Source organism: Macrotis lagotis, chromosome 8 (assembly GCF_037893015.1).
Source record: "Macrotis lagotis isolate mMagLag1 chromosome 8, bilby.v1.9.chrom.fasta, whole genome shotgun sequence".
Lineage (NCBI taxonomy): Eukaryota > Metazoa > Chordata > Mammalia > Peramelemorphia > Peramelidae > Macrotis > Macrotis lagotis.
In genome coordinates this window covers 138,246,098-138,534,455 of record NC_133665.1, presented here as the reverse complement: position 1 = coordinate 138,534,455, position 288,358 = coordinate 138,246,098, and the positions used below count along the sequence as shown (strand labels likewise).

General features: G+C 37.5%; 2 protein-coding genes across 5 annotated transcripts; both read right to left on the bottom strand.

Moving 5' to 3' along the window:
* Window positions 1-98,106: 98,106 nt before the first annotated feature.
* Window positions 98,107-237,055, bottom strand: C8H3orf20 (chromosome 8 C3orf20 homolog). Of its 4 annotated transcripts, XM_074198476.1 has the most exons (17): window positions 236,494-237,053; window positions 227,225-227,309; window positions 221,915-222,390; window positions 219,118-219,234; window positions 204,427-204,537; window positions 190,878-191,007; window positions 165,648-165,878; window positions 156,062-156,214; window positions 151,131-151,251; window positions 149,704-149,835; window positions 138,561-138,678; window positions 131,652-131,880; window positions 129,681-130,014; window positions 128,702-128,809; window positions 120,202-120,347; window positions 106,527-106,649; window positions 98,107-98,679 (listed from the first exon to the last, which is right to left on the bottom strand). In XM_074198476.1, exons 3-17 carry the CDS (start codon window positions 222,336-222,338, stop codon window positions 98,568-98,570), a joined length of 2,589 nt encoding a protein of 862 aa, XP_074054577.1. In that variant the 5' UTR covers window positions 222,339-222,390; window positions 227,225-227,309; window positions 236,494-237,053; the 3' UTR covers window positions 98,107-98,567. The 4 variants fall into 4 exon arrangements, with proteins under 4 accessions (XP_074054577.1, XP_074054579.1, XP_074054578.1 ...); XM_074198478.1 differs by lacking the exon at window positions 106,527-106,649 and having other exon boundaries at window positions 236,494-237,055; XM_074198477.1 differs by lacking the exon at window positions 204,427-204,537 and having other exon boundaries at window positions 236,494-237,054.
* Window positions 237,056-239,432: 2,377 nt separating this feature from the next.
* Window positions 239,433-258,624, bottom strand: CCDC174 (coiled-coil domain containing 174). The gene is made up of 11 exons (XM_074198475.1): window positions 258,516-258,624; window positions 252,782-252,886; window positions 252,171-252,271; window positions 251,157-251,215; window positions 250,020-250,200; window positions 246,419-246,514; window positions 245,856-245,989; window positions 245,379-245,473; window positions 243,068-243,200; window positions 242,023-242,163; window positions 239,433-239,983 (listed from the first exon to the last, which is right to left on the bottom strand). Exons 1-11 carry the CDS (start codon window positions 258,555-258,557, stop codon window positions 239,700-239,702), a joined length of 1,371 nt encoding a protein of 456 aa, XP_074054576.1. The 5' UTR covers window positions 258,558-258,624; the 3' UTR covers window positions 239,433-239,699.
* Between the last annotated feature and the right edge of the window lie 29,734 nt (window positions 258,625-288,358).

The window sequence follows — 288,358 nt, the reverse complement described above, 5'->3', positions numbered from 1 at the left end:
GATGGCTCTCTCACTGACCCTAACTGACTCATACACAGAAACTTATAGTTATTTATTCACTTAATCCAACCTCTTCCTTCCCCATCCATTTTAAGAGATGGCAAAGTAGAGCCTCAGAGAGATTAAGGGATTTCCCCAATCGAACCCAGGGCTCCTGAATCTCAGCCATGTGTTCTTTCTGCTGCTCCAACCTGGCCCCTAAAACTTCACAGAATTGTGAGGGATCTTCTGTGGGTGTTCTGAACCCCTTGAGTAGTCTGGGAAAGCACTTGAACCCCTTCTCAGAATAACAACTTTGGATGCATAAAGTTAAACAAGAATTAAATAAACCTAATTAGCTAAAAAAATTAAAATACTTAATAACAAGCTCATAGGCTCCAGGTTAAGAAATTCTGCTCTAAGTCAATTTCTTACTTCCTAGATGGAAAATTAAGTCCCAAAGTAGAATAATAAGAAAACCGTCATCAAGGAATTGAAGGGTTTGTATATCAAACGAATAATTGACTTGTCCTGTTTGGTCTCATTAAATGGAACTAGCAACAATGAGCAGAAGACTCAGAGGCAGATTGAGAATTAATGCCAAAAATTACTCCCAAACAATTAATATTCCCTCCATGTAGAATAGACTGACTGCCTTGGAAATCTTTTCCTGATGAGAGATCTTCAAGTGAAAACTGACTGGACACTTGTTAGACATATTGGAGTGAGGATACTTTTTGGTTCTGGATCTGATTAAGGCTATCTTGTTTCTCTTCTTTTTTCTCTCCCCACTCCATACTTATTATGTCTCCTCATCTCCCTCCAACCCTTCTCTCTTCTTCCTCCTCTTCTCATCTATCTCTTTATCCAATTCTTTCAGGATTTTGCACCCACAGGACTGCCTGGTCTTTTTTCCATTCCCTGGTTCTACAATGCACAGGCAGATCTCAGGATCCTTGACCTTTGTTTTCTTATCTCTCAGGAGAACTAGGAAGGGCTCTCTCTCTCTCTCTCTCTCTCTCTCTCTCTCTCTCTCTCTCTGTTTCTACCTCTATTTTTCTATTTCTGTCTGTTTCTCTTTGTCTCTGTCTCATCTCCCTCTCCCTCTCTATCCCTCTTCTCTGAAATCCTTTGACTTATATTTCTCCTATGACATTTACCCCATTTACCTTTATAGATCACTTTTGTATGTCTTCTCTGTCATCAGACTGTGAGGTTTTAGATGACCAGGTTTTCCTATTAGGTCTCTTTATATATCCTCCCAGTTCCTGCTATAGTTCTCTGAGCATAGAAGAGGCAAAGTAAAGTCTTTGTTAAATTAATAAGTGAATATTAACCAGCTGATATCAATGTCTTGGATGGCTTTCCATCTGGTAGGAGAAATAACCCAGCTCAGATTATCCTTAAGGGCAGCCAGACTTTTTCCTAGCAGCTAATGCATAAACCAGTACTTTTTTTTCCAGGGTGGGGACAGACAATGGGCCTCCACCCCGATAAACTCTGGAATTATAGCATCATAGAATCACATAATTATAAACATCATCATGTCCAGCCCACACCTGAAATCCAACATTTCCTCCAAGAGGTCCCTTATATCACCTTTATTTGAAGGTCTGCAATGAGAGGAAACCCTCTACAACTCATCCTACTTTGGAATAGCTCTATCTTTTGGGAGTTTCCCTCTGTATGAAGTCTAAATTTACCTCTTTATAATTTTTTCCCACTGTTCCTGGTCTTGTTCCTTGGGATTAAGCAGACCAAATGTAATTCTTCCTTGAAAGAACATCCTTCCAAATACCAGGAGACAATCAAGTCCCCTTTAAATAGTCTCCTCTAAAGCTTTGTCAGCTAAGGCAGGAATATCTGAGTTCAAATCCAGTCTCACACACTTAGTTACTGTGACTCTAAGTCCCATAATCTCTATCTGCCTTAGTTTCCTCAACTTTAAAATGTGGGTGATAATAATAGCCTATACCTCTCAAGATTGTTGTGAAAATTGAATGAGACAATCTTTTAAAATGAGGTTATCATTTCTCATTCCTCAATACAGTCTAAATTTACCTCAGCTACCCCTCTACATTCATTTTTAACTTGCAGTCAACTAAAAATCTCGAAATTCCTTTCAGGCAAACTGCCAATTAGTAATTTCTCTCCCATCTTGCATTTGTAAAATTGACTTTTTGAGCCTAGTCATAAGACTTTTCCATTTATGATTGCTAAATTTCATTGGGTTTGATGTAGTCAAATAGCCTAACTTGCTGGAATCTTTAAAAATTCAATGAGTTACGCATCCCACCCAATTTTGTCACCCAATAAATAGATAGTTATACTATCTATGCCTTTATCCAAATTATTGATTAAAATATCAACCTGTAAAAACCACACACTATTCCTTAGGTTAAACCAGAGGAAAAAATTTTCAAAGTTGACATCAAACTAAGAATGGCTATTCTTCAGGGCTGGATATTAAACCAGTTTTGAATGGGTCCCATTTCCCTGTTATCTAGAACAGATTTCTCTTGCAGCCTTTTCCTTAAGAATATCATGACAGACTTTCCCAGAATCTAGGTATATTATATAGCATCATTCTGATTCTCCAATTTTGCAGACCTACTTTTAAAAAAATAAGATTAGTCTGGGAATTGGTGAGAATTTATAACTTTCTTTTGGGAACCTGTCCAACCTTGAATATCAAGCCCCTTACAAACATTTACTGAGCACCTATTAGGTGTGCATGATGACTTAGAAAGCAAATAGACTATTTTTGTTAATCATTTGTCCTTATTTAATTTCCAAGGAGTGAGATTTAATATCAATAATTAATATTATGATAAGGGTGAGGATCATAGGATTATACTTTTAGAACTGGAAGAGACTTCAGAGGTTTTTTACAAATTTTTTTACAAATTTACAAATTTTACAAATGATGAAACTTGAGGTTTGAGACTTGCCCAAGGTTAAATACAGAATTGAGCTTTCCTGTACACCATTCTTTTCACTGGGCAAGACTGACTCCCTTCTCAGGAATCTCATTTTTATATAGGACTTCCTAACTTTTTGAATCATTTTTTAACTAAGTATAATTTAACTTGGGGAAAAAACGAAGTGTAGAGGATAGAAGACTGGCTTTGGAGACAGAAAAGCCCAAGTTCAAGTGTTTCATAATAACTGCATGACCATGGGCAAGTCATTTAGTCCTTCATTGCCTCTCTCAACTTTCTAAGACTATATTATAGGCGATTTATTGTTCTGTATCTGCAGAAAATACCTTTTTCAGAATAATTTTTTAAATATATAAAATATATAGATGTGCAAAGGAAGTCAAGTAGACTGAAATCTCATTATTTATTTACACCATGGACCTCTGATTAAGAACCCTCAGATTAAAGGATTAAGTAAATTCAAAAGTTCCTTCTATTTTTATTTATTTTTTCACATTACAACAATAGTTATGTTGTAAAGGTAAACAGAACCCCTACCTCCTCCTGCTAGGATAGAGAAACCTCATGAAAAATAAAGTGAGAGGAAAAATAAAAGAACTTCGGTCTGTATTCAGATACCACCAGCTCTGTCTTTGGGATAGATCGCATTCTTTATCATCAGAGAAAGTGCTCCAAGATTTTTTCCCTACACTTTCCAACACTGAGAAAATCACAGGGCTCAACCCTTGATCTTATTAAATCTTAATAGCTCCTTTGAAAGGAAAGTAGGACTTTGATTCTTGTCTCCATATTACAGGTAAGGAAACTTAGACTAACCAGAGAGGGAAATAACTCACCCAAGGTATCATAACCAGTTATTAACAGAACTGTGGCTAGGATAGAGGGCTCCTAATTCCTATGGTTTTTGCTCCTGTTGCCCTCTTTCTAAAACATCTTAATTCATTTATTCATTCATTGGTTAGTTGGTTGTTTCCTTGTTTAGTTAGCTACTTAGTTTGTTTATCCTGAGTCTCCTCTCTTCCAGGCTTCTCAGGTCATATCATATTGCTATTAGTTCAAGAGTTTTGAAGTTCTCTACTGAAGACCCGGGCTGGTTAACTCCTCTTTAGGCAACCTAGTGTCCCTTCTATCTCCTCCCTAACCCATGCTCTCAGGGACTCATCAGAATAATGCCAGACTTAATATAAATAACTGTTTTTTACCCCAGTATAAGACTCCAGAGATTGAACAAATCACCAGCCTTCGACTCCTGGGTAGCAGGAATCACAGGCTTATGTCACCATGCTCACCTGGTTCCCTTCATTAGACTTTTTGAGATTTAATGAGAAAAAAAAGAAAAAGGGAGTGGCTAGGTGGCACAGTGGATAGAGTACTGACCCTAGAGTCAGAAGGACCTGAGTTCAAATTTGACCTCAGACACCTAGCTGTGGCTTTGGGTAAGTCACTTAACCCCAATGCAAAAACCTAAATAAAAGAGAGAGATTTAATGAGAGAGCTGGACTGAAGACATACCATTCCTTTATAAGACATTCCATTTTCTGAATCCCCTCTTTGCACAGTTTGTCTCCCCCCATCTCAACAGCAACCCAAACCCCACTAAATAGAATAGAAAAAAGGCAAACCTATTTACTAAATACTTATCCTATATCAAGTACTGTGATAAGTATTGGAAATACAACATGAAATCTAGGCCAGTCCCTATTCTCAGACTTCACACGCCTGGATTGTCTTCTGTCCTTAACTTTACCTTATAAAGTCCCTACTTTCTCTCCAATTACATTTCAAATGTCTCTTTCTATAGTATATCTTTCCTGATATACTATTCCAGGCTTCTTCACTACCAGATTACTCTATATCTACACTGTATATATTTACAATGTACACATTCTCACCCCTCCCCTCCCCAGCATCTATTCTCCCTGCCATATAAGCACCTTGAAATCAAGAAATAGATTCTTTTAGGATGTGGCATCTCAGTGCTTGCCATATAAGTAGACATCAAATAAATAGCTGTTGAATTGAATTGAATTTAGAGGAGAGAATGACCCTAGAGTTTTGTGATTGTCTATGAAGAAGATGGAGATTTTTGTTTTATTTCCTGACAGCTTGAATGTCTACTTTGGGAGAAAGTGTTTTCAAATGGCAAAAATGTTTTAAGCCCTCATTAAAGGGCTTTAAACAGATGCTTTAAAAAGTCTCTATTCAGAAGGAAACCTGCAACTATTATTAGCATAGAATAAAAAGTTTTATTATATTCACTCACTTGAGTATAAAACAGTGCATATATGTTTACCCAATGGAGAAATGCCAAAGTGGATCTGTACTATATGGTATAGCAATGAGTGCCTTAAAGAAGTGATTCTCATCCTACCCCTTGTGAATGTACATGTGAATCTCCTTCTTGCCCTTCAATGTCATGGAATTTTAGTCTGGGGCTTGGAGTTGGAAGTCCCCAATAAAGTATAGCGGAAAGAGCCCTAGATTTGGAGTCAGGGGACCTGCTACTTACTATATCTGTGATCTTGATCCACTTTTCTTCTCTGAAGCTTAGTTTCCTCTTCTGTCAAATGAAAAGGGTTGGACTTGATCAGGGGCTCTTAGGTTTTTGGGAATCACTTCTTTAGAAGTCTGTTGAAACCTACAAATCTTTTTTTCAGAATAATGTTTTTAAATATATAAAATATATAGATGTGCAAAGGAGGTCAAGTAAACTGAAATCCCATTATCTATTTATTTACACCATAGACTTCTGATTAAGAACCTTCAGATTAAAGGATTAAGTAAATTCAAAAAGTCATTCTGTTTTTATTTATTTTTTTCACATTACAAAAATAGTCATGTTGTAAAAGTAAACACAATGCCCTCCCCCTGCAAGGATAGAGAAACTCCATCTTTATAATATATTATACCTTTGTATTTGGCTGCCTCCTGTGTCTTGTCTATATATTCTCCTAACTGCTCTAGTAAATGAGAAGGTTCATATGAATTATCAGTATCATCTTTCCATGCAGAAATACAGGTAGTGGAGCATCATTATTTGCACTAATAATTAGTCCTTCCCATCCACTCTCTCTATGCTTCACTAGAGTCTTGTACTTGAAGAGTAAACTTTCTGTTTATCTCTGGTCATTTCAACATGAAAGTTTGAAATTCTCCTATTTCATTGAATGACCATCTTTTCCCCTGAAAGAGTATGTTCAGTTTTGCTGGGAAGTTGATTCTTGATTGTAATCCAAACTCTTTTGGATTCTGGAATATCATATTCCAAGTCCTATGACCCCTTAATGTAATGCTAAATCCTGTGTAATCCTGACTGTAGCTCCACGATATTTGAATTGTGTCTTTCTGGCTGCTTGTAATATTTTCTCTTTTATTTGGGAGTTCTAAAATTTGGCTATAATATTCCTGGCTGTTTTCATTTTGGCATCTTTTTCAGGAAGTGATCGATGGATTCTTTCACTTTCTATTTTAACCTGTGCTTCTAGGATATCAGGGCAATTTTCCTAGAGAATGTTTTTGAAAAATGAAATCTAGGATTTTTGGGGGGCTCAAGACTTTCAAGTAGCCCAATAACTTTAAAATTATCTCTCTGGATCTGTTCACATTTTCTTCTAGTTTTTCATCGTTTGTTTTTGTTTTATTTGATTTGATTTCTTACAAAGTCCATCAGCTTTCCCTATCTCCTTCCCCATCTAGCCAATTCTGCTTTGTAAGGCATTTGCTCTCATTAGTCTTTTGGATTGTTTTTTTCCATTTGACTCAAACTGTTTTTAAAAAATTTTATTATCAAGGCAATGGGATTAAGTGGCTTGCCCAAGGCCACACAGCTAGGTAATTATTGTTTGAGGCTGGATTTGAACTCAGGTCCTCCTGACTCCAGGGCTGGTGCTCTATGCCACTGTGCCACCTGGTTGTCCTCAAATTGGTTTTTAAGATTTTATTTTCTTCAATATTTTCTTGTATCTCCTTCACCAAGTAGTTTTCATGATTATCCTGTATCACTCTCATTTCTCTTCCCAGTTTTTCCTCTACCTTCCCTTACTTGATTTTTCAAAATCTTTTTTGAGCTGTTCTATAGCCTGAAACCAATTCATATTTTTCTTAGAGATTTTGGACACAGAAACATTGACTTTGTCATCTTCTGAAAGTGTATTTTGATCCTCCATGAGACCAAAGTAATTATCTATGGTCAGATTTTTTTTCTTCTGTTGTTTGCTCATAACCCCAGCCTATGACTTGATTTTAACTCTTTGTTAAGTTGGGGCTCTGTTTCCAGGGTAGAAGATGCACTTTCCTGAGTTTTTTTTTAGGTTTTTTGTAAGGCAAACGGGGTTAAGTGGCTTGCCCAAGGCCACACAGCTAGGTAATTATTAAGTGTCAGATTGGATTTGAACACAGGTACTCCTGACTCCAGGGCCGGTGCTTTATCCACTACGCCACCTAGCTGCCCCACTTTCCTGAGTTTTTAAGGGTTTTTACAATTGTTATCAGTACCTCTCCCCAGGGATCTCAATTCCTCCAGGGTCTTTTGAGAGGCTCTGACTGCTCTCCTGGCCTGTGTTCTGGTCTGTGTATGACCATGAGTACTCCTCCCTGACCTAGAACTGTGAGGAGGATCCTTGCTCCACTATGGAAGTATGGGGATCCCAGATTGTGACCTGGATCTGAGTATAGGTAAAGCAACAGAGTCCTACCCCAGGGATAGCAGAGAGACCTCTGCAGTGTACCCCCCCCCACCTCCTTACCATCCATAGGCTGAGTGCTTTGGAAGCAACTGATAAGTGCCTCTGTAGGTATGCTTCTGGTTCCCTGGTGAGGACTACATTGAGGCCTGCACTGACCTGGGCTTTTTGTTTACTCTGGTGGGCAGAGTTTTCCTATTGATCTTCCAAAGTTGTCCTTGGCAATCCCTGGACTAAAAGAGAGGTCTGAAAAACAGCCCTGCTGCCACAGACTTAGGTGTCCTCAGGGACCCAGGTATACCAAGGGCTGTTCCTGGATGGCTAGAGCTGGTTTGCTCTAGCAGAACCCCCAACCTGGTGGAACAGACCCTTCCTGTGCATCTTCCAAGTTGTCTTGTGACAGAAAATTGTTTCACTTAGTCTTTCTGTGGGTTCTGCCACTCTAGAAGTTTGTTAGTCCTAATTTAAAGGCATTTGGAATGGTCTGGGGGAGAGTTTCTGGGATTTTCTGCCTTCATTCTGCTGTCTTGGCTCCCTCAAAAGTCCACTCTAAATCAGACTTCTATGAATCTATGAATATGTCTGAGGGCTAGCAGGCTAACTTTGTCTTTGTTTCTCTCCTCTGCCTCATCCTTACCTCAAAAACATCTAAGAATATCTGCTAAAGGTCATCTCAGGATCTCTACAGCAAGACAAGACTTTGGGGACACAGTACCATGGTGGTCTCCTGAGACTCTTGAGAGAGTTGGAATGATGTGTTTACCCTGCAGAAGCATGCTCTCATCAATGTAGACCATAACATCTTCACCCTTCAACACCTCTGTGTTGGTGGCTCAGGGGTGCTGGCAGCATAGGACAATGTCAGAGTCCCTGAGAAGGTCTTCTACCTCTATGTCCTTGACTCTAGACCAAGTCTGGAGTATACTCTTTTCTTACTTCCCAGACACTGACTCTAATTCCTTTCAAAGTTCAGTTTAGGGGCTACCACTTACCAAGACCAATCCCTCCCAGGTATCCGTGTTCTGGGTTTCTCCCTCTTCTGGGAATTACTTGTATATATCTACTTTGTACAGTTAACGTATAATTATTTCTCATAATTATATATACTGGTAAATGATTGATGAGTGTTTAGACTTCTTATTGGTCACCTTATCTTCCTAGTTAGAAATTAAGACTACAAGTTATCTCTTCCTATGTTATTTACAAACTTAGGAGGACAATGAGCAGGATTCAGGGAGATTGACCTGCCAACAAGAGACAACAGAAATTGAGATCATGTTGTACAAAGATGATAACCACTGAGGAGCAGTTTGGGGAAGGGATATTGTGCAATGTTCATGGTTAGGTCACAAAAAAGATTATTCATTTTCCCTTTTCTCTGTTTCTGTATAAAAATCAGCTAATTCCCAGCCCAAAATATGGTCTTTTCTCTTTTGAAATGACTTTCTTCTTAATTGTGTTAGATGGTAAATCTCATAGAATAAAACTTCATTATAATCTAAATTTTTCTTATTTTACTTTAACCCATATTTTTAAGGTTCACAGGTTTTAGGCTCGACAGTTTACATTGTGAACACATATTCCTCCAACAGAGTATAAGTTCTTAGCACTAAGAATAGCATCTAGCACACAGTAGGGACTAAAATATTTATGGGATTGAACTGAATCCAGTCAACCTTAGGAGCATCTTGAATGCAAGAGATAAAAACTCTTCACCACTGAAGAAAAAACAATACTCCACATAAAACGCCAACCATCATTAAAACTGGTTTGCCTCATAAGCAATTAGTTCCCATTAACCGGAAATTATTTTCCAGCCTGATCACTGCCAAAAAGACATTGTGCAAGCCCTTTGGAGTAGACAGGGAGCCAGCTGCCAGTTCCTGGCTGTCAGCTTGGGATGGGAGCCCACATGGGCCTCATAGACCTTCAGAGTGGGTCTGTAAATCTGTCTGGAAGCTTGGCTTTTTACTCTACCCAAGCCAGGGTTGAATGCTCCCAAGAGTTTTAGAGAGAAGGACACAGGGTTGGCCAGCCACTCTCTGGTATGGGTGGGGGAACAGGAGTGGGCGGCCAGACCTTGCTTGCCAACAGTAGTAAAGACTGTGCTTCTGGGAATGCTTTGGCACTCTCCCCCTTACCTGGGCTAGGGCCATTTCTACAGAGTAGGGTTATACCTGGTTTGGAAAGCAGCTCAGACTCCTTGTCCTTAAGAGCTGACTCTTGTCAGCTCATTAAATCCATACCAGGCACTAACATCTGCTTGGCTCCAGAAGTTTCCAGGCCAAGCAGTCAATGGGATGGAGAGGCAGGGTCTATGTTTTGGCAAAATGGTGAGACTGGCCACATTTATCTCTGTATTCTTTTCATCTGCCCATTTTCCTCACCCTCAATTTATATTCTATTTTTTCATCAGCCCATTTTCCTCACCCTCAATTAATATTCCATTTGTATTCTCAGTTCTTTGAATACTTTAAGACAATTATTTTGTGCTCTCTATTTTAGTAACCCATTCCTAAGAGATGATTGGTGAGCTGGCAGCAACAACTCAATTCAACTTTCATCAAGCGTCTATTCTCCATAAGACATTGTGCCAAGTTCAAGGAAAGCAAAGATGCTGCCTCCAGGACTTGTTCTCAAGGATATTACAGTCTAATAAGGAAAATACAAATATACCATCATGTTAGAAAGGCAGAATAAGATCACAGAATAGGGTAATGAAAAGAGCCTTGGTCTGGGAGTCAGAGAACCTGGATTCAAATCCTACACAGAGCTCTTCATCTATCTATCTATCTATCTATCTATCTATCTATCTATCTATCATCTATCTGTCTATCTAACAACTATTAATAGTATCTATCATCTCTGTTTGTATCTACAGTGTCCAGATAACATCTGGTACATGGTAAGTGCTTCATAAATGCTTACTGGTGTATTGACAATGCTGTCTATACTTCTATCTACTGTTGGTCAAACCTTTTAATGTTTCAATTTCCTCATCTGTGCAACAAAGAAAAATCCCTAGTCAAGGAATCTGTTCAACAAACATGTACTGAGTACAGAAAGAAAGAGAAATAAAGTTCATGTAAGTAATTTTACCTGCCCTCATGGAGTTTCCAGTCACAGGCTATTGTAAGCATCAAAAGAAAAGATGTATTTGGAAAACTTTTGTCACCTACAAAATACTATTCTAATGAAGGAGAGGGAAAGACTCTATAAAATTGATTGTAGTATGGAGCCCTAGAGATTGCCTAGTCCAGGTCCCTCATTGAAACAAAATTTTATTTTAGTTTTATTTGTTGTTCAGTCACTTTTTTACTCATGCCTGATGTTATATGACCCTAGGTTTTCTTGGCAAAGATATTGTAGTGGTTTGTCATATCATGGGAAAAGTGAGGCAAACAGGGTTAAATAACTTGCCCAAGGTCATCCAGCTATAGATTTAAATGTTCATTTTTCTGACTCCAGGTCTGGTGCTCTATCCACTGCTCCAGCTAGCTGACTTTAGTTTTATGTGTATCTTTTATTTTTATACTAATTTTCAAATATATCTTTCCTGCTTTGTGAGACAACTCTTATAAACAGGTTGTAGAAGAAAAATAAAAAAGTCAAATCAATGAAACCAACCAATATATCAATTATATTTGATAGTATATGCAACATTTCATGCCTTTATTCTCCAATCACTGCAAAGGAGGTCTTTATGAATCCACAATATTCATTGCATTTTTTTTAGTCACGTTTCTATGATTTACTTGATTCTTCTTGCTTCCCTTTCAACTGGCTCATAGAAGTCTTCCCATGCTTCTCTGAATTCTGCATAGTTAGTATTTCTAACAGTATAGTCAGTTTAACTATTTTTGGTGATTGATGCCTACCACTTGTTTTTAAGAGGAAGAAATTGAGAGACTCTGTAAGAAACGGTTCCATGATTTGAATCCTAGTTCCCCAATTTCAAATTCAGTATTATTTGTTCTAGGGGATGACACTATGGGGAAGTAACCTTTTTATCCCCCATAGTGCTTTGTTTGGTGGACTACTCACAACAGGCAGGCAAGAGCTGTCTATTTGAATGAATGGTGTATATTTATGATGGGCAAATGATTACTTTGTTCTCTGTGTGTTTCCTCAAATCTCCTTCAGACTAGAGTTGGATGAAAGATGACATTTCATCATCCTCTTCTTCCCTCTGGACCCTGAGCAGGTTTGACCTGCTCTTGGGATGCTATAATCTCTTACTCAGTCAATCAAGAAGGATTAGTGAGGTTTCCTGTGTGCACAGGGATCATCCACCGGAGCTCATAGCCCCTTATTGTTCAAAATGGCCATTAGGAACTTGGAAACTGTCAGGACCTGCCCATAGGCCCCTGTGGGCTTAGTGAGGGTCCGGGGTGTGGTAGAGGTATTGATTGAGGCAGCCCTGAGTATCCTGGATAGAAAAATACTTTCTACTTTCTAGCCATGTAAACTGAGAGGAAGCCACTTTACCTATGCCTCAGTTTCCTTATCTATAAAATGGGGATTTTAACTAATTCTGAGGGTCTCCCAGGAAAGATGTGAGGGCTATATTTTGTAACTGTAAAATGGGCATGGTCCTCTTCAGTACAAAGGAGTACTAGTAGTAACTGTACAACACTGTATCCATGTGAAGAGTATTTATTGTTAGCGTTTCTCTCATTCTTATCTTCTATTCAATTAAGTTAGAAATAGTCCCAACAAAAAAACACTAACCTGCCATTGGTCTTTAATTTTAATGTTCTGTGGACTATTGCACAGGGAGATAAAGTCATTCCTTTTTCTAATTTGATCAAGGTGTTGGGATGTGGGCTCAGCCTCTGCAAATTCACTGAAAGCAGCTTTGGTGGTTATTATTCTTGCTCCCCGGGGACTGTGATCTCATAGGAAGCCAGTGAGGAGAGACCCTTTACCAATGCAGACTGTAAACTGTTCTAGAACTTATTGTCTTAGAAAGCTATCTGGGTCACTGAAAGGTTAAGTGCTTGGTTCATCACCAGAATGCATCAGAGGAAAGAATTGTACCCAAGGTTACTTCTCTATCTATTGTACAATATTCTCTCATCCTCTACATTATCAGTATTTGCATTGAATATTATTATTATCCATTTGTGACAAGAAGCAGTGTGGCACGGTGGGTGGAGAATTGACCTCAGAGGCAGCAGGAAGACCTGGATTCAAATCCTTCCTCTGACATATATTGATTATGTCATCCTGGATGAGTCATTTAATCTCTTGGCATTCTAGGCAAGCATTATCACAAAACTTTAAGATGTGTAAAACTCTTTGTAAGTAATCTCTCCTTGTATCCTTACAATATTTTGATTAAATATAGCAGGCAGATGATGTTAAAAATATCCAAATGACCCTTTGCAGAAAAAAAAATTCTCTACCCCTGCTGTAGAAGATGGGCTATAGATCCTCCTGTTTGGGAGTAAAGAGGCCTGAATTCTTGTCTTGATTCTACCACTAGGGATTTTAGTGAATTCTAAGCTCAATATGGGATAATAGTGTGATGAAGTAGCCTCCAAAATTAATGCAAATGAGATAACATTCATAGTACTTTCAATTCTTAATGAACTATATAAATGGTAGACTGCATTGAGAGAAGAAATAATTTACAGGACTTGGGAGGTGACAATTTTGCTTTTCTTTGCCCTGATCAAAACAGTTCTGGAGTACTGTATGTTTAACTTAGGAAGCGTATTAGATTTTTATAAGCATCATTATCATTATTACAATTATATTATCAATAATAAAAAGCATTTATGTAGTTCTTTAAGAGTATCATCTCTTCCATTGCTCTGCCTCCAAATTATAAAAAGATCAAAATAGTTCTGGAGTACTATATGTTTAACTTAGGAAGCATATTTGATTTTTATAAGCATCATTATCATTACTATAATTATATTAGCAATAATAAATAGCATTTATGTAGTTCTTTAAGAGTATCATCTCTTCCATTGCTTTGCCTCCAAATTATAAAAAGAAAGAAAAAGAAAAGCCCCATAACAAACATGCATAGTTAAGCGTAACAAATTCCTACATGAACCATGTCTAAAAATGTGTCTCATTCTGCATTTTAAATCCATCACCTTGTTGGCAAGAGGTGGGCCATGTTTAATCTTCAGTCCTTTGAACTCAAATTCCATCAACCAGAATTTCAAAGTCTCTTAAAGTTGTCTGTCCATTTGATGTCACTGTCATTATTTAATTGCTGTTCTTGTCTGCCTACTTCAGTCTGCATCAATTCATAGAAGCCTTAGGAAAAACATCTTTAACTTGAAGATCAGTCAGAAAAGAGAGAAGAGGATACTGGAGGCATTCAGGAGGATGCTGTTGGAAGTTTGATGGAACAAAGTAAGGATATTTAGCCTGGAGAAAAGAAGGCTCAGACAGGAGGGCAGGGGTATGATGCTGTCTTCAAATATTTGCAGGATCATCAAGTGGAAAGGGGGAAGATATTCAAACTTCTTGGTTCCAGAAGATAGAACCATAACAGTAAGTAAAATTTGCAAAGAGACAAACTATATCTTCATGGAAGGGGAAACCTCCCAACATTGTTAAATATCCCAAACTGCTACTTCAGGATGTAGAGAATTCTTTCCATTTGGAGATCTTCAAAGAAAGTTTTGATGTCCAATAGCAGAGGGAATTCATACACAAATATGTTAGACTAGATGGCCTTTGATCTCTAAGATAGTATCACTAACAATTGGATATTTGGTGAAACCAAGGTGGGTTCCACTTTGACTCAACTTGGCTTCACTCTCTCACTTAGTACTAACTGATCTGAGATTTCAAATGGAAATTGGTAGAATGGGGAGACAACCTTAAAGGTTGTCTAGTGTAATCCCCTTATTTCATAGATGAAGAAACTAATTCAATGCTAGTCAAGTGCTCCACAGATCACTTAATTTCTAGCCTCACTCTTCTCTTCCCTTCTCCTTTTGGTGCTGAAAAGGCATAAAGTATGACCAAGGGAATGGAAATACTCAAGAGCAGGACCTTGACCCAGGGACTGAGGATACAGTTTTGCTGTCCATTATGGGCCACATCCCAGCACTGCTGTTGTCCTCATCATCTGTGGTTAAACTGGGGATGACTCCAAGCCCATTGCAAACCCAGTGTTAATGGGAAATGAGTGATTCTCATTGAAAATTATGCTCCTATTTGGTAGACTCATTGCTTATGATTTTAGCAGATCTACACAGACTCACCATGTAAAAATCAAGGAAGCTGTTTTAACACCCAGCAACTTGAAACCCTTTACCCTAGGAGAAATATGTAATTCCTGGAGAAATTATTACTACTTTGTAACTGCCTTTATCTCTCACTTTCCTACTTCCCTTTCAATAGTTCCCCTCTGATTATCAGATAAAGTTCAGGTTCCTCAAGGCCTTCTTTAATACATTAGCTAAAAACGACCAAGTTCTCTCACTTGCATCCAGGGCCATCTCCAGTTTTCTTGATCCATATCTGGCCACTGGACCCAGATGCTCTGGAGGAGAGAGTGGTGAGTTAGCCCAGCCCCCTACCCCACTCAAATCTAATTCATTTGCATTTTATGACATCACCTCCCTGATGTCATGATCCTCTTTGAGAATGAAGGACAAACAACAACAAACAAAGCAATTTACCTTTCCAGCTTTACCTTCCATTATTTTCCTCTTCACTTATTTTGCATTCTAGGAATATTGAACTACTTACTTTTCCTGAGTGTGCTCCACTTATCCACTTTGCCCCAATATCCACATAGTATGGAAATTGTGGTAAAAACTAATACTAGTGATGATATCAGTCCCTGAGCTTAGAAGAACATCCTCGGGTACTGGAAAATAGCCCTGGAGGTGGAGTCAGAAGAGCTAGGAATTCTCCCTCTTTCAGTAGCCTTTTGGGTGATTTTGAACAGAATACTTCATCTCAGTGGACCTCAGCTTTCTCAACTATAAAAAAATAAGAGAATTTGACTAAATGGTCATTGAAGTTTTCAGTTCTAGATAGATGGACTTATGAGAAACCTCTTTATGCTTCAGTTTTCTCATCTGTGAAATGGGATAATACCATATTTCCTCATGTATAAGGCAGATGCTTTTTTTTGAAAATATGGGGTCTAAAAACTGGAAGTGTATTATACAGTGGTTGTAGTTTTTTCCCTTGCATTTCCCACCCTTCCTTGCTTGTTTTCTTTGTGCTCAGTGCTTTGCATTTGTTACCAGTATATTAAATTTTGTATTGCCATGTTCTGCCCAGAAATGACTCAGAAAATATTTTTGGCCAGTGCTGATCCAGTTTGCAAAAGTGAATGGAAATCGTGCTGCTGAATGTCAGTTTGATCCTCCTTCAAATGAGAAAAAATTCTGAGACTGACTCTGGGAAGAAGAAACCCAACTGAAAATGCCCAGGCAAAAGAAAGACAAATATGTCCTGATTTAGAGAGGCAATTGAAGAGATGAATTGACGAGCAAAGGGCCATTGGAATTCCTGTGTCCACAAAGATGGTTCAGCAGGAGACCAGAAGAATTGCTAATGAAGAGAACTGAGTCACATTTTTTTTTTAAAAAGCCATTCCCTAGTTGACAAATGGTCAAAGGATATGCAAAGGCAATTTACAGATGAGGAGATCAAAGCAATCCATAGTCATATGAAAAATTGCTCTAAATCATTACTTATTAGAGAAATGAAAATTAAAGCTTCTCTAAGGTAACACCACACCTCTCAGACTGGCCAATATGACCAGAAAGGCTAACAATCATTGTTGGAAGGGTTGTGGGAAATCTTGGACACTATTACATTGTTAGTGGAGCTTTGAACTCATCCAACCTTTCTGGAGAGAAATTTGGAACTATATCCAAAAGGCAATAAAAATGTGCATACCCTTTGATTCAGCAATAATGGCTCTATACCCTGAAGAGATGATGAAAATGGGTAAAAACATCACAAAAATATTCATAGCAGCCCTGTTTGTGGTGACAAAGAATTGGAAATCAAGTAAATGTTGTTCAGTTGGAGAATGGCTTAGCAAACTGTGGTATATGTGTGTAATGGAACATTGTTGTTCTATTAGAAACCAAGAGGGAGGGGAATTCAGTGAAGCTTGGAGGGATTTGCATGAACTGATTCTGAGTGAGATGAGCAGAACCAGAAAAACACTGTACACCCTAACAGCAACATGGGGGTGATGGACTTGCTCATTTCATCTGTGTAACAATTTGGGGCTGTCTGCAATGGAGAATACCATCTGTATTCAGAAAAAGAACCGTGGAGTTTGAACAAAGTTCAAGGACTATTCCCTTTAATTTAGGAAAAAACTGATATCTTGTCTGATCTTGTTATCTCTGATAATTTATGTTTCTTCCTTAAGGATAGGATTTCTCTCTCATCACATTCAGTTTGGATCAATGTACAACATGGAAACAATGTAAAGACTGACAAACTGCTTTCTGTGAGGGGTGGGAGGAGGGAAGTAAGATGGGGGAAAATTGTAAAACTCAAAATAAATAAAATCTTTAATTAAAAAAAAGAATTGCCAATGAAAAAGAAGTTCCTGATTTCCAAGGAGGACATCATTGGTACTTCAGTTTCATGAAATGGAATGGACTAAGCATGTGTACATGCACCAGACTTGCTCAAAAGATGCCTGAAAGCTAGGAGAAGAAGGTCCTTGAATTTCATGATGAATAAAACTTGAATTCAATAACTTTATGTAATGCTTTTTCTTTTCAAATTTTGGGCCCCAAAATTAAGGTGCATCTTATACATGGGAGTATCTTATACATGGAGAAATATTGCTTCTATATCTCAGAGTTGTTGTGAGGATAAAATGATATATTTGTTAAGTGTTTTGAAAATCCTAAAGCTTTATTTTTTGAGTTATATCTAACTATTATTGTTATCATCATCATCATCATCATCATCATCATCATCATCATCATTATTTTCTAGATAAGGATAGTAAGTTCCAGAGAAGGAAACTATTTACCTAAGTCACACAGGTAGGAAACTTGGAATTAGATCTAAATTCATTGAAATTTATTAAAATCCAGGTCTCTTTTCATATTACAATGGGTTTGTGATTTAGCTGTTTAGTTTTGTTTCTCCTTTCATAAAGAAAGTATCCCAGTCTTAAGACTTAATTATTATTAAGAAATAATTCTAATTGTAATGTGAAACACCCTGCTGCTGGCTGAATGAGGAATAATGCCCAAGACTGAGATTGATGTTAACTGTTACTGAGAACTGGTTTCTAATCCCAGTGCTATCCCACTTGCCAGTGGTGTTATCTGGGACATGCTTTCTCTTTGTTTCAATATCTTCATTTGTAAAATTAGGGTAAGAATATTCTCTTTCTGCCTCAAGGACCTGTCACAAAGGATTCAATGATCCTTTAGAATCTGTGAGATGTTGTAAAATACTATTACAACTGTGGATTCCCTGACCTCAGATCAGAAGTCAAGATTGGAAACCTCCTGAAGGAAGTTTTCTGCATATTATGGTAAGATCTGAAGTGGTATTGAGATAAGGACCAGATATAGAGACACTGCTCCCTTTTGATTATATAGAGCTGGTTTCTAAATTCATTTTCTTTTAAAATGGAACCTAGGAATATCTGCCTCCCAAAGTGGTCCTCAAAGGCTCAGGAGACCCATCAAAAACTCAAGGGCTCAACTCGTCAAGGCACCACTATCATAGAAAGAGGAAATAACATCCTTGTCTCCCAGTTTAAAGTTTTGTCCATTTTAAACCCTTCCCAATGTCTAATCTATAAAATGGCCTTTTATATCTCTTTTTTTCTTTCCCCTGATCTTCTGTCTCCTTTCTTCTAATTCTTCCCTCCCTCCCTCCATCCTTCCTTCCTTCCCATTCTTTCTCTTTTTCTCTGTCTCTCTCTCTCTGTCTCTGTATTGGTCTCTTTCCTCTCTGTCTCTCTCTCTTGCCCCATTCTTTTTGGGTCTTTATCACCTCTGTTTTCTGCTATTTAACTCTCCATTATTTTGTCTTAAACTCTGCCATGTGCCACAATATCTCTATCTCATCTCTCTATTTTTTCCCTCATGCCTTCCTTCCCTTTTTATTCTCTCCTCCCTTCTCTCCCTTTGTCTCTTTTTCTATTTTTTCCATCCCACTTCATCTCTATCTCCTACACTCTTTCCATCTCTCTTCTCTACTTCTCTTACCTCCTTCTCATCTCTTTATTACTCTTCTCACTCCTCTCTCTTTTTCCTTCCTCTGTTCCTTTCTGTGTCCCTCCTTTATTTTTCATTCTCCTCTGCAGCCTTTTTCCTTTCTGCTTCATCATTTCTCCATCTCTATTTCTCTGCCGACAGCCTTTGAATCTGCCTTGTATTTTCAGCATGTGCTACAATTGAAGTGAGCATAAATCACATAATAACTAATTTAAAAAGAAAAAAAACTTCAGGACTAAGTTATCGATCCTCACTTATTCTAGGACACCTGCGTAGCATCCTGACTTCCCAGGATGGGGAGTCAATTAGAAGATTATCAACTCTCTGAGAGGGAAGCGAGATGAGCCAAGGAATCCAGCTGTTCTCTATGTTTCCTCATGAAGCCCTAGGAAGAGTGACAGAGCTACCCGTATAGGTCTGCAGATAATGAAACCTTTTCCTCTTGAGTTTGGTGACAGCTGGAACCATAGCAGCCAGCAAGCCCTATACCGGGAAACCTATTATGGGAGAATTCCTGCAGCCCTGGCAGAGAGAACCAATTAATTTGCAAACTGAAATTGCTATGAAACAGCAATGCAATTATTAACTGGTCAAAATAATACAGAGAATGGGTTGAATTTGTGGAATCAGGGTAGACTCTTAGAACTTGAAGGACCCTTAGAACATAGAAGGATAGACATGGAAAGGATCTTAAAACATAATAAAATGTGTGAACTGGAAAGAACCATGGAAAATACAATATTAGAATTGAAAGAAATCTTTGAACATAGACTATGAGAAGTGGAAGGGGCTGTGATAGAATTGGTTAAATTTGGAAGGGACCTTAATAGAAAAGTCTTTAAGGGGACTGGAGTTTTATCCCAGTCCTGTCATTCACTACCTGACTGACTGGTTCTAGATCTCTTTCCATATCTATAAACTTAAGGGATTCAATAGATGACCTCCAAGGTTATTTCCAACTTCAGATCTATTATCTTTGAACATAGAGTGTTAGCAATGGAAGGGACCTAAGAACCAGGACTTTTGAGGTCATCTAATATAATTCTCATAAAAAAAGAAACAAATTCAGAAAGGAGAAAGGGGAGTAAGACCCAGCCTTTCTATTTATTGTGCAACTTAGAACAAGTTGTTTTGCTTCTCTGAATTTCAATTTCCCTATATTTAAATTTATAGGGTGGATTAGATCATATAATTCAATAATTTGATCAGATAGCTAGTAAGGTGTAGTGGATAGGATACTGGATTAGGAGTCTAAAAGATCTGGGTTCAAACCTTTTCTCTTAGTACTTGTGTGCCACTGGTCTGGACACTTAAACTCTTGTACTTCAGTTTCCATAGTTATAGAATGAGGGAGTTATAGTCTATGTCCTCAAATAGTAAAAGTTCCTTTTTATCTCTTCTCTGACCCTGTGAGTAGGCATTTATTTAGAATATATTCTATTAAATTTTTAAGCTTTGTGAGACAGATCCTTCCCCAAAGGAACAGATGATTGATTTGAAAGGTCCCTTCTATTACTACAATATGATGGATATATATTACCATATGATACAACTTTTCTGTGATGTAGACACATTAACTCTCTCATCCCTATTTGGAGCTGGGGAACCAAAACCTAGAAAAGGTGAACTACATACTTAATAATTTGCAACAAGTTTGTAGCAGATCTGGGAGTAGATCCTAGGGATCTTCACTGCCAGTCCTGTGTTGTATAAGAACAGGAGGTGAAGCTTGATTGCTTCACAGACTTAGGGTATGTGTATTTACTTATGTCTTTTTATTTATGTGGATATCTACCAAAGACATCCACATGGTATTTAGAAAATCTTTTTAGAGTTTGTGAAAATATCCTATTATCAATATAAGCTAGTACAATTGAAAATTATGTTTAAATTTAGGGAGGAAAATAATCTTTTAGATCATGAAACAAACAAAAATCTGTGTGAATCTGGTTCTTAATATATACCATCTCTACTGCTTAGTTTCTTAATTTATGCTTTATAATTACTGGTGTTATTTTTAGTTTATGCTTATAGTTCACTTTGAAGCTCTTTCAAGAGTATAAGACTTCCCAATTTCCAAGACCATTATTTACAGGCAAGAGCTGCTTGCTATAATAATATTTCATATATCTATAAGTTAGGCTGTGATTATCCTCCCCACAAATATTTTGGGCTTAGTTACATTTCCAGGATCTTCTGGGGGAAACATAGCATCTTTCTCACTTCTTTTGTACCCTTATCTGTTTTCTGCCCAACAGGGAGAGTGTAAATATGTAGTGCATAGCAAGGTAGAAGAATGGAAAGTGGTACAGTATACTGGACCAAAAATCAAAAGATCTAAGTTTGAGAACCTAATATACTCCTACTCTATGACTTGGATAAGTCACACATTCTTTGGACTTAGTTTTTTTATTTGTAAAGCACTAGGGTTAGACTAGGTGATGTTTAGATCACAATTCTATGAACCTATGTTACCCCACATCTGAATTATCCCATAATTCATGCTTTAGATTGAGCTCCTTGGGAAAAATCACCTTCAGGTTCAAGGTATTCTATGTGTCTGAAATCCTAAAGCTATAGCTCATAGGTCCCCACTGGCACACTTGCCTTTAATAGTCATCCAGTAGACACAATTAACTCAAAAGCAAAGCATTTGCTGAGATAGTATTGTGAGTATAATTGTAATAAAACATTTCCCTTAGAAGCCTGGGGTATATTATCCCATAACTATGCACAGAGTCAGTGGGAAGAGTGTACAGAGCACATTAATAGAAATGGGCTTTTGGAGAGATATATGTAGCTAAGACAACTCAGACCTCTCTAGGGTAGTACAAGATTTTCATGTCCTTTTCTTCTTGTGACACTCTTAAGATGCTTCATCTTTGCAGGGTATGACCCTTGTTTGTGCTCCCAGGCCCTTTCCTCATCCAGACCTCAACTCCTTTAATTTAATTTATTTTTTTCAATCCAGACAAAGGTAGTTTTCAACATTTATCTTTTAGCCAATTTACGAGTTCCCCATTTTTATACCACCCTCTCTTCCTTGGCCCCTCTCCATGGTAGCAACAATTTGGTAAAAGTTATATATGCACAATTGTGTTTAACATAGAGATTTTAGTTCCTGATAGCTAGTGCTTGCCTCCCTTCCTGACTCACAGAGGTCATAGCATCAAAGCTATCTCCTTAGTATCTGGGTCTGCTCCCTGCTAGGTCCAGGGGTAGCTACATCACTGCAAGATGCTATGGTTGATGTGGGAGAGAGGAGAAAACAATCTTCATCCCCCCTTCCCCACTATTCTCTGATAGGTACATGAGAAAACAGCAAACAGTGAGCTCTTTTTAAGAATTGCCAAGGGTAATTTTAATTCTTCAGTGTCATTTTCTTTCTTGATCAGAGAGACAGAGACAGAGACAAAGACAGACAGAGAAAACAGAGAGAGACACACACAGAAAGAAGATAGAGACACACAGAGAAAGATAGACAGACATACAGAGATAGAAACAGACAGAAAGACAGAAACAGAGACAGAGACGGACAGAGACAGACAGAGAGATAGAGACAGAGAGATAAAGACAGACAGAGAAGACAGAGAAGACAGAGAGAGAGAGAGAGAGAGAGAGAGAGAGAGAGAGAGAGAGAGAGAGAGAGACTGAGACAGTAACAGAGTCAGAGTCAGAGACAGAGACAGGGACAGAGTCTTGCCTTTTAAAGAAACACCAAGAAAATGACTGATTCTTTGATCAACTAATGGCTACCTGCCTTCTAATTCAATCAAATTTGATATAGAGAAGTTCTTCAAACATCATAACAAGGGTAAAAAAGTATAAAGTCACTTATATTTTAAGACTTGAACATCTCATTGTCTCTGGTACCTATTCATTACATTAAGTAAATTCATTGACTGGGCTAGGAAAGACTTTTAATTAAATTTTTAATTAAATTATTTTCTTTTATCTGTGTATTATCTATTACCTGTCTTTCACCGAGAAAATTAAAGGCAAAAAATTTCTCAATACATATATGCATAGGTTAACAAAATAAATAAATAAAAAATAAAGATTCCCCCACATTGGCCACATCCAAAATAATGTCTCTTTCTGATCTGGAGAAGGAAATGGCAAATTACTCCATTATCTTTTTTTTTTTTTTTAGGTTTTTGCAAGGCAAACGGGGTTAAGTGGCTTGCCCAAGGCCACACGGCTAGGTAATTATTAAGTGTCTGAGGTCAAATTTGAACCCAGGTACTCCTGACTCCAGGGCTGGTGCTCTATCCACTGTGCCACCTAGCTGCCCCTTACTCCATTATTTTTTACCAAGAAAATCCCCAAATAGGGGCACAGTTGGACACAACAACTGAATTGAAATGTACCATAAGTGAAATGATGTTTGTTCTTAGTTCTCAAAGAAGACAATGAGGTGATGCCATGACAAGTATATGAACTGGATTTCAGTCAGGGGGTGCTGTGCTAAGTCATCACCCTAACTTTCTCCAGATATGAATCAGGATGACTGGTGATAGCCCTGGATGTGAGGCAATCAGGGTCAAGTGATTTGCCCAGGGTCACACAATTAATGAGTATCAAGTATCTGAGGCTAAATTTGAACTCTGTCCGCCTGACTCCAAGACCCCAGTGCTCCATCTCTGTAATTTATACTAACTGCCAATTTGCATTACAGAGAGTGTTTCCACAATTATAAAATCAGAAGTTTGGAAATTCATTTTTTTAATTTTTAAATTTTTTAAGAAAGATTATTTATTTTGAGTTTTACAATTCCCCCCCCCATTCTTGGTTCCCTCCCCCCCAACTCCAACGAAGGCAATTCTGTTAATCTTTACATCATTTCCATGGTATACATTGATCTAAGTGTGATGAGAGAGAAATCATATCCTTAAGGAAGAAAAATAAAGTATGAGAGAAAAATTACATAATAAGATAACAGTTTTTTCTAATTTGAAGGTAATAGTCTTTGGTCTTTGTTCAAACTTCACAATTCTTTCTCTGGATACAGATGGTATTCTCCATTGCAGATAGGCCAAAATTGTCCCTGATTGTTGCACTGATGGAATGAGCAAGTCCATCAAGGTTGATCATTGCCCCCATGTTGCTGTCAGGGTGTACAATGTTTTTCTGGTCCTGCTCATCTCGCTCAGCATCAGTTCATGCAAATCCTTCCAGCTTCCCTGAATTCCCGTCCCTCCTGGTTTCTGATAGAACAATCGTGTTCCATCACATACATATACCAAAGTAGGTTAAGCCACCCCCCAACTGAAGGACATTCACTTAATTTCCAATTCTTTGCCATCACAAACAGGGCTGCTATGAATATTTTTGAACAAGTGATGTTTTTACCCTTTTTCATAATCTCTTTAGGATAAAGACCCAGTAGTGGTATTGCTGGATCAAAGGGTATGCACATTTTTGTTGTCCTTTGGGTATAATTTCAAATTGTTCTCCAGAAAGGTTGGATGAGTTCACAGCTCCACCAACAATGTATTAGTGTCCCAGATTTCCCACATCCCTTCCAACATTGATCATTGGCCTTTCTGGTCATATTGGCCAGTCTGAGAGGTGTGAGGTGGTACCTCAGAGAAGCTTCAATTTGCATTTCTCTAATAAGTAATGATTTAGAGCAATTTTTCATATGACTATGGATTGCTTTGATCTCCTCATCTGTAAATTGCCTTTGCATATCCTTTGACGATTTGTCAATTGGGGAATGGCTTGTTTTGTTGAAAATTTGACTCAGTTCTTTGTATATTTTAGATATGAGTCCTTTGTCAGAAATACTAGTTGCAAAAATTGTTTCCCAGTTTACTACATTTCTTTTGATCTTGGTTGCAGTGGTTTTGTCTGTATAAAAGCTTTTTAATTTAATGTAATCAAAATCATCTAGTTTGCTTTTAATGATGTTCTCCATGTCTTCCTTGGTCATAAACTCCTTCCCTTTTCATAGATTTGACAGGTAAACTATTCCTTGATCTTCTAGTTTGCTAATAATATTATTTTTATGTCTCAATCCTGTATCCATTTTGATCTTATCATGGTATAGGGTATGAGATGTTGGTCTAATCTAAGTTTCTTCCATACTAAGTTCCAATTTTGGAACAAAATTGGACAAGCCATAAAGTCTATAATTTACAATAATTGCCAGTTTGCATTAGCAGAGAGTGCTTCCACAATGATGACATCATAGGTTCAGAAATTAAAAAAATACTTAATTTATCTTATCTGGCTATTTCTACTCACATTTTCCTAGAAACTCTTAAAGATTATCAGTTGGTAACTTAATAAACCAGCCAAGAGCCATACATTGAGATAGCTTAGAAGAGAATTGCAGAGTGAAGAAACAGAAAAACATAAGAATATTCTTGGAAAGAATACAATCTCAGTTCTGACTCTGATCAGAGAAGAAAGCAAAAAAGAGCTTCTCTATGATTCAGATCTCTAGAAGTGGGAGCAACCAAAAAAGATAACCAGGAGACATTCAGGCAGGGCTCCTTGGCATTCCACCTTGAAGAAGGGATCTGCCAGTATCATGTCACTTTGCCTTATCTTTTTATTGTCAGGCTAAATCTTTTGCTTTGTGGGGTTTCAGGAATATACTGATACTTCTGTGTTCCTGGAAATTACTTTTCTAGGTCTGGATACTCATCCACTCAGACCCCATGTGCCAGTTTTTCCCTCTTCTTTTCAGAATCTTCCTGTCATTGCTCCCTAATGATGCCATAGTCTCATTTGAAAAATAGCTCCTGGCAACTTTTCTTATTGAGTAATCAATTGCTATCTGGACTTGGGCACTCTAGAAAAATAGTCTGTTCCCTACTTTGGTCATGCCTGGATGCATAATAAATATATATGTAACTGGAAAGATTTTTGTTTTCCTGCCCTTTTTTTCTCTCATTCATGTTACTAGGGAAGTAGTCAGTTTGCTCATATTGCTCTCTTAGGTACAGAGGGTAGGCTTACTCTGAAAGTACAATCATGTTTCCTTTCTGTTGAGGGGAGGAGGGAGGGAAGGGAAGGAGGAAGAGAAATTGTAAAATTCAAAACCTTGCAAAAAATTGATTGGTAAAAACTACAAATTGGATGTAGTTGGAAAAAACCAAATAAAATATTTATATAAGAAAAATAAAGTACAATCATGGTGAGGTACACAAGGAGAGAACTTGTGCGTGAAGAGACACCTAGAATATCCAGAGAGCCTTTTTTCTGTTTATAGAGTCTTCATAAAGTTCCTCCTAGAGACTCTATCAGGGTTTTCTGGAAATCATAGCTGCCATTTCTCTTTGCCAAGAAGAGTCTCCCTTCTGAAGTTGCTGCTGTTCTCAGGTGGCTGCTTTTCCTTATCTACAGGCATATTTCCTCCAAAGTCAACCACAGCTTTTATGAGAGTTACTGCTACTATGAGGTGATACAGTGGGTAGAGCACTGGCCTTAAGGGGAGTCAGGAGGATGGGAGTTTGAATCCAGTCACAGACACTTGCCACTTACTGGTTGTGTGACCTTGGGCAAGTCTCTTGACCCTGTCTGTCTCATATCCAGGACCAGCTCCAGTCATTTTGATCCATATCTGGCCACTGGACTCAGATAACTCTGGAGGAGAAAGTGAGACTGGTGACTTAGCACAGTCCCCTCACTCAATTCTATTCATGTGTTTGTCGCAGTATCACCTCCCTGATGTTATGTTTTCTTTGAGAATGAAGGACAAACATCAGTGGACTCAGTCGCCAGTGGGACTTCTGATGACTTTAATAGATCTGCCAAACTCATTCAGTTGACCAGTGGGAGAGAATGAGAAAGAGAGAAATTCTCTCCTTAAATGATTTGGCTTGGATGGAACTCTTACACCTCATTCTGGCCTGATACTTGGAATTTTCAGTTCAGAACTAGTTTTCTATTTTATACATAGTCTCAGATTGGAGCTGATTCTTTTAGCCAGTAGCAAGATATTTCCTGTGTAGCAGCATCTGTCTTTATTCAGACAATCAAAGCACTTTATTTCTCTCAAATTAAGGATTTGATCACATCTCGTTTATACTTTGATTGATTGTCTTAATTGAGCTGCCTGGGCCTTTAGTAATGACATTAATTGGGGTGGGAATGGAAACCCCCTCCCTTGCATGAATAATTATGCCAAGTGCCCCAGAAAGACTTTCAAGGGTTTGAGACAACTAGGGAGACGTTGCACTGCTTTTTAAATTCTTAAAGTTGAGAGGAGTGTTCCATCAAGTGAGAGGCAGGCGGGCTATCTGGGTGACTGAATGGGGAAGTACATCCATCTTTGTAGTCGCTAGACTGAATCTGGTACTGATAAGAATTATGTGGAGATGAGAGCGATATAATAATCCTATGTTCCAAATCAGAGTTCTGGGAGATCAGAGACTGACAGGAACTATAACACAAAGGAGTAATTCTAGAATAGAGATCACTGACTGGCAAAATGTTGGAGCCTTGTTGTGGAGAGACTGTTCTAGACAAGATGTTAAGTTTTTATTTTCGAAGAGGACCAATGGCATCCTGGGCAATGTCTTGTGAGTTGGATTTAAGAGTGGAAGAGCTGCACAGTCATCAGCACACTCTTTCTTCCAGAGTCATCTAAGCTGAACGACAAGACAAAAGTCGAGATGACTGGTGCTGGCTTGGGATGCAGTGGACGACTTCGACATTAGCAGTCTTACCATTCTCTAAGTGCTCCACAGTGACTGCTTCAGCCTCCTTCATAGTCATTGGAACACCTTGTTCTCATTTCCCCATTCTATCAGAGAAAGTCCTCACATGCTTGAGGTAGATATTCTCTCAAATCATCAATGAATTTGAGACCTGTTAGTTATCCTCAACCTGGTTTTGCCCATTTGCCAAGATTGCTTTACTGGGGTATGGCTTCTATACATGCCACAACTTCTTAGAGTCGCAGTTGAGAACTGGGTGAGGAGGTGGACACCAAAGATGGAAGAACAGCCCTGAAAAGGACTCTCTTGAGAAGACAGCGAAACTTTGAAGTATTCCTTTCTGAAATGACAAAATGGAGCCTATGTCAGTAAGAAAAGGGCAAAAGACTTGTGAAATTTGAATAATTACATTGCAGTATGGCTGGAAGAAAAATGATAGTGATTTCTCCTGCTATTACCTGCTAGATTTTTTGTTTTCTGAGGAACTGTAAGAGTATTTTGTTCCTCTCTGATATGTGACTTACTAGATCTGAGGCCATGTATAAGTTTAATACCACCTCATTTTTCATTTCCTTTGTGTGTCTTCCTCCATTAAATAGCAAGCTCCTAGTTTGTCCTCCTCCATTAAATAGCAAGCTCCTTGAAGGCAAGAACTGCTTTTCTTTTTCCTTTTTGAATTGTATCCCCACAGTGGCTACCACATGGTAGTAACTTGTTAAGTGTTGATTGACTGAGTGACTATGGGGAGAGAGCAGCATTTGGAAAGTATATTTTCCTTGAAAGCTATTGTTAATTCTGCTTTATTTCCTTTGAATTATTTATAAAACTTTCCTCCTTTGAGCTGTAGAAGAGAACTGATGATGTTTATCTTTCATTCTCAAAGAAGACCATGTTATCAGGGAGGTGATGCCATGGCAAGTACATGAATTGGATTTGAGTGAGGGGCTGCTGTGCTAAGTCACCAGCCTCACTTTCTCCTCCAGAGTCATCTGAGTCTAGTGGTCAGATATAGATCAGGATGACTGGCAATGCCCTTGGATGTGATGGCAGTTTGATGACATAGTGAACAGAGCACTTGTAGTCAGGAGTATGGGAGTTTGAATCCAGCCTCAGATACTGGTCACTTAATCCTGATTGTTTCATATCCAGGGCCATCTCCAGTTTTCCTGATTCACATAACTTTGGAGGAGAAAGTGAGACTGGTGACTTAGCACAGCTCCCCTCACTTGCATCCCATTCATGTGCTTGTCATGGCATCTCCTCCCTGATATCATGGTCTTCTTTGAGACTAAATGACAAACCTCATCATCATCTACAAAAGAGACTGAGGCCAATGACTTTGCACAGCTCTGCGTCACTTTAATCCAATTCACTTATAAGTCAAGAAATCAATATCCTGATTCACCAATCCTCTTCAGGAATGAAGGATAAACAATAATACCACCACCAATGACTTACATGCTCATAAGGAGGACCTGGTGACAACACATAGTGATGTCTTTCATAGTAAGCAACTTAGATCCTCTGGGTCAGACTAAAGTTGTCCTCTTTCAGGTGGGGAAACTGAGTCTCAGATTAAGAGATTCCATAACTATTAGGTGGAAAAGTCCAGAATAAAGGCAAGAGTTCCTTAATCACAAACTCCGTCTTCTTCTCACTGCAGCAATCTGCTTCTTAGCTGGACAGTTCAGATTTTTAGGAAAAGCTGCCTGGGGCAATATATCCTGGAATTGAAGGAAATGAAAAGAAACATAGAAAGAAACCATGATATGAGGGGAAGAATCCTGGCCTGAGATGTTTTCTAAAACTTCAGCTATTATCATTTGCTGTTGTTGTAGACTCCTAAATAAAACTTAAAGAAGGCTTGATTTGGGATCAAGAGACCTAGGTTTGAATCATAGTTCTATTTACCAGAGTGGTGACCTTGAACAAGCATTTTTCTCTAGGGTTCTTCCTCCTCACATATAATATGAGGGGCTGGGGCTAGAGGATGTCTAGAGTTCTTTCCCAACATTAACTTTAGTCCACTTCTCATGTTATCATCCAATGAAGCAACTTTTAGCTTTGACTTGACTACTGACTATAGGTAGTAACTATCTTTTGGGGCTTTGGGTCACTCCACCATAAAATAATGGATTTGACTAATATAAAAACTGACATTTCCATGGCTCTTGAAAGTTTCCAAAATACTTTATATTGAAAGCTTCATGACAATTTGGGGAATGAGGAGCTACAGGTATTATTATCTCTATTTTAATGGGGTCTAAGAGAAGAGAACAATATTCATATTGTTCATATTTACACAGCTAGCAAATGACAAAGATGAGAAGGAACTCAGGTTCAGCATTGTAGCCTCTAGCCCATACTACTCCTTTCAGATGATGCCCAAGGTTCTGAGAAGCTTGATAAAGAAAGGTTGATAAAGAAAAAGACAGTGAGAAGAGAGAACTAGGAGAAATCATATAGGGGTAGGAGAAAGGGTAAGAGAGATACAAAAGATCAAATCTGATTCTGTCGTTAATTAATTGTCTGACTTTGGACAACTCTCAGTCTCAGTTTATTGAATAAAAGACTTCCTATACCTTTTTTTCCTCAAACATTCTTTGATTATAAAGGACAGAAAAAGTGTCAAAGAGAAAAGAAAATGAAATGAAACAATTCCCCAGGCTCCTACCCATCACAATCTCCATACTTCCTGATTTCTGATCCATTGTCTAATTGGAAATCCTTAGGCACAGGGGCTTGCCTCTAACTACTTAGTGTGACATTTCCAGCTGTGTAAATAGTAATATTATCAGTGACAGGGCTACCAGCATACCCTGAAGCACGCCCTACACGTTGGCAGGCAGTAGGTTCTCCTTCTTCCCCTCTAGAATGTCCCCTTAGGCAGGCAGGCAGACAGGAACCAGCAGATGCTATTGGAGTCCAGCCATATGAATTACCAGCATTTGCAATGGTAATGCTGATATTAATAACAGTAAGACAAATAGTGCCCTAAATATGGGGATAGCTTCAGAAAGGGGCCAGAGCCAGCCTATGGCTAGAAGAGTAGAACACGCCTTCTAAGCCTCCCTCCTTTCCTTCCTTTCCCCTCCACCCCCATCTTAGGGGTAAGGTCGAGTGGTTTCATCAATCCTCTGAGTCTGGTTTAGAGTATAATTCACTTAGCTCTCCCTGTTGCCTTTCAGAGCTGGGCTACAGGGAAGGGACTTTACATACCAGTTCTGCCCTAGGGCCATCTCTTCTATTATTTTATTATTCTAATTGGTCTGTTCCCATGATGTCTTCTGAAAGGAGCCATAGAATTCTCTCTCTCTCTCTCTCTCTCTCTCTCTCTCTCTCTCTCTCTCTCTCTCTCTCTCTCTCTCTCTCTCTCTCTTCCCTTCCTTCTCTGTCTCTCCTCTAATCTTTCCCTTTTCTCTTCTCTCTCCTTTCTCCCTTTCTTTTCTCCTTTCTCTCCTCCCTCCCTTCTCTCTCCCTCCCTCATTCTTCTCCTTTACTGATTCTTTTCTCCTCTTTCTTTCCCTTTCCCCTTTCCCCTTTCCCCTTTCTCTTTTCTGTCTTTCCCCTACTCTTTTTTTCACATTCTCTATTCCCTTTCTCCTCATTCACTCTTTCCTCTATCTTTATTTTCTCCCTACTTCCCAACAGAGACTTGTAAAATAATTCTACCCAAGGTAAAAACAAAAACTAATGAAAACAGTTGAGAAATTATAACAAAATAACAGATTACGTCAGATATAACTTGGAGTTTAATTACAGACTCTGCAATGAATGACCTATGTCATAATACCTTTGATAGATTACTTTGAATCCCTAGACCTCAGTTTTTTCCTCTATAAATTAAGGGAGTTATTCTAGACATTCTGAGATTCCTTACAGCTCCAATATTACATGATCCTATAAATTTTCCATTCCTTGCTTAAGGTAAAAATAAAAGGGAAGAAGGGGAAGGGATTGGAGAAAAAAAGAGAAAGAGAGGTCACCTTTGAGTGACATTAATTTGCCTTCTGAGAGAGAATTTATCATGTGCTTGATGTCAACTTAACAGGCACCTCCCTCCTTAATAAAGGAAATTTTGGAGTTGGTACTATCCAAATAGGCAACTCTAGGTTATTTCTAAACAGGTTTTTATCATTGCTTACACCTTCAAACCTGCAGTAAGTGGTGTGTGGCTTCAGGAGCAAAACAAACCATGATCCTGAACCAATGAAGACACATGTGAGTTTTCCAGTTCATTCATGTACAACAGCACAATTAGAGGAGACTTAGTAGCTGCACAGCTTTCCCCAGTCTCAATCAGACATCCTCTGTGATTCTGGAAGAGAGAGGGAGGCTGAAGACTGCACAACTCTGCCTCACTTAAATCCAATTCACTTGCAAGTCAAGACAACACCCTCCTGATGTCATTAGTCCTCTTCCAGAATGAAGGTCGAACAATAAACAAGGGCTAGATCATTTTCACTCAACAAATTCAGGTCCCCATGATCTGACTCTTCTAAATATAGTACCTTGGTGGAAGGATTGCTGCAATTAGCCACCATTTGACCCAACTACTTACTGCAACCATGGCTCTATGGGTTGACCACTGTCCACTGCAGAACTGACAGAATTTCCTCCATTTCCCTTTCTGCCTTCTCTTCATCTGTAGGTGAAGTAGAGAGAAGTCCATGGCATATCTAAGGAATAATAGATGGGTCTTTTGGCCAAACAATCCTAACTCTACCTCCTGATTTTCTTATCTTTCTTTAAGATTGAGCTTCAATTTCCGTCTGGTGATTACCCCTAAGGTACCCTATCTACACCCTATTTGGACTTGGTTGTTTGTGTGTTGTTTCTCTGCTAGACTGTGAGTATCTTGAGAGTAGGAACTATTATATATATATATATACAATATATATTATATATATATATATATATAGACAGACAGACAGATAGACAGATAGATAGATAGGCCTTTCACATATACTTACCTTTCTTTGAATTTCCATGTACTTAGTATCTGGGTACCTGGGACCTATAAACACTTAGAGATATTGCTTTACTTGACTTGATTTGCTGACTTGACCTGTCTCTTAGCCTCCCCAAAGCTGGTCTCAGGGTTGGAGTTAGATGGTAGAGGCCAACCATTCTTGATCTTTCACCACCTCAAGACCCGGAATTCTAGGCCTCCAAATCAGTTCCAGTCAAACCTGCAGTACCACATCTGAAGGTAAAGATGCTATGAAGTCCTTTGGGAAAGGTAGAACAGCTGTATGCTGAAGGCTTCACAGAGTCAGTTACCTATGCTCCTCTGCTCCTATTTAATGGCATAAGGATGAATTCAGGGGGCTGGTGTTTGGTCATGGAGCAGAGAGAAATGAATCTGGAGACTGTGAGGGAAAGACTATTAGTCCTGAGTTGGCATCTTGGCTAATGAAGTGTTAGGTTTGAAAGAGACTACATGGACAGAGAGTTTGATCTCAGAGCTTGGAAAGTATATATAAGTGAAAAGTTTTAGTGAATGGAAGGGAGAGTTACTGAGTGAGTAAGTCATGAGTGTTTAAACATGGGTGGAACTGGTAAGCCCTGACTGGGCCTTGAGCCCTGACCTTAGAGAGAGTCTCTCTCTGGAAATGCCCCCTCCCCCCACTGCATAGACACAGCCTGGAAAGCAGTGGTGAGAGGCCATTCACTGGGTATGATTTAAAATTTGACTCCAACATAGCCAAAGTCAGCATTGCCCTAGTCTAGTTTATTTTGGGAAGAGAATGACTGGTTGGTGTTGGATACAGAGTGTGTGGATGTGACTCTGTCTGATTGCTGTGATACCCTAGCCAAGAGAGTTACCAGAGGACAACATGCAGTGCCAGACATCGAGTAGACTATGATGTGGCTCTAGGAGAGAGAGTGTTGGTACCTACGAAGCAAATACTTTGTCACTAGTACTGCCATCCTACCCTCAAATCATGCTAGCCCTTCTGCTCATTAGAGCAACAATGACATCTACGACAAATATTCCTGGCCAGATCCTTTGCTTGGCTTAGAGCTGATAAACAGGGTCCTCCAACTTCTATTAAAATGGCAATTGGGCCTACAGGGAAAACAGTGTGGTATAGAAAAGGGATATAGACTCTGGAATTAGAGGATCTGGATTCTATTACTTAATGTTATGAGGCTGTGTTCATGATGGTGTCATATACTAATAGGAGTCATATCAAGTCCCACTGTCTGATTCTCAGAAGGCTCTTGGGGTACATGTATAGGAGAGGAGATATCCTTATAAGAGACAGACCATGAAGACCATGAATAGTAAGCAGAAGGAATTATACCATTCACCTGAGGAGCAGTGACTGACCAGACAAGAAGAGAGACAGACAGACAGCAGACAGACAGACAGACACACACACACAGCACTAGAGAGGCAGAGAGAAAGGGACAGTGGCAGAGAGCAAGAGAGAGCAAGAGAGGAAACAGAAACAGAGACAGAGAGACAGAGGGAGCACCCTGTTCTTCATCTCTGAGACCCCTGAAAGAATAGAATGGCACCTGATAGATCCAATGTGAAGTCGGCATTGTTAGCTCTATCTGGTGGATCAGCATATTTTAAACCTGAGAATTGTATGACTGTCTCAGAATCTTATTTTAAATTGATTGACAGAGTCATAGAGTCAGTGCTAGACCTTCCTCTCTGGACTCAGGTTTTAGGGCTCTTTCCATCTTTATATTAGGGAGGCAACATGATATCATGGGGTTTTGTAACTGAGAACCAGTCAGTCATGGGTTTTCTACCTGGAAGAGGCAACTCAACCAACAGAATGTCACAGCTTTCATTCTTATAGGGATTGTGGGGAAGTTAGGCCTTGGGAAGAGAAGTGATACAGTAGTTAGACCCTGGGATGTGAAGTGTGACTCAGGGACAATTCTTGCCCCCAGGAGAAAGCATGTACCTGAATGTCTGTGCCCTGAGACAAAACTCTAATCTCCTTATGCTACAATAATATCTGTTAGCAATATCTAAAGTTCACAATGTGGTATAACAGAATACTCCTTCCTTTGCTCTGGGTCCTATCTCGAGAAACCTAGAGGTTTCTCTCAAGTCATTTCCATTAGCCACAGTTGCTCATTTCCTCTTCTGCCTATTCAGGGCCACAACAGCCAAGCAGAAACATTAATTGTAGGCTTTCTTCATTTAGAAGACAAGAATTCCCAGAAAAGTCTTTGTGGTTAACTGGTGGAAAACAAAACCTTAGCCCATACTGGAGACTGTGGTCCAATGGGGAAAATACTGTCTTGGCCTTGGGTGCAGATCACTGACTTCTCTGCCCCAGCATGAGGGCCAATTAGGAGCAAGTGGGTCTCTAGGGCACTGGAATTAAGCCTTGAAGGATGCTTGAAAGCATTAAAGAACATCTGTGTGAAAACCTGGAGGCAGAAGGTACCTAACAGCAAACAAACAGGCCAGTTTGGCAAGAACATAGGTTTGGGAAATAGGAAGAAAGTGAAATAAGAAAATATTAGAACTCGAAGGGAATCTAGAAAGCATATCATATATATAGTATATATATGTGTGTGTGTATGTGTGTAAATATGTGAATATACATACATGTATATATATATTTTATAAGTTTATATAGAGGCAATTACATAAAACATATTTCCATATTAGTCACAGCTGGGAAAGAAGAAATAGAACATAAAAAAAACCCCACAAAAATAAAGTAAGTGAAAAATGTGTGCTTTTGTCTATATTCAGAGTCCATCGATCTTTATCTGGATGTGGATATCATTTTTCCATCATGGGTTCTTTATACTTGTTTTGGATCATTATATTGCTGAAAAGAGCTCTGTCATTTATACAACACTGGTGATACTTTATACAGTATCCACTCATCATCTCATTTTGCATCAATTCATATAAGTCTCTACAAGTTTTTCTGAAATCTTCCTGTTCATTATTTCTTTTTGTCTGTTTGTTTGTTTTTTTGCAAGGCAATGGGGTTAAGTGACTTGCCTAGGTAATTACACAGCTAGGTAATTATTAAGTATCAGGCTGGATTTGAAGTCCGGTTCTCCTGTCTGCAGGACCAGTGCTTTATTCACTGTGTCACCTTGCTGCCCCTCTATTCAATTGTATTCCATTACCTTCATAAGCCACAACATGTTCAGTCATTCTTCAATTGATGTACATCTCCTCAATTTCTCATATTTTGCCACTATGAAAAGGGCTACTATGAATATTTTTTGTACAGAGCTGACTTTTTCCCTTTTTATGATCTCTTTGGGATACAAATCCAGTAGTGGTATTGCTTAATCAAAGGGTATACATAGTTTGGTTGTCCTTTGGGCATAGTTCCAGATTATTCTCATAGTGGTTGGATCAGAGGAACCTAGACTATTGACCACCAGAACCTGGAGAGATATTAGTCAGACAACTTCAGAGTTAGAGGGGACTTTAAGAGATCATATAATCCAACCATCTCATAGATGAGCAGAAAATGGCCTAAACCAGAGATATGAGCAACCATGCTCACGCAGGTACCAAGGGGGAACTAAACCTTGAATCAAGATATTTTGACTTCAATTCAAGTATTCATTTTACTGCAAAGGAATCTTTGCAGTTACAACTTTCTGCTTCATAGTCCAACCCAATAGATCCTCTGGAGGAGGGGAATCTCTTGTTATAGAGGTCAGGGACATCTTATTTACCTGAAGTTGAGAGTATGAGATGTCAGAGTCAAACTGATGCTCCAAAGTTGGACCATGGGAGGCCGGTGTCAGGTTGCTGAGATTAGATTGGGAAAACCGGAGATAAACTTTAAGTGGTTGACCTGAAGTATAGAAGGAGCACAAAGAAAGTTAGATGTGGGAAGAAGATTGGAAGTCTCAAGTTCATGGGCTGGAATAAGAGGGAGTTTAATCAGCACAGGAGGGAGCTGAGTTCAAAACCTGTCTCTGACACCAGCAATGTGACTAGTGACAAGCCACTTTTATTCACGTATCACTAGATGGAGCTTCCATCTCCTTCTCCTGTTACTTGATACCTAATTTACCCCTTTGTGATTTTCTCACTTGCTTCCCCATTAGATTTTGACAATGTGATGCAAAGAGGTGATATTTTTGACTTTTTCATGATATAACCAACCAGGGTATAGATGGAGACAACCCTATACCTTAGGATTTGATCTAACTGATGGGTTGGATTGTGATCACACAGATATCATCTGTGGCTCAAAGCAAGGGAAATCCTAAAATGAATAATTTTTGTCTTCAGCACCTTTTTTTCTCTTTCAATGCCCTTCTTTCCTGTAACTTTGTTCCTCCTAGATTCCTTCAGAATCCTCATCCTTCTCACCAACTATTCTCCTCTAATCTGGGAAGCATTCCATGATCTTCTCCACTGTTTCTCTTCCACTGTATACCACAGAAGTCAGTATTGCATAATTGACAAAGCAGAGGACAGGAGTCAGGATGACCTGGTTTCAAATCTTGCTTTAAACCAGGTGAGTCTAACCTGTGGCCACACAGTCTAACCTGTGGTCACACTATATGTGACCCTCAAAGTTCATTCTTGCTGCCTGCATTGAGTAACTGGAAAATGAAGGAATGAATGCATGAACCTATGCTGCAACATCACAGATCAGGTTAACCCTCAACTAGCGTGGCTGAACTTTTTCACCTAACATTATGTAGTCTTCTTAGAGACTGATAGAATATTTTTTTCAAAGATGTGCATATAGGAATTAGGGTCTTTATTTTAAAATGTTATATGATTAATCTTTTTTTTAGGCTTTTGCAAGACAAACAGGGTTAAGTGGCTTGCCCAAGGCCACACAGCTAGGTAATTATTAAGTGTCTGAGACTGGATTTGACTCCAGGGCGGGTGCTTTATCCACTATGCCACCTAGCTGCCCCTATGTGATTCATCTTAATTGCAACAGACAACTTTGCTGTATTCAACATTAAAATTGCATTTTTGTCACAGGACTTTGGGAATAAATTTCAAGATTTTAGATTACACCATTTGCATTTAAGTATATTTGCTACTCCAGTATCAACTGATATCAACACATTACCTCTAAACTTGCAACTAAAATGTATACAGTTGGAATCAAGATACATAACTTAAAAAAAATCTATTCAAGTGTTTTTATTAGACTTTTATAAATTGTACCTGACTAAAGAAAAAATACCCAGGATTTCACAAACTTGTCCTGTTTGTAATGTGTCTTTTGGAGAGTATGTATACCTGCAAGCAATTTTTTTTCCTATATGAAGTATTTTAAAAAGTAAGAATAGAACAAAAAATTTCAGATGAGCATCCCGAAAATATTCTTTGCATTGCTATAAACTCTATCAAACCAGATATAGATGTATTGGTATCAAAAAATAGGTTCAGGGTTCACATTAGAAATGATAATTTCTTATTTTTTGTTTAAAAATAAATGTTTGGGGCAGCTAGGTGACAGTGGATAGAGAACTGACCTTGGAGTCTGGAGGACCTGAGTTCAAATCTGATCTCAGACATTTATTAATTGCCTAACTGTGTGACCACAAGCAAGTCACTTAATCCCATTTCCTTAAATAAATAAAATTTAAAAAAATAAATGTTTTATTATTTTACTCATTATTTTTATTATACTTCATTTCATTATATTTTATTATTGGTAATATGAGTTATACTCTAGTCATAAACAAACATTAAATTCTATATGTGGACCTTGAAAAATTTTTGGTGGATGATGTGGCCCAGGGAAGTTAAAAGGTTGGTTTATCCAGATCTTTGTCTACAGCCTCAGTGTCTTCCCTGAATTTCAGCTCTTCATCATTATCGCCTTTTAGTTATTTCAAATCAAATGTTTCAGAGATATCTTAAAGATATCTTAAATTACATTCAAAATTGAACTCCCCATTTTCCCTCCCAAACTGACTCTTCTTCCCAGTTTTCTGATTTGTATTGAAGGCATCACTATCAATCCAGTCTCTGAGACTTGTAACCTTGGTTTTGTTCTTGATTCCTTATGGTCTTTTATTTCCAACTTTTTCCAAATCTTGTCATTTTTTACCTCACTTCCAACCCATTATCTTCACTCACCTCAGTTCAGTCCCTTATCACCTCTCACTCAAATTATTGCAACTGCTACCTAATTGGTCTCCTTGTCGTTAATCTCTCACTATTCCACATTGCTGCCAAAGGGATTTCTCTTGGGCTCTCCCCAACTCAATTCACTCCAATGGCTTTCTGTTGTCTTTGGAATCAAATATAAACTATTTTATTGCTTCTAAAATCCTTTACACCCTGTTCCATCTTTAGAACTTCCCTGGATGTTACTCCCCATTCTACAGTCTCTGATTCAGTAAAACTCTTCTGCTTCTTACTCCAACTCCTGTCTTTTCACCTTTGAATTGTCCATCCCCTGGGCCTAGAAGATACTCCTTTACTCATTTTTGCCTCAAAGAATCCTTCTTTCTTCACTTTCCTTGGGAAAGCTTTCCTGTATCCCTCTACTTTTAATACCCTCCCTCTCAAAATTGTTTTTGTTAATAGTTCAAATTATGTCCAACTTTTTATGACCCTATTTTGGATTTGGGTTTTCTTGGCAAAGAAAAATGAGCTCTGGCTCATTTTACAGATGAGTAAACTGAGGCAAACAGGGTTAAGTGACTTGCCTAGGTCACACAGCTAGTAAGTATCTGTGGCCAGATTTGAACTTAGGTCTTCTTGATTCCAGGATAGATCCTGTGGTCTATCCATTGTACCACCTAGCTGTGCCCCTTCTCAAACTATCTTGTGTTTATTAATATACTTTATCATTTTTATACATCTTTGTTGTTTCCCCCCATTATAATGTGAATTCCTTGTGAATAATTTTACAAATTGGCTTATTTATTATGTTTTTTCCCTCTAATTTTTTTCTCATTTGGATTTGAGTCTTCTTTTACAACATCATTGATATGGATTTATGTTTAACATAGCTATACATGTATGACCTTTATTAGTTTGCTTTCTATTGGAGGATGGGGGGAGGGAAGGGAGAGAGGGAGAAATATGGGAAATTCAAAACCTTGCAAAACATTTAATAAATGTTTATTGATTGATTGATTGACATAATTGCCTATACCTATGTATTTTCATCTGTAAAATAAGTGTGATAAGAGTTACATGGTTATTGTGGGATAACTATGTTACATGGTTATTGTGAAGAGATAATGCATGTAAAATGCTATGGAAACCTTAAAATTCAGTATGAATATAGATTATTCTTATTATTGTCTTCATAAAAGTGATCACCTATATTTTGGTCATCAGAGGATCTATTTGAAGCTAATCCATTGTTTTCTGCCTTGGAGTTGATGATTGATATTGACTTAACATTTTCCTTCCCTGTGCAAAAACTCAATTTACCAGGGGTCTAAGAAACCAAAAAGCAGTGAGACTAATCAATGGAAGAATTTCAGGCACTCTGTCAGGTCAGGGGGGAGCAATTTGAGATTTGAGTCAGAGAAGACATCCCATAACTCTTCACATCATGGTTTATTGATAACATAGGGCCAACCCTGACTGTCACTCATATTTTATGATCTCATGACAGTGTTGTATACCCCAACCTGAGAGGGGAGAACCCATGAAATGGCTTGAGATAGATTTTCAATAGGGCTTTCAAGAGTGACCAATTTCTCCCATTTTGGTGGAAGAACTCTGATAATTATTCCAAAGTGTTTAGCTTAGTAGTAGCTGCTGGGAACCTCTCTCAAGAAAATGATCACAAGTGAATATGGACAATAAGATCCATGAGAATAAGGGACTGAGGAGCTCCAGGCTGTCTGTTCATGGCCAAGTGGAATTCATAACAAATAACTCCTTTCATTTTTACAGCTCTTTATATTATCCAAAGAGCCTTCACATGTTTCATTTACTGGCTCAACAAATATTTATTAAGTCTCTACTGTTTGCAAAGTATTTAAAGAGATCTAAGTCTAGAGAAGACACCAGTTCTCATCCTTAGAATATTGCTGAATACTAATTGGAGACATAATACTGGATGATAAGTGCATGAGAGAGAGAGAGAGAGGACAGAGAGACAGAGACAGAGAAAGAGATAGAGAGAGAGACAGAGAGACAGGGACACAGAGACACAAGAGAGCGAGAGAGACAGACACAGAGACAGAGAGAGACAGAGACAGAGACACAAGAGAAAGACAGAGACAGAGACAGAAACAGACACAGAGACAGAGACAGAATTAGAGAGACACAGGGAGAGAGACAGACAGACAGACAGATAGATAGATAGATAGATAGATAGATAGATAGATAGATAGATAGATAGAGAGAAACACCAAACACTTAGGCCAAATGATGAGTGTGTGTGTGTGTGTGTGTGTGTGTGTGTGTGTGTGTGTGTGTGTGTGTGTGTGTATCAACATTCAAACATTTTTCTTTACCTCCAAATGTAACTTCCTTGAGGGCCAGTTGCTTTTTTTTGGTCATTATATCTTCAGAGACAACATAGTGTTTGTAACAGAGTACACCTTTAATAAATTCTTGATTGTGTGCATCAGCAATACCACTACTAGGTCTGTATCTCAAAGGGATCACAAAAAAAAATTAAAAAAAAAACCTTACATGAATGAAAAATATTTATAGCAGCTCTTTTTTTGGTGGCAATGAATTGGAAATTGCAGGGATACCCATCAACTGGGAAATGACTGAACAAGTTATAGTATATGAATGTAAAGGAGAATTATGGTTCTATAAGAAATCATGGGGGATGGAACTTCAGAATAGACTGAAAAGATTTCCATGAACAGACACTGAGTGAAGTAAGTACAGAAGAACACTGTACACACAAAAGCTAGCTTGAGTGAGAATAAATTATGATGGACTTTTTCATTTCAGCAATATAATAATCTAAGACAATTCTAAAAGACTTCTGATGAAAATTACCATCCATATCCAGAGAAGGAACTATAGAGTTTAAATGCAGACCAAAGCTTACTATCTTCAGTTTTTTAAAAATTGGCTTATTTATTATGTTTTTTCCCCTCTAATTTTTTTCTCATTTGGATTTGAGTCTTCTTTTACAACATCATTGATATGGATTTATGTTTAACATAGCTATACATGTATGACCTTTATTAGTTTGCTTTCTATTGGAGGATGGGGGGAGGGAAGGGAGAGAGGGAGAAATATGTGAAATTCAAAACCTTGCAAAACAATGATTATTGAAAACTATAGGTGCATGTTGTTGGAAAACAAACAAACAAGCAAGCAAACAAATAAATAGATGAATAAACAAATAAATAAATAAATAAATAAATGCTTGGCTGGTAAATGATCCTGCAGAGAGAGCTCTGTGGCATAATGGAATGAATTTGGACCCAGGATGGAACTGGCTTCAAAAGCTGCCTCCCATTCAGACTGTGATTAATGGAAGTCTCTGTTTCGTCATCTCTAAAACGGACGTAATTATACTTTCAGCACTTCTTCCACAGAATTGTGAGACTCGAAAAAGATCATTAATATTTGGATAGCACTTTATTTCCAAGTGCTAAATAAATTCTGTCAGCTGCTATTTTTATTATATAAAGTTATTCTGAAGGCCTGTCTCAGTCTGCCTCACCTCCCTCCATTCCTTTGACCCAAGACTAAACTCTCTGGGGGCCCAGCCCATCACCTTACTTGGGTTACTGGACCCTGAAATCCGGGTTCTCCAGCCTGGCCTGGCCAGTGAGCTGCCTCCCCAGCCACTCCATCTCTCCAGCTAGATATATGGCCTACGAGATCTCAGCTAATTGCTGGGGAAGCCTCCTGCAGCAGACACCTTATTACCGCCCATTGTTCCTGCATAAATAAGAGCCATAAGTCTCCGGCACTGAGTTTGTCTTTACCTTGTCCATAATTTACGAGACTATTATCACCTCTGGCAAAGCCACTGCACTCAGCACTTCTTCACTCTCAGCCCTGACTTACTGCACCACTTTTCCTGAGCTGGACCATTGGCCGTAAACTCGGCAAAGTGCCTCATGTGGTAAACATGAAATTAAACCCTTTATCGGTGTGATTCATTTTCCTCCAGACAGGAACCGAGACAGAAACAGAGAAAGTATAGCATCTGTTTCAGCCTCTTTTCTCCCCCCTTTGCCTTCTTTTCCTCCATTATCCACTAGTGATAATTAGTTGCTTTATTAAGTGGAAGCTTTCTTTTTTTCCCCTTTTTTATGATTTCTGAATTCCTCTATGAAGTCAACAGCTGTGGAGAAGGGAAATCAATGGATTCTGAATAAGGAGTTTCTAGTCCTGGCTCAGGAAATGACTTTAGACATTTTATATCATTTTTCTGTCCTCTATTTCTCCATCTGGGATGTGAAGAAGTTGAGGGTACAGTGTATTCTGGAATTAGGAGGCTTTATTTCTAGACTCTACTGGCTAGTTACGTGATCTTGGATAAATCACAACCATGCTGAGCTTCAATTTTCTCATCTGAAAAATGGGAATAATGATGTCTCATGTTACCTTGAGCTGTAACATTGTGGAATGGGTTATCATTTCCTTCTCTAGGGGATAAAGGCAAACAAGGGTTAAGTGGCTTGCCCATGGTCACCCAGACACAAGTGTCTGAGGTTGGATTTGAACTTAGGTTTTCCCAACTCCTGGTACTGAATCACTTGTCCAGTTCCATTTTCCAGTTTTAAAATCATATAATTCTGCAAGACTCCCAACCAGAGGAAACTAATCACCAGTGTTGCTCCATAGCAGTCAGCGTAGTTGAATTGGGGCTTGTGGTTATCAGGATCCATCCTTCCTCTTGTCTTGACTTGCTTCCACCTGTTGACCCTATCCTACCCCGTAAGTACCGGGTTTGCTCCCTGATTGACATGGGACATTCCTTTATGATCAGATATCCTTGGAAGGATGCCTTGGATTTGTTTTCCTGCTCCTTTGCTTCCTGTGAATCTTCTTGTTCCTGAACAACTTCCAGACCATCTGCCTTGCCTTGACCTTTGACTTCTAGGTCCTCCTGGTTCCGGTCAGCCTGTTTGGTTTCTGACTTATTGCTTGATCCTGTCCCTGGTATCTGCACTTGTCCTGATTTCTGACTCCCTTCCTGGTTTCCAATCTGCAGCTTTGTCCTAGCTGTAGCTTAGTCCCAACAGAGCTCCTGGTTTCCTTGCCACTTCCTGTGATAAGACTCTTAGGACTTAGGTGCAGTGAGGGAGAAAAAATGTCAAGTTATCAGCGGTCACTTCCCCCCAGGTTGTAAGGGAGCCGCAGATCTCCCCCCCTCCGACCCCAGATTGGAAATTAGTGAAGTAAGTGAAGGAAGCTAACCCCTATGTGTTTATGACTGGTTGTGATGAAAGGTTGGAAGAAGTGAGCAAACAGAATTCGGAAGTAGTGTTGAAACTGGATTGCTACATAGTGAGTTACTGAGGAAGGAAGGTTGTATATACTTGAGTGGGGTTATGTTAGGGATGGATCTCTGGACTGATAATGTGAAAGCGCTTTCCTAGTTCGTGAGTGTAAATCCCAAGAAGGGACCTAATATGTTTTGGATATTGTGATAGCATACAAATAAAAATAACAAAGGAAAAATCCCTGTTCTAAATGAGATTATGGTCTATAAAGGGAAGCAACATGTGCACAGGTAAGCATGTAAAATACATAGGAAACAAAATATAAAATATATACTAGGAAAATCCAGAGTGATCTGAGATGGGAGGGAATACTAAAGTAGTGGAAGGAGAGGGGAATGGGTGAGGGAAGGCTCCCATAGGAAGATCCTGGCATTTGAACTGAGCCTTGTAGGCAGTTAACAATTCCAAGATACTTATATGAAGAGGACGCTCATTCTGGTTGGGGTGGAGGGGGCTGAACAGATGACTTATGCATAGGTGGGAGATGGAATGACATGTGTGAGGTATGGGAAGGAGGTCATTTTGGCTGGAATGTAGAATGCATGAAGGGGGAGAATTGGCCATGGATCTAGGAAGGTAGCTTAGGACCAGATCACAAAGGTCTATAAATGACAAACAGGAGATCTCATTTTATGTTAGAAGAGCTAGGGAGTCCCTGAAGCATCTTGAGCAGGGTTGTGACGTGGTCAGATCTAAGAGATTTGGGGAAGGTGTTCCCTGCCCTAGCCTCTCAATTACAGAGATGAAGAGATGGTTACAGAGATGAAGAGAAAGTCAGCTAAGTGATATTGTGTTAAGGGGAGCAACCTTCCAAACATATTCCTAAACAAAAGGACTCCCTTAAAAACATTTTCACCCTTTCCTAAAAAAAAAAATCATAGGTTCCCCTAATGGAAAAATTTTCAAGATGGAAGCAAGTCACCCACTGCTCTGGGGAAAAGATGTGAGAAGCTGGGTCTTGCTCCAGTCATGGAAACAGTTGTTCAAGGACAATATCTAAGTTGCATGAGATCAAATAAATTTTTTCTGTATATGATTTCTTCACATAGAGATATTCTAGGAGACATAAAAGGATGTTCTAAATGGGCTTATGAGCTCCTACACCAGCAATAGATTTTTTTTGGTTTAGGGAATTTAAGGGCTTCTAAAAGAGGAGGGGACCAATAGTAATGAGGCCTGAAGAAGCTCTGGAAGAAAAAATCTCAACCTAATCACAGCATAGATATCATTCCACTCTGCATTGTCCAAGTTCAGATGGATCTCTAGTTCTTACAGCTCTGGGAAGAGGTAATGTTGGTATCCATCGGGGTGACTGATCATCCTCCATTGACCAGGAATTGTAGTTTTTTGATTCCAACCAAGTTCTTATGCACAGGGGATTTGGGGTCCTAGGGAAATTCCCCATCAGAGAAAATGAAGGCAACAGTGCTCTCAATCTGCACCCATTGAGAAAGATAATGTGCCTATTGGGTCCTGCTGTTACTCTCAGATAATTCTAGCATGTGGGAGTGTGATGAAAAGTCTTGACCAAAGCTGTATGTGATTAGCATAATTCTGAGACCCTGGGAGTCTCTTCACAGAAAAAGGGAGCTGAGAGTGAGTACATAAATAATTTTACTCTCTGAATGCATATGTGTGTGTGTGCTGTCTGCATTGTCTAATTTAGAATCTTAGGAATCTGGTATTATGGAAAAAAGATCTTGGATTTTGAATAAAAGACTGATTCAAATCCTGTCTCTGTTACTGCCTAGGTGTAGCATTTTGGGACAGATCACTCATTTGGGACAAGTATCATTTAGAAGGGTGTCTGGTACATATTAGCTGCTCATTGATCAGTTCTTTTTTTTTTTTTTGCTTATCTGTAAAATGAGTGGTGTGGTTAGATATATAAACTACATTTGGATAGGTCCTGAGGAGATGACCTTTGTGTAGGGAGGTAATTGCCCAATTAATTGCCTTGCCCTTATTGGATTAGAAGGATAGTCTTACACTGTGATGTGGTGAAGAGTTTGTATTAGGGAGCTGTCCTTGTGGACTGGTGAATGGATCATGGAGCAAAGTATGAGTGTTCAGGATAGAGTTAACAGTTGGTGTGAGTGAGTCAGTAGAATTAGAGGGTGATAAGTCAGTGAAGTGACCATAAAGATGGACAGAGTGATCATAGAATCAATGACATAGAGCTGGAAGAGCCCTGAGAGATTATCTGGTCTGATCCCCTCCTTTTACAGGTGAGGAAACTGAGGCCCAGGGAGGTTGTGACTTGCCTGAGGTCACAGGCAGTAAGCATCAAAAATAAGATTTGAACACAGCTTCTCTGACTCTCCAGAGTCAGCCTGCCTTCCTCTTGTAAAGCTAAGTGATTCGTTGGAGGAGTTAGAGAAAGTGATCAGGGGGATTATATTCAGGAGAAAATCACCAGGTATTTGAAGGTGCATTTTGAGGCTTTTACTGCCCCAGGGCAGTGCCATATTCAGAATGAATTAATGAACCATAGTTCTGCTTTCTAGGCAAGGGGGCTGTTAATTTTTTTTTTCTTTCAATATTGTGATAGGTGCTTTTTCAATAGAATTGGTTTTCTTCAAAATTCCATGTTCTCATTTTATTATTATAACCATTTAAACACATTAGTCAGAAAGATAGTTCATGGATTTCACCAGACCACACAAGGGGCTCATGATACCAAAAAAGTTAAGAATTCATGCTTAGGTATTACTTCCTAAGAAGGAATGTAGCATTTAAATTAATTTAAAAATTGTTTCTCATGAAAGAAATTTCCTTCAGGAGATTTACAAAGCAATAATTTTGAGAAACGGATCATTATTGAGTAGGCTATTTTTTTCTTCAAATCTTTTTATTTTTATTTTTATATCCACCTCCTTCCCATCCTTCCCTTATTTCAAGACTTTCCTCCTTTTTTTGGCTTGGTTTATGTTATTCCTATATTAGTTGTTTTGCTGTTTTCATGGTCTGCTATTAAAAGTTAATAAGGAAGGCCTGGAAGACTAGTCAACACCTGTTAGGGTAATTAAAAAATGACTAAAAAGGCATTTACTTTTTAGTTTTATTGGCAAAAGAAGTCATGAACCAGTTGTATCTTAGCAAGTATATTATCAATATAGAATTATCTGCTGCCTATGGCTATTAGTTTCTCTTCCTGACCAAAATTATTTACATTTGTTTATCAACCTAACGATTGGAACTGCTCTCTGTCTCTGACTCCTCTTTTTTAAGAATATAAGTTCCTTGAGGGCAGGAACTATTTCTAAATTCATCTTATTAGGTTCACCACTCAGCAGGGTTCTTTGTATTATTATTATTATTATTATTATTGTTATTTGGTTGTTTAAGTCATATCTGACTCTTCATGACACCATTTCGGGTTGTCTTGGTAGAAGTGGGTTGCCTTTTCCTTATCCAGTTAATTTGAGGAAACTGAGGCAAGTAGAATTAAATGACTTGCACAGGGTCATACAACTACTAAGTGTGAACCTGGATTCAGGTCTTCCTGGTTCTCAGACCAGTGTTCTATCCACAGTGCCCTAGTAATCTCTTGTATGATTGCTGTTGAATGATTGCATGTTGAATGAATTATGACTAAACTGACAAGAGTAGATTTTGGAGTGGGATTGAGGGAAGTATTCTGTCATTTCTTTGGCAGCCAGGAAGGTTGTACTTTAATTGGAATCATGAGATTAGGTTTTGGACTGATTCTCCTCATTTCCACCTCTCTACTTCAAGGGCTTCCTTCAAGTCTCAACTGAAAATCCATACAGAGAAACTTTTTCCAATTCCCCTTTAATACTAATACCTTCCCTCTATTGATTAACTCCAAATTCTCCTGTGTATGGTTTGTTTGTATATAATTGTTTGCGTGTTGTCTGTCCTATTAAATTGTGAATTCTTTTGGGGATTGTTTTGTGTTTTTGTTTTTCTTTATATCTCCAGTACACGATAGGGCTTTAAATGATTGTTCACTGACTGCTTGTAATCCTGGATGGAGGGGAAATAAATCTTATAATTTTGCCCATTTTTCAGCCAGAAGCCTAGCCCTGCAAAGCCAAGGTCAGAATGCAAGTGTCTGTGACTCTCTGTCCAAGATACAACTAGCAATGGCATGGAGTTGCGTAAGCAGGTTTATTTGGTGTTCATCTTTGCATTCAGTTAGCATTAAGGAAATGTCTACTCTTTGCCAGAAGCAAGGAAGGCAATGTCTTATAGCTTGCATTGGATAGGAAACCAGAAGTCTGAGTTTTTGAGTTTAGCTCTACCAATGACTGAGGTAACAAGAGAAAACATTGACCTATCACATATTCCCAGAAGACTTCACCAGAGACTGTTCATTAGGTACGAGGGACAATCCTGATGTTCTTAATCAATGAGGCAACTCTTGTATTCAAGCAGCTATTCATATGTTTGGTATGTTTGTGCCAGGGTTCTGTGACCTCTGACTTTGGTGCATCCCAATGGGGAGGAAATGACCTAAGGGCTATTGAGGATATAGCTTTTACTGGCCTTGTGACAGAGATCCATCACTGCCACATCCCTTTGCCATGTTCTCATTCCAAGACTTTGGGTGACTCTGCAGCCTGGTGTAAGTCAGAGGACACAAAACAAGTAATGCAATCTAACACAGATATACAAAAGTCACTTGGGAATATCAGATCTCTGTAGGATCACTGCTACCAGCACCACTACTCCCCTGTGAAGTCTGCTCTGATTCTCTCTTTTTCATTGTTCAAAAGACAAGGTCTGTAAGAGCAATCTAAAAGTCGCTACTAAGATACTCCCCCGAGATACACTTGAAGTTTGGGTTCTCCAGAGAGGTGACTTCTTCCTCAGATTAAAGGGATTACTCTGTGTCTAGCTACTTCTCCCCACTGTAGTTCATAAGCCCCCACCAGTGTGCATCTCATTAACAATCATTAATAATAGACTTAATTAGCTTTTAGCAAAGGTTTAAAGATGGAATAGTGAATACAGTTGGTGCAAACATTCCTTCCAAAAGCATTGTGCATAATCTCCTACAAACAAATAATATTTATTAGGAGGCTCAGTCTTAAAGTGCGATGTCATTGAAGCATATATGTTATAAAAACAATAAAGGGAAACTCGTAACTGAAAGTCCTTTTAACTCTTTGGTCCTCACATGGCTCCTCTTAGGTATGGTGTCTCTGCTGGGCAAGTCACTCAGCTGGTCTCTCAGGGTCTACTCCTTCACTGATTCCCCAGCTGGACACTCTGCGATAGTAGATACCATTCCCCAACGCTGCCTCCTCCCAAAGGTGTGTTGTCTGTGTCTGTCCTTGAGAGCATGGTTATTTTTGATTGGATGTATTTTCTCTTATTGGTTCAGTAACCCCGATGACATGATCAGTGGGCACAGGATACCTTCTCATATAGGTAAAGACTTTTGACTCCACAAAATTTTCCTGGAACTAGAGTCTTCAACTACAGAATTAGAACTGCCAGAATTTGATCAGCTATTTAAAGTGCTAAGGAGTATGACTCAATTGTTTGCATAGTCTTCTTGACCCAATCAAATTTTTATTTCATAAAGGGATTATTAGACACAAATGTATTTTATTTTTACATGAAAACAGTGTTTGAATGGTGACATCAATGAAAGTGGGCAACGTTTCTTGCCCTTATATCAATATGGATCAAAGGAACAGAGAAATAGAACTGGCAGTTTGACAAGCTTTGTAAACACTCAGAGAAACACCTACTTCTCTCTACTTTTATATGCCATCTACTGGAAATTTTAATATTGGGAAAAGATTGCTTCTCGTGTCTCCACGCAGCAGTTACTAACTTCCTGACCTAATGGCACAGATATCATAGCTTCTTACATTAGGTCTCTACTTCCTTTTGGCCACAAATGTCACTATTTTTCTCCACCCTGGGACTTAGACTCAGATGCAGACCCAATTTCAAAAGTTTCCTGAGCTTAGTGTCAGTAAAAGCTCCTCGTATTCTCTTTCTTACCAGTTTTCTGACACATTTACTATCTGTAGACTGAGAGAGGTCCCAAAGCTACTGCTGCAACTACTGTAGCCACCTCTAAAACTTGCTCTTGGTCCTGTTGCCTTCACTCAGTTCATTCTGAGCTGACCATCACCCCTATGTCACACATTGCCTGTTGACCTCCTAACCTTCCGTTGGCTCTGACACTTTGGGATTTGATTTGAAGCATTATTTTAAAGTTGTTTGGAAGGGAAAGTTGTGAAAGTTTAGCTGAGTTGTCTGCATGCTACCATCTTGTCTCCCCATCTGAAAGAAAATTCTCAAGAACTATTTCTTTCTTTCACCTAGGTCACATTAAGTCCACTTTCCAATACCAGCTACACTGTCACATAGATAGATTCTGTTGTTTGATTTTTGTCTCTGGAAATGGAAAAAGGATTGAGGTGAGAAAGCCCTCCTCTTTAAGGGCTCTTTTTTGTGGCAACATTAGTTAATTATGATATAAAAGATGACTTAGGGGAAACATCTACCTGAGTCTCCTCTTTCTTCCATGAGAGTTGGTTATTTTCCTTAAAATACATTGAAATTATCTGTAAGACTTAATTGATGTGGTAGACTAAAGGATATTGTCCATTGATATTAATTCCTCATTGCTAGAATCTGGAGTATAAAAATCCATTGAGTCCTAGCTCTTCCCTGATAACTGACCTATTGACCACTTGAGCAAGTTAGAGATAGGGGAGAATTATGGTCAGCTGAATCAGAGTTAAAATTTTGCTGCCCAACTTTATTGAATATATTCCTCATACTATGGCTAAGTAAATCTCTTTTTATTAGCTGTTTGATAGACCATCAGTATTTCATTTTATTCCAGTTTCAAATCTAAATTATCTGGGGACCAGTCTGGATTGCGACGAGATAAGGTTCAGAAACACAAATATCATTCTTGCAAACTGACATGGCAAATGGATATCATGAAATGAAGTGCACATCATTGTCTTCCCCATTAGATCTTGCCACTCACAAGTACGGAATGTATAAAGTGATTGAACAATAGATAATTGGGGAGGGGGAGTTTACTAAATATTCATTATTACCACCCTGTCAGACTTATTGGCAAACTAGAATATGTTTATCTGTTCTCATACAACAAATGCCAACTGGATTCATAGCCCTCATTCATAGCTCAAGAGAGTTTCCATGAGTTATTCAAGAGCTGATATATTTGGATTTCTCTTGGATTTTATTGACAAAGCTTCTGCAGTGAGTTCCCTGGGGAGAGAAGGAAATATTGGTGCTAAATATGAAACAATAGACCAGTCTTAGTTGTCCAGCATCCCTGACAGGGGTTATTTGAGGCTTACTTCTTTAAGTACTAAAACATATGTTTTTTAATCATAATAGATAGAGATATTTTTCAGATTTATTTGACATGTTCCTGATTTCTTATTCGGAATAGAATCAATTCCAACTCAACATATGAATTCTTAAAAATTGTCATCCTATGCAAATCAAATAATAAAAATCATAGGGCTTATTAGGGAAAACGAGACAGCACTCAAAAACTATCAGTGATGTATTAAAAAAACTAGGAACCTAATTAAATGGAAGCACAGATTTATATATATTAAATGTTAAGAAATATATAATACTATAATAAATAATGGTGACTTCTTTAGCTTGGGGGGTGCAGTTTGGCCTGAACTATTGATTCCCATAGATTGTGGGCTGTCAAAGTCTATGACTTTCACAAGAGGATAGCCTTGGCAGGTTACAATTCAAGAAGGTGGAGTTGGAATGGGGGTAGATGAATACATGTGGACCAGTCACCCTCTACTCATAGATTTCTACTGCACTAGAAGATAATATCCTGTAAAAGACCTGATTATAAAAGTGGGTATTAAAAGGGTTGCAGCTTTTAAGTTATTGTGAAGAAGTAGAATGAAACTTATCTGTAATCAGATGAAAAGTTGTAGCACTAGCTGTGGACTTGGGTGGTCCATTGTTCTCTTCTTTTCTCTTATGGAGCTGGGTGCAATTTTCCGTGATTAGAGAATAAATCCGTAATCGAGAATAAAATTGGTCATAAGCAATTTGAAATTCATGTTGTGGTCAAACTGATTCCTCCTATTTGAATCCTGATGCAACAAATTGTCATTTTTAAAGCAACTGTTAGAGCAGAATTAACTGTACAATGAAAAATGGAACATAGCATCAAGAGCTAGAAGGGAGCTTTGAAACTAGTATAGCTTAGTCTCCCACTAAAAATGAGAACTTTGAAGCTTAGAGAGAGGAAGAGATTTGTGAAAATTAGTAAACAGAAGAGATAGGATCAGAACTCAGGTCCTCTGAAATTAAATCCAATCCAATTTTGACAATATCAAACTGTCTTTTCAAATGCAGATCTGTTGAACTAAGTCTAATACTCTGCCTTCAGATAATTGCTCTTGATAATTCATTAATTTTGAATGACAATGATTTGATTTAATTAAAAAAAATTATTCACAACCAGCTATGTGTTAGCCACTATAGTAGTATTTAGGGATATAAAGTAAAAAACTGAAATAACTCCTACCCTCAAGAAGCTAAAATTCTACATGGGAGGCATGTGGTAAGTGGAAAGCATCCTGGGTTCTGGAATCAAGGTTGCTGGTGTTGTTCAGTTGTGTCCAACTCTGTGACATCATGGACCATAGACAGCAATCAAATATCGTTCGTAGATTTTTTGCAGAGATACTGGAGTTGTTTGCCATTTCTTTCTCTAATGGATTAAGACAAACAGAGATTAAGTGACTTGCCTAAGATCACAAAGCTAGTAGATGTCTGAGGCTTGATTTGACTCTATTTTTCCTGACTCCAGGTCCAATACACTTCCTTTGAGCCACCTAGTTGGGTCCAAATTCTACTGCTTATACCCAACTGCTCTATAAGCTTGAGTAAATCACATCATTTCTCTGACACTCTTTTTTCTTACCTGTAAAATAAGGAAGCTGGACTAGGTGATCTCTTGAGTTTGTTCCAGTTCTAGGTTAAAGACCCTATTTAGATATGAAATAAATGACATTTTGTAACATGAATAATTAGGAAATAATATGATATAATAATTAGGAAATAAATAGAGAGTAATTTGGTTGCAGATTGTACTAGCAATTAGTACTGGGCTGTCAGCGATATCCTCCATGTCCATAGAAATGGTTTTTTTTTTCCTACAGAATGGACTCGGCATGCCATGCTAACTGAATTCTCATGCTTTTTGATAGTTTTACTGTCCCTCACTTTGTTCCCAGGCCATCTGCTTCTCTTCATAGTTAATGGACCTGCCTATTCTCTTCCTCCTTTCTAATTTGATGCTTGGAACCTGCTGTTTTTGGACAGGATAACTGGATTGGTAGTTCAAGAGAGTAATAATAATAATAATAATAATAATGATAATAGCTATCATTTCAGTAGCACATTAAAGTTTGCAAAGTCCTTCACACGTTACCTCATTTGTTCCTTGTAACCACTCTGTGAGGTAGGTGTTATTAAGCTTTCAACAAAACATTTAATGGAGGCTCTCATGCTGTCATTGTGCACAAGATGGAAAGATGTTGTCCAGAAATGTACAATTAGATGGACTCCAAACTGATTGAATCTAAAGAATAGTCATTATCATGCTGATGCTGAAATGAAGGGAGGACTCTAGTGTATTGCCTCAAACATCTGTCTGTCATTTGTCCTGTTTTATTTCAACATTGGTATTAACAGCACAGCATTGAAAGAGATAATAAAATTGATCAACAAAATCAGGATTCAAAAAAGATATTGATAATTCATGGAATCTATTTTGGTTGCTCAGGAAATATACTTGTTTTCTTTCTGGATCTTCATCTGTGGGATTTTTAGAGACCTGAATCTAGGAAGGTGCAGAGAAATCACTTTGTGAGTGAAGTTCTATCCATTCTGATATAATTTGAACTTAATCTCTTCTGAATAAGATCTATCCCCAAAACAATACTGAGGACAGTTGTGTCCAGAAGTGTCTTTTCAGAGTTGGTGCTTGGTCAAGTTTTTACAGACACAAAGTTTGTCTTTGGACAATCTTGCCTTCATTTTGAATTTATTCAATTAGACAGACTTTTAAAAATGCCTGCATTATTCAAGGAATTAGGAATGTTGAAGAAAGGAAGCAATCTCTACCCACAAAGAGACTACATACATGAATGTGCACCAACAAATAAATACAAAGTAATACAGAGTAATTGCAAGGTGGAGCACTGGAGAGATCAGATAGTGCCTCCAATTTCCTTAGAACTTTATATCTGTCTTTCCTATATTCTCATCATATGCCACCTGTATTTTTACTTCTTTGTTCTCTTATATGTTTCCTCTGGGAAGTTTCAGATGTTATGAAAAGAAGGAAGGGAGGGAGGGAAGGAGGACAAAAGGAAGGGAGGAAGGGAGGAAGGAAGGAAGGAAGGAAGGAAGGAAGGAAGGAAGGAAGGGAGGGAGGGAGGGAGGGAGGGAGGGAGAGAAGGAGAGAGGGAGGAAGAATTTGTGATTTTTGTCAGTGTGAGCAACTCTTGGTAAGAGGGGATTTTCTTCTCTGGGTCATAACCTGTCTATGACTCAGTTAATAAGTTCTAGGGAGTTTTCAGAAACACGTTAGAGGTTAAATAACTTATCCAGGGTTACATAGCCAGTAAATGGAGAAGTGAGATTTGAATACAGGTCTTCCTTTGTCTAAGACTAGAATGATATCCATTATTATAGATGTATTCCTTTATATTAGGGACTACATTTCATTTTATTAATAATTCTTTAATCAAGATAGTTCCACAATATCTATTCTTTCTCTTGGACCATATCGCTAATGCAATTTATTCTTTCCTCTTCTCAACCTCCATATGAATAGAGAAAGGTGAGTCAATTCATTTTCTTCAAATCCGGGACTCAGAAAGATGATATTGACAATGATGATGATTATGGTGGTGATGGTGGAAATGATGAGGTTGATGGGGATAATGATGGTGTGATGCTCTTCAGTGGTGCTGACAATTGTAAAGGTAATTTTAACTAAGTAAATATGAGAGTCACTGAAAGCTTGCACAAGGGCCCTGATGGATTCTCTGCAAAAACTGAAAGAATACAGCTAATTATACCCTGTCAGGATCCTAAAATGTTCATGACCATTGGTACTTCCTCTTGTCCTGCTTCTCCATTGTTCTCTAGTTCTGGCTTTCCTCCTGAATTTCTATACATTCTAGACAAGTCATTTCATTTCCCTGAGGTTTTCTCTCAGTTTTATCATCTATCTCAGTTTTTATCATCCATCAGATGGAGATAAGAATACCTGCTATAGTTGGCAATTCCCTTTAGTTCAACAAGCATTTGTTTTTCAATTACATTTTACTTTTTTCGGTTAACAAAAATTTAAATTCATTTTGTCTCCCTCTCACTCCTTGACCCCCATTGAAAAAGAAACCCAAGAAAAACAAAACCCTTGTTTTATATATATATATATATATATATATATATATATATATATATATGTATATATATATAACTGAACAAACTAAAATTCTGAAATGGCCATGTCTATGCATCAAGTAATTTATTAAGCAGCTACTACAAGTCATTCACTTTGTTAGGTTCTAGGGATATAAAGAGAAAGGCAAGACAATTCCTGCCCTCAAGGCACTTACATTCTACTGGAGTGGAGCAGGGGTGAGGGAGTGGGGATGGGGCTGAGTGAGTAATATAGTACAATATGTACACAGATAAGAAAATGCTACCTTAGGTAGATAGATAGATAGATAGATAGATAGATAGATAGATAGATAGATAGATAGATGGTAGATGATTGATAGATGATAGAGAGATGGATAGATGGATAGATAGATAAGTAGATAGGTTAGTAGGGAGATAGAGAGATAATTTCATTGGAGTAAAGGGTATATTTAGAAGAGGTGGTAAGATTCTGTGGGAATTAAATGAAAAGCTATATTTGAATAGTATATGGGATCATGTATCCATATAAAGAAAGTGACCAGTGCCAATATGAGACTGGCACGATGGTAGAGGAAAAGTGGAAGAAGTCCCCTGTGAACTTCTATTGCTTATCTAACCCAGTAGCTTCTTTCCAAGTTGGCAGAATAGCAAAAAGACAAATTCACACAAATGGTTAAAAAAAAAATCAATGAATTAAAACCTTAAACACACCTCCATTTTCAAATAGGATTACTGATGGTGACCATTTAACTACTAGACACAGAATTTATATAATCTAGAGCATGATGGTAAGTTAAAGGAGTGTGCTAGAGACAATTCTTCTGACTCCTAAAGCCAATTGTTAAATTTTCATTATGAACATTACACCTTGGAAATTAGTCAATTTTACAAATCAGGAATTGATTTATTGTTTTGTTCATTTTTAATTTAATTTTATTGTTTTGTTAAATACACTGAAATGATGGAGAAAATGTTAATAATGCAGATCAAACTTAACAGTCTGTCCTGTATATATATTCTTCACTCCAGAGCTGGTTGTTAAACATTTCCCAGCACACCTTTGATAGTAACTAATTGACTTTCAATTTGCTGGCCCTGAAAATTACCTCTTTTCATAGTATCATAGCTTTAGAACTAAAAGGGAGTGACCATGTGGTCCAACCTTATTTTTAGAGATAAGAAAACTAAGAACCAGGAAGTGAGGCAGTTTGTTCCAAGACATATAGTTAATATAACCCAAACCAGGGTTTGAACCCACGTCCTTTGGCTCTACAACCAGCACTCCCTTCATTTTACCACACTACTTAAATTATCAGAAGAGACCTAGTTACTAAGACCAAAGTTTTTAGGATATTTTTGAAAACTGCAATGTAGTTTTCCTTCTGGGTGGTTGTGTGACCTTAGACAAGTCATTTAACCAAGCCTTAGTTTCCTTATCATTTTTTTGAAAAGATAAAATGAAAAAAGGAGTTTGGATTTGGTGCCACAGTTAACATTTTTTCACCAACACACCCAAAGCAAATGACATTAAACAGTATCCTTAAATCACTTTTCAAATTTGTAGAATAGAGTGTAGACAGAGACCCAGAGGCCAGGCTGGTAGGGGAAGAAGTTCATTTGAGATGAGGCAGTTGGGGGCAAGGTGGGGTTTGGGGAGAGGGAGGAAATATGTACAACCTGTTAGATATTTTGACTATTTTTTTTTTAGTTTTTGCTAGACAATGGGGTTAAGTGGCTTGCCCAAGGCTACACAGCTAGATAATTAAGTGTCTGAGGATGGATTTGAACTCAGGTACTCCTGACTCAAGGGCCAGTGCTCTATCCACTGCACCACCTAGCAGCCCGACTATTTTTTCTTAATAGGTGCTATAAGGTCAATTATTTCCTTAGTGATGAAAGAGAAAAATTGTAGACAATGCCCTCTAAATTTTGGCATCCTAGAGGAAAAGCTCTAGTTACCTCCATCCTCCTCACAGCTCAGGTTGGATAATTTCCAAAAGCATTTCCTACTCTGATATTCTGTATTCCTGGGAATAAATGAATGAATTAATGAATTTTTGTGCTTACCATGTGGTAGGAATCTTCAAATGCAAGCAAGGGAGTCAGTCTCTCTTAAGGAGCTTACACTCTTTTTTTATATAATATTGGTTTTCTCATCTGTAAAGTGGGGATGATAACATTTCACATGGTTACTAATGGAGGAAAATTCTTTATTTGCCTAAGAGAGCTGGAAAAATAGGAGTTTGTGTTGTGCCACTGGCCTCAGTGATTGTCCCCACCCCATGATGGACAATCCAATGCATAGGAGGCCAGTCACTGATGGATTAGGCCACTGGACAAGAAAGAGTTCATCGTCCATGTGTTCTTCTTATCTCTTTCCCTAAGGCCAAGATCTCCAACACTGGTCCTGGCAGGGCCAGGACCACCCAGGTGCCCAATCTCTCTCTTACATGCAAACTGACAGTGTTTGAGGCCTGGCATTCTAGGCTGGCCTGAGACCAGGTCCCCTGTGAGGGATGGCTGATGAGGCATCAGCCCCCTACTTACTCTAGGGAGAGAGACTTCTGCACAGTATCAGCCTGGAGCAAAATGAAAGGGTTTATAGCAATCTTTTCTCTAGCAAAAGTCATTAAAATTCACCAAGCCCCATCTCAGGGGCCCTGGCTCATTGTGTGACTGCTATGGCTGCAGCAGAGAGAAGGGGGGGAAGTTTCATTTCCGACTGTCTGATCTACCCATAGGTAGAGATTCTCTGCAGATAGGGAGGGAGGGAGGGAGGAAGGGAGGTTCATGGGTACTTTACTCCTTGTCTTTCTTTGCCTGTGATACAGCTCCTTAACTCTTAATGGGGAGGGTGGCTATAAGGCAGATAACGGCAGCTTATCTACACCAGGCAGATCTTGGGTCTGGACCAATGTTGTTGTGTAGCAAGAATTATGGGAAGACAGAGGGGATAATAAGCATATATTAGGCACCCAATATCTGCTAGGCACTGTGCTAAGTGATTTACAAATCAACTTATTGGAAAAGATTCCTAAGTGCTTTAAAGCACTTTTCTGTGTATTGGATCTCCTTGGGCAATCTGGTGAGATCCATGGACCCCTTCTTAGAATATTGTCCAAAAATGCATAAAATCAACTACATAGTAGTAAAGGAAGCCAATTATATCAAAATAGCATCATCAGAACATTTTTTAAAAACAAGTTCATGGTTAAGAACCTCTACTTAGAGAAACTTCGTCAGTAACCCTCAATATCCCCTTTCTAGTCCCAAGAATAATAAATCGAACGAAGTATTCGGATGACCTCTGAGTTATAAGCAGAAATATATATAAAGGATTTTTTTCCACAATTGAGCAAGTATGGAGGGGGTGGTGATACTAGAAGTGGGGTGCCTGAAAATTATTTGACTATGGATGCAGTTGTGATAGGAGAGAGGCAACTTCATCCACTAGTCCTTCTTTCCATGGGGAGAGAGGAAATGGCATGCCAGGGGAGAGGGGAGTTATTGTAGACATGCCCTTTATGGGTCACTGCAATGATGATGATGATGATGTTTGTTCTTCATTCTTGAAGAGGACCATGACATCAGGGAGGTGATGCCATGACAAGCACATGAATTGGATTTGAATAAAGAGGTGCTGTGCTAAGTCACCAATTTCACTTTCTCCTCCAAAGCACCTGGCTCTAGAGACCAGATATGAATCAGGCTGGATGTAAGACAATTAAGGTTAAATGACTTGCCCAAGATCACACAGCTAGTGTCAAATGTCAAATGTCTGAGGTTGGATTCAAATTCCTGTCCTTCCAACTCCAAGGTCAGTGTTCTATCCACTAGCCACCTAGCTGCCCTAAAGCTTTCATAAAGAAGATTGGGGGGAGGTATTTATCATATATCATATTCCCTTCCAAAATTATGATTCAAAACCCTATTCTTGCTGTGTTAGTTACATCTCTGGTTGGAGTCATGGCACCAATTGTACAATGCTAAATAATCAATTTATTAATTTATTAATATGACAGGTACTATGACAGAAGACAAAAATGAAATAATCTCTACTCTTGAAGAACATTCTATTAAAGAAGACAATACATACATACAGACAGAATTGTATATTAAAAAACCCTACTAGGCTTAAATCTATTATCCTGGATGCAAGGGAATTTTTGCAGTGATGCTCTAACAGCTGTGAGGATCAGGAATGGATTTGTTGTAAAGGCAGCACTTGATCTGACCCATGAAAGAAACAGCATGGGGAGGTAGGGCATTCTAAAAGGTGAAGATAAAGAGGGAGGACATTCAGGACAAGAGGGAACCACCAATGCAAAGGCATAGAGGGGGGGAAATGGAGTTTCATGGGTGACAACCAGACTGTAGAATGCATGAAAGCAAAATGCATAATATATATACATTTTATGTATATACTATTCCCTATATATTCCAAATATTTATTTATATATAGTGAAAAGGTAGGTCAGAGGCAGGTTTAGAAGAAACAGGAACAAATTATTTAACCCTTTTAAGTCTACATTGTCTCATCTGTCAAATGGAATTAATGACATTCTTATGGTGTGTTATGAGGATCAATTATGATAATGGGTGGGAAAACCCTTTGTATTACATACTTGTAGGGTATTCTTATTGTCATTAAATCCTAGAACTAGCAGAAAAGAGAATTGGTTTCAAGACTGCTGTGTGACATCAGGTAAATTTCTTCATCTCTCTGTGAATTAACATGTCCCTCTCTATAAAGAGAGGGGCTCTCTGTTTTCATCACCAGATGCTATGCATAGTGCCTCAGGATATTCAGATGAAAGGAGCTATTGAATCACAGATGACTGTAAACTATTATGTCAACATATGGTGGGAAGCTGCAGGCTCTGATTTCTTCAGCAAATAGTCTGTCAGAGATGGGGAAAGCACGCATCCCCACACACTGCAGTGTGTAAGACTCTAGCCCGACTCATTGGGGGTACCAGGCATAACCTGACCTCTATATAGCCATTGACCAGACTCAGGTGAAGGGGATGAGCTGAGGGAAATGACAGTCTATTGTAAACCAAAGAGGCTGTTGAGGGATTCCTCTTTTGTTCTGGTCCAGGGTTATATTTTAAGAAGCATAGAGCACAAAAATGGCAATGTAAGTGGGGGAAAAAAAAAACTCTTACCAGTTACATTCCCAGAGATGAAAAATCCTAAGGATTTGACCTGATTGTTGCTATTAAGACAGGCATTTAATTGTTTTGTTGATTAGAGTTGCCTCCAAAGGAAATATCCCTGGATCCAAATGAATTTTGTTTTTAAGATTTCATTTTAATTGGACACATCAGAAGAGACCAGACACAAATCTCTATGGTGGTGTTTGGGATCTGAGTCAGATTCTTGATTTGGAAGAACCCTCTTTAGGCTGGGTCTCAGGTTTGATTAGAGAAAAATCTCAGAATTTTAGAAGATGGACCTCAAGAGAATCAAATTATTCTTTCCCTTTTCTCATAGACTTAGCTAGGGGCAGGGTCTGAGGTGAGAACGGAAGCATGTTTCTGTGGGGGTAGAAATTTTACAAGGGTCTGGTGCTGTAAAGGCCAGACCTGGAAAAGAAAGGGATATAGGTCATCAGGAAGATGTTCTGAGTTTTGATGAGGAAGGAGGAATGATAGATTAAAGACTGAGAATCAAACATAAGAGTATTAAGAATGCCAGAAACAAAGAGGCATAAATATTAGGGAATCCAAACAGAAAGTCTTTTCCATCCACAAAAGGCTAGAGGTGAAGATACCAGTTATCAGAGTTATAATTGAGAATATTTTTACCAGGAAAAATGGCTTGGGGTGATGGGATTGGGGGATAATGATGGCATTTCAGATAGCTGAATAATGGTGAGTACAGTTTTACCAGGATATGGACTAATCAGGGATGGGAGAACCACTGAGGAGAAGATGAATTTCAAATAGGGATGCTTTTCTCAGGATCTTAGTAGAAGGAGGTATTGGGGGCAGTGATATCACCTGTGGTGAGAGACCTTGGAAAACTGTGAGATTAGAGATGGGGATGGTGGTCACACTGGAGAGGAAGCATAATGACTTCCTGGGTAGGAAATTGTTTCCTCAGGATTGTTGGAAATCTGGGGAAAAGCTCCATATTCCCCATGTTAGTTATGGCTCTGTTGGCATCAATGAGCAGATCATCAGATAATTTACCAGGAAAGGACAGAGACAAAAAGGGCATGCCCAATTATCAGGAGCAATGAGTTAGTGAGAGCCAAGGGGGTAATGTAGAATCAGGAGTCTAGTAAAAACCAAGAAATAGGCAGAGGGAAGGTTTGAATTTGAGTGAAGACATATCATGATTGGTAACCAGTAATGAGAGCTCATTTATGATTTTTCAACTGGGGAGAGCAAGTCCCCCATTCTCAATCTTTTAGATGAGATGTACATGTGGTTTGAACTTTCTAAAATACTTTCATGTGTATTCTCTTCCTCCAATCAAAGAACCTTCCTAAAATAGCACTTTGATCATGTCATTCCTTTTGCTCCATCTTCCAGTACCTTATAAAATGAAATCCAAACTCTTGAGTATTCAAGATATTATATGATCAGGGTTTTTCATCTTTGCCTTCTATTATTCCATTATATTATTTGAAATAATATTTGTAAAGCACAGTACACATAATAGGTGCTTAATAAATGATTATTCCCTTCCCTTCCTCTGCCATGGAGGCCAGAGTGAATGGAAAGGCTGAAAGGATGGTTGCAAAAGATTTGCAAAAGCAGTGAGGCTTAGTGTTTCCTTGATCTAAGGACAAAGGCAAATGAATCAAATAAGTTGACCAAGGATCCCTAGGGCTTCTTCCCTAGCATTGTCTGAGCCTTTACTCATCCTACTCAGCTCAGGGAGACAGATCTGGTGAGGTGGGAAGACTGCTTTTGTCCCATGTTGGGATTAATTGTATCCAAGAGGTAGACATGAATATTTGCTGGGTGATGGTAGGTGATGGGAAAGGTGTCTGTGAGTATGTGGTAGAGAGGCTATCAAAGTGAAATACAGTAGCAGCTGCTTTCAGCAACCTGTTCTCTTAGCCTGTAAGACCTGGAGGGATCGACTGAGAATGGAACCTGTTGATTTGTGGTGACAGATGCTAATGGTCTTTAGAGCAGGCTGTCACCTGAAGGAGTTCATGGTCACTTCTTATTAGACAACAGATCAGAAAAGAAAATCTAAAGCCCTTTATTATCTTGGCCTTTGGCCAGTCATGGTCAAAATGAGGGCCCTGGGACTTCAGCCTAATTTAATTTAATCATCCAAGCCCAGAGGGAAGAGAAGCAGTGACACAAATTCTCTCAAACCAATGGATAATCCCCAAATCAGCCTGCTTTGCTTTTGGAATGCCCTCCAGGATTTTCTTCTGCAGGAGCTATAGCTGTTCAGCTTTACTTTGCAGATGGAGTTTCCCTCTTACCATTCCTGACACCACTGGTGGTGGGGGGTAAGAAATAACTCTTATCAGCACAGTCTGAAACTCTCTAGGGAAATCTGGTGACACCTCACCATGTGCTTGGTCAATAGTATTTTTTTTAACTTGTAATGTGGCTTCATGATAAGAGCAATAGACTCCAAGTCAGGAGATGCGGGTTCAGGTCCAAGGAGATGATGAATGTGAAAGATGTTACAGAGACTGAATCTTGGATAATTACAACTTTTAGACAATTTTTGGAAAATTACAACTCAAATACTACAATGATCTCATTGATTTGTTCATTCTCTCTATTGCCATTCACTATAGTCAAAGCAAACTGCTCAATCAAGAGTTAGTCTTGACCATAAATTTGCCATGGAGGATTCACACCAGGGGCCCTTCTACTTTTCTCTTGACATTGCAAACCTAATGGTACCTCTGCTGACCATTGGTTATTCTCCCTTCTTCTTGCCATATGACCAAGCAATCCCCTGTGTTTTGATAACACCTTATATTCTATTTTTCCTATTTCCCTATTTGTAAAGTTTGCAGCCTACCATGAGCTTTTCATTTCTATTTATTTATTTTTTATTTTTTAAGTTTTTTTGCAAGGCAATGGGGTTAAGCGGCTTGCCCATGGCCACACAGCTAGGTAATTATTAAGTGTCTGAGGCCAGATTTGAATTCAGGTCCTCCTGACTCCAGGGATGGTGTTCTATCCACTGTGCCACCTAGCCACCCCGAGCTTTTCATTTCTAACATGTACAGGGTTCTGCAAATGGAATAGAGTGACTAGAATTGTAGGAAATTCCCAGTCATTAGAGGTATGAAGTATATGTTGAATCATCATTTGTTGGGAAGGTCATGGAGAGGATTCATGAATTAGATACTAGATCTGTGCCTTCACTTTTAGCTGGTGCCTTTCTTTTTGTGACTGGGTAGTATCCTGGGGACCATCACAGTACACAGAGACCTGGTCCCAGAGTCAAGAAGACCTGAGTTCAAATTTGACCTAGGACACTTGTTAGTTGTATGTCCCTAAGCAAGTTACTTGACCTCTATCTGTAACACTTTTTGCTGTTGTAAAATGAGGTTGTTGTGAGGATAAAATGAGATAATACTTATAAATTGTTTCTCAGACCTTAAAAAGCATGATTTAAATCTAATAATAATAATAATAATAATAATAATATGGGTGGCTAGGTGGCACAGTGGATAGAACACCATCCCTGGAGTCAGGAGGACCTGAGTTCAAATCTGACCTCAGACACTTAATAATTACCTAGCTGTGGGACCTTGGGCAAGCCGCTTAACCCCATTGCCTTGCAAAAACCTAAAAAAAAATAATGATAATAATCCATTTTTGCAAAGCAGTAAATTCTGTAATGTTACCAATACTGTGATGTACTTTTTAAATTGATTTGAACTTGCCTCTTTCAAGCTTAAAAGTGGATTCCCCAGGTTCTACAGTATTGTAGGACTTGGTGAACATGTAAGTATCTACCCACTCCATACCCTCTCCAAATCTTTTCTTCATCTGTCAAAGACTTAGGAATCCTAATCTTATTATCTAATTTCCTGTGGAAGTTTTGTACCCATACCCTTGATTATTTTCATTGCCTTTTATTCTGGATCCTCTCCTATTCATTCTCTCTATATCCTCCCTAAATCCTTTCTTCATCTGTCAAAGACTCAAGAATCCTAATCTTAACATCTAGTTTCCTTTGGAAATTTCTCAACCATTCCCTTGCTTATTTTTATTACGCTTCTCTGAATTTTCTCCTCTGGATCCTTTTCTCTGGATTTTCTCTTTTGGATAATAAAATTACATCCAATGAGCCACCACAGTGTGTTTCCATACTGGACTAGATTAGATTTTCTAGGTAATATCAACAACAGCAATAAAATGGGAGGTGGAATGGCATGAGACTAGAGGGTTGCCTGGCAAAAGAAGAAGATGTGGGACTAAGTTGCTCTTTTGATGTGCACTGACTATGTGTCCCTAGGCGAATCACTCTAAATGTCCTGGGAAATTCTCCAGAACAATAAATTGCAGAGGAGATGGCCACCTGTTTGATGGAAGGTATTTTTCTCATTCAGAGTTTCATTCTAATCAAATAATAGCCCCAATAAACAAACAAAAATCTATTAAAAATAAAAAATAATAATTATTTATAATTTAAACAATTATTCATAATTTTAAAATTTGCAAGACATGATCTTATTTGAGTCTCACAACAAGTTTGTTGTACAGATAATATAAATTTGTCTTGCCCATTCTATAGAGGAGGACACTGAGGCTAAGAGGTTAAAGGACTTACCTAGGATCACAAAGCTAGGGTCAGAGTTAGAATCTTCTGGCTTTTCTGATTTCAAATCAAGCACTTGGTATGCTATTCAGTCGAGGCTTCACTTAACCAAGGAACCTGAACCATCTGGCCCTGCCTGGGATGTGGTCTCTGAAGATGTGTTTGGGAATGTTTAGCAAAGACTCTCAGTTCCTTGTTGCTCCAGGAAGCATCAATACCCATGACTATGGTTGCTGTTATGTCATCTGTTGTGCTCTGGAAATGATGAAGGGCAGATGGGAGACCAGGAATTAATTTCCTTCCTGCCCTGGAACTTTTCCTCTGGCTAGCAGGGGAGGCTGAGCTACAACAAACATCACTTAAACCCCAGAAGGGAATGGGGCCTCGCAAGGCAAAGATTTAGTCATTGTGCCTGGAACTCCCTGCACTGACACCCTATTCTATTAACACATAGAAATGGTCCCTACTTTTTTTTTATAATAACAACATACTTTTGTTATAGTAAATTACTTGACATGTTATTTCATTAGATTCTCATCTACCTGGGGAGGTAGGTGCTATTATTCTTCTTTTCATTTTGTAGATGAGAAGGTTGAGCTGAGACAGGTTTACCATAGCTAATAATAGGTTTCAAACTCAGGTCTTCCTAATTCCAATTCAAGCTCTCTGCTCAATGAACCACCTGAATTCTTATCATATAACCCTCACCTTGTTTCTCTTTCTTATTAAGGTTCAGGGTTCACTTGTAAACCTCTGCCCTCCCTCCCTCTTTTCCTTGGCTCCTTTTTTCTTTCCTTCCTTTCTCCTTCCCTCTCCTCCCTTCTTTCCTACCTCCTCCTCCTCCTCTCTCTCTCCTTCCCCCCTCCCAACCCTTCTTTCCTTCCTTCCTTCCTTCCTTCCTTCCTTCCTTCCTTCCTTCCTTCCTTCCTTCCTTCCTTCCTTCCTCCCTCTTTCTTTCTTTTCTTTCCTTCCGGTGACCAACTTCTATGGGTCTAAATCAAGGAGATGGACAGATTGTAAAAGACCCTTATTCCAGAATCAGTGGTAGTTACACATGAGTCTCTCATTTAACCACCAGAATCTCTTCCTTGGCTGATGTACAGCACACGGGCACAGGATCTTGGTTCTGTCATGTCCCAGCTGTGTGATATTGGGTGGAATTCCTTCTTTCTAGTTCTCAATTTCCTCTTCTCCAAAAAAAAGAGGGGCTTGAACTAGATGATCTCAAAAATTCCTTCTTCTGCCATTCAGTAATTCTGCCTTATCCCTCTGCCATCTTTTCTTCTTGAACTGACCGCTTACACTCTGTATCAACCCACAGTCCTCACCCACCCCTCTGGCCTGTTGATTTTGATCTCTTGCCAGAGTTCTTTGCTTTTCATTTATCTGAATAACTAATCCTGGCTTCCCTAGAATAGCCTTGCCCCTTGCCTCAATGCCATTCATTCTCTGGTCAGGTGAAACAGTAGAAAGAGAGCTAGACTGGGAGTTGGGGTATTCTGAGTTCAAATGCTACCTCAGATATTTTCTGGCTATGGTTCTTTGAAGCTGATGGAAATTACCCAACGTTTCTGGGTTTGATCATATAAAAAATGGAAATAATCATAATATATTCCTCAAAGTTGTTGTGAGGATCAAGTAAGATGATACATGTAAAGTGCTTTATCATCCTTAGCACCACCAATGCTGGCTATTATTATTATTACATCAATAAGGGTGAACACATCCTGGCATTAGCTCCTATTCCCTGGGCCTTCTCATGCAAATGAGTACTCTTTGGATCTTTCTCTCCTCTTTTACAGATTGGGAGAGCCCAGTCTTCTCCTGTGGACTATGACCTCTTCCACAAGGATCATCTTTGACAGCACCCTTCTTTGTATCTGAGGGACAGCAATTATGACCAGGTCAAGAAATAGGGGAGAAGAGGTCCCAAGATCATGGGATCACAAACTGAGAGTTAAAAAGGCTGTCCAGTGAAACCCCTTCCCTTTTGAGATGAGGAACTGTGATCTGGGTTACAAATGGAGGAACCAGGATATAAAACCAGACCCTCTTTCCAAAGTCAACATTCTTTCTCCTTCATCACCATGACTTATAATCAAGAAGTCTGTGTTAGAACCCTGATGTTTCCATGCCTGAACTTCGTCTTCCTCAGTTAGAAAACGAGGGGAATTGGGCTGAATGATCTTGAAAGTGTCTTCCAGCGCTAAATTCTATGAGTTTACAAGTCCCTGTCAAAATCCTATCCCGAGGAAGGGATTCCTTATCTCTGGCTTGCAGTGGAGAGCTAAAAGAAGCTGATTAGGAGGAATATGCTGGGAGCTTTCACTCTGGTCATCTCTGGAGCTCCACTTCACTGGCAGGGCTTATTGGAAACCAATGATGTTCCAGTTAGCCCAAGGAGAAACATTTTTCATTAGCTCTCATCCTAATGGGGGGGGGGAGAAATCTGCCTAGTAATAAGCAAGAATATAAATGTCAGCAGAAAAAAAAAGAAACCCCAAACTTTGAATTCACTGACTTCACCTAATCTGCCTCCAACTTGCAGAAAGTAGCAATGGATACCTAGTGAAGAGCAGCAAACACAGAAGAAAAATCATTCCTCAAGCTTACATTTTATGAGTAGACACAACAGGCACATATATGATCTATATAAAATAAAATAAAATATAAAATATATACCAAATGAATATAATGTAATCATAGGGAGAGATACTACTAGCTCAGGGATTAGGAATGGCTTAATTTAGAAGAGGACCTCCTTTGCCTTGTTTGTATCATGGGACTCTTGGACAATATGATGAAGCCCCTCACAGAATTTTTGTTGTCCTCTCTCTATATAAATAATGACTATACTGTTCTTGGTGATCAGTCATGGTCAACTCTCTGTGACTGATTTAGGGTTTTCTTGGCAAAGATACTGGAGTGGTTTGCTATTTCCTTTTCTAGCTCATTTTACAGATGAGAAAATTGAGGCAAATGGGGTGAAATGACTTGCCCAGAGTCACACAGCTAGTATGTGTCTGAAGACTCAGGTCTTCTTAATTGCAGGCCCAGAACCCTATCCATCATGCCACCCAGGTGCCTATATAATTTTTTCTTTTCTTTCTTTTTTTTTTCAAGGCAAAGGGGCTAAATAACTTGACCAAGGTCCCTCAGTTAAGTATTAAGTGTCTGAGGATATGAACTCGGGGCTTCCTGACTCCAGGACCTGTGCTTCATCCACTGCATCACCTAGCTGCTCCCCTAAATAAATTTCAACTAGAGGTTAGGGGAAAATGGGGTTGGTTTTCCATCCAAGTTTATAGGATGTCTTATCCTTGGATACCAGATTAATAACTACTGATTTAGACCTGGCTCTTGAGATAAGTCTGAAAGGATATTTGGGGTTTTAAGAGGCAGAAGTGAGAAGAACATGTATTCTAGATATGAGAAGGGTACAGAGGGGTGAACTGACAAATGGAGTGGCATATATGAGGACCAGTAAGGACAGTCTGGCCAGACCACAGTAGACCTGGGTAAGAGTATTGGGCAACAATTCTGGAAAGGCAAGCCCTAAGCTTCCTGTGGCAAAGCGACCCTTTTCCCAATCCTGCCTACTCTCTGGGGGGGGCATGCCTCCATTCTCCTCTTGAATATTACAAACATTGTATGAAGAATCAGGAACTCTTGCCCCTTGGATCAAAGCTGCCATGGATACCCAAGTTCCTGGATCTCTCTGGGCTTCAGTTTATTTACTGCCAAACGGATGAGATAACTCTTGCTAGTAGTATATGAACGAGATGGAATGTGGAGCACTGAACCATCCATTAGTCATCAGTTGTGAGTTGGGCCTTGGCTTTCCCTGTTAATGAGACCGTCATGAGCTTTTAAGCCCAGGGGTGATTTTAGAGATATGGAGACAGAGGCCCAGAGGGTAAACTGAATATTCAGTTACTGACTTATTTGAGCTAAAATCTCGGAACTTTCAATCTAGTTTCTTAATCCTTTTCTATTTCTTCTTCCATCAAGGAGGGACAACGATTTCTTCAGTTCCTCTCCAACATCAGCACAGTAAGAATCAGATGAGGCAACATCCTCAAAGAATCAAGTCCACCCTTTGAGACCAGGGTTTGATGTTTTTTCTTGTGCTCCTAGCCTTGGTATGTTCCATAGAACAGATGTTGTTGAAAGCACTTTGTAATGCAATAGAGATGTTAAGGATTCTTGTTAGGCTATGTGAGGCAGTTACTCTTTTGAGGACCAAGAAGTCATGGAAATTCGTTGTTGTTTGTCCTTCTTTCTTTAGAACACCAGGAAGCAGACTGTCATGACTTCATGTGAACTGAATATAAGTGAGGGAGGACTGTGCAAAGTCACCAGACTCACTATCTCCTCCAGAGTCATCTGGGTTCACTGCTTAAGATTCAAGTCACTGAGGACCACTCTTTTTAAGGGCATAGATAATGTCAAAGACCTGATCATATATATATAAACATATATATATATAAACATATATATATATATATATATATCTGTGTTATATGGTTATACATTTAATATAATTATATTTGAATAGTTATATATTTCTATATAGTTATATTTGTATTAGGTATTATGACATTTATATTATATACTCATATAGAAAATATGTACTTAAATATGAATACATACACACATACACATATTATAGGGAATCTAGGTGGCACAATGGGTAGAGCACTGGCCTTGGATTCAGGAGGATGGGAGTGTGAATCCAGCCTCAGACACTTGCCCACTACTAGTTGTGTGACCTTGGGCAAGTCACTTAAATCTGATTGCCTTCATCCAGGGTCATCTCCAGTAGTCCTGATTCATATCAGACCACTGGACCACTGGACCCAGATGGCTCTGGAGAAGAAAGTGAGGCTATCACTTAGCATAGCCCCCCCCCACTCAAATCCAATTCATGTGCATGTCATGGCATCACCTTCTGATGTCATGGTCTTCTTCAAAAATGAATATGCACATATTATGCATATGTATATGTGTGTATGTGTATACATAGTATGTATATTTGTATGTATCTTGAACCTTTGGTTTTAGAATACAGTCTGTAACTTTCCCCTCCTAATTCTGTTTCACTCAAGATAATAGTAAAATGAGCTTATGATCCTTGAACACAGGCTGGATGGGTGCCCAGAGCTGGATCTTGGATAGCAGCAGCATCCAGAGGTCCTTGAAATCAAACTAGGTTTTAAGGTTTCCTCTCTTTCTGAGGGACTAGTCTGTATGTGAACAACTGAGAATGGACATTTTATTTAAATGAAGTCTCTTTCAATAATAGCAATATAAAAATAATGTTGGCTAGTATTTTTAGGTTCTCAAGGCACTTTATATATACTGTCTCTTTTCCTAAAAGATATTATATTCCCTAGGGCTCATTATAGCCCTGGAGGATTAAGGTCTTATTATTCTCCTTATTTTTTGCAGGTGAGAAATCTGTAGTTCAGAGTCACTTGTGTAGAGTCACACGGCTAATGAGTATCTAAGGCATGATCTGAACTCAGCTTATATTGTCTCCAGCTCTAGCCTTCTATCTTCTGCATGGTCTAGCTCCCAGGACCATTTACAAGACAAGTCCCTCTTACTGGACTGGCTCCCAAAAGACCAATTATAGAGTGTTGCAACTGGAAGGGAAGGAGTTCATCTTATCCAATTCTTTCATATTCTAGGGCAGGACAGAACTGATCTGTCCAAGGTCACTTGGATAAGTAGCTAAAACCAGACCAGAACCCAGATCTGAATTCCAGTCCAATGTATTCATTATTATACTGTATCATTTCCCCAGCACTAGCCTGAAATTTATAGTCACAGAGTGTACCATGCATCCTTAGCTGGTACCCTAGGTGGTGACGGGATGTCAGAACACAACTGTCAGCCTCGAGCGGAGTGATCCTAATCTTTATGGACTGCCTAATATTAAAGCACGATTTGATATTAGCAGCATATTTATTTAATCTAGTGGAGAAAGCGTCAGCTGTTACATCCCCCGCCTGCCTTTGGGGAAAAAAAAAGTAGACCACTGGGAGATTTATAATCAAGCAAAAGCAAAAATGTGTCAGCTGCAAAAAAAAAAAATCACTGTGGCTTCAGCCTCCCTCCTCCTCCCCCAGTTCTCTAGCCAAAATGGGGCAAAGTGGTGAGTAGGTATTGTCTGTTACCAACACTCTTCTGCCCTTCTTCTCATGCCCCCCTCTTAGCTTTGCATGGTTGGCCAGAGCTCAGAGTCATTATGGTGCCTAGCATCCCTCTTCCTGATACCCTCCTCATTCATAGCATTACATTAACTCTCCCTCATGGATACATACCCCTCCTCGCTTCTGACTCTCCTAGTTTTCTTCAAGACTCTTAAAAGATGTGAAAATTTTCCTCCCTACCAGTAGCTAGAAATACCTTTTATTTTATTTGCTTGGTTTGGGTTTTTTGGTATATATTTTGTATTAAGAGGCAGCGTGTAAATAGAGTTGTCCTAGATTTAAACCTAAATCTGATACATAATGGCTATGTGAACCTGGCCAAGTCACTTCTTTCAGTAGCCCAGGTCATTTTTAAGATTAAGTTTCAGAGAAGGGGGCTGATTTATACTGGAAGGGGGAAGTGTTTAATAGAAGCTTCCTACAATAATGAAATCACAGGTCTGGTTTAAATATATATATATATGTATGTATGTATGTATGTATGTATATATGTATGTATACAAGTGCTTATGGTCTTCCTCAATAAAATGCAAGAGCACAAGTTCCTGGACTGTTAACCCTTGTCCTATCCCAGAGGCCTAGTGAATTGACCGAGATTTAAATGTTTGTTGATGGATTGGAAACTTTGCTAATTGAAAACTTCATTAATTATAAATGCTTGCTTGGTCTAGACCTCTCTCAGATGGGTCTAATGCTTCACATTTAAACTTAGAATGAAATGAAATCCTCTGTAGATCATCTCATGGTTAACAAAAGGCCGTTTACTTATTCCCAGCAGGGAAAGGATATGCAGCAAGGATACAGTATTATTTCAGTTGGGTAGAGTTTGCCTGCTTCTATTGACCATGCTGGTTCACTGTTCAGAGGACTGAGGGAATTGGGGCTGATTTTTATGTATTGGTTGGCCTTTGTACTTAGGTTAGCAGGAAGTTGTCTCTATGGTTCAAGTCTTGGACAAAACAAAACAACTAGCCTCACTTGCCCAAGCTCCTTGAATTGAACTGCATTGCGTGGAATTCCTAATGAGTCTTCCTTTAGTTGCCATTAGTCACAGAAGGAAGCTCAGAACTCCATTCCTGAGACTACTCAGAATAACCTGGGGTAAGATTTTATTAGTTTCCAATAGCCTGACCAGTTTGGATCAACTTTCTGCATTGTGTCTCATTATCTGCAGACAGACAAAAGAGAAGCCAGGAAGGAAGTCGAAAGTAGCCCAGGGTATAACATGCAAACAGCTAAAACAAATCTCCTTTCAAAACTAAATGTCCATCCCAATATTAGAGATTTCTGCTGCAGACCCCTAAGTTATTTGACTGGATAAATGTCTCCTTCTAACCTTTTGTTGGTTCTGTTGCTCCAAAATTTGATTTTAGGCATAATTTTACAGTTGTTTGGAGGGGAATGTGGGGAACATTCAGTTGGGTCCAGTCTATACTCTACCATTTTGGCTCCAAATTTTCTAAACAACAACAACAATAGCAACCTTTGTAGTGACTGTCCCCCAGGACTCTTCTATACCCCTTTGCACCCTAGTGTCCCTGGCCCATTTCAAGATACAACCCAAATTTCACCTTTTGCAGAATGCTTTTCCCAGTTCCTTTTTCATAGCCTCCCCCCCTGACCCATGCTAATATCTTTTCCCTTGGGGATTGTGTTCCTTTTACACTGTATCTTATAGGTCGGCAGTTATTTACATGTTGTTGCCACCTTTTTGGGTAGAGACCATATTGTTGCCTTTCTTTGTATCCTCAGCCCTTAGCACAGTGCCAAAATATAATAAGCCGTGAGTATTATCACTTTAAGGTAAATGGGTGGCCCAGGGGATAGAGTGCCAGGCTTGAAGTCAGGAACACTCATCTTATGGAATTCAAAACCGGCCACAGACACTTCCTAGCTTTGTAACCTTGCGCAAGTCAATTAATCTTTTTGGCCTCAGTTTCCTCATTTGGAAAATAAGCTGGAGAAAAATGTCAAACTAGTATCTTTCTCAAGAAAACTCCAAATGGGGTCATGAAGAGTTGGACAAAATTGAAACAACTGAACAACAGAATCACTTAACTTTTCCTCGTTATAATGCCACATTGACATTTATGTCTTATGGGAAAACCACAAGTAATTTATTTATATTATGTGTATAATCTCTAGGAACACCAATATATGAAAGTTTAATAGAGGTAGCTTAGGCATGATCTTTGTCTTTCTAGTAAACAGAGTTTTTTCGCTTCTGGATGGGGTCCCTTTAAGGTCTGACAATTTATGATTCCATGACATCTCAGGGTCTGTTGTCTCTTCTATCAGAGAGACTTCTATCTTGGGGATCTGATTTCTTTGTATTTAAAGTGGTAGTTCCAAATTCCAGGTTTCTTTCTTAGCTTGGTGTCTATGTGTTTCCTCCCTGGAGTTACAGCATTTCCCCAGTGTTTTCTATGTTATCTTCTCTCTACCTCCATCAGGATTAGAGGTGGGGGGACTCAGAGAAATAGGTACTACTACTCAAAATTGATTGCACTTTCCCTTCAGGGTCCCCAACGCAGGAGAGCAGAAATTATTGGACATACCCAGTCAGACATAGCCTACTGCAGCCCTCACAAAATTTTCATCAACTGCAGCAAGGAGGGATAAGGGGAAAAGATTTCAGGAAGGCCTGGCAGGGGCTCTGCCACAGACTAGCTTTCAGTATCTATCTCAGCTAGAATGGCCCAGGGCAAAATTGTTAAATCCCTCCAGTTTGTCTCCTTGCTTCCATTCTCATTTTGTCTTTTTTCCTCTCAGCTTGACCTCCTGTCCTTCATCATCATCATTCTCATGCTGTCATCCATTTCTTCCCATTTCCCAAACCCCAACCTCCTCTATCACTGATGTCAAGAACTAAATAGAACCTTAGAGGTCATTTTTATAATGAGCAAAGTAACTCACCCAAAGTCAAATAATGAGTCATCAATAGAAAAAGGATTAAAATTCTAGTCCGGTGTTTTCTCTACTATGCCAGTCCTCAGGTCTTTCATTATAAGACTATAGATTTAGAGCTGGAAGAGAACTCTGAGATCATCTAAGACAATGTCTTCATTTTACAAATGAGACCTAAATAGGTGGTGACATGGCAAATGTAAGTCAATGAGTGACAAAATTGGGATTCAAACTCAGACCCTTTGTTATGAGTTCCAGATATCAGTTCTTTTCTTAGCTAGTGATATCTGCTAATGATTGGTAACAGCTTAAAGTGGGGAGGAGGGTCTCTCCAAGAAGTATTGGCATTTTAGCAGGAAAATCTTAAGGCAAAAGAATGAAGATTTAGATTTGAATTCCAGATACTGGTCTTTACCTCTTTACTGCCACTCAGGGTGAGGGTCAATTCTGCCTGAAGCTGTCCTATATATAGTGACTCTCCTAGACCTGTTTCTCCCTCCTGGAAATGGTCAAAGAACTTCCAAGTGGGGCACCAAGGTTTCTAGATTATGCAGGGGAGAAAGCCTCAACCTCAGGAAGGACAAAACTGCTCAACATCAGCACCTGGTACAAAGCCCCACTTGCCTCTCCTAGTGGATTTCTTTGTTGTGTTTTTGCTTCAAACTTGCCAAGTAGAAGCTAATTAGGCCTTTTTTTTTTATTAAAATGGGGCAAAGGCTACTGATAGTTTCTATCCTTTCCACTAGGAAAAGAATACTATTGGATGAGGAACAGATATTAAAATGGTACCATCTTAGGAAAAGGTAGGTATAGGGGGATGGGGAGTAACTTAAGGGTCCCAGACCCAGACGCTGGCTGACTACAGGACATTTAAGCATTTCCATAGTCTGTACCCACCCACAGAGAGCATATATCAAAGTCAGAGGCTGGACTGCTCCAGGGATGAATTATGCATCTGTGCTTGCCAGAAGAGAGGGGCCTAAAGCAGCACCTGACCAATAGGAGTCAGGCTTCTCTACTAGGGGCAATTGCTTCTCACAATGAGCTGACAATGAATGTTGACCTATATGAAAATGTAGCTTGCCAGGGGCAGCTAGATGGTGCAGTGGATAGAGCACTGACCCTGAGTTCAGGAGGACCTGAGTTCAAAATAACCTCAGACACTTGATAATTACCTAGCTATGTGACCATGAGCAAGTCACTTAACCCCATTGCCTTACAAAAAAAAAAAAAAAGAAAAAAAAAGAAATGTTGATGATGGGAGAAAGCAGGGTTACAATTGAATAGGTGTTACCAGAAAGCATAGCATCTCTGCTATGGGGGCAGTTGCACTGGGAGAAGGGGTAAATAATTCTACCTATTACTTTCTACTGACCTGTAACTCCTGGTCCTTTGCCTTCTGCTGAGCCTGTCTTCTTGCTTATCCCCCAGAGGGTATTGCCAGAGGAAAAGCTAAAGAGTCTCCAAATGATCTCTAAGGTCCTTTTCAATATCAACATAAGTCGTTCATTTACTGATATTTTAAGGTCCAATTCAGCTTTAACAGTCTGTGATACTGTTTGAGTTGGGAATTATTCAAAGAATTACAGAATTGTAGAATGTAGAGACCCAAAGTTTCCAAGGGTTAAGGCTTTGCCCCTAGAAGCACAGAACTTCTTTCCTCCCATGTTATCACCTGGGACAGAGGCCAGTTTCCTAGTTAATCAATCAACCAATAGCATTTATTAATTATCTACTATATGCAAAGCACTGTATTAAGTAGTTTTTGGCAAAGTTGAGACAATAGAGAATGCAGAAATAGAATATGTCCTAATAAAATATTCCCAGAAATTTTACTTCCCCAACACCATTAACTCAGGGGAGTGTAGATTCCATAATGTGATAAGAAGTTACAGGTTGTAGATATCATATTTTTGGTCTTGTATGGCAGCAATGGGAGAAAATAGGACTGTTGCTTGGGTGTTTTCAGACACAGAAGGATTTAATAAGTAAATTATCTATTTGACTACCTAAACAGCTGGGGCTGATCTCAGAGTCCTTCCCTTGCTATTTCCTCTTGGGTTTCATTTGCTCATGCTTCTAGGAGAGAAGAAAAGTCTTTAACAGGCTCCACTCAGACATATTTTATTCCTTTTCATCTGGGGTTGGTCCTTGGCAAACTTGTGAATTAGATGGTTTGTCTGCAGATTAGATGGTTTGTCTTTGGCACTTGCCACCTCTTTTTCTTTACATGTTGTAGGCAGCATTGGGAGCCGAGTACTGGGTGGATGTCAGAAGACATAGGCATTAGCTCTGGCTTGCATCCTGAAAACTAGCTATATGACCTTCAACAAATTATTTCTCCTATTCCCCTAGTTTTGATCTCTATAAGAAGAGGGATTATACTATGTGTTCTCTATATTCTACTAATCTGTAATTCTTTGGGCAATTTCCAACTCAAACATGCCCTGCCCATAGACTTCCTTGGCTCATGTAGGAACATAATATATTTGGGTGGAAGAATTTACATTTTGAAAGAAAACTCCAGAAAGAGAAGCTTAACGGAAATCAGTGAATCCTTATCAGTCTGTGGACTGTTTTAGCTGGAATGGACCATAAAATATCAATGAATGAAAGACCTATTTTCATATTGAAAGGGACCTTAGGGATCATTTAGCGCAAAGCTTTCTCTTTTCAGGAGGAAAACTAGACATGAGAAGAGAAGTGATTTCTTCCAGGTTAAATAGACTAGCAGAATTCAGTAATGTTGACATTTTAGGCACTATGCAGGTAAGTGGGTGACATATTATGTTATGGGGAGCATGTGGGATGGTGGATGAAAAGTGTTCTTTCATTCAGACTACAGGGACATCTACTTTCTCCAGAATGAATGATTCCCTCTTCTCTATAAGGAGATTGAGGAAAATGTTGTGCAGGGAGAAGACTGAGAAGAAAGAGAAGGAAGTAAGGAATCAGAAGGAGGGGAGGAAGATAAGAGGTCTTCATAAGGCAAGAAGGTAGTGATAGCACAGGAGTTGAAGACCAACAACTGAGATCATTAGTGAGATAAACAGATATGATCAACATAGCATTCACTGAGGGAGATGACCAAGACTATAAGTAAGTATGACTGAGGACTGAAGTTCTGGCTTCATAAACCAGATAATTTTGTTGTAGTGAGCTACCAAAAGTGTTTAATGTTGATTTTTCTAACACAAATAATTGCTGCATATGCTCAAAGCATAACTTTTTCACTGTCCCAGAAGAGAAGGTAAAAGACCATGTGGAATATCTTTCTATTCTTCAGGTTATCAAGGAGAATAGTGTTCTTTAAAAAAAAATAGGGACAGTGAAACAGTGAAATAGCAAATAGTGGAATGAAATTGCAGCTTAGGGAAGCAGCAAATAGTGAATAGTAAAATTAGTTCATGGTGAAAAAGAAAAAAGGACATAGACCTGGAGAATCTGGAAGAATTCACCTATTTAAGCAAATGGCAGAGTGAAGAATGTGACACAGTGTAGAGAGAAAGGAAGGAGACCTGGATATATGAAAATAAGAAAGATATGAATAAAATTCTTCCTATGAGGAAGGATAAAAAGTAGTTGTGCTCTAAAGAATGATGATGACAATTTTTAAAAAATCAAGTATTTATATATTTAAGGTTTTAAAAGCATATTATCTCATTTGGTCCTCATCACACCCTGTGATATAGGTGCTGTTATTTTCATTTTTCAGTTGAAAAGAAGACAGAGGCTAAATGACTTTTCAGGTTTGCACAGCTAAGTAAGAATCAAAGTGGGACTTGAAGTCAGGTTTTTCAGAGTCCAAATCTAGTGACATGAAGATTCAGAGATATGATCAGGAAAGAGGTCATCCAGTAAGATCCAAGGAAACAGAGATGAGGAGCAGTGAATGACGACTCCTACAGAGTGGCAAGCTGTTTGTTACCCTGATAAAGAACAGAGAGTTCTGTTATCTTCTCAAGCCAAGGACAGAAAGACAGTCTTCAGATAATTGGCACACTTGATAGAAACCACTACCTTCCCATCATTCAAACTGGGACAAGTGGTGCTTCTAAAATGAAAACTTTGATAAAAATTCCTAAGTGCAAGAAATTGAATACATTAAGGATAGAGCTGTTGTCTTCACCAGTCAAAGGAAAGGGCTTCAGAAGAGAGAGAAAGATTTGGGACATCAGCAATTGCTTAAGATGGTGGGATTTAGATTTCTGGATCATGTCTTAAATATAAGAGTGGAAAATTCTTTGCTAATGATAGAGTGTAACTTCGGCTAGTGAAAATTTGTCTGGAGTCTTGTAATCAAATTAAAGGAACTTCAACTTGAAAAGAGAAGATGAAAACTTCCTACATTGATCCATGAAGCTAGTTGCCACAGCGAGCAGCTGTACTGGAAGAATCTGAATAAAGATATCCAATTGATTAGAGATAGCTAATAATGACCAGGAAACTAAATCCCAAAAAGGAATGAACAAAAGCTTTGGCTTCCAATGTTTCTACACAAATGTACAAAGTATGGGGAATGACAAAGTGAACCAATGATCCTAACATGAGAAGGAAAATTTGACATAATTATCACTGACACTGAGTAGGGTCTAAACCATGTTTGGGATGTTCTGAAAAGCATGTGCTCTATTCAAATAGATTAGAATATATAAAAGAGGGAGGAAAGAGTAAATAGTATTATATATATTAGGAATCTAAACTCATAGAGTGAAGACTTATTAAGGGAGAATTGAAAGTGATAATCTCATATGTGAAAATAAAACATTAGGGTTTAAAATTATAGCAAAATAAAAAATAGTCTTAACTAGAATTTACTAGAACTCAAAGTTGCTACGTATTATCTCCTACTTGATTATCAAATAACATTGCCTATGTGCAAAAAATGGCAGATACCATATATCAGTGTCTTCTGATATTTATAAGATAGAATTTAGTTTATTTTCATAAAACTGCTACTATTTGAATCCTTGTAATTTGTACTATCTATGCTTGTACTGTATCTGAGAAGTCCTTGAAGCTGTGATTTACTATCATAAAAAAATAGGTTTGTTTTCTTTTCCCATTCCATTGGTAAACACACTGTTCCCAAGTTGTAACTTTAATATAAGACTCTACCGTATGATGTTGCTTCTTACTTACAAGAATTTATTAGATCCGGATATTTTGTGACAAGCTGGGATTCTTAGTTGATAGAAAGAAGTCTCTTTGTGGTACTCATTTTTTAAACAGTCAGTCATCAAGGACATATTAAATGCTTGCTATGAACTAGATACAGTGCTAAGCACAGAGAAATACAAAGATGAAAGACAGTCTCTACAGCTGTTTGAAGACTTTCAAATAAAAACATAAATAAAAATATATCTGATCACTAAACACAATGTAAAGTGACTCAGTTTATTTTCTCTGACACATAGAAGCATATTATATCCCACTTAGACAAAAGGAGGAAATACATAAGGTCCTCCAAAAACAAATTAGAAACCTTGCATGGATATAATCGTGATGGGGAATTACATTTTTTGTCTCTATCTTTGTCTCTGTTTATGTCCTTTCTCTCCCCTCCCCTTCTCAGGAACTCCCTCCCCTCTCTCTGTCTCTCTGTCTCTCTGTCTCTGTCTCTGTCTCTCTCTGTCTCTCTCTCTCTCTCTCTCTCTCTCTCTCTCTCTCTCTCTCTCTGTCTCTCTGTCTGTCTCTCTCCCTCCATCTCTCTGTCTCTCTTTCTCCATCTCTTTCTCTGTCTCTCTCCCTCTGTCTCTGTCTGTCTCTGTCTCTCCTCCCCACTCTCTCTGTCTCTGTCTCTTTTTCTCTTTGTCTGTCTCTGTCTCTCCTCCTCCTCTCTGTCTCTCCTCTCTCTCTCTCCCTTTCTCTGTCTCTCTCTATCACTCTCACTCTCTCTCTCTCTGTCTCTCTGTCTCTCTGTCTCTCTTTCTCTCTCTCTCAATCTCTCTCTCTCTTTCCCTCATTCTATTTCTTTCCTCCCCAAAGCAAAGCTTCTTATAACTTTTGGAATTGACTTAATGATCATTTTACCTTATGCTCAGAAACCAAAGATAAAACTTCTATTTTGGACTTTAAAGTAGTTGCTGAAGAAAAATGATGGGAATTTTGGAAGGAAGTCATCACTGCATCATAGAATACATGATGTGAGGACAATGTATTTAAAGCAGTCAAAGAAAGAATAAATAATATCCCATGGACTAAAATTCTTTGTGAGAAGTCATCCCAGAAAGGAGGTGATCTTCTCAATGATTAACTTCCGTAAACACAAATAGAAATAATATCATAAAATCATTCTCTATGAATTTATGAACCATCTTTTAATATTTAAAGCACAGTGTCAACTGTTTGGGATATAAAGAAAAAACAATAAAAAATATATTGTCCTCAAAGATCATCCATTCTACTGATGGGAAGGAAAAGTGGGAGTATTTAAGAACACTCATGTGAATTCCAGTAGTCCTGATCAAAAAGAATTTTTAAAAGGTATCTAAAAAGATGAAAGCAAGGGAAGGAATACCATACTATACTATACTATACTATACTGTACTGTACTGTACTGTACTGTACTGTACTATACTATACTATACTACACTATACTAAACTATTCTATACTATATTATTCTATACTGTAGTATAATATAATATAGTATAGTAACACTAATATAATATGATACCATAATAAATAAAAATGGGATCAGGAATGCAAAAACTCAAAATGAATTAATATTTTCAATTGAAAAGACAACAAAGAAGGTTTTCAGCTATAATTGGGGGAAAAGGATCTGAAAAGATAGCACCACTACTTGTGGAATTGTAAGGCAGCAGATGGCACATGGGATAAAACACTGTGTCCACTGATAAGAAATCCTCAATTTAACTCCAGTCTCAGACACTGGCCATGTGATCTTGGGAAAGCCATCAACCTTTGTTTGCCTCAGTTTCCTCATGTATAAACAGGTGATAATAATAGCACCTAAATTCAAGGTTGTTATGAAGATCAATGAGATAATATTTCTAATATTATAAATATTCATATTTATTATATAATATAAATAAAATAAAAATAAATAAAAATACTTAGTTCAGTTCTTAGTACATAGCAGGTACTTTATAAATGCTGGTCATTATTATCACATTAATATTGATAATGATAACGGAGAAGAGACAGAAGATGACATTGCTTACTTCTTCCTTTGCCTTTGTTTTTCTCTGCCAAGGAGAATGATCTTTGTACTAGAAAAGACAGCAAAAATGGATAAAAGCAAGTTGATACCAAAGATAGAGAAATAGGGGAGCAATTAGGTCCCCTTGGTGAGTTCAGATCACTAGCCCTTTACTCTCTACATTCCAAGGTTTTGACTGAAAAGGTGGCAACGATTAATAAATTGGTGTTAGTGATCTTTGTAAGATCTTAGAAAACAGGATATACTACAAGACTAGCAAAAGTACAGATGTCCTGATTTTAAAAAGAACCAAAGGACTGTAAACTAGCAAGCTTGCCTTCCATTCCTGAAATGGAATAGGATGGAATAAATGTTATTGAATTGATTTGAATCACCAAAAAGAAGTTTGGTTCCTCTCTAATGGTTATAGAGATTCAGCTTGTCTTCATCATGAACAGATCATACCAGGTCTTCATTTCCTTTTCTGACTTACTAAAATTGGTCCATCTGCCCTAACTCCTTTTTTATGTCTTTTCTTTTTCTGCTTCACTAGACATTCCCAGCACAAACCCCCTAGATTAGGTCTAGATTAAGATTACCATGAAGGGGATGAACAGGGTGGTCCCTTGGACTCTCTAGGCCATCAGGGCCCTTGAATTCCCCCAACCCTCATTTTGTCAGTCCCAGCCTAGCTCTTGGTTCTGTTTGAGTTTTATGACCATAGCCTCTGTTTGAAAGGTCACTAACTGATTTCTAACCCTCTTTCCCTACCTACCTCAGTCATCCACTTTGGGATTGTATGAACTCCATTTTAAACATGTGACTTCTCCAGTTATCAACCCAATAAATTGTGTGAAGTTCTCAAGATTTTGCTAAAGCATGTAGTGAAATCTGATGTGTTATTTTTTTTTTTTGCAAGGCAATAGGGTTAAGTGATTTACTGAAGGTCACATAGCTAGGTAATTATTGTCTGAGGTTGGAGTTGAACTCAGGTCTTCCTGACTCTAGGGCTTGTGCCCTATCCACTGCACCAACTAGCTGCTCCCTGATGTGTTATTCTTGAGGACAAGATGGAAAGATGTGAAGCAGGCATTAGTTCAGTTGGGTAGAATAGATTGAATTTCAATGAGAGGAAGGGGGAAGGGAATAAAGATTTATTAAGTGTGTCAGGCATTGACAAGTATTTTCTAGATATTATCTCATTTGATCCTTGAACTAACCTTAGAAAATAGTTGCCATCACCATCTCTATTTTAAGGTAAGGAAACTGAGGTAGAGAGAAAATTACTTCAATGAGTCAGCAATCAGGTCTTTCTTACCCCCAAATCCAGGCATAGATAACATTTTTATTAAATTTACAGGTGATACCAGGGGAGGGAAAGCTAATATGCTGGATGATAGATCTGGGAAACTAAAAAAAAAAGATCTTGACATGTTGGTACACTGGGGCTGAAAATTAAATGAAATTGAATGGAGATAATGGAAAGTTTAAATATGGATTAACAATATAAGTTACATAAGGATGAAATGATGGTGCTATGGCTAAAAAGTCCTCCATCTGAAAAAGATCTGAGGGTTTTATAATGAACTGCAAGTTCAGTGTCAGTCACCAGTGGAAATGGAAGCCAAAGATATTAATTTGAAATTAGTCTGAATATTGAGAGAGGTTTATTATTCATAATATGTGGGTATACCAGAGTACCCCACTGTACTCTGGTCAATCCAGGCCATATTGGTTCTGTGCTGGTTACTGCATCTTAAAGTGGATCTTGAACTGGAGAACACCCAGAGGAGACCAACCAGGATGAGGAAGAGCCTCCAAATCATGCCAGATGGGAGGGGTTGAAGGAATTGGTGGTGATTAGATTGGGGAAGATTGAGGGAAGGGCATGTCTCCAAATATATGAAGGGCTCTGATGGAGAAGGGAACTTGGCCTGAAAAGGTCTTAAAGAAATGGGTAGAAATCACAGTTAAATGTATAGAAACAAACTTCCTAACAATTCAAACTATCTCAAGCTAGAGTGGACTGATTAAAGAGTTTTCTTCTCATTACAAGGAAAAATTGGGTGATGTTGAGTACTTGGGTGGATAGGTAGAAGAAGGAATTCTTCTTCAGGGATGAAATGGACTGTATAAATGGTCTCTGAGGTCTTTTCCAAATCTGAGGTTCTGTGACCTTATTATGGGTAAAAATTATAGAATGGCTAAAAGATCGAAGTCAATGCCTACCCTTCCCCTTCTTCCTGCCCCTCTGCTTGCTGGAACATGGGGAGTTGACCAATAGCAAGAGATGTTCTCACCCTATTCTCACAACTCTATCATTTTGTTCAAACCCTCTCCTTTTACCAAATTTCCTATTATTGTTGAGTTCCAAGCTGTCTCATTACATCATCCTCCCAGTCTTACAGGTTCACACTATAGGAGTCATCTTTGAATGTTCATGCATTCTTGCCCCTTTTTCTCCATACCCAATTTGTTGCCAAGGTCTATGAATTTCACTTTTGCTACTTCTCTCAAATATGCCCATTTCTCTTCTCTGGCACTGCCCCTACCCTGATGCAAGCCGTCACTTCTTGGTGGATTATTGCAATAGCTACTGATGGGTCCACCTCCCTTGTCTCTGCCCATTCTAATCTGTCCTCTAAAATGGAGCTACCAAAGTGATTTTCCTACAAAACAATTCAAAATATGTCACCAATATCCCTTCTCAATAAACTTCCTTGCTGTTTTTCAAGAATTTTTCCATGTCCAAATCTTTGTGACCCTATTTGGGATTTTCTAGGTAAAGATACTGGAATTATTTGCCATTTCCAGGACATTTCACATATGAGGGAACTGAGGCAAGCAGGGTCACACAGCTAGTAAGCATCTGAGGCTGAATTTGAACTCTGGTATTCCTGACTCCACATTTTGCACTTTATCTACTATCCCACCTAACTGCCACAATAGATTCCAGTGGATACCTATTGTCTCCAGATAAAATGGGAAAACCTGTATTTGGTGCTGCAAACCTTCATAATCTATCCCTCCCACTTCTTTCTCCTTTCTCCTCACCATGTATTCTTTCATCCAGTGACTCTGGCCTCCTTGCTCTTCCATCATAAAGATCATTCTCTGGTTCTCTCCCTTGTTCGGAATCTCTCCCTCCTCATCTCTAGCTCCTGGCTTCCTCAGCTGCCTCCAAGTTAAAGTTAAAATCTAACCTTCTATAGGAAGTCTTGTTAATTCTAAATTATTTCCCTCTTTAGTTCTTTTCTCTTTATCTTTTATAATACTCATTTGTACATTTGTTTTGCTCATCTCCTCCATTAATCATGAACTCCTTGGGAGAAGGGACTATCTTTTTGACTCTTTTTTGTATCCCTGGGTCTTGCCTACATTGTAGGCGCTTTTTGACTGGCAACTATGGTAGATGCTCCTGTGTCCTGAGGACACAGAAAGATTATTAGTCCCATCTGGTAAATTTGGATGAGGCCACATCTTGTGCCCACCCCTATTCCCCCTTCCTCCTGACTACTATTCCTGCCTTGCTCAATCTTTTCTCTTTGGGAAGCTTCAGGGCATTTAGGAAACCTACGGTGGTTGTTGTTGTCGTTGTTGTTGTTTTGGAGGGTTAGCTATATAAAATTGAACACACAGTCAGACTTTCATCATTCACACCAACTCTTCATTTGGCTGAATGCCATAGAGCTGGGGAAAATCATCGGTCCTCCAAGCCTATTATTCCGCAACTCTGGCATGCATATTATTTAGGAACATGAATGAATAAATAGTATTTAACCTCTAATTTTCATTTTCAAGATATTGCTTGCTGAGCATCTGTTAACATTTGGGTCAAATGTCTCAGGATTCATATATATATATATATATATATATATATATATATATATATATACACACACATATGTATATATATATATATATAACATATATATATATATATATATATATATATATATATACAACCCCTAGCAGAATGTCCTATTTATGAGTTGCATGTGCTCTCCCTTGACTGGCATCTAGAGGTGTGGCTGCTTCTGGATCTTCTTAACCCATATCAGCCATGGCACCATCACAAATGCCATGGTGGAATGAATATTGGACTTGCAGGGAATCAGAAGATCTTGGTTTTATCCCTGATTCTATCTCTAATTGGTTATGTGACCTTGGAAAATCCCAAACCTGTTTCTACCCACATAAAGTAAAGTGGGTTGGGCAAGCTGACCTCTTACAAGTCAATCTGTTATGTTCTGTAATCCAAATTCTATAAATTACATTGTTCTTGTCCATATGAGAAAACTAGTCTTGAGTCCAGTTTCATCTTGTCTATATAAGGAAAATCTAGTCTTAAGTTCAGTTCCATCTTGATTATATGAGAGAACTCTGGCCTGGAGTCCATTTTCATCCTGTCTATTTGAGGAGACTCTAGTCTCAAGTTTAGTTCCATCTTGGTCTATAGGAGGAAACTCTAGTCTTAAGTTCTGTTCTGTTGAATTTTACTTGCACCTCCCTAGAAAACCTGACTCAAACTGATATAAGAGACTGATGTTTTCTCCTATGACTTACAGTTTCCATGTCATCTGAGAGTCTCATAAAAGTAAGTGATGTCAGGGCATACCAAGTGGCAAATCAGGTGAAGAAGATCCAATAGAAAAGAGATGGGAAACGTTCCTACAAACTCCCTTGGATATGTGCCTCTTTCATCCATATCATTCTCTCCTGAGCACATCTGATACAGCTTATACAAATTGGGAAATTTGAAGAAGAGATCCAACACTGCCCTCATATCAATTTCCTATGCAAAACTTTTAGAATTTGTCCAATGTTAGGGGTGGCTAGGTGTTGCAGTGTATAGAGCACTGGCCCTGGAGTCAGGAGTACCTGAGTTCAACTCCCGCCTCAGACACTTAATAATGACCTAGCTGTGTGGCCTTGGGCAAGCCACTTAACCCCATTGCCTTGAAAAAAATCTAAAAAAAATTTGCCCAATGTATCTCTCATATTACTTTGTTTTCTTTTCCTCCTACACAGCCTGTGAGACACTTCCCCTAAACCCCTATCACTACATTAAAGTAATCCTATATTAGGCAGCACAAACAAGTTCACTCTTTTGGGAAAGTTCCTGTGAAAACAGGTTTCTAGTAAAATCTCATTATCCCAGATCCCTGGATGATTTCCTCTCTAACCTCTCTCACATTCATTTCCAGGGTCGACTTTGACTTAAGAATCATCAGTGGCTTCTCTTTGCTTAGAAATAAAGTCCAAACTCAACAGAATGGTCTTGAAAATCCTCCACAATCTTGAAAACCCTTCCCAGATTTATCTCTTCCTCAGTCATACTGGCCTGGAATGTGATACCCAACTGTGGTACAATGGAAAAGACCATTGGATTTGGAGAGTTAGAGACTTTGGTTCAGTGACATCTAGATCTTGACCTTTCTGGGCCTCAATTCCCCCCTGTATAAAATGGGAAGGATTATTTTAGATGGACTCTGAGGGTCCTCCTAGAACTAGAGCTTCCTTTGTCCTCAAATCCAGAGCTTCTGGTTATGTCCATAGTTCTCTCCACCTAGAATGTTTTCTGACCACACTGCTAACTCAGAGCTTTGTCTTCAGTGATTCCCCAAACAGATGTGAATTCTCCCTTTTCTCATCCCCACATCATTTTTATTTGTATCTCTACAGTAGAACTGATTACATTGGACTCATTATACTTCTGTTCATATTTTGTCTTACCCCCATGAACTCTATGAGACCAGAAGCTTCCTGGAGGCAGAAATCATTTCTGATTTTCCAGCAGCATTCTTTACATATCATTTGTACTTAAAAAGCATGTGACTTAATTATTCTTAATAGATACAATGGTCATAATTACCTTCAAAATCACCTGATAGTGTCCTGCATGACAGAACTCAGCAAATCTTTGCTGAATTGAACCTGAACAGAAACAACTGGGAATATTGCCCACAAAGGCTACCAGTATCTACATTGGATATGATGAACCTTTTCAGGCCTGGCCCCAAGAGTAGCAAGGTTCTGAAGGAGGCACTTTGTCTCCTTCCCCTTACTCTTACCTTAAGGTCCCTTTTCTCTTACTCCCCTCCAGGTCAGTATTCTCATATAATTTGAGTCTGTCAAGAGGAGAGTTAGATAAACATCCACTTACTAGGCTTCCATGTCCATTCCCAGTGTCACCCTGCTTTTTGCTCTCCAGTTATCATACTCATTTTCTTCTCCCTTCCACCAACAACTTGGACTTTGTTATGGAATACATTTAGTTCTGAGAGAGGTGAACCTTTCCTTTATCTGTTGGGGATCTAGGTTTCCACACCATTTCCTGCCCGTCTTATAGTGTATGTCCCAACCCCTTCCTCTAGTTCCCTTTCATGTGTTGTAGAGGACAGGAGAGTCTTGCTTTTATTTTTATTCCCAGCACTTAGTATATCTGACACATAGTAAGCAACTATGTGCTTTCTGTCTCTGTGTCTCTTTCTTTCTCTCTTCCATCTATACCCATGTCTTTTTCTATTTCTGTTCTATGCATGCATCCATCTGTTATCATCTTTCATTATCTCTCTGTTCCTCTGTATGTCTATCCATCCAAATATTTATCTAACCATCTTTGTAGCTATCATTACCCACTTACTTACCTGTCACATGTAGAGTTTAAATGATAAGAGCTTAAAACACATTGTCACTCTAAGAAGGGATAGCTAATATATTACCAATCTGAGGAAATGTGTTTCAAGGGAAAGGCACTGTTTAGTATAGTTCTAATGTGGGAATTTCAGTCACTATGGTACCTTGGTGAGACTTTTGGGGGTATAGATGATATTACTATAGCATCTCTTAAATCATGAGTAGCAGCAACATGTAAAGTAAAAATTAATCTTTTCAGTAATCTTCTGGTGAAAGGGGTTATCCTATTTGACAGGGAGATCTAATTAGCAAATGAAAAAGTCCTTTTAGGGAAGATGTATAGGAATGAGAAGGGCTAAAGTTATGTTTTTAAGGCTATTTACATTTTTGCAGAATTTCTTTTGCTACCCATGGATGTTTTAGAAAGTTCTTAGTTAACCAATCCTTAAATTCAGTTCTGAACTCAAAGGTGCCACTCATTGCTTGATCTCCTTGGCTTTCAACAGCATCCAACATCCCTGCCTTCTTAAAGGGTACACAAATGCCAGGAAAAGTCTGTCCTTACCTAGAAGAGTTGATCGGTATACATGTGGTTTGATATGAAGGATGTTGGGCAAAGTTCAGACTCAAAATAGCCTACTGCTGCCTTTTCATTGTGATGCCCGAAATTTTACCATTTGAGATTCATTGCTTTGAGTCTTCAAGACTTCCAGGGTTTCCAAAGAAAACATATAATAATTAACCAGTAACCAGTATTTTGGCATTATCTGAAAATCAATGGAGAGCAAGGCATTTTTGGCATAAATGGGAGGTTCATAGATATAAGCGGGTAGGGAATGGAGAAGAGCTATTAAAAAGGAAAGCTAGTGGCAAAGACATAGTTGACTCCATAGTTTTGACCTCAAGTGAAGTCTGGAATGATGTGTAATTCCATCTCCCTGATTGCATCTATCTTGTAATGTGAGGATGGAGAAGGGGAGCGGATTGGGAAAAAGAATCCTGGTTACTCCTCCTGTGAATCAGATTTGTAGAGAGAACTCAAGAACTAGAGACTGTGGGAAAAAAATAAACCAAGCAGGGAGAGGTTACTTTTCATCTGATAGTTAATGCTCCTGTCCATGCTAGTCATTAATCCTCTCTAGACATTTTGTTGAACCCCTATATGTCAAGACATGGATAGTTCCCTGAAATATTTTTGGAGGTAGAGTTAAAATGTGCATCTATGCAGATGCTAAAAAGGCCATGCTCTGGAGAAAAAAGCATATTATGGAGCTGAGAGATGATAGGAAGGATGAACCTATGCATGGTGAACAATGGTAGAAGGGAAAGAGCAAAACAAGTGACCAACAGTAAAGATACCATTTGATGGAAGAGAGAAGAAAACCATCTGTTTTTGAAACAGTTTCTTCTGACTCATATGAAACAGATCTTTCTGTGCTAGAGACCAGATATCCATCTACTCAATTCTCCTGTCAGGTATTTATTTTAGGAGAAAGGTAACATTAGTTTAACAGGGAGATAAAGGTCAGTTGTTCACCTTTGAATAAAAACATTTTGCCTGAGTATTAGACTCCCTTGTCAGTCTATACTGACAGCTGAAAGCTGAAAAATGATTAGGAGAAGCTGGAAGCATTTGGTGTTGAGAGGTAGTCTGGCCTTATTCAAAGAGCAGAGCTATAAGTAGGGTAAGGGATTTGGTGTTTTGAATCAGGGTAACAAAATCCAGAGATTGTGCTTCCTTCCTGTGGTGGTCTTCTGGCCAATTATTTCATGGGTGACATAAGGCACCCTTCTCCTCAACTGCATTGCACATGTGTATGATCTTGGACTATCCCCATCTTCCTGTGGCCCTGCCTCCTCCCACTGCCTTCCAGCTTGCTAACCATGACCTTCTTTTTTTGCCTAGAAATGTATGTTGACCAAAATGGGATCTTAAGACTTTCCTGCACTCTGGGGAATTTTCCTGACACTGTCCTATAGGCTTTGGTTTCTCCTCAACTAGTTCATTCAACCGAATTTGCCCTGGGTGGCAGAATTCCTTCTGATGATTTTTGGAAAGAGAATGCTGGGTTTAGAGTCAGAAAACCTGGGTTCAAATCCTAACTCTGTACATTCCTACTTATGTGACCTTGGGAAAGTCACTACAATGGACTCCAGTGTTCCCTCATCACTGTTGTTCATCCTTCATTTTCTTGTTTTTTTAAGGAACAAGACAAAGTTTTTTTTTATTATTTTTATTTTTGGAAACAACTGGGGGCAACCCCAGGGTCACACAGCTAGTTAAGTGTTTTGAGGCTGGATTTGGACTCAGAGTCTCTTGACTCTAGGACATGTGCTCTATTCACTGTACCTCCTAACTGCCTCTCAACTTTGATTTTTAAAGAGATATAATATCATGATGTTGGGGTAAAATAGTATATGATAGGTGATGTTTTGACTTTTGACCGATTTAAGTGATGCAAAGTTGCAAAAAATCTTCACTTTCAGTTACCAAAATACAGGGGCAGGACAAAAGTTAGGACGACTGGTCATGATTCAGAATGCACTTCTGACAAGGTTTTAAAGGTTTCCTCTATAGGATCTGTTGGCCATTGCAACAAATTGTTCTCATCTACCTGGAAAAATCTTCTCATGCTTGGGACAGACAGCTCCCTAACTCACTGATAGGTCTGAGACCTGTTATCCTCAAGCTGGCTTGACCCATCGGATAAGATGATTTTTACCAGGGTGTGTCTGCTGCCCAAACTTCAGCTTCATGGAATAATAGGTGAGAGTAGGATGATAGCTAGACACCAAAGTGGATGAGTACTTCTCAAAAGAGCTAGGCAATCCCTCACCCCAAAGGAGCTAGTTTTTCCTGAACACCCCATCTTTAAAATTAAGCATTGGGAGAGGAGATAGTCTGAGAGGACGTGATCCAACTAGATAGTCTCTTAATTCTTCTGGCTTTAATTTCTATGATCCTAAATGACCAGATTTAAGAGGACACCAATCTCCAAAAAAACAGTCTACTTTATTGAACTATTCTCAGTCCTGTCTTAATCCCTCCTTGATTGACTTTCCATTCATGACTCTTTAGGTTCCCATAGATGGAACAACAATAGAAGTGTTTGACACTTTGACATCCTGACTGTTGAGTTTTTCCAGTCCTTTTGTTAAGTACCATCTTGTTAGTTAGTGGGTTTGCCAAGCCTTTGTGTTTAGACTTGTTCACTCAAACCAAGACACTAAGTAAGCTAAACCCTCAGTTAATACTTGATTGATATAGCCATTGGAAGCCATCCCCCATTCTTATATACATATGAAAGAACACTAGAGGAATTAATGGAATTCATCTGTAGTAAAAGAATATTTCTGAATCTCTTTGGAAATGTAAGTCAAAAAATAAAACTTTCTATAGAATCTTAGAGTAGGGATGAACTTCTCTATTTTGATCTTAATCTAGAGCATGAACCTCACCCTATAACATCTCCACCTTCTGATATCATTATAGATAAGGAGATGTTTTTGGTGATAAGGAGCTCACTAACATTTTGGTTACCAAAATGCAGGGGCAAGACAAAAGTTAGGATGACTGGCAGTGACCCAGAATGCATTTCTGACAAGCTTTTAAAGGTTCCTTTTATAGGACCTGTTTCAGTCATCTCCACAGTCATTGGACCAAATTGTTCTTATCTACCTGGAAAAGTCTTCTCATGCTTGGGATAGACAGCTCCCTCACTCATTGATGGATCTGAGACCTGTTAGACATCCTCAGGTTGGTTTAACCCATCTGATAAGATGGTTTTTAAAAGTAAAGGGTAAAAAAGTAAAAAAGAAAACAATTATCTACCTTCAACACTCTTGTTCCTATTCAGAAAATACAACACATACATAGATCATTAAACAGAAGGTAACTTGAGAGAGTATTAATAACTGGGGAGTGGGGATCAAGGAACCATTCACAGAGGAAGTGGAAAAAAGAGAATGGGGGTATCACATTCAAGGCATGGTAGACAATCTCTAAAAATTCCCAAATGAGGGAGATGGAGTCTCCAAACTGAGGAATAATTTGTGAGCTAAATATAAGTGAGTGATGTGAAATAAGAATAGAACAAGTAGATTACAGAAAGATGATAGAAAGCTTCAAATGGCAGGTTGAGAAATATGGATTTTATCCTATGACATAGGGAGTCACTAAAGACTTTTGAGTAGGAAGACAATCATGATCAGACTTGTGAGTTCAAGAAGATAGCTTGACAGCGATGTAAAAGATGGATTTAAGGAGGAGGAGACAGGGATATAGATAGATGTGAAAAATATATATGAAAATATATGTGAAATATATATGAAAATTTATGTTAAAATATACACATAAACATGTATTTGTATATATACACACATTATCTTTATGTACATATATGCATTAATGCATATGTATGTAAGCATATCTGAAATGTAAGACCAATTAGGAGACTTTTATAATAGTTTATAATAGAGCAACTTGGTCCAATAATAATAGGTGAGAGGTGATGAGGACCTAAACTACAATAGTGGTTGTTTATATGCACATAAGATTAGTATAAGAGTTATATAAAGAGAATTCATATTACTTGGCAAATCACTGGATTTGGGATGAGAGGGACAAAGGACAGTCTGCCAAAACAAACTTGCTATATTCTATAAATCATACTACTTGGGGATACAAAAAAAGACAAAAACATGGTCCTTGCAGGGACAGCTAGGTGGCGCAGTAGATAGAGCACCAGCCCTGGAGTCAGGAGGACCTGAGTTCAAATCCGACCTCAGACACTTAATTGCCTGGCTGTGTGACCTTGGGCAAGTCACTCTTAACCCCATTGTCTTAAATAATTTTTTTAAAAAAAAATATGGCCCTTGCCCTCAAGAAGCTTACATTGTAATGAGAGTCAAAATACATATATCTTGTATATAAGATATATGTATATAAATAAAAGGTAATTTTTTTTGTTTTTTGCAAGGCAATGGGGTTAAGTGGCTTACCCAAGGCCACACAGCCAGGCAATTATTAAGGTGTCTGAGGCCGGATTTGAACTCAGGTCCTCCTGACTCCAGGGCTGGTGCTCTATCCACTGCGCCAGCTAGCCACCCCAATTAAAAGCTAATCTTAAAGGGAATGCACTAGCAACAAGGGTGGGTGAGAGGGGAATCATAAAAGACATACTGAAAAAGATGTGGTTTGAGTTAAGATGAGCTCTCTATGATTGAAAGGATGATAGTACCATCAAGGAAGGATGAAGATGAATTCTGTTTTTGACATATTGTGTTGAAATCTTAATGGAACATCCAGGTAGAAATATCTAACAGCCAGAATGTAATGCAGAAATGGAGCTAAGGAGAAAGATTACTGCAGAATATAGATTTGAGAATCACCTGAATAGAAAGAAATGAATGCCTTGAGGGATATTCACGCTTAATGGACAAAAGATGGATGATCAACTAAGAGGATTTGAGAAAAGCATTAAAATGAGAGTAATATTATGAAAGTTGAGAAGAGATCATATGACCTACATGATAGAAGACTAGACATTTTCTCCAATCTCTATGAGCTCTCAAAACTCCATGGTATAAGAATTATGTATAAGTTTATGTTTAATATATTTTATTTTTCCCAGTTACACATCAAGACAATTTTTAGCCTTTATTTTTATTACTTTTGAGTTCTAAAATTTTCTCCCTTCCTCCTTCCTCTCTCCTCTTCTTAAATGGCAGGCAACTTGAAATATATTACATACATGTGCTATCACGTAAAACCTGTCTCCATATTAGTCACAATTGTGAAAGAAGAAACATATCAAAAGGAAAAATACAAAAAAAGAAAATGAAAAGAAAATGTGCTTCTATCATTTTTCTTTATTAGTCCTATGTATTTGTCTTGGATCATTGTATTGCTGGGAAGAGCTGAGTCAGTCATAGTTGATCATCAAATAATGTTGCTGATACTACATACAATATTTTCCTGGTTCTGCTCATTTCCACTAAGCAATAGTTTGTTCAAGTCTTTCCAGGTTTTTCTGAAATCGACCTGGTCATCATTTCTTATTGCATAATAGTATTCCATTACATTCATATACCACAATTTCTAATATTTTGCCATCACCAAAAGGTTTGCTCTAAATATTTTTGCACAAGTAGGTCCTTTCCCCTTTTTTATGAGCTCTATAGAATACAGACCAAGTAATATTACTGGATTAAAAGGTATGCAGTTTGGTTGCCCTTTGAGCACAGTTTTAAAATGCTATCCAGAGGCTGGATCAGTTCACAACTGCACTAATTATGCATTAGTGTCTCAATTTTCCCACACCCTCTCAACATTTATCATTTTCCTTTTTGGTCATATTAATCAATCTGATAGATATGAGGTAGTACCTCAGAGTTGTTTTAGTTTGCATTTCTCTAATCAAAAGTGAATTGGAGAATTTCATATACCCACAGATAGCTTTGATTTCTCCATCCAAATACTGCCTGTTTATGTACTTTTACCACTTAGCAATTGAGAAATGGATTACATTCTTATAATTTAACTCAATTCTCTACATATTTGATTAATGAGACCCTTATCAGACTCACTTGCTATAAAGATTTTTTACAGCTTTCTGCTTTCCTTCTAATCATGGTTGCACTCATTTTGTTTGTACAAAAGTGTTTTAATATAACCAAAATTTTCTATTAAGAATTTAGATATACCTAGCTGTGTGGCCTTGGGCAAGCCACTTAACCCCATTTGCCTTGCAAAAAACCCTAAAAAAAAGAATTTGGATGCTATAGCACTTGGTGTTTAGTAGTAATATTGCTTTCTTGTCTAAGGTTATCTTTTAGCAAAATGTAGTTTTCTTCCCTAATTCTTTCAATTAGTTCTATTTTTTGCTTTTAGTTTGTCTGAGATCAGGAAAAAGAGGAATATATAGATGCAGAAGGAAATGAGAGGTAGAATGGGGTAAATTATTTCACATGGAGACACAAAAGACCTATTGCAGTAAAGGGAAGATAGGAAAGTGAGTAATGGGAATCACTTGAGCCTTACTCTCACTAAAGTTGGCTCAAAGAGGAAATAATATACACTCAATCAGTTGAAAATTTATCTTACCTGACAGAGAAGAAAGGGGGGGAAGGAGATTAAGTAAAGGGGTAAGGACTAAGATAAGGAGGACAGAGCAGGGAAAGTTGTAGACAGGAACAAAACACAGGTGAGGAAAGGAGGAAGAATAGGTTGGAGGGAAATATATAGTAATCATGAATGTGAATGGGATGAACTCTCCCATAAAACATGATAGCATAGTGGATCATAAACCAGTTGTCCTACACATTTAAAACAGAAAGATACACACAGAGTAAAGATAAGGGACTAGAGTAGAATCTATTATACTTCAACTGAAGGGCCTATAATGGAAAAATGCCATTCATTTCCAGAGAAAGTACTGATGAAATCTGATTGCAGATCAAAGCTGTTTTTGTTTTACCTTTATTTTTTGGGTTTATGTTTTGCCCATGTTTTCTTATATAATATGACTAATACGGAAATGTTTTTGCATGATTGCATATGTATGACCTTTATCAAATTGCTTGGCTTCTCAATGAATGGGGAGGGGAGGGGAGGTGGTAGAAAATTAATATAAAACTCAAAATGATAAAAACATTTAAAATTGATTAGAAATAAATATTAAAATTTTTTTAAAGAAAAGGGCACCTATGAGATTAAATGCAATTACAACAATATAACAATAGAAGAACCATTATGAATTTTCTTTCAAAAAATTATGATGGAGGAATAGACCTGAAACACCATGGATCAAACCTCAGAAAACCCACTTCCAGGTGGATAGATTTTTTTGTAGAATTAAACTGCAGAAATCAAGACAATAATAAAGAAAAGAGAGAAATAAATTCTGTCATCTCTCAAGGAGAAAGTTTACAAAACAAAGGAGTAGGGGGAAAGGGAAGTAACTGAAACAGGGAGGAAATAAAAGGAGAAATCTTATTTCATTTGTCAAAGGGAGTTTCCCTTAAACATGCTTTTATGGGGGTGGGGGGGAAGAGATTTTATTAAGATAGATGGGGATTTTTAATGGGTATAATATGCAGAGTTTTATTAATTAGAGAGGTCACTTCCTCTTGAGTGTTTTGCCTCCATGAATAACATCCTGAACTTATGGAGGCAACTAACATGCAGAAGTTTGAAACAGCATGGACCCAGAGAGGATATGGTAAAAGGGGGTTGGAGGGAATGATCATAAAGAAGGTAGGAAATTGTAATGAATTGCAAAATTGGGCACATAAAACAGCTACTATGAGGCACTCATATTTCTATCTTCTCTATTTCCTACAGGTATTGATAACTCTAAAGTTGAGACCCACAGAAAAAAAAAAGAGGAAAGATTTACATAGCAACAATATAAAATTGTTTAGAAAAAAACTCAAAACTGGTACTTTAGAAGCTCTAATTTCATGGAGAACACAACCTAAAAAAGATAAATTAACATCTGGATCATGAGTCAAAGAATAAAAATAAAAATAAAGATTTAATATAATATTAATTATAATAAATAATATTAATAAAGAAATAAGATAATAAAAATGAACAGAGAGGTAACAATAAAGGGAAAGAGAGAACTAATTTTTTTAAAGAAAAAGATTCATAATTTAAAAAATTGAAGGGAAGGAAAGAAAGAGGAATTTGGATTTATTTATCTGGGAGGAATTAAGAAGTTAAAAATACTCTAAAATGAGGAGGAAATGGTTGACAACTGAGAGGGTATGGGGCTTGAATATGAGCGGAAGAGAGAGCTAATAGAAATGAGGTTACCTTAAAGTAGATTAAGCAATAATATCTGAAGATACAATGTATTGTGTTTAAATAGGAACAAGAAAATCATAATTATGAAAAAAATACATTAGATAAATGTAGGAAAATTAAAAACCTAACTATAAATGTAAATATATTAAACAAATTAATAAAACAAGACTGTGACAGCATAAGAAATCAAAACCCTTATTGGATGAGAAAGCAAGTTAGAAAAAACATGCCTAGAAAGCAAAGACATACACAGACTACAAAGAAGGGTAAAACAAAATTTACTATGCATTAAGCTTGTTATTTACTTGCTAACCATGTCTTAATGAAATAAAAGTGAACTTCTTCCATTCTCTGACTAGATCTAAATACAGGTGTAACTCACTGCACCAAATATAGATATTCCAAAAAGGTAACCTGGAAAGTTTTTTTTTAAATATATATTAAATTTGATTTCTCCATTGATGCCCATAAAAAAATAAATATGTGTTCTTCTTGAAAAGATAGACTCCCAAAGTAATAAAAATGTATGCCTTTTTTACATTCTTATGTAAAAAATCTTTAGAAACCAGTTAAAGGAAATTATAATTTATAAATTTATATAAGCTTTTATAAATTGTAAAAATTATGACTTAAAAATGGTAAACCATATTACTAAGGCAGTCTGATAAAAAACTGATGACACTCCCAGTGGAACGAAATAAAATGATATGCTACATTCTGATCCCAAGATCAGAGTGGAACTGAGATAGGACTCTTTGGTTGTGTCTCTAAATAGTTTACTGTTAAGTCCCAGAGGTATTGTCTGTTTGCTCCTAGTAACCTTAAATGCTTGCTTTTCTCAGTCCCAGTTAGGAATTTTATCCATTAAAGGATGCTAGCTAGAGGTCTATTCCATAAAGTCAATGGGGAACTTTTCCAGTAAATGATAATTCTCTCCCTCCCCTCCCCCCTTCTCTCCTCCCTTTCCTTTATCATTAATCCCTCCCTTTGTAATAATTTCTCTTTCAACCTCCTCTCTTTTCCCTTCCTTTCCTCTTGACTTTTCTTCATTTCTTCTTTCTTCTTGCTCCTTCCTGTTCTCCTTTCCCATCTTTCCCTCTGCTCTCCTTTTCTGCCTTGCTCCACTTTTCCCCCTGCCCTCTTATTTCTCATTTCTTTCCTCTCTTCCTCCCTCCTTTTATTTGTCATTTCCTCCCTTCCCTTCTCCTTATCCTTCCTCTCTCTCCTTTCACTTAGATTTTTCCCCCTTGCCCATGCCTTAGATCTATTAATGTCCCTTGGAGATTAAAGAATTTATTGGCTCTTAACCTAAGCTTATATGATATGATTAATTAAATAGTAGTAACATGTATGTGTTTCCAGTCTGAGGATGATTCATTCTGTTTTTGAAGCCATTGATCATCCAGGATGCAGCTAGATAGTTGAGGGACATCTTGGGAGCATCCTCATCTCTGAGTTTTAAGTCAGCAGTACTTCTAAGGAATGTCAGCACTGAGAGGGAAGAGGGAGACCAACTTGGCCAGATCTTTCCTGGGAAGTCATTTTGAACTTCCACAAGCTCAGATTGATTACTCACAACGGTCCCAAACAGGATCTTGGGGGGGGGGGGGGAAGCTGGAGGGAAAGGAGAAGCAAAAATTAATAATAAAAGTTGATCATATATGTTTGGACCCCGTGCCTTTTGACCAGCTGGCCCTGGTATCCATAGGGGAATACAATTTCCTGAAGGAGATTTTTTTCATTTTTTCTTTATCTTTGTTGATTTCCTTTGAAACTTCTTTTGGAACTTTAAGTCCAATGGTGTTGAATCAATGACAGTCTCTATCGTGGAACTGACTCTGTCTTTTCTCCTAAAGAACCAAAATTCAGATAAAGTAGAAGATAATGATTAGGATTCATAGCTACCCATGGCAGAGTTGCCCAAAGGGGACCTATTGATTGGTAGACACATGTCCCACCTGTTGCCTGCCACTTATAAACTTAGAAGGGACCTAGAAGGGAACAAAAAGATCATCTAGTCCAATCCTTTTATTTTACATATCAAGAGACTTAGCGTTCAAAGAAATCATTAGAGGACAAAACCTTAGCATTTACAAAGAAACTGAAGCCTAGGAAGGCTAAAGAACACACAGGTGACAAACATCAGAAGCAGGCTTTAAACCCAGGTCTTTTCCATCATATTAATATCAGGGCTGACTTCAGGGCTGAAGCTTTATCCACTGTGCCACCTAGCTGCTCTAATCAGGATGCGATAGGTGAAGTATGGCAGTTGTTTTCAACTATATTAAGGAACACCTTGTGGAAAAGAGATTGGCTATAAAAGAAGAAAAAATGTGGTACAATGGAAAGTACAAATTCTAACTTGGAATCAGATACTGAATTCATATCTCACCTCTGCACTTTTTGATAGGATGATCTTTGGGGTTCCATTGTTCCTAGATCAACCAGTTGGATATGAGAATTTTTCAGGTGGCTTGTTAACTATTTTTTATTTAATATTTATTTATTCTCATTTTGTACAATATTTTTAATACATTAATAAAATATTCTTGTTTAAGAGTAAACAAAATACCCCCCAAAAGATAGACTCACTTGAGTGATAAAGTAAAGGGGAGAGAGAAAAATTAAAATTAAAATTAAAATTAAATAAATAGTAGTAATTGTAGGTATGGCCAAGTGGTGCAGTGGACAGAGCACCAGCCCTGGAGCCAGGAGCATCTGAGCCCACATCCGGCCCCATACACCCAACAATCACCCAGCTGTGTGACATGCAAGCCACCCCAACCCCACTGCCCTGCATAACCCCCTAAAAGAAAAAAAAGGACCTAAAATAAAATAGCACCCTTTTCATATATAGAATGAGAGGAAAGCATACTAGACCTTCCATCTTGAAATCTATGTTCCTATGATTCAGCTAATGGGCAGAACTAGAAACAATGGGTCAGGATGAAGAGAAGTAGATATCAGATCAGCATAAGGAAAACCATGCTTAAGTCAGATGTGGCTGGAGTTGGAATGAACTGCCTTTGGATATAATGTGTAACAAAAACATAGAGCTGGGAGGGACCTCAGACACTCTCAAAAAAAAACACCCTCTGTCATTTTATAGATGAGGGAACTGAGACTTGGAGAAGTTGACTTCAATTGCCCCATGTGACAGAAGGGAATTTGAACCCAGATCTTCCTGGATCCAAGTCCAGCACTCCATCTACTGCATAGCATGGCTAGCACCTCTGGTGAAAGAGCTGCTGAGTCCTTTATGGGACCTGAACCTTTACTGTAGCATGGACAGTGGTCAAATCTTGGTCAAACATTTTGACAGATGGACTAAACCAGGTAAAGGACAACCAAGGGATCTCAAATCCATTGATGAATTAGGGGGGTGTCTACCCTAATCATGGGAAGTCTTCCACTGGTGGAACAGGCAGATGAGAATAGTTCATTCCAATGGCCATGAAGGCAACTGATGCAAATGTTGTGGAACACTTCGAGTTTGACTAGACATTGAAGACTTCAGGTTCATCCACTGCATCTAGAGCCATCATTGTCTTGCCACTGGATCATGATGACTTTGGAAAAGAGAGAGAGGTCGATGACCTTGTGCAACTCTGCCTCACTTAAATCCAAGTTACACATGAATCAAAAAACATCACCCATACCATTTTACCATTCCTGTTTCAAAGTCCTGTGAGGAGAGACAAGTGAAGTGGCAGTAGGTGCAGATGTACTAGTCACAACCCTTCACACAGGTCACCCAGGTCATAGGGTCCTTCTCACTGGAAGTAGGCAGTGGTTTTTGGCAATCACCTGGATGTCTGAGCAACCTTTTAAGGATTGCACTGCTCATCTCCTGAGGTGAGAAAGGGACTAGAAAAGGTACCCTAAAATTGTCTGCTTACCCATCCCTGACCTGATTATTTTGGCAGACAGGGATCCACTCTGTGGTTGAAACACACAAAAAATGTACAAAAACCCCAAAGAAGATTCCTTTCTTCATTGATATATGGAATGTGTGCACACTCATAGAAAAACAGGAGATCAATAGACCTGAAAGATGAACAACTCTTGTTGCCAGAGAATTCAGCAAGTATCATATCCAAATAGCATCCCTAAGTGAAACAGGCTGGCAAATGAAGGTCAACTTATTGAAGTCTGAGCTAGATACATGTCTTTCTGGAGTGGCTGCAGTGAGGAAGAGCCCTATGAAACTGGGGTAGGTTTTGCAATTAGAACTAATCTAGTCCTCCCAGCTTGTATACCTACCAAAAGGAATGAACAAAAGGCTCATTACAATGAGGCTACTGCTGGCAGGAAAACACAATTATCAGTGCCTATGCTCCCATCATGATAAACCCTGATAAATTCAAAGAAAAATTTAATGAAGACCTGGAGACCTTTATCATCAATGTATCAAAAGAGAACAAGCTTATAATTCTGGATAAATTTAATGCTAGAATTTAATGCTAGGTTCTGACTACTAGACATGATAGGGAGGCCTTGGGAGGATGGAATTGGAAACAGCAACAACAATGGTTACCTACTACTAAAGACTTGTGCATCTCATGACCTTCTTATCACAAACACTGACTTCCATTCACTTAAACACAATAAAACTTTTACCCTCACAGCAAACATTGGCATCTAATGGACTATGTGATTTTAAGAAGCAGAGAAAGACAGGATGTGAGAATGACAAAGGCAATGTATGCTACAGAGTGCCGGACTGATCACAGACTAATTCTCTCCAAGCTAAATATTCAACTGAAGCACTGGTCCCAAGGCAAAATGACTATCAGAAGAATTAATGTCAAGAGATTAGAATTCTTCTCTGAGGGGGGAACAGGTTGTTGCTAACTTGAAGGGAAAGTTGAGCCAACACACAGTTGGCAAAGGTGGAGCAGAAAAAGAGTGGGCAGCTTTCAGAGATTTGGTGTACAGTACTACATTTACTCACCTGGATCAAAACACTTGCAGACATCAAGATGGGTTTGATGAAAAAGATGGGGAAATAGAGAAGTTACTAAATGAAAAATGAGAAGTTCAAAGGGTTTATCAGCAGGATAATGCATCCATTCCTAAGAAGGCAGCATTTAATTCCATCCAAAGTAAAGTATGAGTGAAGCATAAAGAGATGCAGGATTCTTGGCTCAGTAAGAAGGCAGATGAAATTCAGTTTCATGTAGATAGTAACAATCCAAAATACTTTTATGATCCCCTGAAGGATATTTATGGACCAAAGACATATGGTATTTTTCAACTACTCTGTGCTGATGGAGCTACATTCATTAGTGCTAGGGACATGATCTTAGAACACTTTCATGGTATTCTTAACATACTATCATCAATCAATGCAGAAGTCATTGACCATTTACCTCAAGTTGATGTCAATCTGTTCCTAGCTGAAGTTCCAACTGAAGAAGAGGTTTTGAATGCCATTAGGCTCATTTTATGTGGTAATGCACCTGGTGCTGACTCTATTCCAGCTGAGATTGACAAGGTGGAGGATACATTGCTCATACAAAAATTGACTGAAATTTTCCAAGTTATATGGCATGAGGAGATTATCCCTCAAGAGTTCAAGGATGCCTCCATTGTCCATCTCTATAAAGGTAAAGGGAATAGATTGTCCTATCTCTTTTAGTCTTTACTGGTATGATTCTTGCCAGTCTTCCTCAATAGGTTGATCCTTCTCCAGGAAGAGGGTCGCCTACCAGAGAGCCAGTGTGGCTTCAGAAAGGGTCAAGGAATAGTCAGTATGATGTTTGCTGCTCCACAACTCCAGAACAAAGCCATAAGCAGAATAGGAAGCCCTTGATGCTGTAAGTCAGAGGATTTAGAGTAAATTATATGAAAATTTAGTCACCCAGAGAAATTCATCAATCAATTCCATGAAGGCATGTTCTGGATAGTGGATGTTGTTCTTGTGATTTCCTGGGCAACAATGGAGTAAATCAAGGTTGTGTTCTTGCTTCCATGCTTTTGCATGAGTTTTCAGCCATGTTATCAAATGCTTTCATTGAGGATGAACATGCACCAAGTCAGCAACTGCAATGATAGTAAATTCTTCAATTTGTAAAGCCTATAAGCCTAGAAGAAAGTGGATGGAGTATTGGTTCATGATCTTCTGTTTGCAGATGATTCTACAATCAATGCAGCCTCTAAAACTGAGATGCAACAGAGTATGGATCTATTTTCTGCTATTTATGCTAATTTTGGTCTAATAATTAACACCAAGAAAGTGCAAGTACTTCATCAGCCAGCACCACATCATCCATATGTGGAACCATCAGTTACAGCAAAAGGAGAAATTTTGAGTACCATGGATAGGTTCACTTACTTGGAGGGTCAGAAAGAAAGTATGGGAGAGAAGAGGTACCAAATTGAAGATCTACAGAGTTATTGTGCCGACCTCATTGCTATATGCCTGTGAAACCTGAACAGTCCTACCAGCACCATGCCAGAAAACTAAATTGCTTCCATTTAAACTATCTTTGGAAGATTCTGAAGCAATCACCTCATGAGATAAGATACCAGACATTGACGTCCTCTCTTGAGTTATACTGCCAATCATTCAAATGTTATTCTAGAGATCACAACTACAATGGACTGGCCATGAAAAGACTATTTTATAGAGATTTCACACAAGGAAAGTGCTCACGGGGTGGAATGTCAGAAGAAGTGATACAGGGCCAAACTAAAGGTCTCTGTTAAGAACTTTGGAATTGATTGTGCAACATAGGAGACACTGGCATAGGATTGCCCAGCATGGCATGTCCTCATCAGAGAGGGTGCTGTATTCTATGAGCAAGGTAGAACTGAAGCATCTCAAAGGAAATGTGAGATATATCAGGTGTAACCGCCTCAGGTGTTTACACAAACTATTTGTGCCCAAACTGTGGCAGAGCATTTTCAGCTGTATTGATCAGCCACAGCTGGATACACTAATTTGTCTGTAATATAGTGATATCATTTTGGTCTTCTTCAATAAGGAAGGATAAGAACCAACCAACCAGTCTCAGAGTTGAGCAGTATCTAATATTCCATCTAATTTGGTTTTTATTTGAACAAGAAACCCTCTACAATATATCCAGGAAGTGGTCATTCATCCTCCATTGAAATCTACTGAAATGGTGAACTCTTTTATCTAATGGGTTTAGAGTCTTGGGACTAAATTCAAATCCGTGTGCAATTACTTACCACTTGTGTGTCCTTATTATTCTCTGGATCTTATTTTCATATCTATAAAATAGCAATTTGGACTCAGTTATCCCTAAAAAGTATCTTCCAGACCTAAGTCTAAGACTGTACTAAATCCTGAAGAAATTCATTCACTTTTGCATTTTCCATTTCCACCAGGCAAGCTGGTGTCCTCCTCTGTAACTTATCTCTGTTGCTCATCATTCTGTCTTCTGTGAGGGAAGATCCCTTTCATTAAGGGCAGCACTTCAGACATTTGGAAGCAGCTATCAAACTCCATTCTCTAAAGCTTTTCTGCCCTAAGCTAAAGATCCTCAACCTTTCATGAAATGCTCATCTAACAGTGGGTTCTGAGCTGCAGCAAGTAGGAGAATCTTCTAATATATTTACAATTTTCTTTCCTGACATCCTCCAGAAACGTGTTACCCTAGATAGTCCAAGACCACTTTTATGGTCTAACCTTGGCCCTGTAACTAACTCCCTAGCAGACAAGCTTCCTCACTTAAATGAACACAGCAGATTCCAAGCCATGACCATAATCCAAAAATTAAACCCTGGTTTTCTGAGGAGAGGCAGAATTGATCAACCATAGGGATAACTTAATTTCTAGATTCATAAGAGTTGAAGCAAATTTTCTGAAGAATGTTAACTTTGATTTATTTTTATTTATTAATGACCATTCTTGGATTTTTGTCCAATATGAAATCAAAGACAGAAAAGTCACATGCAAATTAAAATAATTATAAGTGCATTTCATGGTTGCAAAAACAAAACAAAACAAAACACTAAGGGAAAAGTGTGTGGCCATTACTTGAGAAATGATTGAACAAATTATGGTATATGAATATAGTGGCATCTTATTGGGCTAGAAGGAATGACAAATAATAGAAGTTCTAAGAAACTTGAGAAAGCCTATAAGAACTGATATAGAGCTGAGAAAGTCAAGGAGAACATCCCAACAATGCTATACTTCATGTGATTCTTGATAACTCTTGACAATACATAGCTCCTTCCCTTTGATAGAACAAGGATGGATTACCAGTATAGAATGAGTCATAAGCCTTCAGACATGTTAACATATTGATCTGTTTTGCTTACCTATACTATTTGGTTCCAAGTTGGAGTCAGAAAGACCTATGTTTAATATTTGCTTCAGACACTTATTGGTTATGTGACCTGTGGCAAGTCACATCTTTCTTCTTTCTTAATTTCTTCATTTATAAAGTGAAGATAGTTTTAAGCATCCACCTTCTAGGGTTATTTTGAGAACCCATTGAGATCATATATATCATAGGTTTGCAAACGTTAAAGAGTTATTTAACTGCTAGTTAGTCATTAGTTATCATAGGGGAGGTCTAGAGTGGGAAATGACAACAATTTTGTAAAAGCATCAAAAAACTTTTAAAAATCATCATCACAGACTATTTCAATCAGACTTTCAAAAGGGGCTCTTTTCTAGTCTCTTCTGTGGCAGAATGAAATAGTAGGAGTGCCACAGGGGACAAATTAATCACTCAAAAATCATTGCTTAAGCACTTACTATAAAGGCACTCTAGGAATAAGAAGACAAAAAGCGTCTATTTTGAGAGGGAGGGGTAAGATTTCTTATCCTGGGGTTTCATGTACAAGTCTGTACAAATTTCATGGAGTTATAGACTTGAAATAAGCTCTATTCAGCACAATGCCTTCCACAGAGTGTCAACAGAATGAATTAATGAAACCTGAATTCTAGTCTCAACACTGCCATTAACTATTTGCATAGTCTTAGGCTTGTCATCACTTCTTTGAGGCTTAAGTTTTCTCTTCTGAAAAATGTGGACACTCCAAAAGATTTCGGTTCAATATTCAAATGCCTGATTCTGTATTTCAATAACAATCTAACCCTCCCCAACCCAAATCACCCTCTAATTGCTAAGAAATAGTTAAACAGCTGGATTAGCTTTACCCTTAGGTACCCAATGACCTCAGAAAGCTCTTGGAGTTTCATGTATTAAACCACTTTTAAAGCTACATCACTTTTGGACCAAATAACATCATCAAGGGCTCTAGGTTCAATATGATATTTAGTTTGGGGTAAGGCATTTCCTTGGGTTTCAGTTTCCTAATCTGTAAAATTAGTGGGATTGGACTAGATGATGTTTAGGGTCTCTCTCAGCTTTTGAACCATGATCCTAGGATCATATATCTCATCAATGTAGTCAGTCTTTTTTTTTTATCGTGATTGCCTCATGCCCATTTCATTGCTTGCAAAACTGTAGCCTCAGTTTCTTATCCTTGCTGACCATCTTGGAGCAAAGGTTGGGTGGGAATCTTAGACTATTTGAAAGTTGGGTTTGAAAGTAGCTCAAATACTTTCACATCATAGAAAAACTTACTTTGCTCCTTAGAGGGGAAGTGACTTGTCCAAAGTCATACAATTAGTGGAAGAACTGTTAACATGTTCAGTTTTTCTTCCCCTTATAACCCCTGCTTCTAAACCTTCCCCTAAGCCTGGGCTTACGTTATCTCTTCAGCTATTTTGTCCTTCTCAAAGATTAAAGCACTTGTGGCATCCAGTAGTTCATCATTCTCCTCAGCTTGATCCTTATATTCATCAAAGTTCTGGGGAAAGGGGGAAAGGGTACTGGAGAAAAATACAACAGGTGATATGTTATTAATCATATGTTCTGGTAGGAGTTTATTACAGACTAATTCTACCACATTTCTCCTTTGCTATATAATCATCCATACCCTACCCCACTATATGGATAGGCTATAGGGCTCTGTGCTGGATCTCTTCTCTCTCTTGTCTCTATCTCTTTCTCCTCTTAGTGATCCTATATGCTCCCATAGACTCAACTGTCACCTCCATGTAGATAGATCTCTCATTACTATATCAAATTACAATACAATTCTGCATTACCAATGGGCAAACAGACATCTCCAACTGGATGCTGCTTAGGTATCTCCAACTCATCATGATCAAAACAGAATTCATAATCTTTTCCTTCCCAAACTTCCCCTTTCTAATTTCTCCTTTGAGAATACTACTATTCTTCTATGCACCCATGTTCCCAACCTTGATCAGTTATCTTCAACAAGAGGCATCCTTGACTCTTCCCTCTTTTGCACCCTTTGCAACCAAGAAGCAGCCAAATCTCAACATCTTTTCATCTATGATATAACTAACATCCATTTTTTCTACTGACATTACCACCTCAATACATCTCTCCAAGAATATTCCAATCACCTTCTAGTTAGTCCTCCTGCCTCCATTCTCTCCCCCTCCCATTCATATTTCATTTAGGCTCAAAACTGCCTTTTCTCAAGTGCATGCCTATTTCAATTTCCTATCAAGAAACTCCAGTCATTCATTTCTCTATCTAAAATCAAGTCAACAAAAAATCACAAGCAATTATAAAGCATAGTCTTTAGGACTGAAGATATAGTGCAAGGAAAAAGAAGGCCCTGACCTCAAGAAACTCACATTCTAACAGGGGATGTGAAGTCTAAATAACTAGGGGCATACACGATACGTACAGAATAGTTGGAAAGTAGTCCCAGAAAGCCAGGAAGTCTGGGAAAGGCATTCTGTTAGAAATGGGGTTAAAGCTGATTCTTGAGGGAGGTTAGGGAAATGAAGAGGTGGATGTGAAGAATGAGGACATTTCAAGCAAGGAGATAGAACATGGAATGTTAATGAAGAAAATGCAAGTAGGTAAACATTGCTGGTTTATAGAATGTATGGAAGGGAGTAAATTGTAGGAAAAATGAAATGAAGAGACCAGGCTATGAAAATTTTTAAATGCAAACAAAGGAACTTATATTTCCTCCAGTAGTAGTATGGAAACCATTGAAGTCTATTGAATGTATGTGTATTTGAGCATGTTTTGGGATACGGTGATGACATGATCCAACCTGTGATTCAGGAAAACTATTTTGACCCTTAAAGGAAAGATGGATTAAAGTGGGGAGGCATTTAATCATGGAGACCTATTAAAATGATAGTACAGTGTGATTCTAAAGATGGACATTTTAGAAACTGAGGCAAGCTGTCAGGAGGCATTTGGGGAAGAAGAACAATTTCAACACCCTTCCTGTCAGTTCTCAAGACTACAGGAAAGTCACATGCACTTTTCTGTGACCTCATGTGATTATTGACATCTCTAGGTCCTAGTTCCCTTCACTGTGAAATGAGCATGGAGTAATGGAAATAGCGTTGGGTTTGGAGGCAGAGGGACTGGGTTTGAATTCCTCCATCACTTACTATCTGTGGGCTTAGACAAATCACTTTTCTAGTAAAGGTTCTAGACTGTGACTCTTAAGGTCCTATTCAACCCTAAATCTTCAACTTTATAAAGTTAAAACTGGTAATCTCTGAGCTCCTGCTCCAACTTTCATGTTGTGCCTCTGGACAGCTTCCTGGAAGACCTTTAGTTTTTCCTTCCTTCCTACACTCACGTTAATTCCAGAATATTTTTTACCGTTATCCTAGTTCCCAGTCTGAAGCATTTCGCTACACTCGATCATTCATGGCAATGGGTTTAGACAGTGATGGATGGCAGGGCATTACTGCAACTTGGGCGGAGGAAGTGGGCTGCCAGATCATTTATTTTGGCTGATTATGCAGATCAGCAGAAATTCAGGAAGTGGTCTTCAACTTGAGACCAGCTGTGGTCTATCACCACTGAAAGGTGATGGGAGAAACAGTCCAATGGAGAGATTGAAATTTTTATGGTTTCCTGGGAATTGATAGAGAATCTATAAATAATCTTTAGCGGGGGGGGGGGGGGGGGGGGGAAACCTCAGGATTCTTTGTTCTCAGGATCTCAAAGTACTTTGAACTCCTAGTTATCCTTCCATTCCTCTTATATCTCTTTAGATGTTTCAAGTACATGCAAATATATTGATATTGGTATTCTTTCCCACTACTCCGACATACATCAGAACCCTTCTAGACTTTGGGGGCTGGATCTTCAGGAACCCTTTGAATTCACAATTAGGTGTGAAGACATTTGGCTCTCTAGTTATCCCTTCTTGAACCTTTCTTGGTCCTTAAAGACAAGGGCCATGCTTGGTTCATTTCTGTAGCCTCCTCAGTGTCTAGCAAGAAATGAGCACCTAAGTAGCCATCCCTTAAATATTGAATGTCTGAGCATTTATTTGAAAAATTAAAGTGATCCAGGATTACATGAGCATAATTGGAACTATCCTCTTGGAGTAGGCTAGTGGGCATTGGAAGGACACTTGTAAGAAAGCTGGCTCTCTCCTCCTATCCTATGGTATCTATTTCAGTTCCCCATGCCAAATTCCCATGAATCTTATCAGAATTAGCATTTACAAAGCATTTGATGAATTGTAAGGTGCTCTCTCTCTCTCTCTGTGTATTTCCTCACTTAATCCTCAGGACGACTCTGAGACTTTATTATCAGTTATACTATTATTGGGACAGAGTGAGTGACTTACCCAGAGTCACACAGCTAGGAAGTTCTTGAGTCAGGAGTTCCAGTCTTCAGGTCATCTTGATTTTACAGGCAGCCCTCTCTATCCACTAGACTGCCTGGTTACCTAAGTCTTCTAGCTCTTCCCCTTAGATCACAAGTTCCCAGTCTGGGATCCATGCATGGACTTCCACTGAGTAGAAGAAACTTTTCTCAAGAATATGAGTTTTCTTTATGAAAAACGAATCCTTTTATTTCTTGTATGCATATACACGCTCTATTATTTCATGTTGAATAAAGGGTATGAGAAGGTTTATTTAAAGTCAAGGGGGATAGGGATTGAAAAAATTTTATGGAACTGCAGTACTGGATTTTTAACTGAAAGTGTCCTAAGAAATCACTTTGTCCAAAGTACTTTTAATTCAGTTGTCTTATTAGATCCTCAGTGGCAATTAAGTGGTGTAGTGGATAGAGTTCTGGGTCTGAAGTCTAGGAGACGCATCTTCCTGAATTTATATCTGACTTCAAACCCTTACTAGCTATGGTATCCTGAGCAAGTTATTGACTTCTGTTTGTTTCAGTTTTCTCATTTATTAAAACGAGCTTGAGAAGAAGCTGGCAGATCACTCCAGTATCTTTGTCAAGAAAACCCAATTAGGGCCATAAAGTGACTGAAACAACCAGATAATAACAAAAATGCAATCCCTGCAGATGGGGAAAATAGTGATCATTGAGATGGCCACTTGTTCCAAGTCTGGACCAAGCAGAATAAAAATGGGATACCAGAGTCTTGTTCAAGGAGATCCAGGGCCCTTCCCTCTATACCAAAGTTAGTTGAGTCAGCCTCTTTCCAAGATGACATTAAAAAAAAATACAGTTCTACCCCCTTCTCCTCCCATTCCCCACTTTTTAAAAACACGTTAGGAAACTGTAATTCAAAAAACATAAATTCAGAGTTACATAGTAAATAATGAAGTCAGGATTAGAATCCAAGTCTTTCAACTTCCCACCTAGAATTGTTTCCTCTAAGATATTAAAAAGACTTTCCCTTGTCTTTCTGGGAAGTCCTAGAGAGTAATTAGAATGAATGTACTTGCAGAAAAACTTAGTTGGTAATGAAATCAAGTAGCAATAAAAGGCAAACTTCTACAGTGCTTTATAATGTGATTGCACTCCTTTGAGCCTATGAGCCCCTTTTCAAAATGATATTTTTTTAAATTCAGAAAATGCTTAGGACTACAAAAGAAGTCAATTATTCTGAAATACAATTACCAAAATATTTTTTTAAATACTAGATTGTGAACCCTCAGTTAAAAACCTGTGGTCTAGCAGAATTCTGGTTGGGATTTTGGCATGGCTATAACCTCTTTCATAGAGGTGATGAATGGGTTCATCCAGGCTCCCTCTACTAGGAGATGTCCTCATCTTGGAATGAACTTGCTCCTCAGCTCTGTCTCTTCAAATCCAGATCAGCCCAGAGCTAGCAGTCTTCTATGTGAGGTGTTTTCTGCTCCTCTTCTCTCTAAAATTACTTGATATTTAACTTGTATATACTAGGTCCTCACTTCTCTATGCACACACATCCCCTAGTAGAGTGCAAACTTTTGAGGTCAGGGACCATTTCATGTTTGTCTTTGAATTCCTAGAATCTGGGATCATCCCTTGTATCATAGGAGAACAGATTTTCAGCTGAAAGAAATCTTAGGGGCCATCCAGTATAACCTCCAGAAAACAAGGTTAATGGTCTGCCTGGGTCCTCTTGACTTAAGCTTCAACAGTTTTTCCAGAGTCTCTGAATAGATATTTGTTGAGCTGAATTCAATTCAAATTCTTGGACTTTGTATTTCCTTTACAATTTTCCAGGAGCAGGAGTAGTCTAACTTTCATTCTTATTCTGGATGCTACCAGACAGAGGTAGAGCCAGAATCCTCTGGGGACCAGTTCAGTTCTCTTTTCTATGACAAACAAATCCTGGCTCCTTATTAGTGATGTCTGGGGAGTCTTTCTATTACAATACAACATTTCTCAATACCAACTTAATTACCTGCTTCTGGGTAGCATTGCCAGTTTTCTCCTTCCCACCAGAGCCAAATTTTAGAACTCTCAAGTAAACAAGAAAGTCTACATGGTATGACTTTGGATGTACCAAGATCATATTGCCTTCCACCTGCCTATCCTGAAAGTAAAAACTCCTTGGTTACTGAGTTGTGAATGCTACATCATACAATTAATGAAAGATAGGACTATAATTTTTCAAATATATAGGGAACTGAGTCAAATGTCTAAAAATAAGAGCCATTCCCTACTTTATTAAGGGTAAAAGGATATGAACTGGCAGTTTTCAGAAGCATAAATCAAAGTTAACCATATTCACATAAAAATGCTCTAAATCACTACTGATTAGAAAATTGCATATTACAACAACTCTGAGGTATCATCTCATTTCTATCAGGATGGCTAACACAATAAAAAAGAAAACTGACAAATGCTAGGTGGATATGGATAAAATAGGACATTAATGCATTGTTGATAAAGTTTGTGAACTAGTCTAACCATTCTGGAGGACAATATAGAACTCTTCCCAAAAGACTATGAAACTGTGCCTACCTTTTAGTTCATCAATATCACTTCTAGGTCTGTATCCCAAAGAGATCAAAGACAAAACCTAGTTAAACAAAAATATAACAGCTCTTTTTGAAGTGACAAAGAATTGGAAATCAAGGGGAATAGCTGAACAAGGTATATGATTATGATGGAATGTTATTATACAATAAGAACTATCATTTTAGGGAATCCTGGAAAAGCTTACGAAATCATTGAAAAGTGAGTGGAACAACAACATTGTAAGGATGAACAATTGCGAAAGACTTAGGTTATCTGATCAAGACAATGATCCAAGATAGTTCCAAAAGAACCATGATGGAAAATATTATCTACTTCCAATTCTGAATATAGCTTGAATCATGCTTTAAAAAATAACCCAATACTTTGACAATTTTTATTGCTTTATTTTGTGTTTTCTTTTGTTAACATGGTGAATATGGAAATATATGCTGCATGAATTCATATGTATAATTAATAATGAATTACTTGCCTTCTCAGAGAAGAGGGGAAGGAGAGAATTTAAAACTCAAGAATTTGAAAAATGATTGTTAAAAATTTTTAATGAGGGGGTGGTGGAACTGAATAAAGTCATGGACTTGCCTGATCTCTGCCCCAAATTCTAGAATGGTAGAAACCACAAAAAGACTGAGTGAAACAATTTTCCAGTCAAAGACAACTTAGAAGATCCATGGGAAGCGGCTGTTGAATTGGGGTTAGAAAGGACTGCCTGCTTCCAGTCATCCAAGAACAGACTGGGGCACTTGGGTCCCTGAAAGTGCCTGGGTCCATGGCAGCAGTCCTGGTTTCCATATCTCACAGTTCAGGATTTTCCAAGGACAGCTTGGAAGTTCAGCAAGAAAACTCTGAGCAGAGTAAGAGTGGAGTTCAGTCCAATGCAGACCTCAGTGCATTCCTGGCCCCAGAAGACCAGGAGCAGGCCTGGAGACCCCCATCAGGGAGCCATTCAGCAGCTGCTTCCAGAGCACTCAGCCCATGGATGGTAAGGAGCTTGGGGGAGATTGCAGAGATCTCTTTGTTATCCCTGAGGCAGGACCTGCTTCTTCACTCATACTTAGATCTAGGCTGTAGTCTGGGGCCTCAATTCAAGGAGGAGGAGCAGAGCACAACATAACTTACTGCCTGAAGGGAAGCAGGGACCCTCCTCACAGATCCAGGACAGAAAGGAGTGCTTGTGGTCATCCACAGACTAGAACACAGGTCAGGAGAGAAGTCATATCCTCTCCTAAAACCTTGGAAGAATTTAGAACTTACAGATCCCTGGGGGAGGGTATTACTAATAATAGCTGCAAAAACCCTCAAAAGTTTGGGAGAGTGCATCCTCCACCCTGGAAGAATTAACCAACCTTAATAAAGAATTAAAGTCAAGTCATAGGCTGGAGAAATGAGGAAACAAAAAAAAATTCAACCATAGACAATTACTTTGGTCCTATGGAGACCAAAATCCATCCTGTGGAAGATGAATATACACACTCATAATATAAAGTCAAAGCTTTTGAATCCAAAGCTTCCAAGAAAAATAGGAATTGGTCTTGGGCTATACAACAGCTCAAAAAAGATTTAGAAAATCAAGTAAGTGGGGAGGGGTAGAGGAAAAATTAGAAAAATGAGAGCAATGCAGGAAACACATGAAAATTAAGTAAGCAGCTTGATGAAGGAGATACAAGAAAGTACTGAAGAAAATAAAATCTTAAAAACCAGTTTGAGTCAAATGGAAAAAAGATTCGAAAAGACTAATGAGGAGAAAATGTTTTGAAAAGCAGAATTGATCAGATGAAAAAGGAGACAAAAAAAGCTCTCTGAAGTAAATAGTTCTTTAAAATGTAGAATGGATCTAAGGGAAGCTGATGACTTAATAAAAATGCAAGAAACAATAAAACAAAACCAAAAGAGTGAAAAAGAAGAAAATGTGAAATATCTCACTGGAAAAATAACTCACCTAGAAAATATTTAGAAGAGATAATTGAAAAAATATTGAGCTACCTGAAAGTCATGAGCATAAACAGAAAAAAGCCTAGACTTCATTTTTCAAGAAATTCTTCAGGAAAACTGCCCTGATATCCTAGAAGCAGAGGTTACAATAGAAATGGATAGAATCCACCGATTGCCTCCTGAAAGAGATCCCACAAAATGAAAATTGTCAGAATTTTATAGCCAAATTTTAGAACTCTCAAGTAAACAAGAAAATATTACAAACAGCTAGAAAGAAACAATTCAAATATGGAGTTACAGTCAGGGTAACATAAGATTTAACAGCTTCTACATTGAGGGCTCATAAGGCTTGGAATATGATATTCTGGAAGGCAAAAGAGCTTGGATTACAATCAAGAATCAACTACCCAGCAAAACTGAACCTACACTTTCAGGGGGAAAGATGGACATTCAATGAAACAACCAGAGCTGAATAGAAAGTTTGTTCTTTAAGTACAAGACTCAGGTGAAGCACATAGAGAGGGTAAAGGGAAAGGGAAAATCCTGAAGAACTTCATGTTGCTGAACTGCTTGTATTCCTTCATGGGAAGAATGATACCAATAACTCATATGAACCTTCTTATTTATTAGGGCAATATTATAAAGATAGAGTTAATGGGCGAGAAAGGAATTTACTGAAAGGGAAAGGAGAGGTAGAATGGGGTAAGTTTCTTCACATAAAAGATGTAAAAAAAGTTTTGGCAGTGAAGTGAGTCTTACTCTCATAAGAAGTGGCTAAGAGAGGGAATACCATACACACTCAATTGGGTTTGGAAATCTATCTCATCCTAGAGGAAAGGGAAGGAAGAAAGGGCATATGGGGAGGGGAGGAGGGTGTAGGTAATAGAAGAGAGGGAAGATTGTGGAAGAGTGTAGCTATAATTCCAATGTTTCACATGAACCTTAGCAGAAAAAACCCTTTCCACAGAGAAAGTCAGTCTCTGGTTCCTACCTATTTTAAAAGGGGGGGGGGGGAGGAAGTGGGAAGAGAGAGAACAGAATAAATGGGGATGGGGAATAGGACTGAGGGAAATACAGCTAGCAATAGCAACTGTGGTAAAAAATGTTGAAGCAATTTCTCTGATGGACTTATGATAAAGAATGCTATCTCCTCCCTATCCCATAAAAGAATCATTCTAAAGCTAGAAAAAATCATTTTATATGTAACTGGGATATATTTAACAAAATTTTTTTTAAAAGAAGGACAGAAGGGACATTGAATCAGAGAACATCAGAGCTAAGAGAAACTTAAGAACATAGAATATTGTACCTGGAAGAGACCTTAGGATAGAAAATGCACAATTGAAAAGGACTTTAGAGGTCATCATTTTCCTGAGAAGAAGGTAATTTCTAAGGAGATAGTCAAGGTAAACAAGTGACAAGCTGGGTTTCTAAGGAGATAGTCAAGTTAGACCAAGAGAGACAGTTGGGGGAGAGTAGCAAAAACAATTAAGAAAGAAAAACAAGGGATTGCCTTGGAACCAGCGGCATGTAGCTGGACCACATGGGTCCAAAAGCCATCAGCTAGAGCACATTAATTCAGCTTAGAGAAAGGAAGAGGAGAAGAAACCAGGTGGCAGCTGTCTGTGTGAGTCTGTAGGAAAAAGGAGGCAGAACTTTGTTTAAATACATTTGGGGGGGGCCCTTTATTTAAGGAGTGGTAGAGTGTACTGTGCATATTCCAAGGGTGGGATTTAATTAACACCTTGTGTAAGGAGTGGCATCTGCTGTGCCTGCCTTCAAGGTGTGCCTGAGGTCAGGCACATGACCACTCACCACTTTCAGACATAGGGATGCCCAGAGGGAATCTTTAAAAGCCAATTTAACAGTACAGGAAAATTATAAGATTTGTTTCCAATATAAAAGGCCCATTTTTCTGGGCCCAGAATTCCATTGTTTCACATGTGTCTCAGGTGAAAAAATAACCTTTTCACAGACAAAGTAAGCCTCTGATTCATATCCACTATTCCTAGCCTTTTAAAAGGGAGGGAAAGTGAGAGAGGCAAAGAGAGACTTTGTATTCATAGAATTCTAAAGCTGAAATGGAAACAAAGCTCTAGAGTTAGAAGTGACATCAAAGGTCTAATCTAGTCCAATGCCTGTATCAGATGAGGAAATTGAGGCCCAGAAGACTGAAGTGAGCTAAGAAATCATCTGATCCAAACCTCTCGTTTGCTAAAGGAGAGATTGTTAATAACTGAACCAAATGAAGTTTATACAGAACTTCATAGTAGATGCAGGAATAGAAGATAACAATTTGGGTTCCCATTCAAGGATTCTTTCCACTCCATTCCACTGTTACTCCTGTCTTTCTGTGTTTGGCATAGCTGGAAGGTCATGGGTAGACCAGTGAGCTTTTCTGAGAAACTTTGATGAGTGGGCATGGAGAGGTTTCTTTAAGGAAAGGGACTGGATTTTTCTCCTAATCTAAAGCCCTCTTTCTTGGTGGGACTCAATGTTTAAGAGTCCTTCACCAGATTGTCAAAGAAGTCTGTGACCTAGAAAAGGTGAAGAAGCCCTTTCCTAGGATAGTTGCAGATTGATAAGAGATATCACAATAAAACAAGTTAAAATCAAAGTCGCTGAGTCAAAATCTTTTCTCCCCTCCTGACTCTGTCAATACGTTTCCTAGGTACTTCCACTCTAATCTTCTTCTCTTTTCAATTGGGTTCTTTGGAAACTCTTCCCTCCTCTTCACATCCCATTCTCATTTACTTTGGATCTATTCATTTTGAAGTTTCTCCAACTTCTTGGGCTAAGGAAAACAATACTCTTCACCTTCATCACTGCTTCTGTCCACTCTCATCAGTACTGGATGGTCATTGTCTCATGCCCAGCAAGACACTGTGCCAGAATGAGTCCTACTCCATCCTCTTCACTTAAAGAAGGAAGGAAACAAACATTTTAAAGTGCCTACAATGTCTCAGGCACTTTTCAACACACTTTACCATTATTGTGTTTATCATCTTCAACAACCCTGAAAGGCAGGTGCTATTTTTATTTTCATTTACTGTCAAGGAAACTGAGACAAACAAGTTATGTGACTTGCTCAAGGTCACACAGCTAGTAAATTTCTGAGACTGGATTTGAACCCAACTCTTCCTTTCTCCAGGCCAAGGGTTTAATCCTCTGAGTCATATAAGTTGCTTTACCTCCTCACTTCCCTTTCCATTTGGCCTTTTTGCTTTCTAACATTCAATGATCTTTACGGCTGGTCTAGTCATCTATGAGTCTCCAGGGCATTTGCCATCCTTTCCCAAGTTCAGGATCAGGATTACATTTTTCTTCTCTATCCCAAACTGTGATGTCCTCAATCCTATACATGTATTGCTGAATACTTCTGGAGGAAATCAAGAAGTCATGTCCAATCGATATATCTTCTAATTTCAACTGGGCCCCTAACTGCTACATGGCAAGACTTTATTTCTCCCTGATTGACGATCATACTCTTCACAGCAGCTATTCCAGATATCTTCTCTTTTACAGTATTTTGCATTTAATAAGCAATTAATAGAAGTCTTTTTCACACACTCATTCATTCATCCTCCAGCCTCCAACATGACATCTCATCTCTTCTTCCCTCTCAGCAGGAATTTCCTCTTAATTTACTAAGAAAATGGAAGCCACCCATTAGGAACTTCTTCTCTTCCCCTGTATCAAACTCAAAACTGCTCTTTCATTATTCTCTACTATTTCTCCTTTGAACCAGGTTCCTTTTCCTTCCCCTGATAAATTGCTGGACTAATTTTCTTGATGATTTCTCTTTCTAACTTCTCCAGTAATTTGCCCCTTGATCATCCCCTCTTTTCTTTCCTTATCCACTAGCTCCTTCCTTTCCATCTACAAATATGCCCAAGCACAATTTATCTTTTAAAAAAAATCTTTTTTTGATCCTGCTAGCTACTCAAGCCATCATCCTATAACTTCACCATTTCATGACTAAATTCAAAGAAAGCATTGTCTATAGCTGTCATGTCTATTTTTCATCATATTTCCATATTAGTAAAGATATTTCAACATATTTCCATATTAGCTATGTGGAGAAATATTTCCATATTAGAGAAATTAGAACTAAGGGAGGGTTATGTTAAGAAAGAAACAGTTGGGGGAGAGTAGCAAAGACAATTAAGAAGTTTTAAAAAGTAAATATGATATGCTTTGCTCTACAATCAGACTCCATAGATTTTTCCTCTGGATGTTGTCATTTCACTTAAGGCTATTCTGTGTTGCCCAAAATTCAATCCAGGGATTAAAAAAAAAGGTCAGTTACACAGAACATGAGGGAGATTTATAGTAATCATCTCTGGGAAGTTGGAAATGAGAGAGCATGTATAGTGATGGAATACTTGGAGGGACTAGATTTGGGAGCCAGAAGATTTCTATTTAAATCCTGGTTCTGCTACTTATTACCTACCTGTTTTATCTAGGGGCAAATCATCTAACTGCTCCAGTTTCTTCTTCTTATAAAATAAGGGTAGTTGGGCACGGTGGTCTCTAAAGTCCATTTCATTTCTAAATCACTTCTTTAACTGAAATCACTTATGAACACAAACCATTTTTTTTTTGATGTTATGAATTGAAACAAAGCACAGGTTATTTCAAGTCCAGATTTCTTCAGAAGAATCCAAAGGATCCTCCTGTCAGGGCACTATGCAAATGAAACTATTTCCGGATTTCTTAGAATGTCTACTCTCTCAAAGTGTATGAACTACTATCTTGAAGCACCTCCCATGTATTCTAATAGAAACTTAAGGTAACATTGGGTTTTTGTTTTGTTTTGTTTTTGCAAGGCAATGGGATTAAGTGGCTTGCCCAAGGCCACAGGGCTAGGTAATTATTAAGTGTCTGAGACCTGATTTGAACCCAGGTATTCCTGACTCCAAGGTGGGTGCTTTATCCACTGCACCACCTAGCCACCCTGTAACATTGATTTTTATGATTTTCCCATAAGATTTTTGGGGGAGATTGCAGGATCTATTGGGGGGGGGGTTGATAAAAGAAAAATTCTCTATTAATTCAGAACAACTGCTTATAGTCTTCAGACTTTTGCCTGAGACTTGTTAAATGACTCCCCCAGATCACATAACTATTGCTGTTTGTTCACTGTTTTCAAAGAGGACCAATGACATCAAGGGTCATGACTTGACAGTTTAAATTGCCCCTAAATGGGGCAATTGCACAAAGTCAGTCAACCTTACTTTCTTTTCTAGAGTCATTGAAATCCAGGGGCAGGACAAAAGTCAAAATGACTATCAGTAGATCAGGATACAGTGAATGAATGACCTTGGTATCCATGCTGTTTGACCAAGCTCAAGCTTGGCACCATTGCACCTGCTTCATCTGCTCATTCTGCACAGTATTGTCTTCACATGCTTAGGGTAGACAGTCTCCTTATTCTTCCACTGGTTTGAAATCTTTCAATTACCCTCAACCTGGTATAGCCTACATGTATATATACTGGGGTGAGACCACTGCACAAGTGAGAATTGAGAGACTGGTTGGATGAGCAACCCTGACAAGGGCCAGGCTAAGTCACAGGCAGGATTTAAATTTAAATTTAAGACCTTTAAGACCTGACTCAGAGATCTTATCCACTATTCTCTTATAATCCTCCTGATCCTAGTGAGCCCAAGGAGCATAATCCCATTTTAAAGATAAGAATCCTTCTCCTCCTCCTCCTTTTCTGTTCCTCCTTCTCTTCCTACTCTGTTTATCTGCTTCTTCCTCTTCTTCCTTCTCTCCTCTTCCTCCTCTTCCTCTCCTCCTCCTCTTCTTCCTTCTTGTCTTCCTTCTCCCCTTTCTCCTCCTCCCATCCTCCTCTTCTTCTTCTTCCTTTTCTTCCTCCTCTGTTCTTCTTCCTCCTCCTCCTCCCAGTTTTTCCTCCTCTTTATTTTCCTCCCCTTCCTCCTTTTCTCCCCTCCTCCCCTCTATTCATCCTCTTTCTTCTCTTCCTCCTCCCCTCCTCCTTCTCTTCTTTTTCTTCCTCCTCTGTTCCTCCTTCTCCTCTTCCTCCTCCTCTTCCTCCTCCTCTCTTCCTTTTCCTCCTCTTCTTCTTCCTCCCCTCCTCCTTCTCCTTCCTTGTGTCTTTCTGTCTGAGTAGTTTCCCAGCCCCCTTCCCCCCATCCCTCCAGGCCAACTCATCCCATGTGTTTCCTGATTTACTTAAATTTGAAGTTGTCAGGCAGGAAGTAACCCATCTTGCTTTGCTGGCGGGCCAGGAAAATCTGCTTTAGTAGATTCTTCTTGTTGCAGCAGCCATATCCGTTCAAGATAAAGCCCCCAAAGAGGAGCTTGCCCCCAGCAAACATCTGTTGACAAACAGAGGAAAGAGAAAGGGGCAGGAGAGGCCTTCAGCATCACTACCAAATAATAATAATAATAATAATAACAATGATGATGATGATGATGATGGTACAACATGGTCAGAGAGGACTGAGTTGACCCTCCTTCAATCTAATTATTAATATGGTTTGTCCTTCATTCTTTAGGAAGACTTCAACATCAGGGAGGTGATGCCATGACAAGCACATGAATTGGATTTGAATGAGGGGATGCTGTGCTAAGTCACCAGCCTCACTTTCTCCTCCAGAATCATCTGGATACAGTGACCAGATTGGAATTAGGATGACTGGAGATGACCCTGGATGGGAGGCAATCAGGGTTAAGTGATTTGCCCAAGGTCACACAGTAAGTATCAAGCATCTGAGGTCTGATTTGAACTCAGGTTCTCCTGACTCCAGTTCCAATGCTCTATCAACTTTATCATGTAGCTACATTCCAGTACCAGACTGGAGAATGTACTACTGGGTGGGATGGAGATTTTTATTGCTCCCTTATCAAAGACAGCACTGTGGGAATCAGGTAAGATGGGGATTCCAGCAAGGGGAAAAAAGAGTGCAGAGGCCAAACTTGGCCATTTTCAGGTATTTTATTTTTATAACATTTTATTAATTGTAATATAAGATATATATATACATATATATATATATAAACAATCATTTATTACATTGTTATTATTTTAAGTGTTTCATGATATAATGGAAGAAGACCTGAGCTCAAGTACTGGTTGTATGACACTGGTCAAATCACTTAAGCTCTCTTGCCCCTAAACAACTCTCTAACTTAGAAAGTAGATACTGCATGCATTGAGGAGGCAAATTTCTCACCTGAAAGTTTCCTATACCAATAAAATCCCAGGCCCAGTCTCAATCCAAGGGTAGAGGCAAGACTTTAGTATCCTCTCCTCAAAAAAATTCAGAATCTCTTCATTTGGTTCTTTCTTTTTGGTAGACATCACAGGTCAAACTTTTAGAAAGACTTAGAAACTCTAATTAAATGAGCAACCATAACTTCAGAGAGAGGATACAGAAGGAAACAAGCATATTTGAATATGGCCAATGAGGGAATTTATTTTGCTAGATTAGATATCTGGTGGAAGAGGTCTACCCCTCTGCCTTAAATTTAGACAGAGGATATGGGAAGAGAAAATAGACACTAATTAATTGAAAAAAATTTTAAAATCACACAAATTAAGAAATAAAAACAAGAGCAAAAACAGTTAATGCAACACATCTGTGCCTGTCCATCAGAAAGGACATGGATGAGCACATCTCTTCCTAGGAAAGATGTCAGATGTGGTTTCTCTATTTGACAGTCTTTCCCCATTGTGTTCTAATGTAATTCATCACCTTTGTAATTCCAGTTATTTTCTTTATGTGTTTAAAAATATTATTTTGGAAAGGGATGCATAGATTTCATCAGATTGCCAAAATGGTCCATGACCAATAAAAGCTAAGAACCACCCTGCTGGAGTTCAGCCTCTCCTCCAAATAAAGGAAATGACTTGCTCAAAGTCACCTGAGTAGTAACTGGCATAGCCAGAACTGAACTAGAATTGGTTGACTCCAAATTCAGAGCTCTTTTCATACTATTGGCTTTTCCTATCCTTAGGGGTTTGCTCCCAGCTTACCACTGAGCTAGGACAAAGTTGCCAATGAGAGATCTTGACAACTATATGAATTAGCCACTAGCAGTCAACTTGTAATGAGGTCTGCCCTGTATGGAAAACTGTCTTGTAGAGAAGATGAGATGGAAAGGTCTAAGAAATAAGCCACCCAATATAGGACTATCTAGTAAAGGGTAAGCTCCTCGAGGGCAGGAACTGTTTCACTCAGCACCTAGAACATAGAATTAATTTAAGAAATGTTTGAACAGAAAAAGATTTAGAACTGGAAGGGACCTCTGAGGTCATTAAATCTAACCAGAGCTGTAACTAGTAGCTCTGGGACCTGGATCAAATTTAGCTGAGATGAAGAAGAGTTTGAAGGGCAGAGGATGGTCCTAAGTTATGTCCATCTGCAGTAGAAGACTAGAGATAGAGATGCTCTGAATTGAAGAGGTTGAGGAACTAGGAGTCCTGAGAGAAGGAAATAGGTTGGGGTTGGGAAGCAGAGCTTAAGAGACAGAGAAGACCATGAAACTGAATTCACTGGGGCTGGGAATGACCTGAATGTTACCAGGTAATAGCTATAAGTGGAATTTGACTGGGGAAAGCAAGGAAAGCTTCTTATAGGAGCAAGCTCCTGATTTGGATCTTGAAATTAGTTGCAGAGAAGGATTTGTGTTGGAGTGTCAGAGGGAAATACAGGTTGGGGGGGGATTATATATATATATAGTTTGTCTTTTATTCTTGAGGAAGACTTCAATATCAGGGAGGTGATGCCATGACAAGCACGTGAATTGGATTTGAATGAGGGGATGCTGTACTAAGTCACCAGCCTCACTTTCTCCTCCAGAATCATCTGGGTCCAGTGACCAGATTGGAATCAGGATGACTGGAGATGACCCTGGATGGGAGGCAATCAGGGTTAAGTGAGTTGCCCAAGGTCACACAGTAAGCATGCATATATATATATATATTTTATGAAGGCCTTGAATGCCAGTCTTTGTTCTGCTTCCTTTTCTATGTGCCTATGCTAGGGAAGATGAGGGAAAGAAAGGCAGGGCTGTAAAGGAAAGGAAGCAACTCCAGGGATGAAGTATCTAAGTATCACCTTTTCAACCCTACTTCTTCCCCTTGTCCAGATCAGGTCACTGAGTCATAGATGTAGACTCTCAGAGTCTAAGAAGACAGAGACAGTTTTTGCCTTTCTTTAAAACTTCAACTCTTAGCAGTCTGGCACATAGTAGGTGCTTTGTAAAATGATTGTTGACTGATTGGTATAGTAAAAGACTGCTCAGAGTAGGAGAGACAGAGCAGAGAAAACAAGAGAGGAAGGCTGAATGAGGGGATAGGTCCACAAAGGCTGGGTGGAGAGAGAGGAAGTGGGGTGAATGGTTGGAGTAGAGGGAGCAGCAAGTGGGTGGGAGCAGGAAGGTCCAGTGGAGATTGGAGGCTGTCACTGGGTGGGGCTGGGGAAATGCTGGGTGGGGATAGAGAGGGCAAGAAGCCCGAAAGGTAGGGTGGAGTCCAGGGTGAGCAGACTTTGTGGGTGGTGTTGGAGGTGGAGGGAAGATAGGAAAGGCAGGGCTGAGATCCACTGAGCCAAGAGGAAAAGCAGGGTGGGGCTGGGAGAGGTGGTACCAAGGGGATGGGAAGGAGGCAGAACTGGGGTCAGCAAGAAAGCAGGGGGTACAGGTCCCAAAAGATATTCATTTAAGGAATGATGGAAAATGACCTAGCCAAGTGGGCTCTCATGATTTAGGGGAAATAGGGAGTTGCTATCTTAAGGAAAGTTTCACATTCCCCTCTAGGGTAGGTGATACTGGACTGAGACAATCTCCTGGGACAGTAGAGCTAAGCTCAAAGCAAGACAAAGGCTCCCTCTGGTGTCCCTGAACTGGTCCTTTCTTCTTCCATACAAATCACTCTAGGACACAGAATAATCAATTTTGTTCTAGGGTGGATCCAAAAGTCAACTAAAAAGTGGGGATGAGGGGTAAGGAGGAGGATCTCAGAGAGGCCAAGAGACTCATGAATTGTTGATGTAAACATCAACAAAGGGCATCAGGTTCTCTAGCTCTTAAAGGATGACTTTTCAATTCTCTTTGACTAATTTACCAGAAACACTTGTCCTGCAAAAACTGCTATAAGCATCTAATGCATAACTATGAAAGCCCCAGTGGTGGAACTGAAGCCACCATTTCCCAATCTGGCTTCACTAAGAGACAGCCAAATCTTCATCTTTTGTGTCTCAGGAATTTGGGGAAGGAAGAGAGACCAGTGAGACTTGAAGTAGTTGGGACAGGCTCTTAGTCCTCAGGTGATGCCCTCAAACTGTGCAAGACCAAAGTGTGCTCAGGGGGAAAGAAAAGAAGGAAGAAAAGTAGGAAGAAAAGAAGGAAGAGAGAAGTGGGAGGAAAGAGGAGGAAAAGTGCCATGAGGAATTGTAAAATAGAAAAAAAGTATTTATTATATAACCAAAACTCAAAGGAATATTCTTGGTGATTGCAAAATTCACCAACAACCCCCAAAAGTAAAATTGGTTTTCATTGATTGAAGAATCACAAAATTATATTATATGAATATAACAGAATAGTATTTCACTAAAGAGACAATGAATATAAGGAATTCAGAGAAATATGAGAAGATTTATATGAACTGATGCAGAGTGATGTAAGCAAAAGAGAACAACATTCACAATGACTATAATAACAAAGACAATAAAAATACTAAAGAAACTAAAACTGATGAATTGGAATCAGCAGTGATGGTTCCAGAAAATTCTTTTCAGGCAGAGATACATGGAACAACAAATGTGCAAAGAGGTGTGTGTTGTCAGAAATGGTCACTGTTGATTGGTTTTGCTTAATTTTTTTTCCTGGTCTCAGTGGATGGAGGGTGGTAGTTAAGGGAGAAATTACTGGAGTGAAAATGGAAGGCAAGAATGAAAATTTTTTTAAAAATAGCTAGAAGAGAAGGGAAAACAGATGCTTTGGACACCACTCAGAAGAACACTACATCCTTAGCAATATTTACCAAGCTCTGATCTAGAATGGTGCTTCTCAATCTGTAGAGCGTGGCCCCCTAGGAGCGTGAGGAGTTACTGCAATGAGTTTGTAATCCATATACATGAAAGAACTATATTGTCCATAAACTAAATTGTGTTACACATGTATATTTAAAATATTTAAAAATTTAAATTTTAAAGTATTTTAAATATAATACATACATGTAGGGTATAATTAAAATTACACGGTAAAGCAATATCCACATGTGAAAAAGATTACACACTACATACATATTACTATTTTCAAATGTATGTAGTATTGCAATTAGTAAAAACTTAAATAATTTCCAGTATTATTAATACCATATTATTTATAGAGTTCCTTCTCTTCACTAAATAACCTTCCTGAAACACATCGAACCATCATCTCCTTTTCGCACTCCAAGGTTCCCTAATGTCTCATGAAGATGATGATGTACATTTCTTGAGGACAGGAACTGCTTTGTTTTTGTACCTCTATCACCTATAACAAAGGCATAGTAGGCACTGTATAAATTCTGGATGGATTGGATCCAATAGCAGCTTTTTATCATCATATATTTTTTCATCTTCATGAGTTCAAATTTAGCCTCAGATACTTAATCCTGGACCAGTCACTTAGTTCTGTTTGCCTTGGTCCCCTCATTTATAAAATGAGCTGGAGAAGAAAATGGCCAATCACTCACTTTAATACCTCTACCAAGAAAACCTCAAACAGGATCACAGAGTCATATACAATTGAAACAACTGAACAACAACATTTAGTAAGCATTTTCTCTCTGTCAAATTCTGTATTAAGTGTTTAGAGATTTGAAGAAAAGCAAACCCACAATGCAAATTTTGTATGTGTCTACTATGTCTAGAGATATTAGCTAATGATGGTATGAAACCATCACAATTATTCAGACATTTAAAAATTTATTTGATGAAAGTATACAAACTTTTGTTGCTGGAAGCAATATTTCTCCCCCTCCCCTTTCTTTTTTTCTTTTTTTCTTTTTTGCAAGGCAAGGCGTTAAGTGGCTTGCCCAAGGTCACAAAGCTAGGTAATTATTAAGTATCTGAGACCATATTTGAACTCAGGTACTCCTGACTCCAGGGGCAGTGCTCTATTCACTGCGCCACCTAGCCGCCCCACCAGTGTTTCTTAAAACCTTTACGTTGCTAAAAAAAAAACCCATAGAAGTAGAATTTTCCAACCTGCTTAAAAAATCTTCCCCAAAAGACATTACAGTAGGTTTTGAATTCATTTGTTTAACAATACAAACAATGCAACATCTTCTCATTAGTTTTCAAGAAGTCCCCTTTGATATCAGAAAAGATGAGAATTTACTAGCCAAAGTTCAATACACACCTTTTTCTAACTGGTGGATATATCTGGAAAATGCATATCATGATTTATTAAGCACAGCCAGTGATACACTTCTTCTTTATGGATCTATGTTTTCATAACAACAATCATTAAAACCAAATGCTGAAAAGAATTGAAACTAGATCCAGGTCTTTAAGATGCTGTATCCCAAAGAGACAATTAAGATTTAAAAAAGTTTCAAACCATATTCAATCATAATACTTTCATGAAAAATTACAAACTTAGCAAATGCAAAAAGGGTTTGTAACACTGATAATTATCTTAAAATATGATTTATTTCATCTTCAATAGTACATACATAATTTGAAAATAAATGTATGCCCATTGGGAGTGCAAGTTCAAAATAAATATACATATATTAGGAGGTACATCATAAATTGTACACAAAAGGCATCAAGCGTGTAGTCTACCCCATCTAACTGCTGTGGCAATACATATTAATATGGCACAAAATAGATTGAAATGAAAAATATTGACTGAAACAAATAAAAATCCAATAAAATATAGATAACATTGCATTTTAAAACAAAGTCAATATTTAACCTGCTGAGATCCTTATTGTTATAAGGTTATTGTATTAAGGACATATCAAAGATTAGTTGACCCCCTGTTTTGTTTGAGTTTGACACCACTGGTCTAGAAAATTACATGGTAAACTTGGATTCTGGAAAACTTGGGTTCAAATCCCTTCCCTAACATTTGTCTGGGCAAGCCACTTCATATCCCTAAGACTCAATTTTTCCATTTGCAAAATGGGAAAAAATTAGCTCTCCCCTATTTATGTTATCTATCTATCTATCCACACACATGTACATATATTATGTGTGTGTGTGTGTATATATATATATATATATATATATATATATATATATATATAGGCTATTATTAGTGGAAATTCATTTAATTTTAAGGCTAATTCATTTTTTCAAAGGAATCAAATCTAAATGCAACCTGAGTAAAATCTTCATTATAGCTGAGGATAGAAAAGGGAAGTTATTATCCTAAATTTTTTTTAGGTTTTTGGTCATATGAAGGACACAGGAAGAAATGGAGGGTGTTTAATTTAAAGAGAACATCACAGATTCATTGATTAAAAGAACTAAGAGGCACCTCAATGCCATTGAATTCAACTCCCCCATTATACAGATGAGGAAACTAAGGCAAGCAGAGATTTTAGTTATTTACCCAGTGTAATATAATTTCTAAGTGTCTAAGGCTGATTTAAACTCAGGTCTTCCTGATTCCAGGCTCAATAGTCTATCCACTGAATCATTTCATTACTTTTCAAATACCAGATCTACTTCCAACCCAGTCCCTTTCCCTTCCCCTCATACCCCAGTCATCATTGGAGGGAGAAATCATTGTGGAAAGATGACCCTGCATCCTCATCACCACCAGCAACATCTGCTTTCCAGTTGCCCCAATAGAGGGACATGCACAAAAGTCCCAGAAGTGGTAGCACCCCACAGTCCCTATATTATTGGACCTGTCTCCAGGGAATCCCTTATTGCCATCATCCAGGGAAATAACTCCTGTGATAAACTGACCATCCCATCTCTACCAACTGGTGATCAACAGCTATGCACAGAGAAGGCAAATTACCTGAGTTAAAGCAGCAAGGCATTTTGAGGGGCAGATAGGAGCTAGCATATGCATGACAAGTCAACCAACACTACTTTGACTACTATTTTCTTTTGTTTCTTGAGGTTAGATTTGATCTCTATTCATCTTTTTTTCCTCCTTATTTATTTATTTTCCAATTATATGCAAAGATAGTTTTCAGCATTCATCCTTTCGCAAATTTTTTCACTACCCTCCCTTTCCACCCTCCTATATATGACAACAAAATCTGATATAGGTTGTAAAATGTAAAATCATGTCTAACATATTTCTACATTTTGACTACCATTTCCTCTCAAATTCTGATAAGAGAAAGTCCAGGACCAGGAATACAAGAGCATTTGGAATAACAATACTTCCAGCCCAGTGTCAAATGATTCAATATCAATGTGATTTTGTCAGTGGAAATGACATTAAAGGAAAAGCTTGACCATCTTCTTTGTTGCTGTATCCTAAGGACCATGGGACCTTTCCATCTGACCTGTAGCTAAAACCTCTATTATTATCCCCATTAGAATATGAGTTCTCAGAAAATAGAGACTGTCTCTGATTTTTCTATTTGTATTCCTCATGCTTTGTATATGATAAGCACTCAATAAGGACTTTAGTCATCCATCCATCCATCCATCTATTCATAATAAAGCTTTCCTCTTTCAAAAGTTGGCTATTGCCTTAGACTCACCAGAATCATTCCAGGCATGACTGCATGCTTCTGTACCAACAGTGGTGGATTTTTCTGTAGCGCATCATGGATGTTATACCGTAGCAGGCGGTAAGGGTCATGCCGACACTATAAAGAAATAGAAATGGCAGTTTGTTTATCCTCACTGGGGAAAGTGAGTTTCCCCTGGAAGAACTAATAATTATATTATAGGAAGATGAGATATTCCTCAAAAGGAGTCTATGGTATGGAGGAAGGAAAGGCCCTAGAACCTGCCCTGAAGCCTCAGACTCTTACTAGCTGTGCAACCTTGGGCGAGTCATTTAACCCTGATTGCCTTGCATCCAAGGCCATCTCTAATCATCCTGATTCATATCAGGCCACTGGACCCAGACGACTGGAGAAGAAAGTGGGGTTGGTGACCTAGGACAAAAACCCCTCACTCAAATCTAATTCATGTGCTTGTTGTGGTAACACCTCCTTGATGTCATAGTCTTCTTCAAAAAACAAAGGACAAACAGGAGTGGGAAAGGAAGAGATATCTTGGGAAGGACAGCTGATATATATATAAAGGAATCCTATTGCAAATGTATATTTGCAATAGGATTCCTTTCTTTCTTTTTTTTAGGTTTCTGCAAGGCAAATTGGGTTAAGTGGCTTGCCCAAGGCCACACAGCTAGGTAATTATTAAGTGTCTGAGGCCAGATTTGAACCCAGGCACTTCTGACTCCAGGGCTGGTGCTTTATACACTACGCCACCTAGCCCCCCCTCTTTTAAATATGAATAAAAGATATATCAAAAATGAATAACCTTTAATACTTTCTTTAGGGACAGGACAACTAATGCTGAGATTTCAGTCACATAGGGTTGGAGGATTCTTGGCAACTCTGAAACTGTATCCCTTTGCTGCCTATCAGTTCTATCCATTTGTAGAGCCAGCATGGTGCCTGTTCTTTTCTTTCTTTACCTAGACTGGGAAATGAAAAGCTCCAGACTTACCTGAATGCAAGGGGAGGGCCGGCCACATCGATTATGCATATAGAGACTATCCAAAATCCACTCCAGATGACTGGAGTTGGTAGAAGGCTGGGTAGACATCACGTAGAGCACCAGGATTTGGTTGGGATCCCTGGAAGCTGAGATGAACCGTTCAAACTCCAAATCTGTTACTGCAGGACTTTTCACTAGACATCTGCAGCCAAAGCTAGTATCTTGTTTGAGCAGTAGCTTCCGGAGCAACAGAGGACAGTCAGCAAGTGCAAAAGCCCAGGTGTTGGGGGGCTGTGGCTCCGGCACACTTGGCAATTTCACTCTGGAAGGCAGAAACTCCTCCCTCCAACCCCAAGAATGAGAAGTGGGCAATTTGCAACAACAAAGCCTAGCTTTCCTAAAAGGGGGTGAAGAAGACCTAACTTCAATATTGTCTCATACGTTTTCTAACTGCTGAAACCTGGACAAGATATTTAATCTCAGAGCCTCAGTTTCCTTGCTGGAAAATCAAAGGGTTAGACTGAATAGTCTCTAAGATCTCTTCTAGCTCTAAATCAATTATTTCTATGATTTTGTAAAGCAGAAAAACCTGCCCCTCCTTAATCTCTCTCCTTTTCTTAAATCTATCACACATGTATCTAATCTGTATTTTTTATTTCTCAGGCAGTGAGTTATGGGAGAAAAGGGGATGAGGGAGAACAGGGAAGAGGTGATAACTGTATTAATACTCTATTTTATTTTATGCATTTTAAAACATGACTATTATGGCTTCACCATGTTTTTGGCTTCACCAGATGGTCAAAGATGGGCTTAACACAAGTTGGAGAGTAGATGGATGAAATTCTTCTCAGTAGTTTTCCCAGAATCACAGGATTTCTGAGTTGGAAGGAAGCTCAGAGGCCATTGATTTAACCCACGCTTGAACAAGAATTGCCTTTAGTGTACTGAATAATCTAAAGCTTATGCAGGTCTTCCTTGAAGACTTTCATTAACTCCCCAGTGGCTCATTCTCCTTTTTGGATAACCCTGATTCTTGGGACATTTGCCTCTACTTGATGGATCGGGCTGAAATATATACCTCTCATACTTCTATACTCTTCTAATTCTTTCCCTTGGAGCCAATAGAACAAGACTTCCAAGATAAGTATCCCTTAAGTATATAAAAATACTTGAAATATTGAGCAGCTAGGATGGACCTTAAGTCAGGAAACCCTGAGTGCAAATTAAAACTCATTTATTACCAGTGTAGCTAGGGACAAGAAATTTAACTTCTCCCTGCATCATCTCCTCATCTATAAATTAGGCATATTAATAGCTCCTCTCTTTCAGGGTAAAATACTTTGAAAATCATGAAGTATTATGTAAATGCAAGTTATTATTATTAAAAAATAATTATGATTCCATCCCTCTCTGAACCTCTTAAGTCTCCCCTTTATTCATTCCTATTTTCTTGAACTCTTCCTCCTCTGACATGATCTCAGGTCCCTTCAACATCCTTACCACTTTTCTCTGGATACTTTCCAATTTATTAATGGATCAATGGATTGAACAGAACCAATAATAGGAAGCAAAATTATAAGATGGGGATCTTGGTATTTCTTAGGAATTTTATATAGTGGGTGTTCAATATTTGTTTGATGAGTGGATGGACAGATAAAATGAACTAATTATAATATGATGCAAAATAGTACTAAGTACTAGTTTCTGGTTTTATAGAATAAGAGCTAAAAGGAATGGGGAGACTGGTCTATTGGTCAGCCAAGAAGACTCCAGCAATAGACATGCAAGTTAAAATGTGGCATTAAGAATTCAGTATAAAGCTTCAAGTATGGTCTTCCCCAGAGGTCAATAACCTTTACTAGCTTGTGAATAGTTCTTGATGGACTTATGGATTTGGACAGGTCTTGAGTCAGCCTAGATAGGGATTTTGTGTGCATAGGTTCCAGGGGATGTCAGTACCAAATGCATACCTAAACCCACCTGTCAGAGACTTTGAGCTTGGCTTTGACAGGCATCGTTTTAGAACTGCCCATGATTGCTGATGAGATATCATGGAGTGATTTCCAGTTAAAAGAAGCATGTAATGCTGAATGAGTGCGGGGAAAAGATTGCGATACAGACTTCAGAATGGACAGTCCAAAGGTCGTTTTCTTCCTGAACCGGCTGAGATCTATTTCATCTTTCACTGGATAGTCTATTGTGAGGAGGCCTGTGAGTAAAGCCCAATATAGAAGGTCACTATGAGTCAGAGTCAGACTTCATTTTCTACTGCTTTTCTGCCCAAACCCTGTGCTCCACTAAGTCTGGCTTATTCAGTATTGCTTGACTATACTATGCAAAGTCCTTCATTCATTATATCTCTGCTTTTGATACTCTCCCCAGCTGAGAACTCTTTAGGGCCTATACCACCTCTCTAGATGTTACCATTCAAAGTCAAACCTAATTTCTGATGGGAAACATGTTATTCTTATGCTCCACTGAGCCCCATCATTTTTTTTTAAATAGTATTTTATTTTTCCCCCAGTTCCATGTCAAGATAATTTTTAGCACTCACTTTTTTCCTCTGGTTTTGCAAGGCAATGGGATACTATATTCTCCCCCCCCCCCCCCCAGGCAGTGGGGTTAAGTGACTTGGCCAAGGTCACACAGATAGGTAATTAAGTGTCAGAGGCTGAATTTGAACTCAGGTCCTCCTGACTCAGGGAGGGGGGGTGCTTTATTAATTGTACCTTTTAGTACTTACTTTTACAAGATTTTGAGTTCCAAATTTTTCTCCCCTTCTCCCTCCCTTCCCGCCTTCCCAAAATGGGAGGCAATTTGATACAGGTTATACATGTGCTATCATATAAAAATATATTTCCATATTAGTCAGTTGTGAAAAAAGAAACAGATCAAAAGGGGGGAAAACCACAAAAAGAATAAAGTACATGAAGAAAGTATGCTACAATCTGCATTCAGAGTCTACCAGTTCTTTATTTAGATGTGGATTAGCATTTTCCTTTGTGAGTCTTGTTTTGTACTTGTTTTGATGAGAAGAGCTAAATCATTCATAGTTGATCTTACAATGTTGCTGATTCTGTGTATAATGTTTTGCTGATTCTGCTCATTTCACTTTGCATCAGTTTGTATAAGTCTTTCCAGGTTTTTCTAAAATCTGCCTGCTCATAATTTCTTATTGTAAAATTGTATTCCACTATATATACCCCAGCTTATTCAGTCATTCCCCATTTGGTGGGTATCCAATTAAATTCAAATATTTTGCTACAATGTAAAGGGCTGCTATAATTTTTTTGTATATGTAAATCTTTTCACCTTGTTATGAACTCGGGTACCATTTATCAAAGGGCATGCACTTTACTTGCCCTTTGGGCATAGTTTTAAATTGCTCTCCAGAATTGTTGGATCAGTTTACAACTCCACCTAATTTTCCTACACCCTCTCCATCCTTTATCATTTTCCTTTTTTTGTCATATTAGCCAATCTGATAGGTGTGAGGTGGTATATATTAGAGTTCTTTTGAACTTTGACTTCTTCATTTGAATACTCTCTGTTCATATTTTTTGACTATTTGTCAATTGGAGAATGGCTTGGATTCTTATAAATTTTATTCAGTTTCCTATACATTTGAGAAGTGAGGCCTTTATCAGAGACACTTGCTACAAAGATTGTTTCCCAGATTTCTTGGTCACATTGACTTTGTGCAAAAGCTTTTTCATTTAATATATATTCAAAATTATGAATATTTCATAATGCTTTCTATTTCTTGTTTGGTCATGAACGTATAATTCACTTAACTTCTCTAAGAATTTCAGTGCTATACCACTTGAAATGTATATGTTTAATATTGATTTACTTTATTGTTTATGGTACTTGCTAGGTAACTCAGTGGATAGAGCACTGGCCTTGGAGTCAGGAGAATGGGAGTTCAGATCTAATCTCAGATACTTGACTTACTAGCTGTGTGATATTGGGGCTAGTCATTTAATACCAGTTGCCTCTCATCCAGAGCCATTCTTTTTTCATATCTGCCCACCGGATGCAGATGACTCTGGAGGAGAAAGTGATTCTGGTGACTTAGCACAGCACCCCCCCCACTCGAATTCAATTCATGTGCTTGTCTTGGTGTCACCTCCTATAATGTTTGTCCTTTGTTCTTGAAGAAGACTAGGGTATTCAAGAACAAAGGACAATCATCTTCATCATCATCATCATCATCATTATCATCATGGTACCTTTAACAAGATGTAATTCCTTCCTTATCTCTTTAAATTAGGTCCATTTTTGCTTTTGTTTTGCTTGAGATCAGAATTGCTATCCTTGCTTTTTTTTAAACTTCAGCTGAAGCATAATAGGTTCTGCTCACTGCTTTAAGCGTTTTTTCTTGTAAATGACATTGTAGGATTTGGTTTTTGATCCACTTTTCTATCCACTTTTGTTTTATGGAAGAGTTCATCTCATTCCTTTTCAAAGTTAAGATTGCTATGTATTTCCCTCTATCCTATTTTTCCTCTCAGTTGTCCTGTCTCTATTTTCATGATTTGCCTCAACATCAATGTATTGCTTCTGTCTACCACTCCTTCTTATCTTCTCTTCTGTCAGTTTTTCTCCCTTCCCCTATTTATTCCTACTTTCCTGTTAGGTGAAATAGACTTCTATATTTAATTGACTATGTTAACCTATTCTCTCTTTGAGCCAATACTGATGAGAGTTGATGATGATGATGTTTTCCCATCTGACATCAGGGAGGTGATACCCTAATAAGCAAGTGAAATGGATTTGATGGAGCAGGGCTGTGCTAAGTTACCAGTCTCACTTTCTCCTCCAAAATCACTTGGGTCCAATGTCCAGATATGAATCAGGAATAACTGTAGATGACCAGATAGTAAGTTGTAAGTGTCTGAGATCAGATTTGAACTCAGGTCTTCTTGACTCCAAGACTGGTACCTAACTTCTCCTAATGAGAGTGAGAGTCAAGCTGTAATCATCATCCACCCTCACATCTTTCCCTCCTTTGTAGAGGTTTTCCACAACTCTACATGTGAAATAATTTACCTCATTCTATTTTTCCCTTTATTCTACTCCTAGTGAATTCTTCTTTCTCATCCCCTTTTTTATGTCATCCCCTCAAATTGATCTAAAACCATACTTTCTATCTATGTATATTCCTTCTAGCTATACTTCTAAATTGAGGGAATCCTTTTTGGGGGATTCTTTTCCCTTTTTCCCTTTTTTTGAGTTTCTCTTGGTCTGGATATTGGATATCATTTTTTTGTTCAAGTCTGGTCTTCTACTAAATTCTTCTGTTTCATTAAATGATCATTTTCCCCCATTAATTCTTCCAGGTAGGCACTGCTTGATCATAGTTCTAGCTCCTTTGCCTTCTGGAAAATAATATTTTATGACCTAATATCCTTTAATGTTGTAGCTGCTAAATCCAACATAATCCTGATAGTGATTCTCCAATATTTGAAATGATGCTATTTTCCCCTTGATCTGATAGTTCTGTAATTTGGCTATAATGTTCCTCAGAGTTTTTCCTTTGAGATCTCTTTTCTAAGGGGATTGGTAGATTCATTCAATGTTTATTTTGCCTTCTAGTTCTAGGATATCAGGACATTTTCCCTTGATGATTTTTTGTAAGATGCTGTCTAGGTCCTGTTTTTGATTATGACTTTCCAGTAGTTCAATGATTCTGATATTGTCTCTCTTGGATCTATTTTCTAGATCAGTTCTTTTTCCAATGAGTTGTTTTATAGTTCTTCCATTTTTTCATTCATCTGAATTTGATTGATTCTTGATGTCTCATAAGTTATTAATTCACTTTATTTCCAACTTTTTTGTACTTCCTTTTCCATTTGATCAATTCTACTTTTTAAGCAGTTGTTTTCTTTTTTCCATGCTATTGACTCTTTTTTTCACAATTCTCTTGAATAAAGAGAATGCATTTAGTTTTGCTCTCATTTTAGGTTTCATTTTTTCATCTCAAATGATTTTTAAGCTCCTTTTTGAGCTCTTTCATGAGTTCTTTCTAGACTTGAGATTATTTCCCATTTCTCTTTGGAATTTTTCCCATAGGTATTTTGACTTTGTATGCCTCTTCTGAATTTATGTCTTGATCTTCCTTGTCATCATAATAGTTTTATTTTGCTCAACGTTTTTCACCTTTTCCCCTTCCTTCCTTCCTTTTAAATGTGAGCTCTGCTCCTGGAGTTGAAGGGGTGTTATCTCATGCTTTTTGTGCTGGGCCACTGGAGGCTATCTGTTTGACAGGAGTTATGCTGAGGCAAGTTTCAGTTCTCATAGCCAGAGCCTGCCTAATCCCCTTGCTATATTGAGGCACATGGGAGGTCCCACCTCACTGGGACATAGCACCTCCTTACTAAGGTGGGGTTCTCTGCTGGCTTACTGGCATGCTTCTGTCCCAGGCTCAGCTCCCCTTTTATGTGAATGAGACAGACCTTTCTTAATGATCTTCCAAGTTTCTTACACTGAATGATTTTTTTGCCTCATCTTTTTGCTGGTTCTGATGTTCCAGGATTTGTTGGGGGCACTATATTATGGTTGTTTAAAGTTGAATATGGAAGAGCTATAGTCATTTACTACTTACTCCTCCTTCTTGGTTCTGCCCACTCCCTAACATTCTTTGAGCCTAGAAACACTAAGTGATAATAAAGATTATTTTGTTTCATACTATTAGTTCTATCACTCTATCTCTCCATCCAATTAGGAAATAACTGTTGAGTACCTACTATGTACAAAGTCTACAAGGAGTTTCCAATTTAATGATGGGTGAGTAGGATGAGGATATAGCCAAATAATATAATTGCATATGGGGTAGATGCAAGAGAGGTAGCTAGGTGTTACAGTGAATAGAGTGCTGGATTTGAAGTCAGCAAGACCAGAGTTCAAATCCAGCCTGAAACTCTTACTAGCTATGGGAGCTATGGGAGGCAATTCACTTAACCCCTCTAATCCTCAGTTTCCTTATCTGTAAAATGGATATAATAGTGACAAGACTGCTGTGAGGATCAAGTAAGATAATGTAAAATACTATTATTATTATTATTATCATTATTGAAACAAAGTGCAATGAAAAGTCATGGAGGGGAACTATCATTTTTGTGTAGGGGAAATCTGGGAAAAATTTGATGGAAAGCCATATAATATAATAGATTTAGAGCTGGAAGGGAACTTAGAAGTTACATTGTTTTTGCCGTTATTTTAGAGATGAGAACACTTGACACTCAGAAAGGTTAAGTGAGTTGCTTAGGATCATATTTCAGAGGTGGGATTTGAACTTACATCATTCTGACTCTTAAGTCCTGTCCTCTTTCCATTTCATGTGCGTTTACCCATCATTAGGGCAAACACATGGACAATGATTGGAAAGATAGATTGGAGAAATAGTTGAATGGAGGAGGACCAATTATAATATTATTGCTTTGAGATGTTACAAGGACCCTGGGACATTCCAGACACATCAGGGCTCATAGTGGGAGGTATATTAAAGGTGACAGATATTTTATATATTTACCAGCTACTTCAGACACTTATAAACTATGTGAATTGAGCAAATCACTGGGACCTCTGAGCCTTAGTTTCCTCAACTATAAAAATGGGAAAAGTAATAGTACCTACTTCCCAGTGTTGCTGTGTACAAGTGTTATCTATCACAATGTAAAGACTGACAATCTAGAGCTAGGGATTTTCCCCTAGCTGTCTCATGTAGGGGATTTGTAAGTTCACTAAGGAAGTTTATAAGCTATAATTTCTAGTGGAAAGAGCTCTATATTTATAGTCAGATGACCTACATTCAAATCCTAGCTCTGTCACTTCTAACCTGTGTGACCTTTGGCAAGTGACTTAACCTCTATAGTCTCCAATGTCTTCATCTGTAAAATGAGGAGGATTGGATCAGGTAAACTCAAAATGTCTTTCACCCTTAAATCTATGAATCTTTTCCAGCTTTAAGATCTGTCACAATGCTAAGAGGGAAATGGAGCTATAGCCCCTTGTTTTATCTTGGGAGGTTAGGGCTAATAAATGGATACCAACACAAGCTGTGAGCATGTATTAATAAGCTATGGGTAACTGAACAATTGTCAAAGATGTCTGTGGCTATTTCTCCCATCCCCATTTCTGATTTCTATCCTAGAACTTCTAGTACTCCAAAAACATCATATAACTATAGGCCACGCTCCTTTCTCATAACATCTTAATGTGTTTCCTGTCTTCCAGGGATAATTCAGTTATCAACGGGTACTGTGTAAGGCCCCAAATCTGCCCAAATCTGAAGAAATTGAACTTTTATCATAGACTCTAAGGCACCAATGATTACCAATGAATATAAAGAAGAGTGAGTCTGAAGTTAGACAATCTGGGTTCAAATCGACATTTGATATTTACTTTCAGTGTGATTTTGGGCAAGTCACTTCTCTTTGAGCCTCAGTTTCCCTATCTGTAAAATGAAGGAGTTGATTAGATGGCATCTGAGATCCCTTTCAGATTTTGCTCTATAATTTTGTGTGAATCATGTTAGGTATAAATATTTAGAATTTATTAGCAGTCAGGGAAACCCTATCTGGCACTTTTTAACTTATAATATGTAAGCAGCTGTCTAATTTTCTCATTATCAAAGTGTACCTGATTGTATGAGGATATGGAGAGGTGACCCTAGAAGTTTTAGAAGTGATTATGAATTAAAGAGGCATAGGAGCATTTGAGCCAGTATTAGGGATGGACTTTTGGGATGAAAAAGTAAAAACTGATCAACATAAAGACTGATATACATTTAGCAAAATGTAGAAAACCCACAAGGAAGGGAGCTCTCCAGGTTCAAGAGAACCTGTCTGTCATGCTTCTTTACCCTTCTTGACCCCTGATATTTACCTGCTGACAGATAAATAGAATTCCAAAATTGAGATATTGCCTTCCGAAATCGTTTCTTAATCGAATCCAGTGCTTGGATAAAATTGGATGTTCCTTCAGTACTGCTTCTAAAAGAATACTTGAAAGACCAAGAGTGGGAAATGTAGTCATTGTTAGCCAAGAGCAACATGTCATCCTTATTTGTAGATATGGATTCAGGGTGATGAATTTATCTTCTTAAAGTTGTTTGGCCTATTCTCCTCTGCTAGTGAGAAGAAGAGTCAATATGCCCCTTTTCTCTAGTTGACAGAGCCTCTAGAATAACTGGACTTTCCAGAGGAGAACCACAGGCAATTTTAGATACTACAGAGAGAGAATATACTGTAATGGTTAGGAAACCAATATTGAAGCCTGGAAGGCCTTGGGTTCAATTCTAGTCTTTGACCCTGGGAGAGTCACTTAATCTCTCAGTAATACTGGCAACAAAGATTGCAAAGAAGACACTGGTCTCTAGTCAGTAACCCAGAAATTCCCTAGCCAATGAAATCACAATTCTACCCTCATCCCTATCTAAATCCTTTTTAGTTGCCAGACTTATGCTTTATCTGGCTTGCAGGATTTTAAAAGAACATTATTCTCAATGTGAATAACCATGAAGAAAAACAAATATTCAAATAAACAAATTAATATAGAAAGTTTATGTATAGGAACTGAAGAAGAGATTTTGAATGCCACTAAGCTCCTTTCAAGTGGCAAAGCACCTCATGCTGATTCTATTACAGCTTAGATCTACAAGGTGGGGGGGGGTCCATTGCTCATCTAAAAACTGATTGAAATTTTCCAGGTTATATGGCATGAAGAGGTTTTCCCCAAGAATTCAAGGATGCTTCCCTTGTCCATCTCTCTAAAAGTAAGAGGAATAGATTGTCCTGTGACAATCACAGGGTATTTCTCTTTTAGTCATTACTGGTAAGACTGTTGCAAGAGATTTTCTCAATAATCTGATCCTTCAACTGAAAGATGATTACCTCCCTGAGAGCCAGGATAACTTCAGAAAGGGCTGAGGAACAATTGATATGGTGTTTGCTGCTTGACAGCTACCTGCTATGGGCTAGCATGGTGCTGGGTGCTGGAAATACAAAGACAAAAATGATACGCTCCCTAACTTCAAGACACAAACTCTACTAGGAATAAATGGCTAAATAAATCCAACTTATGTAAAAAAAAAGTCAGTGCAGTCACTGGTCATATCAGTTATTTGCCAGTTTTTCTTTTTCGTTTTTGCTTTCTTTTGTTTTTTTTGCTATTATGACTAATGTTGTTATGACTATTTTAACAGATAGAGAAATTTTCACCGTATAACAATATCAGAGCAGAGATATTTGAGCCAAAGAGAATGGACAGCGGAAAGATGCCTCTGAGGTCAATACTCCCACGTCCTTGTTTTATAGATGAAGAAACTGAGACCAAAGAGGCTATAAGCTCCTCAAGTGCAGGAACCATTTTGTTTTTGTCTTTATATCCCCAGAATTTGGCCATAGTAGGCATTTGATAAATGCTTATTGAATTCTTTGATTTTTTCCAACTATAGCATGCCATCTCTTCTTTGCAGGTATTACTATAAATTGCCATATTGTTTCATTTCTAGGATATCTGGTTAATCTCCATTAGTCTATGGTGATGGATGAAAATGCAGTTAGGTTCCAGAGGCAATGCCTGAAGTCATGTCATAGTTGCATTCCTCACTGAATCCCTTTGCTAAGTGGACTAATCATCTGAGATTCTAAGAAATAATAGCCCCAAATAATTAGAAATTGAGAGAATCCCTATCAATTGCAGAATGGTTGAATAAGCTGTGGACATAATTGTGATGAAATACTATTACTCTGTAAGAAATTATAAACAGGTAGATTTCAGAAAAACCTGGAAAGGCTTACATGAACTGATGATGAGTGAAGTGAGCAGAGCAGGAAAACATTGTACACATTTATAGGAACATTGTGAGATGATCAACTATGATACACTTAGCTCTTCTCAGTTAATACAATGATCAAAGAGCATTCTGAAAGATTTGTGATGGAAAATGCCTTTCATATCTATATGGAGTTTGAATGCATACTATTTTCATTTTTAATTTTTTTCTTGTAGTTTTCCCTTTTGTTCTGATATTCTTTCAAAATTTGACTAATTTTGAGATAAGTTTGAAGTGTTTATACATATAATCTATATCAGATTGATTGTAGAGGGGGGAAGGAATGGAAGGAAGGAAAAAACTTGAAACTCAAAATCTTACCAAAATATGAATGTTGAAAACCATCTTTACATGTAATTAGAAAAAATAAAATAAAAACATTTTAAAAACAATAGCTCCCTTATGAAAAAATGACTGAATTATGGAGTATATTATAAGATCAGGGAGATGTAGGAATTTAAGGTGATACATAAGGAGGGAAATTTAAACAATTTAAAGCACATGGCATAGTGTCTCACATGGAGCAGATATTAAATATTTTCTGAAAGAATAATTCATTGAATTTTAAAATATGTATTGGAAGATGATGGGAACTGTCCCTTGGACCTTTTAATAAAGTCTTTCTTCTAGGTTAACATCAACCTATAATCAGTACTCTTTGGTACCAGTAATTCAAATAGTTCTTAGTCTCCCTTTTGACAAGACCAGTTAGGTCTTGTAACAAGGATAGCATGATAAAATTTGTCAAATACTTTACTGAAGTCTACAGAATTTTCCAGCTCTATCAGTCTTGTAATCACATACAAAAGGGAAACAATTTGTCCTTAAAGGAAGCTATGCTAACTTTTTCTATCCTCTGCTTCCTTTCCAGATGCTTACTAACAAGCCCTTTGGTAAACCATTCTAGAATTTTTCCAGGATTCAGAACCAAATTCACTAGCCTATAGTTTTCAGAATTTTTGCATTCATCTCTCATTTCATGGCCTTATTTCCACTTTTTTTGTAAATATATACTTTAAAATCCAAGTTCACTGATGAACACTTTGTAGTCCACATTGATCTCTTTAAACAACTTCCAATTTTCCTCCTCAAATCAAAATTATTTCTGTTTGGGTATTCAGGATTTTCTTCTTGTGAGATTCTGAGATTCCTATCCTTTCTAGGTTGACTTTCCCTGCAGACATTTAGGTTTTGTGAAACTGTTTATATTTGCTCTATATCTAAAACCTAGCATATTTATCAATATTTCATAGTTTTCATTGACACTATAAAAAATCCAATATGGAATGCTAACTTCCCCCAATATGCTAATTATTCCTATTTTAGGAGCTATTTCCATCTTGTTGGTCTATACCAAGTTTAGAAAAGTGGTTCTTTTTATCCTTTCCTCCACCTTGTGAACAAGGCAATTAGTGTAAAACTAATCATCATTAGCCAGTCTACTTTTAACAGAGAATGTTCCAGAAAATGTTTAGAGAATGGAGACCCTTATCAATAGCATTTCAAGCCTTGGAGACAGGCTTATTATATTTCCCCAATTATTTATTTTCTCCTTTTGTTCAAATGGTCTGTATTATATTTTAATGACAGTATGACTTTTATTTCTACCTCCATTGATATTCACCAATGTGCTTTCCATCATGTTTTCCCATAAATTTTTTACATTTTGTTTTTCAATAAAACTTAGTTTTAAAGAATAAAGACAATCCTCTATAACAAAACAAAATCCCATATTGCCTATGTCTAAAAATGTATGCCTTAATCTGTGTCTTGAATCCATTACCACTCTGTTGGGAAGTAGATAGAATCTCATCATAGTCAAATTCTCTCTCTCTCTCTCTCTCTCTCTCTCTCTCTCTCTCTCTCTCTCACACACACACACACACACACACACACATATTCCTTCCCTCCCTTATCCTCTTCCTCATTGTCTTTCATTGGTTATAAGTAATGAAAACACTACCTATACCCCTAAGGTCTTCAATTTCTTAGCCAAGACTCTATAATTCCTAACTATGCTTTCCACAACCCTTCTGGCAATATTATTTACCCCTACACAAACTGCCAGAAGCTGGTAGTAGTGATCAATGTAAAGTCTTGAGTGATTATTATGATAATAATGATGGTTTGTCTTTCATTCTCAAAGAAGACCATGCTTTCAGAGAGATGATGCCAAGACAAGCACATGAATTGTATTTTAGAGAGGGGTGCTATGTTAAGATACCAACCTTATTTTCTCCTCCAGAAACATCTAGATCCAATGATCAGATTTGAATCAGATGACTAGAGAAGGCCCTAGATGTGAGGCAATGAGGATTAAGTGACTAGACCAAGGTTACAGTTAGCAAGTGTCAAGTGTCTGAGGTCAGATTTGGAGGTCCTCCTGATTTCAAGGCTATTGCTTCATCTGCTGTGCCAAACAGCTGCCCTTGTCTTACAAGGTTCATCATGTCTCACATATTTCCTCCCTTAGGTCACAGATGTCTATTTTATTAATTCCAGATAGACAGCTGTTTTGATACTGCTCAGAAGAAAGTTTCTAAATTCACTTATTTCATTGTTCTTTGACGCTTAACTAGATCATCCCTCTCTGCATGGCACCTGCATGACCACATTATTGCTCTTTGGAACAAAAACTGCTTCTTAAACTTCAGAGGTACCAGCTCCTTCTCCATGAGACAAAACAAAACATTTTTGAAGTCATGAGTTCTTGACTCCTATTGTAGTATTCTATTGAGCATATCATGCGGCTTCAATAAAGAAAGAAGAAAACATAGAACCCTGGAGTTGGAAGAGACTTTAGGGGTTATTTATTCCAATCTAGACCTGATAAGAACCTCTCTACAACATTCTTAATGGTTAGGCAACCTCCCCTCAAAAGATCTGGAGGAAAAAAGAACAAATATCTCTCAGGAAGGGAGGATAAATGGAAGTCTACACCAAACAGGCTGAAAAGATCCTCATCAAACAATAACATAGAATCATAGAATCTTACTACTAGAGGGGGCTTTACAAATCATCTCATTCAGCAGATAAAATATTGTCTCCTTGAGAACGTACCCTGTCAGTTAGGCTTGAGAGTCTTCTTTGTTTAAACAAAATCTTCCTAAATGGAAAAAAATTGTAAACTCAGAAATAAGAGACACTGTTTGAACTATTCCACAGTTGAAAGGATGCGCCAATTAATAGGACAAAACTGAAAAATCCATCAATAGGACAGCTCACATCGCCTATCTTTTGAGCCAATAAAACATTTAAATTGACGAGTTGCCTAGTTTCCAAAGCACAACTGCATATAAATATTTAGTGGAGAACCAGGCTATGGGACCTTTAAAGCTATGCTTGCTTTGAAGGCAGTTTTCATTCTTACTCCAGCTGGGTTGGTCTTCATTGGGCTATGGGTGTCTGGGGAGGCCATTTAACAAGGTTCCCTGTGACAGAGTTTTTAAAGGAGGATAAAGGAGGGGGGAACCCATTGTTCATCTGCTTTGCTTTCAAGAAATAGTTGCTTTTGCTGACAAACCATAAACTCTGGATTGAGGATTGGAAAGCAGACAAGCAAAGAAAGGTTAGCTGGATGGATGTCCTGAGTTGGAAACAGTGATGAGATGGACACAGCATATCAGGTGCTTTTTAAAAAATATATTTATCATACCAACTTTTAAACTAGCTGATTTAAACAGGGGCAGCCTGATATAAAATTAGGGAGTAGATAAAATTTTTCTTCAGTGAATCACAATTCCTCATACAACCTTTTCTATCATATTTCTAATAGCTAGGGAAATTCTTATAGGAGGTGGATCCTTACCTGAGTGTTGAAGGTCAATAATTTTAAGAGAGAGAACTGAGGAGGGAGTACATTCCTAACATGGATAACAACTGAGAGAAATGCAAAAGACAAATTGGCTAGTTCAGGGAACAGCAAGTAAAACACTTTGAATAGAACACAGAGAACTTGAAGAATATGCTGTAAAATAATCCTGGAGAGGTAGGTTGAAGACAGCCTATGAAGTAAGCTGAGAAATTTGTATTTTATTCTAAGATCAATAGAAAGTCACTGAATATTCTTGAGCAAGGAAGTGACATGGTCATATATGTACTTTAGGAAGGTTATTTTGTTAAATTTGTGGAGGTTGAATTAGAGGAAACAATTAGGAGACTACAATAATAGTCTAGGTAAGGAGTGATGATAGTTGGAGACAGCTGGAATTTACAACTGGAGAAAATTGAGATAGATGTGACAGAGATAGAAAAAGAATGGAAATGACTTGGAATTGTAACTGGATATCTGAATGAGAGCAAAGAGTAAAGGAGCCTACTTTTTTAAGATTGCAAAGCAGAATGACTGAAAGGATGATAATTCCAGAAACAGACAAAAGCACAATTTTTGAAATGAAGAAGATATTGAATAAATATTTACTCAATAAAATCTTGCAGGAGGAGTGGCTTTGGTGAGGGGAAGGAGATATAATGAGTTCTGTTTTGAGCATGCTGAGTTTGAGATACTTATGGAATGTAGGTGGAGCTGTCCACTAGGTACATGGTGCTGAAATTCTATGATTTTTACCACTCTTGAGATTCTGTCTGTGGTAATTTCAAATCCATAACTATGGCACCCATATAAGCTGCCCTTCTCATCTTATATTTCATACCATTCTTTCCATTTTTGTCCTCCTTATGTCCCAATTCCCTTTAGGAAATAGTCTCTGTTAGCTGACAATGAATGGTAATATGTAAATCTGAAAAACTGATTCTTGCTAATGTGTTGTTAACAGTCATCCCCGGTGACATCGTGTCTTAACTCAGTAACACTGCTTTTGAAATTAAAAAGTACTTCTAAAAAACCTCATTTTGCTTGATTTTTATCTAGATCTATGATGATGAGAAAATTATATTGAGTGCAGATCAGTAACTATTCCTGTAATTTCCAATATTAATTGAATTGCCTACAGCAATTCTAAGAGAGTTTAAGTGATTCTCAGGGCCAGTCAGACAGCCAGTAGGTGTCAAAGGAAGACTTGACCTCAGATTTTTATAATTGTTGGTACTATAAAGTTTTCTACCAGTTATTCTAAGCTTTTCCCCCCAGGGAATTGTATAAGCAGTGAAAATTATAACCTTAAAATAGATCAGTTTAGGCAAGTCTCATTTTCCTATCTGTAAAATGAAAGAACTAAATTAAATAATTTTGAAGGTACCTTTGTAACATTCTATAACAATGCCTCTAAGGTAATTTGAGAGAAAGGCTGCATTCACCCTATTAATAACTCTATGGTTCCACTGATTCTACATGAAAATATGAGTCCTGATATTTAAATCTGTATGAAAGTTCAATGATTAATAAGACATTGGGAGATAGCATGATTAGTACATGGAATCAGGTGATAGGCGGGTTCATAAATCTCTTGTGGGTCAGGATAATAGCTAATATGGATAACATTTATATAGCACTTTAAGATTTACAAAACATTTTACATTTATCAGCTCATTTTATTCTCACCACAATCATGGAGGTAGGAGCTATTGTTATCCTCATTTTACTGGCAAAGTAACTTGCCTAGGATCACATAGCTAATGTTTCCAAGGTGAGAATTGAATTCAGATCTTCATGGCCCTTCATGACTTTAGATCTAATGCTTAATAATTTATACTAGGCAGCCTCAAAATTTATAGATGCAAGAATAAATTCAAAGAAGATGACTGATTTGTCCATCATCAAATATATAGGAAACAAAAAAGTAGGATTTGAACCCAGGTCCTCTGATTCTTGATTCAGTTAACCTTTGCTAACTTAACCTTTGTGAATCTTGGTTTTCTCATTTATATAGTTATTTTTCAGAAGTTCAGTGAGTAATGCTTTTAAAGAATTTTTCAAACTTTTAGCAATTATTATTATTACAAATGCCAATTATTAATATTACTAGAAAAACTGTCTTCCACACCACAACATGCTATAGCAAAAATAATTATGTCATCTGAATAATAACTCTTAATGATATTAAATAGATGTTTTCTTAATTTGACCAGATTGGAAACTTAGGACAGGCAACTGGAGTCTTTTTCATGACAATATTTTGAGCATTTTATCTTTCAGTTCAAATGGAAATAAAGAAGCATTTCTTTTCATTCCATAAAGGGTCAACTCAATCTCTCCCATTTCCAAATTCCAAATGTACTTAGTTTGTACCACAGGATTGGCACTTAGTTTGGGGTATCCTATGGTTATTTTATGCACATGTGTTTTTTTCTTCTCCATTATCTTGTAAGTTCCTTGAGATCAAAGTCTATATTTTATACTCTTTCTTTTGTTTGTTTGTTTTTTAGGTATTTGCTAGGCAATGAGGTTAAGTGGCTTGCCCAAGGCCACACAGCTAGGTAATTATTAAGTGTCTGAGACTGGATTTGAATCCAGGTACTCCTGACTCCAGGGCTGGTGCTTTATCCACTGCGCCACCTAGCCGCCCTATACTCTTTCTTAATCCATTCAACAATTGATTATATTGAATTTAATCAATTGAGATCTTGTTCTCTGTTTCAATCCTAATTATTCTCTTTTAGAGGCAGAATCCTTCACAAGGAAGTCTTATTATGAAGTAATGGACTTATAGGCAAGTCCCTTATCACTACAGTGACTAGTGGCTAGACAAATATTGAGTCCCTTTTCCAAACCCCCAAAATCTTCCCCAGGTGAACATTGGAAGGGCAGGAGACAAGGAAGACAAGTTTCTCCCTATACACCAAGGTCTCCAAGGTCTCCATTTATTTACCAAATTACTAGTGCTTAAATACCTTTGCAGTCTCTAATCCACTCCCACTCCCATGGCACTTAGGCACTGGTGCTCAAAGACATCAGGTGAAGACAATTTACAGTGCTCCCATACACAACATTCCCTAACATATCCCCCTTCTTGCCTTTTTTTGAAACAAAATTATTACATAATGAATTCCACATAAATTATAAACAAAGTTCAAAAATAAATAAATGTCAATGGTAAAAACAATATTCCTAAACTCCTTGAAATACATTTTATCCCCAATTTACAGACAAAGATTACAAAGTGTTTTCTTTTGCCAATAAAAAACTTTCAAAGCAATCAAATTCAAAATCCAAACTAAAAGGAGTAATATTTAACTTTACCTATTTCAGAGTTTAGACACTAACACACAGAAAACAATTCTCTTGTATCACATTTACCAAGCTGAGACTGGTACCCTGGCCAGTACCAGATCTCAGAATATAGAAACATTTTCCTACCTCTCCAGGCCAGTGAAGAGATGTAAAAACATCCTATTGATGATTGAATACACATATACACAGACCAACATATTAGCTATAAGCACTGGTTTCCTTCAAAAGACAAAATCTAAATTTCCTAATCTCAGAAAAATAATCTTCTTTCCCTTTTCTCTTAACTAATTGAACCATGAAGCTTCCTAATCAATAATCTTTTGAAAAACATAGTCATTGCCCAAACCAGGAAGAAGGCACAGAGGTCCCTTTATTTCTAGAATATGATTTTGAGGGGTCTTGTCCTTGTAGCAAAGCCTGAATTCCATCTGAGAAAAGCTTGAGTTTTGAAGTTCTAAAAAGGAAGATTTCCCTTCTCCTTCCCCCTTCCTTTGCAGAGGGAGGGAATGGCAGAAAATGAGAGGAAAGCATTTGAAATTACTTAAAATGTTGACAGTACAATCTGGAGTTGTTGCATTTTGTGAACAGTAGCCACCACCATAACAAACTGTCCAATAGCATGTGACACCTTCACTCTCAACACAGGAAGTGCAGCTAGTGTTCAATTCATAGTCCTTTGCTGCCAAAACAAAGGGAAAGGTGCAGCTGGCTATAGGCTGGAAAGTGAAACTTGTGGCTTCCAGAGCGAAACTCGTCTTTAAGCATCAGGGTCTGCATCAATGTCAGGGTCTGCATCAGGATCTTTGGCAACAACAAAAAGTCTGTATCAGTTATCTATTAGGGGTTTGGATCCTGATTAATGTGCATTGGCAGTCAGGCTAGCAACCACAATCAAAAGGAGCAGCAAGCAGGTCCTCCGCATCCCTTTTATAGTGCTGGTATGGACTGCTGCTGAAGACGAAACTCCATCCCCTGTGGCACTGCCTCAAAGATTCCTCTTTCCACTGGCTCAATGCTAAATACTTAATTGTTTCTTCTCACTTTCACTTTATGAAATGCTAACTTACTTTCACTGGTTCCTTGATGCTGAATACTTATTTGTCTTTTCACTTTCACTTTAAACCTCTTTGTTCAGCCTGTTACCTTCTCCAGAGACCTCTGCTCTGGGATGTCACATGGTTCTCTTACTTGTATCTGCTGTGTCCTTATACTGGACTTCACTCAGATAACTCCACCTTCCTGTCCCTGTATAGGTACCAATATGTTGAGTCCCTTTTCCAGACTCTCTCAATCCTCCCCAGGTAAACATTGGAAGGGCAGGAGACAAGGAAGACAAGTTTCTCCCTATACACCAAAGTCTCCAAGGTCTCCATTTATTTACCAAAAATACCAGTGCTTAAATACCTTTTCAGTCTCTAATCTACTCCCACTTAGTAAGATAAGACTCTGGTGCTCAAGGACACCAAGTGAAGATAATTTACAGTGCTCCCATACACAATAGTCAGTCCCTAACAGACAAGAAATCAAGGAATTTTAGGAGAGAAAGAAGATGTTTCTATCAGCTGATACTAAAAAGACCTCTGGTTCATAGATAATAAATAATGGAATCCTACACCCATATAGTCCTCAAGGAAAAATTGACAGGACCACTCCAACCCACTAGGATTCAATCGTTTTAGTCACATCCCTTTTTTAACTTCTCTTTTCCTTCAAGGTTCTCCTTTACATTCAGTTTAACTAAATTTCACCAGATAAATCTTCTGAGATACCAGCATAGATAATGATTCATGACAGGATTATAATGATGATACCAGACTCATATTTAGAGGCCGAGAGGGAGAAATATAGTTTAATGATCAAACATTGACGTGTGGTCCTTAGTAATCCCTTAGAAAGTTATGTTTAGGGTCCCATCAACAAATCTGGAGCAAAGGGCAACTGTTACTGCCTTGTAAAACCTTGAGTAAATTACTTCCCTTTTCTGGCCCTTCTCTATCAAAAGGTGAAGTGTTGGACTAGATGACCTTTAAGGTTCCTTCTTAGTCTCAATCTTATGATCTTACCTGCTTCTCAGAAGGTGTTCCATGTGGACATTCTTGGGGTGAAATGAATAGAGTCACAGTCTCATTCAGGGCACTGAAGGTTATGTTTATGGAATTTTGACCGGTCACCTTCAGTACAATTTGTTCATTCATCTACAGAAAAATGAGGATGATGCTATTGTTTTAAACATCAATGATTGTCCTTTCTTAACCATAAAGTAAAATTTGTTGAAGGTCTACTATTCTGTTCTATTTTAATTTAAAAGACAAATGCAGAAATTTGTCTCATATGACACATGGCAGAAATGGCTCTCAACCAAATGCATAGAACTTTTTGTAACCCTACAGAGCCAACAGGATTATTGTAGCAAGATAAGCAATACAAAAAAACTCCTCTCTGCTCCTCTCATAAACCAGGAAGATGATTGTACTAATAACTTTTCTTCTGATCTTTAGAGTCACCAAAATTAAGTACTCAAAGTCTCATTATCTTTTTTTTTAGTTTTTTTGCAAGGTAATGGGATTAAGAGGCTTGCCCAAGGCCATACAGCTAGCTAATTATTAAGTGTCTGAGACCGGATTTGAACACTGTGCCACCTAGCTGTCCCAAAGTCTCATTATCTTTTAAATAGCTTCTAACTGTATTCCTTGCTATGCAAGATAAGACAATCTCTGGTTCATTGCCACATGAGTAGGAGGAACAAGTAGTTCAATGAGTTCAGTCATGACAGATCACTATAAATTGGAAAGGCTTTCTGGAAGAAATGAGACTCAAAAATACCTAAAATGGTGGATAGATGGATATGGGCCATCTGAGATGAGGGGGCATTCAAAGTGGGAAGAAGCACATAGACAAATGGGTGAAGGTGAGAAAGTACACTATTTTAAGGACCATATATAGAGCCCTTTTAACTTCTGGAGTAATAGGATGAAAGTGATAATCGAAAATGATGAACACTAAAGTCCATTCAACTCTGTGGTTGCCAGGGATATGGAAGGGAAAATGGCAGTATAGAATTAGGACTTGAAGGGAGGAAGACCAGTTAGGAAGCTTTCCCTTCAGTAAATTCTTATAATATTTATATTCTAGATCATTCTTTCTGGCTCTTAGTCACATACTGAATTTTTCTTTTTTTCTGCTTCACAGGTAGATGAGCTCCTTGAAATTAGAGACTGTGTCTTTTTTATCCTGGTATAAGGGTCCTAGAACAAGATTAAGTACACAGTCAGGACTTAATGAATGAAATTCTCTGATGGGAATCTAGATGTTTGCAAAAACATTTTTCTCTGAATGAAGTGCTAATGGAGTGTGGACAGTTAGCACTGAATGAATAAAATGCTAGTGGGTCCCAGGTCAGTTGCCCTCCATTAATGCATAGGGAAAAGCTATCCAGGTCTAACCATTATTATATGCTTGTACTCTATGAATTGGTGGTATTGTCTCCTACCTTATACTCTAATGATAACAAGGACCATGTCTTGGAGGTCCAACTCCATTTGTGAACTGTATGCCCTTTAGTGTCTGTTATACATCCTCCCTCATGATTCATCATAAACATACATGGATAGCTGGGAGAAAATACACAAAGATGAGCAGAGGGAAGTGAGGATACATCTTCTGATGAGACTTACTTTCATGAGTTCTAGGGAAAAGTGTGTGTATCAAGGAGAGGGGGGAGAGGGAAACTAGTTCCTCTTGCCCTAGGCTACAAATGGGCAATGGAGGCAAAGAAGGACAATTATCAGGGCTAAAAGTCATGAAGATGCTAGACTGATGAATTTTATTCTGCAGAAGTGATATTTTCTTGTTTTCCTCTGCCTCTCAGGAACTCCTAAAGACCAAAGTGATACAGTGAGAGAAAAAAGTGGATTTTAGGACATATCTACCAAATATCACCACCATTTTCCTTTGATAGTGTCCTCTAGCAGAGGACAATCCTTCAAAAGTCCCTAAATCCAGTAAATGCCCTTCAATTGGGGAATGGCTTAGCAAACTGTGGTATATGTATGTCATGGAGCACTATTGTTCTATTAGAAACCCAGGAGGGATGGGATTTCAGGGAAACCTGGAGGGATTTGCATGAATTGATGCTGAGTGAGATGAGCAGAACCAGAAAAACACTGTACACCCTAACAGCAACATGGAAGTGATGTTCAACCTTGAAGGACTTGCTCATTCCATCAGTGCAACAATTGGGAACAATTTTGGGCTGTCTGCAAAGGAGAGTGCCATCTGTATCCAGATAAGGAGCTGTGGAGTTTGAACAAAGTACAAGGACTATTCCCTTTAATTTGGAAAAAAAAACAGATATCTTATTGTCTGATCTGGTTACCTCTGAGAATTCTGTTCTCTTTAAGGATATGATTTCTCTCTCATCACACCCAATTTGGTTCAAGGTACAACATGGAAACAAAGTAAAGACTGACAGAGTGCTATCTGTGGGGTGGGGGTGGGGGGAGGGAAGCAAGATTGGGAGAAAATTGTAAAACTCAAATAATATCTTTAATAAAAAAAAAGGAAAAAAGAATTCAATTGAACAAAATAGACATTTACTAAGCACCTACAATGGGCTTACTGTATAATCAGGAGATCCAAAGATGAATAAAATATAATCCCTGTCATTATAAAAAAAGTCCCAGAACCTATCTTTTCTTGATCTTCTTTCAAAATCACCTAGACTCTACTCCCAGCTCCCCCATCCAGCAATACTATAATACTGTTTTCCTTGATGATGATGTTTGTCCTTCATTCTCAAAGACGAGCAAGACTAATATTAGGGAGGTGATACCATGTAAACCACACAAATTGGATTTGCATGAGGGGAATGCAGTGTTAAGTCACTAGGCTAACTTTCTCCTCTAAAGCCCTCTGGGTTCAGTGGTCAGAGAAATGAGTCAGGCACTAGAGTTCAGAGCAGGGTCTTGAATCCACAGGCTTCCTTGTATTATAGTCCCATACTGAGAGAAAAAAGCATTAGGGAAACAAAGTAAAAGATACTTCCCAACTCCTCAAGTGGATTTGGATGTCTTAAATTTTTCAACCACTGTGTTATTTGAAAAAATGACTGTGAGTGGTCCTTTGGGCTATGGCAGACTACAAAAGTGGAAATTCACTTTATTTTCAAGATATACATACATATATATATATATATATGTATTATATATATATATATATGTATGTATTTGTGTGTGTGTGTGTGTGTGTGTGTGTGTGTGTGTGTGCGCGCGCGCGCAGTGGTAATATGGGGACAAATAGGACAAGAGGTTCCAAACCTCACTGTTAAGTAGTTGAACCACCCTTCAAGGAATGGAAAGTGTCACAGGAACCAGAAGGATCCCTAAAAATCATCCAGTTTGGGGTGGTTAGGTGGAGCAGTGGATACAGCACTGGTCCTGGAGTCAAAAGTACTTGAGTTCAAATCCAGTCTCAGACACTTAATAATTACCTAGCTGTATGACCTTGGGCAAGCCACTTAATGCCATTTGCCTTGCAAAAACCTAAAAAATATCATCCAGTTTAATGACATCTAACTCAAATAGAAACAAATTCCTGCAAGTCATATTTTGACTTATTCAGTAGTTTCATGTTTGACTTGTGATCCCATTTGGAGTTTTCATGTTAAAAGATAACTAGAGTAGTTTGTCATTTTTATCTCCAGCTCATTTTTTACAGTTGAGTAAGCTAAGGCAAACTGTTAAAAACTTGCCAAGGTTCATACAGCTACTAAATATCTTGAGACCAGATTTGAATTCAGGAAGTTGAATCTTCCTGACTCCAGACCCAGCACTCTATCCACTGTCATGTAGTTGGCCTCATAATGACTTAGAAAACAACAAATTAACATTATCTGTGTTGCATTATATTTTTTATTTATTTTGCTAAACTTCTCCCAATTACATTATAATCTGGTTCTGTTCCATAAGGTTGACTGCTCTGAACTATTCTAGCCCCAGAGAAGTAAAATAGATCACTTAAGATTTTACAAAGTGGAAGAAACTGACTGCTATTTGAGCTCTGGTCCTCTGACTTCAGGTGCAGAACTTTTGCCTATACTGCCCAGCCTCTTTTTGCCCTAGACTTTCTTCTGTATTCAAAAAGTAGAGAGAAGGAACATGAGAAAAGGGTTATGCTCAGAGACCATATAGATGATAGTCCAGAGGGTGCTTCTCCTTTGGAGCAAGGAGAATCAATTTAATAATGCTTCCATTAAAATATGAAGCCTTTAAAATAATTGAAGATAGTTGATACCCCCACCTAAGTCTTTTCTTCCTTAGGTTAACCTTTCCCAGAGCTTTCAAATCATTCTAAGGTGTCATGATCTTGAGGTCAATCACCATCCTTTTCATCCTTTTTTGAATAATTGCCAGCCAATCAATGTTTTCCTGACAGTTTTGTACCCCCAGTTGGACATAGTTCCCAAAAGTTTAAAGAAGGAGCAATGGGAAGAGGAAGAGGGAATTGACAAGAGGTGGATTAAGGTCAATATAAGGAAATATAAACTATCCATGAGAATGATTAACTAATAGAATGAATTGCTTTGGAAGCTATTAGGAGGCAGAATCAAATGGCAGCATAGTAGGAAGAACAACAGATTAGCTCGACCCCACGTTTCTCTCAAATGGATCTGGAAAATGCATCAGCCTGAATCCTGATTAGAAAATCCAAGGAAAAAGTCAAAGTGCATCCAGATCATTTGACTTTTTCTATCCCAGATCAGCATAGAGAGATAGACAAGAAGGCTTATAGACATCAGAGATAATTCAAAACTAGGAATAGTTACAGAAAGAATTCTAATTCAGGTAGAGGTTGTAAACCAGAGCATCAAGATGGCCCCCAAAAGCAGCACAGAGGAGCCTAAATTTGTGTAGGGCATATCAATGGGTGCCAATTATTACCTTTGTTGTTCATTACCTAGTTCCAGGTCATAGATTCAAGGATGACAAGGATTATCTTTATCTAGGGAATAGTATTCCAATATGAGAAGCAGTTTCAAATCCTAAAATATGCAATGAGCAAAGAAGTTCAGAAGTTCAGAAGCAAGTAGTAGCTGTGTGACTCTGGCCCCTGCAGCAGAAGAGGGTCCCAATCCATCCTAAAGCCTTCAGTAGATAACCAGGGCAGGAATCCCAGACAAAAGATTAGTTTTGAGATCTGTTATTGAATCAACATAGATTTCCAGCTGCCTGATAGTGGTCTTGAACCAATTTACTACAACTCCAACTGGATTAAGCTTAGAGATGTCTTGTATAGAGCCAAATTCAGATCAGAAACTTCCAGAGCTCTCACTAGAAAGGAAATGTTCAGGCCTTTCATCAGACCATTTTAGGAGCACAACAATCTTGCAGGTTCCAATCTAAACTGTTGCCCAAATTCTGAAATAACACAACACTGAATTCCCCATAAAAATAATGACATAAATCTAGAGTACACCAGGTCATTCCAGACATTATATTCAGAAGGGCTTGGAAGTTCAAAGTCATGAAGTAGGTTGGAAAAATGAGAAAAATAACAAAGAAGTAATTCTATCATGAAAAAGTGTACCCAGAAGAAGAAATAAACTCCAAAATATATATGACTTGCTTGGCACAAATTCAAACTAGAATTTCTGGAAGAGATATAATAAGAGGTGGAAAAATGTTTGAGATTTTTTATAAATGTAGTGAGAGTACTAGTAGAAAAATGGAAAAGAAATGAGAGCTATGGGGGAAAAAAGAATTGGAAAGAGAATTAGTAGAATGTGGAAATTTGTTTTGCTTGACTACATTTGTAATTGGGATTTTGTTTTTCTTCTTGCTGATGCTTTTGTGGAAAGGTGAGTTGGTCAGGAAAGCAAAATTTAATTTAAAAAAAAACTGCAGATGACTCCCTTTCAAGTATATTGTAGAAAGAATTTTTAAGGAATGGTTTAGATGGCTTTTAAGGCTCTAAATCTATGACAGAATGCTGAAATTGAAGACTTGAGTGCTCATTTGAATGAGATGGAAGTAAACCAGCTATTACTTGTGATAAAATATTACCAGTCCTTAAAATTTGCCAAGTTACTGTTTCTTAAGATCCTCCAGACCTGACCACATACTCTGATCCTATACTTTGCAGTTCCCTCACATTAAGAACCTCTTAGTTTTGCTATCTACACCATTGATGAACTCCTAGATCATTGATCTTTCCACCTGACTGGCAGCTGACCTTTCCATTATATGTTGTCTCTCCAAAGCAGAAAATGAGCTCCTTGAGAACAGGAATTGCATTTCTGTTTGTATCCTCAGAGTTTAACATAGTACTTGGTACATTGTTAAGTGCTTAATAAATGATTTTTCTTGATTTTTTAAAATTCAGATTTTCTGTTCTCAGTATTACAAGTCCTAATAACCTACTCACCGGTTCTTGAGGTTATACTGCACACTTCCATGGCCTTCCGCAGTAAACAGACCTATGATTGTGAAGTTTGGTGTATCATTGAAAATGCAGGTTGTGTATCTTCCTCTGCAGCATGTAGGAATCTGACACACAGCAACATGTCCTGATGGATAGCTGATGGGGCCAGTTAAGTCAAATAAAGAGAAATTTCTAAGGCCTCTGGATGGGGTGCAGTGAGATACAGATGAAAGCATGTTAGATATGAAGTCAAAAGATTGAGATTCAAATCCCAGCTCTACCGATTACTAGCTATGAGACATTGCACAATTAACTGAATTTCTTCAGACCTTACCTTGTTTATAAATCAAGGAGGGTGGGTAAGAATATGTGAAGGATCTGAGAATGAATATTCTAAGAAATAAAAGACTTCCATCACTTGATGACCTTGGGTGCCACCCTTCTTGGATGCTCCTTATTTTTTTAATCTTATTTTTATTGATCCTTTGCTTTTACATTGATTTCATTTTTGACCCTGCCCCCATTACTGCACAGTCATCCATTTTAACAAAGATTTCCAAAGACAGTGAAAACAATTCAGAAAAAACAATCAAACAGAAGAAATTTGTCTCAACTGGATCTAACAGAATTTACAATAGTCTATACATGTAGCTCCCCCCCACACACACACTTTTACAAAAGGGGGAAGAAGATTATACTTTTTTCTTCATTCTTTTTGTGTTTCTTAGACAATTTCTAAGAACCCCCTTGGAGAACTTTCCCTTCCATGGAAAAAATGTCTTTATACATTAGATTTATTTATACATTTATACATTAGTTCTAATATACATTAGAACTGAGGGCATGGGAGCATGAGGGCAGGGAAGATTCCCTTGTGATCCACTATACTCCTCTTTACTAGTCCTCCAGTCTAGTCTTGTTTCACCTTATTCCCTACTCTTTTTTCTGCCTTGCTTCACATACTATCCTTCCGTTTCTACTCTTTTCAGTTGCAGAACCATAATTCAAATCAAGATTCTCAAAGGGTGTACACTACCACAATAACTTTATAAATCAAGATAATCCATCTCCAATCACCAAAGAACATAAGGTCTATGAGGACAGGGATTTCTTCACTTTGTTTTTGTATTCTACAGAACAGAACCACAGTGTTTGATATACCAGAAGTAGTTAATAAATGATTTATATTCATTCATTCATTTGGAGTGATAGTCATTCAAATATTTGAAGATCTGTCTATAAGTTTGAGGTTTTGATCTCTGTTTAAATAATAATTTCCATTTACACAGCACTAAGATTTTCATACCTCTTTATATTCATGATGTTATTCTGAGCTTTACAGCAGCTATGTTAGATAGGTACCAGAGATATGTCTCCACTAAGGCTTAGAGGTGTCAAGTGACTTGTTTAGGCAAGCAGATGCTAAGCATCAGAGACAGGAGGCATACTTTTTCCTGACTCCCGGTCTTGGATTTTGTTCCCACACCACCACTATATACATCCCTTGGAAAGGGGCAAGGATTTCTTTAAGTTCTTAAGATCATGTGTTTAGAGTTAGAAGAGAATTTGGAGATAATCTAATCTAACCTCATTTTCTCAATGAAAATTCTAAGCCCTGGGATATACTCAAGGTCATACAAGTATTAAGGAGCAGAAGGGGGATTTGAACTCATTTCCCTAGACTCTGAACCTGGTGCTCTTGACATCAGGGTGAACAAAGGATCCGAACTTAAGGCAATAGAGGGATAAAAGAAACCTAGATTGACATGCCCTGGGGTATTGACAAATTTTATAGATGTAACCATTTTACTGTGGGGGGCACTTTTTCTGACTACTGTGACTAAGTGGTTTACAGAAAATTCATGGGCTAGTACTGTTTAAACCTAGCATCTTATTTGGGTGACATTCATTGCTATCCTCTCAGATCTAATGTATCACTGAAATAGTTCTGGTATCCAACTGTTGATGGTTCAGAATCAATGATGTTATTCAGATGCTAAGACAGACAAGAGTCACCTAAATATTTCCACAATCTAAAGAAAGATGTGCCACTGGAAATACATGGAAGTGTTTTGGCCAGTCCAGCGAAGATTCAAAAAAAGAGAATTGTAGTTATAGAACTGAGAGAGAACTTGGAGATGATTAAACTCAACACTTCTATTTTATAGTGGAGAAAACAAGAGATGTTAAATAACCTTCATAAGGACAGAGTTAAGATTTGAACCCTAATCTTCTGTTTCTAATTCCAGCACTCTCTTAGAATGTTAAAGGGGAGGAACCTTAGAGATCATTTAGCCCATTTCATTTTACAGAAAAGGAAACCTAGAGAAATGATTTGTTCAAGGTCATATAGAGAATGAATGATCTAGCCAAAATCAAAAGATTCCTATCAGACATATCTAGTCACTATTATTAAAGCTTTAATTTGCAATTTACAGGCCTGAAATAAACTCAAGTCAATTTTTAAAGCCAACTTTGATGGGAATTGGTGACTAAGTGGCTCAGTGGATAGAGTGTAATAAGGTTTGCATTCAGGAAGACCTAATTTCAAGTCCATTCTCAGACATTTATTAGCTGTGTGATCCTGGCCAAATTACTTAACCCTATTTAGCTCAATTTCCTGATCTGGAGAAGAAAATGACAAATCACTCCAGTATATTTGCTAAGAAAATCCCAAACAAAATTTGAAAAATGACTGAAATTTATGTAAGTACTGGAGAAGGAATTCTGGATCCTTTCCTGTGGTTGCTTACCCTGTGTGTAAGGGTGGATAGAAGCTTCAGGATACTAGAAAATCCCTCTTGGGGAGCCCTGGGAAGATAGAGGGGTAGGGATGGGTCAAGGAAGAGCTTTCACCTGAGATGAGGGAACAGGGAATGCCATATTATAGCTTTCCCTTTTTTTTAAAGTATTGATTCCTTCTATTGTGCAAGGAGGAGAGAGTTGCCTTTTTAAAAAATTTCTTCCCAAGGATCAAGTTTGATCATTCTAATTCCATAAGTAGCTTAACCAGTTATTCTTGCTAACTAGGTGCTAGCTAGGTGCTAAGCTCAGCTTTCTCTTAGACTACTTAGGGACCTTATAAAAAAGATAAAGTTTAGGCAATTTATCTCTGGATGGAGAGGTGATGGGCTAATATATAGAAAGAGAAACACATTTGGGGGCATGGTCAGTGTGGAAATTCATTTTTTTGACTGTGTGTATTTGTTAAAAGGTTTTCTTTTCTTCCTCCCCCTCACCACACCCTGGGAGAAAAAATGCTTGATAATTGATAAAGATTTTAATTCAATATAAGGCAAATTACTATAGTGTCCTATCAAACTGATGACTTTTGACCATCAATATGGACTTGCCATTAAGATGATAGGATAATAGCCTATGCACAACTGATCACAACTAATGCAAAGTTTGGGTCCTGCTTGGCAAACAAGAAAGTTTTATGGTCCCAGTATGGGTGTGAATAGTGGGGCCAAGAGCCAGGTAAATAATCCTGTTAGTGAACAAAGATCTTTGATGGGATAGAATCCTGTGCTTGCATCATAAATATTTCATCTCCCTCTCCTGGGTAGCTTATATGAACCTATTTCATGGACATCTTCATGGGGCACCAGGGTAGTTGATCCTATTAAATTCAGTGAAGAGCTGGAAAAGGATAATGTAGGCGGGGAGGGGGACCACTTGAATGAGCCCTCTGTGTTTAATATACCACTATACGTTTGGAAGCTGAAGCTGAATAGAACATGATGAATGGATTCATTTAGGCTAGAGAAATAATGTGACATCTTTGACTGGGAGCTTAAATTCTGAATTCCCAAAATGGTATAAAGGCAAAATTGAACTTGAGTTCCTAGAGCAGCCTGGGAGGATGCCTGCCCAAGTCCTCCAGCCCTTAGAAAGGTTGCTAAGCTAACAATTTTTCTTTATTTTAAGGACCTGGGGTCCCTGAGCAGAATGAGAAATTATTCAAATTGATCCCTTGATGCTTTTACCAAAAAGAAAGAAAAAGGAAAAAGAAACAATTGAAAGTGGCATTATTCAATTATTCCAAAGAAGGAAAGTTGGCCATTAGGGGAAAAGGCACTTGTCTGGAATAAAAGGCTATACTCAGGTTCTGATCCTGGTTTTTTGCTGTTTACTTAGAGAAGTAATTTCCCTATATTCCAGTTTCTGTCAAATGAGAGGTCTCTTGAGGTGTGACATTCAAAGATGAATTCATAATGCATCGGAATAACAGGGGTTATGGTGGAGGGAGCTGATCTGCTAGATTAGGGTACCTCCGACAGATCTGGTCATATACTCTCTGTGAGATGTGCCCTTGGTGTCTTGTTGAACCACCTGCACAAAAATTTCTGATAGGTCATCAAGAGTCCCCAGGACTTTATTTCCAAGACCTCAGGGTCAAATTCCAAAGTCAATGAAGTCTTCATTGCCTTGATACCCTGTCCCTGAGGTGCCCAGTATCTTTAAGTCACCTTTGAGATCAGCATTCAAATCTGGCCTCAGACGATTACTATTTGTGGTTTTGACCCTGCACAAATCACTTATTGATGTTTGCCTCAATTTCTTCAACTATAAAATGGGCTTAGCAGAATCTACCTCACAGAATTGCAAAAATATAAGGAGATATTTGCAAAATACTTAGTACATAGTAGGTGATTGACAAATTCATCTTTCCTTTCCTTCTTTCAATTCTTTCTTTTCATTTCCTCCTTCTCTCCTTCCTCCCTCCTCTCATTCCTTCTCTTCTTTCCTTCCTCCTTTCCATTCCTCTTCTTCCTTCTCTCCTTCCTTCTTTCATACTTTTCTTCCTCCTTCCCTTCCATTCCTTTTCTTCCCTCACTCCTTCCTTCCTTTCTCCTTTCCTTCCTTCCCTCCTTCCCTCCCTCCCTCCCTTTGTTCCTTCATTCCTTCTCCCTCCTCTCCTTTTCCCCTCCCTTCATTTATCCTGCTCTCCTTCCCCCTCTCTTTCCTTTTCTCCCCTCTCCCTCTCTCTCCTTCCCTCCATCCTCCCTCTTTCCTCCCTTCCTTCCTTCTTCCCTGCTTTCTTTCCTGCTTCTTTCTTCCTTCTTTACAAAACCTCTCAAGCAGCACCTTCCCCACCTGGACTCAGCAAATGAAGATCTTATGACTGTCATCATGGACAAGCCTTTAGGGATTCTATATACTTAGGAGGCTCACGGGAGGTTGTTCAGTTGCATACTACTCTCTCGGATCCCCTGGGCCTTAACACACCAAGTCTTCTATCCTCCACTATCTTTTGAAGTCTAAGTTCATGTTCTTTGCTGTCATGATCTTATCTATCCATGTCATCCTCTGTCATCAATCTTTCTCAACATCATGGTCTTTTCCAGTGAGCCTCAACTTCTCATTCTGTGGTCAAAGCACTTAATGGTCAGCTTCAGGATTTGACCTTCCAGTGATCAGCCTGAATTACTTTAAAATACTGACTGATTTGATCTCCCTTTTTGTCTAAGAGACTCTCAAAAGTCTTCTCTTGCACCACAATTCAAAAATGTCCATTCTTCAGCTTTCTTTAGAGTCTAATGCTACTGGAAAAAAACAAGAGCTGTGACTATAAGAATCTTTGCTGGCAGGGAGATATCTCTGTCTTTAATATGCTGTTCAGATTTGCTATAGCATTCCTCCAAGTAGCAAGTGTTTTAATTTCATGCTTGCAACAATCTTTGAGCCTGAGGATATAAAATTGGACCCTGCTTCCATTTCTTCTCTTTCTATTTGCTGGGAAGTGATGAGACCAGTTGCCAAGATTTTAGTCTCATTGATGTTAAACTTCAAGCTCGATTTTTCAAGGACTCATATAACACAAGAGAACACAGAGACAAATAGAAAGACTATTAAGAAACAAACAAAAGATCGGCAAAGCTACGCCACTTCACAAAAGTCTCACCGGCCATTTTCTTTCTTCTTTGCCTCCAAATGAGATAATGTATAAAGCAATATGCAAACTCTTAATACTATGAATGCTAGTTATTATTATTATCAGTTTTCCATTCTGCCTATGTGGAATTTCAGCCAAAAAAGGAAGAATTTGAACCTCTTTGCTTTTAGCTGCTGCCTTTACACAGTCTCAGTTTTGGGACTGAGTACCTTTTTGAGGGATACTGACAACGGCTCCTATCTTCCTGAATAAGGATACTAAAATCCAATTCCCCAGCAGTCAATTGCCAAGTATCTTTAACTGTTCAAGACCTAGATGAGCAAAAATGAAGTCACTGGTTGTGTAAAATTAGCTATTGGCGTGGAGAGCAATGGGTGTAACAATGATGAAAGTAATTGTCCAGTTAATTCTTATTCAGAAGCGACAAGGTAGATGTTGGCCAGACATAAAAACAGTTGTGTTTTGATGAACACCCAGCAGAGACCTCAGAGGCCTCCAATCAATCATTTTAATTTATAGATGAGGAAACTGAGGCCCAGAGTGAAATCCTTGTTAACATTATTTTTCTGCTGCCTATCTCACAATCAAACCCTTGCAACCTGAACTTGGACCTCAATAACTCTAAAAAGCAAACCTGTACAAGAAATTAAAAAACACAGTAGTCTGGGTGAGGGGCAGGCAGGGAAGGGATGAATAGCCCTGCTATACACCTGGATACTCCTTCTTATCAACACAGTATAATAACTGAAATTCAGTGATGACCTAGACTTATCAAATAATGTTTACACTAGTTAAATAACACACTCACTTTAAGAAGACAAAAAAGTAATATGTTTTAGAAAGATCTACAAACAGAAGAGTTAAAATAATACAACATAGTGTAATGGAAAGACTTCTAGATTTATCATCAAAACTATCAGGGATTCATGGAATCATAGATTTAGAGCTACCATATTTCTGCAAAAATAAGACTGGGTCTTATATTAAATTTTGCTACATAAGATGCATTAGGGCATATTTTCAGGGGATGTCATTCCTGAAGGAATCATTATTTGATCTATTCTTCTCCCTGCAAGGAAGTTCTTTATGTCTTCAGTGCTGTGAATGCTGACTGAATCCCAGACTGGCAGACCTCTTTGGCTATGTGGCAAAACAAGTGGCAGCATTAAATCAACTTCCTTATAACTGCTTTTGTGAACCAGGCTTTTTTTGTTTCAAGAACATAAATGCCTGAAATATGTTAAATCTTATCTTTTTTTTGCCCTTAGTATGTTTAGAGGATGGACTCTAAAATGTTAGTTGAGCATTGTGTCTCCACTCCGACTGGTCATTCGGCAATAAGTTTTGAGTTCATCTGTTTAATAGGCTTTTACCTTTTTGTCCAAAGGCACCTGCTTAGGTATTTATAAATACTTAAATATTAGTTATATTATCTTTTAGTTTAAGTATTAATGTCAATAATATTATTTATTTGTATTTAATTATATGCTAATTTTATTATTTTATACTTAGCATGTCTGTGTTTGGGGGGGTAGAGTTTATATTATGAGTGTTCTGAAAAATCATGCAAGGATTATTTTCTGGTTAAGTCTTATTTTGGGGGAAACATAGAAGAAGTAACCTTAAGAGTTTACTTTACAGATAAGGAAACTGAGTCACCCAAGAAGATAAGTGCTTCGCTTAAGTTGGACTTCCACTCTCCAAATATATTAGCTTAGCTATCTCTCCACATCTTCATTATCTCTGCATCTCAGCTTCCTTATCTGTAATATGGGGATAAACTATCACAATAAATCTCTTCTCTAAGTTAATTTGAGGAATAGCTCGTTGCTTGCTTTTCCTTTCTCAGCTCCACTCTTGACTCTGTAGTCTTCTCCTCTGTTCCCATAAAAGCTTCTCATGCTATAAATCTATCCACCCCTGCACCCCTATTCTCTTATTGCCAAGTTCCTACTGAACGTCCATTTTGATGTTAGGTCAGCCCCAGACTTTACATGCTATGTAAAGTTGGCTTATTAATTACTATATGATCAACAAGTCAAAGAGTATCCTTGAGTTACAAAATAACAGAAGTTATAACAAAATTTAAAAAAAGTTGTGCTAAATCATTGAGTCCAAATTCCCTTTGTGCGTCATAAATCTAGAATTGAAAGGGACCCTACTAGTTACCTGGGGTAACCTGTTGGAAAAGTATCCCTTCTACAACATCTCTAGCAATTGATCAAGCAACCTTTGCTTGAAAACCTTCCATGAGGCTCACTACCTCTGAAAGCAACCCTTTTCACCCAGAGACAACTGGAATTATTCTCATCCAGTTGTGATTAGTGGCTAAGAAGAAGGTCTAGAGAATCAAGGTATCCAGTACTTTGAGGTCATTAAAGACCCTTATAAGATGGTGTAGCAGTTAGAGGTCTGGGTCTGGAGTTGGGAAGACCTCAGACACTCACTACTTATGTGACCCTTGGCAAAAGAGTAAATCTCAGTTGCTTCGCTTTCCTCTTCTATAAAAGAAGTTGGAGAAGGAATTAGTTAACCATCCCAGTATCTTAGCTAATAAATCCTAAATGAAGTCACAGACTTGATTGGAAAATGACTGCACAACAATTTTAAGCCTGATTAGTTTAAAACTTCACTAAGACTTTTGGGATACCCTATAGAAAAGTCTAATCCTGTATTTTTTTACTTTTATACATATAAATATCCATGGAAATTGGTGACCCACTCTTCCATGATCTCAATCAGTTAATAATTTATCTGTCTATCTGTCTGTCTATTTATCTATCTGTCTATCTATCTATCTATCTATCTATCTATCTATCTATCTATAAAACTGACATAAAACTGGCTAGCACTAAACTAAATGAACTCATCCCAAACCCTGTAGTCCTGGTCCCTTAAGACAGGACAATATCTTTAAGATCAAAGCAAGATCTTGGGGTAGCTAGGTTGCACAGTGGATAGAGCACTGGCCCTGGAGTCAGGAGTACCTGAGTTCAAATCCATCCTCAGACACTTAATAATTACCTAGCTGTGTGGCCTTGCAAACCCCACTGCCTTGCAAAAAAAAAAAAACCAACCTGAAAAAAAGCAAGCTCTTTATCTAGGAATACTATCATTCCCATTTCTTCCAATTCTAAGCCTTGCTCCAAACCTCTTCACTCCAAAGAGAGATATTTAGGTTTTTGACTCCTTTTATTTTGTGATTTGCCTGACCTGGGAAAGCAGGAAAATCATAGTAAGTAATCTACCTCTAGTGAATCCATGATCTTACCCAGGTAGTAGACCTATTCCCTGTTGAATCTACCCCTCTAAATCCTACCTGATTAATACAAGAGGAAAGTGGAACTCCAAAAGAGCACATTTTTTAGTGATGCTCATCTCACCGACTGAATTTCAAGTTCATTAAAACAAAACATTTTGTTTACAAGATTATTCAAGGGCATATAGATTTTAATGCTCTTGACTTCAGGAAGGTTTGAATTCATGCTTGGAGGGTTGGTGGATTTAGTTATTTTGACACAGGGGAGCTTTGTCAGTCAGGATATGGCTTCAGATACCCCTATGGTCCATGTTGTTTCAGATGCCCTAAGTTAGGAACCAGAATCCACATCAATACTTTTTTGAGAGATGGAAACATCTGGGAATGAGCAAGTGGAGTGAGGCAAACCCCTCCCACAAGGTTAAGGATACAAAACAAAAGTAGTCCCATCATAGAAGGTATAATGAAACTTGCAGGCTGTTTTACTCTTGGTGTCCACTAATGAAGCAGTGGGGTGATGAGGGTGTGCTGCAGCAAATAAGAGAGTCGTCGAGTTCCCTTTAATGAGATTTGAGTAAAGACTGTGCTTCTTTTCACGGTAGTTGCATAAAATGATAGGGAAAGAAAAATTTTTCCCTTTGCATGAGTTCCTGTCAGCTTCTCTGGAAGAAATGAGAGGTTAATGAAATTCAAATGGGCTTCCCCTTAACAAATTGAATCCTTGTTCTAACTCCCTGTATTGGATCATTCTTAGTTCCTATTCATGGACTTGCTATTCCTGGGTTTTCTTGAATTTTCTAGTAGAATTAGTCTGAACATGGTATCTTATGAAGATGACAATCATTTAATGATAGGAAGAGACATTCTTTTTTTCTGAATCTATCAAACTCATATCTATCCACTCAGCTCTGGTCTAGTCTGTGGTGCCTAGTTTGGTAATCTTCACACAGTAGGTAATCAATAAACATTTGTGAAATTACATCAAGACACCTTGCTACATGAACTGCCTTAATAATATTAATAATAAATAATACAAGAACAGAGACAAGATGTCAAAATATGAATATTTTTCCTTAAGCTTTCCCAACATTCTTCTCCAAATAACTTTTAATTGTGCAATTGAATTTTAAGTTATGCAGTCAACAAAAAGTCACATTTTTTCACATCAGGACAGCTTTGGGGGACAGGTCTGTGGACACTGGGGAGAGGGAACATGGCATTGTAGGAGTGATACCAATTATTGACCTTTGAGGTGGTGGCAGTGACAACAAAAAAGGGATTAAAACCCTAGTTAATAAGATATTACAGGTGATCCTTGTGCTATCATTGGGTACCATTTGACAACTCAGTTGCCCATTATCCAGTTCAAGGTCAGAGTTTCAGGATGGAGGAGTTGTGGTTACGAGGGAATACAGACCCTCTCTGGGTAAGAACTAGAGTATAGATCATAAGGACATTGGCCACACCTTTTCCCAAATCATATCATCTTAGAAGCACTGAAAATTTAGTCTCTGAGCTAGCTGTGAAATAAGGAAGACATAAAAGTCTAGAAAAGTGAGTAAACAGAAAAAAATAGAACCCAAACATAAAACTCCTCTATAATGACAGAGAAGTTTCAGCTTCAGATTCAAAAGAAGGTAACAACTTGAAAAATATCTACAAACACTTAAAGAAAGATGTAGATTAGACACAAGTCTAGCTAGGGGCAGCTAGGTGGCACAATGGATACAGCACCAGCCCTGGAGTCAGGAGGACCTGATTCAAATCCAGCCTCATACACTTAATAATTGCCTAGCTTTGTGACCTGAGGCAAGTCATTTAACCACACTGCCTTAAATAAATAAATTTTTTTTAAAAAGAAAAGGGATAGTGGAACTTCCAGCCAAGATGGCAGAGAAGCCAGGCACTATGTTAAGGTCTCCTGGTTTCCCCTCAGAGATAATGTGAAAGAAACATCTTAACAGAAATTCAATTGACAAAATCCAGAAAAAGAAACTAAGAGAAGAACATCTCCCAACAAGGTCAGTCTCAGGGGACCATGGGTGAACCAGGAACAAAGAATAGAGTCAGTGGTGGGGTGAAGCCAAAGGACTAGCTTTAGCTATGGAAGCTATGGCTGTGGGAGTGGCAGTCAGGGGAGTCCCTGTGGAGCTGGAGGTTGAATTCCAGCACAGAGAGTTGCATTGGCTGGACGTCCATCTACTTGACTCGGGCCATGGCCTCCATACTTTTAGCAGAGCCCTCTTCCTAGGACAAACACAGTAACAGTTCCCCTCATCCCCCCACCCCAGGCAGGTGTGGGAAGCACAGCTCCCTCAGCTGAATAGGGAGATTGACTACCTTGCCCCAGGGACCAGTCCATATAGTTCAAGGATAACAGTATCCAGTGGCACCCCCACCCCCTCAAGGGCTAGAGAGAGGGCCTCAAATCAAGGTCACAGACACTTCAAAGAAAGCCTTTTAGCCAGCCTGCTGGAGTTACTAAGCCCAGACAGCAAAGCCTCTAGAGTTTTCAAAATCTGTGAACCAACCCCCCCCAATATAAGATCTTTAGAAAATGAAGAAAGGCTATTGAGAAGGAGGCCCCATTGAAAACTACTTTGAAGTCAAACATCCTAACTCAGAGAGATCTAGAACTTCTGAGGAGAATGTGAATTGGTCTCTAGCCCAGAAAGAATTCCTAGAAGAAAGCAGGAGGGAGTTTAAAAATCATTGGAAAAATTGGGAAAAGAAATTCAAGGGAAAATGAACACCTTGCAAAAGAAAATTAACATCTTACAAAAGAAAATTAACATCTTGCAACAAGGAAACAAATCCTTGGAAAATACAACTGGGCAAATACAAAAAGAAGATAATTCTCTCAAATCCTCAATTGACCAAATGCAAAAAGAAAACAATTCTCTCAAAACTTCAGTTGGGCAAGGGAAAAACTCCTTCAAAAACAGAATTGATCAAGGATATGCAAAGGGAATTTACAGTTGAGGAAATCAAAGTGATCCAAACTCATGAAAAATTGCTCTAAATCATTACATATTAGAGAAATGCAAATTAAGGCATCTCTGTCACTACCTCACACCTCTCAGATGGGCCAATATTACCAGAAATAATAATGACCAGTGTTGGAAGGGATGTGGGAAATCTGGGACCCTAATACACTGTTGGTGGAGCTGTGAACTCATCCAACCTTTCTGGAGAGCTATTTGGAATTACACCCAAAGGGTAACAAAAATGTGCATACCTTTTGATCCTGCAATAACACTACTGGGTCCATGCCCTGAAGAGATGATGAAAAAGGGTAAAAACTTCACTTGTACAAATATATTCATAGCAGCCATGTGGCAAAGAATTGAAAACTGAGGGGATAGCCATCAAATGGGGACTGGCTGAACAAATTGTGGTATGTATGTGATGGAACACTATTTTTCTATTAGAAACCAGGATGGATGGGAATTCAGGGAAACCTGGAGGGATTTGCATGAAATGATGCTGAGTGAGATGAGCAGAACCAGAAAAACATTGTAGACTCTAACAGCAACATGGGGGTGATGATCAACCTTGGTGGACTTGCTCATTCCATCAGTGCAACAATCAGGGACAATTCTGGACTGTCTGCAATGGAGAATATCATCTGTATCCAGAGAAAGAATTGTGGAGTTTAAACAAAGACCAAAGACTATTACCTTCAATTTAGAAAAAAATCTGCTATCTTATTATGTAATTTTACTATCTCTTATACTTTATTTTTCTTCCTTAAGGATATGCTTTCTCTCTCATCACATTCGACTTAGATCAATGTATATATACCATGGAAAAATTGTGAAACTCAAAATAAATAAAATCTTTCATTAAAGAAATAGAATTGACCAATTGAAAAAGGAGTTGCAAAAGATAAATGAAGAAAATTCTTCTCTAAAAAAAAAGAATGAAATCTGTGGAAACTAATAACCCCATATGAAATCAAGAATCTGTTAAGCAAAACCAAAAAATAAAAAAAAAAAATAGAAGAAAATGTAAAATATCTCATTGACAAAACCACTGACCTCAATAATATATATTCGGGAAAGAAAACTTAAGATCACTGGATTTTTGAAAACATTGAAGAGAAAAAAACTGGGACTGAATATCACAGGATTCAGTGATGGAAAACTGCCCTGATATCCTCAAACCAAAGGGCAAAATAGTTATTAAAAGAATACAGTAATCTCCTCTGGAAAGGGATCCTAAAATGAAAACACCAAGGAATATTGTGGATGAATTCCAGAATCATTAGATAAAAGAAAAAATCCTGCAAGTAGTCAGAAAGAAACAATGTAGCTACCAAGAAGCCACAGAAAGGATTACACAGGATCAGGTTGCATCAATATTAAGGGATCCAAGGGCCTGGAATGCAATATTCAGAAAAGCAAGGGAACTTGGTATGCAGCCAAGAATCCACTATCTGGCAAAACTGAGCCCTCTCATCCAGGGTAAAAGATAGACATTTAAAAAAATAGGAGACTTCCAACTTTTCCTGATAAAAAGATCAGAGCTAAACAAAAAAATTGGTCATCAAACAAGGAGATTCAAGAGACACATGAAAAGTTTTAAAAAAAGAGTAAAGAAAAAATACTACTATCCAATAAGAGGAAACTGGTTATATCCCCACCTGGAAGAAAGATTCTTATAACTCTTGAGAATTGTTAACTCTATTAGAATAAACTTATGCAGAAGTGATGGACACTCATGACTTATCCATGACTCTGATAGAATAATTTAAAAACATTATCTCCTTAAAAATGGGGTACAGTAAAGAAATGGGAGAATGGTGGAGATTGAATGGGGTAAATCACATTACATAGAGGTACAAAGGACCTATTGCAATAGAGGGGAAGGAGGAGGTGAGAAACACCTGAATCTTACTCTCATCAGATTAGGCCAAAAGTTAATATACACTCACTCAGTTAAGTTGAGAAATTTTTCTTCCCTTTCAAGTATTAAAAGGGGAAAGGGGGAGGGGAAGAAAAAGAAGAACTAACAGAAGGAAGAAGGGGCAAAGGGAAAGGGGAAAGAAAGGAGAGGGGGTTGATACAAGGGGGCAAACACACTGAAGCAGGTGATATTCAGAAACAAAATACCGGGAAATATGGATAAAGTGAAAGAAGGGGAAAAATATAGACAGAGGAGAGTTAGTAATTATAACTTTGAATGTGAATGGGATGAACACTCCTATAAAACATAAATGAATAGCAGATTGGATTAAAAACTAGAAACCTACAATATACTGCTTACAAGAAACTCATTTGAAGCCGAGTGATATATATATATATATATATATATATATATATATATATATATATATATATATATATATACACACACACACACACACACACACACACACACACACAGAGGGAGAGAGAGAGAGAGAGTAAAAGTAAAAGGTTGGAGCAAAATATATTTTGCTTCAGATGAAATGAAAAAAGCAGGAGTAACAATCCTTATCTCAGACAAATCAACTGCAAAAATAGATCTCCTTGAAAGAGATAAAGAATGACACTATATACTCTTAAAAGGCACCATAGACAATGAAGCAATTTCAATACTAAATATGTATGCACCAAATTCTTAGAGGAGAAGTTGATTGAATCACAGGCAGACATAGACAACAAAGCTCTACTGGTGTGAAACCTCAACCTCCTGCTCTCAGATTTAGATAAATCTAAACATAAAATAAACAAGAAGGAAGTTAAGGAGGTATATAGAATGTTAGAAAAGCTAGGCATGATAGACCTTTGGAAAAAACTGAGTGGAGATAGAAAGGATTATACTCTTTTTCTGCAAAACATGGCTGCAGTACAAAAATTGACCATGTACTAGGGTATAAAAACCTAATAATCAAATGCAGAAAGGCAGAAATAGTGAATACATCTTTCTCAGATCTTAATGCAATAAAAATAACATGCAATAGTGGGTCAGGGAGAGACTGCATCTATATTGCAATCTATGTTAGACTACATCTAATTAGAAACTAAATAGCCTCATTTAAAAAAAATTAGTAGGTCAAACAACAAATTATAGAAAGAATTAATGATGTCATCTAAAAATGACAATAACAAGACAACATACCAAAATTTATGGGAAACAGCCAAGGTAGTTGTCAGGGGATATATTATATCTTTAAATGCTTACATGAATAAATTGGAGAAAGAGTATATCAAGGAATTAAACATGCAACTAAAAAAATTAGAGAAAGAACAAATTAAATACCCCCAATTAAATAGCGAATTAGAAATTCCAAAAATTAAAAGTGAAATTAATAGAATCAAAAGCAAGAAAACTATTGAAATAATAAATAAAACCACGAGTTGGTTTTATGAAAAAAACAACAAAATTGATAAACCTCTGGTTAATTTGATTAAAAAAAGAAAGAAAACCAAGTTGCTAGTATCATAAATGAAAATGAGGAGGAAATAAAAGTAACAATGAGGAATTATTTTGCCCAACTGTATGTTAATAAATTTGAGAATCTAAGTGAAATGGATGAATATTTACAAAAATATAAGTTGCCTGAGTTAAATGAAGAGTAAATTAAATACTTAAATAACCTTGTCTCAGAAAAAGAAATTCAACAAGCCATTATTGAACTCCCTAAAACAAAATCTCCAGGGCCAGATAGATTCACAAGTGAATTCTATCAAACATTTAAGGAACAATTGGTTCTAATTCTATGTAAACTCTTGGGAAAAATAGGTGAGGATAGGATTGCCTAACCTTTCTATGACACCAATATGGTGATGATACCTAAGCCAGGAAGAGTCAAAATAGAGAAAGAAAATTACATACCTATATCCCTAATGAATATAGATGCAAAAATCTTAAATAAAATCTTAGCAAAGAGATTACAGCAATTTCTCACTAGGATAATGCACTATGACCAAGCAGGATTTATCTCAGAAATGCAAGGTTGATTCAAAATTAGGAAAATTGTTAGTTTAACTTTCTCAATAACAAACCTACCAGAAATCATCTGATTATATCAATAGATGCTGAAAAAGCCTTTGACAAAATATAGCACCCATTCTTACTAAAAACACTAGAGAGCATAGGAGAAAATGGATTGTTCTTTAGAATGATAAGTAGTATCTATCTGAAACCACCAGCGAGCATTATATGCAATGGGGATCAGCATTCTCAATAAGATCAGGGGTGAAATAAGGCTGTCCATTATTACCACTACTATTAAATATTGTACTAAAAATGTTAGCTGCAGCAATAAGAGAAGAAAAGAAATTGAATGAATTAGAATTGGAAGAAACAAAATTCTCACCTTTTGCAGATGACATGATTTTATACCTAGAGAATCCTAAAAAACCATCTAAAATTTATGAGAAACAACTAGCAACTTTAGCAAAATCTCAGGATATAAAATAAACCCTCATTAATCCTCAATATTTCTATATATTACCAGCAAGATACAGCAGCAAGAGCTAGCAAGAGAAACCCCATTCAAAGTAACTTCAGACAATATAAAATACTTGGGAGTCTATCTGCCAAGGCAAACTCAGAATCTCTATGAAAACAACTACAAAACATTTATCTCACAAATAAAATCAGTTTTGAAAAATTGGACAAATGTCAATTGCTCATAGATAGGCTGAGCTAATATAATAAAAATGACAATTCTACCTAAATTAAACTACTTATTTAAAGCCCTACCAATCAAAATTCAAAAAAATTACTTTAAGGAGTTAGAAAAAATTGTAAGTAAATTAATATGGAGAAATAAAAATTGAAGAATTTGCAGAGATTTAATGAAAAAGTACAAAAGAAGCTAGCTTAGCCCTACCTGATCTAAAATTATATTATAAGGTAGCAGTCATTAAAATTGTCTGGTATTGACTAAGAATCTGGTGGATCAGTGGAACTGACTAGGTAAAAAAGAGATAGAAGGAAATGATTGTAGTAATCTGCTGTTTGATAAACCCAAAGAGTTTGGGATAAAAACACTCTTTGATAAAAACTGTTGGGAAAATTGGAAGTTAGCATGGAAGATACTTGAATTAAACCAACCCCTCACACCCTATACCAATATAAGATCCAAATGGATACAGGATTTAGACATAGAAAATAATATTATAAGCAAACTAGAAGATCAAGGTGTAGTTTACCTGTCATATCTATGGAAAGGGGAGCAGTTTTTTGACTAAGGAAGAGATGGAGAACATCATTAAAAACAAACTAGATAATTTTGATTACATTAAATTAAAATGCTTTTGCACAAACAAAATCACTTTTAACAAAATCAAAAGAAATGGAGTAAACTGTGAAACAAATTTTGCAACCAGTTGCAAAACAATTTTTGCAACATTCTGACAAAGGACTCATTTCTAAAATATATATAAAGAACTGAGTCAAATTTATAAAAAAAACAAACAAGCCATTCCCCAGTTGATAAATGGTCAAAGGATATGCAGAGGCAGTTTACAGATGAGGAAATCAAAGTGGTCCATAGTCATATGAAAAATTGCTCTAAATCATAACTGATTAGAGAAATGCAAATTATAGCATTTCTGAGGTACCACCTCACACCTCTAAGACTGGTCAATATGACAAGAAAAGACAATGATCAAGGTTGGAAGGGATGTGGGAAATCTGGGACACTAATGCATTGTTGGTGGAGCTGTAAACTCATACAGCCTTTCTGGAGAGCAATTGGGAATTATGCCCAAAGGGCAATAAAAATGTGCACACCCTTTGATCCAGCAATACCAGTACTGGGTTTCTATCCTGAAGAGATGATGAAAAAGGATAAAAACATCACTTGTACAAAAATATTCACAGCAGCCCTGTTTGTGGTGGCAAAAAATTGGAATTAAGTGAATGTCCATCAACTGAGGACTGACTGAATAAATTGTATTATATGTATGTTGTGGAGCACTTTTGTTCTATTAGAAACCAGGAGGGATTGGAAATCAGAGAAGCCTGGAAGGATTTGCATGACCTGATGCTGAGCAAGATGAGCAGAACCAGAAGAACATTGTACACCCTAACAGCAACATGGGGGTGATGATCAACCTTGATGGCCTTGCTCATTTTGTCAATGCAACAGTCAGGGACAATTTTAGGGTATCTGCTGTGGAGAATACTATCTTTATCCAAGGAAAGAATTGTTGAGTTTAAACAAAGACCAAAGTCTATTATTACCTTCAATTTGAAAAAAAAAGGTATCTTATTATGTAATTTTGCTATCTCTTTTATTTTTTCCTTAAGGAAATTTGATCAATGTATAACATGGAAACAATATAAAGACTATCGGATTGCCTTCTAGAGGGGGGTGGGGTGGGGTGGGGGGGAAGTGAGATTGGGGGGCAAAAATTGTAAAATTCAAAAAACAATAAAAAACCCAAAATCACAAAAAGAAAGAAAAGAGGTAGTTATGTGGTGCAGTAGATAGAGACTGACCCTGGATTCAAGAGAACTTGAGTTCAAATCTGGCCTCACAGATTTTATAGTTACCTAGATGGTAAGCCACTTAACCCTATTACTTTGCAAAAGAACAATAACAAATAATTCCTGGAAAAGCTAAAAAATGCTATTTTTTTAAAAAGAGCTAAAAAAGATTTTATAAATCAAGTAAAAGTCAAAGAGGAAAAAGTAGGAAAAGAAATAAGACTAATGCAAGGATATTATGAAAAGAAAATTAGCAATTTGGCAAAAGAGACACAAAAATACTGAAGAAAAATAACTTCTTAAAAAATCAGAATTGACTAAATGATAAGAAAATAGTAAATTGGTAAAAATCTCACTGAAGAAAACAAATGCTTAAAAATTAGAATTGGGGGCGGCTAGGTGGCGTAGTGGATAAAGCACCAGCCCTGGAGTCAGGAGTACCTGGGTTCAAATCCGGTCTCAGACACTTAATAATTACCTAGTTGTGTGGCCTTGGGCAAGCCACTTAACCCCATTTGCCTTGCAAAAACCTAAAACAAAAACAAAAACAAAAACAAAACAAATTAGAATTGATCAAGTGGAAACTAGTAGTTCCATAAAACATCAAGAAGGAAAGTAAAATCAAAAAAGGGGGTAAAAAGGAGGAAAATGTGAAATAATTTATAGATAAAACATGTGACCTACAAATCAAAGTGAGATGATTTAAAAATTACTGAAATATGAAAGGAATGATTTTTAGAAAAATTATCTAGACATCTTAGTTCAAGAAATTATAAAAGAAAAATTTCTGGACACATTAGATCCTTAGCTCAAAATACAAATTGACAGACTTCATTGATCACTTTCTAAAAGAGATCTCAAAATGAAAAAAATCCCAGGAGTATTATAGCCAAATAAGAGCATTGCAAGATCAAAGAGAAAATGCTGAAAATAGTCAGAAAGAAATAATTCAGTAATTGTGGAATCATAGTGAAGATGACACAAGATTTAGCAGCTACCAAAATAAAAGAAGGGAGGGCTTGGAATATGATGTTTCAAAAGGCAAAGGTGGTAGAATTACAAACAAGAATAATGTATCCAGAAAAACTGAGTATAATCCTTCCAAATGATCATTTAATGAAATAAAGGATTTCTAAGCATTCCTGATGAAAAGACAAGTAATGAAAAGAAAAATTTGTCATGCAGAGCAATACCTAAGGGGTGAAATCAAGATGGGAAAATTAAGATAGGCATTCTCCAAAGCTCTCCCTCAAACCTTGACTCTAACCAAATTGTGGGGTGGTACAACCCACAGAAAGACTGAATGAAATAATTTTCCCATCTAAGACAACTTGGAAGATTCACAGGAAGGTTAGAAAGGATTTGCAATAAAGAAGCTAACTTAGCCTTACCAGATCTAAAATTATATTATAAAGCATCAGTCATCAAAACTGTCTGGTATTGGCTAAGAAATAGATTGGTGGATCAATGGAATGGACTAAGTGCAAAAGCAGGAAATGATTATAGTAACCTGCTGCTTGATAAACTCAAAGAGTCCAGCTATTGGGATAAAAACTCTCTCTTTGATAAAAACTGTTGGGAAAATTGGAAGTTAGTATGGAAGAAACTTAGATTAGACTAACACCTCACACTCTATACCAAGATAAGATCCAAATGGATACAGAATTTAGACATAAAAAACAATATTATAAGCAAACTAGAAGGTCAAGGAGTAATTTACTTGTCAGATCTCTGGAAGGGAAGCAGTTTGTGGCCAAGGAAGAGATGGAGAACATCATTAAAACTAACTAGATAATATTGATTACATTAAATTAACAAGGTTTTGCACAGAAAAAAACATGGTAACCAAGATCAAAAGAAATGTAGTAATTTGGAAATAATTTTTACAACATTTTCGGACAAAGGACTCATTTCTAAAATATACAGAGAACTGAGTCAAATTTTCAAAAAAACAAGCCATTCTCCAATTGACAAATGGTCAAAGGATATACAAAGGCAATTTACAGCTGAGGATATCAAAGCAATCCATAGTCATATGAAAAATTGTTCCAAATCATTACTTATTACAGAAATTCAAATTAAAGTATCACTGAAATACCACCTCACACCTCTCAGACTGGCCACTATGACCAGGAAGAACAATGATCAGTGTTGGAAGGGATGCAAGGAATCTGGGACACCAATACATTGTTGGTGGAGCTGTGAACTCATTCAACCTTTCCGGAGAGTAATTTGGAATAATGCCCAAAGGGAAACAAAAATGTGAATCCCCCTTTGATACAGCAATACCACTACTGGGTCTATACTCTGAAGAAATGATGAAAAAGGGTAAAAATATCACTTGTACAAAAATATTTATAGCAGCCCTGTTTGTGGTGGCAAAAAATTGGAAATTAAGTGAATGTCCTTCGATTGGGGAATGGCTTAACAAGCTGTGTTATATGTATATCATGGAACACTATTGTTCTATTAGAAACCAGGAGGGATGCAAATTCAGGGAAGCCTGGAAGGATTTGAATGAACTGATGCTGAGCAAGATGAGCAGAAACAACAACATGGGGGTGATGATCAATCTTGATGGACTTGCTCATTCCACCAGTCCAACAACCAGGGTCAATTTAGAGCTATTTGCAATGGAGAACACCATCTGTATCCAGAGAAAGAATTGTGGACTTTGACCAAAGATCAAAGACTATTATCTTAAAATTAAGGGGGAAAAAACATTATCTTATTATGTAATTTTACTATCTCATACTTTATTTTTCTTCCTTAAGGATATTATTTCTTTTTCATCACATTCAACTTAGATCAATGTATACCATGGAAACAATGTAAAGACTAACAGAATGCCTTCTGTGGGGGGTGGGAGGAGGGAAGCAATAATGGGGGGAAAAATTATAAAATTCAAAATAAGTAAAATCTTTCTTAAAAAAAACAAAGGACCTGTAATGCAGCCTGTGCTATACTGGAGTGAATCTGTCCCAGTCTTCCAGAAACAGACTTCAGAGTTCTTGGGTCAGTGACAGAGGTATTAGTTTATAGACCTTTCAGTCCTTGGATTGCCAAAAGGTAACTTGGAAGGTCAGCAGGAAAATTCTGCCACATAGGGGTGAGAGTAGAGGACAGTTCAATATTGGCCTCAGAAGCACAGACTTAAACCCAGTGGACTAGGAGCAAGTCTTGGGAATCACTTCCAGAGCTCTTTGCTCATGGACAGTAGGGGAGTTAAGGGGAGATTGTAGGACTGCCAGTTTCAAGAAAAGGAGTAGAACAACAACAGAGTATACTGCCTTAGTAGAAGGAAGACTCTCCTCACATTTCCAGGGCCAAGGGGTGTGCTTGTGGTCACTCATAGACTGGAACACAGGCCAGGAGAGTAGTCATTAGCCTCTCCTAAGATCTTGAAGAAACTGAAAATTAGCAGATACTTGGTAATATTTCTAAAAAACAGTTGCAAAAACCCTCAAAAGTTTGGGACAGCATGTTCTCCACCCTGAAAGCAAAACCATGCCTTAACAAAAAAAAAAAGTTAAAATCAAGTCATAGACTAGGGAAATGAACAAAAAACAAAAGAAAATATCCAACCAACCACAGACAATTACTTTGGTCATATGGAAGATCAAAATACACACTCAGAAGATAACTAAAGTATAGGCTTCCACATCCAAAACTTTCATGAAAAATATGAATTGATCTTAGGTCATGGAAGATATCAAAAAGGATTTTGAAAATCAAGGGAGATGGATGAAAAATTAAAAAGAAAAATGAGAGTGAAGCAGAAGTATCACGAAAACTCCTTCTTGTAAAGGAGATACAAAAAATACTGAAGAAAATAACATCTCAAAAATCAGATTGGGTCAAATGGAAAAAGTGGTCTAAACAACCAATGAAGAGGAGTGCCTTAAAAATTAGAGTTGACCAAATAGAAAAAGAAATTTAAGAGCTCACCTAAGAAAATAATTTCCTTAAAATATAAAATGAAGCAAAGGGAAACTGATGAGTTTCTGAGAAATCAAGATACAATAAAATCAAACAAATGAAAACTAGAAGAAAATGTGAAATATTTCACTGGAAAAACAATTGACTTGGAAAACAGATTCAGGACAGTTAATTTAAAAATTATTGGTTTACTGGGGCAGCTAGGTGGTGCAGTGAATAGAGAACCAGCTCTGGAGTCAGGAGTACCTGAGTTCAAATCCGACCTCAGACACTTAATAATTACCTAGCTGTGTGGCCTTGGGCAAGCCACTCAACCCCCATTTGCCTTGCAAAAAAACCCTTAATAAAAAAAATTATTGGATTACTGAAAAACTATGACCCAAAAAAGAGCCTACATATCATTTTACAAGAAATTATTAAGGAAAACTTCCCTGATATTCCAGAAGCAGAAACCATAATAGAAATTGAAAGAATCCACTGCCTCTTGAGAGAGATCCAAAATTGAGAACTTCCAGTAATATTAGAGTCATATTTTGGAAATTTCAAGTCAAGGAGAAAATATTGTAAACAGCCAGAAAGAAACAATTCATACATTACAGAGTCACAGTCAGTATATAACAAGATTTAGCAATTTCTACATTAAGGGTTCATAGGTCTTGGAATATGATATTCCAGAAGGTAAAAGAGCTTGGATTACAGCTAAGAAACATCTAGCCAGCAAAACTGAACAAATTCTTTTAGAGGTAAAGATGGTTATTCAATGAATTAGAGGATTTGTAAAATTTTCTGATGAAACAACCAAAGCTGAACAGAAAATTCAATTTTCAAATACAAGACTCAAGGGAAGCATAAAAATGGTAAACAGGAAAGGCAAAGCATAAGGGACTTAATGATGTTGAAATGTGTATATTACTGCATGGGAAGATTATATTGATAACTCATATGAACTTTCTCATTTATTAGAGCAGTTAGAAGGAGCATATATAAGCAAAACAGGTGAAAATTGAAACTGAAAATACAATATTTTTAAAAAGATGGAGTTAATTGTTGAGAGGGGAATATACTGGGAGAAAGGGAAAAGAGAGGTGGACTGGAATAAATTATTTTATATATGAGGCAAGTAAAAGTTTTTATAGTGGAGTGGAAGAGGTGGAAGTTAAGAGGGTGTGAGTGAGCTAACTTATTCTCATCAATATTGATTCAGAGAGAGAATAATATACATATCCAATTGAATATAGAAATCTATCTTAATCTAGAGGGGAAAAAGGAGTAGAAAAGAATGGCAGGTGGGGGAGGAGGGATGATAGAAGAGAGGGAAGATGGTGGAAGCCAGTAGTCATATGTAAAACACTTTTGAGGAGGGACAAGGTAAAAGAGGAGCGAGCAAGAGTAAAGTAAACAGGGGTGGGGGAATAGGACAGAGGAAATACAGTTAGCAGTAGTAATTGTGGGAAAAATATTGAAACAAGTTTCTCTGATAAAGATGTCATTTCTCAAACAATTAAATTTATTTAAATCATTTTTAAAAAATATGTCCTAACTCACTATTGGTATAAGAAATGTAGGTTATAACAATTCTGAAACACTGCCTTATACCTTTTGGATTGGCTAATAAGATGGGGAGAAATTAATAAATGTTGGAAGGGATGCAGGGAAATTGGGACATTGACGCACTGTTGGAGGAGTTGTGAAATGATTCAATAATTCTGTAGATTAATTTGTAACCATGCCCAAAGGGTTATTAAATTTAACATGCCTATCCTTTGGCCTAGCAGTGTCACTGCTATTCCAGAAGAGATGAAATATAAGAAGAAAAGAACAGATATATGCTCTTTTCTGCTGGTGGGGAGCTAGAAATTGAGGGGATGTCCATCAGTTGGGAAATGGTGTAATAAATTGTAGTTTGTGATTGAAATGAAATGCTGTTCTGCTATGAAAAATGAGAAACAGAATGCTCTAAGGAAAAAAAAAACTTACATAGGCAGATGCAGTGAGAAATGTGTATTATACAAAGTAACAGCAATATTGCAGGATGATCAGCAGTAAATGACTTACTTTTTCTCAGTGATGCTGTGACCCAAGAGAATTCTGAAGTACTTACAATAAAGAATACTATCCCTCCCAAAGAGAGCTGATGATGTTTGAATATAAATTGAAGCATGTTTTTTTCACTTTATTTTTCTTGAGTTTCTGTGGTTCTTTTTTTTTGTTATTATATTCACTTTTACAACATGACCACTGTGATAATGTTTTTCATGACTACACATTTTTAACCTATATCAAGTAACTTGCTTTCTTAATGAGGGGGAGTGAGGTGGGAGGAAGGGGGAGAATTTGGAACTCAAGGTTTTGGAAGTGAAATTTTGAATCTTCATTTTGCATGTAATCTAGAGAAAAATAAAATAAAATGTAAAAAACAGATCCAAAGAAAAGAAAAAAAAGTTGACATTCAAACACAGGATTTAAAAAAAAAATCCAGAAAAAGTTGAACCTGAGTCAGAAATCAGAAGGAAGTTAACAAGGTCAATTTATATTTATAATTTACATTTGTAAAGAGGAAGGTGTCATGTAACCTCTAAGAACTTTATTATTCTTAGGGCAGTTAGTGGGAGTCTTCCTGAACAGAGGGCACATGAGTCTTTTATTTATGTATGATGTCAAAAGAAAAATGGAAGACTGAGAAAGATGCATGTACTGGGAGAAGGAGGAAGGTAGAGGAAGGAAGAGGAAAATTATCTCACATAAGAGAGATATATGAGGTACAGTTTCTAAAATAGAGGGAGAAATGCAGGGGATTAGACAATGCTTGAAACTCACTCTCTTCTGAACTGGTTCCAAAAATGCACACAAAATACTACATACACACAGAGTTGAGTTTCAAAGTTCATGCTGATCAGCAAGCAGGTATGAGGGGAAGGGGCTATGAGAAAGGTGAGAGGTATTAAGAGGGATGGAAGATTAATAGAGACAATGGTTTTAATTAAAAAGACCTTTGAAAAGGAAACAAGGTAGAAAAAGAGAAAGATAAATAGAAGAGAGTAATATGGAGGGAAACACATTTTTAACAACCATAACTGTGAATTTGAACAACAGAAATAAAATTATGAAAGACACAATAATAAATTAGAATCCAAAATTCAATATTATATTGTTTATAAGACATATTAGAAATAGAAAGTTATACAGAGATTTAAAAATAAGAAACTGGAACAAAATCTATTATGGTTTAGCTAAAATTTTAAAGAAGCAAAAGTTACAAACATGAACTTAGACAATGAAAAAGCAAAAATATAATGCCAACTAAAAGAAATGAAAGAAACATCATTTTGCTAAAAGAATCCAGACACTTACTATGCAACTCTGAGTTAGTCACTTAATTTCTGTATGCCTAAATCCACTGGAGAATGAAATAGCAAGCCACTCCAGAACCTTTGCCATGGAAACCCCATAGACAATATTGGTGTGCTACAGTTCACAAGGTCACAAGAAATCATACATGACTGAATAACAACCACAACCACAACAAAAAATTTCCCTATTTATCTTTTTAAATTGGTTACACTTTTGTTTTGCCTGAGATCATGATTGTTACCCTTGCATGTTTTACATCACATGAAGCACAGACTCTGCTTCAGTTCTTTATATTTACTCTGTGTTGCCTTGTAACAAATGTGTTTTTTTGTAAAGAATGCATTGTTGGATTCCAGTATTTTTTATTCCCTCTGCTATCAGCTTCCATTTTATGGGTGAGTTCAACCCATTCACATTCACAGTTAGGATTACTAACTGTTCATTTCCCTCCATCCCATTTTCTCCCAGTATATCTTTCTCCTCAAAAATCTGTTTTGATTTTGACCACTGCTTCTCTCAATCTGCTCTCTTTTCTATCATCACCCCTTTTATTTCCCCCCTTCTCTTCCTACATCCATGTATAGAAAGATAGATTTTTTTTAATATCCAAATATTATTCCCTCTATAAAAGATATTTCATGCTTTTTTATGTGAGACAATTTACCATTGTTACTCTCTCTTACCCTTTTCCATTGTCATCCTTCCTTCTCATGCCTTTATTATATTGTTTTGAAATTATCCTATCATTGTCATAATAATGCCCTCTTGTCTATGTATTCCAGGTGCCCTAAAAAGAAGAAAGTTCTTAGGAGTTACAAGTTATCTTCCCATGTAAGAGAGTAAATAGCTTAACATTGTTCAATTCTTTATGATTTCTCTTTTCTGTTTACCTTTTTAATGTTTCTCTTGAGTCATATTTAAATGTCAAATTTTCTTTTGGCTCTGGTATTTTGATCACAAAGATTTGGGAGAGCTCGGTTCCCTTGAATATTCTCTTCCTCTCCTGAAAAACTATATTCAGTTTTGCTTAGTAGGCTATTCTTGATTGTAATAATATCTATTTTGTCTTCTAGAACATAATATTCCAAGCCCTCTTATCCTTTAATGTTGAAGCTCCTAAATTTTGTGTTATCTTTGTTCTCCATTGTATTGTAATTGTTTCTTTCCAGCTATTTTCAGCATTTTCTCTTTAACCTGAGAGCTCTGGAATTTGGCTATAATATTCCTGTGAGTTTTCATTTTAGGACCTATTTCAGGAGTTGATCTCAGTGGATTCATTCAATTTCCATTTTACCCTTCAGTTCTATAATATTGGGGCAGTTTTCCTTGAGAATTGCTTTAAAGAGATCTAGCCTTTTTTTAATCATGGTTTTCAGGTAGTTCAATGATTCTTATATTGTCTCTCTTATCTATTTTCTGGTCAGTTTTTTTCCCAATGAGATATTTACATTTTCTTCTTTTTTTTCATTCTTTTGACTTGTTTTATTTTTTCTTGATGTCTCCTGGAATCGTTAGCTTCCACTTATCAATTCTACTTTTAAGCAGTTATTTTCTTCCAGGAACTTTTGTATCTTGTGTTCCATTTGGTCAATTCTGGTTTTTTAAGGAGTTCTTCTCTTCATTGGATTTTTTACCTCTTTTACCATTTAGACTTCTATATTTTTAAAGATTATTTTCTTCAGTATTTTTCATGACTCTTTACCAAAACATTGATGCTCTTTTCATAATTTTCTTACATCATTCTCATTTTCTTCCCCAATTTTCTTCTGTTTTTCTTATATGAGTTTTTAATATCCCCATTTGAGTCTTCTAGAAATTATTTTTAGATCAGTGACTAATTTGCATTTTTCTTTGAAGGTTTGCTTGTAGATGTTTTGATGTCCCTGTCTTCTTTTGAGTTTGTGCCTTGCTTTTTCCCTTCACTATAATGATTTTCTAAGGCTAGGTTCTTATTTTGTTGTTTGCTCATTTTCCAGTCTATTTCTTTTTTTTAATTTATTTTTATTAAAGATATTATTTGAGTTTTACAATTCCCCCCAATCTTGCTTCTCCCCCCTCCATGGAAAGCACTCTGTCAGTCTTTACTTTGTTTCCATGTTGTACCTTGATCCAAATTGGGTGTGATGAGAGAGAAATCATATCCTTAAAGAAGAGAAGAGAAGTCTAAGAGGTAACAAGATCAGACAATAAGATATCTGTTTTTTTCTAAATTAAAGGGAATAGTCCTTGTACTTCGTTCAAACGCCACAGCTCCTTAACTGGATACAGATGGTACTCTCCTTTGCAGACAGCCCAAAATTGTTCCCGATTGTTGCACTGATGGAATGAGCAAGTCTTTCAAGGTTGAACATCACTCCCATGTTGCTGTTAGGGTGTACAGTGTTTTTCTGGTTCTGCTCATCTCACTTAGCATCAGTTCATGTAAATCCCTCCAGGTTTCACTGAAATCCCATCCCTCCTGGTTTCTAATAGAATAATAGTGTTCCATGACATACATATACCACAGTTTGCTAAGCTATTCCCCAATTGAAGGACATTTACTTGATTTCCAATTCTTTGCCACCACAAACAGGGCTGATATAAATATTTTTGTACAAGTAATATTTTTACCCTTTTTCATCATCTCTTCAGGGTATATACCCAGTAGTGGTATTGCTGGGTCAAAGGGTATGCACATTTTTGTTGCCCTTTGGGCATAGTTCCAAATAGCTCTCCAGAAGGGCTGGATGAGTTCACAGCTCCACCAACATTGCAATAGTGTTCCAGTTTTCCCACAACCCTTCCAACAATGATCATTATCCTTCCTGGTCATATTGGCCAATCTGAGAGGTGTGAGGTGGTACCTCAGAGAAGCTTTAATTTGCATTTCTCTAATAATTAATGATTTAGAGCATTTTTCATATTGTTATGGATTATCCAGTCTATTTCTTGACCTTTAACTTTATGTTAAGGTTATACTTTGCTTCCAGAATGGAGAAGGGCACTATCCAAATCTTTGCTCCTGCTGTTGCAGAACTTGCTCTTGGGGTTCCATATATTTTTGCTTTTTCCAAAGTTGTGTGACCTAAGAAGAGGTGTGATTGCTGCTCTACTAGCCTGTGAACTATCCCAAAAAGTCTTCTCTACCCTGGAAATGTGACCATGGCTTTTGTACCCCTGTGGCTACAAGTACTAGTGAGCTACTGTTAGTCTTATGTTGGAACAGCAACCTCAAACTTCGGTTGGATAACACAACAGAGTCCTGAACCTAGTGCCAACAAAGGGTTTCCTGTAATCTTCTTATGACTAGTTTTGCAATACCCTTATCAAATGTGGGCTGACAGCTCCCAAAGTTGCAGCTGTAGCTGCTCAACTGCCAGCAAAGCCTGATGCTGGCATCCTGTTGGGGCTTATACTGCTCAGACTATGATGGGATCTAAGTCCAATCACTACCCTGCTAAGATCAGCCTTTCCTGCTGATTTCTTAAGTTGTCCTGGACTGGAAAATTGTTTTACCTTGACTTTTTGTTAGTCCTACTATTCCAAAATTCAATTTAGGATATTATTTTAAAGATTTTGGAGAATTTGTGAGAGCTCAGGGAGTCCCTGCCCTTACTCCTTCAAAATGATAGAATTCATCTCGATGAACAAATGACCAATATTGTCAAAGAAATCAATGAAAATAATGTGAAGAGATGGAGCCCAACAGTATAAGATATTGGGGCAGCTAGGTGGTACAGTGGATAGAGCACCAGCCCTGGAGTCAGGAGGACCTAAGTTCCAATTCAGGCAGAAACTTAATACTTGCTTAACTTTGTGACCTTGGGCAAGTCACTTAACCCCATTGCCTTGCAAAAATAAAACAAACAAACTGTATAAGATTTCATATTATACTAAAAAGTAGTAATCATTGAAACTATGTGGTATCAAATAAAAAACAGAATGTTTGATTAATAAAATAGATTAAGTACATAATATATAGAAATATATTATGGGGCAGTTAGATGGTAGAATGGATAGAATACTGGGATTTGAATAAAAAAATTTTGAGTTCAAATCTAACCTCAGACCCTAGTTATGTGACCCTGGACAAGTCTGTTAACCCTAGTTTGCTTTAGTTTTCTCATTTGTAAAATGAACTGAAGGAGGAAATTCCTCTAGGAACTTAAAATTACTGAATAACAACAAATACAACAACATAAATGACCATAGTAACCAAGTGTATGAAAACCTTAAAGATCCAAGTTAATGAAATAAGAATGTACCATTAAACAAAAAAAAAAACTCTGGGAAAACTGGAAACCATTCTGACAAAATATAGACATGACCAAGAACTAACTATATATCAAGATAAGAATAAAATGACTATATAATTTAGAGCTATAGGGATTATAATAAGCAAATTAGGGGAAGGTAGAAAAAAATTTATCTGTTCCATGAATATGGGAAGAGTTAATGACCAAATGAAAGATAAAGCAGCACATGGGAGATTAAATGCAAAATTTTGATTACATTAAATTGAAACTTTTTACACAAGCAAAACCAATGTATCAAAAATTAAAGAAAAAGCATGAAACTGAGAAAACATTTTTTTTACTTTTTTTTTTTGCAAGGCAAACGGGGTTAAGTGGCTTGCCCAAGGCCATACAGCTAGGTAATTATTAAGTGTCTGAGACTGGATTTGAACTCAGATACTCCTGACTCCAGGGCCGGTGCTTTATCCACTACACCACCTAGCCGCCCTGAGAAAACATTGTTATAGCAGGTTTCTTTAGTAAAAATCTCATATCTGAAATATGTGAGGAATTGAGTCAAAATTATAAAAATAAGAGCCATTCCCCAATTGCTAAATAGTCAAAAGGTTATGAACAGGTAGTTTTCAAAAGAAGAAGTCAAAGTTACTAATAGTTAAATGAAAAAATGCCCTAAATCACTTATTATTAAAGAAAGGTAAATTAAAACTTTGAGGTTATCATCTCACATCTATCAAATTGACTAACAATTAGATGAAGGAGGGGGGGAAATGAAAAATGCTAGGAGGAATGTTGGGAAATAGGTACACTTATCCACTGTTGGTAGAGTTGTGAACTAGCCTAACCATTCTTAAAGACAATTTGGAATTATGTCCAAAGAGCTATAAAACTGTGCATACCCTTTGACTCAGCAAAACTACTATTACTAGGTATATATCCCAAAGAGATCAAAGGAAAAGAAAAAAATGTACAAATATATTTTTAGCAGCTCTTTTTGTGATAGTTGCAAATGATTGGAAATTGAAGGGATGTCCATCAGTTGGGGAATGACTGAACAAGTTGTGGTATATGATTGTGTTGGAAAACTTGTGCTACAAGAAATGAGCAGACTTTAGCAAAGTTGCAGGATATAACATAAACCCTCATAAATCCTCAACTTTTCTATAGATGACTAGCAGGATACAGAAGGAAGAGCTAGAAAGAGAAATCCCATTCAAAGTAACCTCAGACAATATAAAATGCCTGGGAATCTATTTGCCAAGGCAGACTCAGGAATTTTTTTAAAACAATTATAAAACACTTCACACACACAAATAAAATCAGATTTAAATTACTAGGCAAACATCAACTGCTCATGAATAGGTTGAGCTAATATAATAAAAATGACAATTCTACCAAAACTAAACTATTCTTTAGTGCCCTACCAATCAAAATTCCAAAAAATTACTTTAATGAGTTCAAAAAATTTGTAGGTAAATTTGTATGGAGAAATAAAAAGTCAAAAATTTCCAGGGATTCAGTGAAAAAAAGTGCAAAAGAAGGTGGCTTAGCCTTACCAGATCTAAAATTATATTATAAAGCATCAGTCATCAAAACTGTCTTGTATTGGCTAAGAAATAGAGTGCTGAATCAGTGGAATAGACTAGGTGCAATAGCAGGAAACAATTCTAGTAATCTGCTGTTTGATAAACCCAAAGAGTCCAGTTATTGGGATTAAAAACTCTCTCTTTGATAAAAAACTGCTGGGAAAATTGGAAGTTAGTATGGAAGAAACTTAGATTAGACCAACCCCTCACACCCTATACCAAGATAAGATCAAAATGGATACAGGATTTAGACATAAACAGCAATATTATAAGCAAACTATAAGATCAAGGAGTAGTTTACCTGTCAGATCTATGGAAAGGGAAGCAGTTTATGACTAAGGAAGAGCTAGAGAACATCACTAAAAACAAACTAGATGATTTTAAATTAAAAGTTTTTGCACAGACAAAACCATTGTAACCAAGATCAAAAGAAATGTAGTAAACTGGGAAACAATCTTTACAGCTAATATGTCTGAGAAAGGACTCATTTCTATAATATACAGAGAATTGAGTCAAATTTTTAATAAAAAAGCCATTTGCCAATTGACAAATGATCAAAGGATATGCAAAGGCAATTTATAGATAAGGAGATCAAAGTGATCCATATTCATGAAAAAATGCTCTAAATCATTGCTTATTAGAGAAATGCCAATTAAAGCATGCTGAGGTACCACCTCATACCTCTCAGACTGGCCAATATGACCAGAAAGGACAATGATCAGTGTTGGAAGGGTTGTGGGAAATCTGGGACACTAATATATTGTTGGTGGAGCTGTGAACTCATCCAACCTTTCTGGAGAGCAGTTTGGAACTATGCTCCAAGGGCAACAAAAATGTGCCATACCCTTTGATCTAGCAAATGATGAGCAGAGTACTTTCAGAAAAAATTGGGAACACTTAAATGAGCTGATGCAAAGTGAAGTGAGCAGAACCAGGAGAACAGATATACTGAAACAATGATCAAATACGAAAGATTTAGCTATTCTAATCAATACAATGATGCAAAGAGATTTCCAAAAAACTCATGATAAAAACTAAAGTGCTATACATCTCCACAGAGATTGGGGAATTCTGAGTGTACAATGAAACATAGTTTTCAAACTTTATTTTTCTTGTTTCTCCCATTTCCTCCTACACAACATAGCTAATATGAAAATATGTTTTGCATGATTTTATATATGTAATGGGTACTATATTTCTTACCTTCTCAAAGGGTAGGGTAAAAGAAAGAGGTAGAATTTGGAACTGAAAATCAAAATCACTAATAATAAATGGTAGTCCTGAAGAGATGATAAAAAGGGGTAAAAACAACACTTGTACAAAAATATTTATAGCAGCCCTGTTTGTGGTGGCTAAAAATTGGAAATTAAGTTAATGTCCTTCAATTGGGGAATGGCTTAACAAACTGTAGTATATGTATGTCATGGAACACTATTGTTCTATTAGAAACCAGGAGGGATGGGAATTCAGGGAAGCTTGGAGGGATTTGCATGAACTGATGCTGAGTGAGATGAGCAGAACCAGAAAAACACTGTATACCCTAACAGCAACATGAGGGTGATGATCAACCTTGATGGACTTGCTCATTCCATCAGTGCAACAATCATGGACAATTTTGGGCTGTCTGCAATGGAGAATACCATCTGTATCCAGAGAAAGAACTGTGGAGTTCAAACAAAGTTCAGGGACTATTCCCTTTAATTTACATAAAAAAAACAGATATCTTATTGTCTGATCTTGTTATCTCATACTTTTTGTTTCATTCTTAAGGATATGATTTCTCTCTCATCACACTCAATTTGGATCAATGTGCAACATGAAAACAAAGTAAAGACTGACAAATTGGCTTTCTGTGGGGGGGGGAGGGAAGTAAGATTGGGGGAAAAATTGTAAAACTCAAAATAAATAAAATCTTTTTTAAAGAAGAATGAAACCAGGAGGGAAGGGAATTCAGGGAAGCCTGGAAATTTTGCATGAACTGAGGCTGAGTGAGATGAGCAGAACCAGAAAAACATTGTACACCCTGATGTACAACCCTGATGGACTTGCTCATCCCTTCAGTGCAACAACTAGGAACAATTTTGAGCTATCTACAATAGAGAATACTATCTGTATCCAGGGAAAGAACTATGGACTTTGAACAAAGACCAAAGACTATTACTATCAAATCAGAAAAAAGGCATTATATTATTATGCAATTTTACTATCTCATACCTTATTTTTCTTCCCTAAGAATATGATTTCTTTGTCATCACATTCAACTGAGATCAATGTATACCATGGAAACAATGTAAACACTAACAGAATGCCTTCTGTGGGGCGTGGGGGGAAGGAATCAAGAATGGGGGAAAATTGTAAAACTCAAAATAAATAAAACCTATAAAGCCAAAAAAAATAATTGTTAGTATTTATATAACTCTTGGAATTTTGCAAAGCATATTAGGAGGCTGATAGAAATTAACCTTATCCAAGATCATACAACTGATATATATCTCAAATGGTATTTGAATCAGATCTTCCTAACTCCAGGTCTAAGACTCTATCTGCCTCATTGTTGAGATGCTTAGAAAATAGCAACAAAATGCACTAGAAATCAGTAATCTTACAGGGCCATCTTAAGGCATATATGGCCATTGGAACCGGACGGCTCCAAAGGAGAAAGTGAGGCATGGTGACTTTATACAATATCCCCTCACTCAGTAAGACTGCAATTTTAAGGATCCATTCTTCCACAGGTTGTTCTGGTCCTGTTTATTGAAGAAGTTGCCTACTCTCCATTTACTGGATGTCTAACATTAGCTATTCTTTCTAAGAGAGAATGTGGGATGGGACATGGGTGTGCTGAAAGTAAACTCTTCTAATTATAATCTCATTTGTCAGGTATGTTTCAGGTATGTTCCCTGAAAAATACACAGATCTGACCTTAGCACAGATCTGACCTTAAAAATGCTTCTATCTCTGTTTACCCTACACCAATTCAGCAGTAGGATAGATCCTGGATGTTACTTTTCCTGAGACCTCTTCTCATTGTTTTTGTGTGGGGATACTGCCAGCTACCTCTTTTACTTCTGGCCTCAAGGGTTCTACTTCCATCCCAACCTTCCATCCCCTGAAAGAGGCTTACATAACTCGACACATTTCTCGCAACTTTTCTTGGGCCTCTAGGCAGGGGTCATCAGGTACAAAGAATTCTCTCCTGCTGATTTCTAAAAATCTTCCTGAGAACTGATCAGTATTAGATATCTTCTGTTTACCTGTAAGAAGAAAGAAGCAAAGTGACTCTTGTGTTACCATTCCAAGTCATTCCAGGTTGGGGAGGAACTTTGAAAAGATTTCTAAAAAGACAGACTCAATAGAGTCAAGGAGGACTAGGTCTAGTGAAAAGAAAGTCATTCACTATCAACCAAATAACAAAAATTTATTAAGTCTTATTATAGGTCAAACATTGAGTCCTGAGAACTCAAAGACCAAAATAATAATAGCTAGTAATTATATAGTCCCTATGTGTGTGAGGCATTGTGCACAAAGGGTGAAAAGTAGGGTGCCAAGGAATGTGAAGAGAAACAGTTGAAGTGATGCCTTGAAGGGCTTACACTTTACAAATATTATCCTGCTCGATCCTTACAATAAAGACCTTGGGAGATAGGGGCTATGATTACCCCCCCCCTTTACAGTTGAGGAAATCTAGTCAAATAGAAGTTAATTATCTTGCCCAGGATCACACAGGTAGGAAGTATTTAAATCTGGATGTGAATTCAAATCCTTGTGGCTCTAATGGAAAACCTCTATCCACTGTACCACCTAAGTTTCCTCATTAAAAAGAAAAAAATATTAATTCCTGCCCTCTGGGAGCTTATTCTCTATTGGAAGTACCATATATACATTAATAAGTTGCTGTTGTTTGTCCTTCATTTTGGAAGAAGACCATGACATGAGGGAAATGATGCTGTGACTTGCAAATGAGTTGGATTTAAGTGAGGGGTTAATGATGCTTGAAGACCATGACATCAGGGAGGTGAATGCCATGACAAGCAAGTGAATTGGGTTTGGGTGAGGGGATACTGTATAAAGTCACCATGCCTCACTTTCTCCTTTGGAGTCATCTGGGTCCAATGGCCAGATATAACTAAAGATGGCCCTGGAAGCAATTGGAAACCTTGACTCTAGGTCTTTTCCATATCTCAGTTTAATGGAGATAATGCCCATGAGATGAGACAAAGAGGCCAAGAATGACAACTTCCAAAAAAAAAGAAGAAAAAAGTTGTTGGGAGGGTAAGACCCTTTATGTCAGTGATTAAGGCAAGTGAGAAAGAAATGAAGCAAGCAACTTTTTTGCATAGTCCAAAATTATATTAATAAGTATAGTCAAAATATAGACAGGGAAAATGCAAGATAACAGAGTGGTGCTACTAACAAAGGGTAGTGGAAGGGAAGAATAGTGAAAGGTTTCATATAGAAGGGATTCACATTTGACTAGAGTTTTGAGGGGGGGATTCTAAAAATCAGAGGTGGGAGAGCAGTAGAAAAAACCTTTGATTTGGGGTCATAGAACGTGGGTTTCAAACCCAGCTCATCTCATGGTGAAACCTTGAGTAAGATCCTTAAATTCATGAATCTTAGTTTCTTCTGTATAAGGGGGTGAGGGACAAGGAGGGAGAGGGATGGGATTAAAGCAGTGTTTCTCAAAGTATAGTCCCAAAAGTCATTTTAGGGGATCTGTTATTCAATAATTTCATAATAATTCTAAGATGTTTATATTTTTAATATGGAAAATATCAATAGATATAACCCTTATAAACAAAAGTTCTTAGGAGGAGGAGATATATGTCCCTCTATCATTATTAAAAATGTACTAGCTATGTGGTTCTAGGCAATTACCTCTCTCCCCTAATAAAAAAAAAAGAGTGTAGAGAGGTCTCAACCAAAAAGGTTGAGATTGAAAAAGACTATGTTATCTCTCAAACCCCCTCCCTTTTCTAAATCTATGACCTAATCCTATCTATGAAAAAGTTTTCTCCCTGATAAAAATCTAATTATTGTGAAAAGACAGGCAAATTGAGTAATTCCCTGGGCTGCCTGGATGTTTCCCTTATGTAAAATTGACAGACCTCATGTGGATACATCATTAAACATTTTTGGGACACTAAGGGTGAAAAGTGGGGTACCAAGGAGTATGAAGAGACACAGGTGAAGTGGTCTCTGCCTTGAAACAATTTACAGTCTAGTTGAGGATGTTTACTCAACCTGAGAAAAGTGAAGAAAATCTAATCCTAAAGGGAGGGAAGGAATGAGTTCCAAGAGAGAGGAATAGCAGAACAGCAGAACCCATCCCCACACATTTAGGAGAGTGCCAGATTAGGGTGCCTTTGTTCATTATTATCCATATGACCTGCAGGAATTCTACCTTTAAATCTATGATTCTGGCTAATATAAGAATTTAATTTTTTTGAAATTTTAATTTCTTTAATGTCTTTCTTTTTAAAAAATATTTTGTTTTCCAATTATATATAATAGTAGTTTTCATGTTTGTAAGATTTTGAATTTTACACTTCCCCCCCCACTTTTGCTTCCCTCCCCCACTCCCCACCAAAGGCAGTTTGATAATCTTTACATTGTTTCCATTCCATACATTGATCCAAATTGAATGTGTTGAGAGAGAAATCATAACCTTGAGGAGAAAATGAAATATTAGAGATAGCAAAGTTATGTAGCACATAAGACCCTTTTTAAAAAATTGAAGGTAATAGACTTTGATCTGTTTAAACTCCACAGTTCTTTCTCTAGATACAGATGGTATTCTTCATTGCAGGTACTCTAAAATTGTCCTTGATTATTGCATTGATGAAATGAGAAAAATCTATTAAGGTTGATTATCACCCCCATGTTGTTGTTAGGGTGTACAATGTTCTTCTGGCTCTGCTCCTCTCACCCAACATCAATTCATGCAAGTCTTCCCAGGCTTCTCTAAATTTCATCCCTCTTGATTTCTTATAGAACAATAGTGTTCCATAATGTACATATACCAAAATTTGTTCAGCCATTCCTCAATTGATGGACATTCATTCAATTTCCAATTCCACAAACAGAGCTGCTATAAATGTTTTTGTGCAAGTGATGTTTTTACCCTTTCTCACAATCTCTTCAGGGTATAGACCCAGTAGTGGTAACATGGGAATTTCTTTTGCTTGAATACCCAAATTTGCATTGGGTTTTACTTTTCTTTCTTTCTTAACAAGTAGGGGAGAGAAAGGGGAGAGGGAGAGAATTTGGAACTGAATATAAAATACAATTAAATTTAAAAATCATTTATGCTCCTTTTATATGGAAATGACTGGAAGACATAATAACCAATATGGATAATCCCAGAAAACTAGAGTAACTACAAGGAGTTCATCTTATCAAATGACTCAATGTAACTAAATATGCAGTCATGAATTCTATAGCACAAAGACTTTATTTTTTTTGTATATAAACAGGGTTGTGATTTTTCAAATATAAATCCATTTCAAAACCTTACTGAATCATAGTAGATTTCTGTCCTTCGTTTTTTAATATTTATTTTATTTTTCCAATTATATGTTATCTAAGTCTTTCAACATTTATCCACATGCATAGTTATGTTACATACTTTCCTTTCACATTCCCTTTTATTTTCCTTTATTTGGCAAAAGATAAATGGAGAAAATTCTTATGTGAAAAATAGATTGGAATCTGTGGAAGCTGATTACTTCATGAGACACCAAGAATCTGTTAAACAAAATAAAAAAAATAGGAGAAAATATAAAATACCTAAGTGGTAAAACAACTGCCTTGAAAAATAGATCCAGGAGAGACAAATGTTGATAAAAAAGGCAACTTTAGCAAAGTTACAGGACATAAAATAAACCCACATAAATCCTCAGCATTTCTATATATTATTAACAAGATACAGCAGCAAGAGATAGAAAGAGAAATCTCATTTAAAAAACATAAAATACTTGGGAATCTATCCACCAAGGAAGACTAAGAAGCTCTATGAAAACAACTATAAAACACTTTTCACACGAATAAAATCAAATTTAAATAACTGGAAAATGTCGACTACACAAGGGTAGGTCAAGCTAATATAATAAAAATGACAATTCTACCTATATCAAATTGCTTATTTATTGCCACACCAATCAATCTTTCAAAAATTACTTTAATGAGCTAGAAAAAATAGTAATTAAATTCATATGGAGGAAGAAAAAGTCAAGAATATCAAATGAATTACTGAAAAAAATGTAAAGGAGGGTGGCCTAACCATACCAGACCTAAAATTATATTATCAGTCATCAAAACTGTTTGGTACTAGCTAAGAAACAGAGTAATGAATTGGTGGAATAGACTAGATACAAAAGAAACAGTATTAAATGACTATAGTAATCTACTGTTTGATAAACCTAGATATTTTAGTTTCTGGGATAAAAACTCACTTTTTGATTAAAACTGCTGGAAAAACTGGAAGATAGCAAGGTCAAAAACTATGCATAGACCAGCATTTAACACCCTATACCCAAGATGAGGCCAAAATAGGTGTAGGATTTAGCCACAAAAGGTAATATCATGAGCCAATTAGAAGAACAATGAATAGTTTACCTGTCAGATCTATGGAAAGAGGAACAGTTTATGACCAAAGAAAAGATAGAGAACATTATAAAAAAATAAACTGGACAAATTTGATTACTTTAAATTAAAAAAGTGTCTGCACTAACAAAACCATTGCAATCAAGGAATTAAAATGAATATAGTAAGTTAGGAAATAATTTTTACAACTCGTGTTTCAGACAAAGGACTCATTACTAAGATATATAGAGAACTGAGTCAAATTTATAAAAAAAAGTCATTTCCCCATTGATAAATGATCAAAGGATAAAGAAAGGCAATTCTCCGAAAAAGAAATCAAAGCAAATTGCTCCAAAACATTATTAAATGGAGAAATGCAAATTAAAACATCTCTGAGGGGCCACCACACACCTGTTATATTGGTCAATATTACTAGAAAGGAAAATGATCAATGTTGGAGGGGATGTGGGAAAACAGAATCACTAATGCATTGTTGGTGGAATTGTGAACTGATCCAACTTTTCTGGAGAGCAATTTGGAATTGTGTCCAAAGGGCAATAAAAAATGTACATACACTTTGATCTAACAATAACATTCCTGGGTCTGTATCTTGAAGAGATCATGGAAAAGGGTAAGAATCCCACATGTACAAAAATATTGATAGCAGCTCTTTTTTTTGTAGTGGTAAAGAATTTGAAATTGGGTGAAACCTATCAATTGGGGAATGACTGAGCAAACTGTGATATATATATATATATATATACATATATATATATATGTATATATATATATATATGATGGAAGACTGTTGTTCTATAAAAAATTATGAGGGGTAGAATTTCAGAAAAGCCTGAATAGATTTGCTGAGTGATGCTGCTGAGTGAGCAGAACCAGAAGAACCTTATATACCTTAACAACAATATGAGGTGATGATCAAACATGATGGGCTTGTTCATTTCAGCAGCACAATAATCAAAGACGGTTTTAAAAGACTTGTGATGGAAAATATCTTCTACATCCAGAAATGGAACTCTGGAGTGTAAATGAAGATCAAAGATTATTATTTTCAATTTCTAAAAATTGTCTTATGTATTATGTCATTTCTCTCTCTCTAAGGCTTTCTTTCTTTTGTTTGGATCTGATTCTTCTCTCACAATATGTTCAATATGGATCTATGTTTAGCATGATTATAAATATAGATCTTAGACTGCTTTCTGTCAGGGAGAGGGAGAAAAGACATAAAACTCAAAACATAACCAAAAAAATGATTAGTTAAAACTACCATTACATGTAGTTGGAAAAAACAAACAAATTTTTAAAAAGATGGGGAGGACTTCTGGCCAAGATGGCAGAGAGAAGATAAGCACTGTGCTAAGGTCTCCTGGTTTCCCCTCAGAAATAATATGAAACAAACCTCTTAACAAAAATCTGATTGAAAAAAAAAACAGAAAAAGAAGCTAGGAGAAGAACATCTACCTCAAGGTTTGTCTTCAGGGATTGTGAGTGAGCTGGGACCAGAGAGCATAGAGCAGAGAACCTGCCAGGACAGGCAAGAGCCAGATCAGCCTAGGATCAGTTGTGGAGGCATTGACTGTGGGAGCCGTGCAGTCCAAGAGCCAACTGGATGCAGATGAGTTGGCTGTGGGACTGAAGGTCTGCGCTTACCAACAGGGCTGGAGGGCAAGTTTCAGTGCAGGATTGTTGCAGACATCGAATAACTGGGCTCCTCTGGTCTGGAGGACCTCAGATTCCATAACTTCATTTCAGCTGAAGCTTCTTCCCAGAACAGACACAGTAACAGCCCACTTCCTCCTCACTCCCCACCCCACCCCCCTCAGGTGTGGGCAGTAGAGCTCCCTTAGCTTTGAATAGGGAGAGTAATTACCTCACACCAAGGCATAGTCCACACTGTTCAAGGATAAAAGGATCCAGCAGCTTCACACACACCCTCTAGGCCAAGGGAAAAGGGCCTCAAATCAAGGTCACAGAAACTCCAGAGAAAACAACCAGCACCCCATACTTGCCAGCCCATGTGAAGTTATTAAACTCAGTGAGCAAAGCCTCTAGCACCCCCTACTGTCCATCCCACTTGGAGTTACTAAGGCAAGTGAGCAAAGCCTGTAGGACTCCCTACTGGCCAGCCCACTTGGAGTTCTTAAACTCAGTTTAAGATCCAACTCTAGGGATTCCCAACACCAAACCTCTGTGAACTAGCCCCACACCCAACACAAGACCTTAGGAAAATGAAGAAAGACCATCAGAAAGGAGGGTCCATAGAAAAATTCTTAGAAGATAAAGAACCTAACTCAGAGAGATCTAGAACCTCTGAGAAGAATATGATTTAGTCTCCAGCACAGAAAGACTTCATTGAAGAAATCAGGAAGAAGTTTAAAAATCAATTGGAAAATGTGGGAAAAGAAACCCAAGAGAAGATTAACACCTTGCAATAAGAAAACAAATCCTTGGAAAATACAACTGGACAAATGCAAAAAGAAAATAATTCTCTCAAAAATCTCCAGTGGTCAAATGGAAAACTCTTTCAAAAATAGAATTGGCCAATTGGAAAAGGAGTTGCAAAAGGTAAATGAAGAAAATTCTTCTTTTAAAAAAATGAATGGAGTTGGTATAAATTGATGACTTCATGAGACAACAAGAATCTGTTAAACAAAACCAAAAAATAAAAAAAAATATAGAAGAAAATGTAAAACACCTCATCAGCAAAACTGCTGACCCAGAGAATAGAAGTGGGAGGGACAACTTAAGAATTACTGGTCTCTCTGAAAATATTGTAGAGGGAAAAAAAGCCTGGACTTAATATTACAGGATTTAGTGATGGAAAATTGTCCTGACATTATGGAAGCAGAGGGCATAGTTATTGAAAGAATACATTGATCCCCTCCAGAAAGTGATCCCCAAATGAAAACACCAAGGAATATCGTAGCCAAATTCCAGAACTATCAGATAAAAGAGAAATCCTGAAAGCAGCCAGAAAGAAACAATTTAGACACCAAGGAGCCACAGTAAGGTTACAGAAGACCTGGCTGCATCAACATTAATGGATTGAAGGGCCTGGGATGTGATATTTCGAAAAGAAAGGGAGCTTGGAATGCAGCCAAGAATTTATTATCTGGCAAAACTGAGCCTTTTCTTCCAGGGGAAAAGATGGATATTTAATGAAATAGGAAACTTCCAACTTTTCTTGATGAAAAGACCAGACCTTAATAGAAAATTTGGATTTCAAACAGGAGACTCAAGAGATACATGAAAAGGTTTAAAAAAAGGGTAAAGAAAAAAAAACCTTGCTATCCAATAAGATGAAACTGGTTATATCCCTACCTGAGAATATATTTAACCAGAAGTGATGGCACTCATGACTTATTTGTGAAACTGCTATCCAATAAGATGAAACTAGTTATATCCCCAGCTGGGAGAAAGTCTCTAATAACTCTTCAGAATTGTAATTCTATTAGAGAGAATGTACTTAGCCAGAAGTGATGGACACTCATGACTTTTCTGTGACTCAGATAGAAGGATTTAAAACAATACCTCCTTAAAAAGGGGGACAGAAAAGAGATGGGAAGATGGAAGAGACTGAATGGGGTAAATCTCATTACATTTAGAGGTACAAAGGACCTATTGCAATACAGGGGAAGAAGGGAGGTGGTGAGAACTTCCCGAAGCTTACTTTCATCAGATTTGACTTAAAGTTAACATACATACATACACTCAGTTAAGTTAAGAAGTTAAGAAATCTATATTACCTTTCAAGTATTAAAAGGGGGAAGGGGAGGGGGGAGGAAAAGGGGAACCAACAGAAGGAAGTGAAAGAAGAAGGGGCAAAGGGAAATGGGAAAGAAAGTGGGAGGGGGCTTGGATATAGGAGGGCAAACACACTGAAGGTGGTGGTATTCAGAAACAAAATACTGGGGAATATGGATAAAATGAAAAAAGGGGAAAATACAAACAGAGGGAAGATAACATGGAAGGCAATAAAAAGTTAGTAATTATAACTTTGAATGTGAATGGGATGAACTCTCCCTTAAAATATAAACAAATAAGAGAGTAGATTAAAAATCAGAATTGTACAATATGCTGCTTATAAGAAATTCATTTGAAGCAGAGAGATATATATAGAGTAAAGATAAAAGGTTGGAGCAAAATATATTTTGCTTCAGCTGAAGTGAAAAAAGAAAGGGTAGCAGTCCTTATCTCAAACAAAGCAGCTGCAAAAATAGATATCATTAAAAGAGATAAGGAAGGAAACTATATCCTCCTAAAAGGTACCATAGACAATGAAGCAATTTCAATACTGAATATGTATGCACCAAATTGTATAGCATCCAAATTCTTTTTTTTTTTTTTTTGGTTTTCGGAAGGCAATGGGGGTTAAGTAGCTTGCCCAAGGCCATGCAGCTAGGTAATTATGAAGTATCTGAGGCCAGATTTGAACTCAGGTACTCCTGATGCCAGGGCTGGTGCTCTATTCACTGGACCATCTATGTGCCCCAGGATCCAAATTCTTAGAGGAGAAGTTGAAGGAATTACAGGAAGACATAGATAGCAAAACTCTACTAGTGGAAGACCTCAACCTCCAGTGCTCAGATTTAGATAGCTCTAAGCATAAAATAAACAAGGAAGAAGTTAAGGAGGTAAATAGATTGTTAGAAAACCTAGACATGATAGACCTATGGAGGAAATTGAATGGGGATAGAAAGGAATATACTTTTTTTCTCTGCAGTACATGGCTTCAGTACAAAAAATTGACCATATACACTAGGGCAAGAACACATAATAATAAATTGCAAAAAAGCAGAAATAGTGAATACTACTTTCTTGGATCATAATGCAATAAAAATCAAATGCAATATTGGGCCAGGGAGACATAGACCCAAATCTAATTGGAAAATAAATAACTTCATTTTAAAGAATGAGTGGATCAAACAAAAGTTATAAAAAGAATTACTTATTTCATCCTAGATAATGACAATAATGAAACAACATGCCAAAACATATAGGGCAAAGCCAAGGCAACTGTCAGGGGATATATTATATTTTTAAATGCTTATGTGAATAAATTAGAGAAAGAAGAAGTCAATGAAATAAACATGCAACTAAGAAAATTAGAGAAAGAACAAATTTAAAAGCCCCAATTAAATAGCAAGTTAAAAATTCTAAGAATTAAAGGAGAAATTAATAGAATCAAAAGCAAGAAAACTATTGAACCAATGAATAAAATCAAGAGTTGGTTTTATGAAAACACCATAAAATTGATAAACCTCTGGTTAATTTGATTTAAAAAAGCAAAGAAGAAAACCAAATTGCTAGTATCATAAATGAAAAAGGTGAACTCACCACCAATGTGGAGGAAATTAAGGTAATGATTCAGAATTATTTTGCCCACCTTTATGCCAATAACTTTGATAATCTAAGTGAAATGGATGAATGTTTACAAAAATAGAAGTTGCCCAGGCTAAATGAAGAAGAAATTAAATACCTAAATAACCCCATCTCAGAAAAAGAAATTCAACAGCCATTATTGAACTCCCTATGAAAAAATCTCCAGGAGCAGACAGATTCACATGTGAATTCAATCAAACATTTAAGGAACAATTGGTTCCAATTCTATACAAACTCTTTGGAAAAATAGATGAAGATGGAACTCTGCCTGACTCTTTCTACAACACCAATATGGTGCTGATACCTAAACCAGGAAGAGTTAAAACAGGGAAAGAAAATTATAGACCTATCTCCCTAATGAATATAGATGCAAAAATCTTAAATAAAATCTTAGTAAAACAATTAAAACAAGTTATCACTAGGATAATACATTATGACCAAATAGGATTTATCCCAGGAATGCAGGGTTGGTTCAATAGTAGGAAAACTGTGTGTATAATTAATTATATCAATAACAAATCTATCAGAAATCATATGATTATATCACTAGCTGCTTAAAAAGCTTTTGAAAAAATGCATCATCACCCATTCCTACTAGAAAGTGTAGAAATAAATGGATTGTTCCTTAGAATAAAAAGTAGTATCTATTTGAAATCCTCAACAAGTACTATAAGCCATGGGGATAGGTTAGAAGTATTCCCAATAAGATCAGAGGGAAACAAGGATACCCATTATCACCACTACTATTCACATTGTACTAGAAATGTTAGCTTCAGCAATTAGAGAAGAAAAAGAAATTGAAGGAATTAGAATTGGGAAGGAAAAGATAAAATTCTCACTCTTTGCAGATGACATGATGGTATACCCAGAGCATACCAAAAAATCATCTAAAAAATGACTAGAAATAATTAGCAACTTTAGCAAAGTCACAGGATATAAAATAAATCCTCATAGATCCTCAACTTTACTATATATGACTAGCAAGATTCGTCAGGAAGAGCAAGAAAGAGAAATCCCATTCAAAGTAAATTCAGACAATATAAAATACTTGGGAGTCTACCTGCCAAGGCAAGATTCATAAACTTTTTGAAAACAATTGAAAAGCACTTTGCACACAAATAAAATCGCATTTAAATAACTGGGCAAATATCAACTACTCATGGCTTGGCCAAGCTAATATAACAAAAATGACAATTTTACCAGAATTAAACTACTTATTTAGTTCCCTACCAATTAAAATTCCAAAAAATTACTTTAATGAGTTAGAAAAAAATTGTAACTAAATTTATATGGAGAAATAAAAAGTCAAGAATGTTCAGAGACTTAATGAAAAAAAGTGCAAAAGAACGTATCTTAGCCCCACTAGATCTAAAATTATATTATAAAGCATCAGTCATCAAAACTATTTGGTACTGGCTAAAAAATAGATTGGTGGACCAGTTGAATAGACTAGGTGCAATAGCAGGAAATGATAATAGTAACCTGCTGTGTGATAAACCCAAGGAGTCCAGTTATTGGGATAAAAACTCTCTCTTTTATAAAAACTGCTGGGAAAATTGGAAGTTAGTATGACAGAAACTTGGATTAGACCAACACCTCACACCGCATACTAAGATAAGATCAAAATAGATACAGGATTTAGACATAAAAAAACAATATTATAAGCAAACTAGAAGATCAAGGAATAGTTTACCTGTCAGATCTATGCAAAGGGAAGCAGTTTATGACCAAGGAAGAGATGGAAAACATCATTAAAAACATTAGATAATTTCAATTACATTAAATTAAAAGACTTTTGCACAAACAAAACCACTGTATTCAAGATCAAAAGAAATGTAGTAAATTAGGAAACAATTTTTATAACTAGTATTTCTGACAAAGGACCCATTTCTAAAATATACAGAGAAATGAGTCAAATTTAAAAAAAAAACCAAGCCATTCCCCAATTGACAAATGGTCAAAGGCAATTTACAGATGAGGAAATAAAAGCGATCCATAGTCATATGAAAAACTGTTCTAAATCATAACTGATTAGAGAAATGTAAATTAAAGCATCTCTGAGATACCACCTCATACCTCTCAGACTAGACAGTATGATCAGAAAGGACAATGATCAATTTTAGAAGGGATGTGATAAACATGGGAAACTAATACATTGTTGGTGGAGCTTTGAACTCATTCAATCTTTCTGGAGAGCAATTTAGAATTACACCCAAAGAGCAACAAAAATGTGCATACCCTTTGATCCAGCTATACCACTACTGGATCCATACCCTGAAGAGATCATGAAAAAGGGTAAAAGCATCACTTTTACAAAATTATTCATAGTAGCTCTGTTTGTGTTGGCAAAGAAGTAGAAACTGAGGGGATATCCATCAATTTGGGGATGGCCTAATAAACTGTGGTATATGTATATCATCGAACACTATTTTTCTATTAGAAACCAGGAGGGATGGGAATTCAGGGAAGCCTAGAAGGAGTTGCATGAACTGAAGCTGAATGAGCTGACCAGAACCAGAAGAACATGGCATACTATAACAGCAACATGGGGGTGATAATATTAATGGACATGCTCATTACATCAGTGCAACAATCAGGCACAACTTTTGGGTATCTGTGATGAAGAATATCATCTGTATCCAGAGAAAGAATTGTGGAGTTTAAACAAAGACCAAAAACTATTACCTTTAATTTTTTTTGCAAGGCAATGGGGTTAAGTGGCTTGCCCAAGGCCACACAGCTAGGTAATTATTAAGTGTGTGAGACTGGATTTGAACCCAGGTACTCCTGACTCTAAGGCCAGTGCTTTATCCACTACCCCACCTAGCCGCCCCCTACCTTTATTTTTTTTTAAAAAAAATCCTTTATCTTATAAAATTTTGCTATTTCTTATACTTTATTTTTCTTACTTAAGGATATGATTTCTCTCTCATCACATTCAACTTAGATCAATGTATACTACAGAAACAGTGTAAAGACTAACAGACGGCCTTCTGTGGGGGGGTGGGGGGAGGGAAACGAGATTAGGGGGAAAATTGTATAATTCAAAATAAATAAATAAATTACTTTAAAAAAAGATGAAGAACCAGGACACTAAGAGTATGACTAAGCTGAGATTTGCAGGATCATGGGCTTAGATCTTGTAGATGCTTTAATGGTCATCTAGTCCAAACCCTTCTATTTAAATATGAGGAAACTCAGATCATACAGAAGTGAAATAACATGCCCAAGATCATTCAGGTAATGTATGAGAGAGTTGACATTTGAACTGAACTTCTCTTGACTCCAAATTCTGCTCTCTTTCCATTGTACCCTTCTGCCCCCATCTTGAATTCCTCTGTGAGAGATAGGTGATATCTCTCCATCTGGAGTCAAGAAAAAATGAGTTCTGGTCTCTTCTAAGACATTTGCTGTCTGACCCTGGGCATCTCTTTCAAACTGAATTCTTTCATTTATAAAATGGGTTCAACAAGAGTACTTATCTCAAAGAGTCACTGTGAGACTTGAATCTGATAAAATATGTAAAGTGCTTTTACACACTTTAAAGCACTATCATCTTGCCATCAAATCAGGGCATTGGTGCTCCTGTTTCTGGATTTATAAAAAGGTAGGGAGGGGGAGCTTGGGTGATTATAAAAAAATACCTGGAAGTTTTCAAGGTAGGGGGAGGGTGGGTCAAGGACTATCCTTACTTATGGAGCCTGTTTTCTGGTCTTTTCCAGAGAGTGAAAAACTCAAACAGGCAGCAGAAGCCTGAAAAATGACTTGATAAGGAGTGGCAGTGAAGAACTTGAGCTGGTTTCCTGAAACAGAGAATAAAAATCATTCAGAGAAGAAAGGCATTGACTTCTCTCATATTTGTTAAGTGCCTACTATGTGGCACTTATAGAAAATACAATGAAATACTTCCTACTGTGAATTGAGGAATTTACATTCTTACAGGAATTTGATAAATATATATTGGAGAAAATAAAGTTCTTAGATAACAAAGTAATTGGGAAGGAGCAAGAAGGGCAGGGTACTGGGGTGGCAGGAAGGGAGTCAGAACTTTCTATGACCAAGATGGGGCTTAAAATGTGTTTTGAATGAAGAGAGACATTCTGTGAGATGAAAGTGAGGAGCTAGTGCATTCTTGACATGGAGAAAAGTAGGGGGGAGATGGAGTGTTATGTAAGGAAGAGAAAGAAAAATGTTTTCACTGGATCAAAAAGCTGTCCAGAAAAAAAAAAAAAAACATTCCTTATACAACATGACTTCAAGTGAACAGGTAGGAAGGAGCCAACTTGTGAAAGGGTTTAAAAGTTAAATAGAGGATTTTCTATTTGATTCTAGAGGCAGTAGGGACTGAAGTTGATTGAGTAGGAGAGTAATAGTCAGGATTTTTAACTTATGTAGACTTCTGACCAAGATGGTGGAGAGAAGAGAGGCACAGTGCTAATCTCCTGACCTTCCCTCATAAATAATATGAAACAAACCTCTTAACAGAAATCCAATCAACAAAACTCAGAAAGAAGAGCCAGGAGAAGAACACTGACCTCAGGATTTGTCTTACACACTAGTGGCTGAGACCAGGTGAAGAGGGCAGACTCTGCTGGGAGCATGGGATGGTGAGAGCCTGGGAGTCTGGATTAGCTGCAGATTAGACTGATCAGCAGTGGGGCTGGAGCCTGGTGGACTGGGGGCTTGGATCAACTAGGGAGCAGAGGCATTGGTAGTGGCACTGACTATCTGGAGCATGCTGGCAGGGCTAGATGGGCAGGGCTAGTGGGAGAGTTCCAGTGCTGGAGAGCTGCATACATCAAACCCTGGGTTCCTCTGATCAGGAGGAACTCAGAGTCCACACTTCCATTTCAACTGAAGCCTCTTCCCAGAACAAACACAATTATAGATTACTTCTTCCTCAGGAGCAGGTGTGTGAGCAGTAGAACCAACTCAGCTGATAATAGGGAGATTGAGCACCTCACATCAGGGTATAGCCCACCATTGATAGAAGATAAAAGTATTTAACAACTTCAATCACTCCCTCTAGGCCAAGGGAAAGGGCCTCAATCAAGGTCACAAACACTCCAGAGAAAGCAACCAGCACCCCCTCCTGGCCAGCTGGAGATATTACACTCAGTGAGTAAAGCCTCTAGGGATCCCAACACCAAACCTCTGTGAACCAGTCCCTCCTCCAACACAAGGTCTTGGTAAAATGAAGAAAGACCAGCAAAAACCAGGGTCCATAGAAAAATTATTGGAAGGAAAAGACCCTAGCTCAGAGAGATCTAGAACCTCTGAGGAGAATATGATCTGGTCTCCAGCCCAGAAAGACTTCCTTGAAGAAATAAGGAAGAAGTTTAAAAATCAATTGGAAAATTTGGGGAAAGAAACCCCAGAGAAGATTAACACTTTTCAACAAGAAAACATCATTGGAAAATACAATTGGACAAATGCACAAAGAAAATAATTCTCTCAAAACCTCAATTGGTCAAATGGAAAACTCTTTCAAAAACAGAATTGATAAACTGGAAAAGGAGTTGCAAAAGGAAAATGAAGAAAATTCTTCTCTTAAAAAAATAATGGAGTCTGTGAAAACTAATGACTTTATGAGATGGCAAGAGCCTGTTAAACAAAACTAAAAAACAGAAAAAAATAGAAAATGTAAAATACCTCATCAGCAAATCCACTGACCTTGAAAACAGATTGAGAAGGAACAACCTGAATTATAGGTCTTCCTGAAAACATTGAAGATAAAAAAATGTCTGGACTTAATATTGCAGGATTTAGTGATGGAAATTGCCCTGATATCAGGGAACCAGAGGGCAAAATAGTTATTGAAAGAGTACATCGATCCCCACCAGAAGGAGATCCTAAAATGAAAACACCAAGGAATGTTGGGGCCAAATTCCAGAACTATCAGATAAAAGAGAAAATCCTGCAAGCAGCCAGAAAGTAACAATTTAAATATCAAGGAGCCCCAGTAAGGATCATGCAGGACCTGGCTGCATGAACATTAAGGGATTGAAGGGCCTGGAATGAGATATTTCAAAGAGCAAGGGAGCTTGGAATGCAGCCAAGAATCTACTTTTCCACAAAGCTGAGCCTTCTCTTCCAGGGAAAAAGACGGACATTTAACAAAATCGAAGAATTCCAAAAATTCCTGATGAAAAAGACCTGAGCTAAACATAAAATTTGGACATCAAACAGGAGGTTCAAGAGACACATGAAAAGGTAAAAAATAAAAAAGGGGTCAGTAAAAGGAAAAAAAAAATGTGATCCAGTAAGTTGAAACTGGCTATATCCCAGCATGGGGAAAAAGATTCTCATAAATCCTGAGAATTGTAACTCTAACAGAGAGAATATACTTAACCAGAAATGAAGGACATTCATGACCTATCCATGAGACTGCTATCTAAAGAGATGTAACTGGCTTTAACCCCACTTGGGAGAAAGACTCTAATAATTCTCAGGAATTTTGATTCTATTCAATAGAATATACTGAACTAGAAGGGACAGACACTCAGAATTTTCTGACTTAGAATGATCTACAAAACACTACCTCCTTAAAAAGGGGACAGGAAAGAGACAGGAGGAGGGAGGGGATTGAATGGGGTAAATCTCATTACACTAAGAGGTACAAAAAACCTGTGGTAATAGAGGGGAATAAGGGAGCAGATGAGAAACACCTGAATCTTCTTCTCATCAGACTTGGCTTAAAGTCAACCTACACATACTCAGTTAAGTTATAAAACATCTAACCTTTCAAGTATTAAAAAGGGGGAAAGGGGAGGGGGGGAAAGGGGAACTAACAAAAGGAAGGGAAGGGAAAAGGGAAAAACGGAAAGGGGAAAGGGGAGGGTGTGATATAGGAGGGCAAACACACTGAACGGGCTGATATACAGAAACAAAATACTCGGGAATATGGATAAGGGGGGGAAGGGGGAAATACAAACAGAGGGAAGATAGCACAGAGGGCAATAAAGAATTAGTAATCATAACTTTGAATGTGAATGGGATGAACTCGCCCTTAAAATGTAAGCAAATAGCAGAGTGGATTAAAAACCAGAATCCTACAATATGCTGCTTGCAAGAAACTCATTTGAAGGAGAGAGATACATATAGAGTAAAGGTAAAAGGGTGGAGCAAAATATATTTTGCTTCATCTGAAGTAAAAAAATGCAGGAGTAGCAATCCTTATCTCAGACAAAGCAGCAGCAAAAATAGATAGCATTAAAAGAGATAAGGAAGGAAACTTTATCCTCCTAAAAGGTAACATAGATAATAAAGTCATTTCAATACTGAATATATATGCACCTAGTGGGACAGCACCCAAATTCTTAGAGGAAAAGCTGAAAGAACTACAGGAAGACATAGACAGCAAAACTCTACTAGTGGGAGACCTCAACCTCCTGCTCTCAGATCTAGATAAATTGAATTATAAAATAAACAAGAAAGAAGTTAAGGAGGTAAATAGATTGTTAGAAAAATTAGATATGGTAGACTTATGGAGGAAACTGAATGGGGATAGAAAGGAATATACCTTTTTCTCTGTAGTACATGGAACTTATATAAAAATTGACCATGTACTAGGACATAAAAACCTAATGATCAACTGCAGAAAGGCAGATATAGTGAATACATCTTTCTCAGATTACAATGCAATAAAAGTCATATGCAATATTGGGCCAAAGAGATATAGACCTAGACCAAATTGGAAATTGAATAACCTCATTTTAAAAAATGAGTGGACCAAAAAACAAATTATAGAAAGAATTAACCATTTTATCCTAGATAATGATAATAATGAAACATCATACCAAAACTTATGAGATTCATTCAAAGTGACTCTCAGGGGATATAGTATAGCTCAAAATGCTTACATGAATAAATTGGAGAAAGAGGAAATCAATGAACTAAATATGCAACTAAAAAATAGAGAAAGAACAAATCAAAAATCCCCAATTAAATACCAAATTATAAATTCTAAAAATTAAAGGAGAAATCAATAAAATAGAAAGCAAAAAATATTGAATTAATAAATAAAACCAAAAGTTGTTATTATGAAAAAAACCAATAAAACTGATAAACCTCTAGTCAATCTGATAAAAAAAAGAAAGAAGAAAACCAAATTGCTAGTATCATAAATTAAAAAGGTAAACTCACCACCAATGAGGAGGAATAATTTGAAATTATTTTGCCCAACTCTATGCCAATAAATTTAATAATCTAAATGAAATGGATTAATACTTACAAAAATAGAAGTTGCCCAGATTAAATGAAGAAGAGATTAAATACCTAAAGAACCCTATCTCAGAAAAAGAAATTCAACAAGCAATCATTGAACTCCCTAAAAAAAAATCTCCAGGGCCTGATGGATGCACAAGTGAATTTTACCAAACATTTAAGGAACAATTGGTTCCAATTCTATATAAACTCTTTGGAAAAATAGGGAAAGACGGAACTCTGCCTAACTCTTTCTATGAAACCAATATGGTGCTGTTACCTAAACCAGGAAGAGTTAAAACAGAGAAAGAAAAATTATAGACCTATTTCCCTGATGAATATGGATGCAAAAATCTTAAATAAAATCCTAGCAAAATGATTACAAGTCATCACTAGGATAATACATTATGATCAAGTAGGATTTATCCCAGGAATGCAGGGTTGGTTCAATATTAGGAAACCTGTTAGTATACTCAATTATATCAACAACAAACCTATCAGAAACCATATGATCATATCAATAGATGCTGAAAAAGCTTTTGACAAAATACAGCATCCATTCCTATTAAAAACACTAGAGAGTGTAGGAATAAATAGTCTGTTCCTCAAAATAATTAGCAGTATCTATCTGAAACCATCAACAAGCATTATATACAATGGGGAGAGGCTAGAGTCATTACCAATAAGATCAGGGGTGAAACGAGGGTGCCCATTATCACCACAATATTGTATCATAAATGTTAGTATCAGCAATTAGAGAGGAAAAAGAAATTGAAGGAATTAGAATTGGGAAGGAAGAGACAAAACTCTCACTCTTTGCAGATGACATGATGGTATACCTAAAGAATCCCAAGAAATCATCCAAAAAATTACTGGAAACAATTAGCAACTTTAGCAGAGTTGCAGGATATAAAAGACACCTTCATAAATCCTCAACTTTTCTATATATGTCTAGCAAGATACAGCAGAAAGAGCTAGAAAGAGAAATCCCATTCAAGGTAAACCTCCGACAATATAAAATACTTGGGAGTCTATTTGCCAAGACAGACTCAGAATCATTTTGAAAATAATTATAAAACACTTCTCACACAAATTAAATCAGATTTAAATAACTGTACAAATATACTACTCATGGATAGGTAGAGCTAATATAATAAAAAATGACAATTCTACCAAAACTAAACTACCTGTTTAGTGCCCTACCAATCAAAATTCCAAAAAATTACTTTAAATGAGTTAGAAAAAAATTGTAAGTAAATTCATATGGAGAAATAAAAAACCAAGAATTGCCAGGAGCTTAATGAAAAAAAGTGCAAAAGAAGGTGGCTTAGCCCTACCTGATCTAAAATTATATTATAAAGCATCAGTCATCAAAACTGTTTGGTATTGGCTAAGAAATAGAGAGGTGGACCAGTGGAATAGACTAGGTGTAAAAGCAGGAAAAAATTATAGTAATCTGCTGTTTGATAAACCCAAAGAGTCCAGCCATTGGGATAAAAACTCCCTCTTTGATAAAAACTGCTGGAAGTTAGTATGGAAGAAACTTAGATTAGACCAACACCTAACACCCTTTACCAAGATAAGATCCAAATGGTTACAGGACTTAGACAAAAAAACAATACTGTAAGCAAATTAGAAGATCAAGGAATAGTTTACCTGTCAGATCTATGGAAAGGGGAGCAGTTTATGACTAAGGAAGAGTTGGAGAACATCACCAAAAACCAATTAGATGATTTCGATTACATTAAATTAAAAAACTTTTGCACAGATAAAACCACTGTAACCAAGATCAAAAGAAATGTAGTGAATTGGGAAACAATCTTTACAACTAATGATTCTGATGAAAGGACTCATTTCTAAAATAAACAGAGAACTGAGTCATATTTTTAAAACAAAAAGCCATTCCTCAATTGACAAATGGTCAAAGGATATGCAAAGGCAATTTACAGATGAGGAGATCAAAGCAATCCATAGCCATATGAAAAAATGCTCTAAATCATTAATTATTAGAGAAATGCAAATTAAAGTTTCTCTGAGGTACCACCTCATACCTCTTAGATTTGCCAATATGACCAGAAAGGATAATGATCATTGTTGGAAGGGTTGAGGGAAAACTGGGACATTATTACACTGTTGGTGGAGCTGTGAACTCATCCAACCCTTCTGGAGAGCTATTTGCAACTATGCCCAAAGGTCAACAAAAATGTACATACCCTTTGACCCAGCAATACCACTACTGGGTCTATATCCTGAAGAGATGATGAAAAAGAGTAAAAACATTGCTTGTACAAAAATATTTATAGCAGCCATGTTTGTGGTGGCAAAGAATTGGAAATCAAGTATATGCCCTTCAATTGGGGAATGGCTTAGCAGACTGTGGTATATGTATGTGATGGAACACTATTGTTCTATTAGAAACCAGGAGGGATGGGGATTCAGGGAAGCTTGGAGGGATTTGCATGAACTGATGTTGAGTGAGATGAACAGAACCAGAAAAACATTGTACAACCTCACAACAACATGGAGGTAATGATCAACCTTGATAGACTAGCTCATCCCATCACTGCAACAATCAGGAGCAATTTTGGGCTGTCTGCAAAGGAGAGTGCCATCTGTATCCAGATAAGGAGCTTTGGAGTTTGAACAAGTTCAAGGACTATTCCCTTCAATTTAGAAAAACACAGATATCTTATTGTCTGATCTTGTTACCTCTTAGACTTCTTGTCTCTTCTCTAAGGATATGATTTCTCTCTCATCACACCCAATTTAGATCAAGGTACAACATGGAAACAAAGTAAAGACCGACAGATTGCTTTCCATGGAGGGGTGGGGGGAGGGAAGTAAGATTGTAAAACTCAAATAATATGTTCTATAAAAATTAATTAAAAAAATAAAAGAGATAAGTAATGAAACTATATTTTCCTAAAAGGTACCATAGACAATGAAGCAATTTCAATACTAAATATGTATGCACCAAATGATATAGCATCCAAATTCTTAGAAGGGAAGTTGATTGAATCACAGGAAGACATAGAGAGCAAAGCTCTACTGGTAGGAGACTTCAACCTCCTGCTCTCAGATTTAGAGAAATCTAACCATAAAATAAACAAGAAGGAAGTTAAGGAGGTACATAGAATGTTAGCAAACCTAGGTATGATAGACATATGCAAGAAAATGAATGGGGATAGAAATAAGTACACCTTTTTTCTGAAGTATATGGCACTTAAATAAAATCCAAATAATAAATTGCAAAAAGGTAGAAATAGTGAATACACCTTTCTCAGATCAAAATGCAATAAAAATCATATGCAATATTGGGCCAGGGAGATATAGACCCAGAACTAATTGGAAACTGAAAAACTTCATTTTAAAGATTGAGTGGATCAAACAACAAATTATAGAAAGAATTAATTATTTTATCTTAAATAATGACAATAATGGAACAACACAGCACAACCTATGGGATTCACTCAAAGTGGCTGTCAGGGGAAATATTATATCTTCAAATGCTTACATGAATAAAATGGAGAAAGAGTAAATCAATAAACTAAATATGAAACAAAAAATTAGAGAAAAAACTCAATTAAATACCAAATTGGAAATTCTAAAAAATTAAAGGCAAAATTAATAAAAATGAAAGCAAAAACTATTGAATTGATAAATAAAACCAAGAGTTGGTTTTTATGAAAAAAACAATAAAATTGAGAAACCTCTAGTCAATGATTTAAAAAAAGAAAGAAGAAAACCAAATTACTAGTATCAAAAATGAAAAAGGTGAACTCACCACCAATGAGAAGGAAATTAAAGTAATAATTTGGAATTATTTTGCCCAACTCTATGCCAATAAATTTGACAATCTAAGTGAAATGGATGGATATTTACAAAAATTATAAATTGCCCAGGTTAAATGAAGAAGAGATTAAATACCTAAAGAAACCTATCTTGGAAAAAGAAATTCAACAAGTCATCCTTGAACTCCCTAAGAAAAATTCTCCAGGGCCTGATGGATTCACAAGTGAATTCTACCAAACATTTAAGGAATAATTGATCTCAATTCTATATAAACTCTTTGGAAAATTAGGTGAAGACAGAACTCTGCCTAACTCTTTCTATGACACCAATATTGTGCTGATACCTAAACCAGGAAGAGTTAAAACAGAGAAAGAAAATTATAGATCTATCTCCCTGATGAGTATAGATGCAAAAATCTTAAATAAAATCTCAGTAAAAATATTACAACAAGTTATCACTAGGATAACACATTATGAACAAGTAGGATTTATCCCAGGAATGCAGGGTTGGTTCAATATTAGGAAAACTGTTAGGATAATTAATTATATCAGTAAGAAACCTATCAGAAATTATATGATTATATCAATAGATGCTGAAAAAGCTTTTGACAAAATACAACACCCATTCCTATTAGAAACACGAGAGAGTGTAGGAATAAATGGATTGTTCCTTAGAATAATAAGCAGTATCTATCTGAGATATATATGCATACATACATAATAAATATATAAATATTATATATGTATGTATGTATGTGTATATATATATATATATGTATATATATATATGTACATATATATATATACATATATATATATATATATATATCTAACCAAGCATTATATTCAATAGGGAGAGGGTAGAGCCATTTCTAGTAAGATCAGGGGTGAAACAAGGGTGCCCATTATCACCATTACTATTCAATATTTAATTAGAAATGTTAGTTTCAGAAATAAAAGAAGAAAAAGAAATTGAAGGAATTAGAACTGGGAAAGAAGAGATAAAACTCACTCTTTGCAGATGACATGATGGTATACCTAAAGAATCCCAAGAAATCATCCAAAAAATTACTGGAAACAATTAGCAACTTTAGCAGAGTTGCAGGATATAAAAGAAACCTTCATATATCCTCAACTTTTCTATAGATGACTAGCAAGATATAGTAGGATGAACTAAAAAGAGAAATCCCATTCAAAGTAACCTCAGACAATAGAAAATACCTGGAAGTCTATTTGTCAAGACAGACTCGGAAAACTTTTGAAAACAATTACAAAATACTTCTCCCACAAATAAAATCAGATTTAAATAACTGGGCAAACATCAATTGCTCATGAATAGGTAGAGCTAATATAATAAAAATGACAATTCTACCAAAACTAAACTACCTGTTTAGTGCCCTAGCAATCAAAATTCCAAAAAATTACTTTAATGAGTTAGAAAAAGTTGTAAGTGAATTCATATGGAGAAATAAACTGTCAAGAATTTCCAGGGATTCAATGAAAACAAGTGCAAAAGAAAGTGACTTAGCCCTACCAGATCTAAAAGTATATTATAAAGCATCAGTCATCAAAGCGGTCTGGTATTGGCTAAGAAATAGAACAGTGGACCAGTGGAATAGACTAGGTGAAAAAGCAGGAAAAATTATAGTAATCTGCTGTTTGAAAAACCCAAAGAGTCCAGTTATTGGGATAAAAACTCTCTTTGATAAAAACTGCTGGGAAAATTGCAAACTAGTATAGAAGAAACTTAGATTAGACCAACCCCTCACACCCTATACCAAGATAAGATCAACATGGATACAGATTTAGACATAAACAGCGATATTATAAGCAAACTAGAAGATCAAGTAGTAGTTTACCTGTCAGCTCTATGGAAAGGGAAGCAGTTTATGACTAAGGAAGAGATGGAGAACATCACTAAAAACAAACTAGATGATTTTAAATTAAAAAAATTTTGCACAGACAAAACCATTGTTACCAAGATCAAAAGAAAGGTAAACTGGGAAATCATCTTTACAACTAGTATTTCTGACAAAGGACTCATTTCTAAAATTTTTTAATAAAGAAGCCATTCCCCAATTGACAAATGGTCAAAGGTTATGCAAAGGTAATTTACAGATAAGGAGATCAAAGTGATCCATAGTCATATGAAAAATTGCTCTAAACCATAACTGGTTAGAGAAATGTTAATTAAAGCATCTCTGAGGTACCACTTCACACTTCTCAGAATGGCCAATATGACCAGAAAGGACAATGACCAGTGTTGGAAGGGTTGTGGGAAATGTGGGACACTAATACATTGTTGGTGGAGCTGTGAACTCATCCAACCTTTCTGGAGAGCAATCTGGAACTATGCTCAAAGGGCAACAAAAATGTGCATACCCTTTGATCCAGCAATACCACTACTGGGTCTATACCCTCAAGAGATGATGAAAAGGGGTAAAAACATCACTGGTACAAAAATATTCATAGCAGCCCTGTTTGTGGTGGCAAAGAATTGGAAATCAAGTAAATGTCCTTCAATTGGGGAATGGCTTAGCAAACTGTAGTATATGTATGGGATGGAACACTACTGTTCTATTAGAAACCAGGAGGGATGGGAATTCAGGGAAGCTTGGAGGGATTTGCATGAACTGATGTTGAATGAGATGAGCAGAACCAGGAAAAACATTGTACAACCTCACAACAACATGGAGGTAATGATCAACCTTGATGGACTAGCTCATTCCATCAGTGCAACAATCAGGGACAGTTTGGCACTGTATTTGATGGAGAATACTATCTGTACCCAGAGAAAGAAGTGTGGAGTTTGAACAAAGACCAAAGACTATTACCTTTAATTTAGAAAAAAGTGAACAAACTGATATCTTATTGTCTAATCTTGCTATCTCTTATACTTTGTTTCTTCCTTAAGGACATGATTTCTCTCTCTCATCACATTCAATCTGGATCAATGTATACCATGGAAACAATGTAAAGACTGGAAAATTGCCTTCTGTTGGGGGTGGGGAGAGTAAGATTAGGGGGAAAATTGTAAAACTCAAAATCAATAAAATCTTTTAAAAAAAGGTTTTTTTAACTTATGGAAAATCATTTCAGCAGCTCTTGGAGGATTACTGGATGTAAAAAAGGAACTTCAGAGATAGACTTGAAGCAAGGAAACAAGGAATATTGCCATGAGTGACTGGAAGAATGGTGGTGCCTTTGACAGAAATAAGGAAATGAGTAAGAGGGATGAATTTGAGGGGAAAATAATGGGAAAGAAGGGATTGAGAGGGAAAAACATATTATCTGGCAACTTTCAATTTCACCTAAATTTTCTTTTTCTTTTTTTCTTTACAATTAGTTTCATTTTATTTTTCCCTAGTTACATGTAAAAATGTTTTAACAATCATTTTTTCAAACTTTGTGTTTCAAATTCTCTCCCTTCTTCCCACCCCACTCCCTGTCATTGAGAAAGCAAGTATTTGATATAGGTTAAAAATGTGTAGTCATGTAAAAATATTACCATATTAATCATGTTGTGAAAGTAAACATAGAATCCCCCACACCCCAAAAAAAGGAAACCTCAAGAAAAATAAAGTAAAAAAAAATGTATGCTTCAATATGTATTCAGACACCATCAGCTCTGTTTTTGGGAATGGATATTCTTTACTATAACTCCTTCAGAGTTGCCTTGGGTAATCATCCTTCAGTATTGCTGTTACTTTGTATATAGTACATTTCCTATTTCATTTGCTCATGTAAGTCTTTCCAGCTTTTACTGAAAACATCCTGTTCATAATTTCTTATAGCAGAGTAGTATTCCATTGTAATCATATATCACAATTTGTTCAGTAATTCCCCAAGTGATGGGCATCCTCTCAATTTCCTGTTCCTTGCCACCAAAAAAGAGCTACTATAAATATTGTTATACTTATGGGTCCTTTTCCTTCCTAGTTTCCATCTCTTCTGGAATATAGACCTGGTATAGGTCAAAGGTTAGGTAGGCATGGTTTTGTAGCCCTGTAGGCATAGTTCCAAATTCCTGTTCAGAATGGTTGAATCAGGGGCAGCTAGGTGGTGCAATGGATAGAGTACAGGCCCTGGAGTCAGGAGTACCTGAATTTAAATCCAGCCTAAGACATTTAATATTTACCTAGCTGTGTGGCCTTGGGCAAGACATTTAACCCCATTGCCTTGCTAAAAAGAAAAAAATCAAAAACAACAATTGGAATGGTTGAATCATTTCACAACTCCTCCAAAAGTGCATTAATGTCTCATCCCTACAATCCTTCCCTACATCCCTTCCCAACATCCCTTCTTCTCTATTAGGCAACCCAATAGGTATGAAGTTCTAATCTGCATTTCTCCAATCAATAGTGAGCTAGGACATTTTTTTAAAAAAAATATGGTCATGAACAAATTAATTTTTTATTTCTGCAATTTGTAACCTTCTGAAAATAATTAGCCTTTTTTGTAAGGTCACAGGATCATTGAGAACTGAAATGGATTTTAAGATTCAGCTGGTTCAACTCTTCCATTTCAACAGATGAAGAAACCGAGGCCAAGGCTAATAGGGCAGTAAGCAAGCAAGCAGCAAAGTGCGCTGAAATTCAAATCCAAGTTCTCTGATTCTAAGTCGAATACATTTCCCACTATACTATGCTGGCAAATAGCCACTCGCTTTCTTCCCATTTTTCTGTTGAGCAAACCCCCGATAGAAAATCCTTTTCCATTGTCAAGAATCATGTAGACAGACCTTCATATTCTTAAAACAGAAAATCCTAAACCTAGGATTAAGATGAAGAGTCTTTCAGGTCATTTATGTAATGTAAGTGGAAAAATAAAATGTCAGTAAGAAAAAAAGAAAAAATGCACCAAATCATTATTGATTAGAGAAATGCAAATTAAAACAACCCTGAGGTACCACCTTACATCTATCAGATCAGCAATCTAATAAAAAAGGAAGATGATCAATGTTGGACAAGTTGTAGGAAACATAATGGATTGTTGATTAAGTTGTGACTTGATCCAGTCATTCTGGAGAGCCATTTGGAACTGTGCCTAACTATGCAATAAAGCTATGCATAGCCTTTAATCCAGCTATACCACTACCAGGTTTGCATACCAAAGAGACATTTAAAAAGGGAAAACAACCCATATGTGTTTATAGCAGCTCTTTTTGTAGTGGTAGGGCAGTTAGATGATACAGTGGGTAGAACCCTGACTCTCAAGTCAGGAGGACCTGAGTTTAAATATGACCTCAGAAACTTACTAGCTGTGTGACTTTGGGCAAGTCACTTAACATTGACTGTCTCACATCCAGGGCCATCTCCAGTCGTCCTGATTCCTATCTGGTCACTGATACCCAGATGACTCTGGAGGAGAAAGTGAGACTGATGACTTAGCACAGCTCCTTTCACTCAAATCCATGTGTTTGTCATGACATCACCTCCATGATGTCATGGTCTTCTTCAAAAATGAAGGACAATAGTATTTTATGGTGGCAAAGAATTAGAAATTGAGCAGATGCCCATCAACTGGGGAATGGTTGAACAAATTGTGGTATATGAATGTGATGGATGACTAATGTTTTGTAAGAAATTATGGATGGGTAGACTTCAGAAACACCTGGAAAAACCTGCATGAACTGATGCTGAGTGAAATGAGCTGAACCAGGAGAACACTGTACACAACAGTAATATTGTGTGATGATCAATTGTGATAGACTTAACTCTTCTCAGCCGTACAATGAAAAGCTAATTCTAAAGGATTTGTGATGGAAAATACCATCCACATCCAGTGGAAAACTATGGAATCTGAATGTAGATCAGGGCATACTGTTTTCAATTTTTAAAATTTGTTTTATGCTTAATTTTTTCCCTCTCACATGGTTTTTTCCCCTTTTTGCTCTGATTCTTCTTTCACAGCATGACTAATATGGAAATATATTTAGCATATTTATACATATATAGCCTATAGCAGTTTGCTCACTGTCAAGGTGGGAAAGTCAAAGTAAAGAGAGAGAAAAATGTGGAATTCAAAATCTTACAAAAAATGACTGTTGTAAACTATCTTTACATGAGTAATTAGAAAAAAGAAAATTAAAAAACAAATAAAAATAATTGACCAGTGACAAATTTATGGTTGAGATATGGTCATACCCATTCTATCAGATTTTCCATCTATGTCACTGAGGCTGAGATATGGAAGTTCCATCTCTGACTAAATTTATTTTGGTTTTTGTTTTTTTTCCTCTGACTAAATTTCAATTTGTGACTAAAAAAAAAATTACCCTCCTCTTTGAGACCACCTAGGAGACAGACATAATTTTATCCTTTCTTTAAGAAAAAGGACTCTAGAGATCTGTAGCTTTAAAGTTAAGATTGAATTATCTTGCCAAACCTGCTTTCCCCATTCCCGTTGTGTTCAGCACAGACTCCAAAATCAGTTCCTTGGTCCTGAGATACAGGAGCTGTTTTGCTTCAATAAACTGCTTGGAAACATCTGAGAACCTTGAACCTATGAAGAGATAAAGAAAAATTGTTGGATGTAAAAGTGGTGGCAGTCAGATGGTGAGGGAGGCTGTAATTTGACCAGAATGGACCCCATTAGCCCAACAGAACCTCCCTTGTGCAGTTGTTGGGAGGGCCAAAAGAGACAAGATTTATGTAGAGGCCTTTGTCAAACTTTAAGCTCTCTATAAGGGCAGATGTTCTTGTCCACATTTTAAGGTAAGGATTCTGAGCCTCCAAAATATTGGCAGCTAGTCAGTGTCAGATATTCTGACTGACTCACAAGTTTAATGCCCTTCCCAGGACTTGGAAATCTAGGCGTGTGGAGGGAGAGTGCTCCGTGATTGAAATTGGATGGGTAGATTCCAGACTTGGTTTCAGGATGCCCTGCATCCCAAACTGGTCCAATGATGGTACATTGGGCTTTAGAAGATCCAGCTGGATGCTGAGGAGAGGGAGGAGCAGGTCTCCCTCATGATGGGGCAACTAGACGAGGACATCATGTCTTCAGCTGAATGTTATCCTATGGACCGGCAGAGTGAGGATGCAGGAGAATTTAGGGGATAGTTGGGTGGGTGGGAGGAGAATCCGCCTGTCAAAAGAGGGATCCATGGCATTTCATACCAGGATCCTCTGATCCCAGCAACCTGAGTTCAAATATTATTTTTGCTGCTTAGTACTAATGTGCTTTGGGGTAAGTCACTTATGTCTTTGATCCTTGGCTTCCTTGGCTGTTTTATTTAGCTTATTCATGAAGAATAAGAAATGATTAAGGTTTTTTTTCCCTTGAAACCATCAAGAAAGAGCTCACTGAGTGAAAAATGTAATATCTTGATTATGAGTGGGGGAATGGAATGCAAGGGCAGCGGGAGGCTCAGTGGTAGAGATGGCCTGAGTCAAAAGGACCTGAATTCAAATCCCACCTCAGGCATTTACCTGCTCTGTGACTCTGGGCAGGTCGCTTCATTTTTATCTGCTTCGATTTCCTTGTTTAGTGGGAATAATAAAAGCATTTCCCTCTGAGGGTGGTTGTGAAGATCAAATGAGGTAATGAGATTTTGTCTAAGTGAATCTAAAAGAGACCTGAACTTAGAATTGATTAACTTTGGGTTACAGTTTTCCTATTCCCTAGCCATGTAATAGTAGAAAACTTAGTTAACCAGAGGATCAAATTAATTGTAGAAAAAGTGCTCTGTAAATCTTCAAAGTGCTCAATATATATGGGAACTAAATTTTAATAAAAAATAAGAAAAATTGTTGGGGCAGTTGGGTGGTGCAGTAGATAGCACACCAGCCCTGGAATCAGGAGGACCTGAGTTCAAATCCAGCTTCAGACACTTAATAATCTAGGTAATTATTATCTAGATGTGTGACCTTGGGCAAGTCACTCAACCCCATTGCCTTGAAAAAATAAAAAAAAACCAGAAAAATTGTTTTCCTCTCAATAATATACCAGTGAATTAGGGGAAATAGTCCTGTAAATGAGTAGACAGGTTAAACTAATGTGAGTCTTGGGGAAATGGAGGTTCAAGATTCTGGGAGGGCTTCTGAGAAAAGAACAGCTAGCACTTACATAGAATAATCACCATTTTGTTTCCCTGCCTTATCCCCCCATTACATGGTAGGACTCTGGCTCATTCACCATGTCATATCTTATATTAGACATTCCACAAACATAAAGGGAATGACAAAGAGATAATGAATGTACCCCCCCCCCTCAGTAGAGAGATGGGGGATAACAGGTCATTAGGTTGTATACATTTATCAAAATAGTCATTCTATCAGGTATTTTTATGGTAGTATTTTTCTTTGTTCTAAGGAAGAGCTCTCCAGAATCAAGGGCTGCATAAACAAAATACAACAGAGAGTAGGGGAAGTTGCATCGCTAACCCTGGGGCCTAATTCAACACCTAGCAAATAGTAAGCACATCATAAATATTTGATGGTTAATTGATTGAATAAAACATTTTTTAATGAGGAAGATCAAGGAAGAGGCATCATCAGAGGGGGAAATTGGGGAGGCAGCCACCTAATTACAATTCTTAATTTGGACAATTTCCTGGTGTTTCTGTGCCTATTTATCCCAGAACACACAGGAGATCCCCTCCTCCACTAGCTCTCCCAGGTATAGATCTTGGAAAATTGGAGGCAGAGCTTAAGGTGAAATGAAAAGGAATTGAATCTTCTTCTCCCTCCTGCTAAATCTGTACTATGTTTGTCCACCCCTCAATAAGCTTTTTTTGAGCTTATGGGGAAAGGAAATGTTGGGGAAGGAAAGAAGAAAAAAGAATAAAGGAAGGGAAGGTAGGAAGAGAAAGTTCAGAAGTGGAGATCTTCCCCCTCCCTGTCCCTGTCCCCAAAGAACCACAACTGTGTACTCTCTCAGGATGTAGATGTGGAAAGTGAAATAATTTTCCCAAGGGGTCACAGATAATCTGTCTCAGATAGGACTTAAATCCAGGTGCTCTGTCTCCAGAGTAGAGTGATTGGCTATACAATGAAGATGAGGACCCTAACTTTTCTAATCAAGAGGTAGAATGGTGTAGTGCTTAGAGCAGTGGGATCTTATTTATTCTAAGCCTCATTTTTCAACTACAAAATAAATGAATGAACCAGAAAACTTCATTCTTACCTAGAGGACATGTCTTTCAGGGGACTGAGAGTGGCTCCCCCAAAGTTACACTCACCTATTGAGGCCTCTATTGTCATCTTCAGTTTAAGGCAAAGGAGTTCTGACAGCAAGCGTTTTGATTTCTTCTGGAATTTTTGGAGTATCTGCTGGCTGTTGGGCAAGAGGCGGACAGAGACTGGTTGCCCTGGTGAGTTCTTGGTCAAGGGTTTCTTGAAGGTAGAAGAAAAAGCTATATCCATCATAGAAGAGAGCTGTCCAAAATGGATTTTCAGGTCAGTGATGTTGGATGCTGATGGCTTGGAGCTTTCTATGATAAGGTCCTCCAATGAGAAGTCAAAGAGATTTTGGATGTTCTTGGGTATGATAATGCCCAACCTCCTGCAGGCACTCAGGAGCCTTGAGATCTCCTCTATAAGCTTAGGGGCCATCACCTTGCACTGATGGTACAATTCAGTATTGTTCTTAGGAAAGTTGCTCATGGTGCAGGAAGATGCATCTGCCTAAAAATGCTTTTTGAGTTGGAGGAGGGATCTGGAAGACAAAAGAATTAACGGAGGCAACATGAACACTGGAAAGAACTGTTGAAAGAAGACCTAGGTTCAAATCCTATCTTGGATGTTTCCTGTCTCCATGGTCTTGAACTCATCATCAAATTTCCTTTGCTCTGTTTCCTCATCTGGAAAATTGGAAGATGTGAACCAGATGACCAGTTCTAGGTCTATAAATCCAATGTCTAAAATAATAGTATCCCAACCACCCTGGGAAGGGGGTGCTATTATTATCTTTATTTTACAAATAAGGAAATTAAGGTTCATGGCTTAAGATTCCCAGAGTTGTGTAAGCAGTTTGTGTCAGAGATAGGCTCTGAGGTAACCTCAATAGCCACTTCATGAAGTCACCTCTCAGCTTAATATTAATATTATTAACCTAATCTAATAATGTTTATAATAACCTAATCATCAGAATGATTAGGTTTATATGGAGATTTAAGATTTAGAAAGCACATATTTACAATGGAGAATACCATCTGCATCCAGAGAAAGAATTATGGACTTTGAACAAAGACCAAAGATTATTACCATCAAGTTGGGGGGGGGAAGCATTATATTATTATGTAATTTTACTATCTCATACTTTATTTTTCTCCTTAAGGATATATTTTCTTTGTCATTATATTCAGCTGAGATAAATGTATAACATGGAATCAATGTAGACAATAACAGAATGCCTTCTGTGGGGGGGTAGGGGGAGGGAAGCAAGAATGGGGGAAAATTGTAAAACTCAAAATAAATAAAATATTTCTTCAAAAAAAAGATTTACAGAGCACAGTGTATGCTATCTCATTTGATCTCACCTCAAACTTATGAGAATAGGTGTTATTAATATCCTTGTTGGTGTCAGGAAGACCTAAGTTCAAATCCACCCTCAGACACTTTACTGTGTGATCCTTGGTAAATCATTTACCCTTGTTTGCATTACTTTCTTAAAGTATAAAATGCTTTGGAGAAGGTAGTGGTGAACAATAGCATGCTCAGCAGCCACATCCCAGTAAAAATCATTTTCGGGGGTTGAGGATAGCCAATTTGCTTAAAATCCATCTCAGAAAACTCCAAATGGGGTCACAAGGAGTTGGACACAACTGAAACAAAGCCTAGATGTAGAAATTGAAAATTTGGAGCGGCTCCTTATCACCATAGGTATGTGTGTCTGGATTTCATGCTTATCTTCCTGATTTGGTCCTAATCCAATGTGCCCCACTGCCTCTCACAGATTACAGGAAAATGACTTTGATCCATATCCCTAGTTATAGTAAATTAAATTAATAAAACCTCAACTAACTGGGATGCTTAAGAAACCAGAAATTCTTGTTTAATTTAATTTTATGAGTAATCAGAAACCTCTTTTGGGAGTGTCACTAACTGTTGTTTAATGGCCATGTAAAGAGCATTTTAAAAAATTCTCTTCATTTATCTCCCCCTCCTCCAAGCTTGCAGATTCTGTTGAAGCATTAGCACATTTTCAGTCACCCAGGTTCTCAATCTTTTAATTGGTCTTGCCACCTTACTTACCCTCACATGTCTGTTGCCAAATTTTGTAGATACCACCTTCCTGACTTGTCTCATATGTCCCCCTTTTCTACTCACATGATATAGTATGGCATAGACATATCTCTTCTTATCATATAGTAAACAGTAGGTGCTTTAAAAAGCTTGATTCATGAATTTAATTTGATTTGAAATCAAAGAACTGGGCTCTGATCCTAGCTCTGCCATTTTTTGACTTTGAGAAATTATTTTGCCTCTCTGGGATTCATTTGTCTCAGTTAATTGATAGGGAATTGTACAAGATCATCTCTAAATCTATGGTCCTCCATGTCTTCAAATACTTGTAGTTCATCAACAAGAACTGTTCCTTGCCTTAGAAAGAAGAGTCAAGACAAGACTACTGAAACTGTCTCCATGCTGAACATTCATTCTCATTTTATGGTCCTGGACATGGAGATGTAGAAGGGTGAAGGATACAGGGTATGTACATAAAGAATCATAAAGTTTCTGGGCTTGAAAATTAATAAAACAAACCAAAAAAACTCTGACAAAGATTTTTAAGTTTTCTTTCCATTTTCTCCTTTCTTCCTTGCTTCCTCCTGCTCCTCTTTCACTCTCCTCCTTCCATTCTTCCCTTCCTTCTTCTCTTCCCCTTCTATCCTTCCCTTCCCCCTTCCCTCCCTCCCTCTTCCTTCCTTCCTCCCTCTCCTCTCCTCTCCTTCTTCCTTCCCTTCTTCCTCCTTCCCTCTCTCTCCCCTCCTCCCTTCCTCCCTCCCTCCCTCCCTTCCTTCCTTCCTTCCTTCCTTCCTTCCTTCCTTCCTTCCTTCCTTCCTTCCTTTCTGTCTCTCTGTCTCTGTCTCTGTCTGTCTGTCTGTCTGTCTGTCTGTCTGTCTGTCTGTCTGTCTGTCTCTCTCTCTCTCTCTCTCTCTCTCTCTCTCTTCCTTCCCTATGAGGGTTGTTGAGCCCTTTTCAGAGCTGCTTTTTACCTTTGGTGTCTACCTGCTACCCAATGCTCAGTTGTGGGTTCAAGAAGCAGTAGCATGCTCAGCAGCCACATCCTGGTAAAAATCATTTTGGCGAGTCGAGGATAACCAATTTGCTTCAGATCTGTCAGTGAGTTAATGGTGTATCTACCCCAAACCTGTGAAGACCTGACCTGTGGAGTTGATGGATGTGAATAATTTGTTCAAATGGGACATGAAGGCAGTAGAAACAAATGCTATGGAGCACTTAGACTTGGAATGATGTTGAAGCTATCTACATTCACTTCTTGCTGAGTCATTACAAATTGTCTTGACTTTTGTCTTGCCAGTGGATTTCAAGGACTGGAAGAAAGAGTGAGGCCCACAAATTCCTGAACTCTGCCTCACTTAAAGCCCCTATATACTTGAGTCAAAAACACACCATTTTACTATTTTTTCCTACCTCAAAGTCCCATGGCAATAAGTAAATGACAAAACAGCAGGTATAGATACACTGGGAACTCTAGTAATAACCCTTCACATAGTTGGTCCAAACCATAGGGTTGTCTTCTTACAGGATTGAAGCATCAGTAGGTGACTGAGCAGCCTTTTAAAAACCTTTTAGAGTCCTTTAAAGGACCACTGTTCAACATCTGGCATGAGGAAGAAGCTAGAAAAGGTGTCCTAAGACCTATCTGCTTTATCCAGCCTAACTCTGACATGCTTACTGTGGTAGGCGGGGATCATTATCTAAGACTGAAACAAAAAAAGATGTACAAAGATTGAAGATGATCAACACTGGTACATGTGAAATGTGAATAATTATGGATAACACAAAAAATCCTGTAGTACTGAAAGATGAACAGTTCTTGTTATGAGAGAACTCAGCAGGTATCACGTCTAAATAGCAGCCCTAAATGAAACAAAACCGGTAAATGAAGGCTTACTGAAGTCAGAACTGAATACACATTTTTCTGGTGTGGTCAATGGTGATGAGGAACGCTGTGAAGCTGGTGGAGGTTTCATAATGAAATATAACCTAGTCATCAATCTTATATGCCTACCAAAAGAAGTGAGCAATAGACTCATGACAATGTGATTGCCACTTCCGGGAGAGTGCCATGCCATCATTAGTATGTATGCTTCCATTATGACACTCTGTTGGGCTCAAAGGAAAATTTTGTGAAGATAGGCCAAAGTTGTATAGTGTATCTCAATTATTCAAACTGAATGACTTTAATGGAACCATGTTGATTAAGGTCAAGAATATGACCTTGGAGAAATGGACTGGATACTTCCATAAATTTCTTAACAGTCTGATTCTAAACAACCAGTGTTTAAGATATTGAGCATGTACTTCATGTTGAAATCAATTCCTCTTCTTTCAACTGAAGAAGTTGTTTTGAAATCAATTAGGCTCCACTCATGTGACAAACACCCTGATATTGATTCTATTTCAGGTGAGATTTACAAGGCAGGGCATCCACTGTTCATTCAAAAATTGACTGGAATCTTCCAAGTTACGTGGCAAGAGGAAGTTATCCCTGAGAAGTTTGAGGATGCCTTCTCCAATGCCCGTCTCTATAAAGGAAAAGGAAATAGGTTGTCTTCTGATAATCCCAGAGAGGTCTATCACTTAGTCTTTTCCAGCAAGATTCTTGCCACAGTCCTCATTAATAGGCTGGTACTTAATCTGGAAGATGATCATCTGAGAGTTAGTGTGGCTTCAGAAATGATTGAGGAATGACTGTTGTTTGCTGCCTTATAACTGCTAGAGAAATGTCAGAAGCAGAAGAGAGGTCTGTACACAACATGAATAAGTCTGATCAAGGCCTTTGTTTCTGTTGGTAATGAGGGTTTGTGGAAGATCATGGCAAATTTTGGTTGCCCCAGTGTTCATTAGCATTGTACACCGGTTTCATGATTCACGTTTACATAGATTTTAGAAAATGGATGATGCTTTTGTGATTCCCAGGAACCAATGGAATGAAACAGGGTTGTGTGCTTGCTCCCAGTTTTCAAGCAAGATATTTTCAGCAATGTTACTAGATGACTTCAGGGAGGATGAAATCAGCATCAAGATTAGCTACTGCATTGATGGTAAATTATTTAACTTGAAAAGATTACAAGCCAAGACTAAAGTAAAGGGAGAGTTGTTGTGTGATTTTTTTGTTCACAGATGATTTGTGTACTCAGTGGAGACTCTGAGACTGAATATGAATTGTCTGATGATTATACTAATTTTGGTCTAACAATTAACAATAAGAAAACAGAGGTTCTCCACAACACCATCCATACATGGTGTCACTGAGTACTGCAAATGTAGAAATTTTGAATGCTGTGGATAAGTTCACTTACCTTGGCAGTATACTTTACATGGATGTAGGATGATTGATGAGGTTGATTCACACATTGCCAAAGCTAGGTCAGTTTTTGGGAGGCTCTAAAGGAAAGAGTGGGAGAGAAGAGGCATTAGGCTGCCTGGCAAACTGAAGATCTACAGAGCCATTGTGGTGACCTCATTGTTGTATGCCTGTGAAACCTGGACAGTCTACCAGTGCCATGTCAGGAAACTGAATCACTTCCATTTGAATTGCCTTGGGAAGATTCTGAATATTACCTATCAAGATAAGGAAACTGGACACTGGATACTGGACACTGAGGTCCTTTCTCAGGCTGAACTTCCAAGCAATCAAACCCTACTGCAGAATGCACAACTTCAGGGGGCTGGCCATATTGTTTAGATGCCAAATGTCCCTCTGCTTAAGACTATTTTATGGAGAACAAGGCAAACACTTATAGAGAGGTCAGAAGAAGCAACACATGTACACTCTCAAGGTCTTTATGAAGAACTATGGAATCAATTGTAAGCCATGGGAGACACTGGCATTGGACCACCCAGCATGGTATGCTCACATCAAAGAAGGCACTGTGTTCTGAGCAAAGCAGAATTGAAGTAGCTCAAAAGAAACATGAGATGTGCAAATTTAGGAACATCTCCATTCCAAATGTTCATACAGACTCTTTGCACCTGACCTGTGTTAGAGCGTGCTGAGTTGTATTGGTCTGATTAGTCACAGTAGAATACCATACCCTGACCCCAACATAATGATGTCATTTTGATCCTGTTCAAGCATGAAGGGCAGCAACAAACCCTTAACTTCCTTCCTTTTCTTCCTTCTTTTCCTTTCTTTCATTTTCCTCTCCCTTCTTCCTTTGCTTTCCTCAACCTCCTTCCTCCTCCTCTCCTTCCTTTTCTTTTCCTTCTTCCTTCCTTTCCTTCCTCTGTCCTTTCCTTTTTCCTTTCCCTCTTCTTTTTCCTTTCTCCCTCTTTTTTCCTCCCTCCTTTTTCCTCCCTCCCTACCTCATATTTCCTTCTTCCCTCCCTTTCTCCTCTCCCTCCCTTCCTCTCACCTTCATTTCCTTTTGCATTTTCTTTATTATTTCTTTGTTAGTCATTAGTCTCTTTCTATGAGAGAAAGAGGGAAAAAACAGCCCAGCTAATTGAAAGTGTTATGATTATTTGGTCAGAAAATCAACTTTTGCAAGTTTTTAATGTGCAAAGTCCCATGCAAGCTAAGGTTCTAGTCCAACTTGTGACAACATAGTAAATTGTTAATGAATAATTTGATCACTCATTCATTATTACAGATTTAATGTTTTTCAATATCTCAGACAACTCTAAAAATGCTAATCTGCTTTGGAAGAGGGAATATAAGTATTAGACAAAAAAAATGAACCCTTATCTTTAACCAATGAGGACATTGAGACAAAGTGGGATGGTATGACTAAGTAGATTAGCTACACAGACCTCCGAACTCTAGTACTCTTCCTACTCTGCAACAGAAAAGGAAATAAGTCTTGATTTCATGCTCTATTCTACCAGGTTTTAATGGGAATGAGTATTATTTCCCAGTTTTCAAAATGTGCCGCTGTTCTATTGACTAGTAATGTCTGTACTGCAAACTCCAACCCCAAGCATCTCAAAGCAGGAGAGCGCTCCAATTTACAGATGAGGAAATCAAAGTGATCCATAGTCATATAAAAATTGCTTTAAATCACTCCTTTTAGAGAAATACAAATTAAAGCATTTCTGAGATACCACCTTATACCTCTCAGACTAGTCAATATGACAAGAAAGGACAATGATCAGTGTTGGAAGGGATGTGGGAAATCTGGGACACTCATACATTGTTGGTTGAGCTGTGAACTCATCCAGTCTTTCTGGAGAGAAATTTGGAATTGCACCCAAAGGGCAACAAAAATGTGCATACAATTTGATCCAGCAATACAACTAAAGGGTCTATAGCCTGAAGAGATGATGAAAATGGGTAAAAGCATCAATTACACAAAAATATTCATAGAAGCCCTGTTTGTAGTAGCAAAGAACTGGAAATTTAGTGAATGTCCATCAATTGGGGAATGGCTTAATAAATTGTGGTATATGTATGTGATGGAACACTATTGTTCTATTAGAAACCAGGAGGGATGGGAATTCAGGGAAGTCTGGAAGGATTTGCATGAACTGATACTGAGTAAGATTGAGCAGAACCAGAAAAACACTGTACACCCTAACAGCAACATAGGGGCGATGATCAACCTTGATGGACTTACTCATTCCATCAGTGCAACAATCAGGGACAATTTGGTGCTGTCTGTGATGGAGAATACTATCTATCTGTATCCAGAGAAAGAATTGTGGAGTTTGAACAAAGACCAAAGACTATACCTTTGATTTAAAAAAAACTTTCTTATGTAATTTTGAGATCTATTATACCTTATTTTTTTCCTTTAGGATATGATTTCTTTCTCATCACATTCAGCTTAGATTAATGTACACCATGGAAACAATGTAAAGACTAATAGACTGCCTTCTATGAGGAGTGGGGGAAGGAAGCAAAATTAGGGGAAAAATTGTAAAATTCAAAGTAAATAAATAAATTTAAAAAAAAGAAAGGAGAGCCCTCATTTGGTTTAATTAGGAAAAGCGATCAAATAAACCTTAATTATCAAGGCAACTCTAGGCTGGAACTAGTGTGCTTTTATCCCATTCCTTCTTCCCATTGATCTGATGGAAACAGAATATGTAGTTTCATCACCTTTTGTAGAGATGCCTCAGAATTGTACTCTCTAATTGAAGTTTTCTAGTGTAGTATGATTGTTAGCTCTAGAATGAGCTTTAAGCAACCTGTCTGCCTCAGTTTACTCACTGCAAAACTGGGATAACATAACCTCTCAGAGTTATTTGTGAGGGAAAAAATGAGAATATTTATAAAGTACTTTGCAACCCTTAAAACACTATAAAAGTGTTAGCTTTTATTAGCTATTATTATTCTTACTTTTCCAGGCTTCTTATAATTTACTCTCCTCCACAACCTTGAAAAATCAATCATTCTAGCCTACTTGTAATTTTTCATGGGGGCCATCTTCCTGATCATATCTTGTCATTTAACCCAGATAATTCCGGAGGAGAAAGTGAGGCTGGTAACCTTGCAAGGTCCTCCCTCCCTTAAATCCAATTCACTTAACTCATGGTATCACTTTCCTGATGTTTTTGGGAATACAAGACAAATCACAACAACAAGCTTGAACTAATTTTCTATTATCCTGAGCTTGATGAAAGTTTAGACAATGGTGGGTGGTAAAAATGACTAAATGATTCAAACCCTAACTGAATCTCTCAGAATTTTATTTTTATCAGATTCATTCTTGTACTGATGGTATCAGGACAAATCTTTGGACAAACTAACTCTTATTTATTTCATATTGATTTATTTGTGGTCATCTTATCCAACCCCTCCCCAGCAGAATGTTAAGTTTTTTGTCTTTGTATCACCAGAGTGATAAAGTGTCCAAATTAAAAAAAAAAAAAACTTGTCCATTTTTGAAGAAGACAATGACATCAGGGAGGTGGGAACTGATATCAAGAATCTGAATTAGATTTGAATGAGGGAGATGATATCCTATGTCATCAGACTCACTTTCTCCAGTGGTCAGATATGAATAAGGATGACTGGAGATGGCCCTGGATGTGAGACAGTCAGGGTTAAGTGACTTGCCCAAGGTCACACAGCGACAAGTGTCTGAAGCCATGGGAACTTAAGAGAATATCTAATTCAGATCCTTTATAGAGATTAAAAATGAGCCTCATAGAAGTTCTATGACTTGGCCAAACTTTCTCCCATAAGATAGCAGGAGCCAGTGAAAGAAGGTAATTTTGGCAAGCCATTCAAAGTTGATCAGTTTACTTTTCTATACTAGCCATTTAATTCCCTATTTATCTTTTCATTCCATCTCCCACTATCCACAGGTAATCACAAATTTACAATAACTCCTTTTTTTCTTATCCCATATTAAATCTAAATTTCTCAACTTGGGCTTCCAAGATCTTCTAAAATCTATTCAACCCCTTATTTCCTATTATTGGTTTCCCTTCCTTCCTGGCCACCATGAGTTAAGTTTCTAAGTCTCTTATCTATTTCTTCAATTCCATTTCTTATCCACTGTTGCATTTTTTTCCTTTTCCTTATCCTTAAAAATGAAATTCAAATCTCATTACCTACATAAAGATTCCCCCCACTAACTTTAGATCACATTTGCTAGTAAAAACTTTCTGTGTTTCATCAAGTATGTGAAAAGTTCTTTTTGGAAAGAAACAATCCTTTTTCCAGATACTAGAATTCTAATTTCTTTTCCAAACCTTGAGTCACCATGGATGTCTTTATGGAACCAATTCAAATTTGGAAGTTTTATAATAATTAGAATCATAATGTAACTATAATATAATAATAATAGTATTTAACTATAATCATAGTAAAAACTGAAAGGGATCTTAGAGGTTAATAACACTGCATTATATTTAACATTTCAAAATTCACAAAGCACTTTCAGTTATGTTATTTGACTTGATAACTTGCCTTGTTACAGTCAATTGCTTTCAAAACTATAGTCATCTTACAGATGAGTACACTGAGACTCAGAGAGAGAAATACTAAGTTATTTACTCAGAAATATATAACGAACAATTGAAAGAGCTAGGATCTTCTGATTCCTCATTCAGCATTTCTCTGTTATCTTTCAAGATTCACACACATCCAATGGGGGCACACTGTTTCCTATCCATTGTCAAATGAACTAGAATTTCAGATCAAACTCTGTCAACATGCTGTTACCCCATGGGTGATGTTGCCTCTCACTTCTATGGGCACCAGTGTGAATGCTGACCCCCTGCCCTTGATGCTTGGAGAGCTGGACAATGGCTTCTTATTCTAGGATGGGTAGGTTTGTAGGAAAGAGGGGGAATTCAGAGACTCTGATATCTGGGCAACTAGCCAGAGGAATCTGACCTCGGTGGTATAGTTGCTCTTTTTCCCAGGACTGAGTAGCTGAAAGGAGGAAAAGGCTAATGTGTAACCAGTGAGAAAGTGTGTAACTGGAGGGAACCAAGGTGAAAGGTGAGAAAAGAAAAGGCTTGAGAAATTATTGGACAAACCATGAAGATTTAGATTCATTTACCATCACTGGTTCCCTATTTTCTACAGGATCAAGTTCAGACTCCTAGGTTGTTATTTAAGACCATCTATAATCTGGACCAAGTCAATTTATTGACATTTGTTTGCCATTGTTCTCCAACACATACTACTATCTGCTGTACTGAGACTCACCTACTTAGACCTTCTGGAAATAATATAGCCCCATTATTATTCCCCCTGCTTTTGCTCATGTGCTTTCCACTTCCTGAAGAAATATCCTTCTCACTCCTGTTTAAGTAGGAAATTATGCATGGATTAGGGACAAAGAAAAGAAGAAATAGTCCCTGGTCTTAGGTAACTTACATTCTACTGCGGGATATATCATACCCATATCAATATAAAGTCTGTAAAAATAATTAAAATTGATCAAATGAGATCATCTCTGTAAAGTACTTTGTAACCTTAAAATACTTTTAAATAATAATATTAAATATCATCATCATCATCATCACAAAATCAATTTCAAGAGAAAATTCTAATAACTTGGAGTAGTGGTAGTAAAAGTCAGAGACATTCTTGTGTGCTAAGTGGCAAGTGCACTTTGCATTAATGGAAACCATGGATCAATTATGAGGGCAGCCAGGTGGAACAAAGGGAAGAACATTAGACTTGGAATCATAAAGACTCATCTTCATAAGTTGAAATTGGGTTTTGGACATTTACTAGCTGGGTGACCCTGGGTAATTCATTTCATCCTATTTGCTTTAGTATCTCATTTGTAAAATGAGTTGAAAAAGAAATGGCAAATCACTCCAGAATCTTTGCAAGAAAACCCCAAAATAGGGTTACACAAAGTCAGCTATGATTTAAACAATTAAAAAAACAATTGCAGGAGGGGAAGGTGAGGAATAAGTGATTATAGAGATGAGATGTCACTTGTACACAGGAGCTGAAAGATAAAATATTGTAAATCTGAAAGGTTGATGGTGCTTTTGACAGAAAGAGGGAAGTTCTAGGAATAGAGAAAATGATGCATTCTACTATAGATATATAGAATCTGAGATAGTTATATTTAGATGGAACTGTACAATAGGCAGTTGGTGATCCTAAATTGGAGACCAAGGCTAGATAGAGTTAGACATCATTTCCAGATGAAATAGAAACGATAATTAAATGTATGGGACCTGATGAAGTCATTGAGAATGTACGTAGGCAAGGAAAAAATCATCCAAGAGAGAACTCTAGACAATATCCAGACTTATTGGGCAGATGGTGATTTAGAAAATGGGATCATGAGGTGGTCATATAGGGAGAAGGAGGTCCAAGAGTGAAGAGTGCTATAAAAACCTAGAGATGATCATAGTTCCAAATACTCCAGAGAGGGCAAGAAGGATGAGAATGGAGACAAGGTCATTTGATTTAGAAATTAAGAAATCACGAGTAATTTTAGAGAGAGTGTTTTTTGTTGAATGATGAAATTGGAAGGCAGAATGCAGAGTAGAGAAATGAGTATGAGGAAAGGAAGTAGAGATAAGAGTTTAAACAATTTTTTCCCTAAGAGTTTGACTGAGAAATAGGGGATTTAGAAGTTTAAACTGAGCAGATGGCAGTCTAGTGAGTTTTTTTGGTTTTGTTTTGTATAGGATGAAAAGACTTGAATGTGCTTTGTAAGGAATGTTGTTTTTTTCATTCTCAAAGAATATCATGACATCATCAGGGAGGTGATGCCATGACGTCAATTGGATTTGAGTGAGGGGATGTTGTGCACTTTCTCCTCCTAAGCCATCTGGGTCTTAGTGCTCATATATGGATCAGGATAAATGGAGATGGCCCTGAATGTGAGGCAATTTGGATTAAGTGACTTTGTAGGTTGTAGGCAATAAGGAAGGCAAGAATAGATTAATACAGATTAAAGATTCAAATTGGATTGTGGAAACAATCTGTTAGAGGTGAGAAGGTACATTTAGAGGGATTTCCATGTCAATGAGAAGAGCCATCTCTTCATTAGAGATCGGAGTGAAGGATAGAATGGAGGATGATGTCAAAGTGCAGTATTGAGAAAAGGCAAGAAGAGAGTACTCTTGGTGAATGACTATAACTTTCTCAGCAAAGTATGAGGTGGGATTCTCAGGGAAGGGATTGGATTGGAAGTTTGAGAAAAGATTTGGAATAGACTCTATAGGGTTTGGGGAAAACTCAATTAGGGAGAGGTAAAAAGATGATCTTTTATTTTCTTTTCTTTTTATTTTTGCAAGGCAATGGGGTTAAGTGACTTGCCCAAAGTCACACAGCAAGGTAATTATTAAGTGTGTGAGGCTGAATTTGAACTCAGGTCCTCCTAGACTTCAGGGTCAGGGCTCTATTCACTGTGCCACCTAGCTTCCCCGAAAGATGATCATTTTTCATGTATGGTCCTGTTGAATTAGAGATGGGGAGAGACCAGAAACAGGAATATCAATCAATAGGCTATCTCAATATTCCATACAAGACATCCTGAGGCCTGAGAAGCCTTATAGGGGCTCTTTGAATGGGGTTGTTATTGTTCAGTCATTTTTTCAGTTGGGTCCAACTCTTCATGACCCCATTTGGGGTTTGTTTACCATTTCCTTTTCCAGATCATTTTACAAAGGAAACTGAGGTCAACTGGGTTAAATGACTTGTCCAGGGTCACAAAGCTAGTAAGTGTCTGAGATTATATTTGAATTTAGGTCTTCTGACTCCAGAGCTAGGCTTTATCCACTATGTCATTAAACTGTGAGAAATGTGGAGAGGGACCAACAAGATTTGGCCTTCATAATTTATTTTCCAAAGACATGGGTTTGAATTTGGTGTCTGATACCTTTGAGTTCTTACTGTGTGACCCTGGGCAAGTCACTTAACCCTATTTCCCTTGATTTCCTCATCTGTAAAATGAGCTAGAGAAGGAAATAAAAAACTAAGTATACCACAAATGGAGCATGGACACAAAAGGACTCAACATCAGGAAGCAAGGATAAATCTACCTCTTTGGGTACCCTGAGTTGACCTCTGGGACCAAAACAAAAAATGTCTTTCTTTCTTCATCTGAGAACCCTTTAAATTCTGAAAAACAATTATCAAGTCTCTCAATATACCTACTCCCCAATATTATTCAAATCTCTCCCCCATCGCCTTGTTAATTTACAAGACCACATACCCATGCCTTTTGCCTCTACCTAAAGACACTTGGCTCCTCATTTATTAAGCACCTACTATAAAATGAGGATTTTTTGTCCTTCCTAATCTCAGCTGTGAAGCAAATTCTTGGTAAACTTCTAATATGCTAGAGAAATTTGTACTTACTATGTGAGGGACATTGCTCTAGAGACCATGGGAGATAGAATAAAAATCAAGACAGTTCTGTACTTGGGAGACTTACAGTCTTATAGGGGCTACAAAATACCCCTTAAAGTAAATCAAATAATTTCACCCTGCACTTAAGAGGATCCCTTGGGACACAGCACTCAGATTCCAAGAAACTGAGAAACAATGAACAAAGTTCTACCTAGAAAGTATGAGATATTAAAAATCAAGACAGACAGACTGATCACAAATAGGGAACTAATTCAGGAAGAAATTCATTGAGAACTGGAGCTCTTCTGATGAAATCATTTTAGAGAACAGTTTTGGGTTTATTAACTAATTATTTACAAAGCCCCTTCCATTCATTTCTGGTTTTCAGTATCCATGTATCCCTAATAAACAGCCATTTTTCTCTTTAACTGTCAGTGAATTCTCAGATATTATTGGTCCAAATATGAGCAGATGGTCAGAAACAACATTTCTGGACAACTTCTGGAAGGGCTGGTAGGTAATGTCATAAGACATAGATTGCTAGATATTCGAATGCAACCCTCGCTTTATTAAAATACAGAATCAATATTAAGCCCTGTGATTACATAGGTTTTCAATAACATTTCATTTATTTTCATGTTCCAGTCTTCCTAGATAATTGTCTTGTTCTGCTCTATCATTTTTCTTCCCTAAGAAACTGTAGTAGATTTCAATAACCTAGCCAAACAAAATGTCTCATAGCTCGAGACAGGGCAGATGATGAATTTCATTGATGAACAAATGCGTTTTACTGTTGATAGTCTCTGAAGTCTTGGGAAATTCTTATCAATTATTATGACTTACCTTAGCCATCTAAAAAATTTCACAGGATTCGATTAAAATACCATTTCAGTTCAAGATGCTGAAGGAAAGTAAATGTAAATGGCTAGTCTCTTTTGTTTTAACTGCAAGGACCAGTAAACACTTCTGTTCCAAATTCTAAATTCTACTCTCACCTGTATGTCACAAGAAGATCAGGTCAAAACCTCATAGCAAGAGTTCCTTTGCATGCTAAAGAGAAAAAGAATATCCATTTATATCTTTAGCACAATGGAGAGCATGTTCATGTTACTGAGACTGTGGAATTGTGGAAGGTCTGATTGACTTGGCAGGAATCTTGTATATGAACATTTTAATTTTCTCTGGGGATTTTAACCAACATAAGTTAATTTGGCCAAAACAAACAAAATCTTATCACAATACAGAAAAATCTGGAGGAGGCTGAATTCATAGCAAAATTAAAAGTGATCATTCCATGTTTCTAGATATGTGTGAGTATGAATATATGTATATGCATGCATATAGGTGTATACAGTGTATGTGTGTAGATATAGACAACTGCGAATATAAGTATATGTAAATGTTATGTTAATGTGTATATATGTATATGTAAAATGTATGTACATAAACATGTGTGTGGATATATCAACATATATAATTAAGTATATATTTATATCAGGCCAATACATACATATATTTTAGTTAAGCTCACCAAAAACATGGTCTGTTATATTTCCTATAGAAATAATTTGAATTATTTGTCCCCAAAGATTAACAGAGCCCTTAAAAATGTCTGCAGTGTTCAATGAATACATAAAAGAAATTGATAGGCTAATTTCCCCAATTATTAAAAGAAGAAATGAACATAATTTTTTCACAGAAGTATGTAAAAATAGATCTTTTAGCATACAGATGTGTAATTTCAGAACTCTACTGCCATCTACTGGTTGCTGTACTACAAAATGTATCTGAAAGCAACAATGAAGCCTTTAGAAGGTATTTCAAGAAATTGAAGTCTGAAATGGGTTTGGATAACAAAAAATATACATAGAAAACTGAAGAGAATTTATATTTAGGACAAAGATTTAGGAATAGGTTATGTGGCATTTGGAATTCCTATGAAAACATGATGGGGAAAAGTTTGGGACACTGAGTAAAATAGTTGGGTAGACTATCATGCTAGATCCTGTGTTAACAAAAGAAATTCCATGAACCACATGAGATTACATGTGGGGAGAGTGCTGGGCAGCCTGCGGTGGTCCTTTTATCTTCCCTGTCCTTTGCTTCCCTTCTCCATTTCATTTTTTTTCTTCTCCCCTTTTCTCCACATTTTGTCTTTTCTTCTTTTACTTGTTTCTCCCTGACCTTTCTTTCATCTCTTATTTTTAATTGCTTAGCATTTTCCTTTGCCTTTTTCCTTCTGTTTGGCTTCTCTTCTACCCATGGATTCCATTTATTTCTTTCCATTTTAACCTAGAGAGAGGTTGCTAACATGTATTTAGATCCCTAGTTGCCTTGGGATGATGTGGACAGGAATTGCACCATGAGGATGTTCAGGATAAGATTGTGATATGTTTCACTGGAGGGAGCAACGAAATCCCAGATACAATGGGTACAGAAATGTTTAGCAATGCAATCCATTCTATCATTTGGCTCACAGATACATAATAAAAATGGATAGTGTTTGTGTTTTAAGGTTTACAAAGCACTTTACATATTATCATAAATGATCCTCACAACCTTGTGAGGCAGGTGCTATTATACTCATTTTATAGACGAGGAAACTGAGGCAAACAGAGGTTGTGTTGCCCAAAGCCGCATGGTTAGAGTCTGAGGCAAGATTCAAACTCAGATCCTCCCGACTAAATCCAATGCTATTGTTAAGAACTAGGTTTTTATGTTTTTGATTTAAACTTTCATCTGGAACCTTAATTCTCTTTCTCAGGGTCTCAGAGGTACATAAAAAACTGAAGTTGGTGACAGGAATGTGATTTTTAGCTTTGCTTTCCTAACCTTCCCCCTTCCACCATGAGAATGTGGACACTTGCTTGTGTTAACCTGCTACTTTAAATTGGGGCATGGGGCTATGAGAGCTGACAGCAGGGTCTTCTCTTTTCATTTTCTGATCTGTGGTTTAGAGCATTCCCCCAAAATAAACAGTAACATTTTGGGGCAGAGACGGATCCTTGCGCTTAACTGCTCCCCACGCTGACTTAGACCCAGAGTAGTGGTGAGAGAGAGGTGAGGAGAGGAGAAATCCCAATATTCCCATAATAAAGAAATGCCAGCAACCATGAAGAACAAGCCCCGATGTCTGGATGTTCTAAAACTAGGCAGAATAATTCAATCAGTACACACTCCCTGAGGGTGTGTCGGGTTCAAGAAACTATTCTAGGTCCAGGGATCATCAATGAAGATTTTATAAAAATGAATCATTCCTTAGGAACTCCTGCTATGACCAAGCAGATGGCTCACTTTTCTGTAACACATAATTCTAGGAAGATGTCTGAACACCAAGAAGCTAAGTGACATGACCAGGGTTGTTATAGGGGAGGACCTGAAACTGGGTCTCACTCATTTGGGCCTGAAATGATGCTGCCTTCCTAGAGAACGCTCTCATTAGGTGACTTGCTGGGTCTATTTTTGGCTGAGAGTTTACAATTTCATTCTCTTAGACTGACAGTCAGATTGGGATTTGAATTCACTCATTGTCTCACCTCACTAATCACTGTTTTTCCAGGGAAGGTTCTCTTTAAGATATTTAAATCAACTCATTTGGTAGCCAAATCTTTGAAAGATAATCCTATATGATCTAATACTTTGATAATATATAATATATATTATATATAATATAATATATAATAACAGAAAATATCTGTTAAACTGGAATAATTAACAATGGGAATAAGGATTTTTTTGGTTAGAATTTGTTCTATTATTTCAAATATGAAAGAATATTTCCATTACAATTCCAATAGCATTTTAATCCAATTAAAATGATATACCAGGCCAGCTCAGGAGCAGCAGAATTCCCAGGGTCTCAATTTTGCTGGATTCTTCTCTTTCATACTAAAATTAGCATTCTAATGACTTAACATTTCTTTAATGACAACACGGTGATCTCACCTCCCAGGGAAAGGCCAAGGGGGGAGGAAGTCAGTGTAATTAAAGTCAAGTTCTTCCTCTAAAGGAGGGAGCTGGTAGAGAAGAAAACCACCATCTTTTAATATTTATGTCACTTGTTTGTAATATGAGAGCATATCATCCAGAGTTTGGTAAGGGGGACTGGGGGCTCGTCCTGGGTAATCAGGGGAAGTTTGGGAGGAGGATGTGTTGTTCTGGCTGAAGCCAAGTCCTGAAGTGTTGCATGAAGGTCCAGATTGGTTCCAAGGCTGACTACTGAAATGACCAGTTCTCTTCTGGCTTGAATAGTAATCTGATGGTGGGGCAAACTCAGGATCTCTTTCAGCCCTGAGATCTGACTGCCTCTTTGACCAATGTCCAAAGGAAAATTCTATGGAAAAAAGAAAAAAAAAGCTTTAAGAATTCTGTTATTCCCCAGACAATGAAATATTCTTTACCTGGAAAAGGAATTATTGACATTTGATAAGGAATTTTGGAATTCAAAAATTTACATCATTTGTTTAATCAGGTTATGCATTACAAAGGGTTTTTGTAAACTATAAGTTGCTATGATAATGTAAGGTATTCATTAAAACATTAAAAGGAACAGATTGGCTCTCCATAGTTATGACTTGAAAGAAATCTTAATTGAGGATTAGAGACATTCTCAAAAAAATAAAATTTCGAAAACATAGAATTGCAATAAAACAAACCTTTTGCACTTAAAGAATCAATGCAAAACTAAGATAAGAAAGTAGGAAAAAAATTACTTAACTATGTGAGGATCTGATGTCTAAGGAGTAAAGAGCCCAGGGACAATTCAAAAAGAAACACAAACTACTGACAATAAGAGAGACCGTTCCAAACTATTAATAATAAGAAAAATGCAAAAGAAAGAAAAGCTTGCCCCAACATCAGAGAATCTATGCTCAAATCCCATTTCTGTCACTTTCCTACCTCTTGGGTAGGAGACCTTCTCTCAATAAGTCCCTTAGAGACCTCTCAGGCCTCTGCTTTCTCTTCTATGGACTGAGGGGATTGGAGGAGAGCTAGGCTTCTGGGATCCTTTCAAGCTGCAGCTCTAGGACCTTAACAACAAGTTGGTGATCATTAAGCACCTGCTATGTGTTAGAGCCTGTGAACTTGAAGGTTTCTCCTCACCCTTAGAAAAATGACAGAACATGAGAATAATTATCATTAAGATAGACTATTACAAGACAGGCACACTCTTTATTTACATTTTTGGTGGAGAGGATGTTAGAAAAACATGAGATAGGGGCAGCTAGGTGGTGCAATGGATAGAGCACTGGCGCTGGAGTAAGGAGTACCTGAGTTCAAATCTGACCTCAGACACTTAATAATAATCACCTAGCTGTGTGGCCTTGGGCAAGCCACTTAACCGGCTCGCCTTGCAAAAAACAAAAACAAAAACAAAAACAAAAAAACATGAGATAAAAAGTATCCCAACCACCCAAATATTCCTAGCAGCATTATTTGTAGTAATAAAGAAGTAGACACTTAATGAATACCTCCAAACTGGGGAACAGCGAAACAAATTTTGGCCCACAAATGGTAAGAGGAGTATGGGAGACATGTGAGAACTAAGGCAGAACTAAGTAACCAGAGCAAGACAAATGTATGACAGTAGCAACATAAAAGGAAAGGAAGAAAAGAGAAACAAGGAGAGACAATGCTGGGCCAGGAGAGGCCCAGAAGACCAATAAGAAAAACAGGAATCAGGCTGACAAGCCTTTATGAAGTATTGACTGAGGCCAGATAAGTTGGAGACAGAAAATGACAACAACCTTCCCTAACTGGATGAGCTCAGAGCCTGGGCACCTTCCCCTCTCAAGGGGAGGGATATAAGGGTTTGTGGATGCAGAATACCATCAGACTCTGCTGATGTGTTAGTTTGGCAGAACTGATGTCTTTTTCTTTTCTGACTCTTAGATATAAGGGATAAATTGCCAGAGAAGGGATGCAAAAACAAATGATAGCATTTAAATTATTTGGGGTGCCAAGGTGATGCCACAGTGATAGAGTGCCAGGTCTGAAGTCAAGAAACTAATTTTTCTGAGTTCAAATCTGGCCTTAGATGTGTGACTTGCTGCATGACCCTGGGCAAGTCACTTCACCCTGTTTGCCTCAGTTTTCTCATTTGTAAAATGAGGTGGAATAGGAAATGGCATACCACTCCAGTATCTTGGCAGTATTTCTCCCTTCTTTTTTCCTAGCTCTCTGGGCCCAAACACGTTACTAAGATCAGGAAGAGCCAAGCTGTAAGTTTAGCAAAGCTCTCTGAAACTCCCAGAAGAAGTTGCAGGAGCCTCTTGAAAGGCCCAGTCAGGGAGAAGATGCCTCAAGAGCTCCTCCTTAGGGGGGTGCAGTGGCCCCTCACAAAGCACAGGTGCCCCTGACCAGCTTTCTCACCTTTCCCTCGGTCCCACTCTCGGACATAAGGGACGCCTGGCTTGGTGTCTTTTCTCTCTTGGATGATGACTTCCACTTTGCTTCGTGGGACAGCTGGAGTTGCTTCTGGTTCTGGTGGGATTGGCCCAATCACTTCTTCTTCTGTTAGAGATGGGAAGTGGAAAGCACAATATTATTACAAGATTTAAGTTACAGCCTCTTAAATGTATCCCTTTGGAAAAAAGTTCACAAGATCAGACCCACTAACACTGCGATTAAAAACTAAAACAAATTATTCAAATTATTTAATGACCCCAACAGTTTTTGGTTCTACCTATTTCTTAATGAAAAACAAAGTACAGGCAGTAAAGGTACAGGATCCTAGAATTGACTAATTCTAGTTCACTCCATTTATTCTACTGTGGACAAAGGGAGAAGCAGCAGCAACCCTGAGGGGGTTCCTCACATAACAATATGGATAATAGCCAATATCTTAGGATTTGTGGAGAACTTGGCATGCCTGGGGACAGAGTCTCTATTACTGTGTAGAACAACAACTGAAATTACTACAAATTTTTCCAAACTTTGTCCAAGCTGGATGGAATTCATTCAGCTTATACAAAAGTAACATACGTACATAAATACACTCATACACACGTACACACACTCATCTAATTAACAATGAAGTGAAAATAAAAATGTCTGTCACAAAAGATTTCCATTTGACATTAGTTAAATCAAAATATAGACTACACTATATTTAAAGGGTACATTAAAGGACTGAACTGGTAAAAATCAATTCAAATTGATTTTTAGTTGATTAAAAGGGAATTTATTTTTAAAATATCAACTTTCCCTGTAGGGATTCAATGCTATCTTTGAGAATATTCCTTTCTCACTTCTTTTTTTAAAACAAAACTTCAAGTTTGTTTATTCTGTCTTATTTTTTAAAAAATTATCTCTTTTCTTAGAAAGAGTAACAAAAGCATGCAGCTGCATTTATCAATCATTAATAAAACAATGAAACTTTTCACTTTAAAGGTCAAGGATACAGAACCTGACATACCTGCATTCTGTTCCTCAGGCCTGTTGTCTTTTCCTTTCTGCATTTTTCTTTGCTTCAGTTTTGCAAGCCTGGCATCCAGAAGTGCTTTTCGCTTTTCTTTGATGTTTTCTCGTCTGGTTCTTTGGTCTGTAGTCTGAATAAATAGAGGGAAAAAAGTGTTAAAAATGAAGCTAGTGGTTGAGTGATTGGAGAAAATACAATTCTCATCTTCTGGATAGTTCTAAAAAGGACTGAAACTACATAACTAGTTGTATTCATCAACATACTCATTTTTCATACATAAAGGTATAAAACAGAAAATTTCTTAATCAGAGGGACCACTGAGGTTGTCTAGGAAATAAGATGTATCTGAAGAGAAATCTCTTTTCGACAACAGGTCTAATAAGCATTTGGTTTTGGGAAGAGTGTGTGAGAGAGTGTGTGTGTGTGTGTGTGTGTGTGTGTGTGTGTGTGTGTGTATGTGTGTGTGCACGCACACATGCACACATATGTCTCCAAATCCCTCAATACAGTTCTCACTTTATGTAAATTTTCATTACATACATAAATTTCAAAGTTATGTAAAGAATTCTGAAAGAAATCTTCATTCCAAAACATCTGTTAGCTTATATATAACACACACACTCTCTCTCTCTCTCTCTCTCTCTCTGCTCCTTCCCCTATCCTACCACTACAAAATCCCTTCCAAGTGAAAGGAGATGCATGGTCACAAGAAAACCCATCTTTGCTGCTGAATCCTGAGCTTGATGTAAGGTTTGAGACTTATGGGCTGGGAGAGAAGAGACCATGGTCCTGTTCTATGTGCCCATCCTTGGTCCTATGCCTCCTTTCCTCTCCTCTCCTCTCCTCTCCTGTCTCTGTCCCTGGCCCCCTGTGTCTTTTCTCTTGATTCCTACCAGAACCCAACATGGCTGACCCACCCCAATGTGCTCCTCCTCCTTCTGACTCCAGCCCCAATATGTCATTGAACTGTGCACCGGCCCCCTTCCTTACTGCTTATTTCCTTCCCTTCCTTTCCCACTTCCACAGGCAAATTCACATTACGTAAAATTGCTTTTCATGAAGATCTGCAGAACAGCCTGCTTACTCAAAGCAAGAATCATCTGCATGCATACATGCACATGCATGCATGTACACACAAACATAGGTACACTACAAGTGAATGCATGTAAACACACCATTGTGTCCATTTTTGGATAACATTAATCATTAAGAAGTTTTTCCTTATGTCATAATTAAAATTTGTTTACCTTTTCACATTGTCCCTAATTGCCTGCTAAGGATCAAATAATTAATGTCTATGATGTTTTGTTCTTAACAACCTTGTGAGGTCGGTAGTTCAAAGATTAGACACATTTATAGCAGAGACAATCGAGGATCGGGGTCTAAGAAACATTTTCATGTCTACACAGCCAGGATGTGTCACAGTTTGGATCTGAACCTAGTCTTCCAAGTCTCCCTAATTCCCTATCCCTACAACACCCTTCAAATACTTAAAAAAGAGTCATCATAGTTCTGCTCCATCTTGTCTCTCCTAAGTCAAATATTCTGAGGTTTCTAAAAATGGATCTTTGCAGGGGATGATGTGGTTTTTATTCCCAGGCTATTCTGGTGACCCTCCTCTGCATCTCTCTAGTTTTTCCGTCCTACCTGTTTGCTGTTACAATGTACAAATCATCAAGAACCGATTCAGCTCTGGACATGATACTTCTACTATTGGAGCCTAAAGTTGCCTCAGCTTTGGTGCCTTCCTTTCTTGCAGACCCCAGAACTTTTTCAAAGGAACAGTTATTGGATAACATCCTCCCATCTGGATTCCATCTGGACACTAGTATTGCCCACCAGCTTCATATCACATTCTAAAAATGAACTCAAACTAGTTGGTTGGTTTATTTGTCCCCTAAAATCCTCTAAATGAAAATGATCATCAATGCTATTTTATTTTAGTATTTCAAATTCTCATGCAAGCAAGCTGAAGCTCTTGTAAGGTTGGACAAGTGGTATTACGCCCCATGGCCTTATAGCTCAAAAGGAGATCCAGATCCCCCTGAAGCATCACTCAAGGTGAGAACAAACCGCTTCTCTTCACAGATACTAACAAAAGGTGGAAACTTCCAGGGGGCCCTTGTTAGACATATAATTGCTTAGCAGTGAAAATGTAAAGCCATGGGGCTGCTTGGGATATCTCTGTGTGAAAGCATAGTCTTGGCTCTTTCTTTCAGTTGACCAAATATCTGCAATATTCCCAAGAGCAGAATGAGGAAAAAAAGCATGTCTACAGAAACCTGGCCATCTGCTTGGAATTCCATACCTGCTCTCTCAGCATTTCTAAAGTCTCCATTTGCTTGTTTCTCAGTGTTTTATCTCGGGCAAAGGCAAAATATCCAACACCAAGTTGCCGGGCCTCTGAAATAAAGAAAACCCAAAGGAGAGATCAAACTTCCTTGATTTATATAAAGGTTCATGTTACTTGAACACTCAAGCTTGATAGTAAAGCCAGAAAGGAAAGTACCTGTCACCAAGACAAAAAAAAGCTAACACTTTATATCCAGTATCAATACTGCATGACAAAAACGAAGAGGTAGCCCTTAGGCGTTAAGTAAGAAGAGTTTCTAAAAAACTACCTGATTGATCACTTTTTAAGGGTAATAGAATAAACTAATGGGACAATAGCTATCTTCATTACAGTGGTAGATTAACCCTAATTTCTTCCCCACCTATGCCCAGCCCCATCCCATTCACCATTTTTAACTGGAGATGATATTAAGGTCAAAAAAATCAACCCTACCATTTTCTCGAATGTCCTCATAGTGGACAGGTCCTACTGGTCTGCTCAAGGCCTCCTGCTCTTCCTCCTCCCACTGCTGGCGCTGAAGCTCTCTTCTCATATCTTCAGACAATAGAGTTTTGTCACTAACATATCTAGTAAACAAATTTAAAAAAAAGCAAGACTACCTTCAAATATGACTTGTGTGTAACATTTCTGTGCCACTCAGTCATTCAGAGCTGAAACATTTTCTTTGGATAAATCATGAGAGTCACAAAAATAATGTCACTTGGAAAGGTGACTCTGAGGGATTATAACATATTAGACATAAGGAGAGAGGATGCATATCTGAATCTGGAAGGGCCCTGAGTCACAGAGTCCCATAGAAGAGGAGCCTTTGAAGGCTCAGAGGGTGTACATCCCTCCTAGGTACACACTACATTATTTTAGAGTAGAAGGTGTTGCATAATGGGTCTGTTGGGCTGTCAAGAGGGTCTCTGGCACTCCATTATAATAGAGCTTCACCAATATGCCGGTACCACCAAGCCACCCAGGCAGAATGCAGTTCTTTCATGTATACTTACAGTTTTCCTTTAAGATTTTTATCCATTTCCAACAGGCCTGGCAAATCCTTTTTCATACAGCGTCTAGAACGGCCTAAAGAATCCACATAATCAACCCTGAAAAGGGAAAAACAAAAAAATCAAGAAGGATCTGTAATTGAGGTTTATGCTTTCCAAAAGAAGGAAGTTAGTGCTCACTGAAGAATAAAGTTGGCTAAAGAACATTTTAACATATTGATTATAAACTATTAAAGATAATATGAAAATAACCCTACAAAAACCAAAAACAAAGCCATTAAAGTTGACCCAAAAGAGATTTACAATATACTAATCTCATGTTTAGAAATTGTAGAGCATCAGGTCTTTTAAAGCTCTGATTTCTAACAGATATTGTCATAGTTCAAGACTGCTCAAATACAGACTAGGGTTGGATATAAATTTCCTAAATTACATTATAGTCACTTGTTTAAGTTTATTCTACATCCCCAAAGTTTTCTCTCAGTTTATTCCAATTTTCATCCTTGTCCTTTCCCAGTAGAAAGTCAGGGAATGGGAGTAGTTATACCTCTGAGCTCCTGTTTCTCTATCTATTAAATGAGAATAACAATTGCATCACCAGGAATTCCCCCAGGGCTGTAGTGAGAAGAGTGTTCTACAGAGGTTAAACAGCTATACAAAAGTGGGCTTAATTATTGTTTTTGAATCAGCATTTTTCTATTTTTACAAGATACAGGTATTTTATTATTCTTAAGTTGTAACATTGATAAGCAGTACTCAGTGCTGTAAAAGCTTTCTGGACAAATAGTTTTTATATCCTTTATCTCTGGCTTCTTTTTCTTACTTTTGCTCAATTTTAATTTTTTAAGATTATGGGAAGGAAGGAAAACACAAGGAAAAACAGAACAGATAAAAAATTTTTTTGTGAGTGGAAATTTTTTTCAATGGAGTTAAATGATTTGTCCAAGATCAAATAACTAGTTAGTAACAAATGTCAGAGGCCAAATTTGAACTCAGGTCCTAATGACTCCAGGATCAGTGCTCTATACACTGTACCATCTAGCTGCCCTCCTCCCAAATAAATTATTTTTGCAGTTTGACCAATGCACAAATGACAGGCAGAGTTTCAAAGCTGATCTTAGAGATCACCAAGTCAAACTCTCTTATTTAAGAGATGAAGAAAAGGAGGCTCAGCAAGAAGACTTGCCCAAAGCCACATAACAGTTAGTGGCAGAACTGGTCCTAGAATCCAGGTCTCCTGATTCCCAGTCCCAGTTTGGCACCTTTTCCACAAACTGATCTCTACTAAAAAATATTAAAATAGTATTATGATGTGATTGAGAGAATTAAAAAGAGAATTTCAAAAGACTATAAATTCTTTAAGGACAAAAATTCTCTAGGAGCATACATAAGTCCAGGATTGGCAGGACCTGAGAGATGATCTGGTCTGTTTTCCTCATTTTACAGATATAGAAACTGGGACCCAAGGCGTTCAGGAAATACAGAGTGGGATTTACACCCATGTCGTTTAACCCAAGCTGCCTCCCCAAGTCTCCTGGGATGGTTGTGTTCTATAGCTCAGCAGAGACATAATGGTTGTCTGTGACAGTGGCTAGAGCTGGGGAGACCTGGGTTCAAGCTCCATCTCACTCCTACACTGGCTGTGTTACACTGGGCAAGTCACTTAAACTTCTCAGGGTGTTAGGCAACTCTCTACATATTCAAGCTTCAAAGCAGGTGGAAAAGATCCTCTCTTTGATTCTGATGAAATCCCAGGTCGGTCCCTATGCTGGAAAGGCATTAGAGATCACCCAGGGAGCAGATTCCAATCCAATCTCCTCAATATCCAAAGGAGGAAATGCACACCCAACAGAGAAATGGCTTGTTGAAGGTCACAAAGTTGACAAGGACCATCAGGCCTGGGACTCAGATCTTCTGGGACCTAGTCTTGAGTTTGTTCCTGTATACTCTCACTAAATACTTGTGGATTCACTGATTGATTAAAAAGTCACAGCTATAGGTATCTCAGAGATGCAGCTTTGAATTCTTTAAATATTCTTCCCTTCAAGCATATTGAAAGCAAATATATAGAACTGAGAGCTCAATATTCAAACCATGTATTAAAACAGAATGCATGGGAATTTGTAACTGCAGTCCTAAGCTGATTACTACAAGAAATAAAATCTCTAACTGTCTAAGCAGTTTCCTTTTTTAATGAATAAATTGAAAGGAGAAAAAAAAGATCTTGCCAGATGGCCTTCATCATTATTTACAGTATCACTGCTGAAAGATTATCTGCCACCTGGAACTTAACTACAGAGTACTTTTTATGAGCAATTAGAATTCTAGAGCTTAATTTAAAAACAAAGAGGCGTTCAGAAATGCTGGGAAAGCAGCTCCTTGCACCATATGGTGGCAAGTGACACCTTCAATTGTCCCCCAAACTCTTCAGTTCCATGAAAAATTGCTTGTGATCATACAGAATTTATAAATGAACAATGGCATTAAACCTTTCAAAATTTAGAAGGTTTCTGGAGTGAATGTCATTTCTGAAGAAGCTGTGGAAAACAGAAGTTCAATAACTACTAGTTAAGTCAACTGTTCAATCAACCAATCTGGATTGTGTGAAGTACAGGAAGATAGGAAACTAGATAGGAAACTATAGGCACTGAGAGACAAAGATAACAAGAGAAGAGATCTGGGCAGAAGGGTTTCAACAAAGTGGAAAAGGATTAGAATAAAAAGGGAGAAGAATGGGAACAACACCCTAGACAGAGGTTTCCCCCTTTCCACCCTCCCCTCTACCATAATTCTTATTGGACAGTGTGCACCTAACTCTAAAAGCTCTTTGGGGAAAGATAATATCTTTTGAAATTTAACTGACAAGGTACCAGAAATCATCAACATCTCCACCAAGACAAAACATTAAACTTGTGTTTTTATATCAATGTAAGGAAAACACTAAGAAGATCATTTAAAATTAAATAGTAAGGAGTAATTTTATATTCATGTGAACTACCTTTTTTTAAAAAAAATCTAAGTTAACTTATCTTTATTAAGGAAAAAAATGTTATTTCTGATGCATTTTCAGGTTTGTGTTATCTTTTAAAGCTTTCATTGATTTCTAGAAGGACCTATATATACCAGAATATTTCATAAATGGGTAATATTTATTGCACCTAGAATTCTCTGGGCAAAATATCTGCTAATACTGATAGTTCAATAAAGACAGAAATAAAACAGTACAGTCCTAATCAGCAGCTGAAGAAAAAGTCTAGAACAGCTTAGTTCTGAACAAATAACATATTCCCATTTGCTTTGTTTTTCAAAACACTTTTTTTGGTGCTAAACTGTTGTAGAAAGTCACATAATATGTTGTGGATAGATATAAAAAGACATTCATAAATAACCATGTTTACTTCTGTGATAATCCATTCTAGTCTTAACATCACTTAGATTACAAAAGACTCACTTACAAAGGAATGCTAAAAGTTAAAAAAGTTAAGAAGGGAGAGCAAGATAGTAATGAAAAATAAAAGTCATGATGTTCTCAGAGAACATCATGAGAAAAAAGGGAAAAAGTGAATCTGACGTAATGAGACACGAATGATTAAATACTACAAACCACTCTTCACTGGGGTCTTGGGGAGGAGGTATATCGGCTTCAGAAAGAGCTTTGTCTTCAACTTCCTCCCTTTCTGAGTTCTCTTTGGATTCTTTGCTCCGGTTTAGGGCTTGCATTTCTTTTCGTTTGTCTATGATCTTCTGTGTGAAATCCACAAGGTACATCTCTTCTGTTTCTTCATCTGAAAGAAAAATCAATTTTTAGATATTTGACATCAAAGAACACACTGAGTAAGAAATCAATACAAAACAGTCACATTCTTCTTCATGGTGGCTGACATTTCCCTTGACAGCTTCATGAGATGATGCCTACCCCTCCCCTTGTGCACTCTTACGAAGACACAGACCCTGAAGGCCTTTCGTGATGTTGCCAGCTGCCCGTTGTTCTGTCAATGAAGACTAACTCTTAGAGGACTGTTACGCTCAGTGAGAATGGTGCTGGCTAGAGAGCACAATGATAAGTTTAGAGAAACACTGGGCCAATGACAGAGGGCAAAAAATAATTACCCTTCTCTATGTATGACAGACAAATCAATAAAGAACAGCACCAATTTGGGGGAGACTGATTGTGCAAGATATTCTTGATGTAAGTGGGAAAAATCACATCACATGGTATGTGGTGAACCTTATTTGAACTATTTTATAACTAAGTTCTTTAAACTGTTTTTATGTGAGATTTTTGCAACACTTAATTTCAGTTTTAAAAGAGTCACAGGAATCCTATCTAACTACTCAGTAAATATTTACTCAAAGACTACTACGAATAATACAAAGGGCTAGGAGAAATATGGGCCACCAGAAACACTGTCCTGAAACGTCAGAATCTGACACAGTGTCTGGTGTCAGAGCCAGGACCGTTTCCTTCTTTGTAGTCATCACAGTGTCTTGAGCATAGTAGGTACTTGATGATGGATCAACTATAAAAATGGAATCAGTGCTCAATAAATACTGATGATTTGATTCAATTCCTTTTCTGGGCAAATGTGTAGAAAAAGGCAAATAACAGATGCCAACTGGACCATTTGGCAGGTTTCTTCCCTATTATTATTGTTGTTGTTGAAAAACAAAATACATATTTCAACAGGGTTCTAAGTGAAGACAAAATTAGAAACACTTCAACATCTCTCAGTTTACTCACCTAAGAAGTCCCCTTTAGTCATCTTTTCATACAATTTGGCTTTTTCTTCTAATTTTTCCCTAAAGAGAAGAAATCAGTGTTAAAAAAAAATAGTACTTTCAACTATAAAACTAAAACTAATTCAGAGTTACCAAAGACCCCAAACGACAAGTGGCATTAAATGTCAAGAAGGTGAGAGGCCTCCAAACACCAAGAACAAAAGACTTCAGAAAAGGTGTCCACAGACACACTAACAAGAAAACATTCAATCTTTGTAATAGAATTGAAAGCCAGTGGCTCTCAGTGTAGCCAGGGAGCCAGACCCAGGCCATCTGTGGGTTGATGTCTCATCACACTAGTGTTTACATTATTACAAAGCATGCTCTTTTGACATGAGCAATCTACTACGACTAATTATATATATATATCTATATCTATCTATCTATCTATATCTATCTATCTATCTATCTATCTATCTATCTATCTATCTATATATATATATATAGCAAGAGTTGACCTGTATTGATCATTTTATAGTGTATAAAACACTTTATGGGTATTCCGTAATCTGATCCGCATTACAACTCTGTGAGTTTACATATACTAACATGTGGCATTATCTTCATTTTATAAATGAGTAAACTGAGGTCCAGAGAAGTTAAGGCAACTTCATGGAATCACAAAGCCAGGAGGAGTCAGGTCAGTTCTCCTGACTCTTAGTCCAACCTTAATCCAGACTACAGTATATCACCTCTCAAGAAATAGCTGTTCTCTTAGTTCTGGTGAGGTTTACTTTTTTGCAGAAGTAAGCAGGACCAGGTGGGATTGCTCCAGAAATCTTATGTCACAACTAAACTGAACCAAGGAGCTAAAACTTTGAAACATGCTGATATTAAGGGTAGGAAGCAATCAAAAGAATCCGTTTTCTTGGAGATACCCATTTTATTGGCATGATTTAGATTCTCCTTGGCCTAAAGGCTAAAATTAAATCTCTAAAGGTGATGAAAACCCATAGTTTCTAGGGTTTGACATTACCTTGATTTATCTAATGTCTTCTGCTCTTCAATTTTCTGTTCTGCATCTTTTTCAGCCCGTTCTGAAACACCAGCATTCTGTTTGTTCCAGATACTTGGTTTCTGGGGAATTAAAAAAAAAACCACAACAAAACAAACATATGTCTGTCAGTAAGACCACTACTTATTAGTCAAAGAGAAACAACGTGCAAATAATTAGCAATGGAACACAAAACATACCTATGGTGCTTGGGGGAGCTTGTTGACAACATTTTCCATACATTCATATAATATCATTAGTAGCATTAATCTATTCATTAATTACAGCCTCACTGAGTTCTCCAGTTTTAAAAACTGACATATTTGTAGAATAATATCCATTGTACATAATTGACAATATAAATGAAGCTAAACCACTAAAATCTGAAGCCAACAACTCTCTTAGGGCTTCCTCATTACGTTTTGCTGTTCTCATTTGATATCTGTCCAGTATAATAATGCAAGTGGATTTTATTCCCTGGGATTATGTTAGAACCAAAATACATGTGAATAGACATTATTTTCTACCATCTGGGTTCAGGAGACAATATATATCTTATGCCTACTGGAAATGAATAATTATTGTATTTCTACCTTGCTGGTTGCTTTTGGTTTTCCTGGAACTCCAGCATCTTTGAGAAGTTTTTCTTGTTTAAACTCTTCTTGTTTTCGGAAAAGTTCAGCCTTGAGGTCCACTAACTAGAAGAAAAATTAAAAGCAATCACTTGTAACATTAATCAAACTGAATGGGTGAAAATCAAAGAGGATGAGGAATGAACATTGATTATATTATGGGTATGCAGTTATATGTACAGCTCACTGTGTTAGGCCATTAGTATTATCTTGAACAATTAGTTTGTAAGAGAAGATTGGGTAGACCAGGTTGTCTTTAGGAAACTGGGCACCCTCTGAAAGATCTTTTTTTTTTCTTTTTAGGTTTTTTCAAGGCAAATGGGGTTAAGTGGCTTGCCCAAGGCCACACAGTTAGGTAATTATTAAGTGTCTGAGACCCCTCTGAAAGATCTTAAGAAGCTCCCCAACACAAAAATTCATTTTAATGTTCACAAATCACAAACTACTTAACAACTACATGAAAGAGTGCTCCAAAACACTATTGAAGAAGAGAAATGAAAATTAAAGCAACTCTAAAGATTCACCTCATACTCTGCAAATTGATAAAATGATAAAAGATGGAAGTTAACAGTGATAGGGTTATAGAAAAATATACACACACTGATATACTGTTAAATGGAGCTAAAAGTGATCCAATTACGTGGGAAAGCAATTTGGAATTTTGATAAAGAAGTGAAGAAAAGTCCATATTCTGCTCCAGAGATCTCACTAGTGGGTATATATTATAAGATCAAAAACATAAAGAAAGATCACATATACAACAAAATATTCAGAGCAGAACTTTTTGTAATAGCAAAGAAACAGAAACAAAGTAGATACCCATAAATTGGGAAGTGACTAAACAAAATGTGGTACATGAATATAATAAAATATTACTGTACTGACTACTGTAAGAAATGATAAAAATTCAGAGAAACACTGGAATACTTATTTCAACTGATATAAAGTGGAGAAGTTAGAGCCAGGAGACAATATACAAAGATAAACATAAAGTAAATGGAAGGAAAGAAAAACCACAAAACTAAATACTGAATAAATATGATTGAAACTGACCCCTGAGGAGGTGGGGACTGAGAATGGGCCATTACACATAGCTTCAACCTCTGATAATAGGTTAGTTTTGCTGATTTGCTTCCCAATTCCCCTCACTCCCCCCCCCCCCCGTCTTAAATTCTTTGTTACAAGAGATGCTTTGCTACATAGGGAAGAAAGGAGACTATTCAGAAATGAATATGAAGGTGAAACAAAAAACAAATTATACCGTCACAATTTTTAAAAAGCATCTTGTCCGTGTCCTTCTCTATGGCTTTAAATCATGGAAAATCATGATCTCTAAAGAATCAAACCCCAAAGACAATGGAGAAATTCATGGCATATATAAACAGGCTATATCATATTACCAATGATAACTTGTACTGAAAAAAAATGGCATAACACATTTCATCCAGAAAAGGTAGGGATAGGAATAGAAGCTCAGATTTCATCGTTACAAGGAATCCCTTGACCAATGCAAACTGTTACCTTTGCTTCTAGTCCTAGTCTAGAAAACTGAGAGGTTAAGGGATTTGTCCAGGTACACACAACCTGTATGTGGTAAAGGTAGGAAAAGAGCCAAGGCCGTTCCCATTTTTCAAGGACAGTTCTTCTGTTCACAATACATGCTGTGATATGGCAGGAATAACAAAAGGCTACCCAAGTGTTGCCTTAGTCCTCATTACTAAAAAATCCAGAGGATGGCTGGTTTTTAATGCATTTGGTGTATATTCTTCAGATGATTTTTGAAAGAATGTAAACATAAAAGAGAATCATACAGCAGAGAGCATGAATAGCTGTGATCTCCACCAGGGGAGAACATACACTGCTGAGATTCAATTTTTCAAACTGCTTAAAATAAGTAAATGTAATAAATACATTTATTAATGCCAATGAGATCTTGGATATAATTATTGACTAGAGATAATGTTAATGCAAAGAGAGTTGAATACAAAATCAGAAGACTCAGGCTTCAATCTTTTGATCTAATCACTAAATAGTTCTGACCTCGGGCAAGTCACATGACATTTTGGGCTTTAGTTCTATGAAATAAGGGGATTAAACAAGAACTCTAAGGATCTTACAAGGACTTAGAGAATTTCATGTTCTCTTGCCTTTCATCTATATCTTTATTCTATCCTTCTGAGCTTCAGAAAAGGTTTTTCTTATTTCGACAATCAGTTTCTAGTTTGGAAGAATATCCCAAGTGTCACTTTCCAGAGTAAGAGACAGTTTCATTTTCAGAATTTAATTTTCTTTAATAGATGTTAAGCTTTCATCTTTTCCTCTGGGCCTGCCTAAGACAAATTCTTCAATCACAACAGCATAAAGATAGTTCTAAATGACACTTACAAAGGTTAAAGCATCGCAAAACTGAGAACTGGAAAGAAATGTAGAGATCATTTAGTCCAGTGCTTCTATTTTTCAGATCCTATTTCCCAAGGTCAAGTTCCAAGAATCTATAGCCCAGACTGTATGTAGGAACCCAGAGTTGTCCCTACCTGTTAACTGGGCTGAGCTTTGTTGGGATTGCTAGACTCCAGTCTTCAGGCTCCTGGCCTGCCCACATCAAAGGTTATGGCATTTGACAGTGTGAACTACTCTTTTCTCCTGGAGAGTCTCTCTTCTTTGGGTTCTTGTGATTTCTCTCTTTGTCCTAATTGCTTCATCTTAGTCTCTATGGAGGGTATCCCCCAAGGTTCTGCCCAAGGTCATCTTCTCTCTTCTCTGTATAGTATCTCAACATCTTCTATCAACAACTTCTTGAAGATGATTCCTACACCTTTTTATTCAACCTTAGTGTCTCTTTCTCCCAAGTATATGATCCCATATGATCAGCTGCCATTTGGACATTTACAAGTGGATTTCTGTAGGCATTTCAAACTCACATGATAAAAACAAAACTCAATTCTCCCCTCAATCCCCACCTTCTTCTCAATCTTTCTATTACTGTTGAAGTCAACCCAATCTCATTATGATCCTAAATTCTTATCTCACACTCACTCTACCTACTTAATCTATGGACAAATCTTGTCATTTCTTTTTCTCCTTCTCTATATTTCCTTCTCTATACTTAGTTACCAATGAGTTTCAGCCCTCCTCACTTCTTGCCTAGACCATGACAATAATCCTTTACATTTGTCATTTGCCTTGTCTCTCCCCTTCACATAATTCCTTTTTCATTTAGTTGCCAAAGGGAATTTCCTAAAATGTTAGGATGATCATGACATCTGTTACTCAATAAATTCCAATGGCTCCCTCATCAAGATCAAATATAGAGCCATTTGGTTTTTAAAGTTCTTCACAACTTGGGTACTTCTACTATTGCAGTCTTCCTAAATTCTATTCCCCTCCACACTTGATAAGCCCATCAGACTGAACTACTTGGTATTCCTTGAACCCTTATCTCCTGTCTATTTACTTTAGACACTGGTTGTCCCATACATCCCTGGAACATTCTCCCTTCCAGTCCCACACTCTTGGAATTCCTTGCTCTCTAAAGACACAGCACAAGGACCAGATGCTCCTTGTGTGAACTTTTCCAGTGCCACCCTTTCCACTGACTTTGTATATATATATATCTTCTATGTTATGATTTTCATAGTCTGGACTTTTCCAGTGCCACCCTTTCCACTAACTTTGTATGTATGTATGTATGTATGTATGTATATATATATATATACACACATATATATATATCTTCTATGTTATGATTTTCATAGTCTGCTCCATTCAAACAGAAGATCCTTAAAGACTAGAGTCATTCTTGCTTTTGCTTTGCATTATCAACACTTAAGAAAAATATGGCACAAAATAAAACACTTATCAAATGTTCCCTGACTGACTGATATGTGGAAGCTATAAGATAGCGTCACTTGAGGTTTCAAGCAGAGAGTTGGTCATTTTTCAGGGATGTGATGGAAGGAATAACAGGATGGATGAGGTGGCTGCTGAGGTACTTTCTGACTTGGATATTTTTCTGTAATCTGAACCACAGAAAGGACCTCTCTATATCTGAATCACACATTAAAAAGTTAAGTCAAGAAGGACTCAGAAGAATTTTTGACTAGTCAAAGGGCACAGAAAATAAGATAATATAGATAAAATTAAATAAAATAGATAAAAAATTGTAAACCTGACTTTTACTTACTTTTTGAGCAAATTATTTTATTTCTTTGGGCCTCATTTTCTTTACCTGCACAATGAGGTATAATCAATAATTTCCTAAGGTCCCTTCCAGTTTTAAATAAACAAAAATGGGAAAATATTATGTCCAATCCATACATGAACAAGAATTCGTACAAGATTTTTGATATATGTTCATCTAATCTCTTCTTACAGTCATAAAATATACAATATTCTAGGGGAGACACGGTCCACAGACTCAGGAAGTTCTTACTCCTCTGGAGCATCTGAAATCCATTCCTTGATATTCAGGAAGAATCAGATGGGGTCCACGTTAACCTAATAACTCGGCTTGGAATCCAAGTCAAGACATGGATTTATCCTATTTAAACTGTTCTTTAAGCTTCATCACAGTATGGAGTCAACTCTTAGTTCTCCAAAGCTTTGCCAATAGAAAATAAACTAATGGGGCAGGTTCTTGGCCATCCCAGGTAATGGAAAGAAAATATCTGTTGCCCAAGGTCCAGCCCAGCTACGTCTAGGAAGGTTCTGTGTTCTAAGCTGTGGAAACCCCCAAAGACTCTCTAATCAATCTTATAGACAGGTTGCTGCATGCATCAGTGAAGCCATATAGACAAAATTAAAGCCTTTTTTTTAAACAAGTTCCCTGTTGTCAGTACTTAAAGGATCTGTGATCTCACTTCAAGGCTTTGATTCACCCATACCTTCTAATTCTGCATTGTTCTCAAGTAAATTTTCACATAAATACTCCCCTCTTCAAAGGGGAGTATTTACTGCTGTCCTTGTAAAAATCCAACTCCTTGATTTTGTTTTATTAAAGATATTATTTGAGTTTTACAATTTCCCCATCTTACTTCCCTCCCCCATCCTCACAGGAGGTAGCTTGTCCATCGTTACATTGTATCCATGTTGCACATTGATCCAAATTGCAGCTTCTTGATTTTCTTCAATGATCCTGTGGGGGCTTTGATGACAGGGCTGGGGGGAACCCAAGGGCCTGGACCCAGCATCGGGACTCAGGGACCCAGACCTAAGTACCTGGCCCAAGGCCCCGGATCTAAGTATCTGGACTCAAGGCCCCGGATCCAAGTACCTGGCCCAAAGCCCCGGATCTAAGTATCTGGACTCAAGGCCCCGGATCTAAGTATCTGGACTCAAGGCCCCGGATCCAAGTACCTGGCCCAAGGCCCCGGATCTAAGTATCTGGACTCAAGGCCCCGGATCTAAGTACCTGGCCCAAGGCCCCGGATCTAAGTATCTGGACTCAAGGGCCAGCCACAAGGCCCAGGTCCAAGCAGCAGAGGAGCAGGAGGTCCGGGCCCCCGGGGGAGGGGAGAACTTCTGCCCCGGGCCTGCCGGGGGTGGTCATCGCGGCCCCCGGGGGCAGGAGCCCGGGCCGGGCCGGCAGAGCCGAGGCCGCGGCTGCGCCGGGCCAGCGTCCTCGGTGGCGGGGGGAGGCTGGCCCGAGTCGGGGCCGGGGCCCCCGGGGTCCGGGGTCCGCGCGCGGCGCACTCACCGAGGAGGCCGTGACGTCCAGCGGCTTCTTCCTGCGGTCCATGGTCCCGGAGGCCCCGGCCCGGCCCGGCCCGGCCCATCAACTCCAGGCGGAAGCGATCGTCCCGGCGGTGCCGTAAAGCGACGCGGGGGGGGGGGCGCTTTTCTGACAGTGCCGTAAAGCAACACGGAGCCTCTCAGGCGCCATCTTAGGGAGGGCAAGTGTGGCAGCGAGGAGCGCCGAGGCTGTTTGTGGCCCCGCCCCTGGGCGCCCCCCGCTTGTCCCCCACTTCTCCCCAGGACTTTACTCTTTGGTCAGGAGCCTTAGTTCACTCCAGGGCCATCTCCAGGCCTCCTGATCCCCATCTGACCCATGGACCCAGATGGCCCTGGAGGAGAAAGCGAGGCAGGACCCTCAGCGGAGCCCCCTCACTCAAATCCAATTCATGTGCATGTCATGGCATCACCTTCCTGATGTCGTGGCCTTCTTCCAGAATGAAGGACAAATCATCATCATCATCACCATCATCATCATCACTCTGGCTAGGTCTAGTGCCATTTAGGCCGCTCTCTAAAGCAGCTCTCATAGCTCTCTCTCTGCCCCAGAAAGTTGTCTTTTCTCCACATAAATAAGAGCCCCGGTTTCTACAAAGGCTTCTGATACGGCGCAAACTCAGGGGTCCCTGGTGGTCCTTCTTTGGACATGCTGGGGCTCATCAATAACGTTCCTAAAATGTGGTCCCCACAAATAAGCATTGCTCCCCTCGTGGCATCTGATGGAGGCAGAGGATCCGTCTGAATGATGCTTCTACTTGGCTGGATGGCCAGCACAAGGGACCCCGAAGCACTCGGGCCAGGGTCTCTCCTCATGCCCTTCTATTGCTTCCCACCCTTCTGTCCTCCATCCCCAGGACCAAGAGAATATTGTTGGGGCATCGGGGATGCCCCATGTGTTGAGAATTATGTCAAGACCCTCACTTGAGCATTGGCCTGGATCACTCAGAGGACTCCAGCTTATATCCCAGTTCCACCACTTCATGACTTTGATCCAGAAAAGCTAGACTTCTAAATTTTAATTTCCCTATCTGCCCAATAAGAGTAAGAAATAATAAAATGACTGTTCGTCCTATCTTGGTGCCACCATTTCTGAGGATCAAAAATTCTTGGAAACTTTTGATTTGCTTTGCCAAGATAAAGGACCACCATAGACTCATACTGGAAAGGAATCCAGAGACCATCTAAACACCCTCCTTTTAGGATGAAGATGAGGATGAGGAAACTGAGGCTCTCAGAAATGAAGTAACTTGCCAGAGTCACACAGGCAGCAAGTTGAAGAGCTGAGATTGAAATCTAAGTCCCAGGCAAGCATTCATTTTACTGTTTCATGATGGCCATGTTATTGTTAGAATAACTATCATCAGTGTTGTATTCGGTAACATTTCACTACTGTCTTATCTTCTGTGTGTTCTTGTGGCAGCATCTTTGTTGGTACCAACATCCCTGGTGATGACAGAATCCCCATCATCAGTTTCCTCAGCATCCTTCCTAGGTCTTCCTATGAAAAGTCAATAATGAAAATGTTCATTTTTAGGGGCAGTTAGGTGGTGCAGTGGATAGAGCACCGGCCCTGGAGTCAGGAGTACCTGGGTTCAAATCCGGTCTCAGACACTTAATAATGACCTGGCTGTGTGGCCTTGGACAAGCCACTTAACCCCATTTGCCTTGCAAAAACCAAAAAAAAAAAATGTCCATTTTTGAATTGGTTTTACATTTTGATAATTTCACTCATCCGACCCACTTTGATACTTCAGTGGTTAAGCCTTTTTATGGTGCTAAGCATACTTTTGCTATTCAGGATTTTTATTTTTAAACTTTGGTTTCCAGTACCCCTGAATCATTCCTCGATTTTCTGCAATCTTTAAGACTGCAGGCTGAAAACCTAAAAAAAAAAAAAGGGGGGGGGGCGTCTAGGTGGCGTAGTGGATAAAGCACGGGCCTTGGAGTCAGGAGTACCTGGGTTCAAATCCGGTCTCAGACACTTAATAATTACCTAGCTGTGCGGCCTTGAGCAAGCCGCTTAGCCCCATTGCCTTGCAAAAACCTAAAAAAAAAAAAAAAAAAAAAAAAAAAAAAAAAAAAAGACTGCAGGCTGTTTTAGAGAAGGTAATATAATCTATATTTTGACCACCAGAGGGCATCTTGATTACACACAAAGACCCCCCTCAGTCCAAGGGCAGAGCTCTCCAAATTGCCTGGGCAGCATCACTGGCTGTGAATTCTTCATCATTTGAAAGCTTCAGTACTGAATTGCTTATTAAAATTGCTGAAATAGAAAACTCTCTCCTATTTTCTGGGTTCTATTCCTACATATATTTTTTCTTTTTTTATTTTTTGCAAGCTATAGGGGTTAAGTGACATGTCCAAGGTCACACACATAGATAATGTATTAAGTGACTGAGGCTAGACCAGGGCTGGTGCTCTATCTACTTCACCACTTAGCTGTCCCTCCTATCCCTCTTTTTGAAAAGAAATGAGACTCATCTCATTCACAGGATTTGGATAATTCACTTCTTAATAACTATGTGATTTCTTGAACCAAAGGCAGCAAAGTAGATAAAGTACTGGATCCAGAAGGTCTGAGTTCAAATCTTGCCTCAGACACCTATTAGCTGTATATGACTGTGGTCAAGACTTAAATTTCTATTGTCTCAGTTTTTTAACCTGTAAAGTGGTGGTAAAAATAGCATCAACCTCCCAGAGCTGTTTGTTTATATTTTGAGGGTAAAATTAGATAATATTTGTAAAGCACTTTTCAAACCTGAAAATATTGTAAAAATTCTAGCTATTATTAATGATGTGATTGATGAAACTATCACTTTACTGCCAGAAGCATGAGGAAGAAGGGTCAGGTTTACGGGATTGCAGAATTTTGGAAATGGCCAAGTTTGATTCAGCAACAAACTGCGGAAACAGCAAGGGATGCTTCATTAAGAAAACACAGGGTGAAGGATATCTTCCTATGATCTTAGCTAATGTTTATATCTCCTGGATTCCTACTTTGACCACTAAAGTTCCCCAGATTCAATATTAGTTCTTTCTTTGTTTTGCCCTAGGTTGACTGAAAAGGGAGGGGAAGGCATACCAGCTGTATGGAATTGCTTTGTCTCCTGGGGTTTCTAGGCTCTCCTCTCCCAGCCACCCAAATAGCTGAACATGAAAGTCCAGATCAGGGCATCTAATTGATCTATTAAAATTTTTCTCCAATCCCTTGAAGCCTTTCCCAATTCTTCTCCCCAATCATCTTGTATTTATTCACATTTTTACAGTTAGCTTAACACCTCATTGTTGGTTCCTTACTTTATTTAATTAGGTCCTGGGGTTTCAAAAGGGTTCCTTCTCCATTTCCCTACCTGGAATCTTTTGAACTGGCCTCATTTGACAATTATACAGGCAAATCTCATTAATGACCTTTGTTTTATCACACTTGGTAGATATTGCATTTTTTTATAAATTGAAGGTTTGTGACAACCTTCCAGTGAAGAAGTCTATCAGTACCATATTTACACTAGCATGTGCTCACATAATGTCTCTATGACATATTTTGGTAATTCTTGTATTATTTCAACAATATTATTATTATTATATCTGTTATGGTGATCTGTGATAAGTGATCTTTGATGTTAATATTGTAATTATTTTAGGTCACCACTGTGCCTATATAATATGGCAAACTTAATAGATAAATATTGAGTGCATTTTGACTGTTCCACAGACTATTCCCTGAGACACAACAATAATGAAGAATATTTACAGTGGCAGGGTTTGAGAGGATTAACTCCAATTTATATTGTAGGTAAAATGCTATCAAATAGTATTGCATACTACAGAGAAATCTTTTGTGAAAGGAAGGATCTATTGTGGCAAAATCCATTGTTGCCCCATTTTAAGAAATTATCATAATTGCTTCATCCTTCAGCAACCATCACCCTGATCAGTCAGTAGCCATCAACATTGAGGTAAGACCCTTCACCAGCAAAAGGATTATAATTCACCTAAAGCTCAGGTGATGATTAGCAATTTTTAGCAATAAAGTATTTTTTAATTAAGGCCTATATATTTATTTTAGACATAATATTATTGCACACTTGATAATATAGTATGAATTATATGCATTCAGAAACCAAAATATTCATGTATCTAACTTCATTGTCATATTTGCTTGGTGGTCTGGAACCTTAGACGCAGCATTGAGTCTAACCAACCCGTACAATTTTCAGATGAAGAAACTGAGGCTCAGAGAAATAAAATGATTTATTCAAAGTCCAGTAGTTTCTGAGATAGGATTTGAGTCCAGGTCTTCCTGACTACAATTCCAGTACTTTATTCACTATTCCTTATTGGTTTGGATTACATATTGCTTTGATTTCTAAAGAGAACAAGGACTCACCCTTGGACTGATTAAAACTTCTCCAGTTTTGTTTCCCTGGGGTTTCACCTCTGATGATTGCCATCTCCAAGTAAGTGGTAGGGGATCAGGGTCATCCATGCAAGAAAATATCATTTAAGATTTTCCTTACTTTTCAACCACTCTTCCAGGTTCATGATCAGCTCCCTCAAGGAGAGACCTTATTCTGTAAAAATGCATTTCTCAATTCTTCCTTTCTATTGGTTAGATCTGACTGTCTTTGCATGCCTGAAATTCTCACTCTCCCTCCTTTGTTTCAACTATTGACTTATCTGACTTTCTTTTAAGTCTCAACTGAAATTCTGCCTTCTATAATATAGTACTCAAACTCAAGATAGAGTGTCATTAAATATTTTAAAAATTCTCAAATTACCCATATGGGGAATCAAAGTTGAGAGTGGTATCAAATTTATATATAAGTAGGTTTTTTTTAATTAATGATTTAATTACAGGTATTAAGTTTATCAGTAAAATCAGGAAAATATTTGTTCTTACTGTGACATGTTGAATATAACTAAGTCCAAATATTTTTAAGTTAAAGTTCCCTTTGTCATATCCACCAAGAAACTAACAGATTAGAACAATAAGACAAAAAGGGAATCTTCACTACCTGAGAACATCTGCTTAAAAACTAACAAGGAGAGGCAACCCACTGCTTTTCTAAGGAGATCATTTTTACTGTTGGACAGCTTCAGTTTTCTTGGTGTCTATTTCCTATTCCTCCTTCCCATACACCTACAAACAGAGATGGTCATAGCCTTGTTCATGATATCACCTATAAGTTTTCAACTCCCAAACTCCTTTTTTCATTCCATCTTTCCTTAAGACTGCCAACTTGAATCTTTGCCTTTATTATGCTCTCTATCCCTTGACTTCTTAGGAGTTCCCAAGTCCAACTGCACTAATTACATTATCCTCCCTTCCCTGCCTAAGGATGGGAACCAGTTCAGTTCTATAATTTCTATTCTTGAATCCCCTACCCACTAGGGTCAATCAGGTCTTGATAAACCTGAACCAATCATAAGCTTCTTTTGTTCTTATTCATATGCTGATGAATGGACCTAAAGGGAATCATGAATTTGTGGTGACTGGACTCACCATAAATTTATGTTATTCAATCTTAGCTGAACCTTCATTGCAGAAAGGCAGTTATTCACTTCCTCATAATTATTTCATATTCCACTCACTGTAGCAACTGTTCTAGTTTTTCTTCTTCTCTCCTCTAGTTTATCCATGGCACTCTGACTTCCTCTCTATCTGAGAACCTCACTTCATCCTTTTTCTGAAAAATTGAAGTTAATATCCCCATCTCATATCCCTCTAACAATATCCTCATTATCTCCTTCGTCTTGACTCCAAGTTCAGTGCTATTGGTATTGTGAACTAGGAATATATCTCTTTTACTTGAAATTATTGAGTAGTACCTGAGGTTCTTCTCTCCATTCCTTTTCCTTTCTCAGAGTCTGATAAATGCATAAGAAACTGAAGAGATTTGGGCTGTCTGGAGAATGATTTTTGACTTTCCTCTTCACAGATTCAGAAAAGTCAACATTCTAATTATAAGATGAGACTAGGAGTAGACAAGAGGTTCTTAGTCTGGGGACATTGAACTTTGGTTTTAAAAAATACCTTGATAATTATTTTTCAGTAAAATTGTTTGATTTTCTAATCATATGTATCTTATTTTATACACTTAAAAATATTGTTCCGAGAAGGATCGATAGACTTTACCAGATTAGCAAAGGCATCCTTGATTACAAAAGGTAAAGACTTCCTGTATTAGACAATACTATGGATGAAAAAAATCTGAGGACTGTAAACCAATGAATCAGAAGCAGAAAAACTCATGACTGTGGATGCCAACTGTTTAACCTGTTCATAAGGCTAGTCTGATATATTGTAGGGTAGGGTTGTTGAAAAAAAGAAAGAAATAATAAGGATGAAATTTTTATGATTTTTTTTTGCTTTTTATCTATCATTTAATATTTACCATAAAAAATCTGGAGCCAGGGAATAACTCAAATTTCACTAGCTCATAATTTTACTCAGGTACAAGTAATTTACCTTAGCTTAAGCCCAGTAGAATTGTATTAATTGAAATGATTCAACCTAATAATCATTATTTTAATAACTAATTAAATAATGATTTTATTATTTACAGTCAAAGAATCTCAGGGTTAGGAGAAACCTTAGAAATCATCTGACTCAAACTATGCCTTAGCAAAAATTCTGTCTGCAACATCAAGGTCAAATGGTCACCTGAACTTGGTGTGACCTTAAGTGAAGGGAATCCATTATCTTCCCCAAGCAACCCATTCCACTTCTAGATGGGCTTGAAGTTGTAGATCTCTGTCCACTGTGACACACTCTCTCCTTGAAAAAATCAACTTGAGGGACAGCTAGATGATACAGTGGATAGAGCACTGGCCCTGGAGTCAGGAGGAACTGAGTTCAAATCTAACCTCAGACACTTAATGATTAACTGTGTGACCTTGGGCAAGTCACTTATCCCATTGACTTGCAAACAACAACAACAAAAATCATCTGGTCCAAGCAATTTATTTTGTAAGAAATTGGTCCAGAGTAATGGGCAAGTGACTTGCCCATGGTCACATTACTAGTAAGCAACTGAGCCAAGATTTGGACTCAAGACCTCTGATTTCAGATTCAGTCTTCTTCTTGCTCACCTGATAATAGCTTTGATGTCTGGTGGGAAAAGAAAGGTTAAGAAGAGAAAGCAAGAGGATGCCAGAAGCATAAAGAAAAAAGAGGGGAAAGGAGCAGAGATGTGAGAAATGGGTATACGAAGGGAAATCAGAAGATAAAGATTCACAATTTTGATGAGGACTGGCCTGGCACCAAATGAAGGCATCTGCCATTGGCTCAATTAGCACATAAATTTGCTGTGTTATACTCTACATTCAGAGTTGGTTTAATCAGGAGCAGATCATGTTGCATCAATTATTTCTATATCACTGGTTTCCCAGGGGGATGGATGAGATGATACCTCTAATAGTTTTTCTTCCCATTTCTAAAGTCTATGATTTGGTTTATTACTATTATGCTTTAATTGTCTGCTCAAATCCCTAAGTGCTTTTGAGTGGGTGAAAGAGGGAGGGTAGAGACCTTCATAAATAAATGAGTAATTATTTTCCTTTATGATCAGGGCCACCAAGCTGTGCCCTTAATAAAAAGAAAAGCAAGAAAACATGCCAGGGCCCTTCAGTAATGTTCCAGACATGACAGCCTGCAACCAACCACATTATTATAGCACTTGGCATCATAATGAAAGAATTCACTAGTCCTGTCATTTTATAATTGGGCACTAGGTCAGTGATTTTAATAGAAGCAGTGATACCTTTCCACTGAAGCCTGAGAAGGAATTTCTTACCTTGAGCTAAAAATGTCCCTTTCGTCATGCTTCTCAATTTGCTATTTCTTAACCATAGTAATAGCTCCGTGTTCCTGTTCTCTCTTTTCTTTACAGTAATAAATTGCTCTGTTGAACTCAGAGCATGTTGGTCCTAAAAGTTTAGTGTAGCAGAAAGAACCCTTAATTTGGAACAAAAGACCTGGGTTTAAAGGATATTTTCTATCTGAGGAACTCAGGAACTTTCTAAGGAAAAGGCTTGATTTCCCTATCTGTAAAATATGAAGGTTGGATTACATCAAGGATTTTTAACCTGGGGGTTGGAAGTTTTACATTTTTAAAAGAAATATTTCAATATAATTAATTTCCTTTGTAACCCTATGAATTTTGTTTTATGCATTTAAAATGTTCTTCTGAGAAGGGCGCCATAGGCTTCCCAAGACAGCATAACAGGAACAGGGAGGGAAAAAAACACTGAAGAACTTTTAGACTAAATGATTTTAACCATTACTTCTGGCTCTAAATTATTTGATCCTATAAAATGTGATCTCTAGAATGTGGATTTCCAGTTTCTAACCACAGGGGTCCAGGGAATGAGATGTTATGCTTCCCTCTATCACCATCTAGCCACCTTAGTCAAGTTAATTTTCCTCCTTGTGTTTATTCATCTGAAAAAGGAAGGGCTTAGACCAGAATATCTTAAAGTCCTCTTTCAGTTAGAAATTATAAATTGTACAATTTAAGACTTTTTTTTGGGGGGGAAGAATATATTTATTTGATGCATTGAAAGAAATCTTTTTCTTTGTTTCAAATGCTCTCAGGTTATAGGCCTTTGGTTAGGGCTAATATGCATGACCTGAGCAGGCTGTTTGAAGATTGTCTTTGATCTTCCCAGGTAGGAATATAATCAGAAAGTAGAAGTGCATTATAGATAGTGCACTTTAAAAAAAAAGCAAAGGAAAGACTAAATGTACTCCCCCCTCTTTAATGCCTTTAAAGAAAATGGGGGCAATGGAAGAAAAATAAACCTTCATCATTCTCTTGGCTTTAATGATTATTCCTTTGGCAGATGCAGAGATGTGATCATGGTTGAAATTGAAGGATTAAAAAAATGCTAGTGCACCATCTGTGTTTGTTTTGACCAAAAAATAATGGGTACAACTGGTGCCAGAAGTTTATCTGATTGGGTAAATAAATAGAACCCATATGACTGCCATCTTTCAGACATATGCACACTTGAATACTTCTTCAGAGGCAATCTATTCACTTCTAACTTATTGCCTTCATCATCTCAATATTGTATCCTCATAGAAATGATGCTAGATAGAGCTTGGTAGTACATACAAGTTTTCTTATAATGTATCTGCTCAATATTTGTTGATTTGAATAGGTGAAAAGATAGCTTCTTTCTGAGTATCTCTCACTGGCTGCTAGAGAGAGGTAAAGAGTCATATTCTCAGATATAAATCTGGGAATAATCTAGGAAGGGTTAACAATGACCACTGATTCCACTAATTGGTCTGGTTTAGACTAGCACCCTTCTCCCTAGTCTCTCTCTCTCTCTCTCTCTCTCTCTCTCTCTCTCTCTCTCTCTCTCTCTCTCTCTCTCTCTCTCTCTCTCTCTCTCTCTCTCTCTTCTTATTTGCCATAGAAGCATCCTGATCAATGGAACCTCATCAGGGCTTCATGCTCTCCCAAAGAACAAAGACAATGAGACACTATCTAGCACCAGTGTTTAAGGCAAGGATTTAAGACAAAAACATTCTCAAAGTATAAAGGAGTAGTGACACTGCGTAGGTTTTTATTCTTAATGTACCAGTTACTACATTCTACACCCTAAATAAACCTCCTTACATTAATGTTTTTCTTCTTAAAGACTAATTCTCATTTTTTGATTATTTTATCTTTGAAGCCAAGATAATAATGAAGGCTTATTTTTCTCCCAATGCCCCCAATTTCTCTAGAGGCATTAATGGGGGGCACACTTAATCTTTCCCTTTTTCTTATCTTTTCCCATGGAGTTCAGGTAGAAATGGTCCTTTGACAAGTCAATAGCTTTCTATTATTCTTTTATATGTAGTGCTCTGGACTACTGCATAGGTAGATAAAAGAACTGCCTTTTGTAGCTGAACAAAAGCACTGGATGTTGGCTTATTTTCTGTTGACTCATTGAAAGTGCACCTAGTACAGCTCCAGAAGCAGACCGAACAGTAGGGATGATAGGTGCCTCATCTGATTGCCACATGGCTCTGAATTTCTCTACTAGGTCTCTGTTTTGAAAGCTATTGCTTAATGTAGCTCTTAGATGATGAATACTTGGTAGTTTGCTATCTACCAGATATGTTGTTTGGAAGTTCTTAGGAATCAATGATGAGAGATAGCATGGCATAAAAGAAAGAAAGCTGGCTTCAAATCCAGGAAGATCTGGATTCAACCCCAACCTTTTACATACCCTAACTGTGTAATCCATGACAAGTTATTTAAAATCTCAGTGGTCAAGTCAACACTGAAACTATAAATGACAGAGAAGGGACCAACCTGCACTGGTAGGGAAAGTTCCTCATTGGAAACTCCCTTTACCAATGAAATCCTTATTCCTAAGGATCATTGTTATAGTGGGACAATTGTGGGCAACATTTTGGTATGTGATAGTGGTTCAATTCCAGGTCAGTTCATTGGTTGAATTGTCCAGTATATTTGGAAGTCTTTATTTGCAGTATGGAGATTTGTAATTATGTGAGGAACATAAGTGCATTAAAGAATCACAAGTTGGGGGGAGGCTAGGTGGCGCAGTGGATAAAGCACTGGCCCTGGAGTCAGGAGTACCTGGGTTCAAATCCGGTCTCAGACACTTAATAATTACCTAGCTGTGTGGCCTTGGGCAAGCCACTTAACCCCATTTGCCTTGCAAAAAAAAAAACACCTAAAAATGAGATAAAAAGAATCACAAGTTGGCAGTTTATTATTTAATATTTATATAAATGTGTGACTCTAGCTCTACAGTCTCCTGGTCATATGAACAAATAGTGGCTCAGGCATTCAATGGGATGTATATCCCAAATGAGAACCCAGAATGCTGGGTCTCTGATCTTATAACTTGTCAATGGGAAAATTCACAGGGACTGAGTGAAAGTAAAACCGTAGTTAATCAGTGAATGGTCTAGATTGTGATTTCATTTATCAACTACAAGAGCATTATGATTAGGAAAGTTGGTTAACTTTGGGGGGGGCAGGTGGTGCAGTGGATAGAGCACTGGCCCTGGAGTCAGGAGAACCTGAGTTCAAATTAGACCCCAGACAATAATTGCCTAGCTGTGTGACTTTGAACAAGTCACTTTAATCCCATTGCCATAAATAAATTTGTTTTAAAAGTTTGTTAACTTTGTATATATAGATCAGATGGACTTTGCTGAACTAATGATGATAAGCAGAGCCTTGCATTCCTTGTTTAAATGCACCTGCCTCAAGAAGTTTTGTGTCAAGGGAACTTCTCAGTGCGTAGGCAGGGTAGTGGTCAAGCATAGTGTCACTTTTGACAGGGCAGCAGCAGGCCATTCATCACAGTCATCTGTCAGTTTATTAGTTGAGTTATCTGGATACTCTATTTGCAGTATGTGAATTTGTCATTTATCAGTCCTTGAAACAGCAAATTTCTGAGGCATGTGACTAGCCAAGAATTCATACCTTGCTAGGGATTTGGTAGGTGCTAAAATTTTACAGCCTACAGTAATGTGCTGCACAGTTTTGCTATTTCCTACATGATCTACATTGATGACTAAATCCAGTCTCTTTAAGGATAATCCTTTTTATAGTTTGTGATGGATAAATTTCTTGGGCCTGAACTCAGGAAGATTCTTCCTGAGTTCAAATCTGGTTTCAGACATTTTCTAGTTATGTAGCTCTGGACAGGTCACTTAACTATTTTTGCCTCAGTTTCCTCTTCTGTAAAACAAGTTGGAGAACACAATAGCAAACCATTTCAGTCTCTTTGCTAAGAAAACCCCATATAAGGTCACAGAGAATCAATTATGACTGAAAAATGACTGAACAACAAAAACAATGAACAATGACCTGTATTGTTGTCACAAACCTTTCTGTTTCCACAAAATTTATTTGATGTTTCTTTGTCAATATATCAGTCCTTGAAATCATGCAAATAATAATTATGATCATGATTTACATGTAGCAACACTTTGCATTAATTCCTCAGAAAAATGGAGGAGCTGAAGTCAGCACCATAGAGTCTAAGACTTAATAGGCCATCTCACACTTTATCTCCCTCCCCCCCCCAGTCAATAAGAATATTTACAACCTCCCTGATGAGTGGTCCCCTCAAAATGACTCTTCATTTTTAGATGGTTCTAACTGTCCAGGAAGTGTCTCCTTTGATCAATCTATTCCTATGATTTTCTTCCCAGTATTGATGCAATAGATAGAATATTAGGTTGATTGTTGTCCTTCCTTCTTGAAAAGGATCAAAATGGCATCATTATGTTGGGGTTCAAGGTACAGTGTGTTCCTTGTGACTGATAAGATCAATATGAACTCAGAAGGCCGTACCACAGATCGGACAAAGTAATCCATATGAACATTTAGAGTAGAGATGTTTTTAAGTTTGTGCATCTCACATTTCCTTTGAACTACTGATAGGGCGCTACACCTAGAATCTGGAAGATATGAGATCAAATCCAATTTCAGGTACTTACTTGCTCTGTCACTCTAACAAGTCACAACCTTTCTCTGATTCATTTTCCTGATCTGGAAAGTAGAGAAAATAGGATTGATATGATGGGGATAAAATGAGAGAATTTTGTAAAGTGATTAGAAAACCTCAGAACACTGTAAAAATGATGGCTATTATTATTATTCTGGGGTTTAAACATGGTAATTATCTGATATGATACTCTTTTAAATATGAGTCACATTCAATGAGTATTATAATACTTGATGATATGTTGCTTGTTGGATGTAGAATCCAGTGGGGGGGAGGTCCTGGTGTCTTATGGTAGGAAAAGTTATTTACTCCTTTCCCTACCTTCAACCTGGGAGGTTTCTCCAATCCAAGGCTTCTCTCCATTGTAAGGTTGTAGTAGTTAGCTGTCAGTTATGAAATATCTGATCTACTGCCAGAATGACTGTAGGAATAAATATTCCTAAACAATAGAGTTGGAAGGCAACCAACAAATTATAAATTATCAATGTAGCTTGCCTCATTTTAAGAAAAACTGACATTGGTCAGCAGATCTAGGCTGTAGGGTAGCAGTTCAGGAGGTTTCTGGCACAGGAGGAGATAGAGGCTATGGTTGAAGTAAAGCTACATGTTGTTCAGGAAAGGTGGCTACACTAGGTGGCCTTGGTCCTAGCATTAGAATTAGACCTCAGAATCACAGAATTAGGACGTCCCACAGACTAACTTATATCTAAAAAGAAATTCTTATTACAATATCCCACAAAACAATCTAATCTCTTCTGGAAGACGTACAGTGAATGAAAACTCACTACTTCCTTCAGTAATATATATTCCACTTGAGTACAACTCTGATGGCTAGTATGTTTTCCTAACAATTCTCAAACTGCCTCCTCATTATTTCTTCTAATTAATTACTTCTTTGTCCACCCTTTGAGGCCAAGAAAAAAACAAATTAAATCTTTCTCCTGTATATTAACACTTCAAAAATTTCTTCACTGAACCTTTTATCATTCTGTCCCAGTTCTGACTTTGGGAACTCAAACAAGTCTAACAGCCCCAAAGAGTTATCTTGCCCAACATAATCTTCTTCAGGCAAACTACTTCTAGGTCCTTCAAATGATCTATATACATTATGGTGTCTAGGCATTTTACTATTCTGATCATTTTTCTCTGGAGGCACTTCAGTTTGTCATAATCCTAACTATAATATGGCAATCAATTCAATATATTATTCTATATGCGGTTTATCCAGAGCAAAGGATAATGGGAATGTCACCCGCTGTGTTCTAGATATATGTAGCTGAAGATTTTACTAGCATTTTTTGTTAACATATCATATTGTTGGATCTTATTGACCACAGAGTCTGATACAAATTCCATACAAGTTAATTTGTAACCATTTGTTCTTGAATGAATAAATGCAAAGGTGTTTATTAAACATATGTCAAGTACCATGCTAAGTACTAGCACCCTTTAATAAGAGAGGCTTTACCCTAAAGGAACTTACATTCTATTAGGGAAAGACAATACATATTGAAGAGTAGAGGCCAGGAAAGGGTGACTTCACTTTGATTCTTTCTCCCACTGTCCCTTTAGCACCCCAACCATGGTACTTAAATCCTTGTTAACTAAGGATTAAGGATGGATTAAGTTAAGATTACTTCGTAATTTCTTTATGTCCAACCCTTCTAAGTAGACTTCCACCTACTGCCCCTGTGGTACTCCAAACCTCCAAGTATCTAGCAAAGCAACATCACTTTTGATTTAATTAAGTATAGAGCCTCTAAGTACTCTAAGTACTGGGAAAAACTAAAGGTCTCTCTTCAGAACTTTATGTTTGATTATAGGGTATGGGAGACAAGCACAGGATCACCCAGCACAGGATGTCCCCATCAGAGAAAGTGCTGAGCTCTCTGAACAAGGCAGAATTAAACTAGTTCAAAGAAAATGTGAGACACATAAATTTAGAGTAAAAGCTTTTCTCCTGGACTATTGGGGCATGAGCTATAGTAGAGCATCCTGAGCTTAAATTAGTTTGATCAACCATAGTTGGATGCACTGTAATTTGCCTGAAACATAGTGATATCATTTTGATCTTCCGTAATAGAAGGACAAGAACCAAAGTCATATCCTCTAAGTACAATCTCTTCAACTGTATTCAACCCTTTAACTATCCTTAGAGAAAAGCAGTTATCAAGAGTTACAAATGTTATCTTCCTTTTTAGGATTGTATACAATTTAATGTTCTTGACTAACATTTTTTCTCTTCTCTCTACCTTTTTATTCATCTTTTAAGTCTTATATTTGAAGATCAAATTCTCTGTTCAGTTCTGGTCTTTTTATCAGGAAATTTTGAAAGTCTTCTATTTCATTGAACATCCATCTTTTCCCCTAACAGAATATGCTGAATTTTGCAGGGTAGTAAATTCTTGGTTGTAATTCAAGTTCCCTTGCCCTCCAAAATATGGTATTCTAGGCCTTCTGATCTTTTAATGTTGAAGCTGATAAATCCTGTGTAATCCTGATTGTGCTTTTTTGTATTTAAATTGCCTCTTTTGACTGCTTATAGTATTTTCTCCTTTATTTGAGAATTCTGGAATTTGGCTACGATAGTTTTTGGAGTTTTTATTTTAGGATACATTTCTGGAGATATTCTGTGTATTCTTTCAAGGACTATTTTATCTTCTTGATCTAATATATTGGGACAGTTTTAACTTTCTGAAAGATATTTTCCAGGAATAGAACTAGGGGACATCTATGGTCATTTTTTTTTAGGTTTTTGGAAGACAAATGGGGTTAAGTGGCTTGCCCAAGGCCACACAGCTAAGTAATTATTAAGTGTTTGAGACCAGATTTGAACCCAGGTACTCCTGACTCCAGGGCCGATACTTTATCCACTGTGCCACCTAGCTGCCATCTATGGTCATTTTCATCTCTAAATCTATGATCTCCTGCCTCTACTTATTCCTGTTACATTTCATCTTATTTAATTTAGTCCTTGGTTCTAGCTTATTGAGATAATTTCAGATCCTCACTATGTTATCCAATTTGTCAACTATAGTCTATTCTTTTTTTTTTTGGTAGATAGATAATTTGTAAATTTCTCTCCTGGATCTACTTTCCAGGTTGCTTGCTTTTCCCAAAAGGTACTTTATGTTTTCTTCATTTTTTTCAACCTTTTGATTTTTTTGATGGAATTGATGATGTCTCATAAATTCATTAAATTCTATGTGTCCAATTCTAATCTTGAGGGTTTCATTTTCTTCACTTAGCTTTTGTGTTTCCTTATCCTGTTGGTTAATTTGACTTTTTGCTGAGTTGCTTTCCCTTTCCAGTTGGTTGATTTGAGTTTTAGATGAGTTACATTTCTTTTCTAGTTGGTTGATTTTATTTTTTGGAGAGTTATATCCTTTTTCCAATTGGGTATTTTTACTTTTTTTTTTTTGCAAGGCAATGGGGTTAAGTGACTGCTCAAGGTCACACAACTAGGTAATTATTAAGTGTCTAAGGTCAGATTTGAACTCAGGTCATCCTGAGTCCAGGGCCCGTGCTCCATCCACCTAGCTGCCCTGGGTATTTTTACTTTTAAAGAAGTTGTTTTCTTTGGTAAGTCATTTATAATTTTCCTTCATGGCTTTTATTTCTGTTTTCCATTTTTCATCTTCTCTTTTTTGGTTTTTTAATTTCTTTTTTAAGCTCTTCTATGAGGTTTTGGATTTGAGTTCAATTCATAGACTCCTTTGAGATTTCCCATGTAGGTAATTTGTCATTACTTTCTTCTGAGATGGCATCTCTATCTGCATAGTAATTTTTTTATGGTTAGCACTCTTTTAGCATTTTTTTGTTCGTTGTTGAGCCTGTTCCTGGGGTATAGAGAGTATAGTCCTGAGTTTTTTGTTCAAGGGCTAGAGTCTGATTCCTGGCTTATTGCTTGCCAAGATGTTGCCTATGCAGCGCAAGTGTTGGCCATGCACAGGTTTGTTTCCTCCTTTATGTTCAGATTCTGTCTATGCAGGGGTTTGTTCCCAATCGAGTCCTCTCTTTTGACCCAGTGTTCCCAGAGTTCAGATGTGGTCTGAGAATGGAACTGTCCCTCTTGGCTTGCTATCTAGCTACTGGGATCTGAACTGCACTGTTTCTAAAACCCTCCTGCTGGTTTTCCCACTCTCCTGCCTAGCTGGTCTTTACTTCCCCTTCCCCCATCCCCATAAGAGACAGACTTTCACTGAAGATCCTCCATAATGTCTACAGTTGAAAACTTATTTCTACCTTTTTTTTTGGTGAGATATGTAACTTTAATATCTATGTAGAGGCTTCATTTAATTTTGTGTAGGGAAAAGCTCAAGGACCAAGCTAGCTTCATGCTGCCATCTTGGCTCCTTCTTGGCTCCTCCCTGGAAGTCCCATTTGATTCTTTTTTTTTTGATATTTATGTATTTAATGTCTAACATATGAACTGGTAAATAATGTGTACTTAATAAATATTCAATGGATGAATAAATCCTGTTTTATGCAGTAAACTTTTAAAATTAAAGTATAGATCATTTGTACCTTGGGGAAAAAACCACTGACTCTTTAGTGTCGGTTTAAATATCATATCTGGTTCTATTTGTGTAACCTTGGACAAATCACAAAACCTTCATGGTCCCCAGTTTCCTTATTTGTAAACTGAGAGGGTTGGAGTAGATGACCTCTAGCTCTAGATCTACAAATCCAATTTAAGTTTGTCCTTTAAGGAAGTACAGCATAATGGAAGGAGAGAGAGTACTGGATTTGGAATCAGATGGCCTGACTTCTAATCCTGTTCTGCTTCTAATTACCTCTGGGATCTTGGGTAAGTCATTAAACTTTCCTGGTCTTAGTTTCTCATTGATGATATAAGGGAATGGAACTAGGGGACATCTATGGTCATTTTCATCTCTAAATATATGATCTCCTGCCTCTACTTATTCCTGTTACATTTCATCTTATTTAATTTAGTCCTTAGTTCTAGCTTATTGAGATAATTTCAGATCCTCACTATGTTATCCAATTTGCAAACTATATTCTCTTTTTCTCATTGGTCTAACTGCCAGACTGTAACAAGAACTTAAATCTTAAAAACTGAAGAAACTTTGAGGTTTAGAACTGAATTGATTTACAATCCCACTATTTTTCTAGTTTTGTGAATCTGAGCAAGTTTCTTTATAATTCTTTCTCATTTTTCTTATCTGCCAAAAGGGATATTATTACCTATTTGAACCCTTTCTCAAGGTAGGAAAGTACTTTCTTAACTATAACGTACAATGTAAATGTGGGCTATTAGGCAAAAATCATACAAGACATGAGTCAAGCAGCAGGGATCAAAGGGAAGAAAATTTCAGTTAAAGTATGGATAGGAGGGGTGGGGGAGGGAAGTAATACCAGGGGAAAAATTGCAAAACTCAAAATAAATAAAATCTTTAATTAAATAAAGTATGGATAGGAAAGATGACTAATATCAGAAGTAGTCAAAATCACAATGGGAAGTTTAAAAATAGAACCACTGTCCAAGCTCAGGGCTTCTTAGTGTACAGTAGACAGAACTTTAGGCAAAAGCAGACTAAGACCTTGGAGAGAACTTTGGTAGGTTTTAGGGTGAGGGCAATCATGCACTGATGGAATCTGAATGCCCATGTGTTGCTATGTTCAGAACTCCAACTATTCAGTTGACTATACCCTCTTCAATTCTGTGTCTTAGGGTTCTAAGGTTCACTGAATTAGAAATTGATTTCTTCAATGCTATTAAATTGCTGGACCTGGAGTTAAGAAGATCAGAGTTCAAATCATGTTTCACATACTTGCTAGTTATGTGACCCTGGACAAGTCATTTAACCATTTGTCTCAGTATCCTAATCTGTAAGATGAGTTGGAAAAGGAAATTTCAAGTCATTTAACATCTCTTCCAATAAACCCCAAATTGGATCTTGAGAACAAGGATTGACTTTTTTCTTCTTTTTGTATCCCCAGTATGTAGCAGAGTATTTAACATATTGTAGGTGCTTAATAAATGTTTATTGATTAATTGATTAATTAAGACACCACCATGAAGAGAATTACACTGCCAAAGCAGATGAATAACTCAACAAAGATCTTCTCAACAAAGAACACAATAAAATCTTTTAAGCCAGGAATTCTTAACCTTATCCTGGTTAACCTTATCCTGTAGATAGATTTCAGGGGTATCTTAAACTTGTATGGAGAAAAATATTTCCATTTCATTTATTTCTAATTGAATTTTAGCATTATTTAAAAAAAATGTTATCTTGAGAAGAGGTCCTTATGGTTTCCCAGTTTGCCAAAGGGGCCAATGAGGCAAAAGAAGGTTAAAAATTCCTATTCTAATCCAAACCAATACATATCATGATACTTGGTTACTTTAATTTGAATATAGACACAGGTCATGATAATGAGAAATATGTTAGAATATGATTTAAGTGTGAGAATTGAAAAAGTTTGTAGACTTGCAAATTGCTGAAGTATGGTCTCTCTATACTGTAAATACCTTCTTCCAAAAGAGTGTCAGAAGGCTATGGACACAATGAACACTGAATAAGAGCATGAACAATGAAAGTGATTGCATCTTATCAGATAAAAACTAACTGGAGACTGAGTTGGTTGTTATGTCAAGATCAATTATCTGAGTGCAATTAGACTATTGACTAGTTAGACTAGAGGTTAAAATCAATAGAGAATTAAGAGAAAGAATAAAGATAAAAATACTACTCATATTTGTAGACATGACATTGTCATGAGACCCATAAAATCATATATTTATAACTGAAAGAGATCTTAGAATTCTTTTATTTAAATTATTTAATTTTGTAGATTAGGAAACTGAGGCCCAGGTATGGGATTCATGACTTGCTCAATATTCTGGTCCAGATCTAACTCTTATGACTGATATTTGTGGTTAGAATGTAGAAACATTTGTAACCCATGAAAACCCCTAGAAACAATTTTCCTAATAATAAGATTTTAAACAATAAAATTAATCCAAATAAAATGGCACTCCCTGCCCTGCATTTGAATTCACTCTGCCAATTGGTAATGCTAGGTCAGAAAGATGTCCTACAGAGCAGTGGGAATTAAATTAAAACCTCTGACATGAATCCCCAAAGACTTGCATTCTTAACTCAAGAGACCAGGAAACCAAGCAGCCTCCATATTTCTTTAAAGAGATAACCCACTTTACAAAACATCAGATGCTGCTCCTACCACATCCAAGATCATGACACAGTCAGCTTTCAAACTCAGGATTTCAAATCCAGTCTATACAAGTTGTGAGATTCTTATTTACTCTAATCTAGACAAAGTTATTTTTTCTTGGCCACATGGCAAATGAAATATATAGATAAAGTGTTTTGGGAAACTTTAAGATATCAATGTAAATATCAGTCATTGCTATGGTAGGTAAGGGAAACATTTTTATAACACAATTTTATTTATTTAATACCATAGAGAAGGAGGATGGCAGAAAATTATAACCAGTGCCATCTCATTAAATAATAAAAAGTATGTTTGGAAAGAGACAAAAACAAGTCTCCAGAAAGCTTGGCATGAGACCCAAGTGAGTCACATCACCCCAAGAACTTTCATCAATGAAAATGACAGAAGGACAACAATGAGACAGAACACTGATCCAATTTGTTCACATTAGAATGCTATTTTCATCATTAATGCAATGGAATTCCCACATTTGTGCTTTGCCATCTCAGTCCTTGACATGTTTTGTGAGGAAGCAGAAAGGACACTTAAGAAGATAAAGTTGGGAATTACAGCTACAATACATCATAAAACAGAATAAGTCTCATACTGGAGGTGATAGATTTCCAAAAGTATTTATAAATCATTTTACAAGTCCTCTCAGAGGAATATAATAAGAGAAGAGGAGATATTATGGATGGTATTACTATTCTACAAAGGTTATAATGGGAATATCAATAAGTATTGACCCACATGTCCATTTTTTCATCTTTATAAAATCTTTGTGAGAATGATCTACACAAGTATTGATGGTGCCCTTGATGAAGACAAAAAGAGGAAACAGAGGCATGCATTCCCACAAATTTTCTATCATGGAAATAACTTTACATTTATATAATTGACTGAAAAGTGAAAGTTATTTTTCTGTTGATTTGTCACCCCTTTGCTGCCTCCCCACAACAGCATTTTTGATTCAGTAGAATGAGCAAAATTTTATTACTACCTTTCATTTTTATATCATCTAAATTTCTCAATAAACCCCATCTCATTCTTAAGGAAAGCTAACCTTTGCACCTAAGATTGAGAAAAAAAGAAAAAATGGGGGCATCTAGGTGGCGTAGTGGATAAAGCACCAGCCTTGGAGTCAGGAGTACTGGGTTCAAATCCGGTCTCAGACACTTAAAAATTACCTAGCTGTGTGGCCTTGGGCAAGCCACTTAACCCCCATTTGCCTTGCAAAAAAAAAAAACCTAAAAAAAAAGAGAAAAAGAAAAAACTAAGCAAAATCTAACAATTTGGAAGAGTCTGACATTTTCTATACTGTACCATATTTCCCTTCTTCTGCAAAGAAGAGAGTTCTTTCCCCAGTTCCTCCTTATGCTTGGTCATTATAATTTTATAACATTTAGTTTCAGTTATTTTGTTGTTATTCTATTCTATCAACATGTGTTATTGTAATTATTACATATACAGTTTTCTGTCTCTGCCTTTTCTCCTTTATATCAGTTAATATGTCTTCTGATATTTTTATTATTCATTATATCTATCATTTCCTCAGGTTAATTACTTTTATGTACCACAACTCTCTGAATCATTAATTCTTAGATCAGAAAGGCATCTAGAGAATTGAATTAAATCTTAATATCTCTCCTCTAATAAGTGTCTTAAACACATGTTAAGAACATATATGCTGATATATACAGATATAGACGTAGAGATAACCCTGCTCAATGAATTTTGATTGTGATACATATATATACTCATGTTGATATACACATGCATGTTAACATATGCAATGTAGAGACAAATGCCCAATGGCTTTTGATTGTTGATATGCACTTGCATGTTGGGATACACATACATGTGCATGTTGACATACAAATATAAGTTGATTAATACAGTGTCAGGATAATTCTGCTCAATGACTTTTGATTGCATGTTGACATATATGTATGTTGATACATAATATATGCATGTTTGTTGATATATACAATTTAGAGATAACTCTACTCAATGACTTCTGGTTGTCAAGTGAGGCATAAACTGTGATTCATAGGCTCATCAAATATGTTCATCTTCATCATCCTGAAGGATATCCCTGTAGGCAGGGTTCACATAAAAATGAGATTCGTTTTAGGGTTTTTTTTTGGCAAGGCAATGAGGTTAAGTGACTTGCTCAAGGTCACAGCTAGGTAATTATTAAGTGTCTGCAGTCAAATTTGAACTCAGGTCCTCCTAACTCCAGGGCCAGTGCTCTATCCACTGTGCCACCTAGCTGCCCTTTTTAGGTTTTAAGATATTCTTGATCCTCTTTCTTATGGATAACATTTGGGGGATTGCTTCCAGCTACAGAACTTGACAGAAACTCCTCCTTGAGATCCATGATTAGTTGAATAGTTCAAGCTAATCATCTAGTAGAAGAAACAGAGAATGAAGGATGATAGCTGTCCAGGCTTTATGTGCAATGAAATTATCATTACATTCACTCATCTATTTGTCCCTTTAATAGTCATTGAAGATAGGTAATATGTTGGGTCCAGAATTTTAAAATAGGAAGAAAGAGTGCAGGATTGTATTAGGGCACCAGTGTAACACTTTCTTTTTATTGATAAATTTTGTTTTGGCAAATCCAAACAAGTACAAATGAAAGTACCCATAAAATCATCTCCTCAATCAATTAAACAAATCAACATAAAAGAGATATTATTCTTAGTAATATGGGGCTGCAGGGTGGTACAGCAGATAGAAAAAAACCTCATCTTCCAGGTTTCAAATTTGACCTCAGACACTAACTTGCTTTGTAACCCTGGACTCTGCTTGCCTCAGTTCCTCATCTGCAAAATGAATTGGAGAAGGGAATGGCAAACTACTCTAGGGCCTCTAGACCTTAATGGTCTAGGGTTACAAAGAGTTAGTTTTGTATTGAAATGACTGAACAACAACAAATCTTTGTCAATATAATCCTCAAAAAGGGTCACAAAAAGTTGGACATTGCTGAAAATGTACAACAAATTGTTAATGGATTTTTTTAAATGTAAGGAAAAGTGTATATTTTAACTTTAACCAATTAATGCCAGTTTATCTACTATATTTGACTTGAGGTATGGGGATAGGTTTGGGATTGGGGGAAGTTGATGAATTAATTTTGTTTTCATTTTCAGAATGTCAATCTCTAGACATATTGGTTTTTGGTCCTGATTTCTTTTGCTTTGAATATAAAGCATTTTATACTTCGTTGAATTCTTAATGTTTGTTATTCCATACTTCAATAATTTGATGTACCCGTCATTCTTCCTAGCACAATAATATTCTATTACATTCATATATCACAATTTGCTGAAGCATTTCCAAATTGATAGGCACATTGTATGTTTCCAACATTTTACTCTTACAAGTGATGCTGCTATGAATATTTTTGTGTGAATAAGGATTTTCTTGCTATCGTTACCTTCTTTGTATATATAAAACCAAAAACTTTATACTTTTTCCTTCCTAATTTCACCCTGTTGTTGTTATTTGTGGCTTCCATAGAGGTAGGTACTCAAGGGTGTGATGAGGAGTAAGAAAAGAGGAGGAAAGGTTGATTGCATTCTTAACACCATTACCAACGAGATGAGGATACCACTGGATTCCACCAGGGGTCAGGATCAGTGGTGGAAATCACTTAAATTAACAGCTGACTGGTTTAAGTATTAAAAAAAGATATATAGACAGTTTAATATTTATTCTTTTAATACTCAAATAAGAATAATAAGAATAATAAAAGAGGTACACAAAACTAGATTATATTACTCACAGAAAGGAAATATATCCTTATAGAGTGAAAGTAGCCATATGGCCCCAGCAGCCAATGTTGGAACATCTGCAGAAGCAAAACTCATTCTACCTATTCTTACTCTTTTTTCCCCGGCTCCCTTGAATTCTATATTTTTATTGATTGTGTCCCAGTTTCCTACTGGTTTCACCCTTCAGGGAACACCAACACACTCATAATATCTGGGGGGAATTTGGGGTGTAACAAAGCAGAAACAAAAGACAGTTTGTCACCCTGTGTTTGGCACTTTTTCTCTTTACATTATATGTTTACTGAAGCAACAAAAATGAAGGAATTAAAATGTAATATTTCATCAAAGGTATAAGAAATGAATAAATAAATATTGCAAGCATAGTTCTATGAACATTTTTTCACCTGTGGATTGGATAAACTTTACTACGGGTGCCTAGAAAATGCTATTGCACAGATTAATGTTAAAAAAGAGTAAGGAATGTAAATTTGTGATTTCCACATTGAGCAGTTGTGCAGGCATCCAACTTAGAGAGAAACCTGATTACAAGTGCCATTTTATCAACTGTTCCCTGACCTTAACATAAAATTAGGTAATGGTTCTGCTGAACCATTGTGAATCGGCTGAATCCCACTATTGATCAGGATCTAGAAGGTCTGGTACTAGAGTGGGGTGATCTTCAGACTGTGTTAGGTGGAGGCACTGCACCTTGCAGACCCAACGTCCCCAGCTCGCCAAGTTCTCATTACCTCTCCCAAGTACTATGGGAATCAATTCTGTAGAATAAAAGATAGAGTTTTCCTGATTGACTTCACCCCTTAGATGCTACAAAAAAGGGAGATATAAATCATCAAGGTTACACAGAAAATGAAAGTTTTTAGAATGAAAGATCTCATGTAAATTCTAGAAAAAAAGAGAGGACTCCAGTTAGGTAAAGGGGGTTTGTCTAGTGAAGATATCCTTTGTCTCAAGAAAGATAAGGCTTGGGGCGGCTAGGTGGTGTAGTGGATAAAGCACTGGCGGCCACGAGTACCTGGGTTCAAATCCGGTCTCAGACACTTACTAATTACCTAGCTGTGTGGCCTTGGGCAAGCCACTTAACCCCATTTGCCTTGCAAAAACCTGAAAGAAAAGAAAGATAAGGCCTGAAAAGCTTCACTTTTGTTTTTTTGGTTTTTGGTTTTTGTCCCCAGACTAAACCTTGCCACCCCATGCTGGATTTTTCAATATTTGTAAATTAGTTTGATTGTTCTGTGCTTTTTAGTGCTCTCAAGCTGTTCCCCTCCACAGAAAATTCTCTTTTTTAATTTTTGGTTTTCCCAAAGATGCTGTTTGGCAGCAGGTCTTGTAACACCACAATCTCGATAGAGTAAAGGGGCAATGGCAATATAGATGATGTTTATAAGTAGCCAAGAGCTTATTTCCATTGATGACCTCACCCCTAAGAAATAAATACTAGTATAACATTCAGGAAATAGATGACAGCCAAAACCAATGGACAAGTCATGTGGGGAAAGTTATAGATAATAGACAAGTGCTGCCTGATATCTATACAACATAAAAAGATAGAGTAGTTGTACTGTATTTCAGGAAATTGTTTTTTTAAATATTTTGGTAATAGTATTTTAATGCAATTGGTTTCTTTTGTAGTATTATATATTTTGTTTTATGCACTCAAAAGTGTGATTCTAATAGAGGGGCCATAGGCTTCACTGGACTTATTACTAGAGGGGTCCTGGCCTAGAGGAAGTCCACTGGGAATATGAGGTACAACATTTGTAGATAATTTTTAGAAGAATGAAGACAAGCATGAGGATGAGGATGAGAAAGCATGGATGAATCACTAAAAAAATCATAGATCTAGAATTTGATAATATAGCTACCATTTTACTAAAGAGGAAACACACAGACTTAAGTGGCTTGCTGAGGGTTAATCAACTAATAACTATCTAAGGCAGGATTTGAACCCTGGACTCTCTAAAACCAAGTCCTATGCCATTTCCATTATTCCATCCCTTGATTCTATCCCTTGATTGTGGAAAATAGCAATGGAAGTATACAGTGGAGGTTGATGAGATCATGGATGCACTTAAGTATATAGAATGCTTGTGTCTTCTACTTGTTCAGCTTTGAAATGTGTCAGTACCATTGTCTCTCTTCCTTTAGAGAATATTCCATGGAGTAGGTGAACTCTGTTAAGTCTGCAAAGTTTCTTTCTAGCTGGAAATTTTCTGATTCTATTCCTTGTAGTAAAAAGGGGATGCCATTTGATGATTTAGGAGTGGGGATGTAGGAACTAAAAACATAGTTTGTGACTGTCTGCCAGAAATTTCAAACCAGAAACTAACCAATGAGCTCATAAAATATAATCTAACTTTGTCTTATAGCTGCTTCATGAACACTGGCTAAAAGCCAAGCCTGCATTTCTGCCCAAAGATTCACTTAAATTATTTGGCCAGAGATAAAAATTGACCTTAGAGAAATTTAAAGGAATCAAACTAAAGGGCCCATCAATCTTTCTGTGGCCATATCACACTCAACATGTTCCAATACTGAAATCATTTCTACCCCACCTCCACCTCCATTCTTCCTCCTGAGTTTCTTCTTCCTGTTTATGGTTCCCCTGCTCTTTCAGAAACCCAATCTCAAAACCTGAGAATTCGTGTTTTAAATCCATTACATTGTATTCAGTACCCATATAAAAGATGAAGCTAAGTACTAAGAATGGGCCTTTTGAGCAGTCTGGTGAAGACCTTTTCTCAGAATTATGTTTTTGAATGATTGAAAGAATTGCTAGATTTCAGTAATAGGTTGATGGAAATAAAAATACTCCCATGCAAATTCATGAACCTCCATAGGCTAAGAATTTCTATTCCAGATGCTTACATTCTTTAATGCATCTGTTTCCCTTTTTATCTCATCCTTTCTAATCTGCTGCCAAGTCCTCTTCATTCTACCTCCCACTATCTTTTTCTGCTATCCTTTGTTCTTTATTCCCATCTCCATCACTCTATATCAGGTTGTCATTAATACCTGCCTGAACTATTGAAATGTTCTCTTAACTAGTCTCTCTGCTGCCTAATCTAATTTATTATATATATATATATATATATATATATGTATACATTGCTTTCAAATGGATTTTCCAAAGCATAGGTCTCAGAGCACCTCTTTGTCTTTGGAATAAAGGTCAAAATCTTGAACTGTCATTCAAGGCTGTCAGCAATCTGATCTCAGCCTTTCTAGTTTAAACTAGATACTCCTTGTAACTCTTGGGTCAGAGACTCAATCTTTTCAATTCTCTTGGCTCATAGATTCACTCATTAAATCTGGAACAGTGGTCCTCTAAGTATACCAAAGTCCATTGCCTGAAGTTCAGTTCACAATATTATAGGATAATATATTATTTAAAAAGAGAAAGAAAACAGAAATTCTTGATTAACTCTTAGTCCCCAAAATGATCCTGAATTACCAGAACAACTTAAAATTTCAAGTTTGAGACATTGTCTGACTAAGGTCTTACTACCAAAGTCAGCAACTTTCCCTGTTATTTAGAAAAGGAGAAATGATCATGGTATTTCTCTCTCTATTCAATATCTTGCCAGTGAGGGCAAGAATTTGTTCTTTTTTTAAGGTTTTTGCAAGGCAGTGGGGTTAAATGGTTTGCCCAAGGCCTCACAGCTAGTTAATTATTAAGTGTCTGAGGTCGGATTTGAACTCAGGCATTCCTGACTTCAGGGCCGGTGCTCTATCCACTAGCCACCCCAAGAATTTGTTATTGTTAATGCTCATGATAGTTATCTAACTTACAGTCTGTTAGTTTCTTAGGCCAGATCTATGAGTCTCTATGGAGTTTTCCAAACTTTGTCATCTCCCTGGTGCAAGGCGAGGGAGAAAAAAATTGCCCCCCCAATCCCAAACCCTTTCTCTTTTTAACCTCATATGATTACCCCCAATTCACCACTATTGTTTTTCTTCTCCCTTCCCTTTATTTTTCTCCCCTATAAATACATAAAGAGGGTTTGTTGAAGGAAACTTTAATGGATTCCCCTCCAGGTATATCCTTTCCTGGACATGAGGGACAGGAATGCAGTCTCCTTCACTGATTGAATTTTACATATATGTTTAGGAATGTATTTTTAAAAATGAGGAGATTATGTAGGAGAGTCAAAAAAAGAGGGACGTCCTTTTTCAGAAGCCCTAGGTTATGATGAAGTTGTAACAAAGAATATAAAGTTTTATATAGAATATAATAAAGATTATAAAGTTATAATTAAGAATATAAAGATTTCATAATAAAGAATAATACTTAAAGGTCCTAAAATTTGATCAATGTGAATGTAGCCTCCACTACAGCAGACTGCTAACTCATACCACTAAAGGGGTGCCAAAAATTTTGAGAACTACTATGATTGAAAAATCTGATTCTAGTATCATGAATTTTGAGCTCCAAGGGATCTTAGACATCAAAAGATCAAAGGATCCTACATTTATACATGGTTAGGAACTCAGAGTATCTAATCCAATCCCTTCATTTTATAGATGAGTGAACCCAAGGAAGTTGGAACTTGGTCAAGGACCCAAAGTTATTAAGGATCAAATCTGGAATTCAAAGCTAGGCAGGTCCTCTGATGCCAAATTCATTTTTTTCTCTGCTGCCTAGAACACTCTCTGAATAGTTGGTACTTTGATCTATCATCCTTGCTCATTTGGTAAACTGTAAAGTTCTTCCTCTCTCATCTCATAGGCTTTGAGAAGGATTACTTTCCAATAAGTCATAGGAAGAGGACTTTACCAAAGAAATAATAGCCTCAACAAATGTGGTACAGTGTAGAGAAAACCTGCCTCAGAGTCAGGATGATTTTAGTCTTGACTCTGAAAAGTATTCTTGTGTGATTGGGAGAGACACCTCTTCTCATGTCCCCCAAGTCATTCTCTAGTACTACAAGTTTCAAAGATGGTGCTGATTTCCATTGAAAGAGTTCTTTAACTAAGCAACTCCTATCCAATAAAATTATGGGTCCAGTCCAAATAATGATGATGATGATGACAATAATTATAAGAAGAAGAACAATATTTATGGTGTTTAAGGTAATCAAATTCCCTTCTGCCAAATAACTCTATTACGTATTTAGTGTAAGTATAATAATTACTATAATTTTGTAAATGTGGAAGTTATGGCTATAAGGAATAATATGACTTGTCAGTGATCATTCAGCCCTGTAAGTATCACTGTTCCTCCCTAGTTTATCACAGTCCATGAGAGTGCAAGAGAGTCTTATCAATAAAGAAGACATATATTTAAGTAGCCACTAAGAACACAGCATCTACCTTATTTATCTCTACACTCTCTACTCTAGCTTGGTGCATGATTCATAGTTTCTGAGTGTAGGCGAGGTAGAATATAGAAAAAGCACTTTATAAATGTCAATACAAAATTCTCACCCAAACTGCAGAAGAATTAACAAGCTTCATATGGTCCCAGCAATGCTGCGTGGTGTTAATTCTTACTCACTGGGGGCCCTTCTCTATTTGTACATTTGGCACCAAAGCGTTTCAGCAATATTTTCTGAGGGAGTATGTGTGTGCGAAAACAACAATCCCAAATAGGAATGGTGCTGCCACCTCATGTGAAACCAAAAGGGATGAATCAACTCCATGCAACAGAAGGAAGGGGAAAACTCGACAGTGGTGTTATTAATTTTTTAGATTTCTTGTAGCATCCTGCTGCTTAAAGAAAAATGTTCTCTTGGGTATTGGCAAAGGAAAAAAAAAGAAAGAAAAATGATTTCTAATATAAGGCTCTTGATACCCACAAATACCCCAGGGATAATGTATTCAGCTGTTCTCATTAGGATGCTGCTCATTTTAGCATAAAGGAAGTCTAATTGTGTTTATGTTTGCATAACTGTATCAACATGGAAGCTTATTAGTTTTTTTCTCCTTCTTCAGTTGAGGACAATGAACAAAGCAGGTATGTTTAACGAGAAGACTCTCCTTTCATCTTCCTCCAGCTCATCGGCAGGGTTCGCCATTCATTCCCATGGTTGTTCTTACCCATACAGAATATTTGCTCAACATTGAGATAAAAATACTGATCAATAATCTGTGACTGAGAACTAAGTGTGAAGTGTGAGAAACTGTTAACAAAACTGGGTGTTTGGACCAAAGAATAACAACCTTTCCTCTATTCTCTTCCCTCTTCCCACTGTCCAAGGTTAGCTGTTCATAAGAGCAAACTATTCTTTGCTTAGTAGAAGAAGCTGGGTCCCAGTGATGGCAGAAATGGCAATATAGGGAGGGATCAAATCCTAAAGAGTTAGATGGAAGA

Coding starts and splice junctions, on each gene's coding strand:
- CCDC174 (XM_074198475.1), bottom strand. CDS start 258,557: ATGGACCGCAGGAAGAAGCCGCTGGACGTCACGGCCTCCTCG. Junction 245,474..245,855: donor TGAGGACATTCGAGAAAATG/GTAGGGTTGATT, acceptor TCTTTATTTCAG/AGGCCCGGCAACTTGGTGTT. Junction 242,164..243,067: donor GCCTGAGGAACAGAATGCAG/GTATGTCAGGTT, acceptor CATCTCTAACAG/AAGAAGAAGTGATTGGGCCA.
- C8H3orf20 (XM_074198476.1), bottom strand. CDS start 222,338: ATGAGCAACTTTCCTAAGAACAATACTGAATTGTACCATCAGTGCAAG. Junction 156,215..165,647: donor GATGGGACTACTTTTGTTTT/GTATCCTTAACC, acceptor TGGCCCCATCAG/CTATCCATCAGGACATGTTG. Junction 138,679..149,703: donor GAACACCTTCTGAGAAGCAG/GTAAGATCATAA, acceptor TGGTCTTTCAAG/TATTCTTTTAGAAGCAGTAC.